This window comes from Bombina bombina, chromosome 6 (genome assembly GCF_027579735.1).
Source record: "Bombina bombina isolate aBomBom1 chromosome 6, aBomBom1.pri, whole genome shotgun sequence".
In the NCBI taxonomy this organism is placed as follows: Eukaryota; Metazoa; Chordata; class Amphibia; order Anura; family Bombinatoridae; genus Bombina; species Bombina bombina.
The window spans coordinates 1,101,287,727-1,101,576,084 of record NC_069504.1 but is presented as its reverse complement, the minus strand read 5'-3'; the positions used below and the strand labels follow the sequence as shown (position 1 = coordinate 1,101,576,084).

Genomic DNA, 288,358 nt, shown 5'->3' with positions numbered 1-288,358 from the left:
ACTTGGGCCCCGAACACTAGAGTAAACACACACTAGGCAACCCTCCCCAAGTACCACCCGCATATGAACCAAATCCTTGCCTCTAACAATTACCCTCCCGTTCCTCTTTCCCTAATCTCTCCCCCCCCACCCCAATTAACCCACCCCACTTGATTTGAGCTATATTCCGTTCACTTTTTCATTTCAGGAACGCATTCTAACTTGACATATTTTTGAATGTTCCAATTTTTCTGTTCATACTGTCTGTAGGAGCCTACGTGCTCCAAATTATTTAATATGTCACTGTTGTATCTGAGAAATCTTCACCAATAAAAACTTGAAATTTAAAAAAAAAAAAAAAAAAAAAAAAAAATTGACTGAATTTAGATAATTTTAAAAACTTTAATTTAAATCCATGTTACAAGTCTAACCAGCTTCAGCAAACTATTTCCAGGTAGTGGCTGGGAGTTTGGCTTTTAACAATTTCCCTTCATGTCCTAGAGTTTTGTTTATCTCACTGCACTAGAACATCGTCATCAAAAACATTTTTAATGGTTAAGTGGTCTGATGGTCCTCTCCTTACCTGAGAAAGATTCCGGTGTCACACTGTCACTGACTCTGTCACAGTGACAGTACTTCAGACGCTGGGGCTCTGCTCCTCCATCCACCGGCACCACCGTCCTTCTCCTCCTGTCCCTCTGACTCTGAGACCCTGAGTCCCTCAGTCCCCTCCAGGCAGCCGCAGCACAGTCAAGGGCAAGACCTCCTCCAGACAGCCACAATTAGGTAGTAAGTTAGGCACACTTCTAGGCAGCCGCAGCACGGTCGGGCACGCAGACTAATGCTCAGCAACTCCCTCCACACTCTAGTCTTCCCGCCAGTCTGTCTCTCTCTCGGCGCGCCCGTGATGTCACAAACGGTCACTTGACCCACACCTGTCATTCAGCAGCCCAGCAGGCACGCCTCCCCGCAGTGCTGCTGAATGATGATTGGCTCAGTGAACTAGCTCATCATGGAGGCGGTTGGAGAACCGCCTCCATTGGAGCTTGTATGGGCCCGGCGAGTCACCAGTGGGTGGCGCTGCTCACTTAGAGCAGTCAAGTTGTCAACACACTTAGTTAGAATCCATGTTGCGCAATTAGTGGAGGGCAGCGGACCGGCTCACTGCCTCCTAATTGCGCAACAATGGATTATGTTGATGCCTGCCGGGTGACTTTTGCAGCGCAAGCGCAATAGCGCACGGCGCGCCGCACAGTGGTAATATAGCCATGGAGGGTGGGGGCAGGTGGCGGGTACCCGGGGCGAGGGTGGACGTTGCCAAAAATAAAATAAAATAAAAAACACTTTATTTTTTTTTTATAAATATTATTTTAAATCTTTTTTTCCCTCATTGGACAGGGGAGGCACTGCCTACCCTGCCTCCTATTACTGCACGTCACTGTTTAGAAGCCATTGTGGAACTCCCTCTTAGAATGTGTCCCACTTGTACTGATATGTCTATAAATTGCAAACAGCATATTTTGACTTCTAAAAGTTTGGCATTAGATGATTCTCAGACAGAAGGAAATCAGGTTTTGCCATCTAGTTCTCCCCAAGTGTCACAACCAGTAACGCCCGCACAAGCAACACCAAGTACTTCTAGTGTGTCTAATTCTTTCACCTTGCAAGATATGGCTTCAGTTATGAATACTACCCTCACAGAGGTTTTATCTAAGCTGCCTGAGTTGCAAGGGAAGCGCAGTAGCTCTGGGTTAAGAACAAATGCTGAGCCTTCTGACGCTTTAGTAGCCATATCCGATATTCCCTCACAATGTTCTGAAGTAGAGATACGGGATTTGCTGTCTGAGGGAGAGATTTCTGATTCAGGAAAGATGTTCCCTCAGACAGATTCAGATATGATGGCATTTAAATTTAACCCCTTAATGACCGCAGCACTTTTCCATTTTCTGTCCGTTTGGGACCAAGGTTATTTTTACATTTTTGCGGTGTTTGTGTTTAGCTGTAATTTTCCTCTTACTCATTTACTGTACCCACACATATTATATACCGTTTTTCTCGCCATTAAATTGACTTTCAAAAGATACCATAATTTTCATCATATCTTATAATTTACTATAAAAAACATTATAAAATATGAGGAAAAAATGGAAAAAAACACATTTTTTCTAACTTTGACCCCCAAAATCTGTTACACATCTACAACCACCAAAAAACACCCATGCTAAATAGTTTCTAAATTTTGTCCTGAGTTTAGAAATACCCAATGTTTACATGTTCTTTGCTTTTTTTGCAAGTTATAGGGCCATAAATACAAGTAGCACTTTGCTATTTCCAAACCACTTTTTTTCAAAATTAGCGCTAGTTACATTGGAACACTAATATCTTTCAGGAATCCCTGAATATCCATTGACATGTATATATTTTTTTTTAGAAGACATCCCAAAGTATTGATCTAGGCCCATTTTGGTATATTTCATGCCACCATTTCACCGCCAAATGCGATCAAATAAAAATTTTTTTTCACTTTTTCACAAATATTTTCACAAACTTTAGGTTTCTCACTGAAATTATTTACAAACAACTTATGCAATTATAGCATAAATGGTTGTAAATGCTTCTCTGGGATCCCCTTTGTTCAGAAATAGCAGACATATATGGCTTTGGCTTTGCTTTTTGGTAATTAGAAGGCTGCTAAATGCCCCTGCGCAAAATACGCGTATTATGCCCAGCAGTGAAGGGGTTAATTAGGGAGCATGTAGGGAGCTTCTAGGGTTAATTTTAGCTTTAGTGTAGTAGACAACCCCAAGTATTGATATAGGCCCATTTTGGTATATTTCATGCCACCATTTCACCGCCAAATGCGATCAAATTAAAAAAAACGTTAATTTTTTCACAATTTTAGGTTTCTCACTGAAATTATTTACAAACAGCTTGTGCAATCATGGCACAAATGGTTGTAAATGCTTCTCTGGGATGCCCTTTGTTCAGAAATAGCAGACATATATGACTTTGGCGTTGCTTTTTGGTAATTAGAAAGTCGCTAAATGCTGCTGCGCATCACACGTGTATTATGGCTAGCAGTGAAGGGGTTAATTAGGTAGTGTGTAGGGAGCTTGCAGGGTTAATTTTAGCTTTAGTGTAGAGTTCAGCCTCCCACCTGACACATCCCACCCCCTGATCCCTCCCAAACAGCTCCCTTCCCTCCCCCACCCCACTATTGTCCCCGCCATCTTAAGTACTGGCAGAAAGTCTGCCAGTACTAAAATAAAAGATTTTTTTTTTTTTAAAAAGAAAAAAAAAAAAGCATATTTACATATGCTGTGTTTAGGATCCCCCCTTAGCCCCCAACCTCCCTGATCCCCCCCAAAACAGCTCTCTAAGCCTCCCCCTCTGCCTTATTGGGGGCCATCTTGGGTACTGGCAGCTGTCTGCCAGTACCCATTTTGCACAATCAAATATTTATTTCATTTTTATGAACAAAGTTATCAATGAGCTCCTTTACTTTCTACTATAGACATCTCACATGCTGCTGATTGGAGCCAACCCCCACCACCTAAATAACGAATACGGTGTTTTTTTTTTTAATTACTCGTCCCACTTTTATTTTGGGACACATTTTTCTCTGTAGTGCAGCGGTCCCCACCCGGTCCCTGCCCCGGCGCGCACCCGCGCGCGCCCCCTCGTGCACGTGCGCGCGCCCCCGCACGCGCCCGGACTTGCACGCCCACGATCCCGCCCCCCTCCACATGAAAAGGGCCATCGATGGCCGCCACCCACCTCCCACACCGGCTCCCACCCACCAACGATACCGGCCATCGATGTCCGGTGCAGAGAGGGCCACAGAGTGGCTCTCTCTGCATCGGATGGCCATCTAAGGTTATTGCAGGATGCCTCCATATCGAGGCATCACTGCAATAACCGGAAAGCAGCTGGAAGCGAGCAGGATCGCTTCCAGCTGCTTTCCACACCGAGGACGTGCAGGGTACGTCCTCAGGCATTAACTGCCTTTTTTCTGAGGACGTACCCTGCACGTCCTCGGTCATTAAGGGGTTAAGCTAGAGCACCTCCGCTTATTGCTCAGGGAGGTTTTAGCTACTCTGGATGATTGTGACCCTATTGTAGACCTAAGCTATCGTGCAGATTTCAAAGGAACAAGATCTTTCTGTCTATAAATTAGTCCAGATTGGAATGCATAGAAAGAACTGTTTGCAGAAAAATGCAAGTGAAGTCTGTGTTGTGTGATTATTTTATTAAGTTTATAATGCTGTTTAGCAAATGTTTGTGTTCATTTAACTTAGTTTAATTATATATTCTGTATTGTGTGATTATTTTATTAGGTTTATAATGCTGTTTAGCATTTAAAGTCTTCATTTCAAAGCTTTAAAAATAATGTATTAGGTGTTACTTATGACAATTTTGAGAGGAGGCTGGAACCTATCTCCCTCACTTCCCATTGACTGACATTATAAACTGGGTTTCAATTTACAACGGTTTCATTACCATTCCTTCTGGAACCTAACCCTGGTGTAAACTGAGGGCTACCTGTACTTAAATTTAACCAAGCTAAAGCTGCTGTTAGTAGTCCCTAAACCTTTAAACCATAACTTAATACAAATTTTTCTCATGCAAATAACATGATATAAATATAACTGACTACATTGATAGAAACAATATATATCTATTATGCAACTTTGAACAATTTTAAAGTCTTGAATTTGTTTTTGAGTTTTAGGATTCTATCTTGCACAGTTCAGACCATTTCTTCACACAGTTCTCTAAAATTTAAACCTGAGTTATCTTGTTCTCATAACAGCAGTCTCAATCCTAAGGATATATTAAAAACATTTTATTAAAGTCTATAGTCTTCAGTGCCTGTGCCTGTAATTTAACTACTGTTAAGTTACCATCCTTTTTGTGTCCCGTTCAGAGGGACTCTGTAACTGGATCAATGATCAGTAAGGCTAGTTTCCAATATGAAGGAAAACAAAAAAAAGATCCTGGTTCTTGGTGGGTAGATGACTTTCACTTGATTTTCTATTTCTGTTTGGAGACTTTTGTCCAACGTGGTCTTTGTGACTTTCCTTGCGTGGCTGCAGATGTAGCAGGTTCTTCACCCCTGGATGATATTGGTTGGTCTGATTAAAATTTATCAGAGTGTATATATGAATGTAACACTTTATTTAAATGTATTTATGTTGTGTCTGGTGCAACTTTTAATTCAGCCCTAACTCTTTACGTAAGGACTTCATTAAACATCGCTAAAATTACAAGTGGTGAGTTTAATTTTGCACTCAACCAACACATAAGTAAAAAATAAAGAAAAGGTAGGCAGGCTTAGTAAGATAAGGTTGATATGCAAATCAGTAATGTTATTACTGGGGGGGGAGGTGTGCGTTACTGCATTCTCTGACCGAAGCAGCACAATATTTTGAGACAGCCCTCAACAAACACCCTAATATGACATAAGCAGCCCCTAAATCCTCTGAATAACATGCTTCCTGTACATTATCAGCAGTCCCATTGTCTTTGTATAACACACTTACTATATATATTATCAACAGTCCACTATCACCTTGGTATAACCCACACCTCTATACAACACCCATAGTCCTACCGCCATATGTATAACACACTTACTATATATATTATCAACAGTCCACTATCACCTTGGTATAACCCGCACCTCTATACAACACCCATAGTCCTACCGCCATATGTATTACACACTCCGTATATATAACATAAGCATTCCCTCACTCCCTCTGTATAATGCACATCTATGTAACTCGACCAGCCCCTATAGCCTCTTTATAACACACACCTATATGGCATCAGCAGTACCTGCACCCTCTGTATAACAAACTCCCTATATAAGATCAGCGGTACCTCAGTCCCTCTGTATAACTCATACCTATATAACACTAACACACTGTGTATTTCACACTCGTATAATATGGGTAGTAAATCAATCCCTCTGTATAACATGCACCTCTGTACACCATCACCAGGCATATAAACTTATAACACTCACTATATAATATCAGCAGTCCCTTACCCCCTCTATATAATATACTCCTTATATAACATCAGCAGTTCCTCACTCCCTCTGTATAACACCTACATAATATTAACAGTCTGTGTATAACACAGTCCTTGCGTAATATGGGTAGTAGCTCAATCCTGATCTGTTATTTTAAATGGAAGGCCAGGCTTTTACCCTACAGCTACGATTACGGCTTTCGCCGAAACATGTCAGCATTAGGGTACGTGGGTGACCACTACTCCACCTAGCCCTGAGGTTTAATGCTTTTCCTGTGCAACTCCGGTTGTAATTTTACATACCTTGAATAAAGGACATTTGCTGTTTGAAAATTATCCGGTGCCTCACTTGCTTTCTTCACTGATGTCTTTTGGATATGTTTAAGGCACGGATATTCCTTTGGCAGCTAACATTTCCCCTATAAGGTGCAGCATTTCAGTGAACTTTCATTTCCTTGAAGCCGTGGACTCTCCATAATTCTTCTCGGCTTACCCGCCCCTCATCGTGACGTCACGCATCCTTGGATCAGCTGTACACACGCCGACGCGCTGTAGGGATCCACACGGTGACTCGACCTCCATGATGCTGTGAATACACAGACGCCTTTGAGAGAGGATCTTGAGCAGCAAACTTAAGGTGGGTCCCCAGAATCAGCGTTTGTCAGTAGCGTGTACACCAGTTTTCACACAACATACGGGGTTGGAGAGGAGCTACAAGGTGCCCAATATAGGGGTTCAATGTGAATTCAAATCACTTACCACAAGTGATGTGTTAACAAGTGCTGCATTAACTCTGTTGTGATACTTTGTCACTGAATATCCCAGTGATTCTTTTGGCTTGCACTGTATTTCACATTGTGGTTGCTTCATTTACGGCTGCCTAGAAATTACAATATGGAGGCTAATCAAAGCATGGAAGTACAAACACAGTTTTATTCACTTTCTAAATTGGAGGATAGAGGGTTAGATGAAAATGAACTTGAGACTTTGTCACAGATCGGGCCCTTTTTCCACTCAGCAAGCTTTTTGAGGAAGCTGAATCTTTGTTGATTAAGGAATGTCGTCTCAAATGGGACATTTGGACTCTACAAAAGTATCTTAGCTTGGGCATTATACCTAGGGGTTTACGGATCAGTAAGGTTCCTACCTTTCCAGTGGAAGATGTGGAATTTATTGCTTCATGGAATTCCATATTGACAGACTGTTCTATACGCCTTATTAACATGCTTATTGATTATAAAAGAAAATTGCTTAATGGTATAACTGTTGATATTGAGCTTTTACAGTCTGAGTTAAGTATACGCAGTACATGTATTAAATATGCACAGTATGACAGTATATTGAGAAGCTCTCTGAATGAGGCTAAAAATAATATTATGGAAATAAAACACGAAAAATATCTTAGGGACCAAAGTGACTACGATAACAACAGAATTTATATTTGGAATAAAAAACAAAGGTCACTTACTTATAAATTTAAAAGAGACAATAAAAACATAAACAAAAATAAAAACATATCTCAAGGTCAGGGAGTCAAGAAGGGTCAGTATACACCTAAAAAGGTGACCTTTTCAGACAGTGAGGTAGAATCTCAGGAAGACACTGGAGCCTCCTCAGGTGATGAGAATACACAGGCCCCCTTAACCATCACTAATAAAACTGGGGATATGATTTTGACCCCGGCACATACTAATGTGGGTGGCAGAGGAAGAGGGAGGGGTAGGCAGTCTAGGTATCAGGATCTGGATAGGGCAATTGAGACCCCTATACCCAATACTGCCACTACTGTGGAAAGGGAAAGGGGAGAGATAGAACAGGTTTTTTCCAGGCCCCCCATAGGAAAAGAAGGGAGGGGAAGAGGTGGAGAAAACTTAAAAACAAGATTCTCAACAAGGAGGAGACAACAGGGCAGGAAGTACAATTGACACCGGTTATCAACCTGTCCAGTCATATACTAAGTAAAGCTGAGGAGAAGGTCCTAGGGTTAGGACTTAATTTTGTTCCAGAAGAGGTTAGAGGAAGATTTGACCAAATTGGCACACACCACTAGACTTGGAACAAAGGGTAACCTTAGCAGTAAAGAGAAAACTGCACTTAAAAACTTAAGTGAGAACAAAAATCTGGTGGTGAGGGCAGCAGATAAGGGGGGGTCTGTTGTCTTAATGGATAGGGTGTTCTTTGATAGGGAGGCCCTTAGGTAACTTAATGACCCTAAACAGTACACTATATTAGATTTTGACCCCACCACCAGATTTCAGAAAGAACTCTCACACTTGATTGATGATGGGAAGGAAGAGGGCTTTTTGGATGATGGCACTTGTGATTTTTTTGTATGCCAGGAATCCCAAGATCCCTACCTTCAACATTCTTCCAAAGGTGCACAAGACTTTGGAGAATGTTGAGGGTAGACCCATCATCAGTGGGATTGATTCTATGTTGGAGCCATTATCAAAATGGTTAGACTCTATCTTACAACCCCTGGTGGGGGAACTTCTCAGCCACCTTAGAGATACTAAACAACTGCTGAAAAAGGTAGAAGTAATCCCTTGGAAAGAGGGCTATGGGTGGTTATCAGTTGATGTTAAATCACTATATTCGTCCATCCTGCATAGCTCTGGCTTAGAGGCCATATCCTTCTTTCTAAAGAGATCCACTGGGTATAGTGATAAATTTATTATATTTATCCTTAGAGTCACTGAGTTCCTACTCACCCACAATGTCTTTGTATTCGAGCGTGTTTTTTTATCTCCAGAGATGTGGCACAGCCATGGGAGCTAAATTTGCTCCCTCTTACGCCAACCTAGACATGGGTTGGTGGGAGCTGTGCCACATCTTTGGAGATACAAACAAATATAGGGGCAAAATCGTCTATTATCGTCGATATATAGACGACCTGCTATTTATATGGGATGGCAGTCTAAATGAAGCTAGGGAATTTGTAGGGCATCTAAATAATAATGATGCAAGTCTACAATTCACCCATGAATTTGGGCTCTCTAAAATAAACTTTTTGGATGTTACCCTCCATGGTGAGGGAACTGAATGTATAAGGGTAGAGCTCTACAGAAAACCCATAACCAGGAATACCCTACTGCACGCTCAGAGTAGTCACCCTAAGCAGGTTTTCAAGTCGGTATTGAAAGGACAATTTACTAGGGTAAAAAGAAATTGCACCAGAGAAAGTGAACACTCTAAACATGAAATAGAATTATATGAAAAATTCCTTGAGAGGGGGTACCCTAAACAGGACATTATTAGGGCCCGGGAGGAAGTAAGGGCCATTGAGAGGGCCAATTTACTTAATGATAAACCCACAGAATGTGATGCGAAGTCTGAACAGTTAACGTTTGTGACTCAGTTTAGTAAACAATATTACCAGATATGTAATATTATACGTAGACATATGACACTTCTGAGGTCAGATGATGACCTTATGCAGATTGCATCACAGAAGGTGAGATTCGCTTTTAAGAGAGGCAAAACCATAGGCAACTACGTAGCCCCTACACAATTGAAACAGGATGAGACTAGTGTATCCTCCTGGCTAAGCTGCAAAGGAGTTTACAAATGTAGTTTCACCAACTGCATAGCATGTAGCCATGTGAAATTGGGTAATATATTCAGAAGCGCCTACTCTGGTGAGACATTTGCACATAGAGCGCTCTTTAATTGCAGGTCAACATATGCAGTATATCTCCTCAGTTGTGACTCATGTGACATTCAATATACAGGACAAACGTCCAGACAAGTCAGGACCAGGATAAGGGAACATATAAATGATATTAAAAGGGGCAAACTAACCACCCCCCTGGTAAATCACTTTAAGGTTAAACATAACAAAGATCCAGGGACATTGTCATGGACAACTGTTGAAGTTGTAAACACAAACAACAGGGGGGGGGGGTGACAGGGATAATTTGCTTCTTAAAAGGGAGGTGTTCTGGATACACAGGCTACACACCAGAATGCCCAATGGGCTTAACTCTGAATACGATCTGATTAATTTCTGGTGTTAGCCTGTGTATCTTTTTGCAGGACACAGCACTCTTTCCTAGGCAGTGCATAAACAGTGACAGTGGGCTGCTTATACCATACCAGCCTACCACATATGTTATAGAAATTTCCCTTATATACAGTCCTTACTCGAGTTCATTATGTAATGATTATTATTATTATTTCTATTTAGTTTTTTCATTATTAATTGAAATTTAACAAATCCGATTTGACTAGGTATCCTAATTCCTTACAATTAATGTACATGATAAACATGGAATGATATTCATTGTATAGAACTATCCATTATCATAAAATTGATGCATTCAAGTAATATTGAATTTGTACATAATGCTGTTTAAAATAAGTAGACGAATGTCACTCTTATCACTTTTGTTTCCATCTTTTCATGTGGAGGTTTACAGCTGGATATGTATTGAATCCAGTACAATTTAGCTTAATTTAGTATAATTTAAATAACAAAGTTGTCTATACATGTAATCTTATGCAGTGGATAATGAGGAGTTAACTTCCTAACAGGGCGGTATATATTTTTTGACTCACAGGTGGAGGTGTGTATCAACCACGTAGCAATTTATTTTAACCTATCACAGGTGATCTGTTCTTTTAAATGGAAGGCCAGGCTTTTACCCTACAGCTACGATTACGGCTTTCGCCGAAACATATCAGCATTAGGGTACGTGGGTGACCACTACTCCACCTAGCCCTGAGGTTTAATGCTTTTCCTGTGCAACTCCGGTTGTAATTTTACATACCTTGAATAAAGGACATTTGCTTTTTGAAAATTATCCGGTGCCTCACTTGCTTTCTACACTAGTAGCTCAATCCCTCTGTACAACATTACCACCAGCCCTATAACCTCTGTATAACGCACACACTATAGAACATCAGCAGTCCCCTACCCTCTCTTTATAACACACATCCCAATATAATATTGGCAGCTCTCCTTTATATAACTTACTATCTAATATCAGCAGTCCCCATGTATTAAACACACACTTATATAACACTATTCTGACTTCATCTACTGTTTGCAAGATGACTGCCTTCTGTTTGAAAGTTTAGACATGCAAGCCTACTTACAGTTAGTAGAATCCAGCAGTAGCTTAACTCAGACAAATACCACAACAGAGATTTCTGAATCCTTCATGCTTTATTGTTGCAGGAGAAAGAATTCTGAGGTTCCAGAAGTGGTAATGCCAGGTAAAAAGAATTTGCCTCTACAAAGCTATTAGCAGAAAGTTCTAGCAAACTTTACACACGCAAAATGAAACTAAAATGGAGGCATCAAGTGACCTCAAAAGGTCAGAGGTAGAACAGAGAATATACATTAAATTAAATACAATAATAAAACATAACTCTAGAGGGAGCACAAGAACTAAAATAGCACTTAAAGATGTACATATAAAAATATGAACAGAACACTCCCTGTCTGGTATCTGTAGATACCGCTATATAACTCAACCAATAAACATACAAATGTTGATTGAAGCCTCTTTATCCATGAGACCTGCAAGATAAAAAAGAGAGAGAGAAACATACAAAATACAAATGCAAACATAAGTCCATGTTGTTTTCAAATGAGAATTCTTGAAGAGAAGCAGGGCTGGCACTGTTCCCTGTAGTCATCTTTCTATTGTAATACTTAAAATTTGTCAACCAGTGTCTATGAGTATAATCAAAGTCCATGTGAAATAGAAGAAGTAAAACTTCTGTAATCCAAGACCAGGTACACTGGTAAGAAGTGTAGCAGCTTGAAGGTGGTTCTCTTTATCAGATTCAGGATCTACAAGCTCAAATGTAGTACTGGCTGATGTTGTATCTGTAGAGTGTAACAAAAATGGTGGTCCTGTCAGCCATGTCAATTTCATGAATTGTGCTGGAGTTAATGACCTGATTGCAAGATCTGCAGTATTTTGGTCAGTAGGTACGTAATGCCATTGCTCTGGTTTTGTAGCTCTCCTGATGCGTTCTGCCCTGTTGCTGATAAATCATTCAATGTCTGTCACTTTTAGCTAGGCCACTGCTGCAACAGCTTCTGTAGATGCATCTGAGAAGATGTAGATCTCTATTACTGTAGCTGTTGATAGAGATATAGAAGCATAACATCGTGGAATACAGAGCTTTTCAAGAGCCTTCAAAGAATCCTTCCACTTTTCCCACATCTGACTTTTCTCTATAGGTAGTAAAGTATCTCCGGCCTTTGACTCTGATGAAAGCTGGCTAAGCAGAGACTTTCCTTGTATAGTCACTGCAGTTATGAACCCCAGTGGGTTATAAAGACTGTTAATAATTGATAAAACACCATGTCTAGTGTATGGCTTTTCATCAGTAGAAACTTTTAATACAAATTCATCAGCTGATATGTTCCAATGTAGACCAAGACTTTGATGTACTAATGGTATATCTGTACCTAGATATAAGTCTTTGAGGTCTGCTGTATGGTCTGCAGGAGGAAAGGCTTTCAACACCTTGCTGCTGTTTGAGACTATTTTATGAAGCCTTAGGTTTGCTACAGATAGCATCCTTTGTGTTCTTTTAAGCAGATCAATGGGTTCTTCATATGTAGGTACAGACTTGATTACAACATCCACATAGAAGTCTCTTTCTACATATTGTCTGGCATCTGTTCCATATTCCCTTTCACTTTCTTGAGCTGTTCTTCTCAGTCCATATATTGCCACTGCAGGTGATGGATTGTTGCCGAAGACATGCACTCTCATGCGATAATCTATTATCTCAGCACTAGTATTATTGTTGTGATGCCACACAAACCTGAGGTAATTCCTATTGTCTTCTCGAACAATGAAACAATAGAACATCTGTTGAATGTCAGCGATAAATGCTACAGATTTTTTCCTGAACCTGATCAATACTCCTAAGAGACTGTTAGTAAGGTTAGGTCCAGTAAGAAGAACACTATTGAGTGACATGCCTTCATACTGTGCACTTGAATCAAACACAACTCTTATTTGACCTGGTTTGCGTGGATGATAGATGCGAAATGAAGGAAGATACCAACATTCATCACCTTTTTTTACTGGAGGAGCTGGCTCTGCATGCTTATTTTCAAATATTTTCTGCATGAATGATACAAAGTGCACCTTTATATTTGGATCTTTCTCTAGAGTACGTTGTAAGGAAGAAAGTCTAGAGAGTGCTTGAACTCTGTTGTTAGATAACCTTTGTCTTGGATTGTGAAATGGCATAGGGGCTACCCAACTGTTTGAGTCATTCTTGTAAAACTCTTTGTTCATTAACTTGAGAAATTCTTTATCTTCGATAGAAGGAGCTAGTTTATTGTCATGCTGTGTTGTGTGGAACACTGTACTTCCAATGTTGTCATCATTTGGTAAGGGAGTAACCCTATCATCTTGACTGGCATAGTATGAATGTTCATAGATTCCAGGTCTCTCCTTTACATGGTAGTGATTTGGGCATGACTCAAGTAAGATGGATGTCCATTAATTAACACATTAGTTTTGAAGGAATTAGCAATGTCTGTTCTGTAGATCTTTCCTATACAGGTATCTCCAACTATTACCCAGCCAAGGTCAAGTATCTGAGCATATGGGGAATTATGATGTCCATTACATTGCTGGCGTACCTTGTGTATTCTTAGAATGTCTCTACCAAGTAAAAGCAATATCTGGGCATTTTTTGTCTAGAGCTGATATGCAACTAGCTATGTGTTTCATGTGAGGATGGTAATGTGCTATTTCTGGTGTAGAAATCTCATACCTGTTATTTGGTATTTGATGGGAATCATGTTTCTTTCATGTAATTAGCAAGAGTCCATGAGCTAGTGACGTATGGGATATACATTCCTACCAGGAGGGGCAAAGTTTCCCAAACCTCAGAATGCCTACAAATACACCCCTCACCACACCCACAAATCAGTTTTACAAACTTTGCCTCCTATGGAGGTGGTGAAGTAAGTTTGTGCTAGATTCTACGTTGATTCTACGTTGATATGCGCTCTGCAACAGGTTGGAGCCCGGTTTTCCTCTCAGCGTGCAGTGAATGTCAGAGGGATGTGAGGAGAGTATTGCCTATTTGAATTCAATGATCTCCTTCTACAGGGTCTATTTCATAGGTTCTCTGTTATCGGTCGTAGAGATTCATCTCTTACCTCCCTTTTCAGATCGACGATATACTCTTATATATATATACCATTACCTCTGCTGATTTTCGTTTCAGTACTGGTTTGGCTTTCTACAACATGTAGATGAGTGTCCTGGGGTAAGTAAGTCTTATTTTCTGTGACACTCTAAGCTATGGTTGGGCACTTTTTTATAAAGTTCTAAATATATGTATTCAAACATTTATTTGCCTTGACTCAGGATGTTCAACATTCCTTATTTTCAGACAGTCAGTTTCATATTTGGGATAATGCATTTGAATAAAACAATTTTTTTCTTACCTTAAAATTTGACTTTTCCCTGTGGGCTGTTAGGCTCGCGGGGGCTGAAAATGCTTCATTTTATTGTGTCATTCTTGGCGCGGACTTTTTTGGCGCAAATTTTTTTTTCTGTTTCCGGCGTCATACGTGTCGCCGGAAGTTGCATCATTTTTGACATTCTTTTGCGCCAAAAATGTCGGCGTTCCGGATGTGGCGTCATTTTTGGCGCCAAAAGCATTTAGGCACCAAATAATGTGGGCGTCTTATTTGGCGTTAAAAAAATATGGGCGTCACTTTTGTCTCCACACTATTTAAGTCTCATTTTTTATTGCTTCTGGTTGCTAGAAGCTTGTTCACTGGCATTTTTTCCCATTCCTGAAACTGTCATTTAAGGAATTTGATCAAATTTTTGTTTTATATGTTGTTTTTTCTATTACATATTGCAAGATGTCCCATGTTGAAGCTGAGTCAGAAGATACTTCTGGAAAATCGCTGCCTGGTGCTGGAGCTACCAAAGCTAAGTGTATCTGCTGTAAACTTTTGGTAGCTGTTCCTCCAGCTGTTATTTGTATTGTATGTCATGACAAACTTGTTAATGCAGATAATATTTCCTTTAGTAAAGTTACATTACCTGTTGCTGTTCCGTCAACATCTAATACTCAGAGTGTTCCTGATAACATAAGAGATTTTGTTTCTAAATCCATTAAGAAGGCTATGTCTGTTATTCCTCCTTCTAGTAAACGTAAAAAGTCTTTTAAAACTTCTCATTTTTCAGATGAATTTTTAAATGAACATCATCATTCTGATTCTGATAATGGTTCTTCTGGTTCAGAGGATTCTGTCTCAGAGGTTGATGCTGATAAATCTTCATATTTATTTAAAATGGAATTTATTCGTTCTTTACTTAAAGAAGTCCTAATTGCATTAGAAATTGAGGATTCTGGTCCTCTTGATACTAAATCTAAACGTTTAGATAAGGTTTTTAAATCTCCTGTAGTTATTCCAGAAGTTTTTCCTGTTCCTGGTGCAATTTCTGAAGTAATTTCCAGGGAATGGATTAATTTGGGTAATTCATTTACTCCTTCTAAACGTTTTAAGCAATTATATCCTGTGCCATCTGACAGATTAGAATTTTGGGACAAAATCCCTAAGGTTGATGGGGCTGTCTCTACTCTTGCTAATTGAATCCTTTCTAAGAAAAGCTTACTTGTGTTCAGGTAATCTTCTTAGACCTGCTATATCTTTGGCGGATGTTGCTGCAGCTTCAATTTTTTGGTTGGAAGCTTTAGCGCAACAAGTAACAGATCATAATTCTCATAGCATTATTATTCTTCTTCAACATGCTAATAATTTTATTTGTGATGCCATCTTTGATATCATTAGAGTTGATGTCAGGTATATGTCTCTAGCTATTTTTAGCTAGAAGAGCTTTATGGCTTAAAACTTGAAATGCTGATATGTCTTCTAAGTCTACTCTGCTTTCCCTTTCTTTCCAGGGTAATAAATTATTTGGTTCTCAGTTGGATTCTATTATCTCAACTGTTACTGGAGGGAAAGGAACTTTTTTGCCACAGGATAAAAAATCTAAAGGTAAATTTAGGTCTAATAATCGTTTTCGTTCCTTTCGTCACAACAAGGAACAAAAGCCTGATCCTTCATCCTCAGGAGCGGTATCAGTTTGGAAACCATCTCCAGTCTGGAATAAATCCAAGCCTTTTAGAAAATCAAAGCCAGCTCCTAAGTCCACATGAAGGTGTGGCCCTCATTCCAGCTCAGCTGGTAGGGGGCAGATTACGTTTTTTCAAAGAAATTTGGTTCAATTCCGTTCACAATCTTTGGATTCAGAATATTGTTTCAGAAGGGTACAGAATTGGCTTCAAGATAAGGCCTCCTGCAAAGAGATTTTTTCTTTCCCGTGTCCCAGTAAACCCAGCGAAGGCTCAAGCATTTCTTAAATGTGTTTCAGATCTAGAGTTGGCTGGAGTAATTATGCCAGTTCCAGTTCTGGAACAGGGGCTGGGGTTTTATTCAAAATCTCTTCATTGTACCAAAGAAGGAGAATTCCTTCAGACCAGTTCTGGATCTAAAAATATTGAATCGTTATGTAAGGATACCAACATTCAAAATGGTAACTGTAAGGACTATCCTGCCTTTTGTTCAGCAAGGGCATTATATGTCTACAATAGATTTACAGGATGCATATCTGCATATTCCGATTCATCCAGATCGCTATCCATTTCTGAGATTCTCGTTCCTAGACAAGCATTACCAGTTTGTGGCTCTGCCGTTTGGCCTAGCAACAGCTCCAAGAATTTTTAGAAAGGTTCTCGGTGCCCTTCTGTCTGTAATCAGAGAACAGGGTATTGTGGTATTTCCTTATTTGGACGATATCTTGGTACTTGCTCAGTCTTCACATTTAGCAGAATCTCATACGAATCGACTTGTGTTGTTTCTTCAAGATCATGGTTGGAGGATCAATTTACTAAAAAGTTCATTGATTCCTCAGACAAGGGTAACCTTTTTGGGTTTCCAGATAGATTCAGTGTCCATGACTATATCTTTGACAGACAAGAGACGTCTAAAATTGATATCAGCTTGTCGAAACCTTCAGTCACAATCATTCCCTTCGGTAACCTTATGCATGGAAATTCTAGGTCTTATGACTGCTGCATCGGACGCGATCCCCTTTGCTCGTTTTCACATGCGACCTCTTCAGCTCTGTATGCTGAACCAGTGGTGCAGGGATTACACAAAGATATCTCAATTTATATCTTTAAAACCGATTGTACGACACTCTCTGACGTGGTGGACAGATCATCATCGTTTAGTTCAGGGGGCTTCTTTTGTTCTTCCGACCTGGACTGTAATCTCAACAGATGCAAGTCTTACAGGTTGGGGAGCTGTGTGGGGGTCTCTGATGGCACAAGGGGTTTGGGAATCTCAGGAGGTGAGATTACCGATCAATATTTTGGAACTCCGTGCAATTTTCAGAGCTCTTCAGTATTGGCCTCTTCTAAAGAGAGAATCGTTCATTTGTTTTCAGACAATGTCACAACTGTGGCATACATCAATCATCAAGGAGGGACTCACAGCCCTCTGGCTATGAAAGAAGTATCTTGAATTCTGGTTTGGGCGGAATCCAGCTCCTGTCTAGTTTCTGCGGTTCATATCCCAGGTATAGACAATTGGGAAGCGGATTATCTCAGTCGCCAAACGTTGCATCCAGGCGAATGGTCTCTTCACCCAGAGGTATTTCTTCAGATTGCCCAAATGTGGGGACTTCCAGAAATAGATCTGATGGCTTCTCATCTAAACAAGAAACTTTCCAGGTATCTGTCCAGATCCAGGGATCCTCAAGCGGAAGCAGTGGATGCATTGTCACTTCCTTGGAAGTATCATCCTGCTTATATCTTTCCGCCTCTAGTTCTTCTTCCAAGAGTGATTTCCAAGATTCTGAAGGAATGCTCGTTTGTTCTGCTGGTAGCTCCAGCATGGCCTCACAGGTTTTAGTATGTGGATCTTGTCCGGATGGCCTCTTGCCAACCGTGGACTCTTCCGTTAAGGCCAGACCTTCTGTCGCAAGGTCCTTTTTTTCCATCAGGATCTCAAATCCTTAAATTTAAAGGTATGGAGATTGAACGCTTGATTCTTAGTCAAAGAGGTTTCTCTGACTCTGTGATTAATACTATGTTACAGGCTCGTAAATCTGTATCTAGGGAGATATATTATAGAGTCTGGAAGACTTATATTTCTTGGTGTCTTTCTCATCATTTTTCCTGGCATTCTTTTAGAATTCCGAGAATTTTACAGTTTCTTCAGGATGGTTTGGAGAAAGGTTTGTCTGCAAGTTCCTTGAAAGGACAAATCTCTGCTTTTTCTGTTCTTTTTCACAGAAAGATTGCTAATCTTCCTGATATTCATTGTTTTGTACAAGCTTTGGTTCGTATAAAACCTGTCATTAAGTCAATTTCTCCTCCTTGGAGTTTGAATTTGGTTCTGGGGGCTCTTCAAGCTCCTCCATTTGAACCTATGCATTCATTGGACATTAAATTACTTTCTTGGAAAGTTTTGTTCCTTTTGGCCATCTCTTCAGCCAGAAGAGTTTCTGAATTATCTGCTCTTTCTTGTGAGTCTCCTTTTCTGATTTTTCATCAGGATAAGGCGGTGTTGCGAACTTCTCTTGAATTTTTACCTAAAGTTGTGAATTCCAACAACATTAGTAGAGAAATTGTGGTTCCTTCATTATGTCCTAATCCTAAGAATTCTAAGGAGAAATCATTGCATTCTTTGGATGTAGTTAGAGCTTTGAAATATTATGTTGAAGCTACTAAGAATTTCCGAAAGACTTCTAGTCTATTTGTTATCTTTTCCGGTTCTAGGAAAGGTCAGAAGGCCTCTGCCATTTCTTTGGCATCTTGGTTGAAATCTTTAATTCATCATGCTTATGTCGAGTCGGGTAAAACTCCGCCTCAAAGGATTACAGCTCATTCTACTAGGTCAGTTTCTACTTCCTGGGCGTTTAGGAATAAAGCTTTGGTTGATCAGATTTGCAAAGCAGCAACTTGGTCTTCTTTGCATACTTTTACTAAATTCTACCATTTTGATGTGTTTTCTTCTTCTGAAGCTGTTTTTGGTAGAAAAGTACTTCAGGCAGCTGTTTTCAGTTTGAATCTTCTGCTTATATTTTCAGTTTTTTTCATTTAAACTTTATTTTGGGTGTGGATTATTTTTCATGCAAAAAGAAGAGAGAGAGAGAGCGCACAAAAGATTCAAGTGTAGATTTTTATTAACAACATTAGCACGCATAAATTGATGCACTTACTAGAAGTAAGATTAAAAAGGCAATCAGAGTTCAACTCTCTTTCCTCCACTTGTATAGCCGCTCCACACTGCTGCCTAGGAAAGTCAGTGTCCCCGGATGTTGATGCACGATACCGGCTTCTGTAGCAGGGCTTTCCGGATGCCTCTGCTAACTGCCTGTCTGCCAATGGGAGGGAGCGGATCAAAAATTGGAGTCTGAGCGTCGGACCTGTTTGCCGGTTCCTAACGCGTTTCCCCCAGTCAGCGGCTGGGCTTTTTCAAAGGATAAAATCAGATGTATTGTTTCTCTTGCCGCCCTCAACTTTTAAAGGGCAAGCGTCCAATTAGATTCGTGGGTGTGTTTGTCCGGCCAATTGTAACGTCCAAATAGTCCTCTGTGATATTGCACACCAATGGCCAACCAAAAGATAGAGGGAGTGTTTTTAGAACCAATGCCATACTCCCTACATGTTTGTTTTTTAACCACATGAAAAAAGCTACAATTTCTCTGCAGTATGTGTTATAAGAAAACACTCAAAGTATATCTTACTTAAGGACAATATGTGACTAACATGTAACGCTAAACTATAACAAATTATAAACATTTTTCATCAGAGATACCACATATTAGCGATCTAATATATTGTTACAGAGTTGATTAAATAGTGATTCTGAGTTATATTTCTCGTTGACAATCAGAACATAAATTCTATAATTAAAGAATACATCTTATATTTTCCATAGTTGCTTTATAAGTATATATACATATCTATCTCACAATGAATTGCATACCTATATTTATATCTAATCTAATATTAATTTAAAAAGATTTTATTTAAAAAAATTAATCAAATTTTCTACGATAAAAACATGCTATTAAAATATAATTAAAAAACTGAAAAATTGATGAAAAATTGATTTTCTATAAGATCAATAGTATTAATAATATAAAAATCTTTGCTATAGATTTTATACAAACGCTGCTACATCTATGTCTATATTAAGACCATAAGGTTGTAATGTGTTCAATTTATATATCCACTTGGTCTCCAACTTTCTCAGTTCTAAAAGACGATTAGGTTTAGTTATAGGGACTCTATCTATAACTTGAACTTTGAGAGAACTAGGGTTATGTCTATGGCATTCCAAAAAATGTTTAGGGACACTGTGATTTGTCATCTTTTTTTCTATATTATATATGTGTTCATTAACTCGCCGTCTTATTTGACGTTTCGTACGGCCCACATAAAGTAGGCCGCACCCACATTGTAATAAGTATACAACATATGTAGATTCACAGTTGCTTCTAAATGAAATGTTAAAAGTTTCAGTTAGTGAACTATTAGAATATGTAGGGGCTCTATTGACATGTTTACACATATTGCAACGGGATTTTCCACATCTCATAGTTCCCTTCCATTCACTCAACCAGGTAGTACCAATTTTTTCGTTCCCTGTTTCACTAGCCTTATTCTTAATGATAGGTTTTATTTTGCTTGGAGCAAGAATATTCTTAAGGCTTTTGCCTTTCCTATAGTTAATAGTTGGTTTGTCCCCCAATGCTGGCCCTAAAACAGGATCTAATTGAAGCAGTGGCCAGTGTTTTTTAATTATTTTTTCTAAACTTTTTGAACCTTCATTATAAGTTGTTATAAATCTCGGTGGATCTAATTTCACTGGTTCTATTAATTTGTTGTGTATATGAGACCCTATTGCATTTGGTTTATCTAATTTAATATTTATATTTCTCTCTTTTGCAATAGCCCTATTTTTTGCTGCTTGTATTAGTTTTGGTTCATAGCCCTTTTCTAAAAATTTATCTTCTAATATTTTCGCTTCTGTTTCAAAATCATTTTCATGTGTACAATTTCTTTTTATTCTTAAAAATTGACTATATGGAACATTGTCCAACCATGATTTTTTATGTGCGCTTTTGGCTTGTATATAACTATTTCGATCTGTGCTTTTTCTATAGTTTTTCACTGCTATTTTTCCTGTGTTATCTGTAAACAATACTAAATCTAAAAATTCTATTTTATCTTTTGAACATGAATTTGTAAAAGTTAAATTAAAATCATTACTATTAATATGTTTCATAAAATTATCTATTTCTGTCACATCCCCTTTCCACAGGATAATGACATCATCTATGTATCTGCCATATGATACTATATTACTTGAAAATGGATTATTATGCCAAATGTATTTATTCTCAAACGCATTTACATAGAGATTAGCATAGGATGGGGCAAATGTTGTCCCCATCGCTGTGCCTTGGGTCTGTAGATAATATTTATCTTCAAACATAAAATAGTTGTGATGTAGAATAAAATTAATACTATCGATTAAAAAAGATATATGTTTCATTGGGATTGACCATTTTAAAAGTTCTTTTTTTATCTCGTTTGTGCCATTGATATGAGGTATACATGTATAAAGGGAAGCAACGTCGCACGTTAGCCAGTACATATCCTCTTCCCATTGTTTACCCTCAAACCTTCTAATTACCTCCGTTGTGTCTTTGATATATCCTTTCATATTTTTTACTATTGGTTGAAGGTAAAAATCAACATATTTGGATAGATTATCACTAATTGATCCTATCCCGGACACAATTGGCCTACCTGGTGGATTTTTACTGTCCTTATGTATTTTGGGAAGGTGGTATATAATTGCTATATTTGGCTGAGTATTGAATATAAATTTGAACTCATTTTCATTGATATTACCCTCTATTTTAGCTTTATTTAAAATTTTATAAAGCTCTTTATTATATATTTCAGTGGGATCTTTATCTAAGGTTTGGTAGGTATCCTTGTCCCTGAGCAATTTAAAAGCTTCTTGCATATATTGTTCCCTTTTTTGAATTACAATACCCCCGCCCTTATCGGCGGGGCGTATTATTATCTCGTTATTAGACATAAGTTTTTTAAGAGATTTCCTTTCCATGATGGTCAAATTATCATTATGTTTGTTTAAAAATTGATTAGCATTTTCATTTTTAAATAGCTCTTCTATTTCGTTTAAAACTAATTTAGAGAAGGATTTCAAATGATCTCCCTGTACACCTACTGGATTAAAAGTTGATTTACCTTTAAAGTGCGAGTGCTGAATTTCTGGTTCTGTTTCATGTAGGGATATATCTAATGTATCAATAAGATCATTAATATGATTTTCTGTATATTCAACTGTTAGATCTTTTGAATTATGTGCTCCCGATGGTTCGCTAGGTTTTACATTTTCAATTTCCAGATACAAATAATAACAATCAAAATAGACCGAATACATATCACACATACAATGGCGCTCCACGCCAACAGAATAAATCAAATTATTCGGATAACTACCCACAATGGAGACGTAGACCAAGTTATACAACAAACAATTACGCTAGTCCACGTATACAAATAGATACAAATAATAGGTATGAACCTTTAATTAATCATTCTCAAAGACAGGATGAACCCATTTGGGAAGGTAAAGGAGCAAGACCCAAAGAAGCAATTGATAATCGAAATTTTTTAGGCCAAGGATACAACCATGCACCTCAAGAAAGACCAATAGAACGAATAAGACAAAGAAAAAGATCATTAGAAAGAGAAGAAGAGGAAATAGAGGAGGAAAAAAGATACAGGCTAACAGGACGCTCAAGACTAGAATAAATAAAACCAAAAGTGATATTTTCAATCTGGCTGAGGTCAATCTAGATTCTAATGACATCAGTCTTCTACAAAAAGGTTTAAAGTTTGCCCCTAAAGCAGGGCCAAATAAGTTTGAAATATATGTAGATATCCACAAATATGTGAGAAAGTTAACCCTGAAGAGGTATTATCTTAAGAATCCCATCAACAAAAATGTTGTTAATAACACATATATGGAAGCTACAGATTTAGGCATCTTAAATATATTGAAAGATCTGGAAATTGAAAATGTAAAACCTAGCGAACCATCGGGAGCACATAATTCAAAAGATCTAACAGTTGAATATACAGAAAATCATATTAATGATCTTATTGATACATTAGATATATCCCTACATGAAACAGAACCAGAAATTCAGCACTCGCACTTTAAAGGTAAATCAACTTTTAATCCAGTAGGTGTACAGGGAGATCATTTGAAATCCTTCTCTAAATTAGTTTTAAATGAAATAGAAGAGCTATTTAAAAATGAAAATGCTAATCAATTTTTAAACAAACATAATGATAATTTGACCATCATGGAAAGGAAATCTCTTAAAAAACTTATGTCTAATAACGAGATAATAATACGCCCCGCCGATAAGGGCGGGGGTATTGTAATTCAAAAAAGGGAACAATATATGCAAGAAGCTTTTAAATTGCTCAGGGACAAGGATACCTACCAAACCTTAGATAAAGATCCCACTGAAATATATAATAAAGAGCTTTATAAAATTTTAAATAAAGCTAAAATAGAGGGTAATATCAATGAAAATGAGTTCAAATTTATATTCAATACTCAGCCAAATATAGCAATTATATACCACCTTCCCAAAATACATAAGGACAGTAAAAATCCACCAGGTAGGCCAATTGTGTCCGGGATAGGATCAATTAGTGATAATCTATCCAAATATGTTGATTTTTACCTTCAACCAATAGTAAAAAATATGAAAGGATATATCAAAGACACAACGGAGGTAATTAGAAGGTTTGAGGGTAAACAATGGGAAGAGGATATGTACTGGCTAACGTGCGACGTTGCTTCCCTTTATACGTGTATACCTCATATCAATGGCACAAACGAGATAAAAAAAGAACTTTTAAAATGGTCAATCCCAATGAAACATATATCTTTTTTAATCGATAGTATTAATTTTATTCTACATCACAACTATTTTATGTTTGAAGATAAATATTATCTACAGACCCAAGGCACAGCGATGGGGACAACATTTGCCCCATCCTATGCTAATCTCTATGTAAATGCGTTTGAGAATAAATACATTTGGCATAATAATCCATTTTCAAGTAATATAGTATCATATGGCAGATACATAGATGATGTCATTATCCTGTGGAAAGGGGATGTGACAGAAATAGATAATTTTATGAAACATATTAATAGTAATGATTTTAATTTAACTTTTACAAATTCATGTTCAAAAGATAAAATAGAATTTTTAGATTTAGTATTGTTTACAGATAACACAGGAAAAATAGCAGTGAAAAACTATAGAAAAAGCACAGATCGAAATAGTTATATACAAGCCAAAAGCGCACATAAAAAATCATGGTTGGACAATGTTCCATATAGTCAATTTTTAAGAATAAAAAGAAATTGTACACATGAAAATGATTTTGAAACAGAAGCGAAAATATTAGAAGATAAATTTTTAGAAAAGGGCTATGAACCAAAACTAATACAAGCAGCAAAAAATAGGGCTATTGCAAAAGAGAGAAATATAAATATTAAATTAGATAAACCAAATGCAATAGGGTCTCATATACACAACAAATTAATAGAACCAGTGAAATTAGATCCACCGAGATTTATAACAACTTATAATGAAGGTTCAAAAAGTTTAGAAAAAATAATTAAAAAACACTGGCCACTGCTTCAATTAGATCCTGTTTTAGGGCCAGCATTGGGGGACAAACCAACTATTAACTATAGGAAAGGCAAAAGCCTTAAGAATATTCTTGCTCCAAGCAAAATAAAACCTATCATTAAGAATAAGGCTAGTGAAACAGGGAACGAAAAAATTGGTACTACCTGGTTGAGTGAATGGAAGGGAACTATGAGATGTGGAAAATCCCGTTGCAATATGTGTAAACATGTCAATAGAGCCCCTACATATTCTAATAGTTCACTAACTGAAACTTTTAACATTTCATTTAGAAGCAACTGTGAATCTACATATGTTGTATACTTATTACAATGTGGGTGCGGCCTACTTTATGTGGGCCGTACGAAACGTCAAATAAGACGGCGAGTTAATGAACACATATATAATATAGAAAAAAAGATGACAAATCACAGTGTCCCTAAACATTTTTTGGAATGCCATAGACATAACCCTAGTTCTCTCAAAGTTCAAGTTATAGATAGAGTCCCTATAACTAAACCTAATCGTCTTTTAGAACTGAGAAAGTTGGAGACCAAGTGGATATATAAATTGAACACATTACAACCTTATGGTCTTAATATAGACATAGATGTAGCAGCGTTTGTATAAAATCTATAGCAAAGATTTTTATATTATTAATACTATTGATCTTATAGAAAATCAATTTTTCATCAATTTTTCAGTTTTTTAATTATATTTTAATAGCATGTTTTTATCGTAGAAAATTTGATTAATTTTTTTAAATAAAATCTTTTTAAATTAATATTAGATTAGATATAAATATAGGTATGCAATTCATTGTGAGATAGATATGTATATATACTTATAAAGCAACTATGGAAAATATAAGATGTATTCTTTAATTATAGAATTTATGTTCTGATTGTCAACGAGAAATATAACTCAGAATCACTATTTAATCAACTCTGTAACAATATATTAGATCGCTAATATGTGGTATCTCTGATGAAAAATGTTTATAATTTGTTATAGTTTAGCGTTACATGTTAGTCACATATTGTCCTTAAGTAAGATATACTTTGAGTGTTTTCTTATAACACATACTGCAGAGAAATTGTAGCTTTTTTCATGTGGTTAAAAAACAAACATGTAGGGAGTATGGCATTGGTTCTAAAAACACTCCCTCTATCTTTTGGTTGGCCATTGGTGTGCAATATCACAGAGGACTATTTGGACGTTACAATTGGCCGGACAAACACACCCACGAATCTAATTGGACGCTTGCCCTTTAAAAGTTGAGGGCGGCAAGAGAAACAATACATCTGATTTTATCCTTTGAAAAAGCCCAGCCGCTGACTGGGGGAAACGCGTTAGGAACCGGCAAACAGGTCCGACGCTCAGACTCCAATTTTTGATCCGCTCCCTCCCATTGGCAGACAGGCAGTTAGCAGAGGCATCCGGAAAGCCCTGCTACAGAAGCCGGTATCGTGCATCAACATCCGGGGACACTGACTTTCCTAGGCAGCAGTGTGGAGCGGCTATACAAGTGGAGGAAAGAGAGTTGAACTCTGATTGCCTTTTTAATCTTACTTCTAGTAAGTGCATCAATTTATGCGTGCTAATGTTGTTAATAAAAATCTACACTTGAATCTTTTGTGCGCTCTCTCTCTCTCTTCTTTTTGCATGTACTATTATCCCTACGACTGAGGTTTGGATTTACCCTGTCTGATTGGAGCTGCACAAAACGGGACTCAAGTTTCTATTCATCTTAAAGGGACATATCACCTTATACTGGATGCTTTACTTTTAGTAAAAGACAGTAATGAGAATGGTCATGAGAAACTATTAGAGGTACTGTAAAATATAAACAGCGTGCAATACAGGAGGTTTTTCTGACATATATATATGTCTTGCAGTTTAAGGACAAGCAATTCATATAGTTGTTAAATCAAGGTACTGTTTTATATTTATATATTTTTTTTATATATCTCCTGCCACATATATTTATATTTATACCGAGGGTGCTATTGTGGATTTTATATTTTATATTTTATATTTTATATTTGACCAATTTTTATGCATTTTTTTCCTTTAGGTGATTTTAGAAATTTTAATATTTATATCTATATATTTTTTTGAGTTGATTGTAGACTATTTATTTATTGACAAGCGAGATATATATATATATATATATATATATATAGTTATAGTCTCTGAGGATACTGAGTCAGTTCTTATAGCGCAATTTACTTTTTTCCCTGTGGATTATTTTTCAGCGGAATTGGCTGTCTTTATTTTATCCCTCCCTCTCTAGTGACTCTTGCGTGGAAAGATCCACATCTTGGGTAGTCATTATCCCATACATCACTAGCTCATGGACTCTTGCTAATTACATGAAAGAAAACATAATTTATGTAAAAACTTACCTGATAAATTCATTTCTTTCATATTAGCAAGAGTCCATGAGGCCCACCCTTTTTGTGGTGGTTATGATTTTTTTGTATAAAGCACAATTATTCCAATTCCTTATTTTTTATGGTTTCGCACTTTTTTCTTATCACCCCACTTCTTGGCTATTCCTCCTCCTTGGAGTTTGTCATTAAGTCAATTTCTCCTCCTTGGAGTTTGAATTTGGTTCTGGGGGCTCTTCAAGCTCCTCCATTTGAACCTATGCATTCATTGGACATTAAATTACTTTCTTGGAAAGTTTTGTTCCTTTTGGCCATCTCTTCTGCCAGAAGAGTTTCTGAATTATCTGCTCTTTCTTGTGAGTCTCCTTTTCTGATTTTTCATCAGGATAAGGCGGTGTTGCGAACTTCTCTTGAATTTTTACCTAAGGTTGTGAATTCCAACAACATTGGTAGAGAAATTGTGGTTCCTTCATTATGTCCTAATCCTAAGAATTCTAAGGAGAAATCATTGCATTCTTTGGATGTAGTTAGAGCTTTGAAATATTATGTTGAAGCTACTAAGAATTTCCGAAAGACTTCTAGTCTATTTGTTATCTTTTCCGGTTCTAGGAAAGGTCAGAAGGCCTCTGCCATTTCTTTGGCATCTTGGTTGAAATCTTTAATTCATCATGCTTATGTCGAGTCGGGTAAAACTCCGCCTCAAAGGATTACAGCTCATTCTACTAGGTCAGTTTCTACTTCCTGGGCGTTTAGGAATAAAGCTTTGGTTGATCAGATTTGCAAAGCAGCAACTTGGTCTTCTTTGCATACTTTTACTAAATTCTACCATTTTGATGTGTTTTCTTCTTCTGAAGCTGTTTTTGGTAGAAAAGTACTTCAGGCAGCTGTTTTCAGTTTGAATCTTCTGCTTATATTTTCAGTTTTTTTCATTTAAACTTTATTTTGGGTGTGGATTATTTTTCAGCGGAATTGGCTGTCTTTATTTTATCCCTCCCTCTCTAGTGACTCTTGCGTGGAAAGATCCACATCTTGGGTAGTCATTATCCCATACATCACTAGCTCATGGACTCTTGCTAATTACATGAAAGAAAACATAATTTATGTAAAAACTTACCTGATAAATTCATTTCTTTCATATTAGCAAGAGTCCATGAGGCCCACCCTTTTTGTGGTGGTTATGATTTTTTTGTATAAAGCACAATTATTCCAATTCCTTATTTTTTATGGTTTCGCACTTTTTTCTTATCACCCCACTTCTTGGCTATTCGTTAAACTGATTTGTGGATGTGGTGAGGGGTGTATTTGTAGGCATTTTGAGGTTTGGGAAACTTTGCCCCTCCTGGTAGGAATGTATATCCCATACGTCACTAGCTCATGGACTCTTGCTAATATGAAAGAAATGAATTTATCAGGTAAGTTCTTACATAAATTATGTTTTTAGGATGTCTTACCTGCGGGCAAATTAGGCTCTTGAGGACGCAAAATGCTGTTATTTATTGCATCATTCTTGGCGCGAGAATTTTTTGGCGCGAATGTGCGTCTGTAATGAATCAAGTTTGACATTTCCTGCGTCTTAGTTGACACTAGGTTGTTGCGCGGAATTGTTGTTTGTTATGACGCTCCTTGCATCATTTCCAGATGTTTATTGGCGCCAAAAATTTTTCTCAACTTCCTTTTGCGTTGTGCGTTATTTTACCTCACTTCCTATATGCTCCTTGATTTCTTTAGGCTCAGAGGACTATGCTATTTGCTTTTTTTGCCAATTTTAGCATTTGCATTTTTTCCCATTCCTGAAACTGTTTTGCCTCAAGATAAAAGGTCTAAGGGCAAATCTAAAGCTTTTAATAGTTTTTGTTCCTTTCGTCAGAACAGAGAACAGAAAACCAGTCCTTCCCCTAAGGACTCTGGCTACAATTGGAAGCCATCCTCGAGTTGGAATAAATCCAAGCCTTATAAGAAACCAAAGCCAGTCCCCAAGACTGCATGAAGGTGCGGCCCTCAATCCAGTTCTGCTGGTGGGAGGCAGATTGAAATTATTTCTAGACGTTTGGGCAGGTTCCGTTCAGAATCATTGGATTCAGAATATTGTCTCTCAGGGGTATCGAATAGGTTTCAGAATAAGACCTCCTGTGAGAAGATTTTCTCTCTCTCATGTTCCAACAAATCCTGTGAAAGCTCAGGCCTTTCTGAAGTGTGTTTCAGATCTAGAGCTTTCAGGGGTAATTGTACCAGTTCCAATTCTGGAACAGGGTCTAGGTTTTTATTCAAATCTATTCATTGTCCCGAAGAAGGAAAACATTTTCAGACCAATTCTGGATCTGAAGTTTTTGAATCAATTTGTAAGGGTCCCAACTTTCAAGATGGTGACTATAAGGACTATTCTGCTTTTTGTTCAGCAAGGTCATTAAATGTCCTTAATAGACTTACAGGATGCTTATCTTCATATTCCGATTCATCCAGACCACTATCGGTTTCTGAGATTCTCTTTTCTAGACAAGCATTACCAATTTGTTGCTCTTCCATTTGGCCTAGCAACAGCTCCAAGAATCTTTTTGAAGGTTCTCGGTGGCCTTCTAACTGTAATCAGAGAGCAGGGTATTGCGGTGTTTCCTTATTTGGACTATATCTTTTCATTTAGCAGAATCTCACACAAATCAACCTGTGTTGTTTCTTCAAAGACATGGTTGGAGGATCAATTAACCAAAGAGTCCCTTGATTCCTCAGACAAGGGTCACCTTTTTATGTTTCCAGATAGATTGTGTCCATGACTTTGTCTTTAACAGACAAGAGACAAATGAAATTGGTTTCTGCCTGTCGAAAACCTTCAGTCTAGATCATTCCCTTCAGTGGCTATGTGCATGGAAGTTTTAGATCTCATGACTGCAGCATCGGACGTGATCCCCTTTGCTTGTTTTCATATGAGACCTCTGCAGCTTTGCATGCTGAATCAATGGTGCAGGGATTATACTCGGATATCACAGTTGATATACTTAAATCCCAACATTCAACTCTCTCTGTCCTGGTGGTTGGACCACCATCAGATTCTTCAAGGGGCCTCTTTTGTTCGTCCTTCCTGGACTGTGTTTTCAACAGATGCAAGTCTCACAGGTTGGGGAGCTGTCTGGGGGTCTCTGACAGCACAAGGAGTTTGGAATCCTCAAGAGGCGAGGTTACCAATCAATATTTTAGAACTCCGTGCTATTTTCATGGCTCTTCAGGCTTGGCCGCTATTAAAGGGAGAATTATTTATTCATTTTCAGACAGACAATATAACAACTGTGGCATATGTCAATTATCAAGGGGGACTCACAGTCCTTCAGCGATGAAAGAAGTATCTTGGATACTTTCTTGGGCAGAATCCAACTCCTATCTAATTTCTGAGATACATATTCCAGGTGTAGACCATTGGGAAACGGATTATCTCAGTTGTCAGTCTTTACATCCAGGGGAGTGGTCTCTCCATCCAGATTTTGTCAGATTGTACAGATGTGGGGTCTCCCCAAAATAGATCTGATGGCTTCCCATCTAAACAAGAAGCTTTCTAGCTACCTTTCCAGCTCCCGGGATCCTCAGGCGGAGTTGGTGGATGCATTAGCAGTTCCTTGGTTTTACAAACCTGCTTACATTTTTCCGCCTCTAGTTCTTCTGCCAAGGGTGATCTCCAAGATCATATTGGAACAATCGCATGTGTTTCTAATAGCACCAGCAAGGCCTCACAGGTTTTGGTATGCAGATCTTGTCCTGATGTCCAGTTGCCGGCCTTGGCCACTTCCTTTAAGGCCGGACCTTATGTCTCAAGGGCCGTTTTTCCATCAGTATCTCAAATTGCTAAATTTGAAGGGATGGAGATTGAACGGTTAGTACTTAGTCATAGAGGTTTCTCTGACTCAGTGATTAATACTGTTACAGGCTCGTAAGTCTGTTTCAAGGAAAATTTATTATTGAGTTTGGAAAACCTATATTTCATGGTGTTTTTCTCATAAATTCTCTTGGCATATTTTTAGGATTCCTAGAATTTTACAGTTTCTTCAGGATGGTTTGGATAAAGGTTTGTCTGTAAGTACCTTGAAGGGACAAATCTCTGCTCTTTCTGTTTTATTTCATAGAAAGATTGCTAAACTTTCTGATATTCACTGTTTTGTTCAGGCTTTGGTTCATATCAAGCCTGTTGTTAAATCAATTTCTCCTCCTTGGAGTCTTAATTTGGTTTTGAAGGCTTTGCAGACTCCACCTTTTGAGCCTATGCATTCTTTGGATATTAAACTACTTTCTTGGAAAGTGTTGTTCCTTTTGGCTATCTCTTCAGCTAGAAGAGTTTCTGAATTGTGAGTCTCCTTTTCTGATTTTCCTTGAGGATAAGGTTGTTTTGCGGACTTTGTTTAAATTTCTTCCTAAGGTTGTGAATTCTAACAACATTAGTAGGGAAATTGTTGTTCCTTCCTTGTGTCCTAATCCCAAGAATACTGAAATATCTCTACATTCTTTGGATGTTGTAAGAGCTTTGAAATATTATGTCGAAGCTACTAAAGATTTCAGGAAGAATTCTAGTCTATTTGTTGTTTTTTCTGGTCCTAGGAAAGGTCAGAAAGCATCTGCCATTTCTTTGGCATCTTGGTAAAAGCTTTTGATTCACAAGGCTTATTTAGAGGCGGGACAGTCTCCGCTTTAGAGAATTACAGCTCATTCTATTAGATCAGTCGCCACTTCTTGAGCTTTTAAGAATAAAGCTTCGGTTGATTTGCAAAGCAGCAACTTGGTCTTCTTTGCATACATTTACTAAATTTTACCGTTTTGATGTATTTGCTTCTTCTGAAGCAGTCTTTGGTAGAAAAGTTCTTTAGGCAGATGTTTCAGTTTGATTCTTCTGCTTATGATTTAAGTTTTTTTGTTGAAATTTATGTGAAATCTATAAGAAAGACTTATGGCTAGATTTAGAGTTCTGCGGCCAAAGGGGTGCGTTAGCTACGCGTGCTTTTTTTCTCCTGCACCTTTTAAATACTGCTGGTATTTAGAGTTCACAGAAGGGCTGCGTTAGGCTCCAAAAAGGGAGCATATAGCATATTTACCGCCACTGCAACTCTAAATACCAGCGGTGCTTACGGACGCGGCCGGCTTCAAAAACGTGCTCGTGCACGATTCCCCCATAGGAAACAATGGGGCAGTTTGAGCTGAAAAAAAACCTAACACCTGCAAAAAAGCAGCGTTCAGCTACTAACGCAGCCCCATTGTTTACTATGGCGAAACACTTCCTATGTCTGCACCTAACACCCTAACATGTACCTCGAGTCTAAACACCCCTAACCTTACACTTATTAACCCCTAATCTGCCGCCCCTGCTATCGCTGACCCCTGCATATTATTATTAACCCCTAATCTGCCGCTCTGTACACCGCCGCAACCTACGTTATCCCTATGAACCCCTAATCTGCTGCCCCTAACACCGCTGACCCCTATATTATATTTATTAACCCCTAATCTGCCCCCCACAACGTCGCCGCCAGCTACCTACAATAATTAACCCCTAATCTGCCGACCGGACCTCACCGCTACTATAATAAAGTTATTAACCCCTAATCCGCCTCACTAACCCTATAATAAATAGTATTAACCCCTAATCTGCCCTCCCTAACATCGCCGACAGCTAACTTCAAGTATTAACCCCTAATCTGCCGACCGGACCTCACCGCTACTCTAATAAATGTATTAACCCCTAAAGCTAAGTCTAACCCTAACACCCCCCTAAATTAAATATAATTTAAATCTAACTAAATAAATTAACTCTTATTAAATAAATTATTCCTATTTAAAGCTAAATACTTACCTGTAAAATAAACCCTAATATAGCTACAATATAAATTATAATTATATTGTAGCTATTTTAGGATTAATATTTATTTTACAGGCAACTTTGTATTTATTTTAACCAGGTACAATAGCTATTAAATAGTTATTTACTATTTAATAGCTACCTAGTTAAAATAATTACAAAATTACCTGGAAAATAAATCCTAACCTAAGTTACAATTAAACCTAACACTACACTATCAATAAATTAATTAAATAAAATACCTACAATTATCTACAATTAAACCTAACACTACACTATCAATAAATTAATTAAATACAATACCTACAAATAAATACAATGAAATAAACTAACTAAAGTACAAAAAATAAAAAAGAACTAAGTTACAAAAAATAAAAAAATATTTACAAACATTAGAAAAATATTACAACAATTTAAAACGAATTACACCTACTCTAAGCCCCCTAATAAAATAACAAAGCCCCCCAAAATAAAAAAATGCCCTACCCTATTCTAAATTAAAAAAGTTCAAAGCTCTTTTACCTTACCAGCCCTTAAAAGGGCCTTTTGTGGGGCATGCCCCAAAGAAAACTGCTCTTTTGCCTGTAAAAGAAAAATACAACCCCCCCAACATTAAAACCCACCACCCACATACCCCTAATCTAACCCAAACCCACCTTAAATAAACCTAACACTACCCCCCTGAAGATCATCCTACCTTGAGTTGTCTTCACTCAGCTGAGCCACCGATGGAACCAAAGAAGAGATCCGGAGCGGCAGAAGTGATCCTCCAAGGGGCGCTGAAGAAATCTTCCATCCGATGAAGTGATCCTCCAAGCGGCGCTGAAGAAGTCTTCCATCCGGGCGATGTCATCTTCCAAGCGGGGTCTTCAATCTTCTTTCTTCAGGATCCATCTTGCAGACCTCCGACACGGAACATCCTGCTGGCCCGACGGACTACCGACGAATGAAGGCTCCTTTAAGGGACATCATCCAAGATGGAGTCCCTCGAATTCCGATTGGCTGATAGGATTCTATCAGCCAATCGGAATTAAGGTAGGAAAATTCTGATTGGCTGATGGAATCAGCCAATCAGATTCAAGTTCAATCCCATTGGCTGATCCAATCAATCAGAATGCGAGCTCAATCTGATTGGCTGATTGGATCAGCCAATCGGATTGAACTTGAATCTGATTGGCTAATTCCATCAGCCAATCGGATTGAACTTGATTCCTATAGAATCCTATCAGCCAATCGGAATTCGAGGGACGCCATCTTGGATGACGTCCCTTAAAGGAACCTTCATTCGTCGTCTAGTCGTCGGAAGAAGAGGATGGATCCGCGCTGGAGGTCTTGAAGATCAGCCGCTCGTCATCGGATGGAAGAACATAGAAGATGCCGTCTGGATGAAGATGTTTGCCGGTCCGGATGTCCTCTTCTGCCCGCTTGGATCAAGACTTCAGCCGGAGGATGGATGTCTTCAGCCCCCCGCTTGGGCTTGGATCAAGACATCGAAGCCTGGACCAATCGCTGATACCCGGTGTGGTGAAGATAAGGTAGGAAGATCTTCAGGGGCTTAGTATTAGGTTTATTTAAGGGGGGTTTGGGTTAGATTAGGGGTATGTGGGTGGTGGGTTGTAATGTTGGTGGGGGTATTGTATGTTTTTTTTTACAGGCAAAAGAGCTGAATTCTTTGGGGCATGCCCCGCAAATGGCCCTTTTAAGGGCTGGTAAGGTAAAATAGCTTTTCTATTTTTATTTTAGAATATGGTAGGGCATTTTTTTATTTGGGGGGCTTTGTTATTTTATTAGGGGGCTTAGAGTAGGTGTAATTAGTTTAAAATTGTTGTAATATTTTTCTAATATTTGTAAATATTTTTTTATTTTTTGTAACTTAGTTCTTTTTTATTTTTTGTACTTTAGTTAGTTTATTTAATTGTATTTATTTGTAGGTATTGTATTTAATTAATTTATTGATAGTGTAGTGTTAGGTTTAATTGTAGATAATTGTAGGTATTTTATTTAAGTAATTTATTGCTAGTGTAGTGTTAGGTTTAATTGTAACTTAGGTTAGGATTTATTTTCCAGGTAATTTTGTAAATATTTTAACTAGGTAGCTATTAAATAGTTATTAACTATTTAATAGCTATTGTACCTGGTTAAAATAATTACAAAGTTGCCTGTAAAATAAATATTAATCCTAAAATAGCTACAATATAATTATAATTTATATTGTAGCTATATTAGGGTTTATTTTACAGGTAAGTATTTAGCTTTAAATAGGAATAATTTATTTAATAAGAGTTAATTTATTTTGTTAGATTTAAATTATATTTAATTTAGGGGGGTGTTAGGGTTAGGGTTAGACTTAGCTTTAGGGGTTAATACATTTATTATAGTAGCGGTGAGGTCCGGTCGGCAGATTAGGGGTTAATACTTGAAGTTAGGTGTCGGTGAGGTTAGGGAGGGCAGATTAGGGGTTAATACTATTTATTATAGAGTTATTGAGGCGGATTCGGGGTTAATAACTTTATTATAGTAGCAGCGAGGTCGGGTCGGCAGATTAGGGGTTAATAAGTGTAGGTAGGTGTCGGCGACGTTGAGGGGGGCAGATTAGGGGTTAATAAATATAATATAGGGGTCGGCGGTGTTAGGGGCAGCAGATTAGGGGTACATAAGTATAACGTAGGTGGCGGCGGTGTGCGGTCGGCAGATTAGGGGTTAAATAAATTTAATCGAGTGGCGGCGATGTGGTGGGACTTCGGTTTAGGGGTACATAGGTAGTTTATGGGTGTTAGTGTACTGTAGAGCACAGTAGTTAAGAGCTTTATGAACCGGCGTTAGCCCAAAAAGCTCTTAACTCCTGGTTTTTTTCTGCGGCTGGAGTTTTGTTGTTAGATTTCTAACGCTCACTTCAGCCAAGACTCTAAATACCGGCGTTAGAAAGATCCCATTGAAAAGATAGGATACGCAAATGGCGTAAGGGGATCTGCGGTATGGAAAAGTCGCGGCTGCAAAGTGAGCGTTAGACCCTTTAATGACTGACTCAAAATACCAGCGGGCGGTAAAAACCAGCGTTAGGACCCCCTAACGCTGGTTTTGACGGCTACCGCAGAACTCTAAATCTAGGCGTTATTTTTTTGTGGATTTAATTTTTTCAGCGGAAATAGCTGTTTTTATTTTATCCCTCCCTTTCTAGTGTGGTCTCCCACATCTTGGGTATTTCTACCCCATGCGTCACTAGCTCATGGACTCTTGCCAATTACATGAAAGAAAACATAATTTATGTAAGAACTTACCTGATAAATTAATTTCTTTCATATTGGCAAGAGTCCATGAGGCCCACCCTTTTTTATGGTGGTTATGATTTTTGTATAAAAAGCACAATTTTATTTCCAGTTCCTCTTTTTGTATGCTTTTCTACTCCTTATTCTATCACCCCACTACTTGGCTATTCATTAAACTGAATTGTGGGTGTGGTGAGGGGTGTAATTATAGGCAGTTTGAGGTTTGAAAACTTTACCCCTCCTGCTATGATTGTATATCCCATACGTCACTAGCTCATGGACTCTTGCAAATATGAAAGAAATGAATTTATCAGGTAAATTCTTACATAAATTATGTTTTTTATTTCACAGGTAAGTTTGTATTTATTTTAACTAGGTAGACTAGTTAGTAAATAGTTATTAACTATTTACTAACTACCTATTCAAAATAAATACAAACTTACCTGTGAAATAAAACCTAGCCTGCCTTACACTAAAACCTACCATTACCAAAAATAAAAAAACCTACCATTACCAAAAATAAAAAACCTACCATTACAAAAAATAAAAAAACCTATCATTACAAAATGAAACAAACGAAATTATCAAAAAAAGTAAAGAAGGGAGAAAATAACAAGTGACGGGCCTGTGGCTGTCTTAGGACGGCTCCCCTGGATCTCCTGAACCACAGTGCTTGGGCTGCCTTCCCCCAGAGGAGAGAGTGCTCATCAGCTGCCAGATACCAGGGGCCAAGGTGACACGGGGTGAGGGGTTCGGCCAACGCAGATTACGGGCTGATAAGGAAAAGCAGCGGCACCCGAACGGAGCAGAACAGATCATCCGGGTGTTGGAACGGACTGCTCCACTACATCGGCACCGCACATTGCTCTGAGGAGTTCCAGGCGGCCAGCGACAAAATTGAGAGAGCTCACTCAGAGAGAGGCGGACTCAGCTAAGGGACCCAGTAGGGTAACTTGGCACTGGGACTCAGTCGGCACGTTTGCTCCCTGTGGATGTGACTGAGGGGTAAGAAATTTAATATGAAGAGAACTACCTGAGCTTCCCTCAGACACACAGTAAGGCCTGGAATACTAGACAGGGGCTATTTGAGTACATTTAAGGGGCAACTGGTTGCGCTGCCACTTGTGATAGGGGCCTAATATCCTACACCTACCGCTATTTATTTCTATCTGCATCAGAAGCGCTATAGGGGATAACTGTTTGCTGTCCTTCAGAACAGGGCAGAACAGCACAGTACTAACAGGGACATTGTGTGCCTGGACCCAGGTGTGGCAGGACTTTGCGGGACTTATAAGGGCCTTGCTGATACCTAGTGCCTTGAGCTAAGGCCAAATACTTAAAGAACTGCATTGAGAGTTTTGCTATCACTAGCCCTTTCAGGGCATAACCACATGGGCTGGGCCTAAGCTCTGTGGGCCTTTTCTACTACATATCTATAGCGGAAGGAGTTACACACCCTAAGGCAGCTCGATGACTTGTATTTCTGCATATATCCAAAGCCCCCAGAGAGGAGTGTGTTTACCATCGCACTGTAATTTGTGAGACTGGCCTCTGGCTGTCCTGTGCTCACCCTATTTCTATGTGACTGTGCTGGAAAGTACCTGACTACGGGTTGTGCCCTTTGTTCACTGCAAGATACGTTTTATTCTGTGAAATTTTATGTGTAATATGTCTTTCTATGCCTAACCATTTACCTTTATTTACAGTAAGCTGCACATCTGCAGGGTGTATATTGGTGTAGATCCAATTATTTTGTGTGGGGCTAAATGCTTGTGTGATCTTTATACTATACATATCTGATGTCCATTATACTTTAAAGTTTACTGTTATTGTGTATTGAGAAATACCTCATTCAGGACCCAATGGCGAGCTGCAATAAAAATGCTGATCACAGGGCCAAACAGGGTCCTGATGCTGTGGGGCAAGTGCAATCTTATGAAACACCACAGGAGGGCCACATGCTAGATCCACACCCTATTGTTAAGCAAATTTCCACTTTGTTTCTGCCCAAAATAGAAAACCATCAAAAAGGGGTGGACACTCTGACATAGGATGTGAAGCAGTTTTCAACAAGAGTAACGGAGGCAGAGACCAGGATCTCTGACCTTGAGGATACGCAAGTTGTTAATTCTGGTAAATTAGAAGCCCTAGAAAAACATTCCCTAGCATTACAACAAAAAAATTGACGACCTTGAGAATCGCTCAAGGCGAAATAATGTTCGCCTACTAAGGCTCCCTGAATCGGTAAAGCCAGCTGACATCTTAAAATTTGTAGAAACCTCCCTCCGAGCCTCACTGCTAGACATCTCATCTGAAAGCTTAGTGGGTAGTGTTGAGAGAGCACATAGGTTGGGCCCAGAGAGACCAGCCATGGATCATAATGCGCAGGCACGCCCTGTCATGATTAAGTTTCTCCACTTTCAAACCAAACTCCTTATCCTAAGGGCATTTAGAAAGGTTGAGACCCTGACCTATGAAAACTCTAGACTTTTGCTGTTTCAGGACTACTCGGTGGATCTAATGAGAAGGCGTAGAAAATTCTCCTCAATTTGTTCAAAGTTACACCGAGAGGGTAGACAGGCCTATTTGTTGTACCTGGCTAAGCTTAAGATAGCTACCCCCAGAGGCCCTAAGTTTTTTGATTCTCCACAAACAGCACAAGAGTACCTAGACGCAGAAAATGGCTCCAGGAGCCCTGGCCACTCTAGTGGATGAGAAGGGTGATAGACCAAACTGTGCTAGGAATAGCTATGATTTATCTTTTACAGTTTGAGTGATGGCTTATATAGCCAAGACAAAGATGATACTTCATTTTGACAGGGGGGCTCCCCGCAATCTTGTTTTGTATGCTTATTACTCTGGTTTATTAATATGGTTAATGGTTATGATCCTACGTGACGAGCAGGACAATACTAATTGGTGGTTAGGCTATCTCTATTGGGAGATAGGAACGTTTTTTATATATTGTCTGAAGTTTATATGTTGGTGTATACCTGGAATGAAGTTAAAACAAAGGCATAGAACACAGGATGGAAATGCATGTTAAATTGTGAATGCTATGAAAATGTAATTGATAGTAACAAGGTGACAAATATTCTTTCCTCTCAAATACAGAAGGAGTACCTAGTTGGACGATGGGGCCTGGTGGTGGCTCGATGTAATGGGAGGCTGAACCGGGAGCCTGTACATTGCAGTGAGATTTTTTTTTTTTTCTAACTCCCCTCCTTCCTCCTCTCCCTCCCCCTGCTACATTCACATGCACCACATTCTTTTCTCAAGAAAGACACAACGTACACTCCAGGTTCATTTTAGTGCTTTAGATTCAATCTGTACTCGTGGAATGTAGGGGGAATTCACTCCCCCATCAAAAGGAAAACAATTCTAACCCAGCTTAGGAAAAAGAGAGCTACTATTGCGTTCCTCCAGGAGACGCATCTTTCAGATATAGAACATGAAAAGTTAAGATTGGACTGGGTGGGGAGGGTTGAATGTGCATTGTACAAAACTGCTAGTAAAGGGGTGGCTATACTTTTTGGGAGGAAGTTGGAGTACAACATCATGAAGGTACTTAAAGATCAGGAGGGCAGGTACATTATAGTACAAGTTCGTACTGCAGGGAAAATATACACTTTATGTAACATATACACCCCTAACCAAAAAGATAGAACATTCTGGGAGACCCTAGTATCCACACTCACTCCATACCTGGGCACCCATATTATAATGGGAGGAGATTTCAACCTTGCTCCCAACCCTCATTGTGACAGAGATTTGAACAAAACGAAAGCTGGGAAGATCCCCAAGATTTCAGGTAAATTTGAGAGGGAGGCCTTTGCTCCCTGGATGTTGTGGACATTTGGCGACAATTAAATCCGGATGGAAAGGATTACACATGCATCTCAAGGGCTTCGTCCTCCATGTCGCGTATTGATCTCTTCATGATCTCGAATTCGTTAGTCACACAGGTGATAGACACTAAAATTGGAGAGGTTGCTGTCTGACCATGCCCCCATAGCACTTTTCATAAGTGAGGATACCCACGTGAGTAATAGACGAACTTTCAGATTCCCAAAATATTTAGCGTCTTCCCAGGAATTTCAAAATTATTTTATATATTGCTGGGACGATTTTCGGGCAAATAATATACAACATCTTGAGACACCAGAACTGTTTTGGTCCATGGCAAAAGCAGTATTGTCAGGCAATATTATTGCCTACTTAGCCCGCCGGAAAAAACAATGCACGGGGGAACTTAAGCAATTAAGAGATAATCTGGCGGAAACTTATCTCCTGTACTGTACCACCCCCGATATCCAGAATTATCGGAGATATATAGATATAAAAAAAAGAGTATGATGTACAATTGGCGCACCAGGCTTCACAGTCACTTCTGCGTACCAGAGGTAAGTATTACCGGTACGGAGATAAAACGGGGAAGCTTCTAGCATCCCTAGTTAATTTAAACACATCCACTAAACACGTAGCTGCATTGAAATCCCAGGGAAAAATTGTCCGGGACTCCAAGTCAATAGCTGAAGTGTTTGCTTCTTACTATTCTTCTTTATATACCAGCGAACGTACATCCGGGAACGAGACACAGGAGCAGTTCTGGGAATCCATTAATGTTCCGCAGATTTCAGAGGCCCAACGGGAAAAACTGAATGCCCCCATTGGGAGAGAGGAGGTTAAAAACTACATTATGTCTATATCATTCGGCAAGGCACCAGGCCCTGGTGGACTGCCGATTGAGTTCTACCGGCTGCTCAAGCTCCAAGTGTCCCCGATACTGGACTATTTGCTGAATATTTTGGGGGAGAAATAACACCCGCACCTGCATTTTCGGCAGCTTACATCACACTGATCCCAAAGCCGGGAAAAGATAGTCTGTTGCCTGAGTCTTATAGGCCGATCTCACTATTGAATTCGACTATAAGATACTAGCCAAACTCTTAGCCGAAAGGCTGAAATTTATTTTGACTAGCATAGTCCATGAGGATCAAATGGGTTTCATGTACGCGAGATCGTCGTTGGTTAATGTGTGAAGAGTTTTGCAGGTGGTTCAGCACTTTTGGGCTAAAGAACATGATGCCTTGGGAAAGATTGGACCGGAGGCCTTCCTGCTGTCTCTGGACGCAGAGTAGGCCTTCGACCGAGTGGAATGGGATTACCTCTTTTCTGCCATGCTTAAAGCTAACTTTTCAGGTCCCTTTTTGGCATTCATACAGAACCTATATAGCTCACTGTTGGTGAATATACTCATTAACAATATGTTCTCGTCGGACGTCCACCTCCAAAGGGGCACCAGACAGGGTTGCCCTTTGATGCCCCTTCTCTTTAACATAGCCTTGGAACCATTGGCCATTAAGCTGCAGCAACTCTTCCCTGGTATTGATATAGCAGGAGCACCCCAACACCTAGCGCTATATGCGGACAATATGCTTCGGTTTGTCCAAGACCCACGGACACATATCCCTCACATCATGGATGCTCTCCATAAATTTGGCCTTTTCTTAGGTTACAAGGTAAACATGCAAAAGTCTGAGATCCTGTGGCTTAATAAGAAAGCAAGCTCAACTGATGAGTACCCTTTCACCGTAGCTAAGAATGATATCACTTATCTGGGTATTAAGATTTCGCCAACCCTAACAAGCTATACTCCAATAATATAACCCCTATGTGTGCCAAGCTACAAGCACAAATGAGACTGCTATACCCACTGCTTATGCTCCCTCTACTTTTAACTAAATCAGACATCAAAATGCTTAATGGTGCGACCAGATGCTTTATACACGCATCGCGAGGAACAAGCTGTGCTTGAGCTTCCTAAATGGAGGGCTGGCTCTCCCAGATTTTAGACCGTACAACTGGGTGGCACTGATTCGCTTAGTAATAGATTGGCAGGTGGGCACTCACCACTTCTATAGGCCCACACTAGAACAAGCAGTCTAGGTATTGGCCTACCTACCGCATATAAAAACACACAGGCTATTAACAACCTGGGTCTGAATGTATTATCCAGAGATCCCTTAAAAGCATGGCAGCAAGCGCACAAATTTCTGAAAAAATCGTGTCATGCGTCTTAATATTTGCCTATAGTTAAAAACCCGGATTACCCAGCGGGCTCTGAGACAAAGCCTTTCCTATTATGGGAACAGAGAGGTCTGAAGTCTCTTAAACAATTACTAGAACCCCTCTCGAGAACAGTTAAAACATTTGGCTCCTTACAGAGGGAATATAATTTACCTAGGACACACTTTTACGCATTCCTACAGGTGCATCACTATGTGGGGGCATTGGTTAGGGACAGACCGGAGTTCTGGGAGGGATCTCCCTTCCGTCTTACACAATCATTATACCAAACTGGTAGATTCTCGCTCTCGGGGTATACCAAACACTTCTGCATCACCGCTTATCGGATTTATAAAATGCTATACAGTCTGGATGGGTTCGGGAAGGGCTCAGGGAAATTACATGGGAGAAAATACGAGATAGCATGGAAAAGACAAGGAAAGTTACACTGTCCGCAATGTTCAGGGAATCCCAGGTCCAGTAGATGTATTAAATGTTCAATAGAATCTCCAAATCTCCTACATTACATGTGGGCATGCCCACGGATCAGACAATACTCACATTACATCTCAAAACTATTTTGTTCCTACAATGGGATACTCCGCACAAACAGCATGATGCAATACTGAGTCTAATAGTATTAGTGGCTAGGAAATGTATACTGCAACACTGGACAAAAAAGTAAGATCCCTTTTTTAGTGGCTTCAAGAATTTAATAAAAATACAAATATTTACAGAACAAATGGACGCCAGAGTAGACGTTCAAAATAGACTGAGCCTTTTCCTACAGAAATGGCGCAGACTCATCTTAACCTTTGAATTTGAAATACAGAGATTGATCTTAATACCATTTAAAGATTCTGAAATACTTACGGAGGCCATGCTGAGAGGAGAATGGGAACATTTGTTCTGAGAGAAAGAACAAGAATAATTAGACAATTAGAAGGACATACTTGACCATACTCCCTGTAACCCCTCTCCTACCCCCCCTTTTTTTTTTCTTCGCCACCACTGGGCCTCACATCCGACGATGATATCAATTTTCAGGATACCTTTTTGTGTGCGTAATTATTTAATGTTTGTGTTAAACAGTTAGGTTTAGATTAGTTAGGTTATTAAATCAAAGGGCCTTTTGTAGGGCTTTGCCCTGAGATAAACAGCTCTTATTTTAAAAAGAAAACAAACACCCCCTAACACAATACAAACCCCCACCCCCCAAACTACCAAGGGCCCTTAAATGGGCCTTTTGGGGGCCCTTAAAAGGGCCTTTTGGAGGGCATTGCCATGAGATAAACAGCTCTTTTACTTTAAAAATAATACAAACTCCCCTAACACTATACAAACCCCCACCCCAAAAACTACTAAGGGCCATTAAAAAGGGTCTTTTGTAGTGCATTGCTCTGAGATAAACAGCTCTTTTGCTTAAAAAAAAAACAACCTAAAAATATACATTATACAAAATAACAAACAAATTATCAAAAATAAAAAAGAATTACACCTAATCTAATAGCCCTATCAAAATAAAAAAAGCCCACCCAAAATAAAAAAACCTAGCCTACAATAAACTACCAATGGCCCTTAAAAGGGCCTTTCTTTCATGTAATTAGCAAGAGTCCATGAGCTAGTGACGTATGGGATATACATTCCTACCAGGAGGGGCAAAGTTTCCCAAACCTTAAAATGCCTATAAATACACCCCCACACCCACGATTCAGTTTTACAAACTTTGCCTCCGATGGAGGTGGTGAAGTAAGTTTGTGCTAGATTCTACGTTGATATGCGCTCCGCAGCAGGTTGGAGCCCGGTTTTCCTCTCAGCGTGCAGTGAATGTCAGAGGGATGTGAGGAGAGTATTGCCTATTTGAATGCAGTGATCTCCTTCTACGGGGTCTATTTCATAGGTTCTCTGTTATCGGTCGTAGAGATTCATCTCTTACCTCCCTTTTCAGATCGACGATATACTCTTATATATACCATTACCTCTGCTGATTCTCGTTTCAGTACTGGTTTGGCTTTCTACAAACATGTAGATGAGTGTCCTGGGGTAAGTAAGTCTTATTTTCTGTGACACTCTAAGCTATGGTTGGGCACTTTTTTATAAAGTTCTAAATATATGTATTCAAACATTTATTTGCCTTGACTCAGGATGTTCAACATTCCTTATTTTTCAGACAGTCAGTTTCATATTTGGGATAATGCATTTGAATTAATCATTTTTTCTTACCTTCAAAAATTTGACTCTTTTTTCCCTGTGGGCTGTTAGGCTCGCGGGGGCTGAAAATGCTTCATTTTATTGCGTCATTCTTGGCGCAGACTTTTTTGGCGCAAAAATTCTTTTCCGTTTCCGGCGTCATACGTGTCGCCGGAAGTTGCGTCATTTTTTGACGTTATTTTGCGCCAAAAATGTCGGCGTTCCGGATGTGGCGTCATTTTTGGCGCCAAAAGCATTTAGGCGCCAAATAATGTGGGCGTCTTATTTGGCGCTAAAAAATAAGGGCGTCGCTTTTGTCTCCACATTATTTAAGTCTTATTTTTTCATTGCTTCTGGTTGCTAGAAGCTTGTTCTTTGGCATTTTTTCCCATTCCTGAAACTGTCATTTAAGGAATTTGATCAATTTTGCTTTATATGTTGTTTTTTCTCTTACATATTGCAAGATGTCTCACGTTGCTTCTGAGTCAGAAGATACTACAGGAAAATCGCTGTCTACTGCTGGAGCTACCAAGCTAAGTGTATCTGCTTTAATTTTTGGTATCTGTTTCTCCAGCTGTTGTTTGTATTGCATGTCATGACAAACTTATTAATGCAGATAAAATTTCCTTTAGTACTGTTACATTACCTGTTGCTGTTCCGTCAACATCTAATTTTCAGAGTGTTCCTGATAAACATAAGAGATTTTATTTTTTAAATCCATTAAGAAGGCTATGTCTGTTATTTCTCCTTCTAGTTTACATAAAAGTCTTTTAAAACTTCTCTTTTTTCAGATGAATTTTTAAATGAACATCATCATTCTGATACTGATAATGGTTCTTCTGGTTCAGAGGTTTCTGTCTCAGAGGTTGATGCTGATAAATCTTTGTATTTGTTCAAGATGGAATTTATTCGTTCTTTATTTAAAGAAGTATTAATTGCATTAGAAATAGAGGATTCTGGTCCTCTTGATACTAAATCTAAACGTTTAAATAAGGTTTTTAAATCTCCTGTAGTTATTCCAGAAGTGTTTAATCTCCCTGATGCTATTTCTGAAGTAATTTCCAGGGAATGGAATAATTTGGGTAATTCTTTTACTCCTTCTAAACGTTTAAGCAATTATATCCTGTGCCATCTGACAGATTAGAGTTTTTTTGGGACAAAATCCCTAAGGTTATGGGGCTGTCTCTACTCCTGCTAAATGTGCTACTATTCCTACGGCAGATAGTACTTCATTTAAGGATCCTTTAGATAGGAAAATTGAATCCTTTCTAAGAAAAGCTTACTTATGTTCAGGTAATCTTCTTAGACCTGCTATATTTTTAGCGGATGTTGCTGCAGTTTCAACTTTTTGGTTAGAAGCTTTAGCGCAACAAGTAACAGATCATAATTTTATAGCATTATTATTATTCTATAACATGCTAATAATTTTATTGGTGATACCATCTTTTGATATCATTAGAGTTGATGTCAGGTATATGTCTCTAGCTATTTTAGCTAGAAAAGCTTTATGGATTAAACTTGGAATGCTGATATTTCTTCTAAGTCAACTTTGCTTTCCCTTTCTTTCCAGGGTAATAAATTATTATCTCAACTGTTTCTGGAAGGAAGGGAACTTTTTTACCAAAGGATAAAAAATCTAAGGTAAATTTAGGTCTAATAATCATTTTCGTTCCTTTCCTCACAATAAGGAACAAAAGCCTGATCCTTCATCCTCAGGAGCGGTATCAGTTTGGAAACTATTTCCAGTTTGGAATATATCCAAGCCTTATAGAAAACCTATAGCCAGCTCCTAAGTACCCATGAAGGTGCGGACCTTATTCCAGCTCAACTGGTATGGGGCAGATTACGTTTTCTTCAAAGAAATTTTGATCAATTCCGTTCTCAATTTCTGGTTTCAGAACATTGTTTCAGAAAGGTACAGAATTGGCTTCAGTTAAGGCCTCCTGCTAAGAGATTTTTTTCTTTCCCGTGTCCCAGTTAACACAGCAAAGGCTCAGCATTTCTGAAATGTATTTTCAGATCTAGAGTTGGCTGGAGTAATTATGCCAGTTCCAGTTCTGGAACAGGGGCTGGGGTTTTATTTTATCTCTTCATTGTACCAAAGAAGGTGAATTCCTTCAGACCAGTTCCGGATCTATCAATATTGAATCGTTATGTAAGGATACCAACATTCAAGATGGTTGCTGTAGGACTATCCTGCCTTTTGTTTAGCAAGGGCATTATATGTCTACAATAGATTTACAGGATGTGTATCTGCATATTCCGATTCATCCAGATCACTTTTAGTGTCTGAGATTCTCTTTTTAGACAAGCATTACCAGTTTTGTGGCTCTACCGTTTGGCCTAGCCTCAGTTCCAAGAATTTTTTTCAAAGGTTCTCGGTGCCCTTCTTTCTGTAATCAGAGAACAGGGTTTTGGTATTTCCTTATTGGACGATATCTGGGTACTTGCTCAGTCTTCTCATTTTCGAAGAATCTCATACGAATCGACTTGTGTTGTTTCTTCAAGTTCATGGTTGGAGGATCAATTTACCAATCAGTTCATTGATTCCTCAGACAAGGGTAACCTTTTTAGGTTTCTAGATAGATTCAGTGTCTATGACTCTGTCCTTGTCAGACAAGAGAAGTTTAACATTGATATCAGCTTGTCAAAACCTTCAGTCACAATCATTCCCTTTGGTAGCCTTATGCATGGAAATTTTAGGTCTTAGGACTGCCGCATCAGATGCGATCTCCTTTGCTCGTTTTCACATGCGACCTCTTCAGCTCTGTATGCTGAACCAATGGTGCAGGGATTACTCAAAGATATCTCAATTAATATCTTTACACCGATTATACGACACTCTCTGACATGGTGGACAGATCACCATCGTTTAGTTCAGGGGGCTTCTTTGTTCTTCCGACCTGGACTATAATCTCAACAGATGCAAGTCTTACAGGTTGGGGAGCTGTGTGGGGGTATCTGACGGCACAAGGGGTTTGGGAATCTCAGGAGGTGAGATTTCCGATCAATATTTTGGAACTCCGTGCAATTTTCAGAGCTCTTCAGTCTTGGCCTCTTCTGAAGAGAGAGTTGTTCATTTGTTTTCAGATAGACAATGTCACAACTGTGGCATACATCAATCATCAAGGAGGGACTCTCAGTCCTCTGGCTATGACAGAAGTATCTCGAATTTTGGTTTGGGCGGAATCCAGCTCCTGTCTAATCTCTGCGGTTCATATCCCAGGTATGGACAATTGGAAAGCGGATTATCTCAGTCGCCAAACGTTGCACCTGGGCGAATGGTCTTCACCCAGAGGTATTTCCTCAGATTGTTCAAATGTGGGAACTCCCAGAAATAGATCTGATGGCTTCTCATCTAAACAAGAAACTTCCCTGGTATCTGTCCGGATCCCGGGATCCTCGGGCGGAGGCAGTGGATGCATTATCTCTTCCTTACAAGTGTCATCCTGCCTATATCTTTCCGCCTCTAGTTCTTCTTCCAAGGCTATTCTCCAATATTCTAAAGGAATGCTCGTTTGTCCTGCTGGTAGCTCCAGCATGGTCTCACAGGTTTTGGTATGCGGATCTTGTCCGGATGGCCTCTTGCCAGCTGTGGACTCTTCCGTTAAGACCAGTCTTTCTGTCTCAAGGTTCTTTTTTCCATCAGGATCTCAAAACCTTAATTTTAAGGTGTGGAGTTTGAACGCTTGATTCTTGGTCAAAGAGGTTTCTCTGATTCTGTGATTGATACTATGTGACAGGCTCGTAAATCTGTATCTGGAGAGATATATTATAGAGTCTGGAAGACTTATCTTTCTTCAGGATGGTTTAGATAAAGGTTTGTCCGCAAGTTTCTTGAAAAACAAATCTCTGCTCTTTCTGTTCTTTTTCACAGAAGGATTGCTAATCTTCCTGATATTCATTGTTTTGTACAACCTTTGGTTCGTATAAAACTTGTCATTAAGTCAATTTCTCCTCCTTGGAGTTTGAATTTGGTTCTGGGGGCTCTTCAAGCTCCTCCTTTTGAACCCATGCATTCTTTAGTCGTTATATTACTTTCTTGGAAAGTTTTGTTTCTTTTGGCCATCTCTTCTGCCAGAAGAGTGTCTGAATTATCTACTCTTTTTTGTGAGTCTCCTTTTCTGATTTTGCATCAGGATAAGGCGGTGCTGCGAACTTCTTTTGAATTTTTTACCTAAGGTGGTGAATTCTAACAACATTAGTAGAGAAATTGTGGTTCCTTCATTATGTCCTAATCCTATGAATTCTAAGGAGAAATCATTGCATTCTTTGGATGCTGTTAGAGCTTTGTAATATTATGTTGAAGCTACTAAGTCTTTCCGAAAGACTTCTAGTCTATTTGTCATCTTTTCCGGTTCTAGAAAAGACCAGAAAGCTTCTGCCATTTCTTTGGCATCTTGGTTGAAATCTTTATTTCATCATGCCTATGTTGAGTCGGGTAACACTCCGCCTCAAAGGATTACAGCTCATTCTACTAGGTCAGTTTCTACTTCCTGGGCGTTTAAGAATGAAGCTTCGGTTGATCAGATTTGCAAAACAGCAACTTGGTCCTCTTTGCATACTTTTACTAAATTCTACCATTTGATGTGTTTTCTTCTTCTGAAGCAGTTTTTGGTAGAAACGTACTTCAGGCAGTGGTCTCAGTTTGAATCTTCTGCTTATGTTTTTTCATTAAAATTTTATTCTGGGTGTGGATTATTTTCAGCAGGAATTGGCTGTCTTTATTTTATCCCTCCCTCTCTAGTGACTCTTGTGTGGAAAGATCCACATCTTGGGTAATCATTATCCCATACGTCACTAGCTCATGGACTCTTGCTAATTACATGAAAGAAAACATAATTTATGTAAGAACTTACCTGATAAATTAATTTCTTTCATATTAGCAAGAGTCCATGAGGCCCGCCCTTTTTTGTGGTGGTTTTGATTTTTTTATATAAAGCACAATTATTCCAATTCCTTATTTTATATGCTTTCGCACTTTTTTCCTTATCACCCCACTTCTTGGCTATTCGTTAAACTGAATTGTGGGTGTGGTGAGGGGTGTATTTATAGGCATTTTAAGGTTTGGGAAACTTTGCCCCTCCTGGTAGGAATGTATATCCCATACGTCACTAGCTCATGGACTCTTGCTAATATGAAAGAAATGAATTTATCAGGTAAGTTCTTACATAAATTATGTTTTTGTGGGGCATTGCCCCAAATATATATCAGCTCTTTTACCTTTAAAACAAATACAAACACCCCCCCAACAGTAAAACCCACCACCCCCACAACCACCCCCCCCCAAATAAAAATCCTAACTCTAAATTAACCTAAGCTCCCCATTGCCCTGAAAAGGGCATTTGTAGGGGAATTGCCCTTAAAAGGGCATTTAGCTCTTTTACTGCCCAGACCCTAAACAAAAAAAAAACACCCAAAAAAACCTTAAAAAAACACTAACCCCAAGATGATCCACTTTTATTGAAGTCCCGCTTGAAGGATCCATCCAGCCGCCAAAGTCCTCATCCTTGCTGCAAGAAGTCTTCATCCAGGCGGCCTCTTCTATCTTCATCCAGCTGGTGCAGAGCGGGTCCATCCTGAAGACATCCAACGTGGAGCTCCTCTTCTTACGGTCGCCGCCGTAAACTGAATCTTCAATGCAAGTGACGTCATCCAAGATGGCGTCCCTTGCATTCCTATTGGCTGAAAGTTTTGAATCAGCCAATAGGAATTAGGGCTGCTAAAATCCCATTGGCTGTTCAAATCAGCCAATAGGATTTGAGCTGCTCTCATCCTATTGGCTGTTCCAATCAGCCAATAGGATTGAGCTCTCATCTTATTGGCTGATTGGAACAGCCAATAGAATGAGAGCTGCTCAAATCCTATTGGCTGATTGGAACAGTCAATAGGATTTTAGCAGCTCTAATCCTTTTAGCCAATAGGAATGCAAGGGACGCCATCTTGGGTGATGTCACTTTCATTGAAGTTCCAGTTTACGTCGGCGACCATATGAAGAGGATGCTCCACGCCGGATGTCTTCAGGATGGACCCACTCCGGATGGATGAAGATAGAAGATGCCGTCTGGATGAAGACTTCTTGCCGCCTGGATGAGGACTTCGACGGCTGGATGAAGATCGAAGAGGCTGCCTGGATGAAGACTTGCCGGCTGGATGGATCCTTCAAGTGGGACTTCAAGTGGATCGTCGGGGGTTAGTGTTTTTTTAGTTTAGGGTATGGGCATGTAAAAGAGCTAAATGCCCTTTTAAGCGCAATGCCCATGCAAATACCCTTTTCAGGGCAATGGGGAGCTTAGTTTTTTTTTTAGATAGTTATTTTATTTGGGGGGGTTGGTTGTGGGGGTGGTGGGTTTTACTGTTGGGGGGTGTTTGTATTTTTTTTACAGGTAAAAGAGCTGATTTCTTTGGGGCAATGCCCCACAAAAGGCCCTTTTTTAGGGTCATTGGTAGTTTATTGTAGGCTAGGGTTTTTTATTATTATGTGGGGCTTTTTTATTTTGATAGGGCTATTAGATTAGGCATAATTCTTTTTTATTTTTGATAATTTGTTTCTTATTTTTCATAATTTAGTGTTTGTTTGCTTTTGTAATTTAGTTAGTTTTTGTAGGTACGTAGATACTTTTTGTAATTTGTAGAGTAGTGTTAGGATTTTTTATTGGTAGTTTAGTTTTATTTAATTGATAGTTAGTTTAATTTTAGTTTAATAATTATAATAGTTTAATTGTTAGTTTAAATTTTTTTTTTAATTTGACAGGTAAATTAATAATTTAATTTAAGATAGGGAAATTGTAATTTAATATAAAGTTAGGTGGTCGTTAGGTTTGGGGTTAATAGTTTAAATTAGTTTAGTTGTGGGGGCTTTGAGTTTAGGGGTTAATAGTTTATTTTAGTATATTTCGTTGTGGGGGCTTTCGGTTTAAGAGTTAATAGTTTATTTTAGTATATTTCGTTGTAAGGGGTTTGCGTTTTAGGGGTTAATAGGTTTTTTATAGCGGCGGTGTGGTCGCACGGCAGATTAGGGGTTACTAATATTTAAATAGTGTTTGCGATGCGGGAGAGTGGCGGTTTAGGGGTTAATAACTTTTGTATAGTGGTGACGATGTCGGGGAGCAGCGGAATAGGGGTTTATAAATTTTTTTAGTGGTGGCGATATCGGGAGCGGCAGATTAGGGGTTAATAAATTTAATATAGTACTTGCGATGCGGGAGGGCCTCGGTTTAGGGGTTATTACGTAGTTTATGGGTGTTTAGTGTACTTTGCAACAGTTTAGTTATGAGTTTTATGCTACAGCTTTGTAACCTTAAACTCATAACTACTGACTTTAGATGGCGGAATGGATCTTGTTGTTTTAGGCTGTAACGCTCACTTTTTAGCCTCACTGCAAAACTCGTAATAGCAGCGCTATGGAAATCCCATGAAAATACGTAATTTTTACGTGTGTGGGACTGACGTTGCGGTACAGTCTAAAAGATGTGCGGTACACCTGTACTGACAACACTTGCAATAGCGGCGGTGCTGTTTTAACGCTGAAAATGCCATATTTTCAGCGTTACAAGCCGCAACGCAAAACTTGTAATCTAGCTGTTAGTCTTTTGCACCTCCTTAGAATCATCACTAACCTATGTTGTTTATAACTTAAAGGGACAGTCTACAATAGAATTTTTATTGTTTTAAATAATAGATTATCCCTTTATTACCCATTCCCCAGTTTTGCATAACCAACACAGTTATATTAATACACTTTTTACCTCTGTGATTACCTTGTATCTAAGAACCTTCTTCCAGCCCCCTGATCACATGACTGTGACTGTTTATTATCTATTGACTTGCATTTAGTATTGTGTTGTGCTAAATCTTAAATAACGTTCTGTGTCTGACCACAGTGTTATCTATATGGCCCATGTGTACTTTCTGTCTTTTTGTGTTGAAAAGGAATTTAAAAAGCATGTGATAAGAGGCAGCCCTCAAGGGTTTAGAAATTAGCATATGAGTCTGTCTAGGTTTAGTTTCAACTAAGAATACCAAGAGAAAAAAGCAAATTTGATGATAAAAGTAAATTGGAAAGTTGATTAAAATTACATGTCTAATCTGAATAATGAAAGTTTAATTTTGACTAGACTGTCCCTTTAAATCAGAGTTTGACAAGCCTTAGGAACAAGTATATCATTTTGTAAACATTTACTCAACTCAGATGACCAATCCTATTTATAATATGTCTTCTATACTAGTGGGGTTCTCTTATAAAGCCGTCTTAGATCCAAAGCTTTTAAAGGGACACTGAACCCAAATGTTTTCTTTTGTAATTCAGAAAGAGCATGCAACTTTCTAATTTACTCCTATTATCAATTTTTCTTTGTTCTCTTGCTATCATTATTTGAAAAAGAAGGCATCTAAGCTTTTTTTGTTTCAGTACTCTGGACAGCACTTTTTTATTGGTGGATGAATTTATCCACCAATCAGCAAGGACAACCCAGGTTGTTCACCAAAAATGGGCCGGCATCTAAACTTACATTCTTGCATTTCAAATAAAGATACCAAGAGAATGAAGAAAATTTGATTATAGGAGCAAATTAGAAAGTTGCTTAAAATTTCATGCTCAATCTGAATCACGAAAGAAATTTTTTGGGTACAGTGTCCCTTTAATATGTACTTAACCATTTCCCCAATTCTCTATTGCTCACATCTACAGTAGTGGTACCATTTGCTCAGTTCTGAAAATATTATGTTTCTATGTAACAATTTTATTTGGAAAACCTTTTTTATTTGCAAAACATAAACGTAAATATTATAAACAGTTGGAAATACAAAACATAAGGTCCTATGAACTGGTTTATGAATAATGTCCTTATTTTTTTTATTTTGTAGAAATGTGCTTGTGCCAGCAGAACCCAGCCAGAAATGTTCCATTTGAGTGTTCACGCAGTTAATAGGTTTTTATTTCTTGAGGAACCACTTCCATAAGTATTTGCAGCTTCACAGTCAGACGATCTGGGTAAAATGTAAATGAATATATTTATTTACAAATAATAACGTTATCAATCAGAAACATTTTTTGATGCAGGTTCTTTATGACATCAATCTTAGGGTAAGATTGTGTCTCTAAGAGGCATTCCCTGTTTTTCTAGATGAGAAGGAGAGAGAAATGGAGTACAATATAGCACTGCATGACATGAGAGTTTTGCTGCATTTACATTTTGTACTTTAACTTAGTTCAGAATTTGTCTTAAAGGGATATGAAACACAATTTAAAAAAAAAAAGTTTCCATTTTACTTCTTTTATGAAATTTGCTTTGTTCCAATGATATTCTTTGTTGAAGAAATACCTAGATAGGCATTTTGAGCACACCATGGCAATAAAGAGGTGCTGCTATCTAGTACAGTTGCAAATGGATAACATTCTTGCAAAACTGCTGCCATATAGTTCTCCAGAAATGGGTTGGCTCCTAAGCATATGTCTCTGCTTTTCATAAAAAAGATACCAAGAGAACAAAGTAAAATTTATAATAGAAGTAAATTAGAAAGTTGTATAAAATTGTATAAAATTGCATGCTCTATCTGAATCATGAAATAAAAATTTTGGTTTTCATATCCCTTTAAGTATTATTACATTAATACCGTGCCTTGAGGCCTTGTGCGCATGGACTCCTACCTGATGTTAGATGTCAAGAAAGGGCTTAGCGTAGTAGCTGAGGAGTGAGCTAGGGTTAGCGCAGTGGGGGCCCATGCCATTGTTAATGCTATTGGTAACGCTATAGTTAATGATAGCCTGTATTTATAGTCAACCCATTTATAAAGCTGCATAAGCAGCTTTGGGGTTCTTACAGAGCCTGCATCTGAAAGTTAAAAAGCAACGGTTGTATGACTGCTGCTTCCTCAGAGGTTGTGGACGTTAGGCAAACCTAGACAGAATGACTGACAAGCCCTGATCTATCTTACACATTTGGTTGCGTGTGAGCAGGGGGCGGGATGGTGAGAATAATTGCTCATGCAATCTTAAACTCGAGCAGCCAATGCTTCTCCGGAGGCCCAGAAGACACGTGGGCAGATTCTATCTATGAGAACCTTGTCCACATGCATATTTATAATTAGTGCCCCTTGGAACTTCAGCCTGGGATTTATTTTTGCTCATTTGTTTAAGTACTGATGATCAAATAAAAGTACACACAAAAATTGACGCAAACAATATTAAATTCTCAGCTCATTCATGTTCATACAGTGTGATAAGCATGTGATTATGTATGGTATGTGATTATGTGTAGCATGTGATTATGTATGGTATGTGATTATGTATGGCATGTGATTATGTATGGTATGTAATTATGTATGGTATGTGATTATGTATGGTATGTGATTATGTATGGCATGTGATTATTTATGGTATGTGATTATGTATGGTATGTGATTATGTATGTAAATTATGAGGTTGAGAAACTGGCACTAGGTATAGTTTATATTGGAATAAATAGATAATCAGTCCGGTGCTAACCCTAATAACACACATACAAATTAATTATGTATGGTATGTGATTATGTATGGTATGTGATTATGTATAGCATGTGATTATGTATGGTATGTGATTATGTATGGTATGTGATTATGTATGGCATGTGATTATGTATGGTATGTGATTATGTATAGCATGTGATTATGTATGGTATGTGATTATGTATGGTATGTGATTATGTATAGCATGTGATTATGTATGGTATGTGATTATGTGTAGCATGTGATTATGTATAGCATGTGATTATGTATGGTATGTGATTATGTATGGTATGTGATTATGTATGGTATGTGATTATGTATGGCATGTGATTATGTATGGTATGTGATTATGTATGGTATGTGATTATGTGTAGCATGTGATTATGTATAGCATGTGATTATGTATGGTATGTGATTATGTATGGTATGTGATTATGTATGTAAATTATGAGGTTGAGAAACTGGCACTAGGTATAGTTTATATTGGAATAAATAGATAATCAGTCCGGTGCTAACCCTAATAGCACACATACAAATTAATTATGGTAAGAGAACCAATAAAGTAAGGGTTTTAACAGCACTCATTCCTAATATTGTGATTTAAAAAATTGAATTTTTAATATAATATTGATTAAAACAAAGGAAAACACCTTAGAAAAGTACCTGCTAATAAGCTGTACACCTAGTCCCCCTGTTTCCTGGCCGATAGCAGCTCCCTCGGCTTCAAGTGTCAGGGACAAGGGACAGTAAATTAAAACCAACTACTTGTGCACAAAAAGTGCTTACAGAAATCACAAACGCGTTTCGGCTGTACTATTCAGCCTTTGTCCTTATGATGTGTCAAGCCGAGGCCCGGGTGCCACCCTCTTAAGTAGTGCTTGCGAGCGATCTCTAAGCCAATCATATGTATCTCTAGTAAAACGCCCTGTCTTTAGCCAATAAGAAGCTGTATATTGTGGGCGTAAGGAGAAGCTTGGGTTTGATTGGAATAACAGTGTTACCCTGAACACCAATGATTAGTTTACAAATAAAGAGGTAACTGACTACGTAATCTTAGTTAAGTATCGTTCATATTATATACAAAAACCCTATAAGGCGGATATATCGATCCGCTGTGTATGATCGCAGATAAGACTTGTTTATGATCGAACATCATGGCACTAAGATGTAAATTCATTTGTCTGTGCGTGATTATTAAAGCGCTATATCTATGTTTCATGTTACAATCCATGCTGTATTGTGCTCTGCATTTGCACATCATATGCAGACTGCGATCAAAAGGTGAAACAATCGATCGAAGATCCTCTTCCCAGATCCATACCCTAATTACTATCTTGTGTTGATATATGATCTGTTCATATGTGTTGTGGCTGTATTTCAAAAGCGAATTCACTGCTAATAATATCCATTTAAATAAGAGTGGCACAAGAAGATTCACTGGTTTCGTTCGCTTTTACTGTTGTCACAAAAAGTTGTGACTTACACAGATAAACATAAGACCCAATCATCTACGTGACTTATCTATATGAGAGCTTTACATAGTTTATTGCTCTGTCGGTACCAAGTAACACAATATTAAATGTACCAGTCATATGAGTGCAAAAATAATTGTGCAGTTAGTGTTTATATTTACATCAAAATTCTGTTTCCCTAAGTGGTAACAGTAGATATTAAACATAATTAATGCACTTTTGAATAGTGCTGAAGCTGTTTGGCTTACATATTATGCATAGATAGAATAAAATTATTTCATTCTGCCAATCTAGTTAATTCATTTAGTAGGTATATTTTTCTGAGGTTATTAAGACCCTTACGGTCTAGATTCTATACACTCTAATTTCGAATTACCTACTTAATTTCAAGATAAAGATGTGTCTCAATACAGCAAGCTTAATCACATGTAACTGAACGATCCTGTCAGTTTGAATCTAATAGATTTAATAAGGGTAGTATTGCACATAAATCAGGAGCTCTATATTGTGATTTTTATTTTGAATTTCCATGATTGTTCTAAAATTGTTACTACCACTTGATCATTTTGAAGAATATATATACAACATCTATACTATAACCCTATGAGTTGAGAACTATTTAACAAGTCTCAATATAGGGTGTTGTTCAAATCGTTGCATTAGTATCATAATACATATGCATTGTATGTGAAAAACATAATGTATATTATGTTGTATAAAATTTATGTGAAAGGTGGTGAGATACACAGAGTCATTACAAAATAGAATCAAAATACAAAGTAAAACCCATTACATAAAAGATTTTCATAGAGAAGGCTATCAACAGCACTACGGGCGGCATATAGACATAAGATATCATTATGTATATATTCAATATAGGAATAAGTTACTATAAAGATAAAGCATCAGTGTATGTGTGACCCTTTGGGATCATCTAACTTAATAAACATATCCTTGAATATAGTTCCATGATATTTACAACCATTCTTATTGCAAATCCTGGATTACAAAAATGAAGTGATATTCAGAGATTCACTATTGCAGATTATTAGTACTTTAGTTTAAAGGAATACCCAATAATTATTAGCTTCATTCATTCCATGTGGCATGACTGAATTTAGTTTGATTGAATATCCAGCCTGTTTCCTTTTGTAACAGAATATTTTCAGTATTTCCACCTCTGATACCCGGTTTCACTCTCTCAATACCCCAACATTTGAAGGATGTAGTTTTACCTGCATGACATAGCCGGAAATGTTTTGCTACACTTGTTATTTTTTTGCCTTCTTTCTGGTCTTTTGGGGCATTACGTAGGTTACTTAGGTGGGCTGAAATTCTGGTACTCAATTTACGGGTTGTCATGCCTGTGTATATCAAATTACACAAGCATGAAAGATAGTAGATGACATTATCACTCTGACAGTTAATATGTGTTTTGATTTTCCATTTTTTTGAAAATCTGTCAGTGATAAATTCTTTTTTAATCATAAATTGGCAGGTTTTACAATGACCACATGGTGTAGAGCCTTGGTGGATTGGTTTTTTATTCCTGTTCCTATCAAAGTGACTTTGTGATAAGCTATCCATCAGGTTCCTGGCACGTCTAAAAGTGAAGGATGGTTTGTCTGGTAATAACACTTTTAACCGGTCAGCACTTTGGAGAATATGCCAGTGTTTTTTGACAATTGAGCTTACTTGTTCACTTTGGTTACTGTAGGTAGAAATAAATCTCATAGCGTTTTGCTCTGATACACATTTTTTGTTCTTAGGTATGAGAAGATCTGACCTATTTTTAGTTAGTGCTTTTTGATAAGCCTTTGCTAGCAGTTTCCTAGAGTAGCCCCGTTGGAGAAGTCTGTCACGTAGTTCTAATGCAGATTTTTAAAAAGAGTTTATGTCTGTACATTTTCTCCTTATTCTAAGATATTCACCATATGGAAGACTGGTGATTGGGGATGGATGGTGATTGCTCTGTGCATGTAAGATATTATTTGTAGCGGTAGCTTTTCTATATGTATCCGTCACTAATTTGTCATTACTCTTAGAAATTGTCAGGTCCAAGAATTCAACTTTGTTGAAACTCACATTATATGTCAGATATAATCCAAAAGGATTAGTATTGAGTAGTTTAATGAATTCTTCCCATACTTCTATTGGACCTTCCCATATAAGGAGAATGTCATCTATATACCTGGACCAGTGGGAGATGAATTTAGTATATTGGTTCATGTGGTCATTGAACACAATCATCTCTTCCCACCAGCCCAGGTATATGTTGGCATAAGTCGGCACGCAGGACGTGCCCATTGCGGTGCCACAGACTTGTAAGAAAAATGTATCATCAAACACAAAATAATTGTGTGTAAGGACAAATTTGAGCAATTTGATGATAAATTCTTTGGTTGCTGGATCCATATTAATGTCTTTTTGTAGGAAATGAGCCACAGCTTTGATGCCCCACTCGGTTTTGATGCTCGTATAGAGAGACTCTACATCACATGTTATTAGAATAGACTGTTCTGTTGTTGAAATATTTTGCATCTTATTTAGAATGTGCATTGTGTCTCTAGTGTGTGACGGTAGGGCATCAACAATTTTCCTTAACCTAGCATCAACATATCTGCTGGCTCTTTCTGTAAGTGATCCTAGTCCTGAGACTATTGGTCTCCCAGGTGGACAGGAGATATTTTTATAGCTCTTTGGCAGCAAATACATAGTGGCTACTCTAGGGTTGGTAACTGTTAGATATTTATATTCTTTCTGGTCAATGATCCTCTCTTTGAGTGCTGTGTCAATAAGTTTTTTATATAATTCAAGAAAATTCTCTGTTGGATTCCCTAAAAGTTTTTTGTAATTGGTGTTATTAGAGAGTTGTTTCATGGCTTCCGTAGTGTACATTATAGTAGGCCAAATCACTATGTTGCCCCCTTTATCACTATTTTTTATTTGGACATCAGTCCATTGAGTCATTTCATTCATGGCTTCTATTTCTGCTTTAGTCATGTTTTAGAACAACTTATATCCTCATTCATGGATATTATGTCTTGACAGACTAAGTTTAAAAATGTGACTGCTTGGGGTGAAATAGTACTTGGGGGAACAAACTGTGACTTGGTTTTTAGAATTTCACGCCAATCCTCATTATTAGATAACAATTCATTAGTAGTTATGTCGTTATCTTCAAGTAATGATATTAAGTCATTTAGGGCTGCTCTGTCAGTTGTATCAGTGATAGACAAACTGTGAGATTCGTCAGTATTAGAGAAATATTTCTTGAGTAGCACCTTTCTAACAAATAAATGAATAAATTATATATATATATATATATATATATATTCATACGGTGAATATCTTAGAATAAGGAGAAACTGTACAGACATAAACTCTTTTAAAAAATCTGCATTAGAACTACGTGACAGACTTCTCCAACGGGGCTACTCTAGGAAACTGCTAGAAAAGGCTTATCAAAAAGCACTAACTAAAAATAGGTCAGATCTTCTCATACCTAAGAACAAAAAATGTGTATCAGAGCAAAACGCTATGAGATTTATTTCTACCTACAGTAACCAAAGTGAACAAGTAAGCTCAATTGTCAAAAAACAATGGCATATTCTATATATATTCTATATATATAAGTCTGTGGCACCGCAATGGGCACGTCCTGCGCGCCGACTTAAGCCAACATATACCTGGGCTGGTGGGAAGAGATGATTGTGTTCAATGACCACATGAACCAATATACTAAATTCATCTCCCACTGGTCCAGGTATATAGATGACATTTTCCTTATATGGGAAGGTCCAATAGAAGTATGGGAAGAATTCATTAAACTACTCAATACTAATCCTTTCGGATTATATCTGACATATAATGTGAGTTTCAACAAAGTTGAATTCTTAGACCTGACAATTTCTAAGAGTAATGACAAATTAGTGACGGATACATATAGAAAAGCTACCGCTACAAATAATATCTTACATGCACAGAGCAATCACCATCCATCCCCAATCACCTGTCTTCCATACGGTGAATATCTTAGAATAAGGAGAAAATGTACAGACATAAACTCTTTTTAAAAATCTGCATTAGAACTACATGACAGACTTCTCCAACGGGGCTACTCTAGGAAACTGCTAGCAAAGGCTTATCAAAAAGCATTAACTAAAAATAGGTCAGATCTTCTCATACCTAAGAACAAAAAATGTGTATCAGAGCAAAACGCTATGAGATTTATTTCTACCTACAGTAACCAAAGTGAACAAGTAAGCTCAATTGTCAAAAAACACTGGCATATTCTCCAAAGTGCTGACCGGTTAAAAGTGTTATTACCAGACAAACCATCCTTCACTTTTAGATGTGCCAGGAACCTGATGGATAGCTTATCACAAAGTCACTTTGATAGGAACAGGAATAAAAAACCAATCCACCAAGGCTCTACACCATGTGGTCATTGTAAAACCTGCCAATTTATGATTAAAAAAGAATTTATCACTGACAGATTTTCAAAAAAATGGAAAATCAAAACACATATTAACTGTCAGAGTGATAATGTCATCTACTGTCTTTCATGCTTGTGTAATTTGATATACACAGGCATGACAACCCGTAAATTGAGTACCAGAATTTCAGCCCACCTAAGTAACCTACGTAATGCCCCAAAAGACCAGAAAGAAGGCAAAAAAATAACAAGTGTAGCAAAACATTTCCTGCTATGTCATGCAGGTAAAACTACATCCTTCAAATGTTGGGGTATTGAGAGAGTGAAACCGGGTATCAGAGGTGGAAATACTGAAAATATTCTGTTACAAAAGGAAACAGGCTGGATATTCAATCAAACCAAATTCAGTCATGCCACATGGAATGAATGAAGCTAATAATTATTGGGTATTCCTTTAAACTAAAGTACTAATAATCTGCAATAGTGAATCTCTGAATATCACTTCATTTTTGTAATCCAGGATTTGCAATAAGAATGGTTGTAAATATCATGGAACTATATTCAAGGATATGTTTATTAAGTTAGATGATCCCAAAGGGTCACACATACACTGATGCTTTATCTTTATAGTAACTTATTCCTATATTGAATATATACATAATGATATCTTATGTCTATATGCCGCCCGTAGTGCTGTTGATAGCCTTCTCTATGACAATCTTTTATGTAATGGGTTTTACTTTGTATTTTGATTCTATTTTGTAATGACTCTGTGTATCTCACCACCTTTCACTTAAATTTTATACAACATAATATACATTATGTTTTTCACATACAATGCATATGTTTTATGATACTAATGCAACGATTTGAACAACACCCTATATTGAGACTTGTTAAATAGTTCTCAACTCATAGGGTTATAGTATAGATGTTGTATATATATTCTTCAAAATGATCAAGTGGTAGTAACAATTTTAGAACAATCATGGAAATTCAAAATAAAAATCACAATATAGAGCTCCTGATTTATGTGCAATACTACCCTTATTAAATCTATTAGATTCAAATTGACAGGATCGTTCAGTTACATGTGATTAGGCTTGCTGTATTGAGACACATCTTTATCTTGAAATTAAGTAGGTAATTCGAAATTAGAGTGTATAGAATCTAGACCGTAAGGGTCTTAATAACCTAAGAAAAATATACCTACTAAATGAATTAACTAGATTGGCAGAATGAAATAATTTTATTCTATCTATGCATAATATGTAAGCCAAACAGCTTCAGCACTATTCAAAAGTGCATTAATTATGTTTAATATCTACTGTTACCACTTAGGGAAACAGAATTTTGATGTAAATATAAACACTAACTGCACAATTATTTTTGCACTCATATGACTGGTACATTTAATATTGTGTTACTTGGTACCGACAGAGCAATAAACTATGTAAAGCTCTCATATAGATAAGTCACGTAGATGATTGGGTCTTATGTTTATCTGTGTAAGTCACAACTTTTTGTGACAACAGTAAAAGAGAACGAAACCAGAGAATCTGCATAATTAATTTGTATGTGATTATGTATAGCATGTGATTATGTATAGCATGTGATTATGTATGGTATGTGATTATGTATAGCATGTGATTATGTATAGCATGTGATTATGTATGGTATGTGATTATGTATAGCATGCGATTATGTATGGTATGTGATTATGTATAGCATGTGATTATGTATGGTATGTGATTATGTATAGCATGTGATTATGTATAGCATGTGATTATGTATGGTATGTGATTATGTATAGCATGTGATTATGTATAGCATGTGATTATGTATACCATGTGATTATGTATGGTATGTGATTATGTATACCATGTGATTATGTATACCATGTGATTATGTGTGGTATGTGATTATGTATAGCATGTGATTATTTATGGTATGTGATTATGTATGGTATGTGATTATGTATGACGTGATTATGTATGACGTGATTATGTATAGCATGTGATTATGTATGGCATGTGATTATGTATAACATGTGATTATGTATAGCATGTGATTATGTATACCATGTGATTATGTATGGTATGTGATTATGTATAGCATGTGATTATGTATGGTATGTGATTATGTATGGTATGTGATTATGTATAGCATGTGATTATGTATGGTATGTGATTATGTATGGTATGTGATTATGTATGGTATGTGATTATGTATAGCATGTAATTATGTATAGCATGTGATTATGTATGGTATGTGATTATGTATGGTATGTGATTATGTATAGCATGTGATTATGTATAGCATGTGATTATGTATAGCATGTGATTATGTATGGCATGTGATTATGTATGGCATGTGATTATGTATGGTATGTGATTATGTATGGCATGTGAATGTATTATCAAGTAATATTGTAATTTTGCCTTTATATGTTCTATATGTGCACAGTGACAGACAAATAACTTGTATTGATGTTGGACTCACAGTAAGTTAAGTTTCATTCTAAAGAAGAGCTAGTTTGGCAGAATTTGAGAGTAGCAGATAATACGTAGAGTAAAAAGAGAGACATTTAAAACACATATATTGACTGTGCATTATAATATAATGTGCATGGGATTATAGTGGTGAACTTACTGAATACATCTACGAACTGCCTTGGTAATCTTGACTTTTGTACTGTTAGATAGTACACTGGCAAACCACTTAACGTGAAGGCACAGCCAATGCCTGTATTAATAGGGTCCGAATACAGGGACATTCCCACAATGAAAAGGCTCATTATAGTAAAGATGAGAGGTATCACCATTGGGACCTAAAATATAATTGTTCTTGTGTTATTTATGGCTGATTAAAAATAATATTAGTTAAAACAAAGTGTAATGTCTAGACATATAAACACGTTAACAATTAGCATTTATGTTCCATCTGCAGTATATTTTGTACAACTGATGAAATGGTCATTAAATAATAGAGCCAAGAAATTGTTTGTATTCCAGTTGTTGTGATCAATCACCTATGTTCATAGTAAGGATGTGCATTCGGTCTATTCAACTGCAAACAAATGGAGAAGATGGCGGCTGCCAGTGGGATTTGTTTCATTTTGGAGCTGGACTTCTTGTGAAAGTGCAACACAATAAGCTCTGTACAAATCCATATCTTAGTGAGTTGCACTTAAAGGGACACTAAACCCAATTTATTTCATGTAATTGGCAAGAGTCCATGAGCTAGTGACGTATGGGATATACAATCCTACCAGGAGGGGCAAAGTTTCCCAAACCTCAAAATGCCTATAAATACACCCCTCACCACACCCACAATTCAGTTTTTACAAACTTTGCCTCCTATGGAGGTGGTGAAGTAAGTTTGTGCTAAGATTTCTACGTTATTATGCGCTTCTCAGCATTTTGAAGCCTGATTCCTCTCGGAGTACAGTGAATGTCAGAGGGATGTGAAGGGAGTATCACCTATTGAATGCAATGGTTTTCCTCATGGGGGATCTATTTCATAGGTTTTCTGTTATCGGTCGTAGAGATTCATCTCCTACCTCCCTTTTCAGATCGACGATATACTCTCATATTCCATTACCTCTACTGATAACTGTTTCAGTACTGGTTTGGCTATCTGCTATATCTGTTGGGCTAATTTGGAATTGGTTTTAACATTCCCAGCTACACCTCCCCCCCCATACACCTACCCTTTATCAACAGGAAGTCTTACCTTTAAAACTCTCTTTCTCACACAGACCTCATAGCAACAAGCAATCCTACAGGCTCTCTGCAAACGTACATTTAAAGATCCCTTTCTGCAAACCAACATTTGAAGGTAATTCATCTATCTCCAATCAAGACAATGAGTGCATTTTATTTTTATATCTGTTGGGCTAATTTGGAATTGGTTTTAACATTCCCAGCTACACCCCCCCCCCATACACCTACCCTTTATCAACAGGAAGTCTTACCTTTAAAACACTCTTTCTCACACAGACCTCACAGCAACAAGCAATCCTACAGGCTCTCTGCAAACATACATTTAAAGATCCCTTTCTGCAAGCAAACATTTGAAGGTAATTCATCTATCTCCAATCAAGACAATGAGTGCATTTTATTTTTATATCTGTTGGGCTAATTTGGAATTGGTTTTAACATTCCCAGCTATACCTCTCCCCCATACACCTACCCTTTATCAACAGGAAGTCTTACCTTTAAAACTCTTTCTCACACAGACCTCACAGCAACTAGCAATCCTACAGGCTCTCTGCATGCACTAGCCCACCAAGCCTCCCTCCACCTCCCACCCTGGTGTTTACCTTAATATTTAATCACCTAACAGCAATTACGTGCAGCTGTCATTAATGATCCAGGATAGAGACACTACTTCACACTCACAGCCTCTGAACTGACACTTTATCATATTCTGTTACACTTTTCCAACCCTCATTTACCCACCACACATTTCACTCACTCTCAGTTTACACTGCCTTATAGCAGACATATTTCCCTTCTCCCTGACCTTTTGTGTCCATTCCCTCTCCTTTAGATTGTAAGTTTGAGAGCCTCTCTACCTGTAGGCCACTTTGTTTTTAAAGTGAACTACTACTGATTGTGCTCAAGGGCAGGGCATTCCTCTCCTTTTGTATAACTCAATTATTGCACCTACAACTGTAATGTACCCCAATATTGTACTTGTTTGTTTGTGTATTTAATGCATCCCTGTAATGTTCCATTATTTCTTGTATAGCGCTACGTAATCTGCTGGCGATTTATAAATACCTGATGATAATAATAATAATATGTGGATGGGTGTCTTTTGGTAAGTATGTTTTCATTACTTAAGACACTCTCAGCTATGGTTTGGCACTTTATGTATTCATATAAAGTTCTAAATATATGTATTGTACTTATATTTGCAATGATTCAGGTTTTCAGTATATTTCCTTTTGCAGACTGTTAGTTTCATATCTGGGAAATGCTTTTTTTAGGACAAATTATTTCTTACCTGGGGTTTAGTCTTTTTTTCAAATTGACTGTCTTTTAAATTCGCGGCAGAATTAGGCTCGCGAGGGCGCAAAATACCAAAGTTTATTGCGTTATTCTTGGTGCAAGATTTATTTGGTGTGAAGTTACGTTCATTGACACAAAATCATCATTTCCGGCGTCTAAGTTGACCCCGAGTCCTTCTCAAGGTTGCGTCATCTGTGACGCGAGTAGGTCATTTCCAGACGTTTTTGGCGTCAAAAAATATTTTTCTGTTTGTTGTGCATCATATTTGGCGCCAAATATTTTCATTATTTAAGACCCCATTCCTATATGACTCTTGCCTTTTTTCTCTATCAGACGGCTAGGCTGTTTGCATTTTTTCCCATTCCTGAAACTGCCATATAAGGAAATTAATAATTTTCCTTAATATGTTGTTTTTTTCTCTTACATTTGCAAGATGTCTCAATCTGATCCTGTCTCAGAAATCACTGTTGGAACCCTGCTGCCTGATAACAGTTCTACCAAAGCTAAGTGCATTCGTTGTAAACTTGTGGAGGTTTTATCTCCTGCTGTGGTTTGCATTATTTATTTATAAAATATTTTACCAGGAAAGATACATTGAGATTTCTCTCATTTTCAAGTATGTCCTGGGTACACAAAACATTGCATTGATACAATGGGTATAATAAAATACAAAAACAATAATAATACACAATATATGCACAAAAATTTAACATAGAACAGGTAGGAAATATATACTCAACAATGACAGGTGCATTCTGTTTTGAGATATGTAGAGAGGGATCTCTTAAAGGATATTAGGCATGGGGAAGGTTTGAAAGTGTGCGGGAGGTCGTTCCATAATTGTGCTGCTCTGTAGGAAAAGGAGGATCGAGCTGCTTTCTTTTTGTATTGAGGCACGCTAAATAATGTGCTGGTACTGGATCGGAGGTTATAGGTGGTGGGAATAACCGGTGAGAGCATACTGCTCAGGTAGGGTGGGAGCTTCCCAGAAAAGCTTTTAAACACAAGACAGGAGAGATGGAAGGTGCGCCTGGATTCCAGCGACAGCCAGTTTAGTTCTTTTAGCATGTCACAATGGTGGGTCCTGTAGTTACATTGTAGCACAAAGCGGCAGAACGAGTTATACAATTTATTAAGTTTATTAAGGTGAGATTGCGGTGCAGGTGCATATACTACATCCCCATAATCCACGATTGGCATCAGCATTTGCTGTTCAATCTTTTCCTTTACAGTAGGGCTGAGGCAGGATTTGTTTCTGTACAGGGCACCTATTTTTGGATAAAGTTTAGATGCCAGTTTTTCTATATGAAGGCCAAAAGATAGATTGGAGTCTAACAACATACCCAAGTATTTAAAAGAGTGGACTGCGGTCAGTGTGCAATTTGCTTTTGTTTTGATGCATAGATGGGAATTTTGTAGTTTGTGTAGTTTAGGTCCCATTCCAAAGATCATTGTGACAGTTTTGTCAATGTTTAGGAAGAGTTTGTTTTTTGAGATCCACTTTTCTACTTCTGTAAACTGGTCTTGGAGCACTGCTTCAAGCTGCGGTAGATCGGAATTGTTTGCATAGATTACCGTGTCATCTGCATATATGTATACAGTTGAGGATTTTCAGACATTAGGCAGATCATTTATAAATAATGTGAATAGCAGGGGGCCGAGAATGGAACCTTGGGGAACACCACACGTGACTGGGAGAGGGAGGGAGTCACTGTCAGAAATGGAGACATATTGTGATCAATCCGATACATATGATCGAAACCAGGTTAGCGGACGATCACCAATACCTGAGTTTTTTAGTTTGAGCAGTAGTATGTTGTTGTCAGGTTAGGAAATGTCCAGAAGAAGACCCAAATACTAGGGCGAACTTAAACAACACCCTTGCACTCTGAGTTTAATCCAGGACGTGACCCCACGACAACCTCCAAAAAACAAAGTACTCACGATATGGAGCAGGGTTAGCCTGTGCCAAAGTAATTCATGATATCAGCCAGATAGACTTCTGAATAAGGAACTGGTTTCAGGAAATGTCTTCCACAATATCAGGAGAGCAGGGATAGTCCACTTATACTCAGACAGAAGAAGGGTAAAACAGGAAACAGTTAATAATGCAGGAGTAGGTCATTTGTTATCAGGCAGTCTGAAGGTTAACACTGTGTAGACAGTCTTTGCAGAGTATGCAACAGGTAATCAGGCAGTTTGAGGGTTAACACTGAGTAGACAGTCTTTGCAGAGTATGTAACAGGTAATCAGGCAGTTTGAGGGTTAACACTGAGTAGACAGTCTTTGCAGAGTATGCAACAGGTAAGCAGGCAGTTTGAGAGTTAACACTGTGTAGTCAGAACTTGCAGAATTAACAACATGTAATCAGGTAGTTTGAAGGTTAACACTGTGTTGTCAGAACTTGCAGAGACAGCAACAGGTAAGCTGGTAGTTTGAAGGTTAACACAGTTTAATCAGTACTTGTTGAGATTGGCAACAGGATATCAAGCAGTTTGAAGGTTTACACTGAATAATTGTATTTGCAGAGTTTGGAAACAGGTAAACATGCAGATTGAAAGTTTCACAAAACAAACAGTACTTGCATTGTTTGGAGACAGGTAATCAGGAGGTTGAAGGTTAATCCAGCATAGTAAATCCTTGAAGAGATTGGCAACAGAAAAGCAGCAGTTAGAGAGATTCCTCAGAGAAATCCTATCAGAAGCCAAAAAGTTAACAAACAAACTGGCACTGGAGAAACAGGAAGCCAAGAATATAAAGCCTGGTTGTGACATCATCAGGAAGGGGTGGCTCAGACACCTGTCAATCAAGCACACAGAGAGGACTGCAGAGCTTCCCAGCAGCTGAGCGTGACAGTGCCCCCTCCTCAAGGACCCCTCCGGGGGACCCGACCGGGCCTGGCAGGGTATTTCTTGTGAAAAGACTTGACAAGAGCTGGAGCATGAACATGAGAGGCCGGTTCCCAAGATCGTTCAGAGATAGGATAACCCTTCCAATGGACCAGGTAGTACAGCCGATTGCCCCGTAGCTTGGAATCGAGAATCTGGCTGACTTCAAACTCAGAAGTTCCCTCTACGGAAAGTGGAGGAGGTGGTTTACTCTTGATAGAGTACCGATTGTAGATGACTGGCTTGAGTAGGGAGACATGAAACACTGGATGGATCTTGAGAGTCTTGGGTAAGGCCAGGCGGTATGCAGAAGAACAAACTCTGGAAACAATTCGAAAAGGTCCAATGTAGAAGCTTAAGACGTAATCCTTTGGGTACATACAGGATACCAGAAGGTAGTTTGCAAGAAGATGGTACCCGGACTTGAGCAGCATGTAAAGCCTGTACTGGAAAAGAGGATACTTGAGCCAAAACTTTGACTGGACGTAGTATAGGTTCTGAATCCAATGGAGAAGGTTCAGAAGATTGGAACTGCCTAGATAAAGCATCTGCCTTGGAATTTTTTGAACCAGGAACATAGGAAAGTACAAAATTAAACCTGGAGAAGAACAAGGCCCACCGAGCCTGACGAGGATTGAGACGTGTAGCTGTTTGGAGGTATAAAAGATTCTTGTGATCTGTCAGAATGAAAAAAGGTTGACTGGTACCCTCTAACCAATGCCTCCATTCATCCAAAGCTAATTTTATAGCCAAAAGCTCCTTATTGCCCACATCATAATTTAACTCGGCAGGATTGAATTTTTTTCGAAAAGAACGCCACAGGATGTATCTTGCTGGTAGTAGGATCACGTTGGGAGAGAACAGCTCCAGCTGCTATAGAGGAAGTGTCAACCTCCAAAATAAACTGGAAATCAGGAATTGGATGACTGAGAAGAGGAGCAGAAGAAAATGCTGATTTTAGCGTTTCAAAAGCCTGTACTGCCGAAGAGGACCAGTTCTTACAATTTTGCCCTTTCTTAGTAAGAGAAGTGAGTGGAGATGTGATGTCAGCAAAGTTCTTTATAAACTTTCTATAGTAATTGGCAAAGCCAAGAAACCTCTGCAGGGATTTGAGAGTAGTTGGTCTGGGCCAGTCCTTGATAGCCGACAGTTTAGCAGGATCCATCTCAAAACCTGATTCAGAAATGATATACCCCAAAAAGGGGATGGAACTCTGATGAAAAGAGCATTTCTCCAATTTAGCGAACAGGGAATTGTCTCGTAACCTCTGAAGAACCAGTCTTACATGATGTACATGTTCCTGTAATGTTTTTGAATAGATTAGAATGTCATCGAGGTAAATGATAACAAATTGATTTAGATCATCTCTGAAGATTTCATTGACAAAGTGCTGAAATACTGCTGGTGCATTGCACAATCCAAATGGCATTACTAGATACTCGTAGTGACCAAATCTAGTGTTAAATGCTGTCTTCCATTCGTCTCCTTTACGGATTCTGACCAGATTGTAGGCCCCACGGAGATCTAACTTGGAAAAAATAGAAGCACCTTGAAGACGATCGAATAACTCAGAAATGAGTGGCAGAGGATAGCTGTTTTTGACAGTAATCTGATTCAAGGCTCGATAATCAATACAGGGACGAAGACCTCCATCTTTTTTCCCAATGAAGAAAAAACCTGCACCCACAGGTGAAGAGGAAGGACGAATGAATCCTCTGGCTAAGTTGTCCTTTATGTATTCCTCAAGAGAGACATTTTCTTGATGAGAGAGGGGATAGGTCCTTCCCTTAGGTAGAGGAGCCCCTGAATACAATTCGATAGGACAGTCAAATATCCGGTGTGGAGGTAACGTCTCAGCCTCTTTTTTAGAAAACACATCACAAAAGGCATGATAGTAATTGGGCAATGATTCAGGAACTTCCACCATAGCTACGACAGGACAGGATGGTTTAGAGGGATTTTGCAGGCAATGTTTGAAACAGGTAGTTCCCCAGGAAATAAGTTCTCCTTTAGACCATGAGAAAACTGGATCATGAAGCTGCAACCAAGGTAACCCTAGAATCAATGGTATGTGGGGAGAAGAAATGACATCAAAACGAATAATTTCAGAATGAAGTATGCCCACAGTCAAAAGAAGAGGAATGGCAGAATGTTGTATGATACTAGTACCTAGAGGCTGTCCACTGACAGTAGTTACCTTAATTAACTGTTTCTTGGCTTGAAGAGGAATCCTGAGAGAGTCAGCAAAGTTTGAATCAATGAATACTCCAGCAGCTCCAGAATCGATGAGAGCTTGAGCTCGAAACTTGGTGTTTCCAAAAGAGATAGTTACAGGAACAAAAAGTTTAGAATTGAGGGAAGACATGGGATTCTGGCTTAACTCTGTCCCTCTATCAAAAGTTAAGCCTTGGCTTTTACTGGCCGGATAGGACAGTCCTTCAGTAAATGTCCTTTGGTACCACAATACAGACATAACCCAAGAGTACGCCTTCTATGGCGTTCAGCTTCTGACAATTTAATAGCTCCTACTTCCATGGGTTCCACAGACTCAGGAGATTGGGAATTATTATTAGAAAGACTTGAGGTTCGAATAGGAGGACGAAAAGAAGATTTAACAAAGGATCTCTGATTCCTATCTCTCTCCTGAAGACGTTCAGAATGCCGGGCGTCAAGAGTAATACATAAATTGATAAGACCCTCCAATGAATCAGGGAGTTCCCGAAATACAAGTTCATCCTTAAGGCGTTCGCAAAGTCCTTTGCGAAAGGCTGCCCGTAAGGCTCCATGGTTCCAATCAGTTTCTGCGGCTAAAGTCCTGAATTCAATAGCATATTCAGCTACCGAAAGGGATCCCTGTCTCAGATCCAACAATCCTGCCTCAGCAGCTGCAGACCGCCCAGGCTTGTCAAAAACAGAAGAAAAAATGTACACAAATAATTCCACATCCTGTAGTAACGGATCATTCTTCTCTAAAAGAGGGGACACCCAGGCTAGAGCCTTACCCTTCAAGAGAGAAATAATAAAGGTGATTTTGGAAGTAGAATTGGAAAAAACTTGAGGATTGTTTCTGAAGTGTAAACGACACTGATTAAGGAATCCACGGCATTCTTCAGGATTACCGTCATATTTATCTGGAAGTGGGATTCGTGGTATATCCTGTCCAACAGTTTGAGGTGGATTAAAGACAGCATTGGTGCTAGTAGCAGTGGCAGCAGGAGTCACCGTCGCTTGAGAAGGAGCGGAGAGGTTATGTAGCAGAGCAGTAATCTGGTCAAGCTTGGAATCCAAAGATTGCAAATGAGCAGAATGATTTCCTAGAAGTTGCCCTTGTAGAGCCACAGCCCTGGATAACTCGTCAGGGTCCATATTATGGCCAGTTTGTACTGTCAGGTTAGGAAATGTCCAGAAGAAGACCCAAATACTAGGGCGAACTTAAACAACACCCTTGCACTCTGAGTTTAATCCAGGACGTGACCCCACGACAACCTCCAAAAAACAAAGTACTCACGATATGGAGCAGGGTTAGCCTGTGCCAAAGTAATTCATGATATCAGCCAGATAGACTTCTGAATAAGGAACTGGTTTCAGAAAATGTCTTCCACAATATCAGGAGAGCAGGGATAGTCCACTTATACTCAGACAGAAGAAGGGTAAAACAGGAAACAGTTAATAATGCAGGAGTAGGTCATTTGTTATCAGGCAGTCTGAAGGTTAACACTGTGTAGACAGTCTTTGCAGAGTATGCAACAGGTAATCAGGCAGTTTGAGGGTTAACACTGAGTAGACAGTCTTTGCAGAGTATGTAACAGGTAATCAGGCAGTTTGAGGGTTAACACTGAGTAGACAGTCTTTGCAGATTATGCAACAGGTAATCAGGCAGTTTGAGAGTTAACACTGTGTAGTCAGAACTTGCAGAATTAACAACATGTAATCAGGTAGTTTGAAGGTTAACACTGTGTTGTCAGAACTTGCAGAGACAGCAACAGGTAAGCTGGTAGTTTGAAGGTTAACACAGTTTAATCAGTACTTGTTGAGATTGGCAACAGGATATCAAGCAGTTTGAAGGTTTACACTGAATAATTGTATTTGCAGAGTTTGGAAACAGGTAAACATGCAGATTGAAAGTTTCACAAAACAAACAGTACTTGCATTGTTTGGAGACAGGTAATCAGGAGGTTGAAGGTTAATCCAGCATAGTAAATCCTTGAAGAGATTGGCAACAGAAAAGCAGCAGTTAGAGAGATTCCTCAGAGAAATCCTATCAGAAGCCAAAAAGTTAACAAACAAACTGGCACTGGAGAAACAGGAAGCCAAGAATATAAAGCCTGGTTGTGACATCATCAGGAAGGGGTGGCTCAGACACCTGTCAATCAAGCACACAGAGAGGACTGCAGAGCTTCCCAGCAGCTGAGCGTGACAGTTGTGGTCTACTGTGTCAAAGGCCTTTGCAAAATCAAGGAAAATAGCTCCAGTTAGGTCTCCTTGTTCCATTCCAGTTTGGATGTCATTGCAAACTTTTAGGAGGGCAGTTGTAGTGGAGTGATTTGTACGAAAACCTGATTGATCAGGGGGTCAGATAGTTAGATTGTTGGTAATATTCACATAATTGCGTATGGACGCATTTTTCTAAGATTTTTGACAATACTGGTAGCAATGATATTGGGCGATAGTTAGAAATCAAGGTTATCTCCCCAGTTTTATGGATAGGCACTACTCTTGCAGTCTTCCAGAGTTTGGGTATGTATCCAGACACCAATGATTCGTTAATTAGGGTTGTGACAGGTTTAGCAATTGCTGGCGCACTAAGCTTCAACAGCATTCCTGGGATTTGATCAGGTCCAGACTGGTTTTTAATTTTTAGGTTATTAAGGTGTTTCTTAATGACATTGATGGGTACATCTCTATATTGGGTCTTTGCTGATTTAGTGGGGCCTGATCCACATTTGTAGCTTCAGGATGCGTGCCATTTATTAGTTTGTCAATCAGGGTGGTGGAGCATCCGACAAAATAATTGTTAAAGGCATTTGCTACATCTAAGGGGAGTTGCAGGGTTTGGTTGTCCACATTGACAGTGGAGGGTTGAGAGGGGATTGGTGGTGTTTGTAAATTATTTATGACTTTCCAAAACTTTCTAGGGTTTGATATGTTATTGTTCAGATTTTCACAGAAATATTGGGCCTTGGCCAATTTTGTTTGTTTAGTGCATATATTTCGCCATTGTCTATATACACAGTGATTGTTCATAGAGCCAGTATGCTTGAACTTTGACCACAATGAATCTCGAAACTGGTACATTTGAATGAGGTCAGCTGTGATCCAATTCAAGTGTGCTCCTTTTACTCTCACCTTACGCAGCGGGGCATGTAAATTCCAAACTTGTAGGAGTTCAGACTGAAAGAATTCAACTGCAGAGTCAAGATCTGGGATTAGGTTTAATCTGTGCCAGGGGAGGTTCTTGATGTCATTTAGAAATGATTGAAGATTAAATTTTTTGAATGATCTTGTGATTTTAACATTTGGAGAGGTTATAGTTGCCTTTATTTTGCGCACACAGTACACTAAGCAGTGGTCACTGAAATTGTTAAGGAGAACACATGCCTCCTGGATTCGGTCGGGAGAGGTGGAGAGATTCCAATCGAGCAGGGTGTGATTATGGCTTTTGTTGTTTATGCGAGTTGGGGAGGAGATTAATTGCGTTAGCTGCAAAGACTTAAACACAGAGCAACAACTATTATTTTTTGGATTCAGCCAATCAATATTAAAATCTCCAAAAACCAAAACTTCACTTTTTGGGTTTTGAGCTATGGTTTCCCTAAGGAGATCGGCTATGTCTGAAAGGGAATGTACAGGAGAGCTAGATGGGCTGTAGATTCCTGCAACAATGATTTATTTACTGCACAGGATCTCAATTGTGCCAAAAAAGAAATCAAAGGTGGCAGGAGAGCTAGATTTTTGTAAGGGGTGTACTTTGTGGAGTTGTCAACATAGATTACAATGCTGCCTCCTCTCTTTGCTCTGTCATTTTTATGGCATGAATACCCATGCATTGCAATGGCAGAGTCGGGTATTTTTGCGGTTAGCCACGATTTAGAGATCACAATGATTTTGGGCTTGTATTGTAAACACCAAGCTTGTAGTGCATCAATTTTTGGTAGTAAGCTGCGGATATTACAGTGCACAAAGGAGATTCCTTTTTTAGCTGGAAGGCTAGGAATGGAATTTGTTGGGGGACCAGGATTAGATTCTACATCATTTGCAAGGGCAAGTAACATAAGGAATAGGAATTTGGGCATATTTTTTGTTTTGCCAATTAGTGAATGGGATACTTTATAGTTTTGTGAGGTGGGGGTAGGAGGGTTATTTTTTATAACTCTCCACCAGCACTCAGCAGATAAGTTACAGCAACAGAGCAGGCCATGGTGTATGATCATTTGTTTTCCAGTTTGAGGTGTGTGCTTATGGCAGTAGTGGTGTGAACAAAATTTGAGTGAGAAAAGGGTTAACACAAATAGCAGTATGGTCATATTTGGATTCATGTTAGTGGTATGAGGTGTGTAGATGAAAATAAAACAAAAGTAGTACAAAATGTAAAAGAAATAAAAGTATATACTACTGATGTGTGATATATAGCTATTTGTAGGGAGAGAGAGTATGTATTCTAAAGGGTTAAGTGAATGAAAGGATGTGCTGATCAGTGTTTGCAGCTGTCATTTTGGGAGAATGAAAGTTGAGTATGAGGGTGAGGGGCAGGGTGGGAGGGAAACTATCTTCCAAAGGCTACCTGTTTGCAGAGAGCAGTGTTACAGCTGAGATATTCAGGTCTGTTATTCTCTAAGAATACTGGGCAGATACACTTAAAATTCAGTCTGTTTCCAGAGAGTAGTGTTACAGCTGAGATATTCAGGTCTGTGATTCTCTAAGAATACTGGGCAGATACACTTAAAATTCAGTCTGTTTGCAGAGAGCAGTGTTACAGCTGAGATATTCAGGTCTGTGATTCTCTAATTAGTTGTCATGATAAACTTTTTTAAATGTAGAGAATGTATCCATCAGTAGTAGTTCATTACCCGTTGCTGTTCCCTCAACATCTAATGCACAAGATATACCTGTAAATTTAAAAGAATTTATTTCTGATTCCATTCAGAAGGCTTTGTCTGCCACCCCACCTTCTAATAAACGTAAAAGGTCTTTTAAAACTTCTCAAAAAGTTGATGAAATTTCAAATGACCGGCACAATACTGAATTATACTTCTCTGATGGGGATCTATCTGGTTCAGAAGATCCTGCCTCAGATATTGACCCTGACAAATCTTCTTATTTATTTAAAATGGAGTATATTCGTTCTTTGTTAAAAGAAGTGTTGATTACATTAGATATGGAGGAAACTAGTCCTCTTGATATTAAAACTAGTAAACGTTTAAATTCTGTTTATAAACCTCCTGTGGTTATTCCAGAGGTTTTTCCAGTTCCTGATGCTATTTCTGATATGATTTCTAAGGAATGGAATAGGCCTGGTACTTCTTTTATTCCTTCTTCAAGGTTTAAAAAACTGTATCCTTTGCCAGCAGTTTCTTAAGAGTTTTGGGAAAAGATCCCCAAGGTTGATGGGGCTCTCTCTACTCTTGCTAAATGTAATACTATTCCTACGGAAGATAGTACTTCTTTTAAAGATCCTTTAGATAGGAAACATGAATCTCATCTAAGGAAAGCCTATTTAAATTCTGGTCATCTTTTCAGGCCTGCAATTTCTTTGGCTGATGTTGCAGCTGCTTCAACGTTTTGGTTGGAAACTTTAGAGCAAAACAAGTATCGGATCATGATTTGTATAGCATTGTTAACTTGATTCAACATGCTAATAATTTTATTTGTGATGCCATTTTTGATATCATCAAAATTGATGTTAAATCTATGTCTTTAGCTATTTTAGCTAGAAGTGCTTTGTGGCTTAAATCTTGGAATACTGACATGACTTCTAAGGCCAGATTGCTATCTCTTTCTTTCCTAGGTAATAAGTTATTTGGTTCTCAGTTGGATTCAATAATTTCAACTGTTAATGGGGGGAAGGGAGTTTGTTTGCCTCAGGATAAAAGACCTAAGGGTAAATCTAAAGCTTTTAACCGTTTTCGTTCCTTTTAACAAAATAAGGAACAGAAACCTAATCCCTCCCCCAAGGAATCTGTTTCCAATTGGAAGCCTTCCTCGAATTGGAATAAATCCAAGCCATTTAAGAGATCAAAGCCAGCCCCCAAGTCCGCATGAAGGTGCGGCCCTCATTCCAGTTCAGCTGGTAGGGGGCAGATTAAGATTTTTCAAAGATGTTTGGATCAATTCGGTCCAAAATCAATGGATTCAGAGTATTGTCTCTCAGGGGTACAGAATAGGATTCAGAGTAAGAACGCATGTGAGAAGATTTTTTTCTCTCACGCATCTCTGCAAACCCAGGAAAGGCTCAGACTTTCCTGAAGTGTGTTTTAGATCTGGAGTTATCAGGGGTAATCATGCCAGTTCTGTTTTTCAGGAACAGGGTCTGGGATTTTATTCAAATCTATTCATTGTCCCAAAGAAAGAAAATTCATTCAGACCAGTTTTGGATCTAAAAATGTTGAATCGATATGTAAGAGTACCAACTTTCAAAATGGTGACTATAAGGACTATTCTGCCTTTTTGTTCAGCAAGGGCATTATATGTCCACAATAGACTTACAGGATGCATATCTTCATATTCCAATTCATCCAGATCACTATCAGTTCCTGAGATTCTCTTTTCTAGACAAGCATTACCAATGTGTTGCTCTTCCTTTTGGCCTAGCGACAGCTCCAAGAATTTTTTTAAAGGTTCTCGGTGCCCTACTCTCTGTAATCAGAGAGCGGGGTATTGCGGTGTTTCCTTATTTGGATGATATCTTGGTACTTGCCCAGTCTTTGCGTTCTGCAGAATCTCACACAAATCAACTAGTGTTGTTTCTTCAAAGACATGGTTGGAGGATCAATTTACCAAAAAGTTCTTTGATTCCTCAGACAAGGGTAACCTTTTTAGGTTTCCAGATAGATTCAGTGTCCATGACTTTGTCTCTAATGGATAAGAGACGTTTGAAATTGGTTGCAGCCTGTTGGAACCTTCAGTCTCAGTCATTCCCTTCAGTAGCTATGTGTATGGGAGTTTTAGGTCTCATGACTGCAGCATCAGACACGATCCCATTTCGTTTTCATATGAGACCTCTCCAGCTTTGCATGCTGAACCAATGGTGCAGGGATTATACAAGGATATCACAAAATAATATCCTTAAATCCCAATGTTCGACTATCTCTGACTTGGTGGTTAGATCACCATCGTTTTGTTCTAGGGACCTCTTTCATTCGTTCAACCTGGACTGTGATCACAACAGATGCAAGTCTTTCAGGTTGGGGAGCTGTTTGAGGATCTCTGACAGCACAAGGGGTTTGGAAATCTCAAGAGGCGAGATTACCAATAAATATTTTGGAACTCCGTGCGATTCTCAGGGCTCATCATTTTTGGCCTCTATTGAAGAGAGAACCGTTCATTTGTTTTCAGACAGACAATATCACAACTGTGACATATGGGAATCATCAGAGTGGGACTCACAGTCCTCAAGCTATGAAAAAACTATCCCGGATACTTGTTTGGGCGGAATCCAGCTCCTGTCTAATTTCTGCGGTTCATATCCCAGGTATAGACAATTGGGAAGCGGATTATCTCAGTTGTCAGACTTTACATCCGGGACAGTGGTCTCTCCACCCAGATGTGTTTTCTCAAATTTTTCAGATGTGGGGCCTTCCAGAAATAGATTTGATGGCATCTCATCTAAACAAGAAACTTCCCAGGTATCGGTCCAGGGATCCTCAGACGGAAGCAGTGGATGCGTTGACACTTCCTTGGTGTTATCAACCGGCTTATATTTTCCCGCCTATAGTTCTTCTTCCAAGAGTGATCTCCAAAATTATCATGGAACAATCGTTTGTGTTGCTAGTGGCTCCAGCATGGCCTCACAGGTTTTGGTATGCGGATCTTGTTTGGATTTCCAGTTGCCAACCTTGGCCACTTCAATTAAGACCGGACCTTCTGTCTCAAGGTCCGTTTTTCCATCAGGATCTCAAATCATTAAATTTGAAGATATTGAAATTGAACGCCTAGTTCTTAGTCATAGAGGCTTCTCTGATTCAGTGATTAATACTATGTTACAGACTCGTAAATCTGTTTCTAGAAAGATTTATTATCGAGTTTGGAAGACTTACATTTCATGGTGTTCCTCTCATAAATTCTCTTGGCATTCTTTTAGAATTCCTACAATTTTACAGTTTCTTCAGGATGGTTTGGATAAAGGTTTGTCTGCAAGTTCCTTGAAAGTACAAATCTCTGCTTTGTACTTTCTGTTTTATTCCACAGAAAAATCGCTAAACTTCCTAATATTCACTGTTTGTACAGGCTTTGGTTCGTATCAAGCCTGTCATTAAATCAATTTCTCCTCCTTGGAGTCTTAATTTGGTTTTGAAGGCTTTAGAGGCTCCTCCATTTGAGCCTATGCATTCTTTGAACATTAAACTACTTTCTTGGAAAGTGTTGTTGCTTTTAGCCATCTCTTCTGCTTGAAGAATTTCTGAATTATCTGCTCTCTCTTGTGAATCTCCTTTTCTGATTTTTCATCAGGATAAGGCAGTTTTGCGGACTTCATTTAAATTCTTACCTAAGGTTATGAATTCTAACAACATTAATAGTGAAATTGTTGTCCCTTCTTTGTGTCCTAATCCTAAGAATTCTTTGGAGAGATCTTTACATTCTTTGGATGTGGTGAGAGCTCTGAAATATTATGTTGAAGCTACTAAAGATTTCAGGAAGACTTATAGTCTATTTGTTATCTTTTCTGGTTCTAGGAAAGGTCAGAAGGCTTCTGCCGTTTCCTTGACATCGTGGTTAAAGCTTTTGATTTATCAAGCTTATTTGGAGTCGGGAAGCAGTTTTTGGTAGAAAAGTTCTTCAGGCAGCTGTTTCAGTTTGATTCTTCTGCTTATGATTTAAGTTTTTCCTTTTATTTATGAGAATAAACTTATATTTGGGTTGTGGATTAATTTTTTTCAGCAAAATGGCTATTTTTATTTTATCCCTCTCTAGTGACTCTTGCGTGGAGTGCCACTTCTTGGGTATTGCTATTCCATACGTCACTAGCTCATGGACTCTTGCCAATTACATGAAAGAAAACATAATTTATGTAAGAACTTACCTGATAAATTAATTTCTTTCATATTGGCAAGAGTCCATGAGGCCCACCCCTTTTTTATGGTGGTTATGATTTTTTTTGTATAAAGCACAATTATTTCCAAATTCCTTTGTTGATGCTTTTTACTCCTTTCTTATCACCCCACTACTTGGCTATTCGTTAAACTGAATTGTGGGTGTGGTGAGGGGTGTATTTATAGGCATTTTGAGGTTTGGGAAACTTTGCCCCTCCTGGTAGGATTGTATATCCCATACATCACTAACTCATGGACTCTTGCCAATTACATGAAATAAATTGGGTTTAGTGTCCCTTTAAGTGCAACTCACTAAGATATGGATTTGTACAGGTAAGTTCTTACATAAATAATGTTTTTTTTCCTTTAATGATTCAGACAGCAGCAATTTTAAGCAACTTTCTAATTGACTCCTATTATCAATTTTTCTTCTTCTCTTGCTATCTTTATTTTAAAAAGAAGGCATCTAAGTTAAAGTGAATGTAAATTTTGATGCTACAGTGCCCGTTTTTAAAACTTTGATTAAAAACAGGGGCACTTTAATTCATCAAAATTTTCATTTCACTCTTGTTGTGAAAATAAACTTACCTTTTAATCTTCACAGCAGCTCCAGCTTCCTCCACCCGTTACAAAGCCTCTTCCTGGGTCTAAAATGAGGCATCCGGCTTCCTCCAATCACAGCAGTGAATCAGACACTGAATCCCCCGGTGGGGAAGCTGTGATTGTAGGATGACCTATCAATCTGACATCAGAAATGGCTTGTGAGACCGGAGGAAGCTGGAGCTGCTGTGAAGTTTAAAAGATAAGTATTTATGTCACAACAGGAGTGAAATGTAAATTTTGATGAAGTAAAGTGCCCCTTTTTTTAATCAAAGTTTTAAAAACCGGGCACTTTAGGATCAAAATTTACATTCACTTTAAGGAGCCAGCCAATTTTTGGTTTAGTACCATGGACAGCAATTGTTTATTGGTGCTGTCCAATCAACAAGGACAACCCAGGTTGTTCACCAAAAATGGGCCAGCATCTAAACTTTCTTGCTTTTCAAATAAAGATACCAAGATAATGAAGACAATTTGATAATAGGAGTAAATTAGAAAGTTGCTTAAAATTGCTGCTCTATCTAAATCACAAAAAAATTGGGTTCAGTGTCCCTTTAAACAAGGAGAAATCCAGCTCAGAAAAGAGCAGAATGGCACTGGCGCCCGCCATCTTCTCCATTAGTTTGCGGCCAAATCAACAGAATGCACTTCCTTAGTTAATAGTCTCTGGTCTCCTACTTCCTTGGTTTAGCGCAGGGGATTGAGTACACTATCAGGGAATGTCACAACATGTGGGATTTCTTACCACAGCAGCAATGCGCCAGGTGGCACCTTCTTCTCACGTTCATGTTTTCACAGATATAAATCAATATAAAGCAGTTGGATAAGTATCTATCTATGGAAAACTTTTTGCATATAAAAGGTTTGTTTTTTTATAAGATTTCTTTATTCTATATGTTTTAAAGGACCATTAAATACATTACAATTACATACAAGTGCATAACACAATGACAATGCAGTAACACTTAGTCTGACGTTTAAATGAGCAGTAGATTTTTTTTCTGACAAATTTCAAAATATACTTTAAAAACAATTCAGATTAAGGGGTCGATCCGATAAAAATCGTCGCCCGCAAAAGTCGGCGACGCCAATATTTGCGCGGGTTTGGTATCCTATATACGGCGTAACCTAGAAGTTACGCTCGTATATTTCTGCCGTCGCCCGTAGTTTTTTGGGCCATGGGCTGGTATACCAAACCCGCGCAGTTTGGTATCCAATATACAGCGTAAGGACTTACGTGGCGAAAATGGAGAAAATGGAGAAAATGGAGAAATCTTACTCCATTTTCACCTCGCCACAAAAAGCAGCCGTAAGAAGCCAGATTCAAGTTCAATCCGATTGGCTGATTGGTTCAGCCAAACGGATTGAACTTGAATCTGATTGGCTGATTCAATCAGCCAATCAGATTTTTCTACCTTAATTCCGATTGGCTGATAGAATCCTATCAGCCAATCGGAATTCGACGGACGCCATCTTGGATGACGTCATTTAAAGGAACCTCATTCGTCAGGAATTCGTCGTACCGGAAGGATGCTCCGCGGCAGAGGAGCGAAGTAAGAAGATTGAAGATGCCGATTTGCTTGAAGACGTCGCCGATGGAAGAAGACTCTCTGCCGCTTGCTTCAAGACATAGCCCGGATGGAAGAAGACTTCACTGCCGCTTGCTGGAACACATCGATCGGATGAGGAGTTCTGCCCGGCGGGGTGAATACAAGGTAGGGAGATCTTCAGGGTGGGTAGTGTTAGGTTTATTTAAGGGGGGTTTGGGTTAGATTAGGGGTATGTGGGTGGTGGGTTGTAATGTTGGGGGGTGGTATTGTGTTTTTTTTTGCAGGCAAAAGAGCAGTTTTCTTTGGGGCATGCCCCCACAAAAGGCCCTTTTAAGGGCTGGTAAGGTAAAAGAGCTTTGAACTTGTTTTAATTTAGAATAGGGTAGGGAATTTTTTTATTTTGGGGGGCTTTATTATTTTATTAGGGGGCTTAGAATAGGTGTAATTAGCTTAAAAATCTTGTAATCTTTTTTTTATTTTTTGTAATTTAGTGTTTGTTTTTTTTGTAATTTAGTTTAGTTTATTTAATTGTATTTTTAGATAGATATCTGTAGTTTCTTTAATTTATTGATAGTGTAGGTGTATTTGTAACTTAGGTTAGGATTTATTTTACAGGTAATTGGGTAATTATTTTAACTAGGTAGCTCTTAAATAGTTCATAACTATTTAATAGCTATTATACCTAGTTAAAATAATTAACAATTTACCTGTAAAATAAATATAAACCATAACATAGCTATAATGTAATTATTAATTACATTGTAGCTATCTTAGGGTTTATTTTATAGGTAAGTATTTAGATTTAAATAGGAATATTTTAATTAATAATATTAATATTAGATTTATTTTAATAAGAGTTTAGTTAGGGATGTTAGAGTTAGATAGGGTTATTATACTTAACTAGTCCTAAAGCCCGTTCACACGGGCCATTTTTTGCATTACAGTGGTCCCACCCCTGGCGTTCTCTCCCTCCCACTCTCTTTTGCTTTCTCTCTCCCCCTCTCTTTTGCGCTCTCTCCCCCTCTCTCTCTCCATCTCCCCCTCTCTCTCGCTCCCCTCTCTCTCTCGCTCCCCTCTCTCTCTCCCCCCTCTTTCTCTTTCTTTCTCTCCCCCTTTCTCTCTCTCTCTCCCCTCTCTCTCTCTCCCCTCTCTCTCTCTCCCCTCTCTCTCTCCCCCCTCTCTCTCTCCCCTCTCTCTATCTCACCCCTCTCTCTCTCTCTCTCCCCTCTATCTCTCTCTCTCTCTCTCCCCCCCTCTCTCTCTCGCCTCCTCTCTCTCTCGCCTCTCTCTTTCTCTCTCCCCTCTCTCTCTCTCCCCTCTATCTCTCTCCCCTCTCTCTCTCCCTCTCTCTCTCTCTCCCCCCTCTCTCTCTCCCCCCTCTCTCTCTCTCCCCTCTCTCTCTCTCCCCCCTCTCTCCCTCCCCTCTCTCCCCCCCTCTCTCCCTCCCCTCTCTCCCTCCCCTCTCTCCCTCCCCTCTCTCCCTCCCTCTCTCCCCCCTCTCTCCCCTCTCTCTCTCCCCCTCTCTCCCCTCTCTCTCTCCCCCTCTCTCTCTCTCTCCCCCTCTCTCTCCCCTCTCTTTCTCCCCCTCTCTCTCTCCCCTCTCTCTCGCCCCCCTCTCTCTCGCCCCTCTCTCTCTTTCTCCCCCCCCCTCTCTCTCTCTCTCTCCTCTCTCTCTCCCCCCTCTGTCTCTCCTCTCTCTCCCTCTCTTGCCCCTCTATCTCTCCCCCCTCTCTCTCTCCCCCCCTCTCTCCCCTCTCTCTGTGTCTCTCCTCTCTCTCTCTCTCCCCTCTCTCTCTCCCCCCCCCCCCTCTCTCTCTCCCTCTCCCCCCTCTCTCTCTCTCCCCCCCTCTCTCTCTCTCCCTCTCTCTCTCTCATTCTCTCTCTCCTCTCTTTCTCTCTCCCTCTCCCCCCTCTCTCTCCCCCTCTCTCTCCCCCTCTCTCTCTCCCTCTCTCTTTCCCCTCTCTCTCTCCCCTCTCTCTCTCCCCACATCTCCCCCCTCTCTCCACATCTCCCCCCTCTCCCCACATCTCTCCCCCATCTCTCCCCATATAATTAGGGTTAATATAATTAATATAGCTGGCGGCGGTGTAGGGGGATTAGATTAGGGGTTAATACATTTATTATAGGTGGCCGCGGTGTAGGGGATGTAGATTGTAGGCAAAAGAGCAGTTTACTTTGTGACAAAGCCCCGCCAAAAGCCCTTTTAAGGCCTGGCAAAAGAGCTGTTACTTTGGGGCATGCCCCGCAAAAAGCCCTTTTAAGGGCTTGCAAAAGACCTGTTACTTTGGGGCAGTGCCACGCAAAAAGCCCTTTTCAGGGCTATTTGTAGGGTTAAACTTAGGTTTAGTGGTAGGGATAGTTTAGTATTTTAGGGGTTAAATAATTTAATATAGATGGCGGCGGGGTAGGGGGATTAGATTAGGGGTTAATAATTTTAAAATAGCGGCGGGGTAGGGGCTCACTTTAGGGGGTAGGTAAGGTAGATGGCGGCGGTGTTAGGGGCTCACTTTAGGGGGTTATAGATATAGAATAACTTTATTAGGTAGCGGCGGGGTCCGCGAGCGGCGGTATAGGGGTTAATACATATTTTATTGTTAGGCTAGTGAGGGGGGATAGTGGATAGAGGGTTAGACGTGTCGGGCTATGTTAGGGAGGCGTGTTAGACAGTGCGGGTGATTTAGACTTTAGTCAGGTTTTGTAGGCGCCGGCAGTTTCTAACGTGCCGCAAGTCACTGGCGACGCCAGAAATTTGTACTTGCGCAAATTTCTGGACATCGCTGGTTTGTCAGACTTACGGCACGTTAGCATCTGATGGCGACATATATGGGATAGCTCGAGTTGCGAGCTGAAACTGCGGGCGACGCCGGTTCCCTCGCTTGCGCCGCAAACTACGATCTATATCGGATCGCGCCCATAATCTGCACATTTTCCAATTTCATTAAATTATTAAATGTACTTCTTTTGGAGGGGCGGAGCTAGCCTGGTAACTGAGCAGACGTACTGTGACAGAGCTCCTATATACTTTTACTTTATACTGGATATAAAAGTCGTTTTTTTGATAATTTATTAGCAAGTTATTAAGCCACCTTGGTTGGGGGAGAATATAGAGACTTATTCCACCACTGCAGAGGTGACCCGTTATTTATATTCCCTACCGGAGACTTTACCACAAATGGAGAGGAGATTCGGTGTCGCCCGAGCCGCTCCTAAAGACCCTGCTACCAAATCTACCCTTGGAGACTACGGTGGTATTAGCTGCTCAAGTGTGAATAGACGGAGAAGCAGCAAGGTCCAGTGTGGGACCTTAAAAACCTACATGATTTTTACTGCTGAGCGGCTGGGAGAAGCAAAGGCGCGAAAAAACGCCATTCTTAGGTGACGTCAGTTTGGAGCAGCGGAGGAAGAAGGCGCATCCTAACTAGAGGCTGAAGTAACAAGCAAAATCTGTGATCCGACACAGAGAGTGGTAGCCAAAAGGACTTCCAACATATAGGCACCACATCAGGTTAGTCAACCCAGCTCTAAGCAAGTAGAGACTTGGGTGTAAAGACACTAACAGCTTGCAGCACACTCTGTTCCGGAGGGTCGGGGCTCCGCTCCAGAACAGCATATTAACAATATCACCGGTCATGGGACTGGATTAGAGCCAGGAGTATCTACAAATTAGCGGGGCAATAAAGGGGCTGTTAGATAGCCCATAAGTCATACCCACCTAACTGGCATAGTCCATAGAGTCCAAGCAGCTCTAATATTTGAAATTATTCCCCAATCTCAACTACCGCTGCATATTTCTGAAGAGCTGGGCTCAAATTGAATCTCTAAGTCAGATTACAATACGACAGCAAGCTCCCCTCACAACTTATTATTCTGCAGGTGAAATCTCAGCTATAAATACATTATAAGTCACCTGATTGGCTCCATATAGTGACCTACGATCTGCAGCTCAATCTCTTGTTTAGTGAACAGACACTTGATTTACTAAAACTCATTACCCTGGGTTTAAGCTTAACTCCTTGGATGCTAGCAGTAAAACAAGAATTGTGCAAGTTTTCCTTCATATCCTCTGCAGAACAACTGCTTTGCTGCACAAGGTGAACTACAATTTATAACTTATAGGTGAAGCAGGACACTATTGCACCCCTAAATGTAGGTGCTACACAGCTAAGGTCTCATAATTTTCATATAAAGGTCTGGACATTTTACACTAACCAGTCTCCAGAAGTGATATAGAACCACATTGTCTCTCCTCCCCTTTCCCGCTCCTGTCACTAGAGCGGGTCATATCCCTCTTCCTTTTCCCGGCAGAGCCCAGTGGTGGCAATATCCCTGAGGAGAGACACATTCCTACGATCAACATCAACCTAGGTACACACTTGGCTGAACCAGGAACAATCGTAATACATACCTCTTCAGGGAATACCATTTTGCATAATCCCCAACCAATAGCCTTCATGGCCTAAATACCCTACAGCTATTTCCACCTGGGGGGCAGTCGCAGTGTCTAGGGGCCCTACAATATTTAACAATCAGACAAGAACCTAACATGCCACAAGGCAAGGGGAAAAAACAGTCTACATCAATACCGAAAAAATCTTTGGCAGATCATTTTAAAGCAGCACCTGTTTCTGAACCCACATTGAGAACCCCAGATACGGTACAGTTATCCGACTCTCAGTCACTAACTGAGACGCCAACCTCTATTACAACTCCAAACGCTGCTATCAAGATGACTGACACAACAGCTTCAGCAATTGTTGATACTCTCACTGAGACAATGAAGAATCTGGAAGATACACTCACCAAAACTATCCGTGGATCTGTATCTGAATTGCGAAGAGATAATGGAGCTATCGGTGAATGCACTGAAGCTTTAGAACATTAACAGGAGGATCTCGCTGTAGAACAAGCTAACCTGATTGCATATTCACAAAACATAGTGGATCATGTAGATGTTATTGAAGCCAAGGTTGCTGACCTGGAAGACCGCTCAAGGCGGAACAATCTTAGGCCTAGATTTGGAGTTTGGCGGTAGATGGGCTGTTAACGCTCCGCTGGCTTTTTTCTGGCCACACCATAAAATTAACTCTGGTATCGAGAGTTAAAAAAAATGCTGCGTTAGGCTCCAAAAAAGGAGCGTAGAGCATTTTTACCGCAAATGCAACTCTCGATACCAGAGTTGCTTACGGACGCGGCCAGCCTCAAAAACGTGCTCGTGCACGATTCTCCCATAGGAAACAATGGGGCTGTTTGAGCTGAAAAAAAACCTAACACCTGCAAAAAAGCAGCGTTCAGCTCCTAACGCAGCCCCATTGTTTCCTATGGGGAAACACTTCCTACGTCTGCACCTAACACTCTAACATGTACCCCGAGTCTAAACACCCCTACCCTTACACTTATTAACCCCTAATCTGCCGCCCCCGCTATCGCTGACCCCTGCATTATATTATTAACCCCTAATCTTCCGCTCCGTAAACCGCCGCAACTTACATTATCCCTATGTACCCCTAATCTGCTGCCCCTAACACCGCCGACCCCTATATTATATTTATTAACCCCTAACCTGCCCCCCACAACGTCGCCGCCAGCTACTTACAATAATTAATCCCTAATCTGCCGAGCGGACCTGAGCGCTACTATAATAAAGTTATTAACCCCTAATCCGCCTCACTAACCCTATCATAAATAGTATTAACCCCTAATCTGCCCTCCCTAACATCGCCGACACCTAACTTCAATTATTAACCCCTAATCTGACGACCGGAGCTCATCGCTACTATAATAAATGGATTAACCCCTAAAGCTAAGTCTAACCCTAACACTAACATCCCCCTAACTTAAATATAATTTAAATCTAACGAAATTAATTAACTCTTATTAAATAAATTATTCCTATTTAAAGCTAAATACTTACCTGTAAAATAAATCCTAATATAGCTACAATATAAATTATAATTATATTGTAGCTATTTTAGGATTAATATTTATTTTACAGGCAACTTGGTAATTATTTTAACCAGGTACAATAGCTATTAAATAGTTAAGAACTATTTAATAGTTACCTAGTTAAAATAATTACAAAATTACCTGTAAAATAAATCCTAACCTAAGTTATAATTAAACCTAACACTACCCTATCAATAAATTAATTAAATAAAATACCTACAATTACCTACAATTAACCTAACACTACACTATCAATAAATAAATTAAATACAATTGCTACAAATAACTACAATTACATAAACTAACTAAAGTACCAAAAATAAAAAAGAACTAAGTTACAAAAAATAAAAAAATATTTACAAACATAAGAAAAATATTACAACAATTTTAAACTAATTACACCTACTCTAAGCCCCCTAATAAAATAACAAAGACCCCCAAAATAAAAAAATTCCCTACCCTATTCTAAATTAATAGAGTTAAAAGCTCTTTTACCTTACCAGCCCTGAACAGGGCCCTTTGCGGGGCATGCCCCAAGAAAATCAGCTCTTTTGCCTGTAAAAAAAAAACATACAATACCCCCCCCCAACATTACAACCCACCACCCACATACCCCTAATCTAACCCAAACCCCCCTTAAATAAACCTAACACTAAGCCCCTGAAGATCTTCCTACCTTGTCTTCACCATCCAGGTATCACGATCCGTCCTGGCATCCGGTGCTGAAGAGGTCCAGAAGAGGCTCCAAAGTCTTCCTCCTATCCGGCAAGAAGAGGACATCCGGACCGGCAAACATCTTCTCCAAGCGGCATCTTCGATCTTCTTCCATCCGGTGCGGAGCGGGTCCATCTTGAAGCAGCCGACGCGGATCCATCCTCTTCTTCCGGCGTCTCCCGACGAATGACGGTTCCTTTAAGGGACGTCATCCAAGATGGCGTCCCTCGAATTCCAATTGGCTGATAGGATTCTATCAGCTAATCGGAATTAAGGTAGGAATATTCTGATTGGCTGATGGAATCAGCCAATCAGAATCAAGATCAATCCGATTGGCTGATCCAATCAGCCAATCAGATTGAGCTTGCATTCTATTGGCTGATCGGAATATAAATATAATATAGGGGTCGGCGGTGTTAGGGGCAGCAGATTAGGGGTACATAAGTATAACGTAGGTTGCGGTCGGCAGATTAGGGGTTAAAAAAATGTAATCGAGTTGCGGCGATGTGGAGGGACCTCGGTTTAGGGGTGCATAGGTAGTTTATGGGTGTTAGTGTACTTTAGGGTACAGTAGTTAAGAGCTTTATGAACCGGCGTTAGCCCAGAAAGCTCTTAACTCCTGCTATTTTCCTGCGGCTGGAGTTTTGTCGTTAGAGCTCTAACGCTCACTTCAGAAATGACTCTAAATACCGGCGTTAGGAAGATCCCATTGAAAAGATAGGATACGCAATTGACGTAAGGGGATCTGCGGTATGGAAAAGTCGCGGCTGAAAAGTGAGCGTTAGACCCTTTAATCACTGACTCCAAATACCGGCGGTAGCCTAAAACCAGCGTTAGGAGCCTCTAACGCTGGTTTTCACGGCTAACGCCGAACTCTAAATCTAGGCCTTAGGTTCCGGGGCATCTCGGAAGATGTGACCCCAAGCGAATTGGAAGAATTTGTACTAGAGTACTGTAAACATCTCAAGCCAAGTACCAAGACATCGGAATCCCTTATAGACAGGGTGCACAGACTGCCAAGAGGCAGAAATGTCTCAGCTGACAAACCGCGTGATGTAATTGACCGGTTCCACTATTTCACGTACAAAGAACAAATATTTAAGGCAGCCTTCAACACCTCCTCCTTGCCGGAAGGAGTCAAACACATCCAGGTATTTCCAGATTTATCTCAATACACTATGAAAAAGAGGAGCACCTTCAGAGAAATTACAGCTATGCTTAGGAAAAAGGAGTCAAATATAGATGGGGATACCCAACTAAACTTTTGATCCACAAAGATGGCTCTCTAATTCCACTAGAGGACCCCTCCAGAGGAAAAGAACTCTTGGACAAATGGTTTCAAGATCCCCCCCAGACTCTTCAATTCTACACAGACTCCACTATTGGAAACCCAAGGAGCCTCATCTTCAACCCAACATAGAACTGAGAGACTCAGCCCCACGGCTAAAGAATGGGACCCTCTTCCACAAAGACTGCAAGTCCCAAATCTAAAACGCCACAATCAGGACCCTTAAAATTTTATCTGTTCTAGGGTTTTGAACTTACAAGCTATGCTGTGGAATATGGGAAGACCCCGGATCAGTAATGTATATGTTTTCCTTATTCCAATGTTTATCTCATTTGTTGATGTAAGGTTACCTGTTACACCACACTAGTTTAAAAAATGTTTTTTCTTTTTCTTTGGGAGCACCTCTTATAGGTTCTACTCCCTCAATAGTACTGAACTGACCTTAATTATACCCCTATTTTAATAGGAGAAGATATGGTACTAGAAACAAATCATACTAAGGCCACCGACCACTAATGTATAGCTTCTCTATGATCGAAGGGTAGTTCAACTTGGTACTTATACTTACATATATCACCGCATTGATATACATCCCCTAATATAACCGAAATGACTCCAATAGACTCCCTAACCTCATAAAGGTGAATACATTACCGAAAATAGACAGGTCTTTGGTCAAAGTCACACACTTCCCCCTTAAGGGGATATCTTATTGGTAATAGATAACATTATGGCCTATGATCAATAACTAACACTCCCTCCTCCCTTAAATGTCTATACCTAACTGTTATATATTTCCATATACACCATTACAACTGCCAACACATTGATAGGGAATATCATAAGGATTTTATCCTCTTATTATTATTACCATTACCAAAAAGTTCCTCATCAAACCTTTGGGTCAATCAATGTTGATATGTTTTAATGTTGACTGCTAAGTATTATTTCTTTCATGTAATTAGCAAGAGTCCATGAGCTAGTGACGTATGGGATATACATTCCTACCAGGAGGGGCAAAGTTTCCCAAACCTCAAAATGCCTATAAATACACCCCTCACCACACCCACAAATCAGTTTTACAAACTTTGCCTCCTATGGAGGTGGTGAAGTAAGTTTGTGCTAGATTCTACGTTGATATGCGCTCCGCAGCAGGTTGGAGCCCGGTTTTCCTCTCAGCGTGCAGTGAATGTCAGAGGGATGTGAGGAGAGTATTGCCTGTTTGAATTCAATGATCTCCTTCTACGGGGTCTATTTCATGGGTTCTCTGTTATCGGTCGTAGAGATTCATCTCTTACCTCCCTTTTCAGATCGACGATATACTCTTATTTATATACCATTACCTCTGCTGATTCTCGTTTCAGTACTGGTTTGGCTTTCTACAACATGTAGATGAGTGTCCTGGGGTAAGTAAGTCTTATTTTCTGTGACACTCTAAAGCTATGGTTGGGCACTTTTTTTTATAAAGTTCTAAATATATGTATTCAAACATTTATTTGCCTTGACTCAGGATGTTCAACATTTCCTTATTTCAGACAGTCAGTTTCATATTTGGGATAATGCATTTGAATATATCATTTTTATCTTACCTTAAAATTTTACTTTTACCCTGTGGGCTGTTAGGCTCGCGGGGGCTGAAAATGCTTCATTTTGTTGCGTCATTCTTGGCGCGGACTTTCTTGGCGCAAATTTTTTTTCTATTTCCGGCGTCATACGTGTCGCCGGAAGTTGCGTCATTTTTGACGTTTTTCGCGCCAAAAATGTCGGCGTTCCGGATGTGGCGTCATTTTTGGTGCTAATAGCATTTAGGCGCCAAATATTGTGGGCGTCAGTTTTGTCTCCACTTTATTTAAGTCTCATTATTTGTTGCTTCTGGTTGCTAGAAGCTTGTTCACTGGCATTTTTTCCCATTCCTGAAACTGTCATTTAAGGAATTTGATCAATTTTGCTTTATATGTTGTTTTTTTTATTACATATTGCAAGATGTCCCACGTTGCAACTGAGTCAGAAGATACTACTGGAAAATCGCTGCCTGGTGCTGGAACTACCAAAGCTAAGTGTATCTGCTGTAAACTTTTGGTAGTTGTTCCTCCAGCTGTTGTTTGTATTAAATGTCATGACAAACTTGTTAATGCAGAAAATATTTCCTTTAGTAAAGTACCATTACCTGTTGCAGTTCCATCAACATCTAATGTTCAGAGTGTTCCTGATAACATAAGAGATTTTGTTTCTGAATCCATTAAGAAGGCTATGTCTGTTATTCCTCCTTCTGGTAAACATAAAAAGTCTTTTAAAACTTCTCTTTATACAGTTGAATTTTTAAATGAACATCATCATTCTGATTCTAATGATTCTTCTGATACAGAGGATTCTGTCTCAGAGGTTGATGCTGATAAATCGTCATATTTATTTAAAATGGAATTTATCCGTTCTTTACTTAAAGAAGTCCTAATTGCATTAGAAATTGAGGATTCTGGTCCTCTTGATACTAAATCTAAACGTTTAGACAAGGTCTTTAGATCTCCTGTGGTTGTTCCAGAAGTTTTTCCTGTTCCTGGTGCTATTTCTGAAGTAATTTCCAGAGAATGGAATAATTTGGGTAATTAATTTACTCCTTCTAAACGTTTTAAGCAATTATATCCTGTACCGTCCGACAGATTAGAGTTTTGGGACAAAATCCCTAAAGTTGATGGGGCTATTTCTACCCTTGCTAAACGTACTACTATTCCTACGGCAGATGGTACTTCCTTTAAGGATCCTTTAGATGGGAAAATTGAATCCTTTCTAAGAAAAGCTTATCTGTGTTCAGGTAATCTTCTTAGACCTGCTATATCATTGGCTGATGTTGCTGCAGCTTCAACTTTTTGGTTGGAAACTTTAGCGCAACAAGTAACAGATCATGATTCTCATAATATTATTATTCTTCTTCAACATGCTAATAATTTTATCTGTGATGCCATTTTTGATATTATCAGAGTTGATGTCAGGTTTATGTCTCTAGCTATTTTAGCTAGAAGAGCTTTATGGCTTAAAACTTGGAATGCTGATGTCTTCTAAATCAACTCTACTTTCCCTTTCTTTCCAGGGTAATACATTATTAGGTTCTCAGTTGGATTCTATTATCTCAACTGTTACTGGTGGGAAAGGAACTTTTTTACCACAGGATAAAAAATCTAAAGGTAAAAACAGGGCTAATAATCGTTTTCGTTCCTTTCGTTTCAACAAAGAACAAAAGCCTGATCCTTCATCCTCAGGAGCAGTTTCAGTTTGGAAACCATCTCCAGTCTGGAATAAATCCAAGCCTTCTAGAAAAGCAAAGCCAGCTTCTAAGTCCACATGAAGGTGCGGCCCTCATTCCAGCTCAGCTGGTAGGGGGCAGATTACGTTTTTTCAAAGAAATTTGGATCAATTCTGTTCACAATCTTTGGATTCAGAACATTGTTTCAGAAGGGTACAGAATTGGTTTCTAGATAAGACCTCCTGCAAAGAGATTTTTTCTTTCCCGTGTCCCAGTAAACCCAGTGAAAGCTCAAGCATTTCTGAAATGTGTTTCAGATCTAGAGTTGGCTGGAGTAATTATGCCAGTTCCAGTTTTGGAACAGGGGCTGGGGTTTTATTCGAATCTCTTCATTGTACCCAAGAAGGAGAATTCCTTCAGACCAGTTCTGGATCTAAAAATATTGAATCGCTATGTAAGGATACCAACATTCAAAATGGTAACTGTAAGGACTATCTTGCCTTTTGTTCAGCAAGGGCATTATATGTCTACAATAGATTTACAGGATGCATATCTGCATATTCCGAATCATCCAGCTCACTATCAGTTCCTGAGATTCTCTTTCCTGGACAAGCATTACCAGTTTGTGGCTCTGCCGTTTGGCCTAGCTACAGCTCCAAGAATTTTTACAAAGGTTCTCGGTGCCCTTCTGTCTGTAATCAGAGAACAGGGTATTGTGGTATTTCCTTATTTGGACGATATCTTGGTACTTGCTCAGTCTTCACATTTAGCAGAATCTCATACGAATCGACTTGTGTTGTTTCTTCAAGATCATGGTTGGAGGATCAATTCACTAAAAAGTTAATTGATTCCTCAGACAAGGGTAACCTTTTTAGGTTTCCAGATAGATTCAGTGTCCATGACTCTATCTTTGACAGACAAGAGACGTCTAAAATTGATTTCAGCTTGTCGAAACCTTCAGTCACAATCATTCCCTTCGGTAGCCTTATGCATGGAAATTCTAGGTCTTATGACTGCTGCATCGGATGCGATCCCCTTTGCTCGTTTTCACATGCGACCTCTTCAGCTCTGTATGCTGAACCAATGGTGCAGGGATTACACAAAGATATCTCAATTAATATCTTTAAAACCGATTGTCCGACATTCTCTGACGTGGTGGACAGATCACCATCGTTTAATTCAGGGGGCTTCTTTTGTTCTTCCGACCTGGACTATAATCTCAACAGATGCAAGTCTTACAGGTTGGGGAGCTGTGTGGGGGTCTCTGACGGCACAAGGGGTTTGGGAATCTCAGGAGGTGAGATTACCGATCAATATTTTGGAACTCCGTGCAATTTTCAGAGCTCTTCAGTCTTGGCCTCTTCTGAAGAGAGAGTCGTTCATTTGTTTTCAGACAGACAATGTCACAACTGTGGCATACATCAATCATCAAGGAGGGACTCACAGTCCTCTGGCTATGAAAGAAGTATCTCGAATTTTGGTTTGGGCGGAATCCAGCTCCTGTCTAATCTCTGCGGTTCATATCCCAGGTATAGACAATTGGGAAGCGGATTATCTCAGTCGCCAAACGTTGCATCCGGGCGAATGGTCTCTTCACCCAGAGGTATTTCTTCAGATTGTTCAAATGTGGGAACTCCCAGAAATAGATCTGATGGCTTCTCATCTAAACAAGAAACTTCCCAGGTATCTGTCCAGATCCCGGGATCCTCAGGCAGAGGCACTGGATGCATTATCACTTCCTTGGAAGTATCATCCTGCCTATATCTTTCCGCCTCTAGTTCTTCTTCCAAGAGTAATCTCCAAGATTCTGAAGGAATGCTCGTTTGTTCTGCTGGTAGCTCCAGCATGGCCTCACAGGTTTTGGTATGCGGATCTTGTCCGGATGGCCTCTTGCCAGCCGTGGACTCTTCCGTTAAGACCAGACCTTCTGTCGCAAGGTCCTTTCTTCCATCAGGATCTCAAATCCTTAAATTTAAAGGTATGGAGATTGAACGCTTGATTCTTGTTCAAAGAGGTTTCTCTGACTCTGTGATTAATACTATGTTACAGGCTCGTAAATCTGTATCTAGAGAGATATATTATAGAGTCTGGAAGACTTATATTTCTTGGTGTCTTTCTCATCATTTTTCCTGGCATTCTTTTAGAATTCCGAGAATTTTACAGTTTCTTCAGGATGGTTTAGATAAAGGTTCCTTGAAAGGACAAATCTCTGCTCTTTCTGTTCTTTTTCACAGAAAGATTGCTAATCTTCCTGATATTCATTGTTTTGTACAAGCTTTGGTTCGTATAAAACCTGTCATTAAGTCTATTTCTCCTCCTTGGAGTTTGAATTTGGTTTTGAGGGCTCTTCAAGCTCCTCCTTTTGAACCCATGCATTCATTGGACATTAAATTACTTTCTTGGAAAGTTTTGTTCCTTTTGGCCATCTCTTCTGCCAGAAGAGTCTCTGAATTATCTGCTCTTTCTTGTGAGTCTCCTTTTCTGATTTTTCATCAGGATAAGGCGGTGTTGCGAACTTCTTTTGAATTTTTACCTAAGTTTGTGAATTCCAACAACATTAGTAGATAAATTGTGGTTCCTTCATTATGTCCTAATCCTAAGAATTCTAAGGAGAAATCGTTGCATTCTTTGGATGTTGTTAGAGCTTTGAAATATTATGTTGAGGCTACTAAGTCTTTCCGAAAGACTTCTAGTCTATTTGTCATCTTTTCCGGTTCTAGAAAAGGTCAGAAAGCTTCTGCCATTTCTTTGGCATCTTGGTTGAAATCCTTAATTCACCATGCTTATGTCGAGTCGGGTAAAACTCCGCCTCAAAGGATTACAGCTCATTCTACTAGGTCAGTTTCTACTTCCTGGGCGTTTAGGAATGAGGCTTCGGTTGATCAGATTTGCAAAGCAGCAACTTGGTCCTCTTTGCATACTTTTACTAAATTCTACCATTTTGATGTGTTTTCTTCTTCTGAAGCAGTTTTTGGTAGAAAAGTACTTCAGGCAGCGGTTTCAGTTTGAATCTTCTGCTTATGTTTTTATTAAACTTTATTTTGGGTGTGGATTATTTTCAGCAGGAATTGGCTGTCTTTATTTTATCCCTCCCTCTCTAGTGACTCTTGCGTGGAAAGATCCACATCTTGGGTAGTCATTATCCCATACGTCACTAGCTCATGGACTCTTGCTAATTAAATGAAAGAAAACATAATTTATGTAAGAACTTACCTGATAAATTCATTTCTTTCATATTAGCAAGAGTCCATGAGGCCCACCCTTTTTGGTGGTTCTGATTTTCTTGTATAAAGCACAACTATTCCAATTCCTTATTTTATATGCTTTCGCACTTTTTTTATCACCCCACTTCTTGGCTATTCGTTAAACTGATTTGTGGGTGTGGTGAGGGGTGTATTTATAGGCATTTTGAGGTTTGGGAAACTTTGCCCCTCCTGGTAGGAATGTATATCCCATATGTCACTAGCTCATGGACTCTTGCTAATATGAAAGAAATGAATTTATCAGGTAAGTTCTTACATAAATTATGTTTTAGATCAAATGTGCTTTTTCTCTGTTAACTTAGGATTACCGTTTTTTTTTTATTCAAAGGTTTATTTTCATATGTTTTTTATGCCTATACACACCACCACAATGATCTACAACCTAAGAGCGGGTCTCGCGTAAATTATACACCCTTCCTACAATTGAAAAGACCCCAATAGAATTTCTAGTCCAAATAGTATTAAGATATCTGACCAATAACTGATACCCCTTCCTCCTTGAATCAATGTGAATTGCTAATGGGTATTTAGGCTAATATATATCCATATTTATTAAGACTAGAGAGTAGGAGCCAAATAGAATATCATGATGGCCAAAATGACCCCTATAAACCGTATAATTGATTAGAGGATTACATCTTACTAGATACCGTTCATTATTTGGCCAGCTATTCTTTCCCTCCCCCCCTTCATAATGGTCTGTGGTATCCTCAAGTAGAGAATTTGATCCGAGACATTAATCTAGTAACCTAGGCCTCTTACGGTAACTCTGACATCAATCAATATGACTATCTTCTTCCTAGACCCCATAGGACACCAACGTATTCCCTATCATTATAATCATCTCTTTCTGCCCCCCAGGGGATGAGCCCTCATCATATCATTCTACTTTATATCATATATTATTATTGCTATCTATAATTCTTCTTTTATAATTACATAGCTTTATATTGTAACTGCAGTTCCCAAATAACCCAGGTTTCATTTCTACCATATTTTAACACCCTACCTCATCCAAACAGTGAAGATACTTCACTAGTGTGACACCAGCTTAAGGTAGATCTTTTTTCTTAGAACTCCGCCCCCCTAACCCCTAAATCCTAATTTCCATTTCCCAATTTCCAGTTCCCACCCCCCATCCCCTATTGTTTTTTCCATCAGGATCTCAAATCATTAAATTTGAAGATATGGAAATTGAATGCATAGTTCTTAGTCGTAGAGGTTTCTCTGATTCAGTGATTAATACTATGTTACAGGCTCGTAAATCTGTTTCTAGAAAGATTTATTATCGAGTTTGGAAGACTTACATTTCATGGTGTTCTTCTCATAAATTCTCTTGGCATTCTTTTAGAATTCCTACAATTTTACAGTTTCTTCAGGATGGTTTGGATAAAGGTTTGTCTGCAAGTTCCTTGAAAGTACAAATCTCTGCTTTGTACTTTCTGTTTTATTCCACAGAAAAATCGCTAAACTTCCTAACATTCACTGTTTCTACAGGCTTTGGTTCGTATAAAGCCTGTCATTAAATCAATTTCTCCTCCTTGGAGTCTTAATTTGGTTTTGAAGGCTTTAGAGGCTCCTCCATTTGAGCCTATTCATTCTTTGGACATTAAACTACTTTCTTGGAAAGTGTTGTTGCTTTTAGCCATCTCTTCTGCTTGAAGAATTTCTGAATTATCTGCTCTCTCTTGTGAATCTCCTTTTCTGATTTTTCATCAGGATAAGGCAGTTTTGCGGACTTCATTTAAATTCTTACCTAAGGTTATGAATTCTAACAACATTAATAGTGAAATTGTTGTCCCTTCTTTGTGTCCTAATCCTAAGAATTCTTTGGAGAGATCTTTACATTTACAAATATTATGTTGAAGCTACTAAAGATTTCAGGAAGACCTCTAGTCTATTTGTTATCTTTTCTGGTTCTAGGAAAGGTCAGAAGGCTTCTGCCGTTTCCTTGGCATCGCGGTTAAAGCTTTTGATTCATCAAGCTTATTTGGAATCGGGTCAAGCCCCACCTCAGAAAATTACAGCTCATTCTAAGAGATCAGTCTCCACTTTGTGGGCTTTTAAGACTGAAGCTTCAGTTGATCAGATTTGCAAAGAAGCAACTTGGTCTTCTTTGCATACATTTACTAAATTCTACCATTTTGATGTATTTGCTTCTTCGGAAGCAGTTTTTGGTAGAAAAGTTCTTCAGGCAGCTGTTTCAGTTTGATTCTTCTGCTTATGACTTAAGGTTTTCCTTTTATTTATGAGAATAAACTTATATTTGGGTTGTGGATTAATTTTTTTTCAGCAAAATGGCTATTTTTATTTTATACCTCTCTAGTGACTCTTGCGTGGAGTGCCACTTCTTGGGTATTGCTATCCCATACGTCAGTAGCTCATGGACTCTTGCCAATTACATGAAAGAAAACATAATTTATGTAAGAACTTACCTGATAAATTAATTTCTTTCATATTGGCAAGAGTCCATGAGGCCCACCCCTTTTTTATGGTGGTTATGATTTTTTTTTGTATAAAGCACAATTATTTCCAAATTTCTTTGTTGATGCTTTTTACTCCTTTCTTATCACCCCACTACTTGGCTATTCGTTAAACTGAATTGTGGGTGTGGTGAGGGGTGTATTTATAGGCATTTTGAGGTTTGGGAAACTTTGCCCCTCCTGGTAGGATTGTATATCCCATACATCACTAGCTCATGGACTCTTGCCAATATGAAAGAAATGAATTTATCAGGTAAGTTCTTACATAAATTATTTTTTTTCCTTTAATGATTCAGACAGCAGCAATTTTAAGCAACTTTCTAATTGACTCCTATTATCAATTTTTCTTCATTCTCTTGCTATCTTTATTTAAAAAGAAGGCATCTAAGTTAAAGTGAATGTAAATTTTGAAGCTAAAGTGCCCGGTTTTTAAAACTTTGATTAAAAACAGGGGCACTTTAATTCATCAAAATTTTCATTTCACTCCTGTTGTGAAAATAAACTAACCTTTTAATCGTCACAGCAGCTCCAGCTTCCTCCACCCGTTACAAAGCCTCTTCCTGGGTCTAAAATGAGGCATCCGGCTTCCTCCAATCACAGCAGTGAATCAGACACTGAATCCCCCGGGGGGAAGCTGTGATTGGAGGATGACCTATCAATCATTTCTGACATCAGAAATGGCTTGTGAGACCGGAGGAAGCTGGAGCTGCTGTGAAGTTTAAAAGATAAGTATTTATGTCACAACAGGAGTGAAATGTAAATTTTGATGAAGTAAAGTGCCCCTTTTTTTAATCAAAGTTTTAAAAACCGGGCACTTTAGGATCAAAATTTACATTCACTTTAAGGAGCCAGCCAATTTTTGGTTTAGAACCATGGACAGCAATTGTTTATTGGTGCTGTCCAATCAGCAAGGACAACCCAGGTTGTTCACCAAAAATGGGCCGGCATCTAAACTTACATTTCTTGCTTTTCAAATAAAGATACCAAGAGAATGAAGACAATTTGATAATAGGAGTAAATTAGAAAGTTGCTTAAAATTGCTGCTCTATCTAAATCACAAAAAAATTGGGTTCAGTGTCCCTTTAAACAAGGAGAAATCCAGCTCAGAAAAGAGCAGAATGGCACTGGCGCCCGCCATCTTCTCCATTAGTTTGCGGCCAAATCAACAGAATGCACTTCCTTAGTTAATAGTCTCTGGTCTCCTACTTCCTTGGTTTAGCGCAGGGGATTGAGTACACTATCAGGGAATGTCACAACATGTGGGATTTCTTACCACAGCAGCAATGCGCCAGGTGGCACCTTCTTCTCACGTTCATGTTTTCACAGATATAAATCAATATAAAGCAGTTGGATAAGTATCTATCTATGGAAAACTTTTTGCATAGAAAAGGTTTTTTTTTTTTAATAAGATTTCTTTATTCTATATGTTTTAAAGGACCATTAAATACATTACAATTACATACAAGTGCATAACAAAATGACAATGCAGTTTAAATGAGCAGTAGATTTTTTTTCTGACAAATTTCAAAATGTACTTTAAATTGCTGCCCTCCTGTATCATGTGACAGTCATCAGCCAATCACAGACTCGTATATGTATACACTGTGAGCTCTTGCACATGCTCAGTAGGTGTTGGTGCCCAATAAAGTGTATATACTGTATAAAAACTGTGCATAATTTAATAATTGAAGTAAATGGGAAAATCTCTTAAAACTTTTACTCTATCTGAATCATAAAAGTTTAATTTTGACTTTAGTGTCCCTTTAATGGGACTTTGAAGTCAAAATTACATTTTATAATTCAGATATAATCTGCACTTAAAAAAAACAAAAACATTTTCCAATTTCATTAAATTATTAAATGTACTTCTTTTGGGGGGCGGAGCTAGCCTGGTAACTGAGCAGACGTACTGTGACAGAGCTCCTATATACTTTTACTTTATACTGGATATAAAAGTCATTTTTTTGATAATTTATTAGCAAGTTATTAAGCCACCTTGGTTGGGGGAGAATATAGAGACTTATTCCACCACTGCTGAGGTGACCCGTTATTTATATTCCCTACCGGAGACTTTACCACAAATGGAGAGGAGATTCAGTGTCGCACCGATCCGCTCCTAAAGACCCTGCTACCAAATCTACCCTTGGAGACTACGGTAGTATTAGCTGCTCAAGTGTGAATAGACGGAGAGGCAGCAAGAACCAGTGCGGGACCTTAAAAACCTACACGATTTTTACTGCTGAGTGGCTGGGAGAAGCAAAGGCGCGAAAAAACGCCATTCTTAGGTGACGTCAGTTTGTAGCAGTGGAGGAAGAAGGCGCATCCTACACAGAGAGCGGTAGCCAAAAGGACTTCCAACATATAGGCACCACATCAGGTTAGTCAACCCAGCTCTAAGCAAGTAGAGACTTGGGTGTAAAGACACTAACAGCTTGCAACACACTCTGTTCCGGAGGGTCGGGGCTCCGCTCCGGAACAGGATATTAACAATATCACCGGTCATGGGACTGGATTAGAGCCAGGAGTATCTACAAATTAGCGGGGCAATAAAGGGGCTGTTAGATAGCCCATAAGTCATACCCACCTAACTGGCATAGTCCATAGAGTCCAAGCAGCTCTAATATTTGAAATTATTCCCCAATCTCAACTACCGCTGCATATTTCTAAAGAGCTGGGCTCAAACTGAATCTCTAAATCAGATTACAATAAGACGGCAAGCTCCCCTCACAATTTATTATTGTGCAGGTGAAATCTCAGCTATAAATACATTATAAGTCACCTGATTGGCTCCATATAGTGACCTACAATCTGCAGCTCAATCTCTTGTTTAGTGAACAGACACTTGATTTACTAATACTCATTACCCTGGGTTTAAGCTTAACTCCTTGGATGCTAGCAGTAAAACAAGAATTGTGCAAGTTTTCCTTCATATCCTCTGAAGAACAACTGCTTTGCTGCACAAGGTGAACTACAATTTATAACTTATAGGTGAAGCAGGACACTATTGCACCCCTAAATGTAGGTGCTACACAGCTAAGGTAATTTTTATATAAAGGTCTGGACATTTTACACTAACCAGTCTCCAGAAGTGATATAGAACCACATTGTCTCTCCTCCCCTTTTCCGCTCCTGTCACTAGAGCGAGTCATATCCCTCTTCCTTTTCCCGGCTGAGCCCAGTGGTGGCAATATCCCGAGGAGAGACACATTCCTACGATCAACATCAACCTAGGTACACACTTGGCTGAACTAGGAACAATCTTAATACATACCTCTTCAGAGAATACCATTTTGCATAATCCCCAACCAATAGCCCTCATGGCCTAAATACCCTACGGCTATTTCCACCTGGGGGGCAGTCGCAGTGTCTAGGGGCCCTACAATATTTAACAATCAGACAAGAACCTAACATGCCACAAGGCAAGGGGAAAAAACAGTCTACATCAATACCGAAAAAAATCTTTGGCAGATCATTTTAAAGCAGCACCTGTTTCTGAACCCACATTGAGAACCCCAGATACGGTGCAGTTATCCGACTCTCAGTCACTAAATGAGACGCCAACCTCTATTACAACTCCAAACACTGCTATCAAGATGATTGACACGACAGCTTCAGCAATTGTTGATACTCTCACTGAGAGAATGAAGAATCTGGAAGATACACTCACCAAAACTATCCGTGGATCTGTATCTGAATTGCGAAGAGATATTGGAGCTATCGGTGAACGCACTGAAGCTTTAGAATGTAAACAGGAGGATCTCGCTGTAGAACAAGCTAACCTAACTGCATATTCACAAAACATAGTGGATCATGTAGATGTTATTGAAGCCTAGGTTGCTGACCTGGAAGACCGCTTGAGGCGGAACAATCTTCGGAAGATGTGACCCCAAGCGAATTGGAAGAATTTGTACTAGAGTACTGTAAACATCTCAAGCCAAGTACCAACACATCGGAATCCCTTATAGACAGGGTGCACAGACTGCCAAGAGGCAGAAATGTCTCAGCTGACAAACTGCGTGATGTAATTGACCAGTTCCACTATTTCACGTACAAAGAACAAATACTTAAGGCAGCCTTCAACACCTCCTCCTTGCCGGAAGGAGTCAAACACATCCAGGTATTTCCAGATTTATCTCAATGCACTATGAAAAAGAGGAGCACCTTCAGAGAAATTACAGCTATGCTTAGGAAAAAAGGAGTCAAATATAGATGGGGATACCCAACTAAACTTTTGATCCACAAAGATGGCTCTCTAATTCCACTAGAGGACCCCTCCAGAGGAAAAGAACTCTTGGACAAATTGTTTCAAGATCCCCCTAGACTCTTCAATTCTACACAGACTCCACTATTGGAAACCCAAGGAGCCTCATCTTCAACCCAACATAGAACTGAGAGACTCAGCCCCATGGCTAAAGAATGGGACCCTCTTCCACAAAGACTGCAAGTCCCAAATCTAAAACGCCACAATCAGGACCTTTAAAATTGTATCTGTTCTAGGGTTTTGAACTTACAAGCTATGCTGTGGAATATGGGAAGACCCCGGATCAGTAATCTATATGTTTTCCTTATTCCAATGTTTTTCTCATTTGTTGATGTAAGGTTACCTGTTACACCACACTAGTTTAAAAAATGTTTTTTCTTTTTCTTCGGGAGGACCTCTTATAGGTTCTACTCCCTCAAGAGTACCGAACTGACCTTAATTATACCCCTATTTTAATAGGAGTAGATATGGTACTAGAAACAAATCATACTAAGGCCACCGACCACTAATGTATAGCTTCTCTATGATCGAAGGGTAGTTCAACTTGGTACTTATACTTACATATATCACCGCATTGATATACATCCCCTAATATAACCGAAATGACTCTAATAGACTCCCTAACCTCATAAAGGTGAATACATTACCGAAAATAGACAGGTCTTTGGTCAAAGTCACACACTTCCCCCTTAAGGGGATATCTTATTGGTAATAGATAACATTATGGCGTATGATCATTGATCAATAACTAACACTCCCTCCTCCCTTAAATGTCTATACCTAACTGTTATATATTTCCATATACACCATTACAACTGCCAACAAATTGATAGGGAATATCATAAGGATTTTATCCTCTTATTATTATTACCATTACCAAAAAGTTTCTCATCAAACCTTTGGGTCAATCATTGTTGATATGTTTTAATGTTGACTGCTAAGTATTATTTAGATCAAATGTGCCTTTTCTCTGTTAACGTAGGATTACCATTTCTTTCTTATTCAATGGTTTATTTTCATATGTTTTTTTATGTCTACACACACCACCACAATGATCTACAACCTAAGAGCGGGTCTTGCGTAAATTATACACCCTTCCTACAATTGAAAAGACCCCAATAGAATTTCTAGTCCAAATAGTATTAAGATATCTGACCAATAACTGATACCCCTTCCTCCTTGAATCAATGTGAATTGCTAATGGGTATTTAGGCTAATATATATCCATATTTATTAAGACTAGAGAGTAGGAGCCAAATAGAATATCATGATGGCCAAAATGACCCCTACAAACCGTATAATTGATTAGAGGATTACATCTTACTAGATACCAGTCATTATTTGGCCAGCTATTCTTTCCCTCCCCCCCTTCATAATGGTCTGTGGTATCCTCAAGTAGAGAATTTGATCCGAGACATTAATCTAGTAACCTAGGCCTCTCTTGCACACAGAACAGGATCCATAGGGACGATATGTCATGTTAGTATGCCAGTTGAATAATTGCACATACACCCTAGTCAATTTATATGCTCCCAATCAGGGACAGTTGAAATTTCTGAGAAAGTCCTTAGCCCTAGTTGACCAAATTAAGCAAGGTACAGTCCTTATCGGAGGGGATTTTAATCTAGTATGTGAACCAGAACTAGATAAGAAGTTTCCGGGGCCAGGATTCAGAGATACACATAACAATTCATCTGCCCCAAGGTTCCGAGATTTGATATACCAATACCAGCTCTTTGACATCTGGCGCTCCTTAACCCTTTAAGGACACAGCTTTCAGTTTGCTCAATTGTTTTATGACGGAAAAATTCCGTCATATGTCCTTAAGAGGTTAAACCCCTCTACAAGAGACTATTCTTATCTATCCCCGTCACACAGGTCATATTCCAGGATAGACTACTTCGCAGATTCCTGGACTTTAAATGAAGTCCATACAGCTTATATATCCCCATGTCCGTGGTCAGACAATGACTCAGTAACTTTTACAATGCCAAGTAATACCTTCCTGATGGCTAGATCGAGTTGGAAATTTCTACAATTTCTATGGACGGACCCCCTATTTTTAGGGTCACTTCAAGAAATGACCACAGACTTTTTCAGACACAATTTGGTAGATGACACCTCTCAACAAACCAGATGGGGGGCATACAAGGCATGCATCAGGGGGTTTTGTATTAGCAAAATAGCTAAGGCTAAAAAAGACAAAGGGGGACCCTTAGGGAAATTGATGTGTGACCTACGGAAAGCAGATAGATTGAATAAAATGAGTCCCACCTCCGCCCTCTCAAGCAAAATTTTGCATCTTAAATCCCTCATCAGGGAGAGAGAAACTGAAAGAATTCAGGAAGCAACAATGCGGTTTCGACAATTGATGTACTCCAAAAATAATAAAGCTGACTCGCTTTTAGCGAAAAAACTTCGGCAACGGGCAGCGGCAGCACGCATCCCATTCCTATCTCATGAGGGTCAAACTGCATATACTCCAGCTGATATAGGTAATATGTTCGCTCAATATTACTCTAAATTATACAATATAAAAATTCACGAATACCCGGTCGAAGCCCCTATACAAGATATTTCAGAGTTTTTGGAAACCCTAAAACTACCGTTACTGAAAGAAGCTGATGCGGAGACCCTCTTGCATCCGTTTTTGTCTAAAGAGATCGAAATTGTGTTAAAACAGTTGCAGAATAGGAGGCGGAGCAAGCGGCCGACAAAGATGGCCGCTGAACACTAAGGCTCTTAAAACAAGTCGAGAGCTACTAAAATTAATTCACGCTATTCAGCCCCTTTTTGAAAAATAGAGGTGCATTCAGCTTTGGGAGCACATCAGGACTCCATGGATACCTTCCAAAAGATAAACTGATTCGATCGGACAGTGGTGTATAATATAGTGGAGCACGGAGCATCCATACATGTGACGCAGTTAATCCACGATCACCAGACCTACACTCAACTAGGACTTCAACTTATCTGTGACCGAGTGGATGCGACACATCTTTTAACCCAAGGGAGATACTACAGCCGATGACATCTGCAGCGGGTTAACACCTCTCATAAACATCACGGTTGATCGCAGCAGCGGAGGGTCGGGGCTCCGCTCCGGTGCGCTAGTGAAAACTGAACTCTGGCACGAACACAGACGCAGGCCTATCTCTGCTATAGGTAAGCAAAGTGACAAGCTCGCAGTAAAATTCTAACTTAGCATGCTAGTTGATCTCATACGTAGTAGGACAAGAGGGAAATGGCTAGCACTTGGGGAAGATTTATTGCAGATGACACAAAAGCTGCACCAACCTGCAAAGCAAGGAAGCCCCTTCACCTATTGATATTACTGTTAGTGGGCTGGGAGAACAAAGTTATACACAGCCAAGACATCAAATTCATCGTTGCTTAATCCCTATAAGCCGGTACACTTAATGACAGACCTGGGAGGTCTTATAACATAGCGGTCAGTAGATATGATATATGCAGCTTCTGAGTAAGTAACCTCGTAAAGATACTGACTGCCAACTGATAATGACATTTTGTAAATGAAGAATCTACTACTTAATCCTTTTAAAATCCGGGGTACATATGCCAGGCTCACAAGGCTCTACACATGCTAACACAGCCTGATTAAACTTGGCAGATTTCCCACTGCTCAAGTCTGTTCTTATAGAAGATTGTCTCTACAAAGGGGGCCATTTCCATACTGCTTTTGCATCATCAAAGGTGCTTATTAGTAATATAGGCAGATCTCCTAGGCCCTGAACGGTCTTCCCGAGGCCTAAGTTCAAATCCCACCATGCAGTATCTACACTGATTCAGCAGACCTGTCTGCCTCCGTAGAAACAGCTTTAGACACTCCTAATTTGCCTATAATAGAGCAAGCAGAGATCTACCTCAGTCTGATCGGAAGTACAAACAAAAAACAGGGAGAGACATAAGAGGCTACATATTATAGCTGTGCTGTAGTGCTTAACCTCAATCCCCTTCCCTTTCCCGCTGTCTTTAATACCAGCGGGTCATACCCACTCTCCTTTTTCCGAGATCACTCTGTGAGAGGAAATTCCCCGGGGATTGAGGTTTAATTAAGCGCTGTACATTCTATCCTCTGTAGTTCAGCCAATACTAATAACTGAGAAAATGTCACAAAGAAGGTTGGTGAAATCAGACAAACCTCAAAAAACACCCCAACGACCACAGGAGGCTGTCAGCACCTTTTTTAAACAGGTAGATAAAAACAAACAAAAGAATGATACGACCCCCCCCTCACCCTACTGTCTCAGAAGATAGAGAAGATAGCACTGATACCTCCAGAGGGTCGACACCTGAAGCCCCAGAAACAGCTATTGATCCTCCTATTACCTATACAGCTATTAAAGCTTTAATAGATCAAGTCAAGATTTGCATAAAGGAAGAATGCGCTGACCTGAAAAAAGAAATTTCAGACCTGAACCGCAGAGTTGATTCGCTTGAGGAACATGAATACGTATTCTCTCAGAAAATGGCGGATCTGACAACTAAAGTCTCGCACCAACATAAAAATTACACAGAAATAGAGGATAAACTGGATGACCTCGAAAACCGCATCAGGCGCCAAAACCTGCGTTTTCGGGGCATCCCCGAAACGGTGCAAAATAATGAAATACGTGACTATCTGCAGGGTCTCTTCTCAGAAATGGCTGGGGCAGAGGATATAGATCTGACAAATGTTACTCTGGACAGGGCACATAGGGCCCTACGCCCCAAAGCAGATGAAGACTCCCCACCCAGAGATATTATCGTAAGATTCCAGAGTTACCAACACCGTGAGGATATATACAACTTGTCCAGAAAACAGCAAACAGTATCTTATCAAGGGCACCGTATACAGATTTTCCAAGATTTATCTATAAGGACACTACAAAAAAGGAGAGAATTTGCAGTTTTGACACTTCATCTTAGGCACCTCAAGATCCCTTACAGATGGGGTTTCCCCACCTCAGTGATCTCCACAAAAAATGGGAAAAGATTTGAATGTCGGAACTTATCGGACATCGACAAATTCTGCCACATGCTGGGAATTCCTGCTCCAGTTGGAAATTCGGAACTATCGCCTCATGACTCCCTGACAGGGAAAATGGCCCCCAAACCACAGAGAAACCTTGGGCCGACAAAGTCAACAAGTCACCCAAAAAGAAAGCAGTCCAGCCCTGCAGACTCAGAACTGTCGCAACCTGGTTGATTGGGCCAGATATCTTTGTTTTCTACCATTCTGCAAGATTTGACCCATGTATCTAATAATGCTGACTCTTAATTGTTTGAGACTGGACTTTGCTTGCAACTAACAGTAAGTAGAAGAACAATGACATTCCGTAGAAAGTGGCAAGTATTTTATTTGCAGAAATACTGCCGAACTGTACACAAACCAGATGCAACTATGTTTAGCTGTTTAATATGATGCTCTTGTAGTTTAAAACTGTTGTGAGTTTAGTTTATCACTACCTTATCACAAAGAAATCCAAGATTGTAAAGTCTACCTTTTTAGTAACATGTTTAACCCAATTTACCCAAAGTTCAATTTAATTATTTAATGATTTTTTAAGAATGATTACGGTTAGTGACTTGGCAATGTAGTTGGCTATTCTCTTTGCTCGTGGTCATCTCTCTTGCGCCCTTGTGTGCTCAGGGGCGGATCTGGTTCTCTTTACCCGATCACACCTCTATCTAACCCAGCTACGGCTTGGGTGGAGGGGGTCCGCCGCGGGTGCCCTGGGGTGCGCTAGATCTGACTCAGTGCACTTTTTAAAGCTAATTAAAGAATCCGAAAGGGTGTAGCGGCGGACCAGAACAGTTAAAGTTGACATTGAAATGTATACTTTTGAATTAAACCTGCACCAATACATGAATGTACCTCTTAATCAGTTAGTATTAGCATGCATAAGTAAAAGTTTTCTCCCAGTACAATCTCTTTTTGAATGTTATTTTTAGGTTGTGCTGAATATAAGACGCGCAATGTATGTAGCTACTAGGCTTGTCAACCTGCCTCATTTATTGAAAGTTTTTCAAGTTTATACGTTAGTGATTTTATATTTACTTCCACACTTCTGTTTGTGACTGTAACAGACGATACAACACATCAAGTTCTGTCCAAAACTCATAGTTTAGTGGTAGTGCTCTGATTCCTCCAAGTTCCCTTTCCTTCCCCCCTTCCTCTCTCTTCCTTCCTTTTTTATTTTTTCAGTGACCAACTAAAAAGAAAGACCTCTTAGACCCAAGTACTAGATTGCAGACTCTACATTATAAGAATGAACACCATTACTGTAGCAAGCCAAAATGTAAAAGGGTTTTTATCCGCTGAGAAGCGCTCCATAGCTTACTCTGACTTCCATAAAAAGAGTATTGATGTTGTTATGCTTCAGGAAACCCATTTTAGGAGACGAAAGGAACCTCATTTGGCCGAGCGCTATTTTGATAAGCACTTCTTTAGTTCGGGATTAAGTAAAAAAAATGGAGTATGTATTTCAATCAAACGTAATGTCCCCTTCGAATTACTCCAGAAACACTCAGATAAAGAGGGAAGACTGCTAATTTTGGTGGGACGGCTCTATGGCTCCTTAATTACCTTGGCCAATGTCTATGCCCCAAATAGACCTACCCCCAAGTTTTATAAATCAATCATCAATTCCATTTTAGATGTTTCAAAAGGCCCAATTATACTAGGTGGGGACCTTAATTTTACCATGCACCCTTCCGTAGATAACTCCATGGGGAAGTCCTATCTCAGTCATAGAGCTCTGAAAGCCAACTGCGCTGTCCTTCACTCTATTTCTTTGTTCGACACCTGGAGAATAGCACACCCCACGCAGAAAGACTACACATTCTTTTCCCATCCCCAACACTCTTACTCCAGACTAGACTACATACTATGTAGCCAGACGCTCCTAACCAACTTAGCCCAATCTAAAATATTGCATACCTTGTGGTCAGATCATAGCATGGTCTTATCTACCTTCCAGTGGCTAACTAAGCCAATAAACACGTTGAACTGGAGACTAGATGAAACCATTCTGACGAATCAAGATACAATAGATGAATTGACTAAGATGACTGATGAATTTTTTCTTAATAACAAACCTGAAGATACATCAGCGGGAAACAATTGGGAAACATATAAATGTTATATTAGGGGGTTTCTTATAAAGCACATGGCTAAGATATGGAAAATGAGGAAGGCCCAGATGACATCCCTAACTGATATCCTGACTACAGCAGATAGATTACATAAAACTGACCCGTCCTCGACTCAAAAGCTTGCAAACCTTACCTCAGCCAGAGAAAATCTCAATAAATTCTTAACCCAAAAAGCACACTTGAGGGCCTTAACTACTAAGGCCAAGTTTTATGCAGACAGCAACAAAGCTGGGCGCCTTCTGGCGAGGTCACTTAAAAAACAACAATACAAATCGTTTATTAGAACTATTTCACACCCTTCTGGCAAAATGGTCAGCAGGCATGAAGAAATAGCGGATACATTTGTATCCTACTATTCTAAGCTATACAACCTCAACCCCAACATCACTCAAGACTCTAATAATATAATCACACGTTACCTACATACTATAGAGACCCCTAAAATATCAGAAGATGACAATCACAAGCTAGATGCCCCTATAACAAATCTAGAAATTATGAATACTATTAAGGCTCTTCCTAATGGGAAATCTCCCGGGCGGATGGCCTATCGGCTAAATTTTATCAATTATTTCAACCACAGATATGCTCGCCCCTATATGCTTTATTTACGTCAATAGATAAGGGAGAGACCTTTTCTAAATCTCTATTGGAGGCTAGGTGGGAACCCTGGCGGGTAACTATAGACCCATATCACTCCTGAACATTGATATAAAGATATATGCTAAGATATTGGCGAATCGCCTCAATATGATACTACCCAAGCTTATACACCCGGATCAAGTGGGTTTTGTCAGGGGTAGGGAAGCCAAGGATAACACAATTAGAGTCCTGCATTCTCTGCTGGCTGCACATAATAACAAAAGTCCTCTAGCGCTTCTCTCAACGGATGCTGAAAAGGCCTTCGACAGGGTCAGCTGGCAATTTATGTGGGGGGCCCTGTCGAGGTTTGGATTTTCTGAGGCTTTTGTAGATAGGATCCAAGCGCTATATTCTTACCCTCAAGCTAGAGTACGAGTTAACGGAACTCTATCTCAACCTTTCCCAATCACTAATGGAACTTGCCAGGGGTGCCCCTTGTCTCCACTCTTGTTTGCTATAACCATCGAAATTCTAGCTATTAAAATAAGAGACAATGAAGAAATATTAGGCATACATTTTAATCAGGTACACCAAAAATGCTTACTTTTTGCTGATGATGTGATCTATACCCTCCGTGCCCCATCTACTTCTTTACCAGCATTGTTACAAACCCTGAACGAATACGGGCGGGTATCTAACTTCTCCATTAATATGGAGAAGTCGGGAATTATATTACTGAATTCACCCCAGAGTGATAGAGACTTTGTTGGACAACAGACATCATTCCAGATTGTAGACAAACTTAAATACCTAGGACTGATAATTCCAATCAATCACCAAGACTTATTCCAAAGTAATTATATCAATCTCCAAAACTCGATAAAAACACTATTAGAAGGATGGCACAGACAGGGTCACCTATCGTGGATGGGAAGAATTAACACTATAAAAATGATGATAATACCAAAATACCTATTCCTATTCCAGACTTTGCCGATGGCCCTGCCGGTCTTATACCTAAGAACCCAACAGAATATGTTGAATTCATTCATCTGGTCCTACAGGAAGCCCAGAGTATCCCAACAGACATTATACATGTCCAAGACGGACGGTGGACTTAACGCCCCCAATCTTCTAAACTACTACAGAGCAGTACACTTGACCAGAGTGGTCTCTTGGTCCCATTCTGCCGAATCTGCCTTATGGGTGCAAATTGAAAGTTCTCTCTTGGGGGCGACTCCCATGAGAGATATAGCATGGCTGCCCAAAGCTCACAGACCACAGCTAGTATACCGAAATAACTATATTAAAGCCACCCTAGACGTGTGGGACCACGTGATAACACACGTAGTAGGGATCTCCACCCCAGTCTCGCCTCTTACCCCTCTATTGCACAACCAGATTTTTTTGAAAGATTCATCCTTTTCTCACACACATAGGGAGGAACACTTAAAAAATCTACCAATTTACCTCATTGTAGAGTCAGGTGGGATTAAAGATAGACTAAAGTTACAAGAGGAACTAGGCTCACCCTTCCATAACTGGTATTCGTATTTACAGATAAGACACGCACTCTCCGACAACACTTATAAATCTAACGTATTTAGACCACTGACCACATTCGAGAAAATATGTGCAAACTCTGATAATAAAAGGGCGTACTTATCAACAGCTTATAAACTGTTACGAAGCACTTTTCCAGACCAGCGCCCTTCATTCATTGGGAAATGGGAATCAGAATTGTCAGATAATCTCACAGACGATGACTGGAGAAATAGCTATAAAATGTCACATTCCGCCTCTACTTCGTTATTTATTTCCGAGCTGAACTACAAAATACTTACCCGATGGTATCTGACACCCCATCGACTTAGATATATCTTCCCAACTGCTTCATCAGCCTGTTGGAGATGATGCGGAGGACAAGGCACCATGACCCATATCTGGTGGGGCTGTCCTCTTCTATCTGACTTTTGGCGCAGGATAGAACACTGTATTAATAAAATTTTGGGCTTGGACATTACCCTAAACCCGAAACTAGTCCTACTCAATGTTCTCCCGCATTTACATTGCTTGTACCGCACAAGACTACTTCAACTGATGTTGGCGTGTGCAAAGAGACTGATCCCTAGATTATGGAAAACCCAAAATATTCCGACCCACACACAGTGGGTGGTGGAAATAGGGCACATTTTGGAATTAGAAAAACAACACTTTTATTATGTGGGAAAACGAGAGTTTTTTGCCGACATGTATTTTATCTAGGAGCAGGGCCTTCACACTCTGGACATCTAAGACGCAACCGAATTATTGATCCAACAGAGCCTATCTCACTTACATGAAATCCCCCTTCCATCCTTTCTTCCTTTCTTCCTTCCCCTTCTTCCCCTCTTCTCCCCCCCTTGGCTAGGAACACAAACATTGGACAGCATCCTATCAATAGAAGGTAAATAGTATCTTAATGTCTTTGATGTTTTGCTTGATGTCTTTTTTTCTTTTCCCGTTTTATATGGAAGACGTTCACAGTTATGTTTTCATTGTTGATAATTGCTATTGTATTTAAAAGTTATTAACATTTTTGGATGTAAGGTTTTGAAACTAAAATACCAATAAAAATTATTGAATCAAAAAACAGTTGCAGAATAATAAAGCCCCAGGCCCAGATGGGTTCACGGGAACATTCTACAAGAAACTAAAACTCTTAAAGGGCCTCTTTAATGAAATCAAGGAATCGGGTGTAATACGAAAATAATTTTTAGAGGCAACAATTATTCCCATCCCTAAACTGGGGAAAGATCAGACAATATGTGGCAATTACTGCCCTATCTCACTTATTAACTTAGACACCAAGATTTACTCAAAGCTGATAGCCAATAGAATCATCCACTTACTCCCTTCCATATTACATCATGACCAGGTGGGATTTACGCTAGGTAGACAAGGTCCGGATAACACGAGACGACTGATCTCGGTTTTTACTACGGCTAATAGACTAGATATACTGATGGTGGCCTTGTCGTTAGACGCCCAAAAGGCCTTCGACAGGGTCAGATGGGAATATATTTGGGAGGTTCTTCGAGCTTTTAGATTCCCTGAACCCTTCATCACCGCAGTTCAGACTCTATACTCTACTCCATACGCGATAGTGAAGGGGATGGTATTCTGCTCCTCTGAGATTGCTATCAGCATTGGAACCAGGCAAGGATGCCCTCTATCCCCTCTCATCTTCGCGTTAGCAATGGAACCATTTGCCCAGAGAATTAGACAATCTGATTTGATAATAGGGGTGCCAATTGTATCCCCCCCAGAGAAGATTGTTCTTTTTGCTGATGAAATGACCCTACTGTTAACGAAGCCACTGTCTTCTATGCCTGCAGTCTTTGATGTGATTCACTACTTTGGCAAACTTACCTATTATAAAATCAACTTTACTAAGACTGAGGGATTCCCCATTCAAATGGACCAACCTACTCTGTCATCCCTGCAATCCCTATATTCATTCTCCTGGCCTAAGGAACATTTGAAACATCTAGGTATCCTCTTAAGTGCGGATCCTGAGCAGATAATTCACGATAATTACAGTATATTGCTTCATAATCTTCAAGTTTTAACAGAGAAATGGGACTTTAAAGAACTGTCCTGGATAGGAAGGGTAACGGCGATAAAAATGTCCCTAGTCGAACTTCCGGTGGGCAGACCTAAGGAGCGGTAGCAAAGTCTCATAGCTCCGCTCCTCGCCAAAGCGAAAAAGGCATAATAAAGCCTTATTTCACAGGTCCAACTGACCAGACCTTGCAGGGGATCTCCTAACCACCTCCGGTCAACATAGTTGGGGGCATTTTCACCCGCTCCCCCCGCCGCACAGTCGCACGGAAGAGAAGCGGAGCGGCCTGAAATAAAAGCCGCAAGAGGTTCAGTTGGTGATTTTAAAGTTAGAAGTCAACTCCGGATCAAAGAAGGAGAAGGGAGGAAAGGGCCAGCAGCACTATCAAAGTCCCGGGCAGGGAATAGAAGGTCCAGCAAGACAGAAGGCAAGTGGGGACTCACACCCCTGGGTACAAAATAACTGTCACTTTTGGCGCGCTTTTAGATCTACCAGATCTGTATATCAAACAACAGAGACACCACAGAGCAACTATAGACATAAGTACGCCATAATTGCGATAAAGGCAGTTTACATAGTGCCATTACATTCTCCCTGAGGGCATTGAGAGCTGTACCCTGACCATACATTCCCTGCAAAACTGATAACACCTATTAGGTGGAAACACAGACTGGAAGCACAGACTCAGGGTGCCAACTGCACCTGGAATTACACTGGAGACAGCTTAAATCTGACACCTACTCCTATCTAGCACCCTTGATTTTCCACTTTATTAAGATGCTGGAAATGGAAATGGAGTGAGAACATGACATAAGCCCCCCAAAGAAACCCCCCCATAGTCTCCACTCAGTTAAATAAAGTCCCTTCAAGTGCTTTACTTGGCTGCCAACCTTATAATAGAAGAAGGCCTCTTACATTGCTGCATGAGGAAATACTACCCACCTTATCAAAAGCAAACAGACACTATGTCAAAACAAAGGCAGCAAGAACGCAGACTCAGACAGCACACGGAGGTACTGGGGATACAATCAGACCCAGCAGAAAGTCCTGAAAGCGCCTCTCCAGACACGCACCCCATAGTCTCACAATTATCGGCCCTATTCCTCCCGAAAATTGAACAATTACAGACAGGACTAGATACTTTGACCTCTGAATTCAAAACTTTCTCGGCATGACTGAACACTGTGGAACAGAGAGTGACCGACACAGAAGCACAACAAAGAGAATCCTCCACGGGCATATTGACCCTACAGAGACAAAACAAAGCACTCCAGGAAAAACTAGATGACCTGGAGAACAGGTCCCGCAGGAATAATATCAGAGTAGTGGGACTTCCGGAATCCATTCCGGGCCTGTATCTGGTGGATTTTGCGGAAAGGATCCTGCCAGAGTTACTCCACGTTCCACAGTCCCAAATTCCCTGCACAGTGGAAAGAGCACACAGAGTGGACCCAGAAAGAGCACCGCTGAGGCAAGTAATGATTAAATATCTGGGTTTCAAAGATAAAACGGCAATTCTTAAAGCCTATAGACAAAACCGGGAACTCTCTTATGAGGGGAAAAAAATCCTCTTATTCCAGGATTATTCGGCCGAGGTTGCTAATAAGAGATGGGAATTTTCCCCTTACTGTAGGGACCTTCTGGAAAAAGGAGAGATGGTGTCTTTGCTCTACCCAGCACGGCTGAAACTGCAGAGAAGAACGGGCCTGAAATTCTTCGACTCACCAAAACACTGCAGATCTTTCTACAAACAGAGGCCGACCATCTGGGGATACAGAGAGAGGAGATCCCTAGAGGAAATATTGAGGACATTTGAACTCTTGGGGCATAAAATGAGGTTGGCAAGTGCAAGAAGCTTCAGACAAGTTGACCTCATCTAGTCAAATGGACTGATAACATTTACTTCACTTTATGAAGCGCTGCTTATCGTGGTAGTGCTGACTGCATATCCTTTTAAAAGTGTGGGGGGGTTCTCCAGTTGGGTGTTTTGAATTTTGAATTTTGTATTGTGTGTTTTCATTTTAAAGTTATTTCCACAGTTTTGAATTTGAAAATAATACAGTCAACCAAGGTTTTACTAATAGTTCTGTCCAAAGCACCAGTTTTGTGATGGTTAAAATTTTCTTGCTAGCTTTGTTATTACTATCCTGTACACTACTATTTATTGAATTCTTGCCTACCAGTTTTGTTGTCCCCACCAAACAGCCTACACTACACAAGAGGGTCCGGTTTGTCCCCCCCGAGGTGCCAGGTGGTGAGTGTGGTCAATTTAAGCCTCAGTTCTCAGAGAGTTATCACTCCTCCATCAACTCACCTGCACATAGCTCAGGGCTTGCCCCAGACACACAGAAACCGGGAGGGCCTTTCTCAATACCTAGTCTAGGCTACACTATGGGCCTCCACATTGTTTCATGGAATGTGGGGGGAATTACATCCCCTGTCAAACGAAAGGCAATTTTAAAATATCTTAACACCAAAAAAGCTGATATAGCCATCTTTGAGGAAACGCACCTAAAACAGGCAGAACACCTAAAGCTTAAACAGGGATGGGTGGGGGAAGTGAAATTTACCCAATATGAAGGAAGTAGAGCAAGGGGTGTGGCCTTCCTCTTTCAGAAAAACCTTAACTACCAAATCCTACACACAATATTAGATCCAGAAGGGAGATACGTCCTACTTAAAGTCCAAATGGAGAGGGATGTCTTAATACTAGGAGGGGTATATGGTCCACACATGCAAAAGGCTGAATTTTGGAGCTCCCTTAGAATCAAACTCCTCTGCTTTGCAGATGCCCCTATTATTGTAGGAGGGGACTTTAACATTGCCCCGAAAGTCCCAGCAGACAGATATAAAAATCCCATGATATCTCCACAATATAAAGGCCTGTATAGGAATTCCAAAAGGGAATTCTTGATACTGTCCAGGTTTGCGGGGGCCCTTTCCTTGGTAGATATTTGGAGACACAGACACCCGGAGGCCAGGGACTTCACATGCTCCACCCCAGCTAAAGATACACACTCCCGAATAGACCTATTCTTAACTTCGGCAGAGTTACATTCTAGGATTGAAGACACCAGAATAGAAGCCCCTCTTTTATCAGATCATGCCCTGATAACCATTAAATTAAGGGCAGGTCAGGGAGGTATCCCCCCGGGCACATGGTCATTCCCCAGATATCTCTACAGGGACACCAACTTTAAGTAAGTGTCTTATGGGAAATTTTAACCTTTATTAAAAATATTCAAAAATGTATCCAGTATGTTTAGAGTAAATAATTTCTTACACCCAATGCACCACTAATAATAATGCAAGTATAGCAGATCACCAAACATTACCCCCTAAGATCTTTAGCTTTTAGCGCCCTTACTATCCACACTTTTCTAAGTTTATTACTGTTGCTTAGATTGAAGGATCTAAGCAAACCCAGTAAGGTGTTTGATCTCCTCCCCCGACACTAGCGCACTATTCCACTCACTCACACCAACTTTAAGAACTACCTACAGGGGCAATGGTTGACATATCAGCTTACTAATCAACAACACACTGACAATCCTATTCTTTATTGGGAGACATGTAAGGCGGTCTTGAGGGGAGCTATAATGTCATATGTAGCGGGGGTCAGGAAGAAGAAAAGGGTTAGAGAAGACTTACTACTGAAACAATTGTTGAATGCGCGCAACAAATACCTTAGATATCCCATGACCCTGAATAGAGACAAATACAAAGAATCCAAATTTAACAGAGACACGACCTTAGCACACAATGCAGCACAAGACTTAAATATAAACCATGCAAAGTTTTACAGACACGGCAACAAAATGGGTAGGTTACTGGCTAGGATCACCAGGCTTGCGAGACCCGCGACACCAATTGTCGCCATTAGGCAAAGAGATAGGATACTTACATCTAAAGAGGGAATCCAAGAAACCTTTAGGGAATACTACTCTAATCTTTATAAAAGACAAGAGGTCCTTGACTCAGACAGAGATGCCTTTTGGGCCTCCTTGGACCTTCCTTCCCTGACAGCCCAACAGATTAGCTCTCTCAACGCCCCTATTGACTCTCAGGAAATCTCTCGATCCATTGGGATGGCCTCCCTGGAAAAAACCCCAGGGCCGGATGGCCTCCCGGCCGAATTCTATAAAATCCTCTCGGAAGAGATCACTACGATTCTGTCCCAACTCTTTAATAGCATCTTGTCAGGACAGGTTGAGCTGTCCACTAGATTCACAGAAGCAAAAGTTTGCCTAATCTTAAAACCAGATAGGGATCCCACCTCCACAGCATCTTATCGCCCGATCTCTTTGATGAATGTGGATTATAAATTATTCACCAAAATAATGGCTAACAGACTGGCGGAAGTCCTCCCGTCCATAATCCACCCGGATCAGTCAGGTTTTGTGAAAGGTAGAACAGCGGTCACCAATCTCCGTACTTTGCAGTTTGTCCTTACCCATTATTGGAGAGGGAGGAACTCAGATAAAGAGAGGTCCCCTGAAGAGGCCTGTGTTCTACTTGTAGACACAGAAAAAGCTTTCGACCTAGTGCTTTGGGACCATCTCTTCTTCACTCTCAAAAAGTTGGGAATAACCGGCAACTTTGCCACGGGCCTGAAGGCTATCTATGCCTCTCCAGTAGCCTCAATTGTAGTAAACAAAATCCCTTCTCTCCCATTCAACCTGGAGAGGGGAACAAGACAGGGTTGCCCCCTGTCCCCCCTCTTGTTGGATATAGCTCTCGAGCCACTGGCCATTAAGATCCGGAGGGAATCTGAAGGTCTTAGAATAGGCAAGACAACCAAACATTTATCCCTGTTTGCGGATGATATGTTACTATATATCTCCAACCCTGCAGAAAACATAAAGAAAATAATGTCCCTCTTAGAAGCCTTTGGGAAAATATCAGGCTACAGGATTAATGCGGACAAGTCGAAGCTGGTCTGGTTGACCCCACATAGATCTGAAGGTATTACACAATTCGATTTTAAAACGGTATAGAATTCCTTTAAATATCTTGGTATAAAACTCACGACTAACCCTGACAAGTGGTATGACATCAACTATGCCCCTCTGAAAAAAGAGGCGCAAGACCTGCTCCAACACTGGGCTAAACTTCCACTATCGATATCGGGCAGAACGGGTCTCATTAAGATGATCCTTTTCCCAAAGATATTATACTTCCTGCAGATGATCCCCTCAGTAATTGGTAAAAGTGACTTGAAGTGTTGGAACTCCCTATTCCTTAAATTCATTTGGGCAAACAAAAAACATAGAATCACAAGAAAGAAAATGTACTGCTCTGTTGAGGCGGGGGGACTGGCAGTTCCGAACCTTGAGCACTATGTCTGGGCGGCCCAGGCAAAATTCGTTTTGGATTGGCTCACTGGCGGGCACTGCTTTGCAGTCCCGGAATTGGAGGAGCAAGCGATTGTACCATGGGACCTTAGATCCCTCCCTCATCTAACAGCGGCTAAGGCGGATAAGCTCCTAGGGGACTATCCTCTAATGCAGCAACCCCTCTTTGCGTGGAGGAAAATCTGCAAAAAACTTAAATTCAACAATGAGTTCTCGAAATACCTACCAATTCAAGGTAATCCCAGCTTCTCTGTACTTCGAGGGAGAAATGCCTGGGAGTGACAACCCGATCTATGCCCTGGCCTCCTCCTTCCAAAATGGAAATACTTCCATTTCAGCAACCTATAAGACCCTGGGACGTGAAGACAATAACGACTCGCTAGAGCTAATTAGGGTGAGATGGACGGATACCTTACACTCAGACATTTCAGTACTGACTATCCAACAGAGCATACGAAAGGTTAGAAAGGCCTCTCTGGCAGCAGACACTAGGGAGGCCCACACAAAGTTGCTTAACCAAGCATACATCACACCTAAACTGTATAAGGTCTGGGACCCTGAATCTGATGGAAAATGCCAAAAATGTGGGGCCCCTAGAGCTGACCTCCTACACATGATATGGGCTTGCCTGAAGTTGTATAGATTCTGGGGTATGTTAACCTATTGGGTAAATAAGACCTTTAACACACAGATAATTCTTTCCCCGCAGATTATTGTTTACCTAGACCTTCAATGCCTACCCAAGGAAGTCAAGACACTTGTACATACTATAATTTTACAGGCTAGAACATTAGTCTTTAAATATTGGCTCAAGAATGAGTCGCCTGGTCTTTCACAGTTGAGAGCTAGAATACATCAACAGATGGTTTATGAGCAGGCCGATGCCTTGGGAGACCTTCAGAATAGAACCTTGCAGTTCATGAGAAAATGGGAAGCATTTATCAAAACCCTACATACCTCTCAGCAAATTCAGATATTGTTCCCACTCAGAAATACAATCTACTTTTTGGAAGCACAGCTTAGAGGGGAATGGGACCTTAACTTTGATCGAGGATAGAACCCTCTTACCACTGAACCTAGTGGCTAGCTCTGGGGACACACTCTGGTGCCCGGGGGGAAAGACCTCAAGATGGTGGGAGATGGTTGGTTGAGCTTTGGTAATTAGATAGTAGTTATTAGGAGTTTGAGAGGTTCTCCATCCTCTACCCAGGATGGGGAAGTGAAGGGAGTGAACTTGAGGGATTTGTACCTTTAACTTAGGAAAGGGGAAGGGAAGTCATACAGGAACACTGTAAAAACGTGGTGCTGTCAATACAATACTCAACTTATCAGATACTGGTTTACCTAGTTTGAGAGGGCAGGTTATTCCAATTATAGTGTCAGCAAGTTACAAAGCCAGCATGAATAGGATTCTTGTTTGTTTTTCTTTTCTTTCTTTTTTTCCCTCCGCAATAATATGTACATCACTGCTGGAAAGTATCTCTTGGTGTAATGATTGCTTCCAATAAACTGAAGTCCTTAGGAGTTTGTAGGGTTCTCTCCATCCTGTACCCCGGACGGGGAGGAGAAGGAGGAGAACTCGAGTGAGTTGTACTGCTAACTTAAGTAAAAATGGAAAATGAAGGTATGCAAAACCATTGTAACAAACGTGATGTTGTCAACACAATATTTAAATTGTCATAGGCTGGAGTATCCGCTTTAAGAGGACATGTAACTCTTGTTAGTCTGTCAGTGATTTACAAAGTCAATGCGACTGGGACTCCTGTAAATCCTCTTTTGCAATAATATGTACATCATTGTGAAAAAGTATTTCTTCTGTGTATTGTATGCTTTCAAATAAATAAAATATAAAAAAAAAAAAAAATGTCCCTAGTCCCAAAAGTCTTATATATCTTTAGATGCATTCCACTCAATGTCCCAAAACCTATTCTATTTCAGATTCACAAACTTTTTGCCAACTACATATGGCAAAACAAGGCCCCCAGAATAGCTTTTAACACATTACACAGACCTTTCTCTCGAGGAGGAATAGCAGCACCCAATATTTTCACTTACTATGAAGCCACAAGATTAGCCCATATTTCTGAATGGTGCATCAAGATAGATAGGCCAGGCTGGTACCCCCTAGAGGCCTCGGGGCGCCAGATAACCTAGGTCTAATGGATCTAATTTGGATCCCTAACAAAACCAAACTCCAACGATATATACATAATGTGGTGGTGAAGCATAACTTGACTATTTGAGACATAGGGTACTAATTGCCCCCCACCCGTCTCCAGTACATGGGAAGATGGCTCTAATCTGGGATCTCAAAAATATCCACTCAGAGGGCTGGATATCGAAGGGTTTCTGTACAATAGGTGACTTTTTTACGCAACAGCGGACCTTGGATCTGTCACTTCCGGAGACCAGGTTTAGACCAACTCCATTTTGGTTCCCATTTGAACCCTTAAGAGTTCTTAGTTTCCTGAAATCATGGGGATTTCTGGTTGCTGATATTAGAAATCTCTCCCCATGGGAGGTCGGGTGGCACAGAGGTTGTAAACAACCCAAACCTCTTACACTATTCTATAACCTCCTCCTCTCTGACCTTACCCAAGGTATCCCATGGCAATATAAAGCCTGGATTCGGGAAGTAGGAACAAATATCCCTGACCAGGACTGGGAAAAAGCCATCTCCCTTACGAAGAGAACCATCCATTGTGTCACTATGCTTGAAGTATATATCAAGGTATTGCTAAAGTGGCATAGAACTCCTGTTAAATTATCCAAAATGTTCCCAGAATCTTCCCCCTTGTGCTGGCGTGAATGCGGCAACGAAGGTACTGACCTTCATATCTGGTGGGAATGCCCAAAGATCTGTGTGTTGTGGAGAGAGGTTCAAGATATGTGCAAATCTCTAAAACTAACAAATCAGATCTCACCAAGTAACGCCCTCCTCCATGTACTAGGAGACGACATAACACAGATGTCAAAGAGAATGTTGGTGTACATTTTCACGGCAACAAAACTCTGTATAGCTAGATCATGGAAATCCCCCAATCCCCCTAGCTTTTTAGAAGCCAAGAAGGTAATTGACTATATGGCAATTATGGAGAGATATTTCTATAACTCAGTTGATCAGATGGAAGCTTACTGGCTAATATGGGACGTTTGGGTACATAAATAGGGAAAACCCTGCCTAACCCTATATACTGAGAGCCTTCTCAACCTACACATGTGTCGACGCACCTACCCCACTTTAACCCCTCCCCTTGTTTTTTTTTGTTTGTTTTTTTCTCTTTCTCTTCCCCCTTCTCCTTCTTTTGTATCCTCTACTCCTACTACTCACCTCAACATGCCGGTTACTCAACCAGGAAACAGAAAATTTTCTCTATGACCTTAACTTTTTTAACGGGCCAATTATCGTCTTCTTTTGCCCCAGGTTAAACACTAAAAAGATTGATAGTTATAGGTTCTTTAATGAATCCCCTTACTGTGATTTACCCTAATACATCAACAACTCAGTTAGTATGACTTACAATACAATGTTTTACTATTAGTTTTGAATAAAATAAATAATGTCTGTTTCAATTTCTTATTACACGAATTGCCCAGGTGACATGGTATTTCTTGATCAAGAACTTGTAGAATATGCTATTTCAAAAGGTACCTGTTAAATTCTATATGTGTACACCTTTGATTTGGACAATTATGTATGTTTGTTGTATCTTTATTATTTCTCAATAAAACAGATTTTGGGAAAAAAAATGTACTTCTTTCCCTTTGTTAACACTCATCTTGATTCCATAAGAGCATACATAGGTAGGCTCAGGAATGTGCACATACATATTGATCTATAAGAGCCTCAGCCTCCCTATGTACCCTGTCATAGAAAAAATCTAAAGCTTCAACCTAGGATAAGACGAGAAAGATAAAAATGTAATAATGGGATATAAATTGGCCTTCAGTCTGAATTATACAACTTTATTTGTTGACTTTCAAAGCCAAATTTAAACTTTCATGACTTACATAGCGCATGCAGTAATAAACAACTTTACAATCGACTTTTATTATCAAATGTGTTTTGTTCTTTCCAAAAATGTAAACCTAGGTAGGTTCAAAGGATCTCAGGAGCGTGCACATTCTCTAGCACTTTATGGCAGCAGTGCTTTGCAATAATGTATATCACTACCACAAACAATCTCGCAAATCACTGCTGTTGTAGAGCGCTAGAGATATACATGCACATTCCTTAGAGCCTATGAACCTATTTAAGTATACTTTTCCATAAAGGATTTCAAGAGAAAGAGAACTAAGCAAATTTGATAATAGAAGTAAAGGCTGTATCAGAATCATGAGCACTTAATTGTGACTTTACTATGAGGTTTTTTAGGTGTTGTATGTTCATGCTTCATAGATGAAAGCTCAGTTTTAATGATATATTGATGACGTCTATATAGATTAATCATTACCTTGAAAGGTCGAGGAAGGTCCGGGTACCTGTGAGAGTGAATAATAAGTCCTAAAGTTACGAGCCCCATAAACAACCATCGCGAGAAGCTGTAGAAATTTAAGAGTCCATAAAGGTCCCCGATTGAGATCATTAGGATGATCAGAGGCGTCTAGAGGAAGAGCAAGAACAAATAAGACTATACTTCCTTGTGCCCTTGATGCTTTATTCAAATTGATTCAATACATTTTTTTAATTTATGTTATCAGGACTTTTTACATATTTATGTAGTCTTAAAGGGACAGTCTACTTCAGAATTTGTATTTTTTTAAAAGATAGAGCATACCATTATTACCCATTCTCCAGTTTTGCATAACCAACACAGTTATATTAATACACCTCTGATTACCTTGTACCTAAGCCTCTGCAGACTGCCCTCTTATTTCAGTGCTTTTGACAGACTTGCACTTTAGCCAATCAGTGCCCTCTCATAAGTAACTCCATGGGTGTGAGCACAATGTTATCTATATGGCACACATGAACTAGCACTGTCTAGCTGTAAAAAGCTGTCAAAATGCACAAAGAGAATTAAGTATGTGATAACACATACAAAATAAAACTGTGGCGCTCAAAAAAAGCTAAATATTTGTAGTATCCGGCTGACAAATAAACAATAATATATTTATTTATACATGATAAAAGTTAAAATAGACATGATGCAATACAATACAATAAAAACAATGGTTATACACTTATAACAATGAATGCACACTTATAGTGTAGCCGTGCAAGAGGAAGGTAACAGTTAAAAAGGACAACAGCAAAGTTCAGAGAACATATGCAATCGATAATGGTAATGTGAAGTCAGTTGTGGTGATGAGAAATCCAGGGACTTCAGATACAAAGTAGCCACAGGAAAAAACGTGATCTGGAACTCACAGCCCGCTGAAGCTGGTACTAGCATGATGCTTCTTCTCTACGGTGTCTGCTGTAGAGGACATATAGAGGTCACTGGGCTATCTCAGTTGCAGATATAGGCCCATATTTATCAAGGTCTGGCGGACCTGATCCGACACTGCGGATCAGGTCCGCCAGACCTCGCCGTATTCAGCATTGCATCAGCAGCTCACAAGAGCTGCTGGTGCAACGCCGCCCCCTGCAGACTCGCGGCCAATTGGCCACCAGCAGGGGGGTGTCAATCAACCCGATCGTACTCGATCGGGTTGATTTCCGGCGATGTCTGTCCGCCTGCTCAGAGCAGGCGGACAGGTTATGGAGCAGCGGTCTTTGTGACCGCTGCTTCATAACTGCTGTCTCTGGCGAGCCTGCAGGCTCCCAGAAACACGGGGCATCAAGCTCCATTCGGAGCTTGATAAATATGCCCCATAGTATATATGACCATTCTATGTTCTACTAACCAAGGTAATCCTGGTGAATACCACAAGAGGACATAATACTTTAAAGCTCTTCAAAACTAGTTGAGTGAAGATACTATGCTTGAAACAAAAGCAAGCTGATAACATATGACATAGTCTCTTTATGTCATCTGCATCTTTGTTTTCATTGTATAAAATAAAACAAAATAAGTAAAAGTGAAAGTTTACCATTAGTATCAGGGCTGGCAGTGGCGTGTGTCTTCTGATGTGGATCATAGCAAATAAGGGAGGCCACTGGTTTTCTCTGGAGGCAGCAAACAACATCCTAGCAAAAGAGGAAAGGTTCAGTACAATAAATGGAACTGTTCATGTCTCTGTTCCTTACAAGACTCTTATAGACCAGGATTTATAGATATTTCCTTCTGAGCTCAATCAAATGTTATCAGTGGAGTCTCCAGAAAATAGCTATAAGGGGGCACTTCCTGGAGGACCGCCATTGAATGGGATAAGGTGACTTGAGCAGAGTTGACGCATGCATTAGCAGCATTAGCAGGGTCAGCACAGAGCTTTTAGAGGCTGGGCAGAGTGGGGTGGGGAAATGTACCATCACAGTTTGGGAACACATGGGCTGGGGGGCAGTCGTTATGCTGGGGGGGGGCTAGTGCACTCTTTCTATGCAACAATAATATATCCGTTGCCTATCCCACTGTGCTCCTCCTTAGTTGTATATCTGTCCTGAAAAAAAAACAATGTAATTGTTGTTTATACCAGAAGCTTACAATAACTTAAAGGGACAGTTAACACCTTGAGATGATAATATAAATGGTTTACTTTTACATATTAAAACAACTTTACAATATACTTTCATTAATTATTTTGACTCCTTTTCATGTAATTTAGCTAAAGCTGCTACATATAGGTCCCTATTTGGCTTCAGCAATAACTACTACAAAACAATGCACTTTATAATGACATTTGCAGCAAACTAGGTGTTAATTTGTTTTAAAAATGTTAACACTTAGCTGATATATTATTTCTATAGCAGTGGCGTGCGGTGAGGTCAGTGGCTGATGAGGCACTGGCTAGTATCAGAGCCAGATAAACACACGTATAAACCCAATAGAAGTTCAATTGTTGGATACTTAAAAGTCTGCATAAACACTCAGGCACACACAAATAAAAACATTCAGAGGCTCACACACACACTCACTCATAGACGCTCACTCATAGACACAAGCAAACAGAAACATTTAAAAGTACTCATACACACACACTCATAGACACAAAAAAAAATATTCAAAGGCACTCAGACATATTCATATACACAGCTACACTAAAGAAAAAAACAAATATATGCAAAATGGGTACTGGCAGACAGCTGCCAGTATCTACCATGGCGAATAATAGGTAGAGGGGGATGGTTAGAGAGTTATTTGTGGTGGGGTCAGGGAGGTTAGAAAGGTAAGGGGGGATAGTACCCCTCAGAAAATATATATTTTTTTTTAAAAAAATGTTAACACTTTTTTTTTTATACTTGCAGACTTTCTGCCAGTACTTAAGATGGGGTTGACCTTTGGGGGATGGTAGAGAGCTGTTTGAGGGGGTCAGGGAGGGATCACAGGGTGGGATGTGTCAGGTGGGAGGCTGATCTCTACATTAAAAGCTAAAATTAACCCTACAAGCTCCCTAATTGACCCCTTCACTGCTGGGCATACTACAAGTGTGGTGCTTAGCGGCCTTCTAATTACCAAAAATCAATGCCAAAGCCATATATGTCTGCTATTTCTGAACAAAGGGGATCACAGAGAAGCATTTACAACCATTTGTGCCATAATTGCACAAGCTGTTTGTAAATAATTTCAGTGAGAAACCTAGGCCCAGATTACGAGTTTTGCGTTAGAGGATGTGCGGTGCTAATGAGCAGTTTTCCTTCACCGCTCACTTACATGCAGCACTGGTATTATGAGTTTTCAGAAACCCGTCGTTAAAAGACAAGAAGTGAGCGTTGAGCAAAATTTTGCTCATTACCGCACACCAATACCAGCACTGCTTTAGTCAGCAGTGAGCTGGTCGCACGTGCTCGTGCATGATTTCCCCATAGGAATCAACGGGGAGAGCCAGCTGAAAAAAAGTCTATCACCTGCAAAAAAGCAGCGTAAAACTCCTTAATGTAGCCCCATTGATTCCTATGGGTAAATAAAATTTATGTCTACACCTAACACCCTAACATGAACCCTGAGTCTAAACACCCCTAATCTTAAACTTATTAACCCCTAATCTGCCACCCCCAACATTGCTGACACCTGCATTATATTATTAACACCTAATCTGCCGCTCCGGACACTGCCGCCAGTCCGCCACCTACATTATACTTATGAACCCCTAATCTGCTGCTCCCAACATCGCCGACACCTACATTATATTTATAAACCCCTAATCTGCCGCCCCCAATGTCGACGCAACCTACCTACATTTATTAACCCCTACTCTGCCGCCCCCAACGTCGCCACCACTATATTAAAGTTATTAACCTCTAAACATAAGTCTAACCCTAACACCCCCTAACTTAAATATAATTACAATAAATCTAAATACATATTCCTATCATTAAATAAATTATTCCTATTTAAAACTAAATACTTACCTATAAAATAAACCCTAAGAAGTTTGTATTTATTTTAACTAGGTAGAATAGTTATTAAATAGTTATTTATAGCTACCTAGCTAAAATAAATACAAAAGTACCTGTAAAATAAAACCTAACCACTCATACACTTAGACCAGGTGGGTTTCGTCCTCAATAGACAGGGCTCTGACAATACTCGCCCTCTCTTGAACATATATGCAGAGGTGGCAGATCTGGGCCTACCCATGCTCACTCTGTCACTCGACGCCGAAAAGGCGTTTGACAGAGTGAGGTGAGATTATTTAACCCAGACCCTGGAGGCGTTTGGTATACCGGATACATATATCAGGGCCGCTATGGCACTTTATTCATGCCCCACCGCGGTGGTGAGGGGTTTGGGTTTCTGTTCCCCCACAATACGGATAACGAACAGGACGATACAGGGATGTCCCCTGTCCCCCTTACTGTTCGTACTAGCGATCGAACCCCTGGGCGCAGCTATTAGGAGGTGCCCTGAAATACAGGGACTCCAGCTTCACGACACCATCCAGAAGTTAGCTTTGTTCGCGGATGATCTTACGGTCTTCCTCACGGAGCCTCTGGATTCTCTCCCTCCACTGTTCCGCCTGTTACAGAGATTTGGCGAACTTTCCTATTACAAAATAAATGTTAGTAAAACTGAGGTGTACTCTCTCAACCTCCCCTTAGAAGAAGAGCACAGCATTCGACTCCTCTACCCTTTTAATTGGTCCAATAAGGGGATTAGACACCTAGGAGTATTTCTCTCTCACTCTAAGCAGATCACCATCAAAGAAAACTATGAGAAACTGCTGATGGAGATAACAATCGAATTGAATACCAATAGGTATAGTGAGATCTCGTGGTTCCGCAGGGTGGCGGCCCTCAAAATGATGGTCCTACCTAGACTCACATATGCGTTTCGATGTATTCCCATCCCAATTCCGATCTCTCTGATTCGGAAGTTTCAGACTCTCTTTAATGCCTATACTTGGCGAGATAAAAGGCCTCGAGTCGCTACCCATATACTGCAAGCTCCTATAGAAAAGGGAGGAACAGGCCTCCCTAATGTGAGGAAATACCATGAGGCAGCAATGATCACCCACGCCTCAGCGTGGGGTAATGGCCTGCCTGCCTGCGACCAGATGGAGAGAGATAGAGCAGGCTTCCTTGCCGGCGCTGGGGAAGTTGGAGGACCTTCTGTGGCTCCCTCCGCATTGGCGGACAAAAATTCATATCTCTAATGGCATAGATAAGGGGTGCCAGGAAACCTGGCTGAAATTGAGACATAGCAGACTTATTGCTCCACACCCCTCGCCCACACACTCTATCCGGGGCCTCCTCCTGGGATTACCTGATATCCCTGCCAGCTCGTGGTCTACCACAGGAGTAGCTTCTCTGTCAGATTTCTATGACAACAGGAGACTGAAAGCCCATACGGCCATGCTAGCCCTGCCTACGGTAGCCCCGAGGTTCCACTTTACACTTCTGCGCCTCCAAGAAATTCTGGGGCTTCCTGGGAGATGAGTTGAGGGACCCCACTTTGTGGGAGCAGCGTTGGAGGGCCAATCTCCAACTCCAACTCCAACTCTACAAACCCCTTTCAGTGCATTACCAGTGCCTATTGGGGGACCCCATTCCCTCTAAAACGATTCATATGGAGGCCTGGGAAAAAGATTTGCAACTTACTTACCCATTGGAAGTATGGGAGGAAACAATCTGCATCACTAAAAGGGCCACTCATTGTGTTACTTTGTATGAGCTTTATTTCAAAATAATTACGAGATGGCATCTAGTACCCACTAAATTACAGAGACTCTATCCCGATCACTCTCCCATGTGCTGGCGAGAATGCGGTGAATGGGGCACCCCGGCCCACATGGTGGTCTTGCCCAAAACTGGCAGACATTTGGAAAAGGGTAGAATCCCTATGTAAAGAACTTGGGCTAGTTTAAACACTGAGACCGGCTCTAGTGCTTCTGCACTTGGGAGTGGACTTGCTCCCTAGTACTAAACGAAACCTACTTATATACATCCTCATTTCCACTAAAATACTGATAGCCAGAAACTGGAAGAAAAGTCAGCCCCCCAAATGGCGGGGAGTAGTAGAATGTGTGAATTACATTAGAAGCATGGAAACCTATGTCTATGGTGAACACAAGAAATTGATTGATTTCTGTCTTATTTGGGAACCTTGGGACGCTTACATGTCCGATAAAATACACAACTAGACTACATAACATTTGACGTTACCAACATACCCTTACAGACCTTCCCCGACACTCTGTTAGGTGAGGAAGCCAGACACGGGATGTCCAAGAGAGCCAATGGCTGGATTACTACGGCCTCTCTTGACTCCCATATAATACACAATGTGATGCTTGAATTCTCAGTTGCCTGCACCCCCGCTGTGCCTGCAACATCTGTTTTTCATTAGTCCTAATGACTCTATCTATTAACTTAAAAGCCGCCCAAGTTACATAACCGCTAGAGTGGGCAAACATGTTCTATATAGCCCAACCAGATTCTAAATGACAGCCTCTGTAAAAACGAGGTACGTGTTTTCATCCGAGGTGTAAATGCGCCTCATGTCTTAAAGTTTATTTATCATGTTATGTTGTTACTTATATTGTTACAATGCATAAGCTGTATGCCATTTGACTTACCTCAATAAAAACTATTTAAAAAATAAAATAAAAATAAAAATAAAACCTAACCTAAGTTACACTAACACCTAACACTACACTATAATTAAATACATTAACTAAATTAAATACAGTTACCTAAATTAAATTAGCTAAAGTACAAAAAAAACAAACACTAAATTACAGAAAATAATAAACAAGTAACAGATATTTAAACTAATTACACCTAATCTAATAGCCCTATTAAAATAAAACCCACCCCCAAAATAAAAAAAAACTCTAGCCTAAACTAAACTACCAATAGCCCTTAAAAGGGCCTTTTGCGGGACATTTCCCCAAAGTAATCAGCTCTTTTACCTGTAAAAAAAATACAAACAATCCCCCCCAACATAAAAGGGTTAAACCGCCGTTTAGTAGATCTTCCCTTTAAAAGGCACAGCATACAGTAAATTTCCCCTCTCCCTCCCACCAAGCATGAGTCAAAGCTCCATGGTGAGGGTCAAACAGATATCAGCAAGAGCTGTGGGTTTATTGTTCTTATATACACATTCTTACACATTATTACCACCCACAGGATTTTGTAAAACAACCAATAAACACATACAATACTCTCAGACATTCCCACACAAAATCATCCCCTCTGCCTGTGATGCAGTTACCTTACACAATGGTTGATACAATTACCTTACACAATGGTTGATGCAGTTACCTTACACAATAGTTGATACAATTACCTTACACAATGGTTGATACAATTACCTTACACAATGGTTGATACAATTACCTTACACAATGGTTGATGCAGTTACCTTACACAATGGTTGATGTAATTATCACAGACAGAGAAATACAGTTCAATTGCCATGGAGCCTTTCGTTATACAAATGGGCTACATGGCATAGCTATCTGGGGTATTACTGTTCAAATAGGGCAAGTACCGAATGACCCAGCTTTCGTGTCTTTGCAGGGGAAATGTAAGCGTTTCAACATGGGGCCATAGTCTAAAGGCAGCAGGCGGGCAACCAGGCTCCTCCAATGCACAGTGGCGAGATTGGTCTCGTCACACCCATCACCCACACAACCAACCCCCCAAATAAAATACTATCTAAAAAAACCTAAGCTCCCCATTGCCCTGAAAAGGGCATTTGGATGGGTATTGCCCTTAAAAGGGCAGTTAGCTCTTTTGCAGGCCCAAAGTCCCTAATCTAAAAATAAAACCCACCCAATACACCCTTAATACACTAACCCCCTGAAGATCGACTTACCAGGAGAAGTCTTCATCCAAGCCGGGCTGAAGTCCTCAACAAAGCCGGGAGAAGTCTTCATCCAAGCCGGACGAAGTGGTCCTCCAGACGGGCAGAAGTCTTCATCCAGACGGCATCTTCTATCTTCATCCATCCGGCGCGGAGCGGGTCCATCTTCAAGACATCCGACGCGGAGCATCCTCTTCATCCAACGACTAAAGCTGAATGAAGGTACCTTTAAGTGAAGTCATCCAAGATAGCATCCCTTAGATTCCGATTGGCTGATAGAATTCTATCAGCCAATTAGAATTAAGGTAGAAAAAATCCTATTGGTTGATGCAATCAGCCAATAGAATTGAAGTTCAATCCTATTGGCTGATCCAATCTGCCAATAGGATTGAGCTCGCATTCTATCGGCTGTTCCAATTTCTTTTTTCTCTGCTCTGCCTCCCCTGACTGCACGTCCCTTTTCTATAGTAAGACAACAGATAAGTCTTGTAACTAAGGTGTTTACCGTCCCTTTAAAGGGACAATAAAAAAATTGAGTTTGTACAATAAAATGTTTGATTATTTGTAATTAAAAAAACTTTGCAATATATTTTTATTATTTATTTATTTCGTTTCTCCCTTTTCTGTAAACTAATTCTGAAAATTACTGGTCTTCCTATTCCTCTTAGAACGGGAAGTACAGACTCATGACTTAAAGGGACACTGAACCCAAATTTTTTCTTTCATGATTCAGATAGAGAATGTAATTTTAAGCAACTTTCTAATTTACTTCTATTATCAATTTTTCTTTGTTCTCTTGCTATCTTTATTTGAAAAGAAGGCATCTCAGCTAAGGAGCGAGCAAATTTTTGGTTCAGGACCATGGACAGCACTTGTTTCAAGGTGCTGTCCAATCAGCAAGGACAACCCAGGTTGTTCACCACAAATGGGCCGGCATCTAAACTTACATTCTTGCTTTACAAATAAACATACCAAGAGAATGAAGACAATTTGATAATAGGAGTAAATCAGAAGTTGCTTAATATTGCATGCTCTATCTGAATCACAAAATAATGTTTTGGGGTTCAGTGTCCCTTTAACACTGCTATATGCCAACCAGTCATTAGTTGCACACTCTAGTGGCTCATCCCTAGCTGTCCCTAATTGGTCAACTAGGTTACAACATAGCAACCTCACTTGCTTTGTGGACACTCAAACTTTACACTTACATTTTCCCCATTTAAAGGGACATTAAAACGCAAATAGAAAATACTCTACTGAGTTAGATCACTTTACTATTGCACTTTATGTTTGCATATATTCATGTGTCTATCTCCTGCAAAGGCGTTAAACACACAGGCGTCGATCACAATCTTTTAGAAAAGCTTTTCAAAAATGGTGAATTTTGTAAAAAATCATTAGATCATTTTCCTAAAGGATTGTGAGTGACAGCGTAGTTATAGTCATCCAGAGCAGCAATACACTACTGGGAGATAGCTGAGCCAATGACAAGAGGAAAATCTGTGTAGCCACCAATTACCAGCTAGCTCCCAGTAGTGCACTGCTGCTCCTGAGCATACCTAGGCATGAGAAAAAGGATTTCAAGAGAAGAAAGTACATTTATTAATAAAAGTAAATTTACATTTTCCAATTTACTTCTGTTATAAGATTTACCTGTTTCTCTTGGCATCCTTTGTTGAAACTTAGCTACTTACTTACCATGAGAGCATATTGAGGTAGCCTCTGGAGCGTACACGTGTCTTGAGCTCTATGTGTATAACATTTCAGTATCCACTAATAGAGCCTTATCGTCAGTGAGCGAATGGATCAGTTATGCAATAACTTCTATGCTAATCTAAACAACAATAACTTTATAACTTGCTCTTTTTCAGATGTATGACGAGTAGCTAAAGAATATGCCATTTTAAACAACTCTCTGATTCACTTCTATTGTTACTTAAAGGGACATGAAATCCATGTTATTCTTTGCTGAAGAGATATGTAGATAGGTAGCGTGCACATGTCTGACGCACTACATGACAGGAAATAGTGCTGTCATCTAGTAATTCTGCTACAATGTACAACATTGTTGCAGAACTGCGACCATACAGTGCTCCAGACACATGCACGCTCCTGAGCGTACCTTCCTGCTTTTCAACAAAAAATAAAACAAACAAAATTAGATCATAGAAGCAAATTGGAAAGTTGTTTAAATGTTCTATCATGAAAGAAAAGTTTTAGGTTTAATGTCCCTTTAATTCACCTGGTATCTTTTGCTTAAAAGCATACAAAGATAGGCTCAGGAGCAGCAACTGTGAGCTAGCTGCTAATTGCTTGCTGCACATATGCCTCTTGTCACTGGCTCACCCGATGTGCTCATCCTCTAGATACTGTTTGTCCTGCCCTATTGCTTACCTCAAGCAGATAGACAACATGTGCAGTTCATATAGATACACATGTGTGTGACTGAGACACATCCAGACAGGCCCCACTTTGTTTACTGCAACATCTGAGGAAGTGTTGTACATGTGATGTGCGTTATTTCTGCTGTTACACAGGATTGGTTAATATAGGGCTTACGCATTTCATGTAGAGTTGTCCCTTTGTTTCATTTTGAATAAGGCTGTTTGTGTTAACACACATAGTGATCATAAAACACAGCATTATTATAGTTTGCCAGAACTTACTTTAATTGGGAGCATATAGCAATAAACTGTCTCTACAGTTTGACTGGAGTAGATTTCAAATGTTTTGTAAATTCCACATCACTAATTTTGCATACAAAAAAATGTTTAGGAAGAAAATCTCAATTCAATTTCCTATTAAAGGGGGACGGTTTACCATAAATTTTCCCCAGTGATCCGTTTTACCTGCTGGAGTGTATTAAATAGCTTGCAAATAGCTCCTTTACCTTTATTTTGACATTTGATATATATAATTTTGCTTGTGGTATCCCAACATTTACTGAAAGCTTTTATACTCAAGTATAGGCTATAAAAAGCTGCAGCCAGCAGAAGAAATTACATTCCCAGTAGGAGGTAGGAGAGATAAGCAATAAAATGTTATTTTCAATTCTCGATAAGTATTGGGCTTTGGTATACAGAGAGGGAATTTATAAAGAAGCTTGCGCTTGTACAAAGAATGATAAAATAAGGAGATCTGATTTCTCAGCAATCTCAACCCATTTTATTGGGTTGTGGTTTCAAAGAACAAAACCAGCTATTTCATATACAAAAAATAAATGGAAAGAAGTAACTTCTCATACATTTTATACTCTGTAGCTGGTATAACAAGTCATTGGAGATACATTAACCCTTTGAGTGCTAACAACATCGCAAATTGTCCCAGTTAGGTGTTGAGGACGGCTCAGAGCTGTCGCTAGCACTCACCCACCTTGAGGGCAATCTGTGGGCTCCCACCTACTCTGGACAGATAGCTCAGCATGCTAAGGCACTGTGGCTGAGCTCTGTAGCAACTCAAGGGTTGCAGGTTCGATCCCTGGCAAGGTCCACTCAGTCTTTCATCCTTCCGAGGTTGATAAAATGAGCAACGCCTTGAGACCCTTACGGGGGATTAGCCGTGCTTTACAAGTACCCAATACATACATACATACACCCCAGTGATCTGGCTTGAATAGTGAGGCATTGCCGGGGCTTCACGATTCGCACAGTGACGTCACGCGCAATGATGTGATGATGTCACCACGCAACTTTATTTAAAATTAACAATGGACAATATAGGGAAATGGGGGCATGCTGCTTAGAAGCCTGTATCTCAGGCATCTAAGCAGCTACAAACCCCCAAGACCCACCGTTGGAAAGGTATTTGCCTAACCTTTCCAATGGTATAAGTCTTGGGGATCTGGGAAAAAAAAGTAAAAAAGAAATATATTTTTAAGAAAAGTTAAAAAAAAAAAAAAAAAAAAAAAAGCTAAAATCCAGCATAACACCCAGGTGGGAAATGGCTTAGCAGCCAAAGGGTTAAGGGGGAAACACTTTTACAGTATACTTTCCCTTTAATATTATATTAATATGCAAAACGTATCATATAACTTATATAAGTAAAATTGTGCTACCTTGAAGATGCAAATATTCCTCCATTCAAAGCTCCAAAACATGACATTGCCACCAGGATGGGTATAACAGGAGAAAATTGTCCAAGTGTTTTTTCTGCAAAACTCTGTAATCAGAAAAACGAAACTATAGTATGAACGTTGTATATATGTGTAGTCCCTGTATAGTAAAGACATGTATTATAAATCAGTGATTAACCAATCAGAATAGCAGGAGACCTTACCTTAGATTTTTCAATGAGACTATTTTGATTGGTTAATCTATTAACCAAGATGGGTTGGATTAAAAAAGAAGATAAAAGGAGGGAATGTTCAACCTTCTTCTGCTAACTGGAATAGGCTGAAGATGGACAAAATGGATTGTAAAGGAAGTTGTTGGTTAGGGATAATTGTGATGGAGAGTTAGGGAAATTTGCTGTGAGAAGTTTGTGGCTAGGGATAATTGCAGTGGGTCTAGGTTGTGGTTAGGGTTTATTATCTCAGGTTGGAGATTACCTAAAGGGTGCCAGTGTGGGTTCTGATGTTAACTGAAGGCATTGTACAGTTCACACAGTGGTTCAGTCTGCCTTGCTGCTGTGTGCACTAGTATTCATAGAGCAGCCGGTGATGTGTATTGTGTGAGTGAAGATTTCATTTGTGACATACAAGCCAATGCTGACTCTGTGAGGTGTAGTGTTTGAATACTGATGCACTGACCCTCACAGGATATGTGTGTATGCTGCTGAAAAACAGTAATAACCTTTACTTCAAGCATTTTTGCTAATGAAAGTATATTGCAAAAATACTTCTATTTAAAATTGAAATGCACCTGTGCGCATTTTACGTTTGACCTTTCTATCCCTTTAATACATAAATGCAATCGCATCTCAATTTTTACAGTTTTATTAATCCTTTGCTCCCCATTTATTAAGCCTTATTTCAACCTTAATTCATTTATTTCCATTGTATTCTATTTATTTCTATTGTTTTCTATTTATTTCTATTGTATTCTATTTATTTCTATTGTATTCTATTTATTTCTATTGTTCTATTTATTTCTATTGTATTCTATTTATTTCTATTGTTCTATTTATTTCTATTGTATTCTATTTATTTCTATTGTATTCTATTTATTTCTATTGTATTCTATTTATTTCTATTGTTCTATTTATTTCTATTGTATTCTATTTATTTCTATTGTATTCTATTTATTTCTATTGCTCTATTTATTTCTATTGTATTCTATTTATTTCTATTGTTTTCTATTTATTTCTATTGTTCTATTTATTTCTATTGTATTCTATTTATTTCTATTGTTCTATTTATCTCTATTGTATTCTATTTATTTCTATTGTATTCTATTTATTTCTATTGTATTATATTTATTACTATTGTTCTATTTATTTATATTGTATTCTATTTATTACTATTGTTCTATTTATTTCTATTGTATTCTATTTATTACTATTGTTCTATTTATTTCTATTGTATTCTATTTATTACTATTGTTCTATTTATTTCTATTGTATTATTTATTTCTATTGTATTCTATTTATTACTATTGTTCTATTTATTTCTATTGTATTCTATTTATTTATATTGTATTCTATTTATTACTATTGTTCTATTTATTTCTATTGTTCTATTTATTTATATTGTATTCTATTTATTACTATTGTTCTATTTATTTATATTGTATTCTATTTATTTATATTGTATTCTATTTATTTCTATTGTATTCTATTTATTACTATTGTTCTATTTATTTCTATTGTATTCTATTTATTACTATTGTTCTATTTATTTCTATTGTATTCTATTTATTACTTTTGTTCTATTTATTTCTATTGTATTCTATTTATTTCTATTGTTCTATTTATTTCTATTGTTCTATGTATTTATATTGTATTCTATTTATTTATATTGTATTCTATTTATTTCTATTGTATTCCATTTATTACTATTGTTCTATTTATTTATATTGTATTCTATTTATTTCTATTGTATTCTATTTCTTTCTTTTGTGTTCAATTTATTTCTATTGTATTCTATTTATTTATATTGTATTCTATTTATTACTATTGTTCTATTTATTTATATTGTATTCTATTTATTTCTATTGTATTCTATTTATTACTATTGTTCTATTTATTTCTATTGTTCTATTTATTTATATTGTATTCTATTTATTACTATTGTTCTATTTATTTATATTGTATTCTATTTATTTATATTGTATTCTATTTATTTCTATTGTATTCTATTTATTACTATTGTTCTATTTATTTCTATTGTATTCTATTTATTACTTTTGTTCTATTTATTTCTATTGTTCTATTTATTTCTATTGTATTCTATTTATTTCTATTGTTCTATTTATTTCTATTGTATTCTATTTATTTATATTGTATTCTATTTATTTCTATTGTATTCCATTTATTACTATTGTTCTATTTATTTATATTGTATTCTATTTATTTATATTGTATTCTATTTATTTATATTGTGTTCAATTTATTTCTATTGTATTCTATTTATTTCTATTGTATTCAATTTATTTCTATTGTATTCTATTTATTTCTATTGTATTCTATTTATTTCTATTGTTCTATTTATTTCTATTGTTCTATTTATTTCTATTGTATTCTATTTATTTCTATTGTTCTATTTATTTCTATTGTATTCTATTATTTACTATTGTTCTATTTATTTCTATTGTATTCTATTTATTTCTATTGTATTCTATTTATTTATATTGTATTCTATTTATTACTATTGTTCTATTTATTTATATTGTATTCAATTTATTTCTATTTTATTCTATTTATTTCTATTGTTCTATTTATTTCTATTGTATTCTATTTATTTCCATTGTTCTATTTATTTCTATTGTATTCTATTTATTTCTATTGTATCTGCCTGGAGGTTGATGATCTTATTGTATTCTATTTATTTCTATTGCTCTATTTATTTCTATTGTATTCTATTTATTTCTATTGTTCTATTTATTTTTATTGTATTCTATTTATTTCTATTGCTCTATTTATTTCTATTGTATTCTATTTATTTCTATTGTTCTATTTATTTCTATTGTATTCTATTTATTTCTATTGTTCTATTTATTTCTATTGTATTCTATTTATTTCTATTGTTCTATTTTTTTCTATTGTATTCTATTGATTACTATTGTTCTATTTATTTATATTGTATTCTATTTATTTATATTGTATTCTATTTATTTCTATTGTATTCTATTTATTTCTATTGTTTTATTTATTTCTATTATTCTATTTATTTCTATTGTATTCTATTTATTTCTATTGTTCTATTTATTTCTATTGTATTCTATTTATTACTATTATTCTATTTATTTCTATTGTTCTATTTATTTCTATTGTATTCTATTTATTTATATTGTGTTCTATTTATTTCTATTGTTCTATTTATTTATATTGTATTCTATTTATTTACTATTGTTCTATTTATTTCTATTGTATTCTATTTATTTCTATTGTATTCTATTTATTTATATTGTATTCTATTTATTACTATTGTTCTATTTATTTATATTGTATTCAATTTATTTCTATTTTATTCTATTTATTTCTATTGTTCTATTTATTTCTATTGTATTCTATTTATTTATATTGTGTTCTATTTATTTCTATTGTTCTATTTATTTCTATTGTATTCTATTTATTTACTATTGTTCTATTTATTTCTATTGTATTCTATTTATTTATATTGTATTCTATTTATTTATATTGTATTCTATTTATTACTATTGTTCTATTTATTTATATTGTATTCAATTTATTTCTATTTTATTCTAATTATTTCTATTGCTCTATTTATTTCTATTGTATTCTATTTATTTCTATTGTTCTATTTATTTTTATTGTATTCTATTTATTTCTATTGCTCTATTTATTTCTATTGTATTCTATTTATTTCTATTGTTCTATTTATTTCTATTGTATTCTATTTATTTCTATTGTTCTATTTATTTATATTGTATTCTATTTATTTCTATTGTTCTATTTATTTATATTGTATTCTATTACTATTGTTCTATTTATTTATATTGTATTCTATTTATTTATATTGCATTCTATTTATTTCTATTGTATTCTATTTATTTCTATTGTTCTATTTATTTCTATTGTATTCTATTTATTTCTATTGTTCTATTTATTTCTATTGTATTCTATTTATTACTATTATTCTATTTATTTATATTGTTCTATTTATTTCTATTGTATTCTATTTATTTATATTGTGTTCTATTTATTTCTATTGTTCTATTTATTTCTATTGTATTCTATTTATTTCTATTGTTCTATTTATTTCTATTGTATTCTATTTATTTCTATTGTGTTCTATTTATTTCTATTGTATTCTATTTGTTTCTATTGTTCTATTTATTTCTATTGTATTCTATTTATTTCTATTGTATTCTATTTATTTCTATTGTATTCTACTTATTTCTATTGTTCTATTTATTTTTATTGTATTCTATTTATTTCTATTGTGTTCTATTTATTTCTATTGTGTTCTATTTATTTCTATTGTATTCTATTTATTTCTATTGTATTCTACTTATTTCTATTGTTCTATTTATTTTTATTGTATTCTATTTATTTCTATTGTGTTCTATTTATTTCTACTGTATTCTATTTATTTCTATTGTGTTCTATTTATTTCTATTGTATTCTATTTATTTCTATTGTGTTCTATTTATTTCTATTGTTCTATGTATTTCTATTGTATTCTATTTATATCTATTGTATTCTATTTATTTCTATTGTATTCTATTTATTTATATTGTATTCTATTTATTTATATTGTATTCTATTTATTTCTATTGTGTTCTATTTATTTCTATTGTTCTATTTATTTCTATTGTATTCTATTTATTTATATTGTTCTATTTATTTCTATTGTATTCTATTTATTTATATTGTGTTCTATTTATTTCTATTGTTCTATTTTTTTCTATTGTTCTATTTATTTCTATTGTATTATTTATTTATATTGTATTCTATTTATTACTATTGTTCTATTTATTTCTATTGTATTCTATGTATTCATATTGTATTCTATTTATTACTATTGTTCTATTTATTTCTATTGTTCTATTTATTTCTATTGTATTCTATTTATTACTATTGTTCTATTTATTTATATTGTATTCTATTTATTTATATTGTATTCTATTTATTTCTATTGTATTCTATTTATTACTATTGTTCTATTTATTTCTATTGTATTCTATTTATTACTATTGTTCTATTTATTTCTATTGTATTCTATTTATTACTTTTGTTCTATTTATTTATATTGTTCTATTTATTTCTATTGTATTCTATTTATTTCTATTGTTCTATTTATTTCTATTGTTCTATGTATTTATATTGTATTCTATTTATTTATATTGTATTCTATTTATTTCTATTGTATTCCATTTATTACTATTGTTCTATTTATTTATATTGTATTCTATTTATTTCTATTGTATTCTATTTCTTTCTTTTGTGTTCAATTTATTTCTATTGTATTCTATTTATTTATATTGTATTCTATTTATTTATATTGTATTCTATTTATTACTATTGTTCTATTTATTTCTATTGTTCTATTTATTTCTATTGTATTCTATTTATTACTATTGTTCTATTTATTTATATTGTATTCTATTTATTTATATTGTATTCTATTTATTTATATTGTATTCTATTTATTACTATTGTTCTATTTATTTCTATTGTATTCTATTTATTACTTTTGTTCTATTTATTTCTATTGTTCTATTTATTTCTATTGTATTCTATTTATTTCTATTGTTCTATTTATTTATTTATATTGTATTCTATTTATTTATATTGTATTCTATTTATTTATATTTGTTTATTTATATTGTATTCTATGTATTTATATTCTATTTATTTCTATTGTTCTATTTATTCCTATTGTATTCTATTTATTTCTATTCTATTTATTTCTATTTTTCTATTTATTTCTATTGTTCTATTTATTTCTATTGTATTATATTTATTTCTATTTGTATTCTATTTATTTCTATTGTGTTCTATTTATTTCTATTGTTCTATTTATTTCTATTGTTCTATTTATTTCTATTGTGTTCTATTTATTTATATTGTATTCTATTTATTTATATTGTATTCTATTTATTACTATTGTTCTATTTATTTATATTGTATTCAATTTATTTCTATTTTATTCTAATTATTTCTATTGCTCTATTTATTTCTATTGTATTCTATTTATTTCTATTGTTCTATTTATTTTTATTGTATTCTATTTATTTCTATTGCTCTATTTATTTCTATTGTATTCTATTTATTTCTATTGTTCTATTTATTTCTATTGTATTCTATTTATTTCTATTGTTCTATTTATTTATATTGTATTCTATTTATTTCTATTGTTCTATTTATTTATATTGTATTCTATTACTATTGTTCTATTTATTTATATTGTATTCTATTTATTTATATTGCATTCTATTTATTTCTATTGTATTCTATTTATTTCTATTGTTCTATTTATTTCTATTGTATTCTATTTATTTATATTGTTCTATTTATTTCTATTGTATTCTATTTATTACTATTATTCTATTTATTTCTATTGTTCTATTTATTTCTATTGTATTCTATTTATTTATATTGTGTTCTATTTATTTCTATTGTTCTATTTATTTCTATTGTATTCTATTTATTTCTATTGTTCTATTTATTTCTATTGTATTCTATTTATTTCTATTGTGTTCTATTTATTTCTATTGTATTCTATTTATTTCTATTGTTCTATTTATTTTTATTGTATTCTATTTATTTCTATTGCTCTATTTATTTCTATTGTATTCTATTTATTTCTATTGTTCTATTTATTTCTATTGTATTCTATTTATTTCTATTGTTCTATTTATTTATATTGTATTCTATTTATTTCTATTGTTCTATTTATTTATATTGTATTCTATTACTATTGTTCTATTTATTTATATTGTATTCTATTTATTTATATTGCATTCTATTTATTTCTATTGTATTCTATTTATTTCTATTGTTCTATTTATTTCTATTGTATTCTATTTATTTCTATTGTTCTATTTATTTCTATTGTATTCTATTTATTACTATTATTCTATTTATTTCTATTGTTCTATTTATTTCTATTGTATTCTATTTATTTATATTGTGTTCTATTTATTTCTATTGTTCTATTTATTTCTATTGTATTCTATTTATTTCTATTGTTCTATTTATTTCTATTGTATTCTATTTATTTCTATTGTGTTCTATTTATTTCTATTGTATTCTATTTGTTTCTATTGTTCTATTTATTTCTATTGTATTCTATTTATTTCTATTGTATTCTATTTATTTCTATTGTATTCTACTTATTTCTATTGTTCTATTTATTTTTATTGTATTCTATTTATTTCTATTGTGTTCTATTTATTTCTACTGTATTCTATTTATTTCTATTGTGTTCTATTTATTTCTATTGTATTCTATTTATTTCTATTGTGTTCTATTTATTTCTATTGTTCTATGTATTTCTATTGTATTCTATTTATATCTATTGTATTCTATTTATTTCTATTGTATTCTATTTATTTATATTGTATTCTATTTATTTATATTGTATTCTATTTATTTCTATTGTGTTCTATTTATTTCTATTGTTCTATTTATTTCTATTGTATTCTATTTATTTATATTGTTCTATTTATTTCTATTGTATTCTATTTATTTATATTGTGTTCTATTTATTTCTATTGTTCTATTTTTTTCTATTGTTCTATTTATTTCTATTGTATTATTTATTTATATTGTATTCTATTTATTACTATTGTTCTATTTATTTCTATTGTATTCTATGTATTCATATTGTATTCTATTTATTACTATTGTTCTATTTATTTCTATTGTTCTATTTATTTCTATTGTATTCTATTTATTACTATTGTTCTATTTATTTATATTGTATTCTATTTATTTATATTGTATTCTATTTATTTCTATTGTATTCTATTTATTACTATTGTTCTATTTATTTCTATTGTATTCTATTTATTACTATTGTTCTATTTATTTCTATTGTATTCTATTTATTACTTTTGTTCTATTTATTTATATTGTTCTATTTATTTCTATTGTATTCTATTTATTTCTATTGTTCTATTTATTTCTATTGTTCTATGTATTTATATTGTATTCTATTTATTTATATTGTATTCTATTTATTTCTATTGTATTCCATTTATTACTATTGTTCTATTTATTTATATTGTATTCTATTTATTTCTATTGTATTCTATTTCTTTCTTTTGTGTTCAATTTATTTCTATTGTATTCTATTTATTTATATTGTATTCTATTTATTTATATTGTATTCTATTTATTACTATTGTTCTATTTATTTCTATTGTTCTATTTATTTCTATTGTATTCTATTTATTACTATTGTTCTATTTATTTATATTGTATTCTATTTATTTATATTGTATTCTATTTATTTATATTGTATTCTATTTATTACTATTGTTCTATTTATTTCTATTGTATTCTATTTATTACTTTTGTTCTATTTATTTCTATTGTTCTATTTATTTCTATTGTATTCTATTTATTTCTATTGTTCTATTTATTTATTTATATTGTATTCTATTTATTTATATTGTATTCTATTTATTTATATTTGTTTATTTATATTGTATTCTATGTATTTATATTCTATTTATTTCTATTGTTCTATTTATTCCTATTGTATTCTATTTATTTCTATTCTATTTATTTCTATTTTTCTATTTATTTCTATTGTTCTATTTATTTCTATTGTATTATATTTATTTCTATTTGTATTCTATTTATTTCTATTGTGTTCTATTTATTTCTATTGTTCTATTTATTTCTATTGTTCTATTTATTTCTATTGTGTTCTATTTATTGCTATTGTATTCTATTTATTTCTATTGTTCTATTTATTTCTATTGTTCTATTTATTTCTATTGTATTATATTTATTGCTATTGTATTCTATTTATTTATATTGTTCTATTTATTTATATTGTTCTATTTATTTATATTGTATTCTATTTATATATATATTGTATTCTATTTATTTCTATTGTTCTATTTATTTATATTGTATTCTTTTTATTTCTATTGTTCTATGTATTTATATTGTATTCTATTTATTTCTATTCAGGATTTCTTTCATGTTTCAGGTAGAGCATACATTTTTAAACAACTTTCCAATGTACTTCATTTTTGCTTTATTCTCTTGGTATCCTTTATTGAAGCAGCAGCAATACACTACTGGGGTCTTGCTGAAGCCAATGAAAATAGGCATATATGTGCAGCCACCATACCTAGGTATGCTTTTCAACAAAGAATACCTAGAGAGCTAAGCAAATGAGATAAAAGAGCATACCATTTGAAATATCTTTCCAATTTACGTCTATCTCAATCATGAAAAAATAATTTGGGGTTTCCTGTCCATTTTACAGATGATTTGTAATATGAGCAAAATGAATGCACCAATACCACTTTTGAAAATATTTGGTGCTCTATATATGTATTAGTCACTTTAAAATGTTTTGGCTAAACAGTGCAACATCTTGTAATACAAGACTGAGTGCAAAATAATAAACCATGCAATATCAACTGCGAACAACTTGCAATCTAGCCCAAAATATGGTGATCAGATAAAGAGGAAATAGATCAATAAAACAGAAACTTATACTGCAAAAGCATTAGTTAAACAAAGAAAAACATCAAATTGGATAAACTAGGTCTAAATGTCTTTATATTTGAGACAAACCTTCTTTATTATACAATGATAATTTGCATTGAAATTGCTTTGACTGTGTGTGTTAGAGACATTACTAAACCAAAAGCTTGGGGAGCCGATAGGGACACTAGTGTTGCCACCTTTTGTCCAGATGATTGGACACTTTTTAAATGGGGGGTGTGGCTTGGAGTGTGGTTACCAGGTGAGGCTTGGGCGTGGCTTCACACAACCTCAACGTTATTGTCCCTTAAAATTATAATTTTATCATAAAATATACAGTCTGGGGATTGGTAAAAATGTTTTACTTATATGTACCCTGAGCTGGAAAGGACCCTAAAAAGTTAAAGGGTCCATCACAGGTAATCCCAGAGATAAAAAGTATATTAATAATATATATATAACTGTGTTGGTTATGCACACCTGGGGAATGGGTAATAATCACTTTATTACCCATTCCCCAGTTTTGCATAACCAACACAGCTATATTATTAAACTTTTTATCTCTGCGACTACTTTGTATCTAAGCCTCTGCAGGCTGCCCCTTATTTCAGTTCTTTTGACAGTCTTGCATTTTAGCCAATCAGTGCCCTCTCATAAGTAACTCCACGGGCATGAGCACAATGTTATTCATATAACACACATGAACTAACCCCCTCTAGCTGTGAAAAACTGCCAAATGCATTCAGATAAGAGGCAGCCTTCAAAGGCTTAGAAATTAGCATATGAGCCTACCTAGGGTTAGCTTTCAACTAAGAATACCAAGAGAACAAAGCAAATTTGATGATAAAAGTAAATTGGAAAGTTTTTTAAAATAAAATGCCCTATCTGAATCTTAAAAGTTTAATTTTGATTAGACTGCCCCTTTAACTGCCTTACTAAATACTGCATTTTATTAATTTCTCTTTATAAACACAAAACTACCCCCCCCCCCCACACACACACACACACACACTAAAGATTTCATTAAAGAGATTCTGTGCTTAAAATGTTTCTATCACTGATATGAAAGAGCAATGATGTAGCATGAGAAATAGCAGCAAGTGCACATCAGCCAATAAGCAGTGGCAGCCAATGAGCATTAGTAAAAAAGTACACAACTCATACTGCCGTATTAGTATCAGTTTATACTTAAACAGCTTTTACTTCCCATTTTTCAGGAGAAAAAAAATAAAACATTTCAACATGCTTATAGGCTTCTTCTCTTTCATATGAATGATAGAAAATATCAGTACAATCACATTATTAAAGGGACAGTATACTGTAAAATTGTCTCCCCTTTAACTTGTCCCCTATTATCTATTTTACCTGCTGGAGTGTATTCAAGTGTTTACATATATTTCCTTTACCTTTATGTCACCATTACAAATAGCTGATTTTGCCTTGACATCCCCACCTATACTGACATTTTAAACACTTAAATATGGGCTATAGAAAAGCTGTGTAAACATATCCTGCAGAAGAAATTACACTCCCATTTCAAGAAGGGGGGGGGGAGGAGAGCTAAGTAATAAACATTAATTTTCAATTGTTCTCTCAAAGTATTGGGCTTTTGTATATAGACAGATATAAGATAAGGACACATCTATGTGTATAGAAAGTTAAACAATAAGGATTCTGATCTCCCTACAAGGTCAGCCCATTTAAAGGGTTATGATTTAAAAGAACAAAAACTGCTATTTCATATACAAAACAAACCTAAATGAATTTCTCATTTTATACTCTACTGCTGGTATAACAAATTAATGGAAACGCTGTCCCTTTTTTCATTGCACTAACTTGGCATCTTGGTTTTCAGGTTAGGGTTATGCTAACAAGAATGCAACATTTGTGGCTTGAGGTTCTAAAATGACAAATGACGCTTACCACGGCCACAGCATCTGAGCCCAAAACCTCCTCAGCTGTCAAAATGGTATAATAGGCAACATTAGCCAACAGGTAACCAATGGTAACAACAGTGAGGGAAATTATCACCGTCAGAGGGATGTTCCTATTGAAAAACAAACATTGCAGCTTTGTGATTAATACATATTATGTTTTATATATCGGGCAAGAAACAATATCAGGATCAATATGACGCAGAGGAATTTGTGTCATTAACAGAGGTGATTAAGGCTTTCAGTACATTGTTATTTGTAATTTTGGTGTTTGTGGGAGTAATCATAGTTTTTTTTTAACTATATCCCACATCTTAAAGTGACAGTAAAGCTTTAATGTTCTGTTAACCATTAGTTCCTGGCAATAGGTGGTGGTGGTGGAACTCCTGGAGAAGGATTCATGCTATAATATTATTATATCAAAAGACTAAAATCCTCCTGTGTAAGGCTGTGCCATTCTCATAAAATATTATATGGTGTAAACTTCTATAGCAGCTGCTGATATCTCTCCCATAGGGAAGGCTGAGAGCTCTCTGATTGGCTGCATGCCCTCAGCCACATAAGAGAAAAAAATACTTCATACTGTAGGCGGACTTTGAATTATGTGAACACATGCCATACTGGGAAGCTAAAATCATATTTCTTTTTTAAAGGTACAGTATAGTCAATATTAAACCTTCATGCTTTGGGAATAGAGCATACATTTTTAAATAACTTTCCAATTTACTTCTTTTATCCAATTTGCTTAGTTCTTTTGGAATCATTTGTCGAAAAGCATACCTATGTATCCTCTGTAGCAGAAATACACTACTGAGAGCTAGCTGCTGATTGGTGACTGCACAAATATTCCTCTTGTTATTAGCTCACTAGATGTGTTTAAATACCTCCCAGTAGGTCACTGCTTCTCCTCCAACAAAGGATACCAAGAGAATGAAGCACATTTGATAATAGAAGTATATTGGAAAGTTGTTTAAAATTGTATGCTTTATCTGAATCACGAAAGACAAAAAATTGGGGTTTGATGTCCCTTTTTGTTTTGCACTCAAACTCTTATATATATCATGTAAATACTTCAATGTTATAAATATGTTTACAGTCCCTTTAAACTGCCTACATTTTTAAGGAGATATTAATTAGACCCCATTTTGTACATGATAATATCCCATCAAATCCTCAATAATTTATAAGTGAAGAGCAACCTACCTCTCTGGATTTATAATTTCTTCAGTAACAAAGGTAATATAAAACCTGCAATAAAAAGTGATAAAATTCAGTATTGATGAAAGTTTTGAAAATTGGATCAATAAGGAGCATCTATGGTCATTGTTAATATAAGGTCAGTAGGTGTATGTAAGTTACTAGTTAAAAGCATATGCATGTGATCTCTGGCTAGCTTATTCTAGGTATCCAACCCAAATGTTTTCCTGACAACAGAGGTTTTTAAATGTCACCTTTCCAAAGGGTAAAAATGAAAGTGACAAATGTCTATGTAACATATGAAAGATCACGGTTCAACTCCTTCAGTGATGAGGATGACACCTTTTCTCCTACCCCATCTTCAGCTACATGGAGAAACCCCTGTGAGATCACCATGACATCACCATGACATCACCATGAGTGTGTGTAATAACAGACATCCTTGTATCTGATGGTGTGGATAAGGGAGGGCTTTAAAAGTCTGAAGATTACCTATAGCAGCCATCTTTAAACTAGGCCCTCCAGAGGTTTTGGAACTACATCTCTCATGATGCGCAGCCAGCATATCAGCTGGCTGAGCATCATGGGAAATATAGTTCCAAAACCTCTGGAGGGTCTAGTTTGAGGATGTCTGACCAATAGGGACAAGAGGGGAGTTTGTTCATTCAAATGTGGGGGTCTCATAACTCAGTAAGAAGCAGTGAATTTATGTAAAAATGATAATATTCTGTAGCAACATTTAGAGTGTTGTTTTCCCTTCAGGGAGTGGATCATCAACGGAGCTCCTATCCCACCCTGTTAGTGCTAGAGAAACAAGTGATTCCTTATTGGACAGACAGACTTCCCCTGCCCTAATACAAGAGCATTTTGCACCTTTTATTAAAGGGACAGTCTAGTCAAAATTAAACTTTCATTATTCAGATAGGATTTGAGAAAAAAAAAGAGAAAAAAACACAGAGGCGCCCAATGGCCTAGTACCATCAACACAATCAGGATATGTATGAGAATAAAGGGCTACTCAAAAACTAATAGCGCCAGATAGGTGCAGACTGGGACCTCACAGTTGTCCAGCTAACTGTATTAGAACAACCAGGTATCAGCAGTGGAGTCCCAACAAAAGATATCAGTGTTCCCCTTCGAGTAATCGTTCCTTATAGCTACTCCACTGACCAGATGGATCTGGGGATTAGATAAGGGAGTGAATTGGAATTATTCTATCCCCCTTCGATTCCATTTTGCTTGTAATCGATCCTCATCCAAGAGCTCACCCCCCTAGGAAAGGAGCGTATATATATATATATATATATATATATGCATACCAGTTGAAAGGTTCCCTCCTTACCAATATCCCAAGAGAGGTTAATGTGTATTTATCATCTAAATTTCATCTTAATGTTCTAGCTGGCCCAATAGTGGCCAGACATTGAGATACTCTAGCAATTTAATTATACTATAACAAAAATTGAGGTTCTGTTACCATTTACATGTTTATTGATGTCATAATTGGTTGTTGCCTTTGAGAAAGCAGTTATGTGCGTTAATCTAATTAATCAAGATCTCTATACCAATCCTGTTTATGTGTATTTGAGACAGTTATTGCTTTTAAGACTGTATTACTGTGGTTCCTTTCTCTTAGTCTCAGGTTCCCATGCAGGTATGGGCACTTTCAATACCTTGAGTGTTCCTAGATGAATACAAAACGGAACCAACATGGCCCAGCACGGTATGGTTCAAAGGAGCAAGTAATGTGAAAAAACTCACTCACTTATTCCAAAGCACCTCCAGGAGCAATAGAAACAGGCTGGAGCTTCTCAGCCACCCAGCTGACTGGTCCCAGGTGGTAAGCAGGTTATACAGCAATAACAGGATGTAAAATATAAAGTGCAATTTAAACAGCAGCAAGTGTATAGTATAAAATAAACTATAATAAAAGCAACGCATAAGGGTTGTTTCTTCAATATCAGGATATGAAGGAATGATCGACTCCTCTTGAAAAACATAATTTATGTAAGAACTTACCTGATAAATTCATTTCTTTCATATTAGCAAGAGTCCATGAGCTAGTGACGTATGGGATATACATTCCTACCAGGAGGGGCAAAGTTTCCCAAACCTTAAAATGCCTATAAATACACCCCTCACCACACCCACAATTCAGTTTAACGAATAGCCAAGAAGTGGGGTGATAAGAAAAAAGTGCGAAAGCATATAAAATAAGGAATTGGAATAATTGTGCTTTATACAAAAAAATCATAACCACCACAAAAAAGGACGGGCCTCATGGACTCTTGCTAATATGAAAGAAATGAATTTATCAGGTAAGTTCTTACATAAATTATGTTTTCTTTCATGTAATTAGCAAGAGTCCATGAGCTAGTGACGTATGGGATAATGACTACCCAAGATGTGGATCTTTCCACGCAAGAGTCACTAGAGAGGGAGGGATAAAATAAAGACAGCCAATTCCTGCTGAAAATAATCCACACCCAAAATAAAGTTTAATGAAAAACATAAACAGAAGATTCAAACTGAAACCGCTGCCTGAAGTACTTTTCTACCAAAAACTGCTTCAGAAGAAGAAAATACATCAAAATGGTAGAATTTAGTAAAAGTATGCAAAGAGGACCAAGTTGCTGCTTTGCAAATCTGATCAACCGAAGCTTCATTCCTAAACGCCCAGGAAGTAGAAACTGACCTAGTAGAATGAGCTGTAATCCTTTGAGGTGGAGTTTTACCCGACTCGACATAGGCATGATGAATTAAAGATTTCAACCAAGATGCCAAAGAAATGGCAGAAGCTTTCTGGCCTTTTCTAGAACCGGAAAAGATAACAAATAGACTAGAAGTCTTTCGGAAAGACTTAGTAGCTTCAACATAATATTTCAAAGCTCTAACAACATCCAAAGAATGCAACGATTTCTCCTTAGAATTCTTAGGATTAGGACATAATGAAGGAACCACAATTTCTCTACTAATGTTGTTGGAATTCACAACCTTAGGTAAAAATTCAAAAGAAGTTCGCAACACCGCCTTATCCTGATGAAAAATCAGAAAAGGAGACTCACAAGAAAGAGCAGATAATTCAGAGACTCTTCTGGCAGAAGAGATCGCCAAAAGGAACAAAACTTTCCAAGAAAGTAATTTAATGTCCAATGAATGCATAGGTTCAAACGGAGGAGCTTGAAGAGCCCCCAGAACCAAATTCAAACTCCAAGGAGGAGAAATTGACTTAATGACAGGTTTTATATGAACCAAAGCTTGTACAAAACAATGAATATCAGGAAGATTAGCAATCTTTCTGTGAAAAAGAACAGAAAGAGCAGAGATTTGTCCTTTCAAAGAACTTGCGGATAAACCTTTATCTAAACCATCCTGAAGAAACTGTAAAATTCTCGGAATTCTAAAAGAATGCCAAGAAAAATGATGAGAAAGACACCAAGAAATATAAGTCTTCCAGACTCTATAATACATCTCTCTGGATACAGATTTACGAGCCTGTAACATAGTATTAATCACAGAGTCAGAGAAACCTCTTTGACCAAGAATCAAGCGTTCAATCTCCATACCTTTAAATTTAAGGATTTGAGATCCTGATGGAAAAAAGGACCTTGCGACAGAAGGTCTGGTCTTAGCGGAAGAGTCCACGGATGGCAAGAGGCCATCCGGACAAGATCCGCATACCAAAACCTGTGAGGCCATGCCGGAGCTACCAGCAGAACAAACAAGCATTCCTTCAGAATCTTGGAGATTACTCTTGGAAGAAGAACTAGAGGCGGAAAGATATAGGCAGGATGATACTTCCAAGGAAGCGATAATGCATCCACTGCTTCCGCCTGTTTCTTGTTTAGATGAGACGCCATCAGATCTATTTCTGGAAGCTCCCACATTTGAACAATCTGAAGAAATACCTCTGGGTGAAGAGACCATTCGCCCGGATGCAACGTTTGGCGACTGAGATAATCCGCTTCCCAATTGTCTATACCTGGGATATGAACCGCAGAGATTAGACAGGAGCTGGATTCCGCCCAAACCAGAATTCGAGATACTTCTTTCATAGCCAGAGGACTGTGAGTCCCTCCTTGATGATTGATGTATGCCCCAGTTGTGACATTGTCTGTCTGAAAACAAATGAACGATTCTCTCTTCAGAAGAGGCCAAGACTGAAGAGCTCTGAAAATTGCACGGAGTTCCAAAATATTGATCAGTAATCTCACCTCCTGAGATTCCCAAACTCCTTGTGCCGTCAGAGATCCCCACACAGCTCCCCAACCTGTGAGACTTGCATCTGTTGAAATTACAGTCCAGGTCGGTAGAACAAAAGAAGCCCCCTGAATTAAACGATGGTGATCTGTCCACCACGTTAGAGAGTGTCGTACAAACGGTTTTAAAGATATTAATTGAGATATCTTTGTGTAATCCCTGCACCATTGATTCAGCATACAGAGCTGAAGAGGTCGCATGTGAAAACGAGCAAAGGGGATCGCGTCCGATGCAGCAGTCATAAGACCTAGAATTTCCATGCATAAGGCTACCGAAGGGAATGATTGTGACTGAAGGTTTCGACAAGCTGAAATCAATTTTAGACGTCTCTTGTCTGTCAAAGACAGAGTCATGGACACTGAATCTATCTGGAAACCCAGAAAGGTTACCCTTGTCTGAGGAATCAATGAACTTTTTAGTGAATTGATCCTCCAACCATGATCTTGAAGAAACAACACAAGTCGATTCGTATGAGATTCTGCTAAATGTAAAGACTGAGCAAGTACCAAGATATCGTCCAAATAAGGAAATACCACAATACCCTGTTCTCTGATTACAGACAGAAGGGCACCGAGAACCTTTGTAAAAATTCTTGGAGCTGTAGCTAGGCCAAACTGCAGAGCCACAAACTGGTAATGCTTGTCCAGAAAAGAGAATCTCAGGAACTGATAATGATCTGGATGAATCGGAATATGCAGATATGCATCCTGTAAATCTATTGTGGACATATAATGCCCTTGCTGAACAAAAGGCAAGATAGTCCTTACAGTTACCATTTTGAACGTTGGTATCCTTACATAACGATTCAATATTTTTAGATCCAGAACTGGTCTGAAGGAATTCTCCTTCTTTGGTACAATGAAGAGATTTGAATAAAACCCCATCCCCTGTTCCAGAACTGGAACTGGCATAATTACTCCAGCCAACTCTAGATCTGAAACACATTTCAGAAATGCTTGAGCTTTCACTGGATTTACTGGGACACGGGAAAGAAAAAATCTCTTTGCAGGAGGTCTTATCTTGAAACCAATTCTGTACCCTTCTGAAACAATGTTCTGAATCCAAAGATTGTGAACAGAATTGATCCAAATTTCTTTGAAAAAACGTAACCTGCCCCCTACCAGCTGAGCTGGAATGAGGGCCGCACCTTCATGTGGACTTAGAAGCTGGCTTTGCTTTTCTAGAAGGCTTGGATTTATTCCAGACTGGAGATGGTTTCCAAACTGAAACTGCTCCTGAGGATGAAGGATCAGGCTTTTGTTCTTTGTTGAAACGAAAGGAACAAAAACGATTATTAGCCCTGTTTTTACCCTTAGATTTTTTATCCTGTGGTAAAAAAGTTCCTTTCCCACCAGTAACAGTTGAGATAATAGAATCCAACTGAGAACCAAATAATTTGTTACCCTGGAAAGAAATGGAAAGTAGAGTTGATTTAGAAGCCATATCAGCATTCCAAGTTTTAAGCCATAAAGCTCTTCTAGCTAAAATAGCTAGAGACGTAAACCTGACATCAACTCTGATAATATCAAAAATGGCATCACAGATAAAATTATTAGCATGTTGAAGAAGAATAATAATATTATGAGAATCATGATCTGTTACTTGTTGCGCTAAAGTTTCCAACCAAAAAGTTGAAGCTGCAGCAACATCAGCCAATGATATAGCAGGTCTAAGAAGATTACCTGAACACAGATAAGCTTTTCTTAGAAAGGATTCAATTTTCCTATCTAAAGGATCCTTAAACGAAGTACCATCTGACGTAGGAATAGTAGTACGTTTAGCAAGGGTAGAAATAGCCCGATCAACTTTAGGGATTTTGTCCCAAAATTCTAATCTGTCAGACGGCACAGAATATAATTGCTTAAAACGTTTAGAAGGAGTAAATGAATTACCCAAATTATTCCATTCTCTGGAAATTACTTCAGAAATAGCACCAGGAACAGGAAAAACTTCTGGAATAACCACAGGAGATTTAAAGACCTTATCTAAACGTTTAGATTTAGTATCAAGAGGACCAGAATCCTCAATTTCTAAAGCAATTAGTACTTCTTTAAGTAAAGAACGAATAAATTCCATTTTAAATAAAAATGAAGATTTATCAGCATCAATCTCTGAGACAGAATCCTCTGAACCAGAAGAGTCAGTAGAATCAGAATGATGATGTTCATTTAAAAATTCATCTGTATAAAGAGAAGTTTTAAAAGATTTTTTATGTTTACTAGAAGGAGGAATAACAGACATAGCCTTCTTGATGGATTCAGAAACAAAATCTCTTATGTTATCAGGAACATTCTGAACATTAGATGTTGATGGAACTGCAACAGGTAATGGTACATTACTAAAGGAAATATTATCTGCATTAACAAGTTTGTCATGACAATTAATACAAACAACAGCTGGAGGAATAGCTACCAAAAGTTTACAGCAGATACACTTAGCTTTGGTAGTTCCAGCACCAGACAGCGATTTTCCTGAAGTATCTTCTGACTCAGATGCAACGTGAGACATCTTGCAATATGTAAGAGAAAAAACAACATATAAAGCAAAATTGATCAAATTCCTTAAATGACAGTTTCAGGAATGGGAAAAAATGCCAGTGAACAAGCTTCTAGCAACCAGAAGCAATAAATAATGAGACTTAAATAATGTGGAGACAAAATGACGCCACGTACGGAACGCCGACATTTTTTTGCGCAAAAGAAAGTAAAAAATGACGCAATTTCCGGCGACACGTATGACGCCGGAAACAGAAAAGATTTTTTGCGCCAAAAAAGTCAGTGCCAAGAATGACGCAATAAAATGAAGCATTTTCAGCCCCCGCGAGCCTAACAGCCCACAGGGAAAAAAGTCAAATCTTTAAGGTAAGAAAAATATTTGATTCAAATGCATTATCCCAAATATGAAACTGACTGTCTGAAAATAAGGAATGTTGAACATACTGAGTCAAGGCAAATAAATGTTTGAATACATATATTTAGAACTTTATTAAAAAAGTGCCCAACCATAGCTTAGAGTGTCACAGAAAATAAGACTTACTTACCCCAGGACACTCATCTACATGTTTGTAGAAAGCCAAACCAGTACTGAAACGAAAATCAGCAGAGGTAATGGTATATTTATAAGAGTATATCGTCGATCTGAAAAGAGAGGTAAGAGATGAATCTCTACGACCGATAACAGAGAACCTATGAAATAGACCCCGTAGAAGGAGATCATTGAATTCAAACAGGCAATACTCTCCTCACATCCCTCTGACATTCACTGCATGCTGAGAGGAAAACCAGGCTCCAACCTGCTGCGGAGCGCATATCAACGTAGAATCTAGCACAAACTTACTTCACCACCTCCATAGGAGGCAAAGTTTGTAAAAACTGAATTGTGGGTGTGGTGAGGGGTGTATTTATAGGCATTTTAAGGTTTGGGAAACTTTGCCCCTCCTGGTAGGAATGTATATCCCATACGTCACTAGCTCATGGACTCTTGCTAATTACATGAAAGAAATATAAAACGACACTTTTATTGTTCAATTCTTAAAAACATTTGGAAGCTCCAGAGAAGTAACACATAGCAGGCGCAGCACCAGGGCTTACGCGTTTCGGCTGGTTAGCCATAATCATAGCCTATTAGTGCTGTGCCTTGCAATTAGTTTTAAAACACATGGAAAATTCTAATTTTACTGTGCAAGAGTAGCAATTAAAATAAAAAACGCCCACTATGGGTTATACAACAGTTTATCGTGTCACTAAATCCTGGACAATGTGTAGAAACCTCCTGTCCATACTAGTGCTCTAGCTATCGATGCACCTAGACAAACATATTTTAAGCACCAAACTAAATAAATTAAATGAAAACATATATATGTTCATATATGCATAATTAAATTAAATTAGTATATGGGAAGAGGAGGGGAAATATTAATGAGTGAATAGATGAGTGAAAAGTAACCTATGTGTAGCTAATTATAGATACAATGTATAACAATAAGAGCAAAATGAAATAAAGTAAGGAAAGATAATCCTGGGAGTGTACTACTCCCAATAATTAATCATGTCATATTTTGAGTTGAGACCTTTGGGTATTCTGGTGTCAAGCTTGAACATCCAGCAAACCTCCCTCATTGCTAGAAGCTGGTCCAAATTTCCACCTCTGTTTGGCAGTGCAACTTTTTCTATGGCACACCATCTGAAAGTATTCAGAGTTTGCCATTGAAATGCTGCACCAACAGTGTGGTTGCTTTTCCCACATTGAAAGTGGATAGGTGCTCCCTTATTCTGGATTTCATATCCCTGGATGTGAGACCTACGTACTGCAAATTGCATTGTGTGCAGGTAATGAGATATATTACATTACTAGCAGTGCAATTAAGGCATGTCTGTATGTCAAAGCTTTGGCCAGTGACAGAAGAGACACAGTTCTTAGTAATTTTGTACATAGTCACACGGCTTACAGCGACTGCTGCCACACTTGTACATGCCGAGATGCCTCAGTCAGGAACTAGTGCTACTCTTAATCTGCTTAAGTTCCGTGGGGGCCAGAATGCCACCAAGAGTTCAACTTTTCTTATAAGAACATCTTATACCCGTAACCACGGTCTCCACCAATCGGTCGTCTGCTGCTAGAAGGGGAAAGTGTTTTCTAACTATCCCACATATCTGCTGTTATTGTGCACTGAACTCAGTGACAAAGTGCACCCCTTGTGATTTCTTGGGTACCGTTGTGCCTCTATCACATAATCTTCTCTATTCATAACAACAACTGCTCCGCCCTTATCTGCGGAGCGTATCAGTACTTGGTGGTTGTTCTTTAGTTATACCAGGACTTCTTTTTGTTTGTGTGAGATTGTGCTTTTTTTTATTAACCTCATTCTGGAGTTTGGCTACATCTGCTTCTATCCTATTTTAAGGTGCTTCCTCGACTATGTATAGGATAGAATTTAGATTTCTCAGGCAATACCCTTTTGCATGGCAACAGCAGCCATCCGAAGCAAATTAGATTTGCTGTTGCTAAGGGGCAATTTACTCGAATTAAAAGGAACTGTACTAATCAAGTTGACTTTGAAAGAGAAGCGAATTTCCTGACCGACAGATTGAGGGAGAGAAAATACCCTAAACATGATATACTAAGAGCTATAAAGGCAGTGGAACTCACTAAACGAGAGGTACTTTTACAAGACCTGTACAGGACAACGGTACCCAAGAAATCACAAGGGGTGCACTTTGTCACTGAGTTCAGTGCACAATAACAGCAGATATGTGGGATAGTTAGAAAACACTTTCCCCTTCTAGCGGCAGACGACCGATTGGTGGAGACCGTGGATATGAGTATAAGATGTTCTTATAAGAAAAGTCGAACTCTTGGTGGCATTCTGGTCCCCACGGAACTTAAGCAGATTAAGAGCAGCAACAGTTCCTGGCTGAGGCATGTCGGCATGTACAAGTGTGGCAGCAGTCGCTGTAAGCCGTGTGACTATGTACAAATTACTAAGAACTTTGTCTCTTCTGTCACTGGCCAAAGCTTTGACATACAGACATGCCTTAATTGCACTGCTAGTAATGTAATATATCTCATTACCTGCACACAATGCAATTTACAGTACGTAGGTCTCACATCCAGGGATATGAAATCCAGAATAAGGGAGCACCTATCCACTTTCAATGTGGGAAAAGCATCCACACCATTGGTGCAGCATTTCAATGGCAAATATGAAGGCACTCTGAATACTTTCAGATGGTGTGCCATTGAAATAGTTGCACTGTCAAACAAAGGTGGGAATTTGTGCAAGGTGGGGGTGGGGAGCGCTCAAAATGAGCTGTGAGTTGGACTGTGATTCTTAACTGTTCCTTAAATTCCTTAAAATCTTCTCAAAAATCCTATATAAATGTGTAAATAAATTAATGTGCCAGTGTTGTTCTACAAAGTGTTTACTTCGTGTTAAAATTATTTGTAGTTATTCCCCTAATCGGCAATTATAAAGTTGCCTGATGTAACAATATATATTGTTTCAAAATTAATTTAAAGTGAAGTGTATATATATATATGTGCGTTTATAATTTTTTCCATCCACATCAGATGCTATTGATATTACTCCTATTCTTATTGTTTCTGGTGTTCTATATTTCTTAAAACTTCTATCCGTGATGTGTGCCCAATATTGTAAATATACTAATAAGTGAATAAGAAAATTAAACAGTTGTTTGGAAAAAAAAAAACATTTACTTAAAACATGTTTATAAAAAACAGGTACTGCTAATATAGGCAATTCATAAGATGTTCCGTATCAATATAATTGAAGCATATACATTAGAGCATGTCCATATCCTATGAAAAATGTAATTTTAAAAACTTGATAGTGTTCAATGAATTCAGATATTGTGATCCTTTAGTGATATATCTGATAGGATATTCCTAAGTTGTGGCCACAACTAGTCCTTAAATTAAAAAGTCCCAATGGTAAAAAATAAATTATCAGCTAGACTCCCCCTAACCGGACCTCCGATATCCCTTACCTCCGTGATATTATGTAATTTTTCGTGATGCCGTGGGTGCTGGGAAGAGTGAGAATGTGGACCAGCTTCTAGCAAAGAGGGAGGTTTGCTGGATATTCAATCTGGACACCAGAATACCCAAAGGTCTCAACTCAAAATATGACATAATTAATTATTGGGAGTACAGTAGTACACTCCCGGGATTATCTTTCCTTACTTTATTTCATTTTGCTCTTATTGTTATACATTGTATCTATAATTAGCTACACATAGGTTACTTTTTACTCATCTATTAACTCATTAATATTTCCCCTCCTCCTCCCATATACCAATTTAATTTAATTATGCATATATGAACATATATATGTTTTCATTTAATTTATTTAGTTTGGTGTTTAAAATATGTGTGTCTAGGTGCATCGATAGCTAGAGCACTAGTATGGACAGGAGGTTTCTACACGTTGTCCAGGATTTAGTGACACGTTAAACTGTCGTATAACCATACATACTCATTTGTATAACAGAGATAAAAGTGTTTTAAAACTAATTGCAAGGCACAGCACTAATAGGCTATGATTATGGCTAACCAGCCGAAACGCGTAAGCCCTGGTGCTGCGCCTGCTATGTGTTACTTCTCTGGAGCTTCCAAATGTTTTTAAGAATTGAACAATAAAAGTGTTGTTTTATATTTTCAAGAGGAGTCGATCATTCCTTCATATCCTGATTTTGTATCCAGCTGATCGTATTCCCTACACAGAGCTCCGTGTATCACCTGTGTGGTACGTCTAACCCCTCCCATCGATGCCGACATTGCCCTGAGCGTGTGTGTACATTGCAAGCGGAGGATCCAAACAGCTAAGATGCTGACTTAGTGAGAGGAAGGCATACGGGTCGTGGACCTTGGATTGTGGAGCCTCTCTACACTGTAGCATATAGTTACAGCAAACAGGACAATTGGGAGTCTGGAGTGGGGTAAGCACAAGGAATACCCTTTATTGATGGGGAGTGTGTTTTAGCGTTACAACAGGGCACTAAGTGTGTGCATCCACAGACCATTGAATTGCCGTACTATTTATCCCTCAACTTTTATTTGTATGACTGTTTCTTCAATAGCCTGAAGAAACAGCCATTATGTGGCTGAGAAACGCGTTGCTTTTATTAAAGTTTATTTTATACTATACACTTGCTGCTGTTTAGATTGCACTTTATATTTTACATCCTGTTATTGCTGTGTAACCTGCTTACCACCTGGGACCAGTCAGCTGGGCGGCTGAGAAGCTCCAGCCTGCTTCTATTGCTCCTAGAGGTGCTTTGGAATAAGTGAGTGAGTTTTTTTTCACATTACTTGCCCCTTTGAACCATACTGTGCTGGGGCATGTTGGCTTCATTTTGTATTCATCTAGGAACACACTGATATCTTTTGTTGGGACTCTACTGCTGATACCTGGTTGTTCTAATACAGTTAGCTGGACAACTGTGAGGTCCCAGTCTGCCTGCTTGCCTATCTGGTGCTATTAGTTTGTGAGTAGTCCTTTAATCTCATACATATCCTGATTGTGTTGACTAGGCCATTAGGCGCCTCTGTGTTTTTTCTCTTTCTAGATTGCTTGCATAACTAGGACCTTGACCTTCCTATGACAGAGAGCTGTCCTGACTCCCCTTGGAGCACTTTTTGGACTTTGTTATGAACACTTGTTTTTTTAATGGTTTGGTGAATTTTTTTTGATTTTTATATATATTTTTTCCTTTTATTTTTGACATTGTATATTTGTGAAGAGCGCTCCCTAGAGGAAATTTGTGTTAGCACTCTTTCTTCTTTTTTATTCAGATAGGACTTGTAATTTTAATCCACTTTCCAATTTACTTTTATCATCAAATTTGCTTTGTTTTCTTGGCATTCTTAGTTGAAACTAAGCCTAGGTAGGCTCATATGCTAATTTCTAAGCCCTTGAGAGCTGCTTTTTATCACATGCTTTTACAATTGCTTTTCACAACAAGAGACTAAAAGTACACGTGGGCCATATAGATAACATTGTGTTAACGCCTGTGGAGTTATTTAAGGGTTAGCACAACACAATACTAAATGCAAGTCAATAGATAATAAACAGTCACAGTCATGTGATCAGGGGGCTGACAGAAGGTTCTTAGATACAAGGTAATCACAGAGGTAAAAAAGTATATTAATATAACTGTGTTGGTTATGCAAAACTGAGGAATGGGTAATAAAGAGATTATCTATCTTTTAAAACAATAAAAATGATATTGTAGACTGTCCCTTTAAGTCACACCCCCTCTAATTTTCAGGTAATCACAGAGGTAGTAATAGTCACCTGCCCCAGTTATGTACTTTAAGCCCCTATTCCCCAATAAAACACAGTGAAGTGTTAGACCCCAGATTGCAATAAGGGGTCTCATGTAGTCGCCATTCATAGGGGATTACAATAAAAATAAGAGGATTGAAGATCACAATCATTTAGAAAAATGTATCAAATAATTTATCTACAAAAATCCTCATTGACTTTAAGGCTAAATTTTGTAGAGAAATCATTAGATAAATCTATTTCTAAACTATCAACTCCAATGTTTGTTAAAACTTAGCTCCTTTTCTATGAGTGCATACTGAGGTAGGCTGCAAACGTGCACATGTGCTGAACACTATAACAAACTTATATCAGACACATTCACACTCCTGGACTTACCTCCATATGCTGTCAATGAAAAGAGTAAATTTCAGGCACATATTTAGAGAAAGAGGTTAATAGGAAAGTTTTTTTTTTAACTATTTGCTCTTTCTGAATCATAAAACGTTTTACTTTTCACACTAATGTCCCTTTAAATAATTAAATTATTATGAACAGTGATATCTTAGCCATTTATTTCAATATTGAAACTCCTGCTTCAAAGTTATCAATGATTGCAAATCTCTTTAGATATTTAGGCTGAGCTCAATACGAAGCTTTATATGAGCTGGGTGCAATATTTATTCCAAGGCAAACATAGGATTAACCATTGTATAAAATTCTTACTTACCAACCACCAAAGGCAAACATGCCAGAGTAGAAAGCTAAGGGGATTTTGTCCAAAGCCAATGAGCTTGTATCAAATGCATTCTGGAAGTTTTCATTATGTCCTACAATAAAGTAAACAAGACAATGACATTGTTTTGCTTATTGGTATATGATAATATCATGTGTGTCTCTCAATGGTTAATAAGGCACTAGTCAGACAGCTAGCCTAACGCTTTGTATTAAACCTCTATAAGACCTCCCTGGGCAGGTGTAACAGCAATAGGTCTCCAGTTATATTATACATGTTAGCAGGAAGGTTGGATATTATGGTGCCTTATCAGTCAAAATGAAACAAATATCTGTTAAGGGGAGCAACAATTTTAAGCAACTTTCTAATTTACTCCTATTATCAAATGTTCTTCGTTCTCTAGGTGTCTTTATTTGAAAAGCAGGGACGAAAGCTTTGGACCTGGACCATTTTAGGTTCAGCACCTGGCTAGTGCTTGCTGATTAGTGGGTAAATGGTAGCCACCAATCAGCAAGCGCTATCCAGGGTGCTGAACCAAACATGGGCCGGCTCCTAAACTTTCATTCCTGCTTTTCAAATAAAGATATCAAGAGAACGAAGAAAAATTGATAATAGGAGTAAATTAGAAAGTTGCTTAAAATTGCTGCTCTATCTGAATCGTAAAAGAAAAAAAAATGGGTTTAGTGTCCCTTTAAACAATACATAATAACCTTATAAAGTTGTTGCACACAAATGCCACCATGCCCTATATGTATTTCAGGAACTAAAGTAAAATAAGTAGGATGCTAGAATTAATCAACTCAAGTATCCTCTAACCCACCAATATGTTAGAGGAGGATGTTGGATGCTATGATACAAAATATCAGAACAAAAAAAGAAAAATAAATCATCCTACAACACCCCACTAGGGAGACAGAGAGTTAGCCCAATCAAAACATATTAAATCCTGAGATATAGTGGTCCAATTCACAAAAATAGTGTCAACCCGTGTTCTATTTTTAATACAAATATTTTTTAATACTTAGTAAAGGTTATGTTTTAGTAATAATCTCATATTAAAATATAAAATAACACATTATATACAGTCCCTGTACCTGAGCAAATGTACAAGTAGCCCTCTAATAATATGCACAAGAGGAAGACACTCAAATAGGCAATTGTCCCCACTATTGTTGGAGACACAAATAAAAAAAGGTGCCTATCTACAAATTCTATGATTTACGACCGGGGAAATTGACAGCTCCAGCTCATGAGCGATTGGCTCTGCATTAGCAGTGGGCAGGATTGAAAACGTCCACAAGTGAGCAATGATAAATGAGGGCAGCAAATTAGGACTTCTGTTTCTTAACTCTCGGCTGCAGGCTTGCTCGTGGGAACCTGCAACCGATTGAGCTACAAAGCTCATATATTTTATGCCTCTTCCTCCTCTATTTTATTTGGTACCGTTTCAAAATAGGTTTTATTTGCTTAGGCTCTTGTTTTTGATTCTGAATTTACAAGATTTTTAGACCTGCAAAGAGGCCATGTAAATCTTGGGCAATGAGCAACAATATGATGTGTATTAAAAAAAGAAGCAGTCACAGACAAATTAGAAAAGTGATACATTGTATTTGTGATGACCTATTGACGATGGGCCAGCTCCTAAGCATACGTCCCTGCTTTTCAACAAAAGATACCAGGAGAACGAAGAACATTTGATAATAGAAGTAAATTAAAAAGCTGTTATAAAATTGCATGCTCTATCTTAATTGTGAAAGAAAAATGTTGTGTTTCATATCCCTTTAACTAGAAAAATATTAACTCTATGACCACATATTTATACCTCTTTTTACACTGGTAAAACTAATGATAGGTTTCATATCATCCAGAAAAAAAATGCATAGTGCCCAAATAATGCACCTGGATCAGGTACCAGAATAAATCTTTATTAAAGGGATTGTCTTTCTCTACAGTGTAATCTATGATTTATTTGAAAATTACTCAGTTAATCCAGAAAAACATTGGAGGCATATGGGGTTTATCATTGTGAATAAGGGTTTGCAGATAAAGTAACATTAAAGGGACAGTCAACCCAAATTTTCAAATAGGTAATTCCTATAAACTTGCTAATGATTCTTATTTTGCACTATAGCCTAATTTAGTAGCCTTACTCGTTTTTAAGCATTAGTACTTACTTTTTTCTCTTGTGGCTGTTTAAAATGCCCGCCTGCCCCCTCCCATATTTCGTCATCAGGATCTTCATTGTCCAGCTCTAACTACTAATTCTCGTCCGTCCACACTCCCGTGTTTTGCGCATGCGCAGTGCACCGCTAACGCTATAGGAGGAAGGTAAAGTTCCCTTTTAAAACCTTCCCCCTACAGCGTTAGCTCATATATGTATACATTGTAAATATTTTCCCATGAGGGGCTGGTGTCTCAAAAAATGTACATATAAAAAGACTGTGCACAATTTGATAATATAAATAAACTTAAGCATTTTTTTTAAATTGCATGCTTTATCTGAAGCATCAAAGGTGCCCCTTTAATTAATTAATGAAAATGAACTAACATTTTAATATACATTCATTATTTGTATTACAGGTAGCCCTCATTTTACGCCGGGGTTAGGTTCCAGAAGGAATGGTTGTAAATCAAAACCGTTGTACATTGAAACCCAGTTTATAATGTAAGTCACTGGGAAGTGAGGGAGATAGGTTCCAGGCCCCTCTCAAAATTGTCATAAGTAACACTTAATACATTATTTTTAAAGCTTTGAAATGAAGACTTTAAATGCTAGACAGCAATATAAACCTAATAAAATAATCACACAACACAAAATATATAATTAAACTAAGTTAAATTAACAAAAACATTTGCTGAACCGCATTATAAACCTAATAAAATAATCACACAACACAGACTTCACTTGCATTTTTCTGCAAACAGTTTTTTCTATGCATTCCAATCTGGACTGAGTTATAGACAGGAAGATCTTGCTCCTTTGAAATCTGCTCGATAGCTCAGGTCTGGTTAAACTGATAAATTTCAGCTTGCTTGGCTTTGCTGCAACACAAGCAGACAGCTCCACCTACTGGCTATTTTAATAAATGCACTGCTTCTCAATGCTTTTCAATAGCAGTCACATGACTGGAAAAAAAGGTTGTTATTCTGAAACGGTGTTAATTGAACCGTTGTAAAACGAGGGCCACCTGTATTTCCCTTTGCTGTAAAAAAATGCTTATCCCATCCTTTTAGAACTCCTCTAAAGCTATCACTAACTTACCACAATCAAGGGAGATAAGATAAAAATACCCACCTGTACAGAGGTTTGCAAATAATTAATAAAGTGATAGTTTAAAATATTGTTATTCATTTATTGTGTAGGCAGATATTTTGCAATTCAGCACTTAAATGTGTGTGTGTCTAACTCTTTAAAGTCAGTAAACTCAAAATTAAAATTTATGATTCAGAACATACAATTTTTTTTTTAATAATCTTTTATTGAAGTTATTGTGAGACACAACAGATAATACATGACATTGTCCCTTCAAAACAAATTGTAAACATACAAGTTATCAGAAGTTAAATATAAACCAATAGGTACAAGAACTGTAGGTCAGTAAAATATTTCTGTAATGAATATGTAATTCACATGTCTCATGATCTTAGTAGTAAGTAATAGAGGTAAAAATATATATTGAGAGAAGAATCTACGCCTAGATTTAGAGTTCTGCGTTAGCCGTCAAAACCAGCGTTAAGGGCTCCTAATGCTGGTTTTGGCCGCCCGCTGGTATTTAGAGTCAGTCAGGAAAGGTTCTAACGCTCACTTTCCAGCCGCGACTTTTCCATACCGCAGATCCCCTTACGTCAATTGTGTATCCTATCTTTTCAATGGGATCTGCCTAACGCTGGTATTTAGAGTCTTGACTGAAGTGAGCGTTAGAACTCTAACGACAAAACTCCAGCCGCAGAAAAAAGTCAGTAGTTAAGAGCTTTATGGGCTAACGCCAGTTCATAAAGCTCTTAACTACTGTGCTCTAAAGTACACTAACACCCATAAACTACCTATGTACCCCTAAACCGAGGTCCCTCCACATCGCCGCCACTCTAATAAATTTTTTTAACCCCTAATCTGCTGACCGCACACCGCCGCAACCTACATTATCCCTATGTACCCCTAATCTGCTGCCCCTAACATCGCCGACACCTACATAATATTTATTAACCCCTAATCTGCTCCCCCGCCAACGTCGCCGCTACCTACCTACACTTTTTAACCCCTACTCTGTCGACCGGACCTCGCCGCTACTCTAATAAATGTATTAACCCCTAAACCGCCTCACTCCCGCCTCAAAAACCCTATAATAAATAGTATTAACCCCTAATCTGCCCTCCCTAACATCGCTGCCACCTAACTTCAAGTATTAAAGGGACAGTCTACACCAGAATTGTTATTGTTTTAAAAGATAGATAATCCCTTTATTACCCATTCCCCAGTTTTGCATAACCAACACAGTTATAATAATATACTTTTAACCTCTGTGATTATCTTGTATCTAAGCCTCTGCAAACTGCCCCTTTATTTCAGTTCTTTTGACAGACTTGCAGTTTAGCCAATCACTGCCTGCTCCCAGATAACTTCACGTGCACGAGCACAGTGTTATCTATATGAAATACGTGAACTAACACCCTCTAGTGGTGAAAAACTGTTCAAATGCATTCTGAAAAGAGGTGGCCTTCAAGGTCTAAGAAATTAGCATATGAACCTCCTAGGTTAAGCTTTCAACTAAGAATACCAAGAGAACAAAGCAAAATTGGTGATAAAAGTAAATTAGAAAATTGTTTAAAATTACATGCTCTATCTGAATCATGAAAGTTTATTTTGGCCTAGACTGTCCCTTTAACCCCTAATCTGCCGACCGGAGCTCGCCGCTACTATAATAAATGTATTAACCCCTAAAGCTAAGTCTAACCCTAACACCCCCCTAAGTTAAATATAATTTAAATCTAACGGAATAAAATAAATCTTATTAAATAAATGAATCCTATTTAAAGCTAAATACTTACCTGTAAAATAAACCCTAATATAGCTACAATATAACGAATAATTATATTGTAGCTATTTTAGGATTTTTTTTTAATTTTACAGGCAACTTTGTATTTATTTTAACTAGGTACAATAGCTATTAAATAGTTATTTACTATTTAATATCTACCTAGTTAAAATAAGTACAAAATTACCTGTAAAATAAATACTAACCTAAGTTACAATTAAACCTAACACTACACTATCAATAAATTAATTAACTAAACTACCTACAATTATCTACAATTAAATCAACTAAACTAAATTACAAAAAAAAACACTAAATTACAAAAAATAAAAAAAGATTACAAGAATTTTAAACTAATTACACCTACTCTAAGCCCCCTAAAAAAATAACAAAGCCCCCCAAAATAAAAAAAATGCCCTACCCTATTCTAAAATAAAAAGTTAACAGCTCTTTTACCTTACCAGCCCTTAAAAGGGCCTTTTGCGGGGCATGCCCCAAAGAAATCAGCTCTTTTGCATTTAAAAAAAAACATACAATACCCCCCCAACATTACAACCCACCACCCACATACCCCTAATCTAACCCAAACACCCCTTAAAAAACCTAACACTAAGCCCCTGAAGATCTCCCTACCTTATCTTTACCACGCCGGGTATCACTGATCCGTCCAGAAGAGGGTCCGAAGTTTTCATCCTATCCGGCAAGAAGAGGTCCAGAAGAGGGTCCGAAGTCTTCATCCTATCCGGCAAGAAGAGGACATCCGGACCGGTAGACATGTTCAGCCAGGCGGCGTCTTCTATCTTCATCCATCCGGCGCAGAGCGGGACCATCTTGAAGCAGCCGACGCGGATCCATCCTCTTCTTCCGGCGACACCCAACGAATGAAGGTTCCTTTAAGTGACGTCATCCAAGATGGCATCCCTCGAATTCCGATTGGCTGATAGGATTCTATCAGCCAATCAGAATTAAGGTAGGAAAAATCCCATTTTCTGATTGAATCAGCCAATCAGATTCAAGTTCAATCGGATTGGCTGATTGGATCAGCCAATCAGATTGACCTCGCATTCTATTGGCTGATCAGAACAGCCAATAGAATGCGAGCTCAATCTGATTGGCTGATTGGATCGCCCAATCGGATTGAACTTGAATCTGATTGGCTGATTCAATCAGCCAATCAGATTTTTCCTACCTTAATTCCGATTGGCTAATAGAATCAGCCAATCGGAATTCGAGGGACGCCATCTTGGATGACGTCACTTAAAGGAACCTTCATTCATCGGGAGTCGCCGGAAGAAGAGGATGGATCCGCGTCGGTTGCTTCAAGATGGTCCCGCTCTGCGCCGCATGGATGAACATAGAAGACGCCGCCTGGATGAACATGTCTACCGGTCCGGATGTCCTCTTCTTGCCGGATAGGATGAAGATTTCGGACCCTCTTCTGGACCTCTTCTTGCCGGATAGGATGAAGAATTCGGACCCTCTTCTGGACGGATCGGTGATACCCGGCGTGGTGAAGATAAGGTAGGGAGATCTTCAGGGGCTTAGTGTTAGGTTTTTTAAGGGGGGTATGGGTTAGATTAGAGGTATGTGGGTGGTGGGTTGTAATGTTGGGGGGGCAATTGTATGTTTTTTTTAAATGCAAAAGAGCTGATTTATTTGGGGCATGCCCCGCAAAAGGCCCTTTTAAGGGCTGGTAAGGTAAAAGAGCTGTTAACTTTTTATTTTAGAATAGGGCATTTATTTTAGAATAGGGCATTTATTTATTTTGGGGGTCTTTGTTATTTTTTTAGGGGGCTTAGAGTAGGTGTAATTAGTTTAAAATTCTTGTAATCTTTTACAAATTCTTGTAATTTTTTTGTAATTTAGTTTAGTTGATTTAATTGTAGATAATTGTAGATAGTTTAGTTAATTAATTTATTGATAGTGTGGTGTTAGGTTTAATTGTAACTTAGGTTAGGATTTATTTTACAGGTAATTTTGTAATTATTTTAACTAGGTAGCTATTAAATAGTTATTAACTATTTAATAGCTATTGTACCTAGTTAAAATAAATACAAAGTTGCCTGTAAAATAAATATAAATGCTAAAATAGCTACAATATAATTATTTGTTATATTGTAGCTATATAAGGGTTTATTTTACAGGTAAATATTTAGCTTTAAATAGAATTAATTTATTTAATAAGATTTATTTTATTTTGTTAGATTTAAATTAAATTTAATTTAGGGGGGTGTTAGGGTTAGACTTAGCTTTAGGGGTTAATACATTTATTAGAGTAGCGGCGAGGTCCGGTAGGCAGATTAGGGGTTAATACTTGAAGTTAGGTGGCAGCGATGTTAGGGAGGGCAGATTAGGGGTTAATACAATTTATTATAGTGGCGGCGAGGTCTGGTCGGCTGATTAGGGGTTAATAAGTGTAGTTAGGTAGTGGCGATGTTGGGGGGGCAGATTAGGGGTTAATAAATATAATATAGAGGTCGGCGATGTTAGGGGCAGCAGATTAGGGGTGCATAGCTATAATGTAGGTTGCTGCGGTGTACGGAGTGGCAGATTAGGGGTTAATAATAATATGCAGGGGACAGCAGATTAGGGGTTAATAAGTGTAAGGTTAGGGGTGTTTAGACTCGGGGTTCATGTTAGGGTGTTAGGTGCAGCCTTAGGAAGTGTTTCCCCATAGGAAACAATGAGGCTGCGTTAGGAGCTGAACGCTGCTTTTTTGCAGGTGTTAGGTTTTTTTTCAGCTCAAACTGCCCCATTTTTTCCTATGGGGATATCGTGCACGAGCATGTTTTTGAAGCTGGCCGTGTCCATAAGCAACGCTGGTATTTAGAGTTGAAGTGGCGGTAAATATGCTCTACGCTCCCTTTTTGGAGCCTAACGCAGCCCTTCAGAGAACTCTGAATACCAGCGTTGTTTAAAAGGTGCGGGGGGGAAAAAAAACATGCGTAGCTAACGCACCCCTTTGGCCGCAAAACTCTAAATCTAGGTGTATGAGAGTAGACAGCCTCAAGACTTGTGGGTGACCTACTTGTAAAATAGTATGGTTATATGAAGGGACTTATAAAAAGAAACTTCATTTTAAATATTAGTGTAAATTCCTCCCAAACTATCTAGGGCCACTCTTGGACTCCTAAAAGCGTGAATGACCTAGAGGAGGAAATCTGGTATCTGAGGTGGCCACTCTTGAGCCTTAGAATAGTATAAGTAATATGTTGGGTATGTATTGGCATATAATACAAGCTGCAGGTACAGCTATGTAGTAGTTTGAGGAGAGCGATTGAGGAATAAGAGGGAATATCATAGTAAGATATTGGTGTCTAATAATACGAATGAAAAATGCACTAGATGGTGTAAACAAATGTAGATATAGATAAATAGATAGATAAATAGATAGATAGATAGATAGATAGATCATGAAAGAGGATAGCTAAGCTGACAAAAAACTTTTAATAAAGGGGGTGTCTGGTATCAAATAGGTTTGGTAACTGATAAATTTAGTAGTCCTCCTAGGAAAGTAGTATAAATGTCACACCATTTAATGAGCAACTTATAGCTGGGGATATGTGGGTGGGGGCTATGTTGTAAGAGAGATTCTCATATTGGAGCTAAAGCACATCGCTGGAGTTTAACTGGGGTTTCACAGTCATCGAATTATAGTTAATATATAAAGTGCTAGAAGATGTAAGATACCTATATAAAAACTGGTTTGTAAAGTATATAAATGTATAAGCCATTAAACACGGTGTAAGCTGTATTGAACATGTCAGCAATAGCTAAATAATCTTGACATATGGGTACTCCACTCAAATGCTTATAAATAAATTCCATAAGAAAGATTCTCATATTGGAGCAAGTGCAAATTGCTGGAATGTCACTGGAGTTCCACACACATCAAACAATGATTATATAAAGTACTAGAAAACACAGTGTACAGGCAGAAGAAACTGCTTTGTAAAATATTGGAATAAATAAGCAATTAGATACTGTGTAAACTGCATTGAACATATCAGTAATAGTCACACAAAAAAATAACCCTACTGTCATGAGATGCAGGACACAGCAAAGATGGTACAACTCTATTTTATTGTAGAGCATGGAAATATACATCTGGTAGCATTGATCTCACTAACTGCGACACAGACAAACGGACCTAAACCCTGCCCCCAATCTGGTGACGTCACTTCCTACTCTCATCACATCTTCCCCCTTTTCAAAGGACAAAGCATACATTTTTTTTTCATTTGAATATAACAAATAACAAGGTATACAACAACAGTTTTGTATAGTATAGAACACATAACAAGCTACAGAAAATATAAACAACATGAATTACATCCTGACTTGAACATCGGGGTAGACTACCCTATTCCACAGTGACTATGGGATTATTCTGCCTATACTTCTGGTCACTGTTCTAACTAAAGTTAATCCCGATATCGGGCCGGAAGTTTCACCACTCTTCCACTTGATGTAACTCTACATGAACTGTCCTCTGATACAGAAGAAGGTGATTGAGAGTCTGCTTGAGGCAAAGACATATCCCTGCTGTGATCTTGCTGAAGGGAAGGCACCCCTCTTAAAACAGGGGATCCCACTGGCGGTGGTACTGAGGCATCCAGTAAAAAACTCTCAGGTACAGGCTGAAGATCTTTCGATTTCGACGTGTGACTGTCCCTCCATCAGTAAGGACTACATAAGACCTTGGTTCTGGAAAGCGTCCAATTACCGTAGCAGGTGTCTTCCATTTCTTCTAATCATCCAGTTTAATTCTGACACTTTGCCCTGCATTCAGCTCCTGCAAGGGCCGCACAGAATGTCTCCTGTCGTAGAAGAATCAATAGCCCCTTTCTGCCTCTTCATCCCTCCTAAGGACTTCGTCCCTAGGAATAGAGCTAGTTGGCTGGAAGACACCCACAGAGGGTAAGACGGTGCGAATCTGGCGTCCTAGCATCAGCTGCCCTATAGGACAAGAGGGCCAGGTACGGCTCAGATTGCTTCAAAATGAATTTTGTCGTTTGAACTCCCCTTTCAGCCATTCCATTGGCCTGCGGGTAATGTGGGCTTGACGTGGAATGTATAAAATCATATTCCCTGCTGAAAGAACTGAACTCTGTGGAAGCGAACTGCATTCCGTTATCACTCACCAATTCCGTTATCACTCACCAACTTGTGATTTCATTCAAAGGTGCAATTTCCAAATACCTGGAATAGTAGTCGATCACAACTAGGAACTTTTTCCCGTGCAGTTCGCACAAATCAGCAGCTATTTTCTGCCACGGGCCTGCAAGCAGCGGAGTAGAAATTAAGGGCTCCCTTCTCTGAGTAGGCCGGCATTCCCGGCAAAAGGCACATTTAGACACATGGCTTGCAATGTTGGAACTGATCCCAGGCCACCATACAGCCGTAGCTGCCCTTTCTCTACACTTTGTAATGCCTAAGTGGCCATCGTGAATCCTGTTTAACATCTCCTGCTTCATACTGACAGGAATAACAATGCGGTCCCTATAGGACAAGAGGGCCAGGTACGGCTCAGATTGCTTCAAAATGAATTTTGTCGTTTGAACTCCCCTTTCAGCCATTCCATTGGCCTGCGGGTAATGTGGGCTTGACGTGGAATGTATAAAATCATATTCCCTGCTGAAAGAACTGAACTCTGTGGAAGCGAACTGCATTCCGTTATCACTCACCAATTCCGTTATCACTCACCAACTTGTGATTTCATTCAAAGGTGCAATTTCCAAATACCTGGAATAGTAGTCGATCACAACTAGGAACTTTTTCCCGTGCAGTTCGCACAAATCAGCAGCTATTTTCTGCCACGGGCCTGCAAGCAGCGGAGTAGAAATTAAGGGCTCCCTTCTCTGAGTAGGCCGGCATTCCCGGCAAAAGGCACATTTAGACACATGGCTTGCAATGTTGGAACTGATCCCAGGCCACCATACAGCCGTAGCTGCCCTTTCTCTACACTTTGTAATGCCTAAGTGGCCATCGTGAATCCTGTTTAACATCTCCTGCTTCATACTGACAGGAATAACAATGCGGTCCTGGAACAGCAGCAACCCATCCAGCTCCGTGAGCTGCGACCTTTCTGACTGGTAAGAACTTAAAGACATCCAGACTGCCCGACTCTCAGGACAACCTTCTTTAATTTACTTCATAACTTCTTGAAGGTCTGTATCTAAATATGTCTCTTTCTTTATTTGTTCTAGCTTCCCTGAAGAGATGGACTTGGAGGCCAGAACTGAATCTACACACACTTTCACATTTGATTCCGTTGAAGACTCTTCAGCAGCAGCCAGTGGGAGCCTGGATAGTGTCTGCCACAACCTGTTGTTGCACTGCCTGAACGTTGAATCTGAGCAGCCTCATTTGAAGTCTCTGGCATCTTAGGGGTGTTTTGTCAGTATCATAGGAGTTGATTAGAGGGACTAGCAGTTTATGATCAGTCTCCAGACTAAATGTATCTAAATCCACTAGGTAACGCTGAAAGCGCTCACAGGCCCAAACTGCAGCCAGGCATTCTTTCTCAATTTGGGCGTATTTTGACTCAGCAGCTGTCAGTATACGGGAACAGTAGGCGATGGGCTGTAGTTTGTTTTCATTCAGCTGCAGGAGGGCGGCCCATAACTGCTCGCATGAGCACTAACCACAGTCTTTTTGGAAGGGTCGTAGAACCCCAACACTGGGGCAGACCCCAGCAGGGACTTGACCTGCATAAAAGATTCTTCCTGTGACCCAGTGTTGGGGTTCTACGACCCAGGCAACATCTTTCTTTAGCAACTCTGTGATAGGTTGTAGTATTGTGGATAAATCTGGAAGGAACCTGCCCACATAATTTACAAGGCCCAATATTTGTCTCAGCTCATGTACATCAGAAGGATTTTTCATCTATTCAATAGCACAAATTTTCTCAGGGTCTGGCTTGATGCCATCCCCATTGATGATATGCCCAAAGTAACATAACTCAGCTTTCCCAAAATGGCATTTCTCTTTGCTTGGCTTCAGCCCGGACTCTCTGATAGTCTGCAGCACACAGCTCAATCGATGATCATGTTCCTCCAATGTAGACCCATACACTAAGATGTCATCCATGACGACTGCCGTGACCACGTGGTCTCTTAGGAGAGAACTCATTTCTCTTTGGAAGATTTCAGGAGCAGAGGATATCCCGAAGGGGAGTCTGCAAAACCAAAACCAACCTACTGGTGTAATGAAGGTAGTCAGTTTGCGGCACTTTGGATATAGAGGTATCTGCCAGAAGCCGTTAGAAGCATCCAATGTAGAGAAGAACTTTGCCCACGCCAATTTCGGATCTATGTCTTCAAGTGTCGGCAGCACATATCTCTCTCTCTTCACTGGCTCATTCAGCCTTTTCAAGTCTACGCAGATGCGTACCTTCCCGTTTTTCTTTGCAACAGGCACAATGGGGGCACACCAGTCAGTTGCTTCAACAACCTATTCAATAACCCCCATATTCTTCATACGCAGAAGCTCCTTCTCCACTTGAGGCATGAGTGGTAACGGAATTCTACGGGGAGTGGTAATGCTGTATGGGACTGCGTCACCTTTAAGTGATATACGGACTGGGTTGCAATTCAGTAGGTCCAATTCACCAAACATATCTTCTGAGATTTCATTCACTCTGGCTACTAGGCCCAAATCACAGGGCTCAATAAATTGTTAACACACTGACCTCTAATAACATGCACCCACATGGTGAATTTCCTTTGCTTGTACTCGCAGCTGGCAAGAAATTTCCCTGCACAATCAATGCGGCCACCAGGACTTTTGTTGTAACTTTCGCCAGCTGAGGCTGTCGAGGCAGTTTTATGAACGCTGCAAGAGACATTACAGTGATGTCTGCTCCTGTGTCAGTCTTAAAGGCAACTTGGGCTCCCATTACAGTAAGAGTAACCCTCCAATCATCTTCTGAACCCGGCCGTTTAACAACAGACCCCACAAAGGATACTTCTTGACCCTCCTGGTCACTATCACCTGCATCTCCTTAATATATTCAGTCTTAGACACCACTTCAAAATGGCCCATCCTGTTACATTTTCTACATCTTTTGTCTTTAGCAGGGCATATGACACTCTGATCATGGGCACTGTTGCACCGTGTGCATCGGGCATGCTGCGCCCATTCACTTCTAGGCCTATCTGTTATCTTAGGTCTACCGCTCACACTGTGCCTTTCACTAGCTGCTCTCCTGAACTGCTGCACTTCATCCACAATACTCTCAGACCTCAGATCAGCACTTTGCTTTTTCACCAGTTCACTCTGGCGGGTCATCCTAATAGCCCCATCTAATGTTAAATCAGACTCTAACTTCAGCTTCAGTGAGACTTCCGCATCTGCAATTCCTATGACTATTCTGTCTCTGATATGCTCTTCTTTAGCAACACCAAACTCACAGAATTCAGCTAGTTCATACAGGCTGCGCACAAATGACTCCACAGATTCTCCCACACGCTGAGCACGTTTGTGAAAACAAGCTCTCTCATGAATCACATTTCTTCTGGGCACAAAGTGGGCACTGAGTTTATTCATAACTATTTCAAAGTCAAATTCTTCCCCTTCTTGGAAAGTAAAAGTATTGAACACTGGCTCCACATCTTTCCCTATAGAGTATAAAAGAGAATTAACTTGTACTTCACCACTCTCCTTGTCCAGCTTGGAAGCAATCCTGAAGCACTGAAACCGCTGACGCCATGTGGGGCAAGCTGCAGACTGCGAGAAATCAAAAGGCTCAGGTGGGGAAAACTTTGACATCGACATCATCAGGAAACAGAAGTGCAGGCAAAAACTTCTGACACCATGTCATGAGATGCAGGACACATGCAGGACACAGCAAAGATGGTACAACTCTATTTTATTGTAGAGCATGGAAATATACATCTGGTAGCATTGATCTCACTAACTAACTGCGACACAAATGGACCTAAGCCCCGCCCCCAATCTGGTGACATCCCTTCCTACTCTCATCACACCTACTATATATGTTCCCCACACAAATGCTCAGAAGTAAATACTAACTCGGTAGGGTAGTGGTTATCTGGACATTTTTACCAGAAGAGCTATCAGGTTTTGAGACCTTCATTGAATTAGCTCACAAGCAGACTCCTATACTATAGTGTGCCAGTTAGTTTCAGTCAATGCCATGTCTATAGAATGGGGTAATGACAGTCACATCAACTGGATTCTCTTTCACTAATTGTGTACCCTGTGGAAGAAGAGGAAAGTCTCCTGTGTAATGCCTCCATCCACAAGCAATCAAATGCAGAGGGGCTTTAGCGCAGTTATAGAATATGCAAGAGAAGCATAGCATACCTAGGAGTGGCCGCATCTCCCAGTGTCATACTTAACTTGCGTTTCACACTATCATGGTGCATTCCCAGTAGAGGTGCCGGTGGTTGCAGGGGTTTAGCTGGCTTAGAATTGTGTAAATAGAGCAGATCGCTTTTCTCCTCTATTTCTAGAAAGAAGTGGTTTGTCAGCTCGCTTCCGGATTGCACTATTTCCATCAGGTTGTTCATCAGAATGTCGCCTCAAATCTCTCCAGTAAAGACTGCACCTTGTAATTAAACGCTTCCACATCCATGTTCTAGATTTGAAGATATTCAACAGTGAAGTGAACTGAAGTGGTTATCAGGCTCCTTCTTCTTAACCTGGATTATGGGGGGGGGTGAAGTTTAGAATGTGGCCGCCACCTAATAACTTCGAACAGTCTGTTCTGTCTGACGAGCTAAATATCATAAAAATAGTATTATCTGAAACTGTAGGATCTCCTTTAGTAAACTATATCACTAGTGATGTAGGATGATGTTCAACTGTGGTGATAATCAGCGGATTATCTTGGTTTCAGGTAGAGCCTCCAATTTTGCGGCTTGGCATAGCCGCGGCCTGGACACGCCCCCCAGAATATACAATTTTAAAAAAACTTTCCAATTTACTTCTATTATCTAATTTGCTTTGTTCTCTTGGATTCCTTGGTTGAAGAGTAAACCTAGATAGGCCGATCTAGGCTGAGCATAGCAACATGCAGGTGTTTTTAGCAGTGGTTGCAACTATGTATAACATTGCTATAAACATTGTTGCAATTACAGATGGTGAAAGTCGTGCACGCTCCTGAGCTCACCTAAGATTACTCCTTAAAGGGATAGTAAACCCAATTATATTCTTTCATTATTCAGATAGACTAGAGCACGACATTTTAAGCAACTTTCTTATTTACTCCTATTATCAATTTTTCTTCGTTCTCTTAGTATCTTTATTTGAAAAAGCAGGAATGAAAGCTGTGGAACCAGCATATTTTTGGTTCAGTACCCTGGATAGCACTTACTGATTGGTGGCTACATTTTCCAGTCAGCAAGAGCTACCCAGGTGCTGAACCTACAATGGGCTGGCTCCAAAGCTTACATTCCTGCTTTTTCAAATAAAGGTACCAAGAGAAATTTATAATAGGAGTAAATTAGAGTTGCTTAAAATGTCATGCTCCATCTGAATCATGAAAGAAAAAAAATTGAGGTTTAGTGTCCCTTTAACAAAGAGATTTAAGCAAAACTGATAATAGAAAGTGATTGGATAGGTTTTTAAAATGTCATGCTCTATTCAATGAATTGAAACTTAATTTTGATGCCACTGTACCTTTAAAGGGACATTAAACACTTTGAAATTTTAAAATATTAATATAAAATGTTTAATTATATGTAGTAAAATAACTTTGCAATACACTTTTATTATTTACTTTGCTCCCTTTTCCAGTAAATTTATTCTGAATATTGTGGGCTTCCCAAATTTCTGTTAAAAGTCTAACGCCTAGATTACGAGTTCTGCGTTAGCTTTAAAAAGCAGCGTTAAGGGGTCATAATACTGCTTTTTAACGCCCGCTGGTATTATGAGTATGGCAGGTACAGGTCTACCGTTCACTTTTTTCCCCGCAACTTTTCCATACCGCAAATCCCCTTACGTCAATTGCGTATCCTATCTTTTTAATGGGATTTGGCTAACGCTGGCATTACAAGTCTTGGAAGAAGTGAGCGGTACAGCCTCTACCTCCAAGACTCCTACCGCATATAAAAGTCAGTAGTTAAGAGTTTTATGGGCTAACGCCGGAACATAAAGCTCTTAACTACAGTGCTACAAAGTACACTAACACCCATAAACTACCTATGAACCCCTAAACAGAGGCCCCCCACATCGCAAACACTATAATAAAATTATTTAACCCCTAATCTGCCAACCGGACATCGCTGCCACCTACATTATACCTATGAACCCCTAATCTTGTGCCCCTAACATCGCCGACACCTACATTATATTTATTAACCCGTAATCTGCCCCCTCCAACGTTGCCGCCACCTGTCTACACTTATTAACCCCTAATCTGCCAACCGGATATCGCCACCACTAGAAAACACTATAATAAATTTTATTAAACCCTAATCTGTCGTCCCTAACATCACCGCCACCTACCTACAATTATTAACCCCTAATCTCCACCAACGTTGCTGTTACTATAATAAAGTTATTAACCCCTAAACCTAAGTCTAACCCTAACACCCCCTAAGTTAAATATAATTTAAATAAATCTAAATAAAATTACTACAATTAAATAAATTAATCCTATTTAAAACTAAATACTTACCTATAAAATAAACACTAATATAGCTACAATATAACTAATAGTTACATTGTAGCTAGCTTAGGATTTATATTTATTTTACAGGCAACTTTGTATTTATTGTAACTAGGTACAATAGCTATTAAATAGTTAATAAATATTTAATAGCTACCTAGTTAAAATAATTACAAAATTACCTGTAAAATAAATCCTAACCTAAGTTACAAATACACCTAACACTACACTATCAATAAATTAATTAAATAAATTAACTACAAATATCTAAAATAAAATACAATTAAATAAACTAAACTATATTACAAAAAAAACAAACACTAAATTACAAAAAATAAAAAAATATTACAAGAAGTTTAATCTAATTACACCTAATCTAAGCCCCCTAATAAAATAAAAAGCCCCCCAAAATAACAAAATTCCTAAACTAAAATATAAAGTAATCAGCTCTTTTATTAGCCCTTAAAAGGGCTTTTTGCGGGGCATTGCCCCAAGGTAATCGGCTCTTTTACCTGTAAAAAAAAGAAATACAATACCCCCCCCAACATTACAACCCACCACCCATACACCCCTACTCTAGAACCCACCCGATCCCCCCTTAAAAAAACACTACCCCATTGAAGATCACCCTACCTTGAGCCGTCTTCAGCCAGCCGGGCACCGATGGGGCAGAAGAGGACATCCGGACCGGCACAAGTCTTCATCTGATCCGGCCAGAAGTCTTCATCCGATCGGGGTAGAAGAGGTCCTCCATCCAGCAGAAGTCTTCATCCAAGCGGCATCTTCTATCTTCATCCATCCAGCGCGAAGCGGGTCCATCTTCAAGACATCCGACGCGGAGCATCCTCTTCTTTCCGACGACTAACGACGAATGAAGGTTCCTTTAAATGACATCATCCAAGATGGCGTCCCTCGAATTCCGATTGGCTGATAGGATTCTATCAGCCAATCAGAATTAAGGTAGGAAAATTCCGATTGGTTGATTTAATCAGCCAATCGCATTGAAGTTCAATCCGATTGGCTGATTGGATCAACCAATCGGAATTTTCTTACCTTAATTCAGATTGGCTGATAGAATCCTATCAGCCAATCGGAATTAGAGGGACGCCATCTTGAATGATGTCATTTAAAGGAACCTTCATTTGTCGTTAGTCGTCGGAAAGAAGAGGATGCTCCGTGTCGGATGTCTTGAAGATGGACCCGCTCCGCGCCGGATGGATGAAGATAGAAGATGCCGCTTGGATGAAGACTTCTGCTGGATGGAGGACCTCTTCTGCCCCGATCAGATGAAGACTTCTGGCCGGATCGGATGAAGACTTGTGCCGGTCCGGTTGTCCTCTTCTGCCCCATCGGTGCACAGCTGGCTGAAGACGGCTCAAGGTAGGGTGATCTACAATGGGGTAGTGTTAGGTTTTTTAAGGGGGGATCGGGTGGGTTTTAGAGTAGGGGTGTGTGGGTGGTGGGTTGTAATGTTGGGGGGTATTGTATTTCTTTTTCTTACAGGTAAAAGAGCTGATTACTTTGGGGCAATGCCCCTCAAAAAGCCCTTTAAGGGCTAGTAAAAGAGCTGATTACGTTGTAATTTAGTTAAGAATAGGGAATTTTATTATTTTGGGGGGCTTTTTTATTTTATTAGGGGGATAAGATTAGGTGTAATTAGATTAAACTTCATGTAATATTTTTTTATTTTTTGTAATTTAGTGTTTGTTTTTTTTGTAATATAGTTTAGTTTATTTAATTGTATTTTAGTTTAGATCATTGTAGTTAATTTATTTAATTAATTTATTGATAGTGTAGTGTTAGGTGTATTTGTAACTTAGGTTAGGATTTATTTTAAAGGTAATTTTGTAATTATTTTAACTAGGTAGCTATTAAATAGTTATTAACTATTTAATAACTATTGTACCTAGTTAAAATAAATACAAAGTTGCCTGTAAAATAAATATAAATCCTAAAATAGCTACAATGTAACTATTAGTTATATTGTAGCTATCTTATGGTTTATTTTATAGGTAAGTATTTAGTTTTAAATAGGAATAATTTATTTAATTATAGTAATTTTATTTAGATTTATTAAAAATAGATTTAACTTAGGGGGGTGTTAGGGTTAGACTTAGGTTTAGGGGTTAATAACTTTATTATAGTAGCGGCAACGTTGGGGGCGGCAGATTAGGGGTTAATAATTGTAGGTAGGTTGCAGCAACGTTGGGGGCAGCAGATTAGGGGTTAATAAATATAAAATAGGTGTCGGCGATGTTAGGGGCAGCAGATTAGGGGTTCATAGGGATAATGTAGGTGGCGGCGGTGTCCGGAGCGGCAGATTAGGGGTTAATAGTATAATGCAGGTGGCGACGATGTTGGGGGCGGCAGATTAGAGGTTAATAAGTGTAAGGTTAGGGGTGTTTAGACTCGGGGTTCATGTTAGGGTGTTAGGTGTAGACTTAGAAAGTGTTTCCCCATAGGAAACAATGGGGCTGCGTTAAGAGCTAAACGCTGCTTTTTTTCAGGTGTTAGGTTTTTTTTCAGCTAGCTCAGCCCCATTGTATCCTATGGGGAAATCTTGCACGAGCACGTTTTTCCAGCTTACCGCTACCGTATGCAACGCTGTTATTACAGGGAGAAGTGGAGCTAAATTTTGCTCAACGCTCACTTTTCTGAGGCTAACGCAGCCATTCAGAAAACTTGTAATACCAGCGTTGTTTAAAGTGAGCGCTGGAAAAAAAGGAGCGTTAGCTCCGCAAGTTTTTACCGACAAAACTTGTAATCTAGCTGTAAGTGCGCACACAGCTATAATCCCCACTGTCATTGGTTGCACACTCTAGTAAGCTGTTAATAACTGTCCCTAATTGGCCTAAACAGAAAAAGAAACCTAAGTTACAATATGGGGGTGCCCACTGCTTTGAAATTTGAATTTTACCCTTATTTTTTTAATATTTAAAAAACTGTAATTTTAAAAAATACATGTATAGATTATTCTCAGTCTAATAATTGCTCTAAATATCATTCTATAATTTATTTATTTCCTGTTTCATGTCCCTTTAATACTGTTTACTGCACGTTCATGTGTTGGCGTCTTCTTACCTTGCACAAGAGTGTTGATTCCCGGAACTATAATCAGTACCAGAGCTACTAATTTTAGTGCTGTAAAAGCGGTCTGAAAATTTGCCGACCAGCTGACACTCCAACAGTTCAAGGCGATAATACATGCTGCAGAGAAAGAGGGGAAGATACAGTTATTACCTTTGCACTGTTTTTTTTAAGCAGAATTATTTGCCCCTCACCAATCCAAGAGTGATTTGTTATACCCGTGGATTTATTTGGTTGGTAGGAAATGAGTCCGTAGACTAAAATGTAATCATTTCAAAAAGATTTAAAGGGACAGTCTAGTCAAAATTAAATGTTCATGATTCAGATAGGGCATGCAATTTTAAAGAACTTTCCAATTTACTTTTATCATCACATTTGCTTTGTTCTCATGGTATTCTTTGTTGAAATCTAAACCTAGGTAAGCCTAAACTGATTTATAAACCGTTTAAGGCTACCTCTTATCTCAGTGTATTTTGACAGTTAGACAGTGATAGTTCATGTGTGTCATATAGCTAATATTATGCTCACCCCCATGGAGTTATTTATGAGTCCCCACTGATTGGCTAAAATACAAGTCTGTCAAAAGAACTGAGATAAGGGGGCAGTCTGCAGAGGGATATATACAAGGTAAAAAGTGTATTCATATAACAGTGCTGATGAAAAAAAACTGGGGAATGGGTCATAAAGGGATTAGACTGTCCCTTAAATTATTCGTAGTGAAAAAAACTTCAGCCTTTAGCACAGATGAGTTAAACGCATAGTTGAAGTACTACTGGGGTGCCACAAAGAACTGCTGGTCCTGAGTGACAAGACTGGTGAGCTGATCAGCAACAGCAGTCGCACAACCCAGCCTTTGTGGAGGTTAAACACATAGACGTGCAGGGCTTTTAGTACTAAAATGATATGGTCTAATGAATTATAGAGTTAAAAAATGCATAGTTAAAGTACTACTGGGGTGCCACAAAGAACTACTGGTCCTGAGTGACAAGACTGTTGAGCCGATCAGCAACAACAGTCGCACAACCCAGCATTTGTGGAGGTTAAACACATAGACATGCAGGGCTTTTAGTACTAAAATGATATGAATTATAGTATTGGATGTTTGTACTACAGAGTTCCTTTAAGAGGGGCTGACTGTAACAAAATGGGAATGTTCAGCGCTTCCTGCATTCCTTAAAAGCACACTAGTTGTGGGAGGCAAATATTAACCTATTTATCTTTAGATTCATGTATCTCTCAGCTGATCCCTATGTATTCCCTTCAGCATATGAGCTCACAAGGTTGCTGTCTCTCTCCATATTTTTGCAGCTAAGGTCAGAAAATTTGGTAAAGTTTTATTTACTTTTATTTTACTTTAACATTATTTTCTTTTTGTGACATGTGAGGCTCTGCCTCCCCTTCCTTCCTGACTGCACATCCCTGCTCAGTGTTCCCCACCCAGCGCTTTGCATTTGATACAGTTCTTTCTTTAATTGATTCTAAACCCTGAAAGTATCTGGTTGCTCTTTCATGGGAAATAAGTAGCTTATAAAATGCTTATAGTTATGTGATTTCACAGTGAATTACCCACCTGTAATATACAAGTACTCCTCTACCTTTCCCCATTTATGCTTATCCACATGCTTATCCACATAACGCATGCATACAGTACAGCTAAATTTACACTAGGGCTTCCCCCATCCTCAAAAAATGACTAATTCCATTTATTTCTTGAAAGGTTTCAAGATGTCTGTTTTATTTGTAGGTGTAGGTGAGTGATTAATAAAATGTCTGATTCCCAATAGGAATAAGGTCCTTCATAGACAATAGGAAATATTCTCCTTGATGCAAGATGTAAAAACTTGATAAGCAAAACATAATATAAGAGTTTTAATAACATAGTATTAATAGAACTTAATGGAGACACTTTATATGGAAAAATTACAGTATTTATTCAATATGGCCGCCAAGTGTAATGTACATGATTAGGCCCTGAGAGGCCAGAGAAAGAAAGCGGTGAGTCCGTATTTGAGGCCATTTTTTCTGCTAAGCTTTTCCCTCTTGTTGAACCCTACAATTATAAGGTCATAAAAGTCCCCTGTGAAATGCCCAATAGTAATATCAAATGCACAGTAGTTTTATTAGTGGCATTAGGACGGTGCTTTGTTCCCAAATATCTGTTTACACTATCTGCTACTACAGTTTTACACAATAAAAGTTATCACTATGAAGGGAACTGAACAAACACACTTTTATGGGATATCTCATAACAAAATGAGGCAGAATAAATAATTAATATATCTTGCAATGAGATTTAATTTTAAACATTTTTAAGGGAAGATGATGCCATCATATAAGGCTCTAAAAAAATAAAATTCTTATCTCACCTATGAATAATCCCTGAGAGTGACAATTCTCGGATACTCACCAATACCGATGACACTAATCAGTTTAACTACGACAGCTGGTGCATTACAGGGCACAAAAATCGGCTCTATTAAATAACGTCCAAACGCCAAAGTAACCACTGCAATGTTGGCTGGTCTGGAAGACAAAGAACAGATATTTATTACAGACAGCACTTCTAGATGTCTTTATAGAAATCATGGTGGAAATGTACCTGGTGTACAGGAAAAGCAATGCTGACAACTAAATATTAGCAGCTGTTGGAGTGGAACATGTAGAATAAAGAGTTAATATTTCTAAATTAATTTCTAAATAAAGATAAATTCTGGGTAAGATATGCAAATTAGATATGCAACATCCCAGGCTTTTTATTTGCTGCACTTTCTCCATTAGGGGACTGATATGTTTTACACAGTATTAGAAGCAAAAAGCCTGCGATGTTGCATATCTAATTTGCATATGTTACCCAGAATCCTCTGGTGCATTGGTTACTGTGTATATGGAGTATTTCTGAGTAAAGACAAGTGGGGATACTTGCCTAGATCATTTCTGTCGATTATACTTCTATAAATTGGAGGATTATAATATCATGCTTTTATCTCCTCCAAAATTTAAATAATTTATATATATATATATATATATATATATATATATATACTAGGCGATAAGACTGCCCAGAGAGCAGTCTATTTTTTTAAAGGGAGGTCCATCTATCCCTATCCATCTATCCCTTTGTCCCTGTCCCTCTGCCCCTGTCCCTCTATCCCATTGTCCCTGTCCCTATCCGTCTATCCCTATCCCTCTATCCCTGTCCCTCTGTCCCTATCCGTCTATCCCTATCCCTCTATCCCTGTCCTTCTATCCCTGTTCCTCTATCCCTATCCATCTGTCCCTATCCTTCTATCCTTGTCCCTCTGTCCCTATCCCTCTGTCCCTATCCATCTATCCCTGTCCCTCTATCCCTATCCCTCTGTCCCTTTCCCTATATCCCTGTCCCTAATCCTCTGTCCCTATCCATCTATCCTTTTCCCTCTGTCCCTATCCCTCTGTCCCTATCCCTCTGTCCCTATCCTTCTATCTCTATTCCTCTGTCCCTATCCCACTATCCCTGTCCCTCTGTTCCTATCCCTCTGTCCCTATCCCTCTATCCCTCTGTTCCTATCCTTCTGTCCCTATCCCTCTATCCCTGTCCCTCTATCCCTATCCCTCTGTCCCTATCCTTCTATCACTATTCCTCTGTCCCTGTCCCTCTATCCCTATCCCTCTGTCCCTATCCCTTTGCCCCTATGCCTCTGTCCCTATCCCTTTATCCCTATCCCTCTGTCACTATACCTTTGTCCCTGTCCCTCTATTGCTGTTCCTCTGTCCCTATCCCTCTGTCCCTTTCCCTCTGTCCCTGTCCCTATCCCGCTATCCCTATCCCTATCCATGTATCCCTTTCCCTCTGTCTCTATCCCTCTGTCCCTTTGCCCCTCTTTCCCTATCCCTCTGGCCCTGTCCCTATCCCTCTGTCCTTATCCCTCTGTCCCTATCCCTCAGTCCCTATCCCTCTGTCCCTGTCCCTCTGCCCCTCTTTCCCTATCCCTCTGTCTCTGTCCCTATCCCTCTGTCCCTATACCTCTGTCCTTGTCCCTCTGCCCCTCTTTCCCTTTCCCTCTGTCCCTATCCCTCTGTCCTTCTGCCCCTCTTTCCCTATCCCTCTGTCCCTGTCCCTATCCCTCTGTCCCTATCCCTCTGCCCCTATCCCCCTGTCCCTATCCCTCTTTCCCTGTCCCTCTGCCCCTCTTTCCCTATCCCTCTGTCCCTGTCCCTATCCCTCTGTCCCTGTCCATCTGCCCCTCTTTCCCTATCCCTCTGTCCCTGTCTCTATCCCTCTGTCCCTATCCCTCTGTCCCTGTCCCTCTGCCCCTCTTTCCCTATCCCTCTGTCCCTGTCCCTATCCCTCTGTCCCTGTCCATCTGCCCCTCTTTCCCTATCCCTCTGTCCCTGTCCCTCTGCCCTCTTTCCCTATCCCTCTGTCCCTGCCCCTATCCCTCTGTCCCTGTCCCTATCCCTCTGCCCCTATCCCTCTGCCCCCCCCTCTGTCCCTATCCATCTGCCCCTATCCCTCTGTCCTTGTTCTTCTGTCTCTATCCTTCTGTCCCTATCTCTCTGTCCCTATCCCTCTGCCCCTATCCCTCTGTCCCTATACCTCTGTCCTTGTTCTTCTGTCTCTATCCTTCTGTTCCTCTATCCCTCTGTCCTTATCCCTCTGTCCCTATCCCTCTTTCCTTGTTATTCTGTCCCTATCCCTCTGTCCCTATCCCTCTGTCCCTATCCCTCTGCCCCTATCCCTCTGTCCCTATACCTCTGTCCTTGTTCTTCTGTCTCTATCCTTCTGTTACTCTATCCCTCTGTCCCTATCCCTCTGTCCTTGTTCTTCTGTCCCTATCCCTCTGTCCCTATCCCTCTGTCCCTATCCCTCTGCTCCTATCCCTCTGTCCCTATCCCTCTGTCCCTATCCCTATGTCCCTATCCCTCTGTCCTTGTTCTTCTGTCCCTATCCCTCTGCCCCTATCCCTCTGTCCCTATCCCTCTGCCCTATCCCTCTGTCCCTATCCCTCTGTCCTTGTTCTTCTGTCTCTATCCTTCTGTCCCTCTATCCCTGTCCCTATCCCTCTGTCCCTATCCCTGTGTCCCTATCCCTCTGTCCCTATCCCTCTGTCCCTATCCTTCTGTCCTTGTTCTTCTCTCCCTATCCCTCTGTCCCTATCTCTCTGTCCCTATCCCTCTGTCCCTATCCCTCTGCCCCTATCCCTCTGTCCCTATCCCTCTGCCCCATCCCTCTGTCCCTATCCCTCTGTCCTTGTTCTTCTGTCTCTATCCATCTGTCCCTCTATCCCTGTCCCTATCCCTCTGTCCCTATACCTGTGTCCCTATACCTCTGTCCCTATCCCTCTGTCTCTATCCTTCTGTCCTTGTCCTTCTCTCCCTATCCCTCTGTCCCTATCTCTCTGTCCCTATCCTTCTGTCCTTGTTCTTCTGTCTCTATCTGTCTGTCCCTCTATCCCTGTGTCCCTATCCCTCTGTCCCTATGCCTCTGTCCCTATCTCTCTGTCCCTATCCCTCTGTCCCTATCTCCCTGCCCCTATCCCTCTGTCCCTATCCCTCTGTCCCTATCCCTCTGTGGCCTTCTCTTTGTCCCTATCCCTCTGTCCCTATCCCTCTGTCCCTATCCCTCTGTCCCTATCCCTCTGTCCCTATCCCTCTGTCCCTATCTTTCAGTCCCTATCCTTCTGTCCTTCTGTCCCTGTTCTTCTGTTTCTATCCCTCTGTCCCTATCTCTCTGTCCCTATCCTTCTGTCCCTGTTCTTCTGTCTCTATCCCTTTGTCCCTCTATTCCTGTCCCTATCCCTCTGTCCCTGTACCTTGGTCCCTATACTTCTGTCCATACTTCTCTGTCCATACCCCTCTGTCCATATCCCTCTGTCCCTATCCCTCTGTCCTTGTTCTTCTGTCCCTATCCCTCTGTCCCTATCCCTCCGCCCCTATCCCTCTGCCCCTATCCCTCTGTCCTTGTTCTTCTGTCTCTATCCTTCTGTCCCTATCTCTCTGTCCCTATCCCTCTGCCCCTATCCCTCTGTCCCTATCCCTCTGTCCCTGTCCCTCTGCCCCTCTTTCCCTATCCCTCTGTCTCTGTCTCTATCCCTCTGTCCCTATACCTCTGTCCTTGTCCCTCTGCCCTTCTTTCCCTCTGTCCCTATCCCTCTGTCCTTCTGCCCCTCTTTCCCTATCCCTCTGTCCCTGTCCCTATCCCTCTGTCCCTGTCCCTCTGCCCCTCTTTCCCTATCCCTCTGTCCCTGTCCCTATCCCTCTGTCCCTGTCCATCTGCCCCTCTTTCCCTATCCCTCTGTCCCTGTCTCTATCCCTCTGTCCCTATCCCTCTGTCCCTATCCCTCTGCCTCTCTTTCCCTATCCCTCTGTCCCTGTCCATATCCCTCTGTCCCTGTCCATCTGCCCCTCTTTCCCTATCCCTCTGTCCCTGTCTCTGTCCCTCTGCCCTCTTTCCCTATCCCTCTGTCCCTGCCCCTATCCCTCTGTCCCTGTCCCTATCCCTCTGCCCCTATCCCTCTGCCCCTATCCCTCTGTCCCTATCCCTCTGTCCATATCCCTCTGCCCCTATCCCTCTGTCCTTGTTCTTCTGTCTCTATCCTTCTGTCCCTATCTCTCTGTCCCTATCTCTCTGTCCCTATCCCTCTGCCCCTATCCCTCTGTCCCTATACCTCTGTCCTTGTTCTTCTGTCTCTATCCTTCTGTTCCTCTATCCCTCTGTCCCTATCCCTCTGTCCCTATCCCTCTGTCCTTGTTCTTCTGTCCCTATCCCTCTGTCCCTATCCCTCTGTCCCTATCCCTCTGTCCCTATCCCTCTGCCCCTATCCCTCTGTTCCTATACCTCTGTCCTTGTTCTTCTGTCTCTATCCTTCTGTTCCTCTATCCCTCTGTCCCTATCCCTCTGTCCCTATCCCTCTGTCCTTGTTCTTCTGTCCCTATCCCTCTGTCCCTATCCCTCTGTCCCTATCCCTCTGTCCCTATCCCTCTGTCCCTATCCCTCTGTCCCTATCCCTCTTTCCTTTTTCTTCTGTCCCTATCCCTCTTTCCCTATCCCTCTGTCCCTATCCCTCTGCCCCTATCCCTCTGTCCCTATCCCTCTGCCCCATCCCTCTGTCCCTATCCCTCTGTCCTTGTTCTTCTGTCTCTATCCTTCTGTCCCTCTATCCCTGTCCCTATCCCTCTGTCCCTATCCCTGTGTCCCTATACCTCTGTCCCTATCCTTCTGTCCTTGTTCTTCTCTCCCTATCCCTCTGTCCCTATCTCTCTGTCCCTATCCTTCTGTCCTTGTTCTTCTGTCTCTTTCTGTCTGTCCCTCTATCCCTGTGTCCCTATCCCTGTGTCCCTATCCTTCTGTCCCTATCTCTCTGTCCCTATCCCTCTGTCCCTATCTCTCTGCCCCTATCCCTCTGTCCCTATCCCTCTGTCCCTATCCCTCTGTCCCTATCCCTCTGTCCCTATCCCTCTGTCCCTATCTTTCAGTCCCTATCCTTCTGTCCTTCTTTCCCTGTTCTTCTGTTTCTATCCCTCTGTCCCTATCTCACTGTCCCTATCCTTCTGTCCCTGTTCTTCTGTCTCTATCCCTTTGTCCCTCTATTCCTGTCCCTATCCCTCTGTCCCTGTACCTTGGTCCCTATACTTCTGTTCATACCTCTCTGTCCATACCCCTCTGTCCATATCCCTCTGTCCCTATCCCTCTTTCCCTACCCCTCTGTCCATATCCCTCTGTCCCTATTCCTCTGTCCCTATCCCTCTGTCCCTATACCTCGGTCCCTATCCTTCTTTCCCTAACTCCCTGTCCCTATCCCTCTGTCCCTGGTTCCCCCCTCAAAGAGCTCTCTAACCCTCCCCCCCCCCTCTATTGCCGCTATATTAGGTACTGGCAACTGTCTGCCAGTACCTATAAACCCCTTTTTTTTTTGTAGTGTAGTGGTCCCCCCCATGATCGCCATTTACCCCCCCACCCCCAAACCCCTTTTCTGTAGTGTAGCTGCCCCATCCCTCCCTGTCCTTTTTTTCCCTTTTTCCCTGTAGTAGGGCCCTCCTACTCCCTCCCCCCTCTGCTGCTGAGCTGCCCACCCGCCACACAGTATCACCGTCTGTAACGATCAGGCATCTGGCCGTTCTGTTTGTCTATTGATATTTAAATAAATACTCTTTTGCTGTCACTTCCACTGTGTGGTTCTCATATGGAGGCGGAGCACCGATCGCGCTCACCGGCTCCATATGCGGCAGATGCCTGAAACTTCAGGAGCTCCAGCTCTCAGATGTTATGTTACAGCTCCTGAAACTGTCTTGTGCTGCAGGCTACGTGCGCAACTGACGACAGCGACAGACGCGTTACAAGGCATATGACACCCAAACATTTTCTTTCATGATTTAGATAGAGAATACAATTTTATAAAAAGTTCCCAATTTACTTCTATTATCAAATTTTCTTCATTCACATGTTATTCTTTGTTGAAGAGATATCAGGAAAGGTAGCGTGCACGTTTCTGGAGCACCACATGATAGGAAATAGTGCTGCCATCTAGTGGTCTTGCTAATGTATAACTTTGTTGCAAAACTTTTACCATATAGTGCCGCAGATACGTGCACACTCCTGAACTTGCCTTCCTGTTTTTCAACAAAGAATATCAAGAAAACAAAGACAATTTGATAATAGAAGTAAATTGTAAAATTGTTTAAAATTGTATGTTCTTTCTGAATCATGAAAGAAAGTGTTTGTGGTTTATGTCCCTTTAAAAGCATAAGCAGAAGGCTTAGTTACTGCAATTGGCCATATGGTAATAGTAGTTGTGTTTGCCTGGTTCCAGGGGAGGTGGATAACGGTTTGTACATGGTATGAGGCTTTCACGGGAATACCCTACTTTGTAACGTAATTAATGTATTTAGCCGTGAGAGGAAAGCAAGATTGCTATCCCTGATATATTTATAAGAGACACTGACGGTTATTAGAAGAGGCAGCTGTTGCATTAGTGAATGATGAGGATAGTTACACATGTTGTGCTTGCCTAATAGTTTGTATTATTGTGCTTGATTATTAGATACTGATTCCCTGGATCTTAGCACAGATTGTGGATTTTTAAGTGTTTTTAACATTTTTGTTCTGATGTGTAATTAAAAGTTGTTTTATTTCTTCTGCCCAACTTGGTTGGGAGTTATCATAGTGATTGGCATTATATAGGTAATTTGAGGGTGCTTATAGGGACACTGAGCCCAAATATTTGTATTTCATGATTCAGATAGAGCATACAATTTTAAGCAACTTTCTAATTTACTCCTATAATAACTTTTTCTTCGTTCTCTTAGTATCTTTATTTGGAAAAGCAGGAATGTAAGTTTACGTGCCAGCCCACCTTTGGTTCAGCTCCTGGGTAGCGCATGCTGATTGATGGCTAAATGCAGCCATCAATCAGCAAGCGCTATCCAGGGTGTTGAACCAAAGATGGGCCAGCTCGTAAGCTTGCAATCCTGCTTTTCAAATAAAAATACTAAGAGAATGAATAAAAAAGGATTATAGAAGTAAATTAGAAAGTTACTTAAAATTGCATGCTCTATCTGTATCATGAAAGTTTAATTTTGACTAGACTGTCCCTTTAAGGATGCTACTTTTTTCTTTTTTGTATTCTGAACTGGTCATTTTAGCATCTAACACTAACCCTCATAGTGTGCCTATGGTAGGCAGTACAACTCTTGGTAGGGGAAGATATTTATTACATTACGACAGATGGAAATCAGTCTCTTCCCACCTGTGATCTATAAACTACAGCAACACATGACAGATTCCAACAAAAGAAAACCATACAAACAAGGATGACACTGGCTTTTGTAATTTTCCTAGGCAGAAAATAAACTAAGAAAATGGACTGCACTTTCAAACCAGAAAAAGGAAGGTCAATTTACCAAGTCACTGGCAAAATTCAGAGCCCTGGGTGATCACCAGCACTCATAGTGACTCAGGCATTTAATCTGTGTCACTCAGCACTCAACAGACAAAATCCCTTTTATTATCAAATTTTGAAAAATATTTGTGGATTGAGAAAATTTTGAATTCCCTATATGGCATGAAGGCAGTGATGAACGTGGTGATTGGGCAGCCAGGACCTGTCCCTGTGGACAAAGCTAAGTAGGAGAAAGAGGAGAGACAAAAATTGGGCAGGGAAGAAAGACCAACACAACTTTTTATCCTTTGCCCCAAAAATAGGGATTTGAACAAGAGCATCACAATAACAAAATGTTATAGGTGTGGCTGGTCGGTGAAACCTTGTAAGCTTTTAAAGCCACATCCTGTTCCTGACTAACAAATCAGAGCTGATTGTATAAATGCTTTTACCCATTTAGAGCCAAGGTAAAGTCCTCTTTTGTGACTTAAGGTGAATATGATTAACAGGATTGACCCTATACTTTGGTAGATTACATTTTGGGTCCACTAATTTGCCAATTTGCAGTAAGAAGTTGGGAGTGTGTTATATTCACATCACAAAAATCAAATTGCTGCATTTAGAAATATCCAGATGCATGGTTGCAGGACCTTCAGGACTCCTGGGTTCTAGAAGTTGTCTCTCAGGGCTACAGGATAGGGTTCAGATCCAATCCGCCTGAGGGCAGATTCCTCCTGTGAAACCTGTCTTCATGCCGATTTAGTCTCATCAGGCTTCTTGCTCTGCTTAGAATTGTTCCCAAGAATGAGCCAGTTTCCAAGTTCCCTTGGACTGGTTCGCTTTCACGGCGGGTTAACTCCCGTAACCGTGGATATGATCGAATCCAATCCTTGACCGAACAGGATCTTTCCATGAAAAGGGAGGGACAACAGCCTCAACTTGGAGGTCATGTCCGCAGACCAAGATTTTAGCCACAGAGCCCTGCGTGCTAAAACCCGAAAAACCTGATACCTTAGCATTCAGGTGAATAATTTGCATATTGGCATCACAGATGAAAGAATTGGCGACCCTCAGCGCCTTAATCTTCTCCTGTATCTTGTTGATGGATGTCTCCCCTTCGACCATTTCACACAGGGATTCGCACCAATATGCCGCAGCTCCGGCGACCTCCGCAACGGCCGCTGCAGGCTGAAAAACAAACCCTGTGTGCTAAAACATCTTTCTCAACATGTTTTCCAGCTTTTTATCCATGGGCTCCTTAAACAACGAACTATCCTCGAGGGGAATAGTCGTCCGCCTCTTGAGCGTAGAGATAGCCCCATCCACCTTGGGAATGGTCCCCCACAGCTCAAGCTGAGAGTACAGAATGGGAAACAGTTTTTTAAAAAAGAAGAAGGGGAAAAGGGAGACCCTAATCGCTCCCATTCATTCTTAATAATATTTGCCATCTTAACGGGAACTGGGAAAGTCTGAGACACCACCCTGTCCTTGTACATCTTGTCAAGCTTAGGAATCGCAGGTTCCTCCGGGATCTTAGGTTCCTGAACCTCCAGAGTAGCAAGAACCTGTCGCAGCAGAAAACGCAAATTTTCCATCCTAAACTTATAACCAGGCTCCTCCGCAGCAGGAGGCTTAGATGACACGGACTCCGACCCAGAATGGGCCTCCTCCAAAGAGTTGGAGTGGGCCTCGACCTCATATAGAGCCTCTGGATCTGCCATCGGCAAGGACAAACCCTGGGTTAAACCGCCATGATACACCCTACACTTGCGCTTAGCAGAACATGGTAAGGCATTGATCACTTTAGAAACCGCCAATTCCAGTTGGTCCGCAAAGTTTGAGGGCCAATGAATCTCTCCCAAAGGAGTAACGGTTGGACCCTGGGGTGCTGCATGTGCAATCGGAGAGGAATGCAGGGAACGCACGCTCCGTTTACATTTAGATGTTGTAACTTTATCAAGGCATGTGGAACATAGTTGAGCAGGCTGATCTACCAGAAGCTCCTCACAATAAACACAGGAATGACACTTTGTTAAGGAGGGAGAGCCCTCTAGCACGTCAAAGTCCTCCATCGCTTGGGTTTATGGGAAGACTAACTTAATTTACAAAAAGGCACCTTTATACCACCAATGGTCGGGGCACTCACCACCTCCTAGGACCCGGACTACAGAAACAGCTATATCTCCTACGCCACAGATCAACAGATCTGGCAAGACCACCCCTGCACTAGGGAAAACCGTGCCAAAAATGGCCACGCAAGATTCCCACAAGCCACCTGAAAGTTTGTCATGAACCAAGCCTCCAGTCTAAAAAGAAAAGGTCTGGGAGGCATTCTGCTAAGAAGGTCTGTGTGGGGATTTGAACCTGTGGCTCTGTGGTTGCTATTTCTGTTTGCTTACATGTTGAGCCACAGCCAGTTCTAGCGATAGCATGGATCTTAAAAGATCTGATAAATAACTATTTGCCTTATGTGTTATTACACCTGTGCAACACACAGGTGTTCTCAATTCTGGAATTAATCAGAACCAACCCTGTGCAAAACCTCCCTATTTAAGGATGGCTTTTAGTCTGCATTAGTGTCTTCACATTGGATCTGTTTTGTCAAGTCAGAACCTGTTTCCTGTACTTCATTGGAGAAAGATTTCACCTTTTGCACCTGTTTATAAGGTATTACCAGGAGAAAGCCTTTACCTTTAAACCTGTTACCAATCTACAAGTTTGTATCCTGCCTTGTGCATTTCCTGCACTCAGCTATAACCAGGAGAAAGACTTTACCTTTAAACCTGTTAGCAGTTCATAAGTTTGTTTTCTGCCTTGTGCAATTCCTACACTCAGCTATAACCAGGAGAAGACTTTATCTTTAAACCTGTTACCAGTTCACAAGTTTGTTTCCTGCCTTGTGCAATTCCTGCACTCAGCTATAACCAGGAGAAAGACTTTACCTTTAAACCTGTTACCAGTTCAAGTTTGTTTCCTGCCTTGTGCAATTCCTGCACTCAGCTAACCAGGAGAAAGACTTTACCTTTAAACCTGTTACCAGTTCACAAGTTTGTTTCCTGCCTTATGCAATTCCTGCACTCAGCTATAACCAGGAGAAAGACTTTACCTTTAAACCTGTTACCAGTTCACAAGTTTGTTTCCTGCCTTGTGCAATTCCTGCACTCAGCAATTATCAGGAGAAAGACTTTACCTTTAAACCTGCTACCTGTTTACAAGTTGTTTTCTGTCTTGTGCAAATCTCACATTTCAGTTATTACCAGGAGAAAGACTTTCCTTTTTGAATCTGCATCTCTGCTTACTAGTTTTGATTATTTTCACTCCTGCTGTATGTGGTCTTAACATACCTGAGTAGCATATTTAAATATTCTGCAAGTATTTGCTTAAACAAAGTATTTTGTTGTTTAAATAAATTTGTTATCATTTTCAATCAGTATGGCTTCTACTAATCTTCCTTTAAAGCAACTGTTCCAGTTAATGAGGCTTTCACATGATATCCTGAGACAGAACATGACAGAATGTGAAGACCCCAAAAGAGAGCCCTCTGGGATTATTGCTGTATTGGATTCAGTGTTAAAGTTTATTAAGGACATACTCATTAACTTTATGGAGCTGGTGGAAATGTTATCTCTCCCAACCGAAACCTTGTCTAAAGTTACCTCCCAAACAAGGAAAGGTTTTAAAGAACCCTTAACAGAAGAGGAGAAAATTCGGCGAAGACAACTTAACCTCTGTTTCTATTGTGGGGGACCTGGTCACCGCATCACAGGGTGTCCAGTAAGACCTCCTAGAGGATCAAGTCGAGATACAGCCAAGTTTAAAATGGACTCTGATGTTAAGGGAACAAATTATACTTCCACTAGCAAACTGTATGATACCCCTGGAGATGACCCAGCTATGGAGAATACATCTATTCTACAAGCAACCGTTTCTAACACGCTTCAAGAAATGGTACCTGATTTGAAACAGATGGTTGTTGGCAGTACAACTTCAACAACATCCACTACCTATGCCACTGCCTCTGTTTCTGCATCTACCACATTGGGGAACTCTGCAAAAACACCTCCTGGAAATCCTGCACATTACCTTGTTTCTGCCCTGGTTGGAGATCCATCTAACAATAGTCACTCATCAGACATAAAAGTGACAAATCTTCCAGCTGAATCAGACCCTGATAAATCTAAAGTTACACACCTCCCTGCACCACCTTCACCCAGCTACTCATTGACTGAGAAAGAATTGGATGAGATGGTTGAATTGGATATAAATGACACAGAAAATGAATTCCTGGACTCTGAAGGAGAGGTCATACCTTACCCGGAGGTACTCTACCCATCAGCCAGTCCATTGCAAGCTGCTGGGTATAATCAGGAGCCTCTAAATCAAAACTGTCTTGGATTTTCAGCTCTTGTTATGCCTACAGGGATATCTGCTAAGGGTCCCCAATCTCAGGCAGCTGTTCCAAGCGAAGAATCAATTCCATCTGATTGTATTAGGGCTTCAAATGGAACACTTGTCCGTAAATCCCACCTTCAGATGTTTCAACAGGCTTTGAGCGCCCGGAGTGCGCTCTTTGGAGGGGGCATCTGTCATGAACCAAGCCTCCAGTCTAAAAAGAAAAAGAAAAGGTCTGGGAGGCATTCTGCTAAGAAGGTCTATGTGGGGATTTGAACCTGTGGCTGCTATTTCTGTTTGCTTACATGTTGAGCCACAGCCAGTTCTAGCAATAGCATGGATCTTAAAAGATCTGATAAATAACTATTTGCCTTATGTGTTATTACACCTGTGCAACACACAGGTGTTCTCAATTCTGGAATTAATCAGAACCAACCCTGTGCAAAACCTCCCTATTTAAGGATGGCTTTTAGTCTGCATTAGTGTCTTCACATTGGATCTGTTTTGTCAAGTCAGAACCTGTTTCCTGTACTTCTTTGGAGAAAGATTTCACCTTTTGCACCTGTTTACAAGGTATTACCAGGAGAAAGCCTTTACCTTTAAACCTGTTACCAATCTACAAGTTTGTATCCTGCCTTGTGCATTTCCTGCACTCAGCTATAACCAGGAGAAAGACTTTACCTTTAAACCTGTTAGCAGTTCATAAGTTTGTTTTCTGCCTTGTGCAATTCCTACACTCAGCTATAACCAGGAGAAGACTTTACCTTTAAACCTGTTACCAGTTCAAGTTTGTTTCCTGCCTTATGCAATTCCTGCACTCAGCTATAACCAGGAGAAAGACTTTACCTTTAAACCTGTTACCAGTTCACAAGTTTGTTTCCTGCCTTGTGCAATTCCTGCACTCAGCAATTATCAGGAGAAAGACTTTACCTTTAAACCTGCTACCTGTTTACAAGTTGTTTTCTGTCTTGTGCAAATCTCACATTTCAGTTATTACCAGGAGAAAGACTTTCCTTTTTGAATCTGCATCTCTGCTTACTAGTTTTGTTTATTTTCACTCCTGCTGTATGTGTTCTTAACATACCTGAGTAGCATATTTAAATATTCTGCAAGTATTTGCTTAAACAAAGTATTTTGTTGTTTAAATAAATTTGTTATCATTTTCAATCAGTATGGCTTCTACTAATCTTGCTTTAAAGCAACTGTTCCAGTTAATGAGGCTCTCACATGATATCCTGAGACAGAACATGACAGAATGTGAAGACCCCAAAAGAGAGCCCTCTGGGATTATTGCTGTATTGGATTCAGTGTTAAAGTTTATTAAGGACATACTCATTAACTTTATGGAGCTGGTGGAAATGTTATCTCTCCCAACCGAAACCTTGTCTAAAGTTACCTCCCAAACAAGGAAAGGTTTTAAAGAACCCTTAACAGAAGAGGAGAAAATTCGGCGAAGACAACTTAACCTCTGTTTCTATTGTGGGGGACCTGGTCACCGCATCACAGGGTGTCCAGTAAGACCTCCTAGAGGATCAAGTCGAGATACAGCCAAGTTTAAAATGGACTCTGATGTTAAGGGAACAAATTATACTTCCACTAGCAAACTGTATGATACCCCTGGAGATGACCCAGCTATGGAGAATACATCTATTCTACAAGCAACCGTTTCTAACACTCTTCAAGAAATGGTACCTGATTTGAAACAGATGGTTGTTGGCAGTACAACTTCAACAACATCCACTACCTATGCCACTGCCTCTGTTTCTGCATCTACCACATTGGGGAACTCTGCAAAAACACCTCCTGGAAATCCTGCACATTACCTTGTTTCTGCCCTGGTTGGAGATCCATCTAACAATAGTCACTCATCAGACATAAAAGTGACAAATCTTCCAGCTGAATCAGACCCTGATAAATCTAAAGTTACACACCTCCCTGCACCACCTTCACCCAGCTACTCATTGACTGAGAAAGAATTGGATGAGATGGTTGAATTGGATATAAATGACACAGAAAATGGATTCCTGGACTCTGAAGGAGAGGTCATACCTTACCCGGAGGTACTCTACCCATCAGCCAGTCCATTGCAAGCTGCTGGGTATAATCAGGAACCTCTAAATAAAAACTGTCTTGGATTTTCAGCTCTTGTTATGCCTACAGGGATATCTGCTAAGGGTCCCCAATCTCAGGCAGCTGTTCCAAGCGAAGAATCAATTCCATCTGATTGTATTAGGGCTTCAAATGGAACACTTGTCCGTAAATCCCACCTTCAGATGTTTCAACAGGCTTTGAGCGCCCAGAGTGCGCTCTTTGGAGGGGGCATCTGTCATGAACCAAGCCTCCAGTCTAAAAAGAAAAAGAAAAGGTCTGGGAGGCATTCTGCTAAGAAGGTCTATGTGGGGATTTGAACCTGTGGCTGCTATTTCTGTTTGCTTACATGTTGAGCCACAGCCAGTTCTAGCAATAGCATGGATCTTAAAAGATCTGATAAATAACTATTTGCCTTATGTGTTATTACACCTGTGCAACACACAGGTGTTCTCAATTCTGGAATTAATCAGAACCAACCCTGTGCAAAACCTCCCTATTTAAGGATGGCTTTTAGTCTGCATTAGTGTCTTCACATTGGATCTGTTTTGTCAAGTCAGAACCTGTTTCCTGTACTTCTTTGGAGAAAGATTTCACCTTTTGCACCTGTTTACAAGGTATTACCAGGAGAAAGCCTTTACCTTTAAACCTGTTACCAATCTACAAGTTTGTATCCTGCCTTGTGCATTTCCTGCACTCAGCTATAACCAGGAGAAAGACTTTACCTTTAAACCTGTTAGCAGTTCATAAGTTTGTTTTCTGCCTTGTGCAATTCCTACACTCAGCTATAACCAGGAGAAGACTTTATCTTTAAACCTGTTACCAGTTCACAAGTTTGTTTCCTGCCTTGTGCAATTCCTGCACTCAGCTATAACCAGGAGAAAGACTTTACGTTTAAACCTGTTACCAGTTCAAGTTTGTTTCCTGCCTTGTGCAATTCCTACACTCAGCTAACCAGGAGAAAGACTTTACCCTTAAAACTGTTACCAGTTCACAAGTTTGTTTCCTGCCTTATGCAATTCCTGCACTCAGCTATAACCAGGAGAAAGACTTTACCTTTAAACCTGTTACCAGTTCACAAGTTTGTTTCCTGCCTTGTGCAATTCCTGCACTCAGCAATTACCAGGAGAAAGACTTTACCTTTAAACCTGCTACCTGTTTACAAGTTGTTTTCTGTCTTGTGCAAATCTCACATTTCAGTTATTACCAGGAGAAAGACTTTCCTTTTTGAATCTGCATCTCTGCTTACTAGTTTTGTTTATTTTCACTCCTGCTGTATGTGGTCTTAACATACCTGAGTAGCATATTTAAATATTCTGCAAGTATTTGCTTAAACAAAGTATTTTGTTGTTTAAATAAATTTGTTATCATTTTCAATCAGTATGGCTTCTACTAATCTTCCTTTAAAGCAACTGTTCCAGTCAATGAGGCTCTCACATGATATCCTGAGACAGAACATGACAAAGTTCCATACATTGCCAGAGCCTCATCTCGCATATATCGCAGCAATGACACAATAAACAATATTATGTATAAACTCCCCCTATTCAATAATCCCCTTCCAGGAATATTAACTCTTGATTCTGTAAAGATAAAAAGGCGCCACACTGTGACCCTGTCTTCTATGTTACCATCAGTATCATCATTAATAAAAAATTAAACAATCTTACCAGAATCTATGCCATGGAACAGGAACACGGCCCTTTAAGTGTGACAGTTTAGTAGCGTCGCTCCTGACATGGACATGAGTGGAGAAAGCAGGCAGCGAAACTTGTCAACGCTGACTGCTTATGGAGCTGTTAATATGAGTAAGGATGGTTTTGCAGAAAGACTCTCCCTGCATCTCCGGACTCTAACATTCGCCCAGGCCCTCACTGAGAGACTGACAGGACTACTTAAAACTCCAGTCCCACTGCGAAGAGTAATACCTTCCATAAGAGAAAACTCCGAAACTCTGGCACTCCTTTGCCATCCTCCTGTGATGAAAGGCAAAGAATGACTGGGGGATAAGGGAAGTGGGGGAGGTATTTAAGCCTTTGGCTGGGGTGTCTTTGCCTCCTCCTGGTGGCCAGGTTCTTAATTCCCAATAGTAATGAATGAAGCCGTGGACTCTCCTCCCCTTTAGATGGAAAGATTAAATATAAAATAATTTAAAAAAAAAAATTATAAAAAATTATTATACATACTGTAATATATATATATGGATTATTTAGAATATTTTACAATATGTATAATAATTTGTAATAATTTTTATTATTTTTAAAAATATTTTATTTTTAATATTTCAATAATGCGTATTAAAGACCCAACTGTGTTAGTCCTAAATAGCAAACCCGAATTCACGTTACGCATATTTTACATTCCAATGTTCTTCACATAGAAAATAATGTACTTTTTATTATTAAATATATATTTCTATATATTATAATGTTAATGTAAAATAGATATACAAGCATATATCACAATACAGCAAGTTCTTTTTTTAATTCTTTATTTTTGATCACCTAATTGTTAATACATTTTTTTATTTGCACTTGAAAATTAAAGCATTTATTCTAAGTTATAGATAGATATGGAAAGCAGATCATTAAGTAATGAACTATGTAAGAATAACAGACAGATTTTGTATACTGAAAGCAGGAGGTTATACAGAAATAAATCCCGTTAAATATGAATATTACAAATGGTTGCAAATCTCACCGAATCATGACAAATTCAGCCCAGAGTCGCAGGAAAGCAGGTAAAGGACCAAGTGTCTCCAACAGATAGATGTAATGTCCTCCTGACTTCTTAATGGTTGTACCAATGTCAGCATAAGACAGTGCACCTAGAGGGGAGCAAGCAACATTGTAATTTTGTCCAAATCTCACAGAGAGGGTCACCAAGAATATAGAGATGAAGATGAAAATAATTATTCCCACTGTAGGGGAATGGAAGCAAATACATAAATTAATAGAAATGAATAGAGATGGATTAGGGGTTAGAAGGCTATACAGAAGGTTGCACAATACATGGGGTTAGAAGGCTATACAGAAGGTTACACAATACATGGGGTTAGAAGGCTATACAGAAGGTTACACAATACATGGGGTTAGAAGGCTATACAGAAGGTTACACAATACATGGGGTTAGAAGGCTATACAGAAGGTTACACAATACATGGGGTTAGAAGGCTATACAGAAGGTTGCACAATACATGGGGTTAGAAGGCTATAAAGAAGGTTACACAATACATGGGGTTAGAAGGCTATACAGAAGGTTACACAATACATGGGGTTAGAAGGCTATACAGAAGGTTACACAATACATGGGGTTAGAAGGCTATACAGAAGGTTACACAATACATGGGGTTAGAAGGCTATACAGAAGGTTACACAATACATGGGGTTAGAAGGCTATACAGAAGGTTACACAATACATGGGGTAATTGGTGTACATCCACTTGTAAATATTAAAAAAAACTGTTTTAAATCCTACACCATGTGAACATACACTTAAAACTTTTGTGATACATCTGATTCTTCTGGTGTTTGTTTATTTGTTGTGTTCCAGTAATCAAACACCCTGACTGCTCAGAGAGCTGCTGGTGGTGTGTATTGTGTCTGTGAAGACGTTGTTTGTGTCGTGTAAGCCCCCACTGACCATCTGAGTTGTTGTGCTGGAATACTGGTGCTCGGGCCCTCACATGATATGGGCATATGCCACTGGAAAACAGTAATAACATACTAAAAGCATGTTTTTCTAATGGAAGTATACTGCAAAAATGCTTATATTTTAAATTGAAATGCACTCATGCACATTTCAATTTTGACCTCTCTATCCCTTTAATTGTGACTTTCATGTAACTTTAATGTATAAACAGAATTAAAATGCACAAGGCCATGTGTACATTTAAATCTCATAATAAAACCTTTGACATGTGTAAAGGCTAGGGTTGCCAGGTGTCCGGTAATGACCGGACAGTCCGGTATTTCCATTTACTGCCCGTTATTATGTTTAAAAATATACTTTTGTTTTACCCATTTTCTATCATGGTTCTATCTGTTTTACACTTCCATAAAGGGTGTGGTAAAGGGTACCATAAAATGGGTGATGAGTTTTGTATTTGTTTAGAGAGATGGGTGAGTATTGGAAAGATAAGGATAGTTTCATAAGGTGGACACAATGGTTATGTATATTTTAATGAGGAACATAACCCCTATCACATTATTAAAATGAGGTAGGATCTGTATAGGTTGAACTCAGTGGACTTCTGTCTTTCAGCCTCATCTGCTATGTTACTATGTAACAAAATAAGCCTGCAAGTCTGCAAGGGTTAAATTATTAACCGTTTAGCATCTGTATAGCAGGATACCACAAAGCATCCTAGTTTATATATAAGTTACACAGGCTGAAATTAGACAGTGATATAACCTCAATAGCGCTGCTGAGAATAATATATGTAGCTATGTTGAGGACTTGTTAAGACACTATTGAAAGTATCACAAGTGGATGACATTTTATGAGCATGTTTTTATCTTTGCCGCTGCAGTGATTGTGGGCAGTAGACATAGAAATGCTCCAGTATATTTGTATTTTTTGTATGTTCTATGTTGTATGTTGTATGTTCTGTGAATTCCAGTCCCAGCACATGAAGAGCCTTATGTGTTAAGCCCCTGCTAAGCAAAGCCTCAGTATATACATGAGGGAAATTAAACATGTTACAAATGCCCTTACTATTCCCTTACTTGACACCTGACCTCACACTGCTAAACTTCAGTAAGAGAAGACCACAGTACCACAGTAGCCACGTTCGGCAAGAGATCCAAGCGTTTCAGAGCTCGCTTGGAGCATTTTGTGAAGACTTCAAAGCTCAGCGATGGGCGTTCCCTCAGCGCTCTGATAACGCAAGTCCCAGCATTTCTATATATATATATATATAACTCTAACTTGGAAATAGTGAATCACTGGTATAGATGGTTCAGTTCAGTTCAGACTGGCAGTGTTTTCTACGCGTTTCACCCGCAACTGGGGCTTTATCAAGATTGCGGGTGAAACGCGTAGAAAACACTGCCAGTCTGAACTGAACTGAACCATCCATCCCGGTGAAATTTACTATTTCCAAGTTAGAGTTTGGCCAAACTCGATACTGGACTTGTTGCTATTTGTCACTACGGTCTGGATTGTAGTCCAAGAGAATTGGATGTCCCTCCTCCAGCCTGCGTGCAAACGCACTAAGTGCAGGTATTCACAGACCAGCAGAGGAGTTCACAGCTGATCCAGATCCAGCGATGAATTAAAATGCACAAGGCCATGTGTACATTTAAATCTCATAATAAAACCTTTGATATAAGTAAAGGCTAGGGTTGCCAGGTGTCCGGTAATGACCGGACAGTCCGGTATTTCCATTTACTGCCCGTTATTATGTTTAAAAATATACTTTTGTTTTACCCATTTTCTATCATGGTTCTATCTGTTTTACACTTCCATAAAGGGTGTGGTAAAGGGTACCATAAAATGAGTGATGAGTTTTGTATTTGTTTAGAGAGATGGGTGAGTATTGGAAAGATAAGGATGGTTTCATGAGGTGGACACAATGGTTATGTATATTTTAATGAGGAACATAACCCCTATCACATTATTAAAATGAGGTAGGATCTGTATAGGTTGAACTCAGTGGACTTCTGTCTTTCAGCCTCATCTGCTATGTTACTATGTAACAAAATAAGCCTGCAAGCCTGCAAGGGTTAAATTATTAACCGTTTAGCATCTGTATAGCAGGACACCACAAAGCATCCTAGTTTATATATAAGTTACACAGGCTGAAATTAGACAGTGATATAACCTCAATAGCGCTGCTGAGAATAATATATGTAGCTATGTTGAGGACTTGTTAAGACACTATTGAAAGTATCACAAGTGGATGACATTTTATGAGCATGTTTTTATCTTTGCCACTGCAGTGATTGTGGGCAGTAGACATAGAAATGCTCCAGTATATTTGTATTTTTTGTATGTTCTATGTTGTATGTTGTATGTTCTGTGAATTCCAGTCCCAGCACATGAAGAGCCTTATGTGTTAAGCCCCTGCTAAGCAAAGCCTCAGTATATACATGAGGGAAATTAAACATGTTAGAAATGCCCTTACTATTCCCTTACTTGACACCTGACCTCACACCGCTAAACTTCAGTAAGAGAAGACCACAGTACCACAGTAGCCGCGTTCGGCAAGAGATCCAAGTGTTTCAGAGCTCGCTTGGAGCATTTTGTGAAGACTTCAAAGCTCAGCGATGGGCGTTCCCTCAGCGCTCTGATAACGCAAGTCCCAGCATTTCTATATATATATATATAACTCTAACTTGGAAATAGTGAATCACTGGTATAGATGGTTCAGTTCAGTTCAGACTGGCAGTGTTTTCTATGTGTTTCACCCGCAACTGGGGCTTTATCAAGATTGCGGGTGAAACGAGTAGAAAACACTGCCAGTCTGAACTGAACTGAACCATCCATCCCAGTGAAATTTACTATTTCCAAGTTAGAGTTTGGCCAAACTCGATACTGGACTTGTTGCTATTTGTCACTACGGTCTGGATTGTAGTCCAAGAGAATTGGATGTCCCTCCTCCAGCCTGCGTGCAAACGCACTAAGTGCAGGTATTCACAGACCAGCAGAGGATTTCACAGCTGATCCAGATCCAGCGATGTATGATGTCAGGATCTCCGCAGAGAGAACACTTACAGCGAGAGCAGGGCCTGATCAAAGTGTCCGAGAAAGAACTGTGCATATAAGATACCTCTTCCTCCACCCTACTATTGAAAATATTGGGAAAGTTAGTACTAATTATCGCTCCAGATTTATACAGATTAATAGTGGCTTTCTACCAAGCTTGAAGCCCAAACTGACACTTCATAAACACAATTAAATTATTTGTTACCACCTTTTAACTTGAATTATCAATTGTTTTGGACTTATAATAGGTGTTATATCTGGGAGACGTCCCGATATATTTTAAGGCTGACTCTTATTTATAATAACCAGGTTTATTAGGCTTGCTCAAATTTATAACATATATTTTTTCTTTTGCCAGTGGCGAATCTAAACTGTCAGGATTTGTATTTTATTACATTCTACTTTTTATTTTCTTTTAGGTTTAAAACTGTATCCATATATGTACTCTTTAGTTTACTGAATGCTTACCATATTGTCTTTTGGATGTTTTTTGGATATTCAATCTATAAATTATTAAATACTTATTTGTATATCTACATTTGATTTAATTATTGATCACCTTAAATTAGGTTTGTTATTACTATTTCTTTTGCATGATGTACGAGTCCACGGATTCATCCTTACTTGTGGGATATTATCCTTCCTAACAGGAAGTGGCAAAGAGAGAACCACAGCAGAGCTGTCTATATAGCTCCCCCCTTAACTCCACCCCCCAGTCATTCTCTTTGCCGGCTCTAAGCAGGAAGGGTAAAGTGAAAGGTGTTAAAATGTTAGTTTTATTTTATCTTCAATCAAGAGTTTGTTATTTTTAAATGGTACCGGTGTTGTACTGTTTACTCTCAGGCAGGACATAGATGAAGATTTCTGCCTGGAGGATGATGATCTTAGCATTTGTAACTAAGGTCCACTGCTGTTCCCACAGAAGCTGAGGAGTACAGGAAAACTTCAGTGTGAGGAATGGTTTCTTGCTATACAGCAATGAGGTATGTTCAGTCATTTTTTTCTGCAGAGACTGTGTTAACTACAGAAAGGCTGACAGTATCCCCATTAGGGGAAGGGGAAACAGTAATCCTAGTGTTATAAGAGGCATTACTAGCTTGCATAAAGGGTTAAATTTTTGGGCACTCAGTTTGTATATGAAATAGTGGGCAAACGTTTGTGTGCTTCTGGGAGTAACGTTTTTTTATTCTGATGGGACATTTGTTTGAGGGTGCATTTGGCTTATTTAGGGCACTCTTGCCATCTGTCAGCTATCTATATCCCAGGGGTAGAGAACTGGGAGACAGATTTTCTAAGTCGTCCGACTTTTCATCCGGGGGAGTGGGAACTCCATCCGGAGGTGTTTGCTCAACTGGTTCCGCTATGAGGCAGACCAGAATTGGATCTGATGGCATCTCATCAGAACGCCAAACTTCCTCGTTAAGGATCCAGGTCAAGGGATCCTCAGGCAGTACTGATAGATGCTCTAGCAGTACCCTGGTCGTTCAACCTGGCTTATGTGTTTCCACCTTTCCCTCTCCTTCCACGTCTGATTGCCAGAATCAAACAGGAGAGAGCATCAGTGATTTTGATAGCGCCTGCGTGGCCACGCAGGACTTGGTATGCAGACCTGGTGGACATGTTATCTCTTCCACCATGGTCTCTGCCACTGAGACATGACCTTCTGATTCAAGGTCCATTCAAGCATCCAAATCTAATTTCTCTGCAACTGACTGCTTGGAGATTGAGCGCTTGATTCTATCAAAGCGGGTTTCTCCGAGTCGGTCATAGATACCTTGATTCAGGCTCGAAAGCCTGTTACCAGGAAAATCTATCATAAGATATGGCATAAATATCTTTTTTGGTGCGAATCCAAAGGCTACTCCTGGAGTAAAATCAGGATTCCTAGGATTTTGTCTTCTCTCCAAGAGGGATTGGAGAAAGGATTGTCAGCTAGTTCCCTAAAAGAACAGATATCTGCTCTGTCTATTCTGTTGCACAAGCGTCTGGCAGATGTTCCAGACGTTCAGGCTTTTTGCCAGGCTTTAGCTAGAATTAAGCCTGTATTTAAATCTGTTGCTCTGCCATGGAGTCTAATTTAGTTCTTAAAGTTCTTCAGGGGGTTCCGTTTGAACCCATGCATTCCATAGATATTAAGCTTTTATCTTGGAAAGTTTTGTTCCTAGTTGCTAACTCTTCAGCTTGAAGAGTTTCTGAATTATCTGCATTACAATGTGACTCGCCTTATCTTGTTTTCCATGTTGATAAGGTGGTTTTGCGTACCAAGCCTGGGTTCTTACCTAAGGTTGTTACTAACAGGAATATCAATCAGGAAATTGTTGTTCCTTCTCTGTGTCCTAATCCTTCTTCTAAGAAAGAATGTGTGTTGCACAACTTGGACGTGGTTCGTGCTTTGAAATTTTATTTGCAGGCAACCAAAGATTTTCGTAAAACATCTTCATTGTTTGTTGTCTATTCTGGAAAGCGTAGGGGTCAAAAGGCTACAGCGACTTCTCTTTCCTTTTGGCTGAAAAGCATCATCCGTTTGGCTTATGAGACTGTTGGACAGCAGCCTCCTGAAAGGATCACAGCTCATTCTACTAGAGCGGTAGCTTCCACACTTTTAAAAATGATGCTTCTCCGGCTCTTTAGGGTGGGACCGAGGCGGGGTGCAAGCAGAGCTGATAACAGGGGAAGGCCTGAATGCTACACTTGAGCTGCTGGTTCCGGGACATTTCTGTTCACCGGACACAAGAATTTGGGTGCCGAACGAAGGAGGCGGGTGGATTATGTACTCACCGCCCGTCTATCTGATACTGCTTGAAGGAGTAGTTTCCTGGCTGCTCACAAGAGGTCACGATCCAAGTGTACAGTGTGCCTCCCGGACCGGTATTGGGTGACTGGACATAGCTCCTGCCATAAAAGGGACAGTGGGTTAACACTAGGTACCCGGGCTGGCCCTGAATAAGAGCTAATTATAGATGGTCAATGTGTTTCTCCTATTGGGACTAATGACGACTTTTTGGTCTGATGTGCTTTGTGCAGTTATTTTACCCTCACTTACTTGACAAATCAGGGATGTGGGACTATGTGGTGTTTCATGTCTCTTTAACCCTGCTCCGTTAATATACAATGTACAATGTGCTCTCACTGATATGTAAATAGACTTCTTTGTGTTAAGGAGGGGGGCAACCCATACTTCTTAGCCACCGTTATCCTATATTTACTATGGGTTCAAAGGGCTCTAAGAGGTTCTACTTATGTCCTTATGTTCTGTTGGTTCATATGGATAAGTGTCCCCCTGCAATAGTGTCTAGAGCAATCTATATATTCTCCTCTAGGGTTAAAATATCTAGGTCATCCTACAACTGGGAGCTGAACATAGACATAGGCCCTGATATAAATATTGGTCCTGATATAACCTCCTAATAGAAAATCAGTAATCCATATGGGTTAGTAGCAAAATATATGCAGTATGGGGAGACTTTAAGGTGGAGATACCTATATAGCAATGTTTTATCACCCTATGAGGATCAGTAAGATCCAGTAAGGAATTTTATTTATGTTTGTTTTCTTCAGGATGGCATTTAGAAAATGTTATAGTTTTGCCATTCTTCTCTAAGTTCTGCGTATAATAGAACTAGCACATCTCAGAGGCTTTAAAATGGTCTATACAACTAATACTAATGCTTTTTAGAACAATATACATGCAATCTATAATATTAATTTTCTTGTTGTTTGAATGTTCTGATGTAACTGTATGAAACCAGTGATGTTATATTTTTTATGCACTTGCTAGCAGGTTTTAGTACTTTACATAATTATTTTTCGTAACTTGAGGCTTGGCACAAGCCTATAGTAACCTTAAGGATATTTGGAGAAACTAAACTTAACGCCCTCTCACTGTAATCCTCACCACTTATCCCTTTAATGGGGTATGTGCCCTTTTTTATATTTTAGAGGGATGTTCCCTATAATATCTGATGGAAAATGATGTGGACTCATAAGGACCTACATGTTCTTGTTCAAAACCCTTCTGTAAATACCAGGTCTCAGAATCTATAATTATTGAGTTATTTTTGACTTGTCCAAGCTAGCATGTTTATACATAAAATGAGGTACCATACGTGGCCCTGTGCATATTCTCCTGTTGAGAATCTCCTGCTGTTCAAAGTTTCTAAGGCATGCCTATGTGTATTATATGTATGAATCTTGCTGTATGTCTATAGGCGTGTTGCCATGAGTAATATCTGATTTTGTTTCTGTATGTTCTGAATACCTCAATAAAAATTACTTTAAAAAAAAAAAAAAAAAAAAATTATGCTTCTGTTGAACAGATTTGTAAGGCTGCGACTTGGTCTTCGCTCCATACCTTTTCAAAATTTTACAAATTTTATACTTTTGCTTCTTCAGAGGCTATTTTTGGGAGAAAGGTTTTGCAAGCAGTGGTGCCTTCCATTTAGGTTCCTGTCTTGTCCCTCCCTTCATCCGTGTCCTAAAGCTTTGGTATTGGTATCCCACAAGTAAGGATGAATCCAAGGACTCGGTACATCATGCAAAAGAAAACAAAATTTATGCTTACCTGATAAATTTCTTTCTTTTGCGATGTACTGAGTCCACGGCCCGCCCTGTCTATTCAAGACAGATGGTATTTTTTGTTGAAAACTTCAGTCACCTCTGCACCTTATAGTTTCTCCTTTTTCTTCCTTGGCCTTCGGTTGAATGACTGGGGGGTGGAGTTAAGGGGGGAGCTATATAGACAGCTCTGCTGTGGTGCTCTCTTTGCCACTTCCTGTTAGGAAGGATAATATCCCACAAGTAAGGATGAATCCGTGGACTCGGTACATCGCAAAAGAAAGAAATTTATCAGGTAAGCATAAATTTTGTTTTTTACACTATTATTTTTACACCATTGTATGTGTGTGTAAATATACACTTACACCATTGTATATGTGTGTGTAAATATACACTTATATATGTTCATTTGTATATACATATATTTTTGATTTGTGTCACTTTTATTGATCACTTATTTCACTCCGCTTTGAGTGCCCTCCTTTGTGTATTCTGTTTGCTCGTGGAGGCTGCCATGTTTATAATAATATATATATAAATGTGGTAATAAATAATTTAATAATTCTTTAACAAGTGAGGGAGCTAATAATAAATGTCACGAATATCTCAGGATGTAGCTGCTAAGGGGTCAATTCTGTTTAGTTGTGAACTAAGAACAGTTGTTTGTTTTTTAAAAATAGCTGTGTACTGGGTTTGTTTGTGTTTTCTTTGAAGTGCCAGGAGCCTCATAAAAAGTTTCTAAGGCTCACTCCTCCAGATGTTATTGTGTATACATTGTGTCATAAAGCCACTCAAGCTTTTAGTTCCAGAGATACACAGGATAGAGTTTTATGGCTTAGACTGTCAGTAGAATACATGATAGAAAACAGGGCCTCAGTCACATATCCTGAGGAGGTCAATAAAGGGTCATGGGTATTATGTATATATGTGTTTAAAACTGTTATGACATTAAATGAAGGGAAATCTGTCATATCTGGTATCAAATTGATTCTCCCAATGAAGCCAAGAGATTACCGGTCAGTATATCTGAAAATAGAGTTACCTCTCAGAAATTATAATGGGTTCTATAATTTCAGGCAAAAACTTAGTTTATTGAAGTTCATAAAGACAGGGGGGTTTCTTAGCCTGCCCAGGAGGGTGTGGTCAGGCAACCTGATCTATGGAAAATAGGTATAAGAATCTTATTTTTTAACTATAAGGTTGTCATTCTTACAAGGGGAGCTGTTCTACAGAGTAAGGACCATCGTTTCATGCCAGCCCCTGGCACAGATCTTGAGACTAGGAAAGTATTCAATCTGTTTTTCTCCCTTTTTATTTTTAATAACTGTTTACTAAAGTGTAATTTTATTTAAAACAACCTTTTATTAATAATGCATTGTGCATAATATTTATAATATATTAAGTTTGGCCTTTGTCTGATAATTGAACCATGTTACTGAAAGAGACTGGAATATTAGAACTGTATAATTTAGGTTATTTTTATGCTAAATTGTACTCAGAGAGTTAATGTGTAAGTCTGGGTTTTTCCTTAGGATTTTCCCTTTAATAAATTTTAAGTGGTGGCAGCTGAGATATTGTAGTTAGTTTAGTGTGGGTGGCATTAAAGGGGAGTTTGGGGGGCATTTCTTTTATGTCTAGCATAGACTGGAGAGTGTTGTTAACCCTTGCACCCACTGAACTAAATCACAAGCTGGTCTTGTGTGGCTAGATTGTGACCTATTAGTGAGAGTAGAAGGGGTCTGATAACCCTTTCTATGCCAAATAAGTGACTGGCGCAGGGTTGGATAACCTTGGTTCATCACAAATTGGTGGGCAGCAGTGTAGATATTTTTTTTATTATATTTTAGTGCTTGTGGATTTGCTAGTGTGAAAATCCCAGTACTAAAAGAAATTGTTTCTTACAATTTCCAAAGGCTAAAACTCAGTGCATTATATAGTCACACATTGCAAACAGTCCCCTTCCCTATTCTCTGTTTTTCTTTTCTATTTTTATCTTTACTATGGAGACGTATAAGGAGCAGATTAAAGAAGTGTTGGCACTTTTATGCCAGGAGCGTGATATTCCAACCCGTGGAAAGAATAAAGATGGACTAATACAAGCTCTTTTTGAATATGATAACAGTCAAACCACACCTGTTGAAGTCTCAGGAGAGATGTCTGCAGCTGTGGGCAGTGATTCATCAGGATCTGGGGATTCATTGGACTGTTATTTGCAAACTTTTTAAACATATGGGCTCAGTGGATGCAAGTTTGCGCATGGAACTGATTACAATATTTTATGAGAGACAGGCTGCTGTGGAAGCAGCTGAGAGACAGGCAGCTGTGGAAGCAGCTGAAAGACAGGCTGCTGTGGAAGCAGCTGAGAGACAGGCGGCTGCAGAAGCAGCTGAGAGACAGGCAGCTAGGGAAGCTGAGAGAGAGTCTCTGGCAGCTGAAAGACAGGCTGCTGAACGACAGGCTGAGAGAGAGTATCAGCTACAGCTTGTACGGTTGGAGAGAGGTATGGTCTCACCTGTTGTTAGTGAACCTAGAGACCCACCTGTTCCCAGAGTGCGTGCAGAGAATTTTCCCACTCTGGAGAAAGATGGAGATGTGGATGTATTCCTGCGTAGCTTTGAGAAAGTTTGCAGACAGTTCCAGCTGCCAAGGGAGCAGTGGGCCAAGTACCTTACCCCCTGTCCTGAAAGGTCCTGCACTGGAGGCTTTTGCTGAACTACCCCCAGAGTTTGATCAGGACTACGATTCCATTAAAGCTGCACTACAGAGGAGATATAATCTTACTCCTGAGGTGTACAGGAAGAAATTCCATTCTCTGCAGAAAGGTACGTCTGAGAGCTATACTGCAGCTGTTGGGAACTTGATGACAGCCTTTAAACAGTGGGTCAGAGGGCTAAAGGTTGCCACTATAGAAGAGCTGGAAGATTTGATCGTGAAGGAGCAATTTATGCAGCTGTGCCCAGCAGAAGTTCAAGAATGGGTTTTGGACCGTAAACCCATAACAGCCTTGGAAGCTGGTGAGCTGGCTGATTTTTACACAGCCAACAGGTCACCAGGGAATGGGAGAAAATCATTTTCTAAGGGGGGATCCACCTGGAAAGGAGCTGCTGCACGACCCCCCTTCACAAAACCTGGTGTGCCTTTGTTTCATGTGTCTGTTCCCTCTGGGAAAGGAGGGGCGAGTGCTGCATCTGGGCAGGGGGATACCCGCAGGTGTTTTGCTTGCAACAAAGTGGGCCGCATCAGCTCCACTTGCCCAGAGAGGATTAACTTGGTGCAATCCACTGGAGGGGGGTAATCCCTCAGAAGTACCGGCATCTGTTTTATTTGTTAAACGTCCAGAGGAAAGCAACCAGGAGAACTTGCAACCTGTGCTCGTTGGAACTAAGGTAACACTTGGGCTTAGGGACACAGACGCAGCCGTGACTCTTGTACGTCCAGCGCTGGTGCGCTCTCAGGACATTATTCCTGGCAGGACTGTAGCAGTTAAAGGGATTGGGGGAATGAAACTTGCAGTGCCTATGGCACGTGTATATCTTGATTGGGGAGCAGGGAGAGGTTTAAGAAATGTGGGGGTATCTGAAAATATTCCTAATGATGTTTTACTGGGTACTGATTTGGGTAGATTGTTATCTCTTTATGTGCCTGACAATGCTACATGGGACCTAGGGACATTAGTTGTAGACCCTTATGTGAAAAGGGCTGTGTGTGAAAATACTCAGAGACATTATGACCAGGAGAGAGGACAAAGTGCATGGGTGCAAAGTGCTGTGCCTGAACTGGGGGTGTCGTTGCTGAGATGTGAACCTGTACGAGGAGAGACTGAAGGGGGAGAAAGGCAGATAGACTGTGTGGGTCTGTCTGTGCCTGAACCGAGTTTAACTGTACAGGGAGAAACTGTTGGTGAGAGGAGGCAGATGAGTGGTGAGTGTCTGTCTGTTGTAGACCCTTATGTGAAAAGGGCTGCGTGTGAAAATGCTCAGAGACATTATGACCAGGAGAGAGGACAGAGTGCATGTGTGCAAAGTGCTGTGCCTGAACTGGGGGTGTCTGTGCTGAGATGTGAACCTGTACGAGGAGAGACTGATGGGGGAGAAAGGAAGATAGACTGTGTGGGTCTGTCTGTGCCTGAACTGAGTTTAACTGTACAGGGAGAAACTGTTTGTGAGAGGAGGCAGATGAGTGGTGAGTGTTTGTCTGTGATTGAATCAGTGGATACTATAGAAGGAAGTGAGACTGACTGTGAGAGAGAGCGGGGGGAATGTAGCCCCCTCTATAACAGAAGCAGCAGAGCCACATAATCCAGAGTGTTTGGTGGAGGAGGGTACAGGATACTCTTTGAGGGACCCCCAGAGTGAGTGTGAAGGATTGTGGGTGACAGAGACCCCAGTAACCTCAGGTAACCTCAGCTGTGACCTATAAACAGACTGCACATACTAGGGGACAGAGACTGACACAGACTGCAGACACAGGGGGGGGGTACAGAGAAGTGTATTTACACCGCCCCACAGTGCCATTCAGCAAATACACTGAGAGGTGTGCAGCATCAGGGTCCCCAGCAGGCTCAGCAGCTAGGACCCACAGTGGAGAAGAGGGGGCAGCTAGTCAACCCCCTACCAACCATAACAGAGTGCAGGAGTACAGGAATTCTACTCCAGTGGGAGGGCAAGAGCCCTGGGTAGTTAAGCAGCAACTGACAGCACACAATATGTTCAAAGAGCACACCATAGGTAGCAAGACCCTAGGCTTCACAGGCACCTCTGTAACAGGGAATGATGTGTTATTCAGGGATAAGATGCAAGCCTTATTGGGGAAGGTACCTGCAAAACCCAGAGATGCCATATTCCCACAAAAACAGTTGCAGGATTCTACTGCCAGAGAGGGAGTGTATGAAATGGTTCAAAATGTTCTTGTTCTCACGCCCATGAGACAGAACAAACTACAGGCTGCATGGGAGGGGCCCTGCAATATATTAGCTGGGTAGAGCAACTAGTGTGTCATTTTTAAATGGAAGGCCTCATGATGTGCAACCGGTCTGGCAATAGTGTGCTCACTGCAAGGGGATGATCCCTTTGATATGCATTGGGAGTGGCTTGTAGCCACCCCCTTTTGCATCTCTTATTGGGGTAGGTGTCACAAATATCTCAGGATGTAGCTGCTAAGGGGTTAATTCTGTTTAGTTGTGAACTAAGAACAGTTGTTTGTTTTTTTAAAAATAGCTGTGTACTGGGTTTGTTTGTGTTTTCTTTGAAGTGCCAGGAGCCTCATAAAAAGTTTCTAATGCTCACTCCTCCAGATGTTATTGTGTATACAATAATTCATAAAGCCACTCAAGCTTTTAGTTCCAGAGATACACAGGATAGAGTTTTATGGCTTAGACTGTCAGTAGAATACATGATAGAAAACCGGGCCTCAGTCACATATCCTGAGGAGGTCAATAAAGGGACATGGGTATTATTTATATATGTGTTTAAAACTGTTATGACATTAAATGAAGGGAAATCTGTCATATCTGGTATCAACTTGATTCTCCCAATGAAACCAAGAGATTACCGGTCAGTATATCTGAAAATAGCGTTGCCTATCAGAAATTATAATGGGTTCTATAATTTCAGGCAAAAACTTAATTTATTGAGGGTCATAAAGACAGGGGTTTTCTTAGCCCACCCAGGAGGGTGTGGTCAGGCAACCTGATCTATGGAAAAAAGGTATAATAATCACATTTTTTAACTATAAGATTGTCATTCTTACAAGCTGTTCTACAGAGTAAGGACCATTGTTTCATGCCAGCCCTTGGCACAGATCTTGAGACTAGGAAAGTATTCAATCTGTTTTTCTCCCTTTTGATTTTAAATAACTGTTTGCTAATGTGTAATTTTATTTGTAACAACCTTTTATTAATAATGCATTGTGCATAATATTTTTTGGCATAATAAATCATTCCTTTATTAAGTTTGGCCTTTGTCTAATAATTGAATCATGTTACTGAAAGAGACTGGAATATTAGAACTGTATAATTTAGGTTATTTTTATGCTAAATTGTACTCAGAGAGTTAATGTGTAAGTCTGAGTTTTTCCTTAGGATTTTCCCTTTAATACATTTTAAGTGGGGGCAGCTGAGATATTGTAGTTAGTTTAGTGTGGGTGGCATTAAAGGGGAGTTTTGGGGGCATTTCTTTTACGTCTAGTATAGACTGGAGAGTGTTGTTAACCCTTGCACCCATTGAACTAAATCACAAGCTGGTCTGGTGTGGCTAGATTGTGACCTATTAGTGAGAGTAGAAGGGGTCTGATAACCCTTTCTATGCCAAATAAGTGACTGGCGCAGGGTTGGATAACCTTGGTTCGTCACAATAAATGTTCAAATGCGCAAAGGGATCTGCTGCGCAATAATGGAGTACATATATATAATTCATATGTGAGATGTTTCTATTTGCATGCAATATTTCTAATACTTAAAATGTATTCGAAATATTGCATGCAAATAGAAGCGTCACACATATAAATTATAGTTGAGTACCATTATTGTGCAGCAAATCCCTTTGCGCATGCAAATGTTTTTTCTAAGCTCCCTCACTTGTGACGTCTCCTAGTGCCACGTCCTCGCTGAAGCAGAATGGCTGGCGCTAGCTCTGAGCGCTTGCCGAACATGGCCAGTATCAGATAAAAAACACTTCTGAAAAGAAAAACTACTGTAAGCTTTAGATAATTATACCAGGGAAATAGAAGGACTGGGGATCATTCTCTAATAATCATGGCAGCCCAGAGACCTTTAGATCATTGAGCCCTTATTCAAATATTTTGGTAGATTGTAGTTGGGGCTATTGTGATGGGGAACTAGAGTCTAAACCCACTGGCATTGGGAGCTAGGGGGAACTAGAGAAATCCCAGATCAAGTGGTTACATTGGAAGTTGCTTTATTTACATCTTACATTTACTCATTACAAGCAACCAGGAGGAAGCTATGCTTTCCTATGGAAAAGACTGTGTGTGGTTAAAATGTAACCAATCATTTGTGAGTGTAGTGAAAGAAAAAAGATATGGAATTTTTAGACAAAGGCCATTTTTATTACCCAGCTACAAGCCAGTCTGTACATTCACTTTCACATTGATAAGTTGTGTAGACGAGGACCCTCTGTGTGTTGCAAAAGAGGAGAGAGTAAGTTTTTGCAGTGACATGGGATTTTAATCATTATAAATTCACATAACAAGGTTCTGCTTGGGACAAAACTTAGTCTGAAAATGTTTTGCAGAATTCCATTGTTTGATACAATTATGTGCAGGGCCAGATGTGAGGACAGCACTGTGGCCCTTGGATGTTGGCTTGGACAATCCCAAAATTAAACTATAATATTCCTCCCCTGTTTAAAAATAACTAAGTTGTTATAACATATTTGGCAAACCAAAATCTATCCCAGCCAGTGACAGCTGTCTGACCTGAAAGAGAAAAACAAAAACTCTATTGGGATTTTATTTGGAAAAGCTATTGATAAAGCCAAACTTTTCTTTCTGAAAGTAAATAACAACAATTGGAGAAAAGGAAAAAAAATGGCTGTTTCAAGTTAAAGGGACAGTCTAGTAAAAATTTAAGTTTTGTAAAGTTTAATTAATAAGTGCCCGGTAACTAACACTTTAAAAAAAAGTAAATTAGAACTTTGTTTTAAAATTGCATGCCCTATCTGAATCAGAAAAGTTTAAAGTGATTGTAAAGATGAATGAATAAGTGCCCGGTAACTAAAGATAATCTTAAAAACAGGGGCACTTTCATTCATTAAAATTTACAATAACGCTTATTTTTTAAAATACCTTTGCGTTATGGTAAACATAACGCTGATCCTCCGGCCGCATCTCCTGCTTTCTTTAGCAGATAGATGACGATCTGAATCGTTGGGTGTCCCCTTTGATGTCCAGCTTGTGAGGCACGCAATACGCAACGATTGGAGGAAGCCAGATCGTCATCTATCTGCTAAAGAAAGCAGGAGATGCGGGCGGAGGGTCGGCTTTATGTTTTCCATAATGCAAAGGTATTTTTAAAAATAAGCGTTATTGTAAAGTTTAATGAATGAAAGTGCCCCTGTTTTTAGGATTATCTTTAGTTACCGGGCACTTATCCATTCATCTTTACAATCACTTTATGATTCAGATAGGGCATGCAATTTTAAACAAAGTTCTAATTTACTTTATCATCAAATTTGCTTTGTACTCTTGGTATTGTTTGTTGAAAGCTAAACCTAGTGGGACTTTATTAACCAGCATATGCTTCTCTAATGTAATATTGCATAAGCAAATGCTTTTGCGACCCCACCGCCTACTCTAGCTCAACTAATCATGCAAGAGCAGAACTTGTTAATTATCCTGGATGACTATAGCTTCTTAACTTGCAATCTGCATATTTGTATGAGCCAGCCTGCACCACATGATAAATGGATATTTATGACAGCAATGTTTGCAAACATGTTTGTAACAATATATATATATGTTATGGGTAAAGTCAGATATTGGGTACAGCCCATGATCATAAATCCCCTCAGAGTGTGGAGTCACTGCATCAAACATATATAGTATGCACTGCCATTCCCCCATCTTCACTATTTTTTTGCCCCCCTTGTAAACCTCATTCCCCAAGGTTCACTTGGGCTGGATACCAGAGGATCGGTGGAGGCGGAGGCAAAAGAAATAGTGTAGATGGGGGAATTACAGTTCATTGGGCTTTACCCACAGCCACTTGGGTAATGTCCATTTTACCTGGTTAATCCTAGGATTACCTGGATTTCTTACTTTACCCATAACACACACACATATATATAGTACAAAAAAATCCCAGCACTTGAGTCTTAGAATAATTTTATTCAAAGAGCAACTTTAGACAGCATTAACATCATATGTGGGGCTAAACTCATTCACACACTCCTGTTCACACTAACCCATCCACCAAACATCACACTGCTCAAAAAATTACCAAAAGCTCAACACCAAAAATATTTTTGGTAAAAATAAAAAAATAAAGAGAATTTTATTTATAATTGTACAACCCCCAAGGCGTCCCAAGGGAGGAATGATCAGCAATACCTGCACAAAAAATACCCAATAATGATTCACAGTCTTTGTTATATCCAGATGATTCTGTAATGGAGTAATAGTACCCTTATTGAAAAGTCTCTTAAATAACACAGTCCCAGTGTGTGAGAAATAGTGTAATCTAAAGGACTTTAAAATCAGATATCTCTTTCATTGTCCAATTCTCCACTTAATTACTGGTTTTATAATGATAAACTGTCCCAATATCTTTAAGGGAAATCACTGTGTAGACGTATAAATTGCATACATTTTTAAATTGCAGTCTCACTCCATAGGGGTACATGTATGGCTGAAATCTGTAGCACCTGTGTCTGAAATATGCTAGCATATATTAACATAACAGTTCGTCTATGGATGTGACAGTGGTACAGACATTCATAATCCCAAATTGTTTCTGTTTCAATCTTTGCTCACCCCAACCACTTGATCAACCCACTTGGTACACTCTTATGCAGCCGCAGCGTTTGCGTAAAAAAGATACGTGAGTCTTTGTCACACAGAGAGGTCCGTGGCGTGTGTGGTGTCTGTGAGTCTACATCCAACAGTATACGAACAATATATCAATAATTCCGTCTGTAACCGGTTTCTCCGGTCTCCTACCTCAATGTCACCAAAGTCTGAATCTCTTTTTGTTAATGTGCAGCATTTCAGACACAGAGCATGGCAGGTGATGGCATCACAAATACTCTGACGTGCGTTTCGGGACTCCGTCTTTTGTCAAGGAGAATAAGGTGTGTATTCACAGGGTGCTTCTTATAGGTCAATACTTGATCCTGATTGGTACATATCATAGACTAGGGATGGGCGAATGTGTACATTTCCGAATTTGAATGTTAGAATGAATGTTATTACCAAAATTCAAATTATAAATCTGAATGTTGATAAGAACGAATATTCTTAAAAATTCTATAATCGAATGCTATTTACAGTTTTCGAATGTCACTTTCGAATTCGAATGTTTATAATTATATTGAATGTCCACATTCGAAATTTCGAATTTAACATTCTATTTAACAAATACTATTCAGAAGTTCAATCGTTGATGTGGTAGGGAGGGAATCTAGTAAATTGATACATAATAGATACAAATATATCATTTGAATGTTTCTATAAAGAATATTGCATAATTTGAATATTACATTTAAAGAAAGCATTAGAAATACTATTACAAATATAAATTCTAATTTTTCTAAACGAATATTTTCTAATGTAATCGTAAAATTTGAAACCGAACATTCGAAAATCGAATGTTAGAATGTTATGTAAACATTCGAAATTCGATTAGAACGAACTAATGTGTTCAAATTCGTTTCAATTTTCGAATGTTGCGAAACATTCGCCCATCCCTATCATAGACACCACAACCATACATAAACAATGAAGGAGGACCTAACAAACATATTTCACTCATATGAGTTAGCAGTGTCCCTATCTCTATCTTTATGTTACTTCTGGCCAAGTCAGCGTGTTTCAATACAAACATGGAATTGCTAACTTAACAATAACAAAAAATAGTTTATATATAAAAAAGAAGACTTTAAAGAAACATTACAAATCAAATTTATTTATTTTTTAAAAAAAAGAAATTTTTCGAAAAAACGTTATTAAAAATATTTAAAGAAACAGCATAGAGATTTATAGACAACAGCAGCAGTGGGATCATAAAAAAGAATGTCTGTACCTCTGTCACATCCATAGACGAACTGTTATGTTAATATGTGCTAGCGTATTTCAGACACAGGTATTTCAGACATAGAGGATATAATATCCTTGCCCTTTCATGGCTATATAATATTCCTTTAGATAGTATTTGTAGCAGGTAACCCAACATTCACTCACTAGCCAATGTCTAGTGGGCTAGTGGAAATTTTGAGCCCTGGTTTGAGCCCTGGATTATATTATTTTGATGAACTAGAGAAAAAGTTTAATGATTGTTTGCATTATAATAAAAGGTCACAGATTAAATTTTAGCCCTGGTACAGCCGTAACAAATATAACAAATGTGAGCCCTGGTACAGCCGTAACATATAATAAAAGGTTACAGGTGAAACTTGAGCCCTGGTACAGCCGTTCACAAGGAATGAAAGCTTTATTAATTGGGATAAGTGGATATTAGAGGAATTAACTATGTATGAGCTGTAGTGATTCTGTATAAATAATATTTTTAGCAATGGAAGTTTTTTTGCAAATGAATCTTCTACAGACTGGAGTTTGCACAACAAAAAAACAAATAAAGGTAGTTGGGAAAGACATGAACTAACCACATGCTCTATTTGTCAGAATAGCTCTTTGAACTTAATTTCAAATAGTGACCAGCCGTTTCCAAAATTTAACCCATTACAGTCTATAAGTAAGCATGATTTTCCAACTAATTTTCACTATAAAAACCTGTCAGATACTTCGCATTGAGATCCATAACTAGCACTATTACTCAATATGTTGTTAGTACCAATGTGCACATATTTGGTTTTACCAAATTCAACAGGTTTACTCTCTAGAAATCCCAGTTTGAGCTGAGTCATATGGAATATCTTGGTGTTTTAGGGAATTTCTTATTTTTGCAATATCAGTTCATGTTACACACAGTCGTTCCCTGTTTTTTAAACTGTTTAAATACACCTCAAATCACACTTTTAATCTTTGAAACATTAAGAAATAAAATATGATCATGCAAATGTCATCAATTGACTTTGTTTAGAACAACAGAAACTCAAGCGATCATTAAATAAAACGTGTATGACTTTCTGCTTTCTATTGGGCTGCTTATGTTTGTTTCTGTGATATAAATTTAAGTGGTTTACCATGAATTTTAGAAATGAAAATTTCTCCTTCCATTAGCCCTTATTGTATTTACAAGAAGCTGATTCATAAAATAATGCACCTGTGTACTGCACAATAAGCTCTACGAGGGGACCCCTGAGAGACCACACCACTAAAATAGATAGACAGACAGATGGACATTTAGAGGATCTATAATTAATTGTGCTGATAAATGTTTATGTCAAAGAGATTTGCAATATTGTTTTCCTGATTATTTATTTATTTTGCATTTAAAAGTCATCTTACTTTTGAATTCTAAATCACTTTCTAATTGTTCTTGGAAGTCAAAGAATCACCGGTTGATTCATTTCTAATTTAGGTTAATTAGCAGACAATGAATGTGACTGGTAAAAAGAAGATAAAACTAAAAATATAAAATTTGTAATATACGATTATTATTTATTTTTTCTCTAATTCACCTCTGTAAACTGTTTTTTTCTCCCAGAGAGGATGAAAAGCATTCCTGTAATTCTGATTCCTGACCCTTCAACATGCTTCACAGTGATTTCTTGATATCTGCAGGTGATCATTTATATATTTCCTTAATTTGTCACAACACACAAGGCTAAAGATTAAAATACGCAATAGGCTTTTTAAGGGGTGTGTCCCTGAAACATAAAATAATTCTAATTTTTCTAATAAAATAAGAGTGTTAAATGCTTTTGAAACATGCATTTTGGATACAGACTTAATTGTTTCGTTGGTATTATATACTATGCAAACATATAAAATGACTTTACTGTCCTTTTAAATACGATTTTCTTTCCGAATAGACTCACCAAACATTGAGAGGACACCGCAGGCCACCCATATGATGAGGGACAGACCAATATTACCAGAATTCTTTAGAACCCCCTTTGGAGATATGAAAATGCCACTTCCAATGATAGTTCCAACAGTCAGAGAGATGGCTCTGAGCAGAGTAATCTTCCTCCTGAGATAAACACTGTCATCCTTTTTCTTTGTGTCTCTGTCTACAGGGGTCTCTTTGGATGTCCCCATTGCAGAATGACAGTGCTACCTCTCTCTTCCTCTCACTAACTGCTGCCCTCGTCTCTCACTAACTGCTGCCCCTCTGAGTTTGTAAAGCAGAAAATGACACAGAAATCTCCTGTCACTCTTATTAAGTCTTTCTTTTGTGATTTCCCGGCCCCTCTGTTGTAAGCAGGAGGCACAAATTCCTGTACTCTGCTGTATCCACAAAACTCATACGCAGCACAATGTAAACCATATGTACACATGTATGTGCAGGTGGGGGGTACACCTATAAAAGCAATGAAACGTTTTTATCAGTTTCATCAATAACGTAAACAGTCATTTACTTGTTATTGTCTATGTCAGGTGCTCCAAACACTGGGTCCCAGACATTAACAGTACAGGAAACTGTATATCATGTTAAAAGAGATGTGTAAGTCAGTAACTCTTGTTTTATCATATTAAAGGGACATGCTGGAGCTTCATGATTACATATTTCCTGTAATATCTTTATGGAAAATAAAACAACATTGCATTATACTGGGTGTCTCAAGAGGTGTATCTCTGAGTTGCAAAACCTTGTAAATTGATGTAAAAAATAACATTTGTATGCAGAGCTTAAAATGGAACAGTCTAGTCAAAATTAATCTCACGATTCAGGACATAGGACATGCAATTTTTTTTTTTTTTTATGATTTTTTTTTTTTTTAATTATTATTTTTTGAGGACATGAAAAGAAAATAAAACAATAATAATAACATACATCATACATGAAGTAGGCATTAGTGAAGATGTACACATCATATCTAAGAAGGAGTATATACAATTGAGTAAAGTCCTCAGTTTTCTTTCCCCTATATCAAAACATTAGGTCACTCTTGGACCAATCGTGGTAGGTTTATTAGAGTACAGGGGTTGTTATAGAGCAACAAAGAAAAATTAATGGAAAAGAAAATTAATAAAAGAAAACTGCGTCCAACTAAAGGTCACTATTAACATAAACTGAACAAATAGATTGTTAGACGCTGATGCAAGAACTAGGCACGCCAAAAACAATCGACACTTCAACAAATATAAATAAAAAAAATGGCAACAAGTCTCCCAGCACAGAAAAAGGACCCGATATCTATATATATGATATGTAGCTTCGCAATTATATAAACCAACATAGGAGCACTATCTAAGTATACATATATGCTTTCCTTATTTATAAAGCGTGTAGGAGTACAGTGGTGGTAGTAGAGAATTTGCACCTATGTGCTTCCTTCTACCCTTGAAATATGGCATTTTGATGTGTCTCATATATCTTAAATTATTTTTGACCTCCCAGCAGCCGCCGTAGACCGCTAGGTCAGGACAACAGCAATAATCTAGCTCCAAACTAAGATCGATGGAACAGTGACCCTAACATCTCATGTCTTGCACATATTTATATTTTAGTGATGATCTCTCCAGGGGCCCCCCTCCAAACCCCAACAGAGACACCAGGTTTTACAGGGCAATGCATCAATGAATGTTCTGAGAGTAGAGCATGGTTAATCTCAATGAGACATGAGACTTCTTTTGGTGATTGCATGTGAAGATGTGAAAGCAATTATCTGCATGCAAATATTATGTACATGCAAAACTTATTGAGACCCAGTGTTAAGAGTATTCAGATCTATAAGACTGAGAGACCCGTCGCCATTTTATAAACAGATCCCCCATATTAAATGAGACAAAAATACACATACACACAAAATATAACTAAAATACTTGTGAAGTAAGAGAATACTATTAATGTCCATGTTATTCAAGTTCTAATTGATCAATGAGCCCATTATCTTTTCAAGGAGGCATGTCAATCGAAGGAGGGATGCTGAATGGTTGTGCTTCCCAAATTTGCCCAGGTGAAAAGAACATCAATAAAGCCCACATGGAGAGTGTCCCGTATAAGGTATGAAGCAAACCTAAAGGGGCTAAGTTCTCTAAAGGTGTACAGTCCCCCAGCACTTTGAGGGAAGGCAAATCTTCGAAGTAGGGGCATAAGATCAGGTGTATAAAGTTGCCTTTCGTTTTGCCTACGTCCGTGAAGCTGAGTTCGGGACCGGTCGCACCAACTTTTGTAGTTATCTGGGAGTAACCCCCTGACTCCCATGAAGGTGCTGATGCCGGTTTAACCTGTCCCGCCCGCAAAAGCCCTTGTAGTGCCGGGTCTTGTTTCATTGATGAAAGGGTGAAGATGTCTGTCCCATATTCTCCTTGTGTTAACAAGGCCGCCATCTTGGGATGGGTGTAACGATGTCTCCGCTCCAAAGAGTGAGAACCCAAAAGACGATCAGGTACTTGGAAGTTGACTTGATAAATGTTGTGCCTCTCCATGAGTTCTTCCCCGTTAGTCACTGTTGGTGGCAGCAAGGCATGACTATTCCTTTGTGAGGTTTCATCTCACTCCGTCTGCTTGTCGGCTTGGTCCGCATCCCCTGGCCACGATGTTGGTTTGAGGTAAAGAGTAGCGGTATGCTGCGGGGATAAGTCCTTGCTTGTTACCGGTTGAATTCTGCTCATTAAGCGGTGTATATCCTGCTCTGAGGGAAGCTTGTCCATTATGGCCTGTATCATAGCTTCTAGTTTTGCAAACCTAAGGTCTGTCAGGCCCAGTTGGGTATCGGTCCACATGGCTGCATGCTTGGAGGCTTCCGTGTTGTAAGGGAATGCAAGTGTCTAGATTACTTGGTTGTTATAAGCAGCCTGTTCTGACAATACACCCTGAAGATCCAGGGTGGGGGAACGCTGCCTGTGTAATGGCCGCCGCCACAGGCCTCAATTGTCCATTTCCGTCACCGGGCTCATCAAAACAGCAAAATAAATATCATCTGTAGCAGGTACCATGAAAATACACAATACCAATAGTTTTTGTCTTGATTGCTGTTAGTTAACACCAACAATCGGCGGATTATATGATATTATCACCCAGAGCTTAAGAAAGGTGCGACTGCTCAGAGTCGTTGTTAGGACACGCCCCCCAGGACATGCAATTTTAAACAACTTTTTATTTACTTTTTTCATCAAATTTGCTTTGTTCTTTTGGTATTCTTTGCTGAAGGCTAAACCTAGGTTCATATGCTCTAATCCCTTGAAGGACGCTTCTTATCTCAGTGAATTTTGACAGTTTTTCACAGCTAGACAGTGCTAATTCATGATTGCTATATAAATACCATTGTGCTCACTCCCGTGTACTGTCAAAAGAACTGAAATAAGGGGGCAGTCTGTAGAGGCTTAGATGCAAGGTAAACACAGAGGTAAAAAGTGTATGAATATAACTGTGTTACTTATGTAAAACTGGGGAATGGATAATAAAGGGATTATCTATCCTTTTTAACAATAACAATTCTGTAGTAGACTGTCCCTTAAAATGCTGATATATGTTACTGTAAAGGGACATTTTTCTCTTTTTTTTTATCATGCTTCCTGTTTTAGATGGAACAGAGAAAATGGTAATTATGACCCTATGTATTTTTAATATATTGGGAGCTTTGTCCCAATGTCACTCCTGGAGGTCTCTCTTCTTTATAAATGCAGGAAACAAGGAACCATCTAGCTACGCCCCTTCCTATCCTGATCCTACGTAAGACTTCCAACCTGGCCCACGGAACACCATGCCTCTACCACAAACTATTAGCGCTGCCCAAAGAGGACCCGGTATTTCACCTACAGACCTCCCTGTTTCTGGTATTTTATCAAGGAAATGTTTTAAGGTATTTCATAGATCAAATAACAATGATGTTTTGTTTATTGATGTCTTCACTTTCACTCAATCACAATGCCGGAGTCACGCGCATCTCAGGATAATGCAGGATGTTTACATTAGAAGCTTTTTAAAATTATTCACCCTTCTTTTCTAGTCCATCATAGAATGCTTTTTGGAACAGGATTTGGGGACTATTCAAATTCCCTAAAATATATATTTAGGCGAGGGGGCGGAGCTGAACACCAAAGGGATAGGTCGCATGGAGTGAGAGCTCCTACAATTGTTTCCTAATTTTAAGACTTTTCATATACAAAAAGTGTACTGCCTTCAGATTATGCCTAATATATAAGAAGATACAGGCTTATAGCATGCTTTGGCGAGTTTTTAAACTCCAACTAAGATCATAGCAACTACTTTTGTGCCTTTCTGACACCACGTGGAAGATCCGTTGGCTAATGACCATTATGGAACCTGTCGCGCTACTAAGGGAGATAGGTTTCCTGTTGAAGCAATATCAAGAGGCCTTTGCATCATCACTCACAGCAGTGGATTACTTGCCTGTTCCTATCCTCCCTTCCAAGATTGCTGAAAACGGCGACGTCGATGATACCCTAGTGAGCGGTGGTTTGGGACCCCAGCGGTCGCCATCTTTTCTCTTACCGGATCTTCCACCACGGATCTGTTCCAGTCCCTCTTTGATGGAGTCCGGTTGTCCGGTAATTGACATTCTATTGGGTGAGGGTGTCGCTGCGCTAGAACCTACTGCCTCTAACAATGCCGATGTGAGCCCTCGAGCGAAGAAGTTTCTGGACCCTGGGCGGCAGCGCGAAGTGGAAGTGACAAGGACTCTGGTAGAGATTCCCCCGAAGCTGCATGTTGGTGAGCGAAGTGACATCAAACAGGGAGCAACAGAATTGCAGCGATTGTCGAAGGCTTGTTTGTTTGTGTGTGAACACTACTGTCATATGGAGAATTGTGGAGAGACCTCATGTTTCATATATGACTTTCGGCTAACCCGTTACAATTTAACCGTCATGTCCTGCAGATCTGGAGTTGGATAAGTACTAGAGACATGAGTTTGACAATACGGTTGCAGCTCCATATAAGCCATCTATCTCGGTTTTAATGTTTATTGAGTCCCATAGTTACCACTTGTTTGAAAAGTTTTTGTAGTTTTTTTTCTGTGTGGAAGGGAATGTTTAATTATTCTTGCATTGCCAGTACAGGATTTTTTTTGTTGTTTATGTGAATATTACACTGTCTTATCTGTTAGTGAACTAGGTTATCGTTACATTATACCTAGGCTCTCACTATTGAATGTTTGCTGAACATCCTTTTATACCACCTATATTGTTAGTTTTAACTAGACCAAGCTATACACAGCTTTACTATATTAATGCTACCCTTTGCCTAATGCATTATTAAGGTTTTATGTGAGAGCTTTGGAGTGCTAATTGCATGCAGCATTTCTTGCCTTGGATATTAAGTTAGCTATATTACAGAGAATATAGATCTATATTATGTTCTCCTATATTTTATTTACTTATGCATACCTAGGACTCTTAACTATTTACCTAACGTTATAAACACAACTATAGGAGTTATGGTTTAATTAGAGGATTGCTATTCGGCTAAGTGTTCTAAGTGTTTCCCCTCATAATAACACTCCCTCACTGTTTAGAACAGGCACCTGTTGTGGGGTATAGGGCCCGTACCCTGACAGCAGGTCCAACAAATTCATAATGAGACAATACTACCCTGTTTTGAAGGAGCTTTAGTCCTATATTACATCTCGAAATTACACATACTTTGATTTTATTAATCTGCACGCAGATATGGCACAACAAACCCACCCTCTTATTTTAAAATAGAAAATAAAAATTGGCTGTCGTAGGGATGACTACCAAAGTTTTTTCATATTGAGGCAACACAACCTTGTTCTAAGGAAACTCTAGCCCTATATTAATTCCTGATATTATACATATTATGATCTTATTAATCTGTATTCAGATATAATACAACAAATCCACCAGTACATTGATAAGTTCAATCTCAAGTAAGTCTTACCCTATCCTAGCTGCAAAATTAGCCCATGCTTCCTTTTATCCCTTCAAATTACCACAACTAATATAAAGCCCCTCCTCCCCCCAAAGTAATGAGTCCCCTAGCAATAGGAGAACTAAATATGCGGTTTCTCTTGCCCATACCGCAACTTTCACTACTCCCTTAGTACTTAATCTTTTTTACATAACGCCACAGTCTGGGATCCATCCTTCTTACTCGGATTAGCTGGTCTGATCAACAGTACTTACCATCTAAGCTCCCATTACTAAATCATTTTTCAGGGGCCTCCTTTAAGATCACAGAGAAGAGAGCAAAGCCTGTATGTGCCTCTATTTGTTAGTTTGAAGGCTATACTATGGATCCCACCTTTCACTAGGGGAGTTCATATCTTATCCTACTATATTACACAGAATTCATTACATCCTACACTGCATATTATATCTGGTATTCTTATTTCCTTAGCTTTATGGATGGTTAAATTTATTTGTTATAATTAAGAAAAATTGAGGCTGTTTAGCAATATTTTGTTATATGTGCACTACTATAATTTGAACATCTTACAATGCTACAATCCTAATGACCATTTGTATTTTTATTATTTGTTTTATATTGGCTGTTTAAGCAGCAACATTGTAGTGCTTTCATTTTCTTCTTCCTCAATAAAAATATTATTTAAAAAAAAATATATATATATATTTAGGCCTCTTTTCTGCACACGATTAAAGGGACTCTGAACCCTATTTTTCTATCGTGATTCAGATAGAGCATGCAATTTTAAGCAACTTTCTAATTTACTCCTATTATCAAATTATTTTCATTCTCTTGGTATCTTTATTTGAAAAGCAAGAATGTAAGTTTAGATGCCGGACCATTTTTGGTGAACACACTGTGTTGTTCTTGCTGATTGGTGGATAAATTCACCCACCAATAAACAACTGCTTTCCATGGTTCTGAACCAAAAACATAGCTTAGATGCCTTCTTTTTCAAATAAATAAAGCAAGAGAACGAAGAAAAATTGATAATAGGAGTAAATTAGAAAGTTGTTTAAAATTGCATGCTCTATCTGAATTACAAAAGAAAAAAAATAGGTTCAGTGTCCCTTTAAGGGATGTTTGGGAGCGTTTGTTACAATGGAAATATTTTGTCTGCTTATTTATTTAAATAAATATGCATAAAATCTTACACTTATTTCCTTACTGATGGTGCCCTCCTGCCATCTTTTGCCTCTTATTTTTTATTTCAATATACTTTATTTTACATAACCAACACAGTTATATTAATATCATTTTTACCTCTGTGATTACCTTGTATCTAAGCCTCTGCAGACTGCCCCCTTATTTCAGTTCTTTTAACAGACTTGCATTTTAGCCAATCAGTGCCCTCTCATAAGTAACTCCACGGGCATGAGCACAATGTTATCCATATGGCACACATGAACTAACGCTGTTTAGCTGTGAAAAACTGTCAAAATACACTGAGATAAGAAACAGCATTCAACAGCTTAGAAATCGGTTTATGAGCCTACCTAGCTTTAGTTTTTAACAAAGTTTACCAAGAGAACAAAGCAAATTGCGCTGCCTATCTAAATCATTAGAGTATAACTGTCCCTTTAAGTTGACAAGTTTGACTAGACTGGTAGAGAATGATGTAGTGAGGGGCTGCAGTCACAAAAAAGACAATTCTATACCTTGGAAGAATAAGTGGAACAATCCTGATGTAGTTGAAAGAGCTTTTACTACTGATAATTTGACTGTTGTACATACCACCATATGTATTATTGATTCTTTGTATTGTTTTCGTTTGCTTTTGAAAATCAATAAAGATAATAAATTATTATTTTGACCCCTAAAAAGTACCATTGACCCTAGAGGTGAATATTGCACACAGTTGGAAGCTATGATCTAACCCCTCCCATTAACCTTTCTAGGAATTGTAAAGGCTGTTTGTAGCATTCACACATTTGCACAAGTGCTTTGTTGTGTGCAAGTGCCTATCTTCTGTCGGTTGGTGTAACCCGTCTAGTTCCAGGTGACAAATACTGGTACAGATGTATAACCCCAGTCAGTTGAAACAGAGGTTTACTAGGTGTGTTACATTTTGCACTAAAACTGTAGCATAACAAGTTAGATTTGTATAATTCATATACCGGTAACTGTATATGCAAAAATAATTTATAATTTAAAAAAAATCTGCACTGTAATTTTTGATAATGATATTTTCTTGCAATGATTACAATACTTACATAGCTAGTCAGATCTATATAATGGCATCAACTCTTTTTTACAGTTTTACACCCCTTAGAAATGTATTCTCACTGCTGAGCTAGATAGGATGTACTTCAAGGGGCATAAACATGAAAAAAGGAAAATGCAGTGATGACTTTAAGCATTTAGTTAATGTAACATTGCTCGCATATAACTGTGTTTAACCCCTCCAGTGGGTTTAAACACACAGTTAAAGTCAGCTCCACATCAGCAATACATCACAGAAAGCTAGCTGAACAAATCTGGCAAGCCAATGACAACAAGCACATGTGTGTAGCCACCAATCCCCACCAACAAAGGATACAAAATGAACAAAGTTAATTTGATAATAAATGTAGATTGAACAGTCTCTTAAAATCAAATGCTCTTTGTAAAATACAAAATTTGAATTTGAAAGGTTGCTTTTTTGGGGTACATAATTTATTTTGGATACTGTGCTTCTTAGAAGGTCAAATTTAATAGCCCCCCGTGCCATTTCTATTCTGTTGTGTAGCTAATATACTTTAGGAAATTCCGCCCTTGATTTATTATTGATAAATTGAAAGCCTAAATGAGAATTAAGCAAAAATAATTCATCATCCATCCTTTATCTACCATATATATAGGAGAATAACAATATGATATTTACTAATCGTGTAGACTGAAAGCTTATTGGTGCAAGTTCTGCCTCCTTCTGCTTTGTTTTGTTTAGTCTATGTTATTAAAAAGACATAAAACGTATCCCCCCCCCCCATTATCAAAAGAATAAATGCACCTTAAACAGATGTAATATCTCATTCAGATTATTTTTGAAGATTCCCATAGGGAACTATGTCATAGAGAACTAAGGGCACTAAGAAGAAAGTATTTACAGAACACCTGGCTGAATTCACTTTTTTATTTAAATCTCCAAGAGTCTTGACAATAAGAAATGCTTAAAAATAAACTATTTATTCTTAAAGAGCAAGTAGCTTTATACAATAATCGTTAGCTTACTTTAATGGGACTGGAAACTCAAAGGGGTCTATTTATTATTGTGCGGACGGACATGATACGATGTAGTGTATCATGTCTGCCGCACATCCATAAATGCCGACAGCATACGCTGTCGGCATATATCATTGCACCAGCAGTTCTTGTGAACTGCAGATGCAATGCCGCCCCCTGCAGATTCACAGCCAATCAGCGGCTAGCAGGGGGTGTCAATCAACCCGATCGTATTCTATTGGGTTGATTTCTGTCCGCAGCCTCAGAGCAGGCGGACAGGTTATGGAGCAGCGGTCTTTAGACCACTGCTTCATAACTTCTGTTTCCGGCGAGCCTTCAGGAAAACGGGGCAAAAAAACGGAGCTTGATAAATTGACCACATTGTGTTTATTTTGTGATTAAAGGGACACTGAACCCACATTTTTTCTTTTGTGATTCAGATAGAGCATGACATTTTAAGCAACTTTCTAATTCACTCCTTTTATCAAATTTTCTTCATTCTCTTGGTATCTTAGTTTTTTTATTTTGTGGGTTTGGGGGGGGGGGGGGTTGTAATGTTAGTGTAATGTTAGTGTAATGTTAGTGTAATGTTAGTGGGACTTTGTATTTTTTTCATGTAAAAGAGCTGTTTAACTTAGGGCAATGCCCTACAAAAGGCCGTTTTAAGGGCTATTGGTAGTTTATTCTAGATTAGGTTATTTTTTAAAATGGGCATTAGAATAGGAATAATTTTTATTTTTGATAATTTGTTTATTATTTTGTGTAATGTATTTTTTTCGTTTGGGGTGGGTTTTTATTTTTAGATTAGGGTTCGGTCATTTCATAAAAGAGCTGAATGCCCTTTTAAGGGCAGGAAAAAGAGCTAAATGCCCTTTTAAGGGCAATACCCATACAAATGCCCTTTTCAGGACAATAGGTAGATTTTTATTTTGTGGGTTTAAGGGGTTGGGGTTTGTATATAGGGGTGTTTGTTTTGATTTGTAGCAAAAGAGCTGTTAACTTTAGGGCAATGCTCTACAAAAGGCCCTTTTAAGGGCCCACAAAAGGCCCTTTTGATGGCCCTTGGTAGTTTATTCTAGATTAGCCTTTTTTATTATAAAAGGAATAATTGTTATTGTTTTATATAATTTTGTTTGTTATTTTTTGTAATGGTAGTTTTTTATTTTTTGTAATGTTAGGTTATAGTGTAAGGCAGCTTAGGTTTTATTTCACAGGTAAGTTTTTATTTATTTTAACTAGGTAGTTAGTAAATAGTTAATAACTATTTACTAACTAGTCTACCTAGTTAAAATAAATGCAAACTTACCTGTGAAATAAAAATAAAAGCTAAGCTAGCTACAATGTAACTATTAGTTATATTGTAGCTAGCTTAGGTTTTATTTCACAGGTAAGTATTTAGTTTTAAATAGGAATTATTTAGTTAATCATTGTAAGTTTAATTTAGCTCTATTTTAATTATGTTAAAGTTAGGGGGTGTTAGTTTTAGGGTTACGGTTAGGTTTAGGGGTTAATATAGTTTAATTTAGGTTGCTGCGATGTGGGGGGCTGGCAGTTTAGGGGTTAATAGGTTTATTTAATAGTAGTGATGTGGGAGACCAGAGGTTTAGGGGTTAATAACTTTATTTAGTGGCGGCGATGTCGGGGAGCGGCGGAATAGGGGTTAATAGATTTATTATAGTGTGGGCGATGTTGGGGTGCAGGGGAATAGAGGTTAATAACTTTAGTATAGTGGCGGCGATATTAGGAGTGGCAGATTAGGGGTTAATAGCTTTATTTAGGTGGTGGCGATATTGGGGGTGGCAGATTAAGGGTGTTTAGACTCAGGGTTTATGTTAGGGTGTTAGGTTTAAAAGTTATTTATTTTTTCCCCATAGACATCAATGGGGCTGCGTTACGGATCTTTTCTTTCCGCAATCGCAGGTGTTAGTTTTTTTTTTTGACCTGCTCTCCCCATTGATGTCTATGGGGAAAGCGTGCACGAGCATGTCAAAACATCGCTTGGATTGTGTGCGGTATGGAGCTCTACGCGGCTGTTTGAAAACTTGTAATGGCTGCGCTATAGAGGGTTAAATAACGCAACTTTTGTTGCGTTTGTTAATTTCCCTATAGCGCGCATAACTCGTAATCTAGGTGATTGCTTGTTATCCCTAATATATAAATATGTAATAGAAATAAACCAAGTGTATGCGGGGAACCTCCCTATCTACTGCGTACTGAAATAGATCTTAAAATGCTCCTAATGATCTATGATCTAGTTCAGAATATAAGTGTATTGACGCAATAATACCGCAGGTGCTTTTTTGTAATCTCTCTCTAATCTACCCCAACCAAATCACAATTTGAATACAATATATTATTTTATGGATACCCAACCACCCCTAAGCTTTTCACAGGGGGTACTAGTTTAAGATACTTCAATATGTTATTACGCCAGTAGAAGCGCACCCTTAATTGTGTCGCATGTGAATAACTTGTCTGCTAAATCTCCCTCCCCCCTTTAAACTCTTTTGCTCAGGTTCTACTACACTATTGATCTCCTGTTTACCCAGGGTAACTGGGTTAATTTTAGAGCGGCTCTGGCCCGCTGTTGATTTATAACCTTATATTAATTGATCGTCACAGAGTCTTTCATATAAATGACCGCTGCACATTAAACATATATTAATTATCTTCTATATAGCTTTATTGGTTGTAAGCGGGTTATATCACATATTGCTAGAAGAGACAAACTCCATGAGAAAGGGACTGTTTCATATCAGAAATATGTAGTATTTTCTAGTTCTGAATAGCACAGTTATACCATAAAGATTTAATGTTTTAAATTAGAGAAGAGTAAAAGTTATCATTCTATTTTTTTTCTTTCTCATTGTTTTTTAGATATCTAGAGGTATAACGTACACACTATAATAAAGAGATGGGAATCAGCTAAAATATACTTCTCAAATGCTTATATAATTCATCATCATTGTATGTACAACCTATATTTGTGATATATACTAGAAGAAGTCATTAGAGTTTTTATATTAAAGTTAAACAGTGCTAGCGTTTATAGATATTTTGGACTTTGTAATCTAGATTCATTTGACTATCCACATGCAATAACATGTCGGTGTCCCATACTTATGATAATGTAAACGCTCTGTATACAATTTTGTTTTGTTCTTTTGTCTTGGTTTCTTTTCATAATTCTTCAATCAAATAAAAAAAAACTATGATCTCAAAAAAACTCCGTCTGAATCATGAAAGAAACATTTTGGTTTTATGTCCCTTTATGATTTTAAATGATCTTGAAAAAGACGATTTTATTTGTTGAAACACAGAGCTAGAAATATATTAAAAATGTATTTGCTGGGGGCGGAGCTAGCCGCTTAAGTGGAAGGTCGCAGCATGGCAGAGCTCCCGGCTCCAACTATATAGAAAAGGACTTTTCTAACAGTTTCTACTGCTTACATTCTCTTCAATGATTATTCAAATCACACCTGATACCCTGAAGAGGAGTCCGGGAGCCCACAAAAGCTCTATTGTACCCGGTTTACCACCTTATCAGCCTATACTTTAATCTGACTTATTGAGGCCTCGCTGCAACACTCCCTACACCTCTTCTCAGAGCACTGAGTTCCATAGGTGTCTTGTGATTTCCCCTTACTTGATATATTCCCGCTTTGGATATGGAGGAGACACACGAGATTCTGCAGTCTATGTTATTAGCCTTGGATCACCAGATAGACAGGCGTTTTTCTATCTTACTCGACACCCTGAAAATGGCGACTCAGGGAGTAACAGCTATGAGTTCTGATGGCGTCATGCAAACAGACAAGCTGACTGAGCAATTCCCAGACCGACTGTTGGAGAAGTCGTGGAGTGGCCTCACTCATACTAGCTCTAATTTGGCTACTGAGTCTAAGCGGATGGCTACAGCGAATTTGCGCTCATTTGACCACACCACAGGAGGACCTCTAATAGACGTAGCTAATAGGAGTAGCTTATCCAGACCTGAGAGTTATACACAGGTCACGATCCAGCCGGACCTCAAGGACCACAATGGCTCCCTTCAGCTCCTCTTTACTTCTGCAGAACCAGCACCGGGGATTGTAACATACCGGGAGGTGTCGTGGGCTCACACGTCCCGACCGTCTACAGTATTTAACCTGCAGCAGAAGGCCTACGCTTCCTCCGATATCACGTCAGGTCCTAGTAACTGCAATAGAACTCAATCATATGGGAGGTTTGTGTTGAGCGCTAAACAGACCGCAGCATACTTCAATCATGCTGCGTCTCAGGAGGCAGGTAAACATAGGTTGAACTATGATAGCACTAAGGTACAAACTTTTACAAGCCCATATCTGCAATTTTCCAAGACTGACATTCTCACACAAGGATCTGCTTTTAGCTGTGGCTCCTTATTCTACTCTCAAACCTCCACTGTGGATTCATCACAATATCTTCTCAGGACTGGAGTGGGCTGAATTTTTGTCTATGACATTAATAATGGCTTCGGGTGTCTGTTGTATTTTTAAACCCCTCCTAAGCCACAAACTTATATTGCCAAAGTTTTTCTTAAGGTTGTCTCCACTTGCGGGACTTTTCACTTCATAGTCCAGTTTCTGCTGTGGTTTATAAAGTTTGCTGTTCCATACACTTATCCTTTGTTTTTATATACTGTGTTGCACTACAGGTTTCAAGTAAGCAGGAGATTAAAACCCCAAATCCCAATTCCTTTACTATAAATGTTGACCTGTTAGATAATCCCCTATTACTCATATTATGACTCTGAAGTATAGAAACATGATATCTGTGTGTATATATGTATCTCTGTATATTATTGCGACTGTTTGTCCTACCACAGCTTTTCTAACATTTTATGCTTCCAAGCAACTGCCGTCCTTCTTTTAAAGCTCCCCACTGTATGGAAACACATTATTATACATGCCTTAGTTAGATAGTTGATCTGTTCCTTAGTGAAATATTTAGAGCTTTGATATTGCCAAGCAGTTCCCTTAATCTCAGAGATACTTTGTCTTGTCACTGTAGTGTTTCCATGCAGACATCACTAGACATTGCTGGGCAGTGCTTACTGGGAAGGCACTGTCTGGCATACAAGTTTTCATTCTTTCCTTAGTTAGACACATGGGTTCTTTCTGCAGGGTGCTGGACATATGTTCCAGTATAAGATATAGGATAAATTTATCACTAAACAGAGTTATCTAGCTTTACAAAGCTTATTGTTGACATTGTATCTCCTGTGATGATATATAGTTTAAAGTCCTACGCTCTATATTACCCCTTTTAGATATTTCGATTAGCTGGGACATCTTAAGGGGAGTTATTCCTATTACCAGCAACATACTAGTTTATGAATGATTAACAGCAACCGGGTAACAAGTCCCAAACCTGCTTTATGCTGTGTTTAATAGTTACTGTTGTTTATTTATATTATTTGTTACTAACTATCATTTTCTGTGGTTGTATGAATATCATCCTTAATTTATTTATGCGCTTGCTCATATTTCTAGCACATAATAGTTGTTTTCGTTGAGCCTCTCTCCTCCCTTTCCCGCTGGTACTTAATGCCTGCGGGTCATATCCCTTCTCCTTTTTCCCGCATCGCCTATAGGTGGCACTCCCCTAGGAGAGGGGCTCACCCAGAGGTTCCCCAGGCCCCCCAGACCCTGGCTATTCAGGATATGGCCTTCTTAGACACCTCCCAATTCTATCTGGCCCCTCTCCTCCCTTTCCTGCTGGCGATTAGTACCTGCGGGTCATATCCCTTTTCCTTTTTACTGCACCGTCTATAGATAGCACCTTCCCTGGAGAGGGGATCATGTAGTGGCCCTTATCTAACTTTTTGTGTCTATAGAAATGCCCCCCCCCCCTATTAGTATCCTTTTTGGCAATCTCCCTTACATTCACATGCCCTAGTTTTCATATTTTAGAGATGTTATCCAGGAGTATACTCAAAAGCCCTGAGATCCTATTCCATTCCATTTAACATCGCCCTGTAGTTTATATTTTTAAGACAAATTATCTAGCTCCGCCCCCCCCTCCCCTTCCCTTCTCCCCTTTCCCCCCCATTATGAGCGGCTCTTGCCCGCTGCATCCCTCTCCCCCCTATATACGCAGGCCTACGGGAGGCCTGATAAATACCAGCTCCCTTTCTCTCACTATTTTCAGTGTATAGAATACCCCTTATTTGAGAGTAGGGACCACTAGTTACCTGTATTATAAAACTGAGACTTAATTTCTATATGCCCCAGTCACACATGTTTTGATTTCACTATGCGCATTCTGTATTCAAGGTCATAAAGTCGGTACTATAACTTACGTCAAATGTTATCTCTTTGTTTTCAACCTAGATATCTCCATATCATTGACTCCTATTATTATATAAATATTGAAACTCTTTTGTCTAGATAATATCTTAACAAATTCTATATTAGCACACCAATGTCTTAATTCTTATGTACCTTTCATATGTGATCTGTATCAGCTATTTTTCTTTTTGTTTTTGTCTTGTGCTGGGACACACTCCCTTTTCTGTTATTTCTATTCATTGTCTCAATAAAAAAATTATTTTAAATAAAAATGTATTTGCTCTTTATGAATAAATAGTTCAGTTTTAAGCATTTCTTAGTTCTCTTTGTTCGTACTTTGTTGATGTACTCTATCACTGAGGAACAGACGCTACAAAGAATTTTAACGTGAGCGAGATATTACACCCTGTTAAAGGTATAGCACAGTCAAAATTAAATTGTGCATGAGTGCATTTCGGTTTTAAATAGAAGCATTTTGCAACATGTTGATGGTGAGTATTGCATAAGTGAATTTGTGCTATACAAGCCACTGCGGACTACTGGAAGGTGTGGTATTTAAATGCTGGTGCACGGACACTCACAGCATATCTGTGTATGCTGCTCAGAAACATTTATAACTTTTAATAGAAACATTTTTGCTAATGGAAGTATATTATAAAAATATAAAATGAATACATTTTGGGCTCCATTATATATATTTGCCCCTGTCCGCCCAGGTTCTTCTCTGGTGGGTAGCAATCCACTGCCTGCATTTACCATTGCACATGAGAGCTCCTGTGCGTTTCCCCCCACCCCCTGCCCTCAGTCAGAAGAGACCAGGGAGATTTAAATTCTGCACCTAAGATATGGAGAACAGGACAGGGAAGCACCGGGAAGCGCCGGTCTGATGACTATTTTCTATCACCTTAAGTGTGCTAATTTGACAAGTACAGCGTTGCAATTATTGAACGTTATCTGTCAAATGGCAATGGACAAACCCAGGTTGTCAGCGTCTTCTATCCAGAAACGTTATTCAGAAACTGTTTAATAACACTTTGTTATAATTTTATTAATAGATCTAAGGAGAAGACAGAGATAGCACCAATCAAAGGAAATTGTTGTTTTTATTTTATTTTGCACATATTGATTATTAAATATATTTCAGTTTAAATTGTACTGTACTTTTACAAGAAATAGTATCCAGAGCTACGGAACTTGATGTGACAAATGAATGATAATGTACATATTATACAAATGTTGTTTTTCGTGGGGAACAGTCGGGGTTAGTGCAGTTTTAGCATGAACCAGCGTCTTGGCAGTGTTTGGTAGTCACTTCAGCTTAGTGTATCAGTCTCCACTCATCTGTACAGGGCTAATGACTGGAGCATAATGTTTTATCCTCATTATTATTGTATTATTCCTGAACAACAATGTACAGCAAGGTCAAAGGAAAGAAGGTTTCAGAAACAGATGAGGATGGGATCAGGTGGTCGTTGGGGTTTTTAGTTTGGTGGCAGAGGGGCTGTGCACCCCATTCATTACTGTAGCTCTCTATATCACAAAGGTGGCAGCTTCCCTGAATTCACTGGTGGAGCCATATTTAGATATTTGTGCGCTACACAGAGCAGGGGAAGTGGTAAACCAGGGGCAAGACATGATATAGGCTGTTTAAATCACTAAATATAATGTATAACTACTGAAAGGCAACATGTCACTGAGTAAGTGAAACTGTTACTATATACAGGATTACATGGCATAAAAGCCCATCATTTCTATAGGCAAATCAGCATATGTGAACAATTAAAGGGACATGAAACTACAGTTTTTTCTTTCATGACTCAGATAAAGTGTAAAATAAAAAAACAAAAACAGTTTCTGATTAATTTCTATTATCAAATTTACCAAGTTATCTTAGTATCCTTTGTTAAAAAGCAGTAGGTGAGTTCAGGAGCATGCGTGTGTCACTATATGAGTGCAGAGTTCACCAGAATGTTTTTAACAATGACAGCAGAATTTTCACAAACCATAACAAAAAATAGGAGATTCACGCCCCTTTAACCACTGTTTGCAAATAAACTGCATGCAAAATAAAAAAAACCTTTAAAACCTTCACTTTGTTAGAACAATTTCCATTGTTTAGCAGTCCAGGGATGCACTCCTGCCTCTAGTATATTTATCTAATATTGCAGTGTTGTCATGGGTTGGAGGGGGCAATCTACTGTCTCTCCCACAGCTGCCCCCTGGCTAATGACCTGGTTTTCACGGATTGTCCAACTGTGCCCATGATACACCCCAACTCCACCCTACACCGCCAATGTCCCTCCTTATCCATAGGATACAGCAGCCTGCCCCCCTGTCAAAGTCTTGCCCACCAACAGCAGCGAGCCACTCCCCAAAATCACCTCGCAGTCCAGAAGAGCCTCTAGGAAATTAGGTATGAAGTTGCAGGGACTAGTTATGAATAAGTGAGCTCCTGCACTGACCAAGCAATCACTGAGTATAATGTTGCAGGGTCACTATTTTGAAACCTACAGGATGCACTGCAGCCTCTCTGGGTGCAGAAGATAAACCAAATTTTTTAAAGGTAAATTACAGAAAAAAATGTGTATGCGTATGTAATCATAAGGATTTGTATCCCCTCTCGCAAAAAAAAAAACGTAGACACAAGCTGCTCACATGTTTTAAAGGGACGTGAAACTCAACATTTTTATTTCAAGATTCATATAGAGCATGTCATTTTAAACAACTTTCTAATATACTTGTTTAGTTTTCTTAGAATTATTTTTAAAGCATACCTAGGTAGGTCAGAAGCAGCAATGAACTACTGGGAACTAGCTGCTGATTGGTGGCTGCAGATTAATAGCATTGTTGTATTATTATTGTGGGCTGGAAGATCATGTCAGACTAATCTAATTGATTTTGGAAGAAAAAAGTAGCAGGCACTCGAGATGAGGGTAAAAGTAAAAAAATTCCAAACTTCATTTCAAAACTTGTTTGGCAATTAAAAGACTAAAAGTCCATAAAACAGGCACAAAACAAAAACACAGGCGGACAACAGGTAACGTCTAACATGTTTCCCTCTACAGGTGCTTATTTATAGACATCAATCTAACTGATTTCTTTGACCATCTAACTAAATTAATAGACCTGGGAGGAGCCATAGATGTAGCGTATCTAGACTTTAGCAAAGCATTTGACAGTGTCCCACACAGCAAACTTATTTACACAATTCATTGCCTTGGAATGATTGCTAAGATTATTAAGTGGGTAGAATGCTGGCTTAAGGATAGAAGGCAGAGGGTTTCAATTAATGGAGTACATTCAAATGAAGGATCGGTTACTAGTGGTGTTCCCCAAGGGTCAGTTATTGGGCCTGTTTTGTTTAACATGTTCATAAGTGATAATGGAAGTTGGCTTAAGAGGAAGGTTTGCTTGTTTTCTGATGAAACAAAAATGTGTAACAGTTGATGTTCCAGGTGGGGTTGATCAAATGAACAGTGATATTAAAAAACTAGAGGACTGGTCAAATAAATGGTATCTGAAATTTTATATTACCAAGAGCAAAATTATGCATATAGGATCCAAAACCCCAAAGGCCAATTATGGGCCTCTAGTTATCAAGCCGTCAACCTCAAATACGCTGGAATTCCACAGCGTATTTGTGGCGAGGCTGATTCACCTAAGTTATCAAGCCCTACTGCCCGGAAAAAGTAGAATATAGTGACGTAAGCTTCGATCCACCGGACTCAGTCCGACACAGATCGATTCTTACGTCACTCCAGATGTTCCGAACCCAAGTTCGGCACAATCTGACTACTTTTGGAAGTTATCAAATGACTAGCAGGTACGCTCGGCACTTTTCTGGCCCACATACCTGGTTTTCAATCCTCCGCCCTGGAGGTGGCGGATCCCATAGGAATCAATGGGAGTCTGACCATAGCGAAAGTTCATGTTCGCTGCTGCCCGACATCCCATTGATTCCTATGGGAGCTGTCTACATTTAACACCCTAACATGTACCCTGAGTCTAAACACCCCTAATCTGCCCCCCCTACAACACCGCCACCTATATTAAACATGTTAACCCCTAAAAGGCCGCTCCCGGAGCCCACCGCCACTCTAATAAACTTATTAACCCCTAAACCGCCGCTCCCGGACCCCGCCGCAACTATAATAATTGTGATAGCCCCTAAATCGCCGTTCCCGGACCCCGCCGCCACCTACATAATACATATTAACCCCTATCCTGCCCCCCTATACCGCCACCACCTATAATACATTTATTAACCCCTATCCTGCCCCCCCTATACCGCCGCCATCTATATTAAACTAATTAACCCCTAAACCTAAGTCTAACACTAACCCTAACACCCCCCTAACTTAAATATTATTTTAATAAATCTAAATAAAAATTACTCTTATTAACTAAATTAATCCTATTTAAAACTAAATACTTACCTATAAAATAAACCCTAATATAGCTACAATATAACTAATAATTATATTGTAGCTATTTAAGGATTTATTTTTATTTTACAGGCAAATTTAAATTTATTTTAACTAGGTACAATAGCTATTAAATAGTTATTAACTATTTAATAGCTACCTAGACAAATTTACCTGTAAAATAAAAACTAACCTAAGTTACAATTACACCTAACACTACACTATCATTAAATAAATTATTCCTATTTAAAACTAAATACTTACCTGTAAAATAAACTCTAAGATAGCTACAATGTAATTAATAATTACATTGTAGCTATCTTAGGATTTATATTTATTTTACAGGCAACTTTGTATTTATTTTAACTAGGTACAATAGTTATTAAATAGTTATTAACTATTTAATAACCACCTAGCTAAAATAAATCCAAAATTACCTGTAAAATAAATCCTAACCTAAGTTACAATTACACCTAACACTACACTATCATTAAATAAATTAAATTAATTAACTACAAGTAGCTACAATTAAATACAATTAAATAAACTAACTAAAGTACAAAAAAACCAAACACTAAATTACAGAAAATAAAAAAAGATTACAAGAATTTTAAACTAATTACACCTAATCTAAGCCCCCTAATAAAATAAAAAATACCCAAAATAATAAAAGTCCCTACCCTATTCTACATTACAAAGTAACCAGCTCTTTTACCAGCCCTTAAAAGGGTTTTTTGCGGGGCATGCCCCAAAGTAATCAGCTCTTTTGCCTGTAAAAAAATAATACAACCCCCCCAACATTAAAACCCACCACCCACATACCCCTACTCTAACCCACCCAAACCTTAAATAAAACTAACACTACCCCCTTGAAGATCTCCCTACCTTGAGTCGTGTTCACCCAGCCGGGCCGATGTCTTCATCCAAGGGGCGCTGAAGATGTCTTCCATCCGATAGAAGTTTTCATCCAAGGGGCGCTGAAGAGGTATTCCATCTGATAGAAGTCTTCATCCAGGCGGCGTCTTCAATCTTCATCCATCCGGAGCGGAGCCATCTTCAAAGCAGCCGACGTGGATCCATCCTTCTTTACAGATGCCTACTCGCCGAATGAATATTCCTTTAAGTGACGTCATCCAAGATGGTGTCCCTCGAATTCCGATTGGCTGATGGGATTCTATCAGCCAATCGGAATTAAGGTAGGAAAAATCTGATTGGCTGATTCAATCAGCCAATCAGATTCAAGTTCAATCCGATTGGCTGATCCAATCAGCCAATCAGATTGAGCTCGCATTCTATTGGCTGATCGGAAAAGCTAATAGAATGCAAGCTCAATCTGATTGGCTGATTGGATCAGCCAATCGAATTGAACTTCAATCTGATTGGCTGACTGAATTAACCAATCAGATTTGTATTTTTTTACAGGCAAAAGAGCTGATTACTTTGGGGCATGACTTTTATTATTTTGTTTTGTTTTTTATTTTATTAGGGGGCTTAGATTAAGTGTAATTAGTTTAAAATTCTTGTAATCTTATTTTATTTTCTGTAATTTAGTGTTTCTTTTTTTTGTACTTAGTTAGTTTATTTAATTGTATTTAATTGTAGCTACTTGTAGTTAATTAATTTAATTTATTTAATAATAGTGTAGTGTTAGGTTTAATTGTAACTTAGGTTAGGATTTATTTTACAGGTAATTTTGGATTTATTTTAGCTAGGTGGTTATTAAATAGTTAATAACTATTTAATAACTATTGTACCTAGTTAAATAAATACAAAGTTGCCTGTAAAATAAATATAAATCCTAAGATAGCTACAATGTAATTATTAATTACATTGTAGCTATCTTACGCCTAGATTTAGAGTTCTGCGGCCAAAGGGGTGCGTTAGCTACGCATGTTTTTTTTCCCCCGCACCTTTTAAATACCGCTGGTATTTAGAGTTCACAGAAGGACTGCGTTAGGCTCCAAAAAGGGAGCATAGAGCATAATTTACCGCCACTGCAACTCTAAATACCAGCGGTGCTTACGTACGCGGCTAGCTTCAAAAACGTACTCGTGCACGATTCCCCCATAGGAAACAATGGGGCCGTTTGAGCTGAAAAAAAACCTAACACCTGCAAAAAAGCAGCGTTCAGCTCCTAACGCAGCCCCATTGTTTCCTATGGGGAAACACTTCCTAAGTCTGCACCTAACACCCTAACATGAACCCCGAGTCTGAACACCCCTAACCTTACACTTATTAACCCCTAATCTGCCGACCCCGCTATCGCTGACCCCTGCATATTATTATTAACCCCTAATCTGCCGCTCCGTACACAGCCGCAACCTACGTTATCCCTATGTACCCCTAATCTGCTGCCCCTAACACCGCCGACCCCTATATTATATTTATTAACCCCTAATCTGCCGCACCCAATGTCGCCGCCACCTACCTACACTTATTAACCCCTAATCTGCCGACCGGACCTCACCGCTACTATAATAAAGTTATTAACCCCTAATCCGCCTCACTCCCGCCTCAAAAACCCTATAATAAATAGTATTAACCCCTAATCTGCCCTCCATGACATCACTGACACCTAACTTCAAGTATTAACCCCTAACCTGCCGACCGGACCTCCCCGCTACTCTAATAAATGTATTAACCCCTAAAGCTAAGTCTAACCCTAACACCCCCCTAAATTAAATATAATTTTTATCTAACGAAATAAATGATTTCTTATTAAATAAATTAATCCTATTTAAAGCTAAATACTTACCTGTAAAATAAACCCTAATATAGCTACAATATAAATAATAATTATATTGTAGCTATTTTAGGATTAATATTTATTTTACAGGCATCTTTGTATTTATTTTAACCAGGTACAATAGCTATTAAATAGTTAATAACTATTTAATAGTTACCTAGTTAAAATAATTACAAATTTACCTGTAAAATAAATCCTAACCTAAGTTACAATTAAACCTAACACTACACTATCAATAAATTAATTAAATAAAATACCTACAAATAAATACAATTAAATAAATACAATTAAATAAACTAACTAAAGTACAAAAAATAAAAAAAGAACTAAGTTACAAAAAATAAAAAAATAATTTACAAACATTATAAAAATATTACAACAATTTTAAGCTAATTACACCTACTCTAAGCCCCCTAATAAAATATCAAAGCCCCCCAAAATAAAAAAAATGCCCTACCCTATTCTAAAATAAAAATTGAAAAGCTCTTTTACCTTACCAGCCCTTAACAGGGCCTTTTGGGGGGCATGCCCCAAAGAATTCTGCTCTTTTGCCTGTAAAAAAAAACATACAATACCCCCCCCAACATTACAACCCACCACCCACATACCCTGAATCTAACCCAAACCCCCCTTAAATAAACCTAACACTAAGCCCCTGAAGATCTCCCTACCTTGTCTTCACCACGCCGGGTATCACCGATCTGTCCAGAAGAGGGTCCAAAGTCTTCATCCAAGCCCAAGCGGGGGCTGAAGAGGTCCATCATCCGGCTGAAGTCTTGATCCAAGCGGGGGGCTGAAGAGGTCCATCATCCGGCTGAAGTCTTGATCCAAGCGGGGACTGAAGAGGTCCATCAACCGGCTGAAGTCTTGATCCAAGCGGGGGCTGAAGAGGTCCATCATCCGGCTGAAGTCTTCTATCAAGTGGCATCTTCAATCTTCTTTCTTCCGGCTCCATGTTCATCCCGCCGACGCGGAACATCCATCCTGGCCGATGACTTCCCGACGAATGACGGTTCCTTTAAGGGTTGTCATCTAAGATGGCGTCCCTCGAATTCCGATTGGCTGATAGGATTCTATCAGCCAATCGGAATTAAAGGGACATTATACACTCATTTTTTCTTTGCATAAATGTTTTGTAGATGATCTATTTATAAAGCCCATAAAGTTTTTAAAAAAAATAAATGTATAGTTTTGCTTATTTTTAAATAACATTGCTCTGATTTTCAGACTCCTAACCAAGCCCCAAAGTTTTATGTGAATACTGTCAGCTACCTTCTCCAGCTTGCTCCTGTTTGTGTAAAGGGTCTTTTCATATGCAAAAGAAGGGGGAGGGGGGAGTGTCTTATTTGCCACTTGGAGTGGGCTTTCCAGCTACCTTTTCAACAGAGCCAAACTGACAGCTTCTAAGTAAGTTTTTAAACAGTTTTATACTGGATTTTTATATCAGTATCTGTGCATCTTATTCTTTATAGTAGTGTCTATTACATGCAGTTATATGAAAATGAGTGTATACTGTCCCTTTAAGGTAGGAAAATTCTGATTGGCTGATGGAATCAGCCAATCAGATTCAAGTTCAATCCGATTGGCTGATCCAATCAGCCAATCAGATTGAGCTCGCATTCTATTGGCTGTTTCGATCAGCCAATAAAATGCAAGCTCAATCTGATTGGCTGATTAGATCAGCCAATCGGATTGAACTTGAATCTGATTGGCTGATTCCATCAGCCAATCAGAATTTTCCTACCTTAATTCCGATTGGCTAATAGAATCCTATCAGCCAATCGGAATTTGAGGAACGCCATCTTGGATGATGTCCCTTAAAGGAACCGTCATTTGTTGGGAAGTCGTCAGCCAGGATGGATGATCCGCGTCGGCGGGATGAAGATGGAGCCGGAAGAAAGAAGATTGAAGATGCCGCTTGATAGAAGACTTCAGCCGGATGACGGACCTCTTCAGCCCCCGCTTGGATCAAGACTTCAGCCGGATGATGGACCTCTTCAGCCCCCGCTTGGGCTTGGATCAACACTTCAGCCGCAAAAGAAGGGGGTGGGGGGGTGGGGGGAGTGTCTTATTTGCCACTTGGAGTGGGCTTTCCAGCTACCTTTTCAACAGAGCCAAACTGACAGCTTCTAAGTAAGTTTTTAAACAGTTTTATACTGGATTTTTATATCAGTATCTGTGCATCTTATTCTTTATGGTAGTGTCTATTACATGCAGTTATATGAAAATGAGTGTATACTGTCCCTTTAAGGTAGGAAAATTCTGATTGGCTGATGGAATCAGCCAATCAGATTCAAGTTCAATCCGATTGGCTGGTCCAATCAGTTAATCAGATTGAGCTCGCATTCTATTGGCTGTTTCGATCAGACAATAAAATGCAAGCTCAATATGATTGGATCGGATTGAACTTGAATCTGATTGGCTGATTCCATCAGCCAATCAGAATTTTCCTACCTTAATTCCGATTGGCTAATAGAATCCTATCAGCCAATCGGAATTCGAGGAACGCCATCTTGGATGACGTCCCTTAAAGGAACCATCATTCGTCGGGAAGTCATCAGCCAGGATGGATGTTCCGTGTCGGCGGGATGAAGATGGAGCCGGAAGAAAGAAGATTGAAGATGCCGCTTGATAGAAGACTTCAGCCGGATGATGGACCTCTTCAGCCCCCGCTTGGATCAAGACTTCAGCCGGATGATGGACCTCTTCAGCCCCCGCTTGGGCTTGGATCAAGACTTCAGCCAGATGATGGACCTCTTCAGCCCCCGCTTGGGCTTGGATGAAGACTTCGTACCCTCTTCTGGACAGATCGTTGATACCCGGCGTGGTGAAGACAAGGTAGGGAGGATCTTCAGGGGCTTAGTGTTAGATTTATTTAAAGGGGGTTTGGGTTAGATTAGGGGTATGTGGGTGGTGGGTTGTAATGTTGGGGGGGTATTGTATGTTTTTTTTACAGGCAAAAGAGCAGAATTCTTTGGGGCATGCCAAGCAAAAGGCCCTTTTAAGGGCTGGTAAGGTAAAAGAGCTTTTAAATTTTTATTTTAGAATAGGGTAGGGCATTTTTTTTATTTTGGGGGGCTTTGTTATTTTATTAGGGGGCTTAGAGTAGGTGTAATTAGCTTAAAATTGTTGTAATATTATTATAATGTTTGTAAATTATTTTTTTATTTTTTGTACTTTAGTTAGTTTATTTAATTGTATTTATTTGTAGGTATTTGTATGTAATTAATTTATTGATAGTGTAGTGTTAGGTTTAATTGTAGATAATTGTAGGTATTTTATTTAATTAATTTATTGATAGTGTAGTGTTAGGTTTAATTGTAACTTAGGTTAGGATTTATTTTACAGGTAATTTTGTAATTATTTTAACTAGGTAGCTATTAAATAGTTATTAACTATTTAATAGCTATTGTACCTGGTTAAAATAAATACAAAGTTGCCTGTAAAAAAAATATTAATCCTAAAATAGCTACAATATAATTATTATTTATATTGTAGCTATATTAGGGTTTATTTTACAGGTAAGTATTTAGCTTTAAATAGGAATAATTTATTTAATAAGAAATAATTTATTTAGTTAGATAAAAATTATATTTAACTTAGGGGGGTGTTAGGGTTAGGGTTAGACTTAGCTTTAGGGATTAATACATTTATTAGAGTAGCGGCGAGGTCCGGTCGGCAGATTAGGGGTTAATACTTGAAGTTAGGCGTCGGTGATGTTAGGGAGGGCAGATTAGGGGTTAATAGTATTTATTATAGGTTTTTTGAGGCGGGAGTGAGGCGGATTAGGGGTTAATAACTTTATTATAGTAGCGGTGAGGTCCGGTCGGTTATTAATTGTAGGTAGGTGGCAGCGACATTGGGGGCGGCAGATTAGGGGTTAATAAATATTATGTAGGTGTCGGCGGTGTTAGGGGCAGCAGATTAGGGGTACATAGGGATAATGTAGGTTGCGGCGGTGTGCGGTCGGCAGATTAGGGGTTAAAAAAACATAATTTATGTAAGAACTTACCTGATAAATTCATTTCTTTCATATTAACAAGAGTCCATGAGCTAGTGACGTATGGGATATACATTCCTACCAGGAGGGGCAAAGTTTCCCAAACCTTAAAATGCCTATAAATACACCCCTCACCACACCCACAAATCAGTTTAACGAATAGCCAAGAAGTGGGGTGATAAGAAAAAGTGCGAAGCATATAAAATAAGGAATTGGAATAATTGTGCTTTATACAAAAAAATCATAACCACCACAAAAAAGGGGTGGGCCTCATGGACTCTTGTTAATATGAAAGAAATGAATTTATCAGGTAAGTTCTTACATAAATTATGTTTTCTTTCATGTAATTAACAAGAGTCCATGAGCTAGTGACGTATGGGATAATGACTACCCAAGATGTGGATCTTTCCACACAAGAGTCACTAGAGAGGGAGGGATAAAATAAAGACAGCCAATTCCTGCTGAAAATAATCCACACCCAAAATAAAGTTTAACAAAAAACATAAGCAGAAGATTCAAACTGAAACCGCTGCCTGAAGAACTTTTCTACCAAAAACTGCTTCAGAAGAAGAAAATACATCAAAATGGTAGAATTTAGTAAAAGTATGCAAAGAAGACCAAGTTGCTGCTTTGCAGATCTGGTCAACCGAAGCTTCATTCCTAAACGCCCAGGAAGTAGATACTGACCTAGTAGAATGAGCTGTAATTCTTTGAGGCGGAGTTTTACCCGACTCAACATAGGCAAGATGAATTAAAGATTTCAACCAAGATGCCAAAGAAATGGCAGAAGCTTTCTGGCCTTTCCTAGAACCGGAAAAGATAACAAATAGACTAGAAGTCTTACGGAAAGATTTCGTAGCTTCAACATAATATTTCAAAGCTCTAACAACATCCAAAGAATGCAATGATTTCTCCTTAGAATTCTTAGGATTAGGACATAATGAAGGAACCACAATTTCTCTACTAATGTTGTTGGAATTCACAACTTTAGGTAAAAATTCAAAAGAAGTTCGCAACACCGCCTTATCCTGATGAAAAATCAGAAAAGGAGACTCACATGAAAGAGCAGATAATTCAGAAACTCTTCTAGCAGAAGAGATAGCCAAAAGGAACAAAACTTTCCAAGAAAGTAATTTAATGTCCAATGAATGCATAGGTTCAAACGGAGGAGCTTGAAGAGCTCCCAGAACCAAATTCAAACTCCAAGGAGGAGAAATTGACTTAATGACAGGTTTTATACGAACCAAAGCTTGTACAAAACAATGAATATCAGGAAGAATAGCAATCTTTCTGTGAAAAAGAACAGAAAGAGCAGAGATTTGTCCTTTCAAAGAACTTGCGGACAAACCCTTATCCAAACCATCCTGAAGAAATTGTAAAATTCTCGGTATTCTAAAAGAATGCCAAGAAAAATGATGAGAAAGACACCAAGAAATATAAGTCTTCCAGACTCTATAATATATCTCTCGAGATACAGATTTACGAGCCTGTAACATAGTATTAATCACGGAGTCAGAGAAACCTCTATGACCAAGAATCAAGCGTTCAATCTCCATACCTTTAAATTTAAGGATTTCAGATCCGGATGGAAAAAAGGACCTTGTGACAGAAGGTCTGGTCTTAACGGAAGAGTCCATGGCTGGCAAGATGCCATCCGGACAAGATCCGCATACCAAAACCTGTGAGGCCATGCCGGAGCTATTAGCAGAACAAACGAGCATTCCCTCAGAATCTTGGAGATTACTCTTGGAAGAAGAACTAGAGGCGGAAAGATATAGGCAGGATGATACTTCCAAGGAAGTGATAATGCATCCACTGCCTCCGCCTGAGGATCCCGGGATCTGGACAGATACCTGGGAAGTTTCTTGTTTAGATGAGAGGCCATCAGATCTATCTCTGGGAGCCCCCACAATTGAACAATCTGAAGAAATACCTCTGGGTGAAGAGACCATTCGCCCGGATGCAACGTTTGGCGACTGAGATAATCCGCTTCCCAATTGTCTACACCTGGGATATGAACCGCAGAGATTAGACAGGAGCTGGATTCCGCCCAAACCAAAATTCGAGATACTTCTTTCATAGCCAGAGGACTGTGAGTCCCTCCTTGATGATTGATGTATGCCACAGTTGTGACATTGTCTGTCCGAAAACAAATGAACGATTCTCTCTTCAGAAGAGGCCAAAACTGAAGAGCTCTGAAAATTGCACGGAGTTCCAAAATATTGATCGGTAATCTCACCTCCTGAGATTCCCAAACTCCTTGTGCCGTCAGAGATCCCCACACAGCTCCCCAACCTGTGAGACTTGCATCTGTTGAAATTACAGTCCAGGTCGGAAGAACAAAAGAAGCCCCCTGAATTAAACGATGGTGATCTGTCCACCACGTTAGAGAGTGTCGAACAATCGGTTTTAAAGATATTAATTGAGATATCTTCGTGTAATCCCTGCACCATTGGTTCAGCATACAGAGCTGAAGAGGTCGCATGTGAAAACGAGCAAAGGGGATCGCGTCCGATGCAGCAGTCATAAGACCTAGAATTTCCATGCATAAGGCTACCGAAGGGAATGAATGTGACTGAAGGTTTCGACAAGCTGTAATCAATTTTAGACGTCTCTTGTCTGTTAAAGACAGAGTCATGGACACTGAATCTATCTGGAAACCCAGAAAGGTTACCCTTGTTTGAGGAATCAAAGAACTTTTTAGTAAATTGATCCTCCAACCATGATCTTGAAGAAACAACACAAGTCGATTCGTATGAGACTCTGCTAAATGTAAAGACGGAGCAAGTACCAAGATATCGTCCAAATAAGGAAATACCACAATACCCTGTTCTCTGATTACAGACAGAAGGGCACCGAGAATCTTTGTGAAAATTCTTGGAGCTGTAGCAAGGCCAAACGGTAGAGCCACAAATTGGTAATGCTTGTCTAGAAAAGAGAATCTCAGGAACTGATAATGATCTGGATGAATCGGAATATGCAGATATGCATCCTGTAAATCTATTGTGGACATATAATTCCCTTGCTGAACAAAAGGCAATATAGTCCTTACAGTTACCATCTTGAACGTTGGTATCCTTACATAGCGATTCAATAATTTTAGATCCAGAACTGGTCTGAAGGAATTCTCCTTCTTTGGTACAATGAAGAGATTTGAATAAAACCCCATCCCCTGTTCCGGAACTGGAACTGGCATAATTACTCCAGCCAACTCTAGATCTGAAACACAATTCAGAAATGCTTGAGCTTTCACTGGATTTACTGGGACATGGGAAAGAAAAAATCTCTTTGCAGGAGGTCTCATCTTGAAACCAATTCTGTACCCTTCTGAAACAATGTTCTGAATCCAAAGATTGTGAACAGAATTGATCCAAATTTCTTTGAAAAAACGTAACCTGCCCCCTACCAGCGGAACTGGAATGAGGGCCGTACCTTCATGTGAACTTAGAAGCAGGCTTTGCCTTTCTAGCAGGCTTGGATTTATTCCAGACTGGAGATGGTTTCCAAACTGAAACTGCTCCTGAGGACGAAGGATCAGGCTTTTGTTCTTTGTTGAAACGAAAGGATCGAAAACGATTGTTAGCCCTGTTTTTACCTTTAGATTTTTTATCCTGTGGTAAAAAAGTTCCTTTCCCACCAGTAACAGTTGAAATAATAGAATCCAACTGAGAACCAAATAATTTGTTTCCCTGGAAAGAAATGGAAAGTAGAGTTGATTTAGAAGCCATATCAGCATTCCAAGTCTTAAGCCATAAAGCTCTTCTGGCTAAGATAGCCAGAGACATAAATCTAACATCAACTCTAATAATATCAAAAATGGCATCACAGATGAAATTATTAGCATGCTGGAGAAGAATAATAATATCATGAGAATCACGATTTGCTACTTGTTGCGCTAGAGTTTCCAACCAAAAAGTTGAAGCTGCAGCAACATCAGCCAATGATATAGCAGGTCTAAGAAGATTACCTGAACATAGATAAGCTTTTCTTAGAAAAGATTCAATTTTTCTATCTAAAGGATCCTTAAACGAGGTACCATCTGATGTAGGAATGGTAGTACGTTTAGCAAGGGTAGAAATAGCCCCATCAACTTTAGGGATTTTGTCCCAAAATTCTAACCTGTCAGGCGGAACAGGATATAATTGCTTAAAACGTTTAGAAGGAGTAAATGAATTACCCAATCTATCCCATTCCTTAGCAATTACTGCAGAAATAGCATTAGGAACAGGAAAGACTTCTGGAATAACCGCAGGAGCTTTAAAAACCTTATCTAAACGTATAGAATTAGTATCAAGAGGACTAGAATCCTCTATTTCTAAAGCAATTAGTACTTCTTTAAGTAAAGAGCGAATAAATTCCATCTTAAATAAATATGAAGATTTATCAGCATCAATCTCTGAGACAGAATCCTCTGAACCAGAAGAGTCCAAAGAATCAGAATGATGGTGTTCATTTAAAAATTCATCTGTAGAAAGAGAAGATTTAAAAGACTTTTTACGTTTACTAGAAGGAGAAATAACAGACAAAGCCTTCTTTATGGATTCAGAAACAAAATCTCTTATGTTATCAGGAACATTCTGCACCTTAGATGTTGAGGGAACTGCAACAGGCAATGGTACATCACTAAAGGAAATATTATCTGCATTAACAAGTTTGTCATGACATTTAATACAAACAACAGCTGGAGGAATAGCTACCAAAAGTTTACAGCAGATACACTTAGCTTTGGTAGATCCAGCAGGCAGAGGTTTTCCTGTAGTATCTTCTGGCTCAGATGCAACGTGAGACATCTTGCAATATGTAAGAGAAAAAACAACATATAAAGCAAAATAGATCAAATTCCTTATAAGACAGTTTCAGGAATGGGAAAAAAATGTCAAACATCAAGCTTCTAGCAACCAGAAGCAAATGAAAAATGAGACTGAAATAATGTGGAGACAAAAGCGACGCCCATATTTTTTGGCGCCAAAAAAGACGCCCACATTATTTGGCGCCTAAATGCTTTTTTGCGCCAAAAATGACGCAACATCCGGAACGCCGACATTTTTGGCGCAAAATAACGTCAAAAAATGACGCAACTTCCGGCGACACGTATGACGCCGGAAACGGAAATGAATTTTTGCGCCAAAAAAGTCCGCGCCAAAAATGACGCAATAAAATGAAGCATTTTCAGCCCCCGCGAGCCTAACAGCCCACAGGGAAAAAGTCAAATTTTTGAGGTAAGAAAAAATATGATAATTAAAGCATAATCCCAAATATGAAACTGACTGTCTGGAAATAAGGAAAGTTGAACATTCTGAGTCAAGGCAAATAAATGTTTGAATACATATATTTAGAACTTTATAAATAAAGTGCCCAACCATAGCTTAGAGTGTCACAGAAAATAAGACTTACTTACCCCAGGACACTCATCTACATGTTTGTAGAAAGCCAAACCAGTACTGAAACGAGAATCAGTAGAGGAAATGGTAAATATAAGAGTATATCGTCGATCTGAAAAGGGAGGTAAGAGATGAATCTCTACGACCGATAACAGAGAACCTTATGAAATAGACCCCGTAGAAGGAGATCACTGCATTCAATAGGCAATACTCTCCTCACATCCCTCTGACATTCACTGCACGCTGAGAGGAAAACCGGGCTCCAACTTGCTGCGGAGCGCATATCAACGTAGAATCTAGCACAAACTTACTTCACCACCTCCCTTGGAGGCAAAGTTTGTAAAACTGATTTGTGGGTGTGGTGAGGGGTGTATTTATAGGCATTTTAAGGTTTGGGAAACTTTGCCCCTCCTGGTAGGAATGTATATCCCATACGTCACTAGCTCATGGACTCTTGTTAATTACATGAAAGAAATGTATTAGAGTGGCGGCGATTTGGGGGGGCCTCGGTTTAGGGGTACATAGATAGTTTATGGGTGTTAGTGTACTTTAGAGCACAGTAGTTAAGAGCTTTATGAACCGGCGTTAGCCCAGAAAGCTCTTAACTCCTGGCTTTTCTCTGCGGCTGGAGTCTTGTCGTTAGATTTCTAACGCTCACTTCAGCCAAGACTCTAAATACCGGCGTTAGAAAGATCCCATTGAAAAGATAGGATACGCAAATGGCGTAGGGGGATCTGCGGTATGGAAAAGTCGCGGCTGCAAAGTGAGCGTTAGACCCTTTCCTGACTGACTCTAAATACCAGCGGTAGCCCAAAACCAGCGTTAGGAGCCCCTAATGCTGGTTTTGACGGCTAACGCAGAACTCTAAATCTAGGCGTTAGGGTTTATTTTACAGGTAAGTATTTAGTTTTAAATACTTATTTAATGATAGTGTAGTGTTAGGTGTAATTGTAACTTAGGTTAGTTTTTATTTTACAGGTAGATTTGTCTTTATTTTATCTAGGTAGCTATTAAATAGTTAATAACTATTTAATAGCTATTGTACCTAGTTAAAATAAATTTAAATTTGCCTGTAAAATAAAAATAAATCCAAACATAGCTACAATATAATTATTATTTATATTGTAGCTATATTAGGGTTTATTTTATAGGTAAGTATTTATTTTTAAATAGGAATAATTTAGTTAATAAGAGTAATTTTTATTTAGTTTTATTAAAATAATATTTAAGTTAGGGGGGTGTTAGGGTTAGTGTTAGACTTAGGTTTAGGGGTTAATTAGTTTAATATAGATGGTGTCGGTATAGGGGGGGCAGATTAGGGGTTAATAAGTTTAATATAGGTGGCGGCGGGGTCCGGGAGCGGCGGTTTAGGGGTTAAACAATTTATTTAGTTGCGGCGGGGTACGGGATCCGCAGGATAGGGGTTAATAAATTTATTATAGGTGGCGGCGGTATAGGGGGGGCAGGATAGGGGTTAATAGGTATTATGTAGGTGGCGGCGGGGTCCGGGAGCGGCGGTTTAGGGGTTAACATATTTATTATAGTGCGGCGGAGTCCGGGAACGGTGGTTTAGGGGTTAATAAGTTTATTAGAGTGGCGGTGGGCTCCGGGAGCGGCGGTTTAGGGGTTAACATGTTTAATATAGTTGCGGTGGGCTCCGGGAGCGGCGGTTTAGGGGTTAACATGTTTAATATAGTTGCGGCGGGGTCCGGGAGCGGCGGTTTAGGGGGTAATAACTTTATTTAGTTCCGCGGGGCTCCGGGGGCGCCGGTATAGGGGGTAGAACAGTATAGTATAGTGTGAGTGCTTAGTGACAGCTTATCAATAAAGCTGTAGAAAAGCCGAAGAGCAGCGAGATCGGATGAGTGATAACTATCATAGTCCGCTGCTCATCGCCCCGTACTTGGTACGCGGCTTTTTGACAGCTTTTTTTATAACTTTGGCGAGCATATTGAGGTCCGCGGCGGCGATGTGAGGCGAGCTTAGGCGGGCGTATTGGGGCCGGCGATGGCAGGTATGTACGAAGCTTGATAACTAGAGGCTATAGTCTCAATGGTACATTACTGACCGTAACTAAAGAAGAAAGGGACTTGGGAATTATTATTTCAGATGATTTAAAATTTGGTGCACAATGCAGCAGTGCAGCCAGTAAAGCCAGTTGAATACTTGGTTGCATTGGAAGAGGTATTAGTAGCAGAAATAGCAAGGTTCTTATGCCACTTTACAGATCATTAGTTAGACCAAATCTGGAATACTGTGTACAGTTCTGGAGACCATATCTTCAGACAGATATAAATAAACTAGAAGCTGTCCAAAGGAGGGCTACTAAATCGGTACACGGTCTAAAATATAAAACATACAAAGAAAGTCTCTATGACCTAAATATTTATAGTTTTTAGAGGATAGAAGGGAAAGAGGTGACATGATAGAAACCTTCAAATATATGAAGGGACTTAATAAAATAGAAGCTGAAAGCATTTTCCATAAAAAAAAAAACCAATGCCAAAACAAGGGGTCACAATCTAAAGTTAGAGGGTAGCAGATTCAGGAGAAATGTGAGGAAGCATTTTTTTTACAGATAGGGTGGTGGATTCATGGAATACACTTCCAATTGAGGTGGTAGATACAAAGACTGTAAAGGAATTAAAAAATGGCTGGGACATGCATAAGGCTATCCTAAGAAAAAAGTAACATGTAATATAGGTAGACTTGATAGGCCTTTTTGGTTCTTATCTATCGTCAAATTCTATGTTTCTAAATCACCACACACACCCACTGACTGGTCAGACACGCCCCCATTACCACCTACTGTCTACTGAAGACTCCTCCCCATTCTGGCATGGTCCCACTCTCAAAACGACTACAGCCACCCTCAACCTCCTAAGTCTGAGTTTGGAGATATGTGTTTTTCTTTCATCTTGGCCGTGTATCTTTTGCTTCTTTTATGATCCTTAAAAAGTCTTGTTTTTGTTCTTTTCCAAATATGACTTTTCATATTAAGTAAAATAGCTTTAAAATTGATAAAACTTTCTCCAAGCAATGGGCGTATGACCAATGTGACAGATTACAAATCGAGTGCAACGCATTATGTGTGGCGCTTTATTTTGCAATCAGTGCCGCAAAATCATTACCTCTTGATTGGGTATTACAATATGTCGGTTAAAATGTTTAACCAAAGCATTTTTTAGGTGCATGCTATCTACATAGCACTTGGGCAGATTAGGGGTAAATAGCGGTTGTTATTTTTTTTTTTTTTTTTAAAGTTAGCGGTTGTAGTGAATTAGTGTTTAATAGCAGTAAGAGGGTATAAAACCACAGATTAAATGGGGGTTGCATTGTTTTAGTGGTTAACAGTGGCTCAGGGTTTGTGATGGGATTGTGGCGGTTTAGGGGTTACGAGTGTAAAGGTTGCTGTGGGTTTAGGGGTTAATAGTGTGATGGGGCAGTAGTTAGGGAAATGTTCTACTTGTTATTTTTGGATTCTTTTTTTTATTGAGAGGCACAAAGAAACCTAACTAACTACTTAATAATACAATTATAAGCATGGCATATTAAGTAGTTACTATGATTTAACTATTTTGTGCTCCCAATGATGTAGTTACATCGTGTGCACAAAATAGTTCATTTGTGTGCACAATGTAAGTGTATAATTAGGGTCGCCTGTACCTCCTTCTGTAGGCGTTTCGTTGCATGATCTTAAAAGAATTGCCATGTGATCTGCTTTATCTGACGAGTTCTCATTCTTTTTTTCCTGTCACTTGATCTGCATTATCTGTAATAAATCCAGTTTAAGATTCCCAATAATTTTACTAGGGTCTATTTCAAAAATATAATAAGGTGCATTATCAGGGAAATAATTATCTAGATACCCCTGCTGTCTGGCCTTACCTTGGGCTGATATGGGTTTGCAATGCCACGCACACCTAATAGAGGAGGAGACCAGGACCCTCATTATACAGTTACATCCCGCCCACGAAATAGTTAATTTGTGCGCTCAATGTAACTGCATTGTTTGGGACACATTTTGTGCACACACAAAGGGATAGATAATGAGTGGCGTGCTAACAATTGCGCCAAGCAATAAGGGGTTTATTGTGGGTGTTTGCATGCGTCAGAAGTAGCGAGCGTACTACAAGTTGAAAGTGAACACAGTTGCTCAAGCACAATTGAAATCAACATGCGTTGGGATAGCACGTCTTCAGAATTCTGGTTAACTGTTAACACAATCTTATAAATGTATAGGTATAGATATACAGTATATTGTGTCATCAGATATATATATATAGAAAAGTATTTATTAATAAATAGAACATATTCTTCTATGTGAATGTGAAATATTCATATTTCATGCCGTGTTAGCGCAATTGAGGAAATGCAATGAGGTTTGTGCGTTCTGTTTGGTGTTATTTTTTTTTTTCGCCTTTTCGCAATCCATTAAAGTCTATGGGAGAATACGTTAACGTGGTTGCAATATTCTAACTTCTTCTTTTTGTGTGCATAGGGTTAGCGCACAAGTGAAAACTTTTTACTTTCAACTTGTAATACGTGTGTTACCCAATGTGCGCAAAAAAACAAAGTTGAGCAGAGCTAACGCGTGAGTGGGAGTGCAAGCTACCACTCCACTCGTAATCTAGCCCAAAATAGTTAAATAGTGGACATGCTTTTAGTTCACCCTGTGAGAAGCTTTGCTGAGGCCTTTTTTACTGGCCTGTACTGTGTTCATTTAGCCCCAAGCCAAGGTCAGACAGCTGGAATGTTTTACCAGGTGCCTGGCTCAGAGAGAACAATTTGTACACAGCACACAACAAACAGGGCTCATATACTAATACAGCTGCTGACACATGCGGAGACTGTATCCTGCATAAGCACACTGACTGCTCTCACACAGAGATCTGAGCGTTACAAATCTATATGTTTACCTACTCACCAATGTATACTGCAGCATAATGACACGTACATTAGTGCTGGCTCTGAGGATAACAGTTTAGTAATAAAACATTTTACTTTTGTGCTTTGTCCCTTTAACCACTAATCGTAAAATCTCCATTAAAGACTATGAAGTATTTTGTTTTTGTTAAAGGGACAGTCTACGCCAGAATTTTTATTGTTTAAAAAATAGATAATCCCTTTATTACCCATTCCCCAGTTTTGCATAACCAACACAATTATATTAATGTACTTTTTACTTCTGTGATTACCTTGTATCTAAGCCTCTTCTGACAGTCCCCTAATCACATGACTTTTTATTTATTATCTATTAACTTTCATTTTAGCCAATTAGTGCGTTGTTGTGCTGACCTTTAAATAACTTCACGGGCGTGAGCACAATGTTATCTATATGGCCCACATGAACTAGCAGTCCCCTGTTGTGAAAAGCTAATAAAAAAGCATGTGATAAGAGGCTGTCTGTAGTGGCTTAGAAACAGGCAGAAATTTAGAGGTTTAAATGTTATAAAGTATATTAATATAACAATGCTGGTTGTGCAAAGCTGGGGAATGAGTAGTGAAGGCATTATCTATCTTTTTAAACAATAACAACTTTAGTGTTGACTGTCCCTTTAATATACTTTTTACCACTGTGATTACCTTGTATTTAAGCCTCTGCAGACTGCCTCTTATTTCAGTTCTTTTGACAGACTTGCAATTTTGTCAATCAGTGACCTCTCATAAGTAACTCTATGACGGCGTAAGCACAATGTTATCTATATGGCACATATGAACTAGGGCTGTTTAGCTGTGAAAAACTGTCAAATGCATTCAGATAAGAGGCAGCCTTCAAGGGCTTAGAAATTAGCATATGAGCCTAGCTAGGTTTGGTCTTCAGCAAAGAATATGAAGAGAATAAAGAACATTTGATGATAAAAGTAAATTGGAAAGTTGTTTAAAGGGACAGTCTACACCAGAATTTGTATTGTTTAAAAGATAGATAATCCCTTTATTACCCATTCCCTAGTTTTGTATAACCAACACAGTTATATTAATGTACTTTTTACCTTTGTGATTACCTTGTATCTAAGCTTCTGCAGACTGCCCCCTTATTTCAGTTCTTTTGGCAGACTTGCATTTTAGCCAATCAGAGCTGGCTCCCTAGAACTCGACGTGCGTGAGCACAGTGTTATCTATATGGCACACATGAGCTAGTACCCTCTAGTGGTAAAAACCTTCAAGGGCTTAGAAATTAGCATATGAACCTCCTAGGTTTAGCTTTCAACTAAGAATACCAAGAGAACAAAGCCAAATTGGTGATAAAAGTAAATTGGAAAATTGTTTAAAATTACATGCCCTAACTGAATCATGACAGTTTAATTTTTACAAGACTGTCCCTTTAAAGGGACAGTAAAGTCAAAATTAAACTTTCATGATTCGGATAGTGTGTGCACTTTTAAACAACTTTCCAATTTACTTATGTTATCAAATTTGCTTTGTTCTCTTGGTATATTTTATTGAAGTGTAAAACTAGGTAGGCTCATAAGAGCTCAGGAGTGTGCACGTGTCTTTAGTACTCTATGGCAGCAGTGTTTTGTAACATTATTTTTAGCTTTGTTATACAATGTTGTAAAACACTGTTGCCATAGAGTACTAAAGACACGTGCACACTCCTGAGTTTTTATGAGCCTACCTAGTTTTAAACTTCAATAAAAGATAACAAGAGAATAAAGCAAATTTGATAACAGAAGTAAATTGGAAAGTTGTTTAAAATTGCATGCTCTATCTGAATCATGAAAGTTTAATTTTGACTTTACTGTCCCTTTAAAGGGACATTAAGGGACATGAAACCCAAAATATTTCTTTCATGATTCACATAACATGTTAAACAACTTTATATTTCAATTCAGTTATCATAGTTGCTTTATTCTCTTGGTATCATTTGTTGAAGGAGCAGCCACCAGTCAACAGTTAGCTCCCAGTAGTGCATTGCTGCTCCTGAGCCTACCTAGGTATGTTTATCAGCAACGAAAACCAAGAGAATGAAGACAATTAGAAAAAGAAGTGAAATGGAAAGTTGTATAAAAATATAATTTATGTAAGAACTTACCTGATAAATTCATTTCTTTCATATTGGCAAGAGTCCATGAGCTAGTGACGTATGGGATATACAATCCTACCAGAAGGGGAAAAGTTTCCCAAACCTCAAAATGCCTATAAATACACCCCTCACCACACCCACAATTCAGTTTAACGTATAACCAAGTAGTGGGGTGAAAAAGAAAGGAGTAGAAAGCATCAACAAAGGAATTGGAAATATAATTGTACTTTATACAAAAAATCATAACCACCATAAAAAGGGTGGGTCTCGTTGACCCTTGCCAATATGAAATAAATGAATTTATCAGGTAAGTTCTTACATAAATTATGTTTTCTTTCATGTAATTGGCAAGAGTCCATGAGCTAGTGATGTATGGGATAGTAATATCCAAGATGTGGCACTCCACTCAAGAGTCATTAGAGAGGTAGGGATAAAATAAAAACATCAATTTTCCGCTGAAAAAATTAAATCCAGAACCAAAAGAATACATTTTTCTCATAATTGAAAAGAAAAAAACTTAAAACATAAGCAGAGGAATCAAACTGAAACAGCTGCCTGAAGAACTTTTCTACCAAAAACTGCTTCCGAAGAAGAAAATACATCAAAATGGTAGAATTTAGTAAATGTATGCAAAGAGGACCAAGTTGCTGCTTTGCAAATCTGATCAACTGAAGCTTCATTCTTAAAAGCCCACAAAGTGGAGACTGATCTAGTAGAATGAGCTGTGATTCTCTGAGGCGGGGCCTGACCTGACTCCATATAAGCCTTATGAATCAAAAGCTTTAACCAAGATGCCAAGGAAATGGCAGAAGCTTTCTGACCTTTCCTAGAACGAGAAAAGACAACAAATAGACTAGAAGTCTTCAAAAATCTTTAGTAGCTTCAACATAATATTTCAAAGCTCTTACAACATCCGGAGAATGTAAGGATCTCTCCAAAGAATTCTTAGGATTAGGACACAAAGAGGGAACAACAATTTCCCTATTAATGTTGTTAGAATTTACAACTTTAGGTAAAAATTTAAATGAAGTCCACAAAACTCCCTTATCTCGATGGAAAATCAGAAAAGGAGACTCACAAGAAAGAGCAGATAATTCGGAAACTCTTCTAGCAGAAGAGATAGCCAAAAGGAACAACACTTTCCAAGAAAGTAGTTTAATATCCAAAGAATGCATAGGCTCAAAAGGAGGAGCCTTTAAAGCCTTCAAAACCAAATTAATACTCCAAGGAGGAGAGATTGATTTGATGACAGGCTTGATACAGACCAAAGCCTGTACAAAACAGGGAATATCAGGAAGCTTAGCAATCTTTCTGCGAAATAAAACAGAAAGAGCAGAGATTTGTCCCTTCAAGGAACTTGCAGACAAACCTTTATCCAAACCATCCTGAAGAAACTGTAAAATCCTAGGAATTCTAAAGGAATGCCAGGAGAATTTATGAGAACACCATGAAATATAAGTCTTCCAAACTTGATAATAAATCTTCCTAGAAACAGATTTAAGAGCCTGTAACATAGTATCAATCACTGAATCAGAGAAACCTCTATGACTAAGCACTAAGCGTTCAATTTCCATACCTTCAAATTTAATGATTTGAGATCCTGATGGAAAAATGTTCCTTGAGACAGAGGGGCGTAGTTATCAACGTGTCAACTTTCCTGCCTTCGCCGGCCCAATACGCCCGCCTAAGCTCGCCTCACATCGCCGCCGCGGACCTGAAAAAATTCGCCTAAGTTATCAAGTAAAGCTGTCAAAAAGCCGCGGGGCGATGAGCAGCGGACTGTGAGAGTTATCACTCATCCGATCTCGCTGCTCTTCGGCTGTTTGACAGCTTTCTTGCTAGCCTGTCACTAAGCACTCACACTAAACTACACTGTTCTACCCCCTATACCGGCGCCCCCGGAGCCCCCTGCAACTAAATAAAGTTACTAACCCCTAAACCGCCGCTCCTAGACCCTGTCGCAAGTCTTATAAATGTATTAACCCCTAAACCGCCGCTCCCTGACACCGCTGCCACCTACATTATACCTAGTAACCCCTATCCTGCACCCCCTATACCGTCGCCCTCTATAATAAAGTTATTAACCCCTATCCTGCTGATCACGCACCTCGCCGCAAATAAATAAATAGTTTAACCCCTAAACCGCCGCTCCCTGAACCCGTCGCAACCTATATTAAATTTGTTAACCCCTATCCTGCCCCCCCTACACCGTCGCCACCTATAATAAATTTATTAACCCCTATCCTGCCCGCCACTGTAATAAATTTATTAACCCCTAAACCTAAGTCTAACACTAACCCTAACACCCCCCTAACTTAAATATTAATTAAATAAATCTAAATCATATTTCTATTATGAACTAAATTAATCCTATTTAAAACTAAATACTTACCTATAAAATAACCCCTAAGATAGCTACAATATAAATAATAATTATATTGTAGCTATCTTAGGATTTATTTTTATTTTACAGGCACCTTTCAATTTATTTTAACTAGGTACAATAGCTATTAAATAGTTATTAACTATTTAATAGCTTACCTAGCTAAAATAAAGAGAAATTAACCTGTAAACTAAAAACTAACCTAAGTTACAATTACACCTAACACTACACTATCATTAACTACATTATTCCTATTTAAAACTAAATACTTACCTGTAAAATAAACCCTAAGATAGCTACAATATAATTAATAATTACATTGTAGCTATCTTACGCCTAGATTTAGAGTTCTGCGGCCAAAGGGGTGCGTTAGCTACGCGTGCTTTTTTCAGGCCGCACCTTTTAAATACCGCTGGTATTGAGAGTTCACAGAATGGCTGCGTTAGGCTCCAAAAAAGGAGCGTAGAGCTTATTTAACGCAACTTCAACTCTCGATACCAGCGGTGCTTACGGGCGCGGCCAGCTTCAAAAACGTGCTCGTGCACGATATCCCCATAGAAAACAATGGGGCTGTTTGAGCTGAAAAAAACCCTAACACCTGCAAAAAAGCCGCGTTCAGCTCCTAACGCAGCCCCATTGTTTGCTATGGGGAAACACTTCCTACGTCTGCACCTAACACTCTAACATGTACCCCGAGTCTAAACACCCCTAACCTTACACTTATTAACCCCTATTCTGCCGCCCCCGCTATCGCTGACCCCTGCATATTATTATTAACCCCTAATCTCCCACTCCGTAAACCGCCGCTACTTACATTATCCCTATGTACCCCTAATCTGCTGCCCCTAACACCGCCGACCCCTATATTATATTTATTAACCCCTAATCTGCCCCCCACAACGTCGCCTCCACCTGCCTACACTTATTAACCCCTAATCTGCCGAGCAGACCGCACCGCTATTATAATAAAGTTATTAACCCCTAATCCGCCTCACTAACCCTATAATAAATAGTATTAACCTCTAATCTTCCCTCCCTAACATCGCCGACACCTAACTTCAAACATTAACCCCTAATCTGCCGACTGGAGCTCACCGCTATTCTAATAAATGTATTAACCCCTAAAGCTAAGTCTAACCCTAACACTAACACCCCCCTAAGTTAAATATAATTTAAATCTAACGAAATTAATTAACTCTTATTAAATAAATTATTCCTATTTAAAGCTAAATACTTACCTGTAAAATAAATCCTAATATAGCTACAATATAAATTATAATTATATTATAGCTATTTTAGGATTTATATTTATTTTACAGGCAAATTTGTATTTATTTTAACCAGGTACAATAGCTATTAAATAGTTAAGAACTATTTAATAGCTAAAATAGTTAAAATAATTACAAAATTACCTGTAAAATAAATCCTAACCTAAGTTACAATTAAACCTAACACTACACTATCAATAAATTAATTAAATAAAATACCTACAATTACCTACAATTAAACCTAACACTACACTATCAATACATTAATTAAATACAATATCTACAAATAAATACAATGAAATAAACTAACTAAAGTACAAAAAATAAAAAAGAACTAAGTTACAAAAAATACAAAAATATTTACAAACATCAGAAAAATATTACAACAATTTTAAACTAATTACACCTACTCTAAGCCCCCTAATAAAATAACAAAGACCCCCAAAATAAAAAAATGCCCTACCCTATTCTAAATTACAAAAGTTCAAAGCTCTTTTACCTTACCAGCCCTGAACAGGGCCCTTTGCGGGGCATGCCCCAAAGAATTCAGCTCTTTTGCCTGTAAAAAAAACACATACAATACCACCCCCCAACATTACAACCCACCACCCACATACCCCTAATCTAACCCAAACCCCCCTTAAATAAACCTAACACTAAGCCCCTGAAGATCTTCCTACCTTATCTTCACCATACCAGGTTCACCGATCGATCCAGAAAAGCTCCTCCGATGTCTTGATCCAAGCCCAAGCGGGGGGCTGAAGATGTCCATGATCCGGCTGAAGTCTTCATCCAAGCGGGAGCTGAAGAGGTCCATGATCCGGCTGAAGTCTTCTATCAACGGCATCTTCAATCTTCTTTCTTCCGGATCCATGTTCATCCCGCCGACGCGGAACATCCATCTTCACCGACGACTTCCCGACGAATGACGGTTCCTTTAAGGGACGTCATCCAAGATGGCGTCCCTCGAATTCCGATTGGCTGATAGGATTCTATCAGCCAATCGGAATTAAAGTAGGAAAATTCTGATTGGCTGTTGGAATCAGCCAATCATAATCAAGTTCAATCCGATTGGCTGATCTAATCAGCCAATCAGATTGAGCTTGCATTTTATTGGCTGATCGAAACAGCCAATAGAATGCGAGCTCAATCTGATTGGCTGATCGGATCAGCCAATCGGATTGAACTTGATTCTGATTGGCTGATTCCATCAGCCAATCAGAATTTTTGCTACCTTAATTCCGATTGGCTGATAGAATCCTATCAGCCAATCGGAATTCGAGGGACGCCATCTTGGATGACGTCCCTTAAAGGAACCGTCATTCGTCGGGAAGTCGTCGGTGAAGATGGATGTTCCGCGTCGGCGGGATGAACATGGATCCGGAAGAAAGAAGATTGAAGATGCCGTTGATAGAAGACTTCAGCCGGATCATGGACCTCTTCAGCTCCCGCTTGGATGAAGACTTCAGCCGGATCATGGACCTCTTCAGCTCCCGCTGGGATGAAGACTTCAGCCGGATCATGGACATTTTCAGCCCCCCGCTTGGGCTTGGATGAAGACATCGGAGGAGCTCTTCTGGATCGATCGGTGAACCTGGTATGGTGAAGATAAGGTAGGAAGATCTTCAGGGGCTTAGTGTTAGGTTTATTTAAGGGGGGTTTGGGTTAGATTAGGGGTATGTGGGTGGTGGGTTGTAATGTTGGGGGGGGTATTGTATGTGTTTTTTTTACAGGCAAAAGAGCTGAATTCTTTGGGGCATGCCCCGCAAAGGGCCCTGTTCAGGGCTGGTAAGGTAAAAGAGCTTTGAACTTTTGTAATTTAGAATAGGGTAGGGCATTTTTTTATTTTGGGGGTCTTTGTTATTTTATTAGGGGGCTTAGAGTAGGTGTAATTAGTTTAAAATTGTTGTAATATTTTTCTGATGTTGTAAATATTTTTTTATTTTTTGTAACTTAGTTCTTTTTTATTTTTTGTACTTTAGTTAGTTTATTTAATTGTAGTTATTTGTAGGTATTGTATTTAATTCATTTATTGATAGTGCAGTGTTAGGTTTAATTGTAGGTAATTATAGGTATTTTATTTAATTTATTTATTGATAGTGTAGTATTAGGTTTAATTGTAACTTAGGTTAGGATTTATTTTACAGGTAAATTTGTAATTATTTTAACTATTTTAGCTATTAAATAGTTCTTAACTATTTAATAGCTATTGTACCTGGTTAAAATAAATACAAAGTTACCTGTAAAATAAATATAAATCCTAAAATAGCTATAATATAATTATAATTTATATTGTAGCTATATTAGGGTTTATTTTACAGGTAAGTATTTAGCTTTAAATAGGAATAATTTATTTAATAAGAGTTAATTTATTTAGTTAGATTTAAATTATATTTAATTTAGGGGGGTGTTAGTGTTAGCTTTAGACTTAGCTTTAGGGGTTAATCCATTTATTACAGTAGTACAGTACAGGAGATTCGGTCGGCAGATTAGGGGTTAATAATTGAAGTTAGGTGTCGGCGATGTTAGGGAGGGCAGATTAGGGGTTCATACTATTTATTATAGGGTTATTGAGGCGGGAGTGAGGCGGATTAGGGGTTAATAACTTTATTATAGTAGCGGTGAGATCCGCTCGGCAGATTAGGGGTTAATAAGTGTAGGCAGGTGGAGGCGACGTTGAGGGGGGCAGATTAGGGGCTAATAAATATAATATAGGGGTCGGCGGTGTTATGGGCAGCAGATTAGGGGTACATAAGGATAACGTAGGTGGCGGTCGGCAGATTAGGGGTTAATTATTGTAGGTAGCTGGTGGCGATGTTGTGGGGGGCAGGTTAGGGGTTAATAAATATAATATAGGGGTCGGCGGTGTTAGGGGCAGCAGATTAGGGGTACATAAGGATAACGTAGGTGGCGGTCGGCAGATTAGGGGTTAATTATTGTAGGTAGCTGGCGGCGACATTGTGGGGGGCAGGTTAGGGGTTAATAAATATAATATAGGGGTCGGCGGTGTTAGGGGCAGCAGATTAGGGGTACATAAGGATAACGTAGGTGGCGGTTGGCAGATTAGGGGTTAATTATTGTAGGTAGCTGGCGGCGACGTTGTGGGGGGCAGGTTAGGGGTTAATAAATATAATATAGGGGTCGGCGGTGTTAGGGGCAGCAGATTAGGGGTACATAAGGATAACGTAGGTGGCGGTCGGCAGATTAGGGGTTAATTATTGTAGGTAGCTGGCGGCAACGTTGTGGGGGGCAAGTTAGGGGTTAATAAATATAATATAGGGGTCGGCGGTGTTAGGGGCAGCAGATTAGGGGTACATAAGGATAACGTAGGTTGCGGTCGGCAGATTAGGGGTTAAAAAATTTAATCGAGTGGCGGCGATGTGGGGGGACCTCGGTTTAGGGGTACATAGGTAGTTTATGGGTGTTAGTGTACTTTAGAGCACAGTAGTTAAGAGCTTTATAAACCGGCGTTAGCACAGAAAGCTCTTAACTACTGACTTTTTTCTGCGGCTGGAGTTTTGTCGTTAGATTTCTAACGCTCACTTCAGCCACGACTCTAAATACCGGAGTTAGAAAGATCCCATTGAAAAGATAGGATACGCAAATGACGTAAGGGGATCTGCGGTATGGAAAAGTCGCGGCTGAAAAGTGAGCGTTAGACCCTTTAATGACTGACTCCAAATACCAGAGGGCGGTAAAAACCAGCGTTAGGAGCCTCTAACGCTGGTTTTGACGGCTACCGCCCAACTCTAAATCTAGGCCTTTGGATTTATATTTATTTTACAGGTAACTTTGTATTTATTTTAGCTAGTTAGAATAGTTATTAAATAGTTATTAACTATTTAATAACTACCTAGCTAAAAGAAATACAAAATTACCTGTAAAATAAATCCTAACCTAAGTTGCAATTAAACCTAACACTACACTATCATTAAATAAATTAAATAATCTACCTACAAATAACTACAATTAAATACAATTACATAAACTAACTAAAGTACAAAAAATAAAAAAACTAAGTTACAAAAAATAAAAAAAATAGGTTACAAACATTAAAAAAATATTACAACAATTTTAAGCTACTTACACCTAATCTAAGCCCCCTAATAAAATAACAACCCCCCCCAAAATAAAAAAATGCCCTTCCCTATTCTACATTAAAAAAGTTCAAAGCTCTTTTACCTTACAAGGGCCTTTTGTGGGGGCATGCCCTAAAGAGTTCAGCTCTTTTGCCTGTAAAAGAAAAATACAACCCCCCCAACATTAAAACCCACCACCCACATACCCCTAATCTAACCCAAACCCCCCTTAAAATAACCTAACACTAATCCCCTGAAGATCATCCTACCTTTAGTCGTCTTCACGCAGCCGAGCCACCGATGGAACTGAAGAGGACATCCGGACCGGCAGAAGTGATCATCCAAGGGGCGCTGAAGAAATCTTCCATCCGATGAAGTGATCCTCCAAGCGGCGCTGAAGAAATCTTCCATCCGGGCAAGGTCATCTTCCAAGAGGCGCTGAAGAAGTCTTCTATCCGGGCGAGGTCATCTTCGAAGCCGGGTCTTGAATCTTCATCCCGCCGACGCGGAACATCCTTCTTTCCCGACGGACTACCGACGAATGAAGGCTCCTTTAAGGGACGTCATCCAAGATGGCGTCCCTTCAATTCCGATTGGCTGATAGGATTCTATCAGCCAATCGGAATTAAGGTAGGAAAATTCTGATTGGCTGATGGAATCAGCCAATCAAATTCAAGTTCAATCCGATTGGCTGATTCAGCGCCGCTTGGAGGATCACTTCATCGGATGGAAGATTTCTTCAGCGCCCCTTGGATGATCACTTCTGCCGGTCCGGATGTCCTCTTCAGTTCCATCGGTGGCTCGGCTGAGTGAAGACTACTAAAGGTAGGATGATCTTCAGGGGATTAGTGTTAGGTTATTTTAAGGGGGGTTTGGGTTAGATTAGGGGTATGTGGGTGGTGGGTTTTAATGTTGGGGGGGTTGTATTTTTCTTTTACAGGCAAAAGAGCTGAACTCTTTGGGGCATGCCCCCACAAAAGGCCCTTTTAAGGGCTGGTAAGGTAAAAGAGCTTTGAACTTTTTTAATGTAGAATAGGGTAGGGCATTTTTTTATTTTGGTTTTTTTTTTATTTTATTAGGGGGCTTAGATTAGGTGTAAGTATCTTAAAATTGTTGTAATATATTTTTAAATGTTTTTAACTTATTTTTTTTATTTTTTGTAACTTAGATTTTTTTATTTTTTGTACTTTAGTGAATTTATGTAATTGTATTTAATTGTAGTTATTTGTAGGTAGATTATTTAATTTATTTAATGATAGTGTAATGTTAGGTTTATTTGTAACTTAGATTAGGATTTATTTTACAGGTAATTTTGTATTTCTTTTAGCTAGGTAGTTATTAAATAGTTAATAACTATTTAATAACTATTCTAACTAGCTAAAATAAATACAAAGTTACCTGTAAAATAAATATAAATCCTAAGATAGCTACAATGTAATTATTAATTATATTGTAGCTATCTTAGGGTTTATTTTACAGGTAAGTATTTAGTTTTAAATAGGAATAATTTATTTAAGTATTGTGTAGTGTTAGGTGTAATTGTAACTTAGGTTAGTTTTTATTTTACAGGTTAATTTCTCTTTATTTTAGCTAGGTAGCTATTAAATAGTTAATAACTATTTAATAGCTATTGTACCTAGTTAAAATAAATTGAATGGTACATGTAAAATAAAAATAAATCCTAAAATAGCTACAATGTAATTATTATTTATATTGTAGCTATATTAGGGTTTATTTTAAAGGTAAGTATTTAGTTTTAAATAGGATGAATTTAGTTCATAATAGAAATATGATTTAGATTTATTTAATTAATATTTAAGTTAGGGGGGTGTTAGGGTTAGTGTTAGACTTAGGTTTAGGGGTTAATAAATTTATTACAGTGGCGGCGGTGTAGTGGGGGTCAGGATAGGGGTTAATAAATGTATTATAGGTGGTGACGGTGTAGGGGGGGCAGGATAGGGGTTAATAAATTTAATATAGGTTGCGGCAGGGTCAGGGAGCGGCGGTTTAGGGGTTAAACTATTTATTTATTTGCAGCGAGGTGCGGGAACGGCAGGATAGGGGTTAATAACTTTATTATAGGGGGGGCAGGATAAGGGGTTACTAGGTATCATGTAGGTGGTGGTGGGCTCCGGGAGCGGCGGTTTAGGGGTTAATCATTTTATTTAGTTGTGGCGGTGTAGGGGGGCAGATTAGGGGTGTTTAGACTCGGGGTACATGTTAGGGTGTTAGGTGTAGACAGCTCCCATAGGAATCAATGCGATGTCTGGCAGCAGCGAACTTGTACTTTCACTATGGTCAGACTCCCATTGATTCCTATGGGATCTGCCGCCTCCAGGGTGGCGGTTTGAAAGCCAGGTACGCTGGGCCGTAAAAGTGCCGAGCGTACCTGCTAGTTTTTTGATAACTAGCAAAAGTAGTCAGATTGTGCCGCACTTGTGTGGAGTGACGTAATAATCGATCTGTGTCGGACTGAGTCCGGCGGATCGAAGTTTACATCACAAAATTCTACTTTTGCCAGTCTGTAGCCTTTGATAACTAAGGCGAATCAGACTCGCCACAAATACGCTGCAGAATTCCAGCGTATTTGAGGTTGACGGCTTGATAACTAGGCCCCAGAAGGTCTTGTCTTAAAGAAAGTGGCCAAGGTTGACAACTGGACATCTGGACAAAGTCCGCATACCAGAACCTGTGAGGCCATTCTGGTGCTACCAGAAACACAAACGAATGTTCTATAATGATCTTGGAGATCACTCTTGGAAGAAGAACTAGAGGTGGAAAGATATAAGCAGGTTGGTAAAACCAAGAAACTGCTAACACATCCACTGACTCCGCCTGAGGATCCCTGGACCTGGACAGTTACCTAGGAAGTTTCTTGTTTAGATGGGAAGCCATCAGATCTATTTCAGGAAGACCCCACATCTGAACAATCTGAAAAAACATCTGGATGGAGCGACCACTCACCCGGATGTAAAGTCTGACGGCTGAGATAATCCGCTTCCCAATTGTCTCTACCTGGGATATGTACTGCAGAAATTAGACAAGGGCTTGATTCCGCCCAAGCAAGTATCCGAGATACTTCTTTCATAGCTAGGGGACTGCGAGTCCCACCCTGATGATTGACATATCCCACAGTTGTGATATTGTCTGCCTGAAAACAAATTAATGGTTCTCTCTTCAACAGAGGCCAAACCTGAAGAGCCCTGAAAATAGCACAGAGTTCTAAAATATTGATTGGTAACCTCACCTCTTGAGATTTCCAAACCCCTTGTGCTGTCAGAGATCCCCAGACAGTTGAACATTGGGATTTAAGGATATTAATTGTGATATCTTTGTATAATCCCTGCACCATTAATTCAGCATACAAAGCTGGAGAGGTCTCATATGAAAATGAGCAAAGGGGATTGCGTCAGATGGTGCAGTCATGAGACCTAAAACTCCATGCACATAGCAACTGAAAGGAATGATTGAGACTGAAGGTTCTGACAAACTGAAACCAATTAAATTCGTCTCTTTTCTGTTAGAGACATGGACACTGAATCTATCTGGAAACCTAAAAAGGTGACCCTTGTCTGAGGAATCAAGTAACTTTTTGGTAAATTGATCCTCCAACCATGTCTTTGAAGAAACAACACTAGTGGATTCGTGTGAGATTCAGCAAAATGTAAAGACTGAGCTAGTACCAAGATGTCGTCCAAATAAGGAAACACTGCAATACCCTGCTCTCTGATTACAGAGAGTAGGGCATCGAGAACTTTTGAAAAAATTCTTGGAGCTGTCGCTATGCCAAATGAAAGAGCGACAAATTGGTAATGCTTGTCTAGAAAAGAGAATCTCAGAAACCGAAAGTGGTCTGGATGAATCGGAATATGAAGATATGCATCCTTTAAGTCTATCGTGGACATATAATGACCTTGCTGAACAAAAGGCAGAATAGTCCTTATAGTCACCATTTTGAAAGTTGGCACTCTAACAAAATGGTTCAAAATTTTCATATCCAGAACTGGCCTGAATGAATTTTCTTTCTTTGGGACAATGAATAGATTTTAATAAAACCCCAGACCCTGTTCCTAAAACGGAACTGGTATAATTACCCCTGAAAGCTCTAGATCTGAAATACACTTCAGAAAGAACCAATTAAATTGTTACCTTGGAAAGAAAGAGATAGTAATCTAGACTTAGATACCATGTCAGCTTTCCAAAATTTGAGCCACAAAGCTCTTCTAGCTAAAATAGCTAAAGACATACTGTAGATTTAACATCAATTTTGATAATATCAAAAATAGCATCACAGATAAAATGATTAGCATGTTGAAGCAAGCGAACAATGCTACACAAATCAGGATCTGTTTCCTGTTGCACCAAACTTTCCAACCAAACAGTTGATGCAGCTTCAACATCAGCCATAGAAATGGCAGTCCTGAAAAGATTGCCGGAATATAAATAAGCTTTCCTTTAGTTTCCTATCTAAAGGGTCCTTAAAGGAAGTACTGTCTTCCATAGGGATAGCAGTACGTTTGGCAAGAGTAGAAATAGCCCCATCAACTTTGTGGATTTTTTCCCAAAACTCCAATCTAATTGCTGGCAAGGGATACAACTTTTTAAACCTAGCAGAAGGAATAAAAGAAGTACCAGGCCTATTCCATTCCTTTGAAATCATATCAGAAATAGCATCAGGAACTGGAAAAACCTCTGGAGTAACCACAGGAGGTTTATAAACAGAATTTAAATGTTTACTAGTTTTAATATCAAGAGGACTAGTTTCCTCAATATACAAAGTAATCAACACCTCATTTAACAAGGAACGCATATACGCCATCTTAAAGAAATAAGTAGATTTGTCAGTGTCAATATCTGAGGTAGGATCTTCTGAATCAGATAGATCCTCATCAGAGGAGGATAATTCATTATGTTTTCGGTAATTTGAAATTTCATCAACTTTATGAGAATTTTTAAAAGACCTTTTACGTTTATTAGAAGGCGGAATAGCAGACAAAGCCTTCTGCATTGCATCAGCAATAAAATCTTTTATATTCACAGGGATATCATGTACATTAGATGTTGAAGGAACAACAGGCATTGTACTAGTACTGTGTGATGGATACATTATCTGCATGTAAAAGCTTATCATGACAACTATTACATACTACAGCTGGAGATATAATCTCCGCTAATTTACAACAGATGCACTTAGCTTTGGTAGAACTGTTATCAGTCAGGCAGCAGGGATCCAACAGTGGTTTCTGAGACAGGATCAGCAAAATTATCAATTTCCTTATATGGCAGTTTCAGAAATGGGAAAAAAATTCAAACAGCATAGCCCTCTGAGCATAGAAAAAAGCAAGAAGCAGATAGGAAGTGGGGTTTAAATAATTAAATTATTTGGTGCCAAGTATGACGCACAATGCAAGAAAAACTTTTTTGGCGCTAACAACATTCGGAAATGACGCAACTCGCGTCATGGCAGAAGCAACCTTGCAAGGAAACCCTGCGTCAACTAAGATACCAGAAATGACGAATTTGCGTCACCGAACGTACCTTTGTGCCAAAAGAATTCTCGTGCCAAGAATGACGCAATAAAAATCAGAATTTTGCGACCTCGCAATTTTGCCAGCGAAAATTTATGAAAAAGCAGTCAATTTGAAGACAGACTATACGCCAGGTAAGAAAAAATAACTTCCTAAACATGTTTCCCAATTTTGAAACTGATATTCTGCAAAAGGAAATAAACATAAACCTGACTCATGGCAAATATAAGTACAATACATATATTTAAAACTTTATATTAATTCATAAAGTGCCAAACCATAACTGAGAGTGTCTTAAAATAATGATAAATACTTACCGAAAGACACCCATCCACATATAGCAGATAGCAAAACCAGTACTGAAATAGTTATCAGTAGAGGTAATGGTATATAAGACTATATCGTCGATCTGAAAAGGGATGTAGGAGATGAATCTCTATGACCGATAACAGAGAACCTTTGAAAAGATTTCCCATGTGGAAAACCATAGAAACAAATAGGTGATAATCTCTTCACATCTCTTTGATATTCACTGTACTCTGAGAGGAATCTGGCTTCAAAATGCTGAGAAGCGCATATCACAGAAGAAAATAAAGCACAAACTTACTTCACCCCCTCCATAGGAGGCAAAGTTTGTAATACTGAATTGTGGGTGTGGTGAGGGGTGTATTTATAGGCGTTTTGAGGTTTGGGAAACTTTGCCCCTCCTGGTAGGATTGTATATCCCATACGTCACTAGCTCATGGACTCTTGCCAATTACATGAAAGAAATTGCATGCTTTATCTGAATCATGAGAGTTTATTTCTGACTTTACTGTCCTTTTTAAAGGGACATAAACACAAAGGGCTAGATTACAAGTGGAGTCCTAATTTATGGTGCGCCCGTAGATGGACAAATTTTCAAAATGTGCCCCAATTGCCCCCAAAAATTAGGTGTGTGAAAAATAGTAGCATTTTTATTTTTTAATAAAATAACTGCAAGAGACTTCCAGTGGGCGGGCTTAGAGCAAGCAGGGCTAAGCTCAGTGCTCTGTGCTGCTCCGAATTCAAATTTTTTAGGATATAGAATTGCCGCTGCCCAAGTAGAGGAGCCCTAGACGGGATTCGTGTCTGGGCTATTGAACCGCTGGAAAAGATTAAAACTCTCCCTCGCCGAAGTTAATTACATGCAGGTAAAGCGTGGAAGTGTACACTGCTGACTGCAGATAAAGGCTATAACGGTTCCTTGAACATTTAAAAATCAACAGCCTTAAAAAAAATATTCACCTGGATTACCAGGGTCGGCTGGCTGTGGAATCCGAATGTGGTCTGTTTTTAGAGACAGCAACAAGTGGCTGATTATTTTCCCTTGGAGAAGGTGCCCCTGGGTTGTGAGATGCTGTACGAGTAGGCACTGAGCTGAGAGGGGGAACCGTTGCCACCAGGAAACGAAGCTGACGATATACGGCGGGAACCTAAAGACCGGGACCGGGTGAGATATGTGATTGAGGAAGCAGGTATATATTTGTGGGAGTCCGTGTGGAGCCTCCTTGTAGGAACCGCAACAATACCTCTGCCGAAAAAGCTGTGGCGACGTAGTTGTGGAGGAGGAGATGTACACTAGTTAGAAGGGGATGTCCCCCACTGGCTCAGCAGGATTGTATGAGGTACCCATAGCACAGCACTCAAAGAAGGAAGCATAAGAAAGGGGAGTCTCTGAAGGTAAGGGGAATCAACCCCGTACAGGACACTTACAGTGTTCAGTTATGCCTCTTTTATGACTTTATTTTTACCCCTTTTGGATATCGGCTGGGGTGGTACTGTGACAACTCCCTGGAGGGTAATTTAATGGAAGAACAGAATAACTCCTATTGGCTGATTTAAGTAGTTGGAACTGGTTCGTAGGGGTACAAGCAAGGCTAAGATTACCCTATAGTTAAAGTTTCTTTGTACTGACCCCCCTGGGTAATAATCTCAGAGACTAAATTAACATGAAGATCTTAGAGGACTTCCTTTATAAGACTTTCATTGATAAATCATTGGACAATACTAATTGGATAATAATTAGACAGTTGGGCCGATTTGATATTACTTGATATTATATTGGTACCAAGCTATTGCAGTGTCTGTAGAGAGTCCTCGATCCATTCCATAAAGATAGTATGAAATAATATCACTTAGTTTAAAGTAGTGGTAAATAAATTTGATAAAGTATTTTTTAACATTAAGAGGGGAAAGCAGAAGAAAAGATTTGTTAAATTCATACTTTTTTTTCCCTAAAGAGAACACTTTCACAGTATAATTGGGGTTTTTGTTGTTGTTTTATTCCTCACTATAATCCTATCTGTTTATGGATAGATACCTGGGGGTTCACAGGATGGCAACCAAACATAAACAAAGTGAAGGAAAACAGAGAGGATCCCCTGAAGTGTTAAATGCATCTCTAGATTCTATTTTTAATAACAAGGATTCCCATCAGATAGTACAACAAATAACTTTGTTATTTTTACCTAAAATGTAGAATCTACAAAAAGGGTTAGATAACATTTCTGGGGAGATTAGGCAGATTTAAACTAGATTCACAGAATTGGAAGGAAGAGTCTCTGATTTAGAGGACACTTCTATAACTCATTCTAGTACGATTGAAAATCTTCACAGGCAAAATCATGTTCTCCATCAGCGCCTTGAGGACCTGGAGAACAGGTCAAGGCGAAATAATATTTGCCTAGTAGGGGTCCCTGAATCTGTTAAGGCAACTGAACTAATATATTTTGTTGAGAATACTCTTCCAAACCTACTGAGAATGCCCATAGGCATGTTTAAAGGCAGTGTAGAACACGCACATAGAGTTGGCCCTAAGAATTATGATAGGAACACTCATACACAACCTAGACAGGTCATGGTTAAATTCCTGCACTTTCAAATGAAAATTGCTGCTTTACAAGCCTAAAGAAAGATTTCACCTCTTATATTTGAAAGTTCTAAATTATTGGTGTTTCAAGAAACAAAAAGAATTCTCACCCCTGTGCACCACCCTGAATAAAGATGGTGTAAAAGCATTTTTGCTCTATCCAGCTAAACTAAAAATTCTGACATCAAATGGACCAACATTTTTTGAATCCCCCCAAGAGGCTAATGAATTCCTGGATCAGAACCCAAATGCTACGTTGTAGTCCACATACCTTTCCCTTTAGGTTAGGAATATTCTGCCATTAATAATTTGCCGAATATGAACCATACATATAAATATAAAAGAAGGGTTTATTTGGCTAGTTTGGGTAGCTTATTGGCTACCTTACTTTGTATTTAAATATATGTTATTATTAAAGGGTTTTTTGATTATAAAGAAAAGACTGCTGCTCCTGCTCCATAACTTGCATTTCTGGCGAATCTGAAGACTCGCCAGAAACACGGGCCCTCAAGCTCCATTCTGGATATTTTTTTTTTATTCACAAAGTTTGGATTTGACACAACATGTGCCTCCCCCCCCCCCCACACACATATTTTTCTTTTTTTCACTAGGTATTAATTTTGCACTATATGTGCCTTTTTTCCACACACATACATATATATATATATATATATATATATATAAATAAATGTATACACTTTTTTCCCCCATTATGTTCACACGGTTTGTGGGGGTTTTTTTTCTTTCTCCTCCTCTCTTTGCCACCTCCCTTCTCCCCCTCCTCTCCCCATTTGTTTTCTTCTTTACATTCTCCGCCCTGTCTTTTTTATAGAAAGTGTTACGACTATAGAGGGCTGTTAGTGTAGGGTGATGACAGTTAAGTTTGTGTCCTGGAATATGGGGGGGGGTATTAACTCCCCCATTAAAAGACAAATGATAGTCTCTCAATTACGGAGGCTAAATACAGATATAGCGTTTCTACAAGAGATGCACTTATCGGATAAAGAACAGGATAAACTATGTAAAAGCTGGGTGGGTTTAGTAGTTTATGTATCTTATACAAACGCAAGTAGAGGTATAATAATACTTTTTGGTAAAAGACTACAGATTGAGATAGTTAAAACTATCAAAGATCCGGATGGTAGATTTTTGATATTACAGATTAATATGAAGGGGAAGGCCTGGGTGCTGAGTAACATCTCTGCCCCTAATAAAAGAAATCTGCTTTTCTGGACTGGTCTTATCCAGACATTGGCACCTTTTCAAGGTATGGATTTAGTGGTGGGTGGCGATTTTAATCTGGCCCCAAAACCTATGTGTGATAGATATCGAATCCCAGGCAGCTTACAGAGAACCCCTCTCAAAAATACTGGGAAATTTGAGAGGGAAACTTTTAGGAAGCTCAAGGATACTCTTCAATCAGTAGATATTTGGAGTAGGGCTGAAACAACTAATCGATAAAAATCGATAATGAAAATCGTTGTCAATGATTTTCATTATTGATTAGTTGCTTATCGATTAGTTGTTGTTTTATTAGCTGGTACGGTGGTGCTGCGCCATCTTACACCTCCCCTCTCCCACAGCACGCATGCAGACTGTTTTTGCACAAAGGTGCCACTTCACTCCTCCCACAGCGTGCACTGGTATGTGTTGCGGCAGCGACTTTTATAGGATAGGTTCAGAGCTGACTCTCCCCTCAGTCTAGATACTAATATTAATTCAGTTTGAGCAAATGGTTTTAAGATTTGTTTTTGTACCGAAATCTCTAAAATTTCTATATAAGGTTTCCACTTTTTGAGGAACCTATCTAGTCTATTTGCACAGTCTAGTTTAACATCGTATTGCTCAATAAGCTGTTTTATCGGTCTATTCTTTAATTGTGGGATGGTAGGAGCAGTCCTAACTGTCCATAGGTCCAGAATACATTTACAAGCTTGTAATACAATTGTTCTAAGGAGAGGTTGAATTTCCACATTCACTCTATCCCAGCATAAGAAACAAATCTGGGGAATCTCTAATCCAACATCAATTTTAAAACACTGTTTAATCCAGTACCGAGTTTTTTGCCAAAAACATTTTACCTTTGGACATGTTAAAAAATGATGCGAAAAGTTCGCATTTTCCCAACAACATTTCACGCAAGCATTAATACAACTTGAATTCAATTTTAATAGTCTACATGGTGTTATATATAATCACGATGCAGCATCCTCATTTGCGATTCTCTAAGAGACATAGAAAGAGTTGCTTTTTTCACAATATTCAGACTATCCATAACCCAGGCAGGCCCTAGGTCCTCCGCAACATCCATGCCCCATCTAACCACTATTTCATCCATTACTTCCAGTTCTCCCTTATGATTCAAAATTTGATATATTCCTGATAGAGACAAAAAACCTGCCAAAAAAGTCTTTTGAGGTAAGTTAAAGATCGGAGTCTCCCAAAACTGATCATCTTTTTCTATCAAGCTAGAAACATAATGCTGTGCTTGTAAATAAAGCAAAAAAGTGAGTATTCGGGATGTCAAACCTGTTGTGTAATGTTTGAAATTAATGTATCCTCTTATTTAGGGGCTCCACCAGGCTCCCAAAGTCCGATATCAGTTGTAAAATTTCAGGAATATGTAAGGACGGATTTTTAACAAATAACAACATGTCATCTGCATATAACGCTAGGTGTAATGCCACACCATTAATATTTAAACCCGGGTAAGATAGAACAAAGTTTTATAGCTAGGGGCTCCAAGGCCATATTGAAAAGAAGTGGTGAAAGTGGGCAGCCTTGTCTAGTACCTCTGTAAAGAACTATCGTGGGGGAAAAAAACCCCATTGACCAAAATATGCCCCATAGGTTTATGACAGATATTACAAATTGAAGATAAGATGTGTGCTATATATATATAACATTGTGCTCACTCTCGTGGAGTTATTAAATCTGAATCATGAAAGTTTTTATTTTGACTTGACTGACCCCTTTAACACTGTACTTTTACAAAAATGCGTGAAAAAGAACCGTTGATACAAGACAGGATGAATCTATGCTTTTATGTTGTTTACGCCAAATTCTGACCCTTCCATCTGAATGTCACAGCTGAAATCGAAACTCATCAGACCAGGCAACGTTTTTTCAATCTTCTATTGTTCAATTTTGGTGAGCCTGTGCAAATTGTATGGATGGTGTACCTTTATAAAAGAAAATCCCAGACAGAAGAAGGATTATATTGGATTATAAGGGACTACTTTTTCATCCACAAACTCTGCGCAGAGTAAGGATTTTCTTCACAAATTACTGATCAATACGCCTAAAATTCCTCCTGACTTGGTGTTAGGATCAGGTGACACGGACCAAACAGACCACATTGGAGAAGCAGTGAGTGGGCTAAGCAGACATTACGAGACTCCACAGACATCCGTGCTGAGGCTCTGTTCATATTATCAGGAAGAAGTAAATAACTAAAGAGCAACATCAAGCAAAAGTACAATCAAATTAAAGAAATGACTGGTCATATTATGTAAATTTTAAAGAGAATGTTTATGAGCAATACAATCATAAGATTGTTATAAATATTTATTATTGGTATTTTGATATCCTTTGTTGAAGATTTTGTTTAATGTAAGCACATACAACACATTTTAATTCAACAATTTTTTTGATATTATAGTCAGCCTTTGTTGAAAATTCTATTATTTTTCATAGTTATCCTTTGTTAAAGATTTTGTTTCATGCAAGCACAAAATAACAAATTATAGTTATCCTTTGTTGAAGATTTTGTTTTATGAAACCACAAATAACACTTTGTTTCCCCCAACTATTTTCTGATATCATAGTTATCCTTTGTTGAAAATGCAATTTTTTTGATAACATAGTTATTCTTTGTTGAAGATTTTGTTACATATGAGCACAAAATAGTTATCCTTTGTTGAAGATTTTGTTTCATATAAGCACAAATAACAAATTTTTAAATTATTTTCTATTTTATTATTTTCTATTTTGTATCGGCAAATAATTTGCAAACACACATTGCACACATTTTTGCAAACTTATTATTATCATTTGATATACATCAAATATTTGAAATTACAATTAACCCTATAGCTTTCTTCTAGCGCACATATACACTATTTTCTATCCTGTGCAAATTGTAGCCTCAGTTTCCTGTTCTTAGCTGACAGGAGTGGCACCCGGTGTGGTCTTCTGCTGCTGTAGCCCATCTGCTTCAAGGTTCGATGTGTTGTACGTTCAGAGATGGTATTCTGCATACCTTGGTTGTAACGAGTGGCTATGAGTTACTGTTGCCTTTCTACCATCTCAAACCAGTCTGCCCATTCTCATCTGACATCAACAAGGCATTGTTGTCTACACAACTGCCACTCACTCAATATTTTCTCTTTTTCGGACCATTCTCTGTAAACCCTAGATATGGTTGTCCATGAAAATCCCAGTAGATCAGCAGTTTTTTAAATACTCAGACCAGCCCGTCTGGCACCAACAATTATGCCACGTTCAGTCACTTAAATCCCCTCTCTTCCCCATTCTGATGCTCGGTTTGAACTTCAGCAAGTCGTCTTCACCACGTCTAGATGTCTAGATGCCTAAATGCATTGAGTTGCAGCCATGTGATTGGCTGATTAGCAATTTGTGTTACCAAGCAATTGAAAAGGTGTACCTAATAAAGTGGCTGTTGAGTGTAAATGCATATATTCATATATATTTCAATTTGCTGCCCATCACTGCACGACTTACCCTCTTTGCTGCACTAGGTTCTCATGCAGTGTCTCACAGCATGAGAACAAGGTTCCCATTGGAGCCTATAGAAGTGGGCTCTACTGAGTGCAAAGCGTCCATTCAATGTAAACACAAGCTCGCGTTCGCATTGCGCTGGACTTACAAGACCAGCGCACAATTGCGTGCGCTGGTATTACTAGCCCTAAATAAATGCTAGATAGAACGATGCCTTGAAAGAACAGTATGAGAATAACATGAAGATGTATTCCTAAAAGTTTCATTAGTTGTTAAAATAGTGACAACATAATCGTAAAGTTTTAGGGCCCCATGTGTTAAATGGCGTGCGGAGAGAGCTTCTCAGCTTGAGAAGCTATTCTCATGCCTTCGCTGCATATGTGCAGTGGATCTGCTCATCCTCTGGCCCATATGCATAATTACACACACCGCTGAGTGTGTAATGCCCGCCACTTCACTTGCGCGACTGTCAATCACAGAGAGAGAGAGAGCTTCTTACATTGCGGTAAACAGGCTCGCATGTGTGATCCTGCCCAGCAAAGGTTCTGGAGCAGCTTACGCTTCTTTGTACAGGGAGCACTTAGTGTCTATAAAACAATGGGATTGCCATGTTGTAACTTAGGTTACCTTCTCTGCTGTGGCCAATTAGGGACAGTTATATATAAGTCCCTAGAGTGTGTAGCCAATGGCTGTGTGGAATATAACAGTGTTCTGCACTTACATTTCTAACAGTAACTGAAAAGCTCACAATTTCAGAATAGAATCCTGGGCATCCTTACCCAAATCACCTATAAAACCATATGGTAGCCCTCCTACATCCCCAGCTGCAACCTAGAAGGGGCATTTTTCTATTTTTAGTACCTGGGGACCCACGCAACGGCCGGCCGGAAAACAGCCACATCAGGCCTCAGACGCAGAGATTGCCCCTTATAAAGGCCTTGGGGGGGATAACCGGACCCCGGGGAGGCTTCAGCAACCATCAGATCCGAAATCGAGTGGCCTGGGAACAAGAAACGGCCCCCTCATCATGGACTGGATCAAAAAATAAATTTAGCCGGGGATTGGGCCTACCACGGAGCTCTGGCTGGAAAACGATAGGCCCCTTCAACATAATTTTGCATCCGTTTGCTCCTCTGTGGTCTGGCCACACTACACCAGCACCAGCAAAGCAAGAACCCCCCAGCCAGAGGCCAGACAACAGCCAGCAATTTAGGCCGGTGATTAGGCCTACCACAAGGCCGGAGCCTCCTAAAAAGTGACAGTAAGCACCTCTCATTTCTCTTTACTCCCCAGTATCTCACTAGAAACAAACATCTAACCTCCCCTTACCACTACTCCTTGTTTGCTAATCTTAATCTCAGCCTATCTGCCTCAGTAATAAAAAAATAAACTAACAGCTTCCTGCAGTTTCCACATTAAATAATCTGTATAGGCCCAAACACTCCTGAGCCCACAAACTCCCCTGAAAAATTTTGACCTCCCTCTTCATCTTACCATTGAGAGATAGGAAGCAAATAAATTAGAGGGGGGGGGGAAACAAAAAAACAAAACACTCCCTCTGCAAATAGCGGTCATTTTCCCTTAACATATTGTCAGGTATTAAATTACCCCTTCAGCAGCTTAGGTTTATTGCCTGCCTATTGCATGTTGAGCCAAAAGAACAACACACCTCCGAATAATCCTACCTAAGCTGCTATAGGACCACTTTGGGAGCAATTACCATCAACAATGGCGTCCAAACGTAACAATAAGCAAGATAAAATGCCAAAACCTATATTGGGGAAATAAAATATTATGTCCTCCTTTTTGCAGTGTCCTGACTCAGCAAATACCTCAACTACTAGTCACAAACCTAAAGGAAAAACCCCTGCAAGTACAGACACAAGAACCCCAATCTAGCAGAAACCTACCAGTGGATTGTCAGCTCTCCCCAAATTTCTTGCAAAACTGACCTTTGAAGCAAGACATAGCAGATATAGTCCGCTCTTGCATCAGAGAAGAGCTGGCGGAGTTGAAACAAGATATCCACACGCTAGGCTTTCAGGTTGAAACCTTGGAAAGCAATCAAGATATCATTAAAGAAGACGTCAATCAGCTGGCAGAACAATTAACCTCTTAGCAAGAGACCATCCTTTCTCTTCAAGATAAACTTGATGATTTGGAAAACCGAAACAGGGCGCAAAAATATGCGTATTATGGGAGTACCTGAATCAGTACTTCCAAGAGACTTTCCTGTCTATCTTCAGGACTTGTTCCGTCATCTAAAAGATTCCTCCTATACTGATGACATTCCTTGGGTCAGAGCTCACAGAACCCTGAGACCAAAGCCACCGTACTTAGCCCCACCAAGGGACATCGTGTTCCGCCTCAAGAACTTTCAGGAGAAGGCAATGCTCCTAAATCAAGCCTGCAGAAACCAGCCTATGAGGTTCAGGGGCAATGTCCTGCAGTTCTTCCAGGATTTGTCAACCCGCACTCTACAACGTAGGAAGGAATTTTCGCCCCTCACCACCCTACTGCAGAACAAAAGAATCCTGTACCGATGGGGCTTCTCAACTAACCTCTGGAATAGCAATGGCACCCGCATAGTATTCAAGAATCCAGAAGACATTCCAACCTTTTGTGGAACACTTGGATTTGACCCCCCTCAGACACGCCCCCCTCTGAGCCACTCAACTCTCAAACCCCCAAAAGACAGAACACTCCAGGAGAATCTTGGCATACTGCCCTACCTAGGAAAAGTAAGCCAAAAGATGCCACCAATAGAGGAGACACTACCACCAGTTCTGCCTCCTCTAATGCCTCACCATAATGAACATCATATCCCACACTTTCTGTACTGTAATGACAGGACTTGATTACTGAGCGATGTCTTCTCCTTGGGATGGGCAAGTAACCTCAGCATTCATATAAATCTTGTCATAGTATATCTCACAAACCCATGTTACCCCCAGGTACGGAGGCCCGCATACCATATCATACCTCCCTACATTTCATACCCCCTCCCCCTCCATCAACATATCCCCACCATTCCCCTCCCCTCCTTCTCCTCTCCCTCCTTCCCAATTCCCCCCTCACTCCCAGGAGCTCGATTAGGATTCCCAATTATGTAAAATTAATAAACTTCTAATACCCATAGGGTGTATTGTGGTTACTCCAACAAAAAACTCTCATATATGCCCTATAATAGGAAAAGAGACTTTTTGTTTTATTTTTAAGCATTCACGTTTGTTACAGTTTATAATGTTATACTGTTAGTTAAGATTCAACTACTGTTTTGTTGCTATGTGTTTGACTTTTTGCAGAAATGTACTCATTTTGTGCTTCCATACTCCAAGCAGTACCAGAAGGTATGTACTATCCCTAATCCCGCACCAACACCTTCCATACTGTCATGCACCCCCATAAAGTGATTACCCCCAAGCAATTGACCTTGCTCACACAGAATGCGAAAGGCTTAAACTCCCCCCATAAAAGGTCCAAAGCACTTGCAGACCTTGCAAAGAGACAAATAGACATAATTTTCTTACAAGAAACACACTTTAAACGAAATAAAGAACCAAAATACTTAGGGAAAACTTATACCACACACTACCACAGTTCAGGCCCAGAAAAGAAAAATGGGGTACGCATACTGTTTAAAAAATCTCTCCCTTTTACCTTGATACAACTTTTCAGAGATGGAGAGGGGCCTTTTTTTAGGTTTGGTGGGCCTTCTGTACGGCAGACCCATTACCTTAATTAATATTTATGCTCCGCACACAAATCAAACCACTTTCTTTAAAAACATATTCAAGAGAATACTGGATATCACTAAAGGCCCATTGTATTTAGCCGGAGACTTTAACACACTATTGCAACCCCTAAAAGTTAGCTCCAATCCTAACATACAAATATTCAAAAAAGTTACCACTACTTTATGGAACGGTCTGAAGGACCTTAATCTATATGACTCATGGAGATTCATCCACCATGATAAAAGGGACTACAGCTTTTTCTCACATCCCAATAAATCTTATAGTAGACTTGATTATGTACTTACAAACCAAAAAGGCCTAACACACTTACACCGCAGTGATATCTCACCCACATCATGGTCAGACCACTCAGCTGTTAAAATAAAAATTTCCTGGCCTGAAACGCCCTCAGAACCATATTCCTGAAAACTAGATGAGTCCCTCCTAAACAATCTTGACACACTAACCACGTTATCCAAAACCATCTCTGAATACTTTACAAACAACTCCAACTCTATCACTGACAATTTAAAAAATTGGGAAGCACACAAATGTGTGTTAAGGGGAGAATTAATTAAACTTAAGGCTCAAACACAACGAATAAATCAGACACAATACAAAGAACTAACAGATACTTTTTTGAAACTAGACCTAGCACTAAAAAAAGATCCCACTAATTCTAATATAGAGAAAGATCTACAGGCCGCTAGAACAGCCCTAGACAAATTTCTAGACATTGAGTACCAAATTCTACAAAACAAAACTAATAGCATGTTCTTTTACGAAGGTAATAGAGCCAGTAAACTGCTAGCTTGTGCCTTAAAAAAAAATAATAATCCTATATCTATGAAATCAATACCCCACAAAAAAAAGTCGCTTAAGACTACGCCAGAAATCTCACTGGCCTTTCAAGAATATTACACAAAACTCTATAATATACATGACGACCCTCCTAAACCCGAATATTTCCGCAATCTCTCAAAATACATAGCGAATTGCCCACTACCTTCAATCACTGATGAACAAATATCACATTTAAATAGGCTAATAACCATCCAAGAAACCATGTCTGCCATCACTACCCTTAAACATGGAAAAAGCCCAGGCCCAGATGGCTTCTCCTCCAAATATTACCAAGCATTTTCTTCTATCTTAGCCCCACATCTTACATTAATCTTCAACGAGGCCACCTTCTATGCTAAAGGCCCACGTAATGGTAATCCCTAAGCCAGGCAAGCCACCTGCAACCCCAGCAAATTTCCACCCCATCTCATTACTGAATGTTGATATTAAACTCTTCACTAAAATACTTGCATCCAGAATTAACTCTATACTCCAATTCATAATCCACACTAACCAGGCTGGGTTTACACCTATGCGAGAGTCTAGAGATAACACAAC

General features: G+C 38.8%; 1 protein-coding gene across 1 annotated transcript; it reads right to left on the bottom strand.

Moving 5' to 3' along the window:
* Positions 1–53,268: 53,268 nt before the first annotated feature.
* On the bottom strand, positions 53,269–223,578 carry LOC128664237 (cystine/glutamate transporter). Its single transcript, XM_053719028.1, has 12 exons — positions 223,223–223,578; positions 201,987–202,113; positions 185,357–185,472; positions 182,944–183,069; positions 163,186–163,285; positions 149,417–149,461; positions 148,203–148,326; positions 136,540–136,643; positions 126,172–126,268; positions 124,590–124,739; positions 63,597–63,774; positions 53,269–53,536 (listed from the first exon to the last, which is right to left on the bottom strand). The coding sequence occupies exons 1-12, from the start codon at positions 223,443–223,445 to the stop codon at positions 53,472–53,474; spliced, it is 1,455 nt and encodes a 484-aa protein (XP_053575003.1). The 5' UTR covers positions 223,446–223,578; the 3' UTR covers positions 53,269–53,471.
* Between the last annotated feature and the right edge of the window lie 64,780 nt (positions 223,579–288,358).

Bases quoted from the DNA above. Each gene is read 5' to 3' on its own strand.
- LOC128664237 (XM_053719028.1), bottom strand. From the start codon at position 223,445: ATGGGGACATCCAAAGAGACCCCTGTAGACAGAGACACAAAGAAAAAG. The intron at 124,740-126,171 runs GTAAACTTTCAC...CTCTTCCTCTAG, and splicing joins TGCCAGCCCTGATACTAATG to ACGCCTCTGATCATCCTAAT. The intron at 63,775-124,589 runs GTAATGATTAAT...ATTATATTTTAG, and splicing joins ACCTTCCTCGACCTTTCAAG to GTCCCAATGGTGATACCTCT.